Here is a 270,058-nt window from a genome sequence, read left to right as displayed (position 1 = left end):
CAGAAAGGGGATTCAGTCATTACTGGAATGGTCCATCCAGAGTTGTCTTTTAGGTAATAGTCATTCCACCAATTAGCAGAATGTTGTTTTGGAGTTTATCCCAAACCTGATTATTTCTTAAAGTGTAGGAGATCTATAGCTTAACTCAGTGTTTCCTAAACTTGGGATGCCACTTGTGTAGCGAAAGCCCCTGGTGGGCTGGGCCGGTTTGTTTACCTGCTGTGTCTGCAGATCCGGCCGATCGCGGCTCCCTCCTGGCTGCCGTTCGCCGCTCCAGGCCAATGGGAGCTGCTGGAAGGAGCAGCCAGTACGTCTCTTGGCCCGCACCACTTCCAGCAGTTCCCATTGGCCTGGAGCGGCAAACAACGGCCAGCGGGAGCCGTGATCAGCCACACAAGCAACATCCCAAGTTTGGGAAACACTGGCTTAACTGACCTATTAAGAGGTGAAGGAGTATGCACTAAAAAAAGGGGTAAGGAGGAAGGAACGTGAAGTAGTCTTTTCTGCAAAATGACTAGAAGAGTTGTGGGGAAATCTAAAAATAAAATTTACCCAGAGGAAGAACTGATTAACTTTCCTGCAATTACCTGTATTGTATTGCACATCAATAATAAGAAAAGAGTTTAAGTGAACGTTGCAAATCTGTGGAAACTTTCATTTAAGAATGTCTGTACTTTACAGCTTCCCATTGCTGAGAAAGGTAAGGGATCTATAGGGTTATGATGAGTGTATGTTCCTCCACAGGTCTACACTAGAATTATTACAGCCAGCACTGCTAGTGCACACACACTGCCAATGGAAGAGAGCTCTCCTGTCTGCAGAATTACTCCACCACCGTGAGCGATGGTAGCTATATTAGCGGGAGAGCATCTCCTGCTGACATAGTGTTGGCCACACCAATGCTTAACATCAGTGTAACTTGCATTGCTCAGGAGCGTGGCTTTTTCCACACCCCTGAGCAACTTAAGTTGTATTGAAGTAAGCACTAATGTAGACCTTCCTGTCTCAAGCTTTGTGGCTCGAGTGCTTTTAGTCCTGTCTCCTTTTCTAAGCTTAAATCTTATTATGCTGATGATCAGACTTACTCAGTATTGTATATGGCACTGTTATCCATGCCAATTTCTCAGTATTCTAATGCCACTCATCTCTTGCATCTTGTAGTTGTCCTAGTGTCTGTTGGAATTTGGAACCTAAATACCAAGTGACCAGAGTTCAGTGGTTGGGCAGGATAGAGAACTTTCTGATGTACATCTAGCTGTAGTGACTGCTTTATTTCTGCAACACACTTAAGGTATTTGATCACGAAGGCCTTAGAAGTTGGCTCACCATGAAACAGCCCATTTCTGATGAGACAGTTTGAAGAGGGCATGTCTCAGTGACCTACTTTTGAATCCATGTTAAAGTGCTAGTCCTGCTCTTTACAACAGTTAGAAAGTGAGGTCAAACAGCTTGGTTATCTTGTCCTTTGTGACCTTCTAAAGCAGCCGCACTTGTCAAAGATTGTGAAGGTAGATTCTCTTTTAGGATAGAACTTACAAATATAAATGATTGCTATTGTACTTTTAGATAAGTGATGCCACTACATACAGCATTGCCTGTTCATGGAGGAATACCTAAAATATTGCAAATGTTGAAGGGGAGGGGGGAGTTTAGTGAGCCCACTCTCAGAAAGACAGCTTTAGAGTGTAATCTCATGAACAAGAAAGGGTGTTTGCAATAACTATGAAACTTTGTAGAGGTGGTTGGTTATGCACGTACTGTAAAACTCCCTACATATGTGGACCATTGCGAATCCTTGGCAGAGGATCAGAAAAACTTGAAATGTTTCACTCCATAGTCCATTTCTCGCTACCTATTCAGAAAGGTCAGAGTGTAGCTGAAGTGAAGCTGCAGGACTCATGCCAATAAGGAGCTGGGAAAAAGTCCACTCATTTCAAAGGGAAATTACACTGCCTTTTAGTTCATGACAAACTAAATTCCTTCCTGTATGACTCAAACCACAGTGCTGAGGAGAACTACCTGGAGTCAGTCACTGAGAGTCCCCGTCCCCCACCATGGCTTTGGAGCCATGTATCTGGTTCAATATTATAGTTTTGAATGGCAAAACTTTATTGTGAAGAGGATAGTTGCTTTTTATAAGCACCTAATTTCTGTAACCCAAAGAACCATGGAGTAAACAGTTTACAATTCATTATTTTACAGTTAGTGGGCCGTCTACAGTAGATTAAGGCCTACAGGCTCACAGAATCACAGACTTTAAGGTCAGAAGGGACCATTATGATGATCAAGTCTGACCTGCACAACGCAGGCCACACAGTCTCACCCACCCACTCCTGTATCAAACCTATGTCTGAGCCACTGAAGTCCTCAAATCATGGTTTAAAGACTTCAAGGTGCAGAGACTCTTCCAGCAAGTGACCTGTGCCCCACGCTGCAGATTGGCAGAGGCCCTGGGGATTTTTTGCCTATCTGCCCTGGAAGAAAATTCCTTCCTGACCCCAAATATGGCAATCAGCTAAACCAGGGGTCTCAAACTCAAATGACCCCGAGGGCCGCATGAGGACTAGTGCATTGGCCCGAGGGCCGCATCACTGACACGCCCCCTTGCTGCCCCTGGCCCCACCCCCAATCCACCCCTTCCATGAGGCCCCGCCCCTGCCCTGTCTCTTCTCCACCTCCTCCCCTAAGCGTGCGCAGTTTTAATAAATATATACACTCAGTAATGCACCTCACTCAAAGGACAAAACACGCACTTAGATTTACTGCCTAAGGCTCTGGGAGGGAGTTTGGGTGGGGGAGGGGGTCTGGATGCAGGCTCTGTGCTCGATGCAGGCTCCAGGCTGCGGCAGGGGGTGGGGGTGCAGGCTTTGGGACGGAGTTTGGGGATAGGAGGGAGTGCAGGGGTGAGGGCTGTGGGGCTGAGGGCGAGGGGTACATGATGCAGGAGGGGGCTCAGGGCTAGGGAAGAGGGTTGGGCTGTGGGGTGAGGGCTGTGGATGAGGGGTTCATGATGCGAGGGGGCTCAGGGCTAGGGAAGAGGGTTGGGCTGTGGGGTGAGGGCTGTGGATGAGGGGTTCATGATGCGAGGGGGCTCAGGGCTAGGGAAGAGGGTTGGGCTGTGGGGTGAGGGCTATGGATGAGGGGTTCATGATGCGAGGGGGCTCAGGGCTAGGGAAGAGGTTTGGAGTGTGGGGTGAGGGCTGTGGATGAGGGGTTCATGATGTGGGGGCGCTCAGGGCTGGGGCAGAGGATTAGGGTGCGGGGGGATGAGGGGTTCATGATGTGGGGGCACTCAGGGCTGGGGCAGAGGATTAGGGTGCGGGGGGATGAGGGGTTCATGATGTGGGGGCGCTCAGGGCTGGGGCAGAGGATTAGGGTGCGGGGGGATGAGGGCTCTGGCTGGGGCTGAGGATTAGGGTGCAGGGGGATGAGGGGTTCATGATGTGGGGGTGCTCAGGGCTGGGGCTGAGGATTAGGGTGCGGGGGGAATGAGGGCTCTGGCTGGGGCTGAGGGTTTGGGGTTGGAGAGGCTCAGGGTAAGGGAAGCCTGCCTTGCCAGTACTGGCGGAGGGCAGGCACTAGGACCCTGCACCCTAATCCTCAGCCCCAGCCAGAGCCCTCATCCCCCCACACCCTAATCCTCTGCCCCAGCCCTGAGCGCTTCCCTACCCCCTCCCCCCCCAGCCCGGCCCCGGCGGGTCCCGCTTCCCTCCCCCCCCCCCCGGCCCAGGCCCGGGCCCGGGCCCGGCCCCGGCCCCGGCCCCGGCGGGTCCCGCTTCCCCCCCCCCTTACCCGAGCGCGTCTCCGGCGGTCCCGCTCAGAGCCGCGTGGTGAGGGGGCGGGGCTGTGAGCTCCACGCCGAGCGCAGCGCTCAGCCCAGAGCTCCCAGCCCCGCCCCCTCCCCACGCGGCTCGGATCGGGGCGGGGCTCAGGCGCTCGGACGGAGACTCGGCGCTCTATGCGCCGAGGCTCCAGGAGAGGGGCGGAGGCGGGAGCCTCCGCTTTTCTCTTGGGGGCCCCTGCGGAGCTCCCCTGGGGAGCTCCGCGGGCCGCAGGGAAGAGCTCCGCGGGCCGCATGCGGCCCGCGGGCCGCATGTTTGAGACCCCTGAGCTAAACCCTGAGCATGTGTGCAAGACTCACCAGCCAGACACCCAGGAAAGAATTATCTGTACTATCCCTTCATAGAAGGGGAAAAAATAAAAGTTACTGTTTTTGAAGTAAATCTCTTCCCATGTGGGAGAAGGGTTTACTGGCACTATCACATCCCCTCTCCCCCAACTGCACCGTGAGGCCCATAGATTTAAGAACACGGGAAGCAGAGGTTCTGCCCTGCTGTTGTAATCTACATTTCCTCTTTTTGACTTGCTATGGGGCCACAGTGTAACTTGCCATCCAGCTGAGCCTCCAACACTACACACAGAACAAGAGAGTTAGCAGTGAAATGGGCCATTAACTCCCATTGGAATTTCTGATTGAAATCCTGCAAGTATCAAGGAGAGTGCCTTTCAGAGTAGCTGTTCCGAGTCTTTCCAGTCTGGCCATGCAGTGTTCAGCTGGATTCGTTTCCCACCCCACTACTTGCCAACCAGATTTGGTTTGTATTTATGTAAATATTATTCCCACCAGAGCGGGGACATGGACGTAGGCGGAAAAGGGGCCTTATCCCAGATTTTTAAACTGGCTTAAAATGTTAAGATTGAATCCTATTTTAATCATAAATACATTTACTGCCCTGATTGAACAAAACTAATGGGGGATGGCTTTTGCAGCACAACCATCTATAAAAATGCGGTCAACATGTTTTCTTTGAAACCAAATTAAGTACAAATTAGCTTTTCAAAAAGAACAAGAGGCTGAACAGCACAGTGGTGGTTGGCTTGCTGTGTTGCTATTACATCAGCTGAAGCCTTGGTTTTCGGTCTGTAGTGACATAAGCTAGCTGTACAAAGTTTATGAAACTAGTTTGTGTAGTTCCATGTGTTTGGCCACCACAGTTCAGGAGAAGCTAAGTACTGTTCTGAATAGCTGTTATTTCACCTAGCTAGTAGTTTTTCCAAATTAGGGCAGTGGACAAGTTGTTTGAAATCTGCCATAACTATTACAGGATGGCTGATCTATTAGGAAAATAAATCACTTCAATTTTAAGTGCTTTCAGTGCCCAAGTTCAAGTTGTTAAGTAGGTAAGGCCTGCTAGGTGGGGATAGGAGAGGAGCAAAGGAGAAAGGTGCCAAGAAATCGGAGGCTCGCTTGCTTAATTCACAATAAAGTCACTTAAATCAAAATGTTTATGCGTGATGAAAAATTTCCCCATCTCCCTTCAGCAAGTTTAGTCTGAACTTGATATAGTTTAAAACATCAACCACTGGGACTGCTTTAGAGGGATTGCTGTATCCCAAAGAGGTTTGATGTGGACACCCTAGGGATGAATACAAAGCAGGCAAAGATGGGATGGCTCTTCACCAGGGCTCTTGAGCATGAATAAGTGGGATCTGGTGCCTTCATGGAGAGAAAAGTAAAGATTGATGGGAACTCTCACTGTCAAGACCCTTCCCTCAGGGAAAGGAAAGGGAAATTACGACAATTTTTTATTACAACAATAAGATCTGGTGTCCTGTTTAAGAAATGGTCTTGTTATAACTAGAGTTGGATGAAATCTGAACCTCAAATCCAAACCCTAATCAATCTGCATGGGAAGGGTGGCTTTTGAAGTCAGATGCTTGACTCCAAATCCATACCTGTGATTTTACTCCGATGAGACTGTTTTCTAGTTTGAATTGAAATGCAGCTGACAGCTTGAAACAAATATTTTTACAAGATGTGAAACTCCTGAAGGAACAGATTATTGCTATGAGAGTTCCACCATTCAATATCTCCATTTGGGGGCCAAAAATCTGACAAGGACTGCTTAAAATTCATTGATACCATTGAATCCAAGCCCTTCAGCTTATTCCACACCATACTGAATCCTATAGCCTAGCTGTGAATCTGAACACAGCCCAAGCATAGATATAACAAATGCATTGCCCTGGGGTATGCTCAGAATTATTTTTGTATGCAGAATCGTTGTAACCGTGTTGGTTCTAGCATATTAGAGAAGCAAGGTGGGGAGAAAAATCTCTCTTATTGGACCAACTTCTGTTAGTGAGAGAGAGAAGCTTTAGAGCTTACACAGAGCTCTTCAGATCTCAGAATTATTTTTGGCCTGTCAAATGTTTTCAATAAATTAGCCACTAGGTGGCACTTAAAGTTTGCTTTTCCATCCTGCATCTTTTTTGCGAGATATTTTTCAAATTGTTCATCTATAATTAAGAGTGGATGACTCCCAATGGGGCTGTGTTGGCAGAAATCAAGATGCAGCAATAGTTGAGTGAAAGCAGGCAAAAGTATTACCATTTAAAAAGGGAACAATGACTATAATTTAAATAAGATTTGGGTGGTTGTGGTGTTTGCATAATCCGTCCTGGCATACAAGAACAGTAGAGAAGCCTGTGGCTTTGCTCTCCTGCTGTGTTTCAACAACAACAACAAAAACAAAAAATGGAAAAATTGTAACAGCAACATTTTTTCTATCTTTCATATTCTCTCTTCTCCCTTCCCCAACCCCCTACTTTCAGTGGAAATGCAATTTACTTAATGATTGCATTATAATGAATGCTAGTTTTGAGTCTGTTGAACTCTTTATTGGGCTGTCTAATTTGGCTGCCTTTTGCTGTGAGTTCTGAACATACATTTAAAAAAATACTTAACACTTCACTTAGTAAAGTGCAGATGACATACAGTGACATGGCAGAATTATGGGAATTTTTAGGAAGGTTCTCCAGGTTTTGTATTGGCTGGAACTCCTGTAATAGTTTACAGGTACTCCGTGTCTGTCTCTTTTTTTTGGATTGTTTGTTTTAAACTGCCATTGTATTTTGGCTTCAAGATGGTTAAATAAGTTTCAGTATTAAGTAAACTTCTCTGACCCTGCCTACTTCCTGTCCTGTCAAACCTTTCCTTGTAAGAATAACAGTGTCCTTTTATTTGGGAGAGTGCAGCATGATGTTTTTGGCAGGCCCAACATTTTTGACTTACATAAGTTTGTGACCTTAAGTGCAAGAAAAGTGAATGCTTGCTTCAGTGCCACATGGTCTCTGCCTAAAAAAGAAAAGTGCCCACTTTTCTGGTCATTGTAGTTTTTGAATAATTATCCACATAATTATTCCACCTTATTGTACATGATTGCCCTTCCATATGAAAGGATCAGAGCTAAAAATGGGATAATTTTGTAACTAGTTATACAAGATGCCCAATCTCTGAATATATAGGACAGACTATACTAACTTATTGATTTCTAGAATTGGCACAAAAGGCCCTTGCCTCACTAGCAAGTATTTCCAAACCTCTTCCTCCATAAAGATCCAATGCTGCACAATACAAGGCTGGGACTACCGCTGGGTAAAGGGCTCATTGCATGACTAAAGGCCATAGGATCAGACCCTAATTTTGAACTGAATTAATATAGTTGTTCATTTTATTTACTTTGAAACTGCTCTTTCATTAATTGTGTGCTTACTTAGTTTTTTACAACTGAATTTATGACACCCCTTCCCCCCCATTCTCTATTATAACATGTATCAGTTAGAAAACAACCACCCACAGCTGGTTAAGCAGTCTGATCTGAATATTTGACAAATTAAGTCTGCAATTTAAAATCCCCAACCAAATAGAAATTGCTTAATTTTAATACTTAAAGAACTTAAGAAAGAATAAAGGTGCATTAGCTGTACATGTACCTGCTATTTTTCTCAGTAGGTTTTGATGACTTTTCAATTATGTTACAAGACTAATATCTAATTATGGATTCTGTACTTAACTGTTAACACCTGTTTAGGTTTTCTTGTGTACCATAATAAATATTGTTTATAGCCCTGTTAGCAATTAAAGCTGATATGTTTGAACTGAAGCAAATATTTATCTTGCTTAATGTTTATTACAATAAAGTTTGAAAAAGGGAAGCAAGAAAACCAAACAGTCATAAAAGAAGAAACTCAGGCCAGATTCTTTTAACATGAGCATTTTGTGGTTTACAGATTCCTAGCCAGTCAGAAAGGTTGTCTCCAACTATCCAAGACAAAATAACCATGTGCCCTACTTGGATGAAAACCTTTCCCTTTCCTTTGCAACTAAGTTGATTGTGTATGCAGTTTCTAGCGAGCGAGGCAGTAAGCATAATATGCCATGCAGCTCTGCTACTGCACCTAAAGACTGACCAACACATTCCTGCTATGCCAATGCAGGATTGTGCTTGATTGCATGGTGTTTTTCAGCAGATGGATTATAGCCTCTTTCGCTCCAGGATAGAAACACTCCTTGTTAGGGGAACCCATTGTTTATGCCTTCCCATTAAAAGGAAAAAAAGCTTCCTGTATCTCCCTGTGGGAGTACTGCTGCAATCAGCCAAGCTTCAAGTGGTGCTACTGTTCAGGCCATTAAAAGATGCTGGGAGAAATAAGAGGTTTTCCCCTCCTCCCTTTGGTGAAAGGGCTGTCAGGGATAAGCAGGCTAGCACTAGTCAAAGAAAGGTTGGAACAGCTTTCGTGAAGGAGAGGTTAGGTATAAAGTTTCAGCTGGAGCCCTTGTTCCAATCTGTTCAACCTGTGTTGGACAGAGCCAACATATCAAAACTTATTAAAGAGGAAGGAGATGCAACAAAGATAGGAAGTCACTACCATCCCTTGACAGGAGGAGGACAACTACGTCAGGGTGGATGGAGTGGGACTTCCTTTTCTGGGTCCACATCACCATCTTGGTTTTAATCCCAAGTGAACTATTCAAGCCCTTTTTGCTTGTATAAGGGGATCATCTTCCCTAGGTCTATTTTTGCTGGGCTTCCAGGAGAGTAAGGATATCAAGAGAGCATGCCAAGCCACACCAATAACGATACAAATAAACTAACAGCTCCTCTACCACTCTACACGACTGATACAACTGACCATCTCCCCCAAGTAGCAGCAGCATCTCGTTTGCATTTCTGTTTATTTGATGTTTACCACCCATTGCTTTATTTAAAGGTGATGGGTTGGGTAGGTTGAAACCATACCTTCCAAATTTATGTTTAGACTACAATGGACTCTAGAAAATTTGTTTCATTCAAAATTTTCCAGGTTTTAAACAAAAACAAAAAATGAAAACCAAACATCTTTCAGTTTTCATTTTTTTTCCATCCAAAACTGACTTTCTGTGGGGAAGAAAAAAAAATCTAAAGTTTCTTAGGAAAAACTGAGTGGATTCCCTGTCTACAGCCAATAGTCAAGTGAAGCCAGATCATTAGCTGGGAAGGAGGAAAGTGCCGGTCTTTCTATTAAGATACTGTCCCAGAACTAAACTCAAGGCGCTCCATCTTTCATATCAGCTTCTAGTCAGTAGAAGTCTGATGATTTTGAAGGGGGCTTCAAATTTCCCTAGCTGCTGGAAAGGTGAAGGCAGAGTCTCTCCCTCCCTTCTGCCCTGTACACCAGAGCTTCCTGGCTATGGTGTGAGTGCGTTGTATACTTGTCTACTTTTACCCAGCCTCTGGTTTTGAGTGCTCCTCCCTAATGCCTTCCCCTGCTATTGCTCATAGCTTTCCTAAGTACCAACAGAATGAATCTGACTAACATCAGTCAAGAGACAAGGTGGGTGAGGTAATATCTTTTATTGGACCAACTTCTGTTGGTGAGAGAGATGAGCTTTCCAGCCACACACAGGCTTTCCTCAGGACTAGGAAAGGTACTAAGAGCGTCACAGCTAAATTCAAGATTGAACAGATAGTTTAGCATAAGTAGTTAGCATATACTCTCAGGGACATTCAAGGAGAAGTGGCCCTTTAACACCCCTGTAGTAGTAGGACTAAAAGGGGAGTGTGTTACAGATTGTTGTAATAAGCCATAAATCCAATGTCTTTAATTAAGATCATGATTTTAGTGTCTAGCAAAGTTTGAATTTAAGCTCCCAAATTTTCACTGCGCTATCTTGGAAAAGTTCTGAGCAGCAACTGAAGCACTGGAGCTGTGTCTCTGCTGAATGGGGAAGACTTCACTGCATCAGTTTGCATTTGGTTCACATTTAGAAGGTTTTCTTTGCAGCCATGAAGACTAGCAGCTTTTTTCTTAATGAAATTTAAGATTCTGCAGAATTAATCTGACTTTCCTAGGGAAAAAGTTTCCTATTCACCACAGACGAGTGGATTTTTCAAGCGTGTTCCTATTTACATATGATTGCCAACTGCTTTTTTAAATCTGAGTTTTTCTGCTGCTAAAGGTTTACTTGAAAGATATTGATGGGCTAGACTAATAGTGAATTTAATAATAAATAGGATTCCTTATATACATGACACCCTACTGCTTAAATTTGCCATTCAAATGTTAAGAGTTCATGTTCAAAGGTATATATTTTAGAGCATGCAAGTGATTAGTGAGATTGAGATTTTTTCATTTCTTGATGGTTGGTTTGTATCACAATTACCTAATTTTTTTTAAGAATTGCATATACAGTACCTGGTACCAAAATATCCTGAAATATTAATTCTAAGGGCAGACATTTGAGAAGAAAATACAAATGTGTATGAAGTTATGATGAACACAGAACAGTGGGAGCTACTCATGTAACTGTTTGCATAGAGGTAGTTATTTTTTGGTTCTTGCTAGAAGTATTAAGAAGAGGCTCAGTCTAAGTGGGGGAAAGTTTAATGTTTTAGATTAATATTGCTGTGTCTAAGCAAACAAATGGGTTGTGGGCTTTTGCTAATTTTTTTCACTAAATAATAAATGTTAAATCTGAGATCCTTTTTGCATGTGTTAAAATAGCATTTGATTTTCTCAGTTGTCTTGATAAGTCAGTTGTCTCTTTTATAGTTCTCAGTTGTTTCTGTTATAGTTCAATTATGGTGTAGTACAAAATAAACTCAGCTAAAAATTTTTTGCTAGTAAAGCTACATTCCAATAAAAATTGCTTACATGTAAAGAAAGTCCACATCTACGGAACTGGTATGCCTGCTATTATTAGAACAGAGAATTTGGAAAGCATCACATGTACCATAGCTGTAGGGTAGAAATAGATACAACCATGTACTGTAAAACTGGAGCTATCTGACTGGCGTAGTGCCGTCTATAATGACAGTAACTTGGTCTGGTATGGGCATTTAACTATGAGGTTGGGAACATGGTTTGCATTTATTATAAACTGCTCCACCACCAAAATCCAAACAAAACACTATAGTGACTATACAAACAGAAAGTTATAAACCAGTATATGTAATTAAAAAGTACCATATCTAGATAGTGTCCTATAATAGCATCACCCTCCCACATGCCTACCAACCTTGTTTTTCAATCAATGTGTCTTGGTTCACCAAACCCTTTTATTTATCATCATGCCAGATGACCCATGAGCGAGAAGGCAGTCATAGGTGCTTCAGATGCTATTCTTGAATAGTTAGTTGGTAGATTCCCATAAAACATACCCCTTTCTAATAAACAGAAGAGGAATCTTCAGGCTTTACTAGGGCTTGTGGAAAGGAAAAGGTGCCTACGAACTAGGTGTACATATTATAGTGGGAATTAGAAAAAGGTGATCAGAAACATACATTTCACCTTAATTGTGTTCTCCAAAGGGCAGTCCAATAGAAGGGCACAAGGATAACATTTCTTTTGGGCCTCCTTAAGTTTAATAGCTTGGTTATCTCTTCAAGTCCAACCCTTTAAGAAATTCCATCATAGGGGTCTCAATGGCCTGAGACTGTTGGTGACCCATTCTTGTCGTCATATTGCCTGGCCTGGACCTAGGGTACATGGAGCCCTGTGTGGACTCTGATAAAGAGACTCAACTGCTAAAGGCAGAGGCGATGTGTGCGGGGAGGGGGGCAGACGGGAGGGGAGGGCAGGGCTGAGGATGCAGGGTCACGTGGCCCCCCAGATTTGCTGCTTGGATTGTACTGAGCACGGTCAGTAGCACTGCTGAAGCCAGCTGCCCTTGCTCTACCTCCCACCCCCAATGGCAGGCACAGGTCGTTTCTGGCTAAAAGCTCAGGGAATTGCATCCCTGCTACCATTGAAGGCACCCTGGGAACTGGGGTCCTCCTGCAGCCACAGAAGCTGTAAGTGCCTAGACTAGAGGCAGCCTGACATTGCCCTCTGCCAACCATCTAGCTATTCATGCTACAATCAATAGCCTAGCCTGCAAATACATGAGTAATCTAGTCACAAGTAGTCCTGTTAGAAGTCAATAGGACCACTTGTGTGAGTAAGTAGCCCCAGATGCCCAATGGGCAAGAGGATTCCTGCCTCGTTCCTTTTGCACCATACAACCGCCCCCCTTCCAAAAAAAACCTCCCAAACCCTTTAAAATTGCTCATATTTAAAGAGCAAAGTGGAAGAGGTAAGGTCCCACAATGCACGTTACAAGATATTCATGGTTCCAACTATACCCTTTCTCCAGGATACTGCCTCATTCAGTGTGCACCTCCCGTTCACAGCTATGTTAGTTACCCAAGGATACTCATGGTGGCCTTCTATAGCTGTGGAACTTAAAAGTATGGCATTGTATTGTTAAAATTACTGCACATGCCCAAAACAATTTTCAATGGGTAACATCAGCCAAATCAATATCAGTTCTCACTGGACCACTCAACGACAACTCTTATTTATTTACCTTGGATACTTTGACTCTAGAGATGTTAAAAAAACACCTCAAAAGTGTGGTTTGTTTTATTTCAGTAATGGGGAAAGTGTATTTCTTTGTCTCAAGAATGGCTCAAAAATAATTGACCCATATTCATTCAAATTTCTCTCCTTGTTCCCCTCCCCCGCCCAATACACACTCCCCTTGATACAAGGACTAGGTCTGGAAAATTTCATTGGAAAAGATTAAAGTTTCAGAAAATTATGGTGATGGAATGAAGAGAGGGTCTGAAGGGGAGGTTAGAATGGAAACTCTTGGGAGCCTTAACTATATAGCTGCCTCATTCACTTTGCTCTTAAATATGAGCAATTTTAAGGGTTTTTAACGGTGTAGCTGTAGAGCTCCTGACAAATAAAATTAGTTGTCTTAATAGCTGGACAAAGCAGAAGGGATATTTCATTGTAAACATCTCGTCAGTAAACATCTGTTAAGTGTTTTTTATTCACCTCAGAAACATGCCGGAGTGATTATTTTTCAGTAGGTTTCGAGGACATCCCATTACTAATAGCCAAAGAACTTTGGCACAGTTAAAGGGAGTTAGAGTCAGAAAGAATAGTACATGTGACAGGGCAAATTCTGAGCATTAGCCAAATGAAATGCAATTGTCTGGGGGGGTTTTATGTGCTGCTTGCTGCTGCTGGATGACTTATAACTATGTCCAAGGAATAATTATTGAAGGAGACAGCTGTGGGGTGGGACATTGTTAGCCTCATATGATCTGAATGCAAAAATAAAAGGTTAAATTTGAGATACAGTACAGTCATAAGACTACAATCCTTCACCTATTTTCTGTCCACCTGAATTAAACAGTTTACTTTTATTATTTCATATAATCAAGTTTGTTATCCCTAATGGTGACATCAAGTAGCCTCTGTAATAGCTTCCTGAGGGAAGTAATGGAAACCCCTTGGCTTGGCGCATTTAAAGCCAGACAAGACAAAGCAGAAGAACAGGGAACAATCTGACCTAACAGGTCTTTTAAATTATTTTCATGCCTGAAGGCCCTGTTCCCATTCACAATACTGCTGCTTTACTGGAAACATCAGTCAAGGTTTGCTTTTGAATATAGAACAGTTAATAACCCTGTATGAGTAACTTTGGTATGAGTCGACAGGAACGGAGAGTGCCAGTGCTCTCCTAGTGCATAACAGATCACAGCTGAATGTGCTCAGAAAACCCCTTAGCCCCAGGAATCTGCATTTCCTGAAGCTCTCTCTTCCCCCTGTAGTAACTGTACACACTGCAATTGTTATCAGCGTATTACACTGGAGAAGAAAGATTTGCCCTGGATGGGAGATACAGTGCCCAAGTGTCGAACATGTTAATTTCCCAATATGCTATTTGGATGCTGGGTGGGCACTCCACTCAATGGTAGTTAGTTCCCTACTCCCACCCCTTGTCTCACAGGGAGACCTCCCCTGCTCCCTTTGCACTAGAGGCAGGAATTCACCCAGAAACCACTCCAGCACCATTATCAGTAAGAAATGCTCAGCTTATCAGCAACAAGTTGACCCTGTGCCCAACCCCTCCAGCATCAGCCTCTTAGTCATGGAGCAGGAGTTTCTTCCCTTTGGGCTCTGACTGATACTAACATGAAGCACAACACAAGTGCTATATGTCTCCATAGGCCATGTCTTTGTGTTCCTGATGAGAGTGGCTACATCTGGTCTCTTTTATGCAAATGTGATCCCTGGCCATCAAGATTTTCTTAATTCCCCAGTATAGACTTCAACTGGGCAACTCTGGGTGTCCCTGGTTTAATCAGATGATTAACTAACAAGTGGATCCCATTGCTACTTCATATGCTATAAAAACAAAGCTTGAAAGAGCCTTCCAATTGAAAGAGGGTTGGCTCTGAAAGATACTTGTTTGAGACAACAATTTTGGATACAGTTGTACATCTCTTATGTGAAATACATTTGAAATATGTCTCATTTACTTATGAGAATGAGTATTAAATCAAAACCATGTACTGCTACAATGTAAAAGGCAAAAGGTAGCATAAGCTAAGATGGGAAAGCCAGGTGGTTTTATATGTACATATTCTTTAATGGCAAACTAAAGTTTAGAAACTGAGGCTTTTCAGAGTATCAGAGTGTCTAACTTTTGGACGACTTGTATGGAAAAATATAGCTGTCTTTTGGTATTCAGGAAAACAAAACAAAACACTGCATGGCTTAGATTCCAAACCTTTCCATCTGCTACAAAATGGCTGCTGAATGGAGACGCCTTCTTGCAATGAAGGTTTAACAGAATATTCTGCCCAAGCCTATACTCAGCCACTGTTCTGAAGCTAATAGGTGGCAAAGGTACTTAAGGCAGGATAGAATTTGCCATATTTGTGTCATTTTAATATCATATTATTCTTATGAGTTCAGTGAGCTTTGTATTGCTCTATTGCAACCTGATTTTTGTTCCTGTAAATTACTGAGGCAGTTGGAAGAGTGAAGTTGAAACCAGGTCACTGTAAAAAGACAGAATGATAGATCTGTAGACTGTTAAATTAGTACGGAGGGCATTCATGATTTTCCAAAGAATTGCAGGTAAAATTCTGGCTCCACTGGAGTCAATAGGATTTTGCCATTGGGTTCAAGTGGGGAAGGATTTCACCCCTATGGAGCGGCCCTGATTTAGCTGTAATTGAAATCACTTAGAGTTTGCCATTGACTTCAGTGGAAACAGGACTGTGTCCTGACATGGGGATCCTTGGTTGATTTAATGTGATGCTTGGTGATAAATCCTGCAGTGCTTTATTCAGGAAAAACTCCCATTGGAATAAATGGAAGTTTTGCTTGAGTAAAGACTGCATGACTGAGCCTTTAGTAACAGGTATAAAACCTCAGAGCAGGTCTTTTAACCTCCTCCTTCAGTCAATGGCGCTGGAACAATTTTATAGTGGGGGTGCTGAGAGCCATTGAACCAAACTGTAAACCACGTACAGTATATAATGGAAAACACTTCAAGCCATGGGTGCCCACACTACTAGTTTCAGCACCTATGCCTTCAGTCTTGAAAGACACATTGAGGTTGAGATTTTGATGTTGTTAGCTCAACACTTTCTACATCCTGGACTAAGTTGTGCCTGGGTGTCTGTGGGCACCATTCCTTCACAGTGCCTTGTGCCAGGACTAACCTCTTTCACATTCTATCCCATGATACCTCAGTCATCCTTCTTCTGAACATTGAAATAATTTTGTCTCCTCAGCTAAACATTTTCCCTCTATCCTATGCAAAGAGCTTTGGTTTCTTTGTACGATGGTATAGAAAATGTGTTTGAATCATACAAATACATTCTCTCTAGTTAAATCAACAATAGGTAATAGCCATCTGCAAAACTGGTAGTAAAACGCACTGTGACCTGGAACCATGTTGAGTCAGTTTGTTTCCAACTGTGTGCCTGGCATAGATGTAGCTCTGTATGTGTCACCATTTCTCTATTCCTTATGGCATTTTTGTGTGTGTTGTGCTTAAAGAGAAGTCATTTTCAAGCTTACCTCAGTGCAATATTGCAGCTGTGAAGGCTCCCAGGATGGATGCTAGATACTGCAGCCTCACAGCCTGTTCTCTACCCTGAGTTCGTTACATGAATGACCCACCTTAGTATTGCTGGGACTGAGCTTGGGAACCTCAGTCTGTTCCAAAAACCAGAGTTCCCATAACTACATAATGCATGGCTATCAGATTACTGAGCTAGCCTCAAATTGACTAAGGATGGTGAAGTTGTAGTATGAGTAATTTCCTGGGAAGGGTGATTTGTTCTTTACTGCTGAAGTACTTTAGATATCAACACATGCAAATATTAAGTCCCAGTGAGACAAATGATCTGACAGTCATGTACAAAACAAAAGGTAATTCACGGTGAAGGTTTCCAGTGTCTTTAACTTGGCCTTGTATCTAAACAAGTCAAGATAAGACTAGCATGTAAGACCACACATTGCAGGGCCTTACTTTGGGGGTGCGGGTGGCAGAGCATTGGACTGAAGTCAGGTATTGTTCCTTCTCCCTTTTGTTTTCTGCATGTGGAGTGAGAGGCTGACTCAATTCACATTTAACGAGCACAGCTCCTTCTTCCCCATCTGCTGACTTAGTTCATGCTAGAGGCAATCAATGAACCTCACTTCTTAAACTCTGGATTTCTTATAGCTACTGCTGAATCCAGGTTTCAAACCATTACAGCTGCTGTTCACTCATCCCTAGTAGTCTATGAGCATCCTAGCTCAGCTGCAGATCTGAGACTCTAGCTACATCAGCTGCTCTGGTTTGGAGACAGCAGGGCTTACTTACCTTTTCTTCATCATCTTGAAATCTTAGGCACATCCTTCATTACATCAGATTTTGCTATGTACACCTTCCAGCCAGCTCAGTATAACAAACTCCCACATCTCAACCTTTTGTAATATCAAACTCCCACTAATCCACACAAGCTGTACCACATAAAATCTTCTACATCATGTATAGACCAAGCGATGAAACATACTAGCCAATGTGCTGCAGCCCATGCTCCCCTAAAGCAGGTTGCTTGCTTACAGTTAGGGTTACTGATCTATTTTGTACAGTTCTTCTTCTGAAGAAGTCTCCCAAATCCTCACCCATAAAAAACTTATCTAAGAAAGCTTGCATAACTGACAAATGCTGCCTATGGTCTGGTGGGTTACATGCATTGCAGTCACAGCAGGCTTTTCTCAGCTTAATTTGCATATTCATCCATGAAGGATTTAGTTCCAGCAGTGTAGTTTTACATTCACTACATTAGGTAATCTTTGTTCATCTGAAAAGGGTCACTAGGTTTGCTTTCCACCATGTATTCAGTCAATGGAGACAGGGTTTTCTGGGGAGGGTCTCCCACAAAATAACTGACTCATATTGAACAAAGGCAAGAGTGATCTTTTCAACATCACCTCACTCCCATTCTGCAGGAACAGGTGGGAGCATTGCTTGTGATGGGGTCAATGAAAGCTTGGTAATAGTCAGAAGTCAGTTACAATCAGGCAAGGTTCTTAGGGCCACAAGGGCTGATGAAAGGCTGCATGCTTTTAGGTGGATTTTAGGGTATATTTCCTGTATGCATACCCCATGGTTACCTATAGATTCCAGAGTTATCAGCAAGATTCATTTAATTCTGGTGCCCAAAATATACTATATACATTTTGGAATATCATTTGTGCCTCTCATTCTCTAGTTGCATTAAACAGAGCCCACCCTTTCCTGCCCACTTATGTGGCTGTTGTGATGGACATCCTTCCCCATAGGCTGGCTGCTTTTTGCCAGAGGAAGAGCCTGGAAAACAGGTGGCTCTTTGCAGGGTCTCTAACATGGGCTCTGAGGAACCAAGCCAGAAAGCATGTTCTAGACCAGGGGTAGGCAACCTATGGCACATGTGCTGAAGGCGGCACATGAACTGATTTTCAGTGGCATTCACACTGCCTGGGTCCTGGCCACCAGTCTGGGCAGGGGGGCTCTGCATTTTAATTTAATTTTAAATGAAGATTCTTAAACATTTTAAAAACCTTATTTACTTTACATACAACAATAGTTTAATTACATATTATAGACTTATAGAAAGACACCTTCTAAAAAACATTAAAATTATTACTGGCACGCAAAACCTTAAATTAGAGCGAATAAATGAAGACTCGGCACACCACTTCTGAAAGGTTGCCGACCCCTGTTCTAGACCTAAGGCACCCTGACAGAGCAGGTCAGCCTTACAGGCTCCCTACTCCCCTGTAGAGATGCATGCCCTATGTGACAGCCTGGGTGTTTCAAACCTGCCTCCCAGAGCTCCCACTGGGGCAAGATGGCTCTGTGTTACACCCTACTGACAGCTCAAGCTAAAAGCCACATTACACCCTGCAGGGTTAGATCCACAAAGGAACTTAGGTGCCTAACTGCCATATTAGGCACCACCAAGATCCTCAAAACCCAGCTGCTGCCTAACCCTGTGTGAGCCTAAATGCCATAGATGTCTTAGTGCCTCCCAGTAAAATTCCCTCGCTGCCTCAGTGCCTGCTAGTGGGAATGTACAAAACTGCTTAAGTCTTGATGGGCCTGAGCTGCTCAGCCTAAGCCCCAGCAGGGTTCACACACTAGACTTTTTCCTGCCTGTCTCTCCAGGGGGGCCCAATTTTTTCCAAGCCTGCCTACTGGGGTCTGAGCCCTGCACAAAAGATGGACAGGGACAACCAGATCAGGAATTTTAGGTGGGTGTCCCAGAATACCCAGCAGCCCAATGCTCTGGGCACCCACAAGGGATACCCAGGTTTCAGGCCCCACTCTACCTCATTCAGAGCAGAGACTTGAATCCAGGTCTCCCACATGAGTGCCTCAGCCCCCACACTAAAGGGCATTCTAGGGTGTTTTTTCTCCCACTGGAGCTGTTTTGCTTTGTATAAAGAATTAAATAGTCATTGAGAAAGAGAGAGGTTGACTCTAGGCACTCACCTGGGAGGTGAGTGACCCAAGTTCAAGTCATTGCTGCAGAGCACGAATTTGAAAACAGGTTTCTTGCATCCCAGGTAAGTGCCTCAACTACTTGGCTATTGGCTGTTGTGGGGTGGGGGAGGGGATCTCCTGCTTCTGGTGAGAAAGGGCTGACCTGGTGTAGTCACCTACCTCTAGGAGAGAAGGTGTGGCTGGGAGTCCTGAGCAAAGATAGGCACCTGACACCTTTTGAGGGGCAGGGCCTAGTGTTTCCTACTGGCTAGCTTAGGCAACTCTCTCTACTCCCCTCTGCCTCAGCTCGCTGGCTTCTGCGATTCCCTTATGTGTGTAATGGGGCTGTGAAGTCCATTGGGTGGCAGGGCACCTACAAGCTAGGCATTGCAATGCTGAGCACTGTGATGTCTAAGTGCCTTTTGGAGTTAGCCCTTAGTTTATATTTTTGAATCTATGGGCTCAATCCTTGGGCCCTGTTATGGCTGCTTTGTGCTGCTATAGGAGCTGGAAAGTGGCCTTGAAGAGGCAGCCAGGGATTCCCCCTAACAGAGAGGAATCTTTGGCATAACAAGCTCTGTGCCACCTGCTTCCTGGTACACAGAGCCAGGTCAGTTTGGAAAGTGGTAGCAGGCTTACCAGGTGTGGGGGAGGGGCAGGGTTCTATGTTAGGCTGTTCTAAGTTACAAGGGAGGCCATTTCATCCCCTAGCTAGCCCCATATTGGCTGAGCTTACAGCCACCTTTCCACCCCACTCGCTCCTCGGATAGGCCAAATGTAAACCTGAGGCTGCTGAAATCTGAGCCCTCTCAGCAACACAAAGGGACACCTAATTTTTTAAAGCTGAGATTAGCTCTGGCATTTAAAAGGGCCCAAAGATCAGGAGTCTGGCAACCAGGTCTGCATACACTACAAAAGCCATATATTTTTTTCTTTTATGATCCATTCTATGCATCTGCTGAAGTGGGCTGTAGCCCACGAAAGCTTATGCTCAAATAAATTTGTTAGTCTCTAAGGTGCCACAAGTACTCCTGTTCTTTTTACGGATACAGACTAACATGGCTGCTAGTCTGAAACAAACACAGCTACCTGACCCGTGAGCTGCCTTCACAGCTCCTCTCTGATCAGTAGGAGAGTGGCTAAGTGGGAATGTAAAAACCACTTGAATCCCAAAAGGAGGCTTTTGGTGAACCTGGCCAAGGAGATGACTTGGGAGAGCTGTCAAAAAATCAGTAATAGGAGATATTGGATACCAAACAGGAGCAAATGTGTCAACTCCCAGTACAACTTCTTTAAATATATTTGCAAGACACAAATAGTGAAAGAGAAAATTAGTCCACTTAAACCAGTAAGAGTGGTGAAAGAAGTCCCATTGTGGAGCTAGCAGCTTTGTCAGCCCATTATCTGACTCGTCTGGTTACAGAGGGAGGTAAAAGAGGGTTTTTTCCAACCGCAATCAAATTCCCTGGGATGAGGGGTGAGCACTGTACCTGCAGGAGACTACAAAATGGTTGTGAAATGATCCAGAAGCTCTGGATGAGACAGGTTCAGGTACTAGGCCACCAGGCTTTTGAAGGTGGCTAGAACAGCGTAAGCTATGGTTCGAGTTCTCAAGGGACAGGTCAGAATCCACAGAACTGTAAAGTGGCAAATAGAACATCAATATTGAAACAAGTGTTGGCAGGAACTACTGGTTCTGCCCTCATTTCTAATAACATTTTAATGTTATAAACTGTTCTGGAGCTGTACAGTCAATTAAACGCACACAGAAAAGTCACCACCGAGCGTGAGTTATTGGTTTCAAGCTGAGACACTTCTGGGTGGGTGTCTATCTGTTCCTTTGGCTGCATCTCCCTAGTTACGTTTCTGTTTGGCTCTCTGAGAACTTCATCCTGAGCACAATGAAGTCAATAATAAAGCTCCAACTGACCACAATAGTGCAGGAGCAGGCATTAATTGCTCGTTGTGTTGTGTCTCTGTGCATCCTTTGACACTCACTTCTCTAGACCTCTGGTTCCCGCCGGCCACGTCTCTCTGATCACTAGGCTCGTCTGTCTTTCTCTGTGCATGAGCCCATTTCACATTGCTCCTCTAGGTTGCCCCCCCTCCCTTTGTTCCCTCTAGGAGAGTCAGTGGAGAATTCTGATTTGCTGGTGTTTTACACTCACTCTCAAGAGCATGGGCTCAGTTCCTCAGCCCTGGAACATCAAATCAGCACGGTAGGACTGCGCTCTCACCTTGTGCTGGTGTAAATGATTACACAACATGCAGGGCAATGGTGACCTGGGCCCTACCTATTTGTACTCAAGGTACAAGGAACGCGGGATTCAAATCCAGAACTAGTGGGCAGAGTCTCCATTCTGGCCCCTTTGCACTTCCTGTCACTCGGAGGCCTTACCTCCACATTTTGGATCCCATTCCTGCCAGGGTTTTGAGGTGCGGCCTTCACCTCTCTGCCTCACTTTCCCCAATGGAGATAATAATCCCCCTCCCCCTCGGAGGGATGTTGTAAGGATGGCTTAGTTAGCATTTGTACTCTGAAGACTGGGGCTCAAATCCTGGCCTCATTGAAGCCAATGGGAATTTTGCCATTGACATCTATGTGGCTAGGAGTTCATCTATAAAGCACTTGCAAGTGCTGAGTATTGATATGTATTTCTCAGCCTTACTGGCAACCTCAGCAGGGAGACCACCCTCTTACTCCTAGCGGTGGTCTCCCTCCCTCACGGCTGAGGTATACTGGCCCCAGTTTCTTATGTCCAGGATGGCAAAAGGGGTCTGTAGGCAGATGTTAGCCCCCAATACCCAGGGACTAGCCCTAGTGCAGAGGACCTCTACATCAAGCACAGAGCAGGCTGGAACAGTTTTGTGCCACCATCACAGGAGGCGATGCCCCTCCTGGCATAGGGGATGTTCAGGCGGGGACGTGGTGAGGATGGGATGGTTCTGCATCCCAGCAATTCTGCTCCCTTGGGCCCCAGCAACAAGGGTGGACTTCCCTAGCCTGCTCTGGGGACAAACTGCATAAGTGAGGCACAGACCACCTAGTGGCACTGGCCCAGGGCCAGCATCTGCACTAGCACAGGGATGAATTGGCCCATTGCCAGGGCACCATGGGAAGCTCTTGTGCTAGGGTGGCCAGTACTGACTCCCTTCTGTAGCTAGACGGGACTCTGGTGTCAGCCAAGTGCACTTCACTATCAGGACATTCACTATACTTAAAAAAAAGCCAATAAAATAACAAACAAACAAAATGTCCTACTGCACGTGGAAAAGGGCTGAACTAATTCAAACCAAATTCAGAAAAGAAACTCCTCCCAGGTGGAGACATTTTCTGTCAAGCTTCAGCCCTGGGAGAATTTTTGCAGCTGAGCTGTATACATTCTTGCAAACAGAGATTAAGGTTCTCATCAGCACAAGGCTTCTGACATAAGGCACAGCCTACAACAATGTTCAAGATTTAATCCATAGGGCTGGGCTGGGCTGAAAAGGATGGAAAGGGTTAATCACAATGTTTGCCCAATGAACATTTCCTAATATTGCCACTTTTTACTTACAAGTTACAATTTCTCTGTTACTATAGAGGCAAGTTGTTGATACTGGATTCATTTTCTGGTTTATATTTCTTTTTGTCATTTTTCCCATGAACTAATAAGCCACAGTGGATTTGAAAATATGAGCAAATGTGAACATTATACAAAGCACTTTATGTTCTATTGACATTTGCTTTCCACCCTAATAATTTAGAGCTGCTAACAAAAAAAAATTAAAAAAATCATACTTCCCATCACTTTTATTTCCCAAGTTTACCAAGGAAGAATCATGAGTAATTTCCCATAGTTATTGTTTATAGCACAACACATGGTCTTAATTATGGGGATAAGAAACACAAAGGGTTTGGTAAGGATAAATTATTTATCTATGGCTTTAATTCAAAATGCATCTTTCTATACCATAGTTTACATTATATTGATCAGCCATCATTTTCTTTTAGCATTTTATTAACATGATTCAGACATTCTTACCAAGACTCCAGGTCATGAGAGATTTGTCCTGCTTACGCATATATGGAATCATGAAATATATGCAGAACAACCATCCACCCAGTCCCCCAAGTACATCTGACTTTAAAGCACCCTGTAACTCATGTACAAATTGGAGGCAATACAAATGTTAATACTCAGTTCTGTCCTCACTTACTGCTTCCAGTGAAGGCAACAGGGATTATAATGAGATCAGAATTTGCCCCAGATCCACATAGTGCCAGGAGTAATCCAGGCCTTCAATTTAGAATCATAGAAATATAGAGCTAGAAAGGACCATGCAAGGTCATCTAGTCTATCCCGCTGCACTGAGGCAGAATCAAATATACTTAGGCCATCCCTGACAGGTGTTATTCTAACTTGCTCTTAGAAACCTTCAATAATAGGGATTCCACAACTTTCCTTGGCAACATATTCCAGTACTTAACTATCCTTATAGTTACAAAATGTTTCCTAATATCTAACCTGCAGCTCTTTTACTGCAGATTAAGCTGCTTTTTTTGTCCTACCTTCAGTGGACATGGAGAACAACTGAACACAATCCTCTTTATAACAGCCCTTAACAGATTGGAAGGCTATTAGGTTCCCCATCTGTTGTCTTTTCTCAAGACTAAACATAACTGGTTTTTTTTTTAAACCTTTCCTCATATGTTAGGTATCTAAATCTTTTATCATTTTGTTGCTCTCCTCTGGACTCTCTCAAGTTTGTCCACATCTTTCATAAGGTGTGGCAACCAAAACTGGACACAGTACTCCAGCTGAGGCCATACCAGTGCTGAGTAGACTCCCCCAAATTATTTCCCATTTCTTACATACAGAGTTCCTGTTAATACATTCCAGAATGATATTATCCTTTTTTGAAACAGTGTCACATTTTGTTGGCTCATATTCAATTTGTGATCCACCCAAACTCCCATATTCATTTTTGCAGTACTACCACCTAGTCAGTTATTCCTATATTGTGTTTGTGCATTTGATTTTTTTCCTTCCTATGTATATTACTTTGCACTTGTCTTTATAACATTTCACCTTGTTGATTTTGGACTAATTCTCCAGTTTGTCAAGGTCATTTTGAATTCTAATTCTGTCTTCAAGGGGGGTTGCAATGGGATGGGTATTACTTATCAACATATTATTCTCTAGAGGCTCATAAATTGATTGATTGACAATTTATTCCAGTATCTTTCCAGATGTTGAAGTTAGGATGGCTGGTCTATAATTCCTCAGGGATACTATTCCCCCTTTTAAAGATAGGGACCGTGTTTGCTCTGGACCTCAACCGTCCTCCCAGAGTTCTCAAAGATAGTGGCTAACAGTTCCAAGCTTGCTTCAGCTAGTTCCTTAAGTATCCTATGGAAAATTTTGTCAGACCCTGGCAACCTGAAAACATCAAATTTGCCTAAATATTCTTTAACCTGTTATTTTCCTATTCTGGCTTGTGCGCCTTCCCCCTTGTTATTACTGTTAATTGTGTTAAACATCTGGTCACAAATGTTTAACACAACATTTAACAGACTAACACTTTTCAGTGAAGTCTGAAGCAAAATAGACATTAAACTCCTCAGCCTTCTTGGGGTTGTCCATTATTAGCTCTCCTTCACTAAGTAGCAGACTTACGCTTTCCTTGGTCTTTCTCTTGCTCCATCTGTATTTACAGAACTTCTTCTTATTGCTTTTTATGTCCCTTTCTAAGTGTAACTCATTTTATGCCTTAGCAAAAAACGTGTTTTCGTTAATGAAAAGCAGGTTATCTAGGGGTATGTCTACACAGCAAAGAAAAACCCATGGCTGGCCCATACCAGCTGACTCAAGCTCATGGGACTCAGGCTGTGGGGCTGTTTCATGCTGTGTAGACTTCCAGGGTCACAGAAAATCTCTAGGGCTGATTCTCCACTGTCTCCCACCTTATGTTGCCTTTACCCCTGTGCAAAGCAACGATGAAACACAGCCATTTTGGTTTTGTAGCACCAGCTGGCTGCCAGGGTGAGTCAGCAAAATAGCGCTACATGATTTTGTAAGGTCCCAGAGCCTGACACCCAATAACATGGTATGGTCTGTTTTTCCACCAAATGTTGTCATAGCATCTAGGTGCTTAAAAAAACAACTCATGCAGCCTTCTTCTAATGCAGCGGCGGGCAAACTTTTTGGCCTGAGGGCTGCATTGGGTTTTGTAAATTGTACGGAGGGCTGGTTAGGGGAGGGGATCGTGGCCCGGTCTCCATCTCCTATCTGCCCCCCCAGGACTCCTGTCCCATCCAACCCACCCTGTTCCCTGATGGCCCCTCTGGACCCCTGCCCCATCCACACAACCCCACTCTCTGTCCCTGACTGCCCCCAGACCCCTGCTGCCCCATCCAATCCCTCCTCTCATTCCTGACGGTCCCCCTGGAATCCCTGCCCCATCCAACCACCCCTTCTCCCTGTCCCCTGACTGCCCCCTGCCACCCTATCCAACCCCCCCTCCTTCCTGACTGCCCCCTGGAATCCCTGCCCCCATTCAACCCTGTTTGCCCCCGATCACCATCCACACTCCTGCCCCCTGACCACCACCCCTAACTCCCCTGCCCTCTTACCGCTCTGCCTGGAGCACCGGTGGCTGGCGGCGCTATAGCCACGCCGCCAGGCCGGAGCCAGGCCACGCTGCCACCACTGCTGCCGCCACCATGCAGCACAGAGCCCCGGGTCAGGCCGGGCACTGCAGCTGTGCTGCCCCAGGAGCTCAGAGCCCCGCCACTCAGAGCATTGCGCCGGCGGCAGAGCGAGCGAGCTGAGGCTGCGGGGAAGGGGGGAAAACAGGGGAGGGACTGGGGGTGAGCCTCCTGGGCCAAGAGCTCAGGGGCTGGGCAGGACAGTCCTGTGGGCTGGATTTGGTCCGCGGGCTGTTGTTTCCCACCCCTGTTCTAAGGTAACACATTTTATACCCTGTATGCAAGAAGCAGAAGCTAAAAGCCTTCAGTGATGGGAAGAGGTATCTTTGGCAAGGCTATTTCAAACATGTGGACTGGGCAACCTGTTCATTTCTTTTTTTGCTGAGTCATTTTCACTTTGGATTCAGCAAAGAAGGACTCACCTTTGTGTAGTTCGTACTCCACACTTGACATTTACTAGTTTTGTTTTATCGTCACCTGGATTTGACAAGGTTCAGGGAGTATTTTTAAATGTTTCATGAGTTAGCTTTGTTCATTCCCCCTCCCTGGAGTGATCAAAACCTCCATAGGAAAGCCAACCTCAGAGCCTGAAAATCACACATACAGCCTCCTTTGACTTAAGGCCCAAAATGGCTTTTCTGGAAATAATGTTGGCACAAATGCAGTATGTTGACATGAAGTGTTCTGGATAGTTACCCAATTCTGCCCTCAGTTACACAGGTTTAAAACTAGCCTCTAGAGCCAAACTCTGATCTGAAGGGGATGGTCTAAAGCATGATTCAGAGGAGAATTTGCCTCTTACTTGTTAAGATCCTTGCATATTTTCCCCCCCTAACCAATTGTGCCTAAGATATGGTCCACACTTGGTGGGGGAAGAAACCACAGTTGATTTTCCAGAAGAATGATGCTCCCAGCTGCTTAAGGCATCTCATCTTTCTCCATAGCTTCTCTAATCTCTTCACTAGCGAAGGATTGGACCAGATAAGAAACAAGGAGAGGTTGGGTTTTTTATGGCTTCTCCTAGCTCTGAAAGGCAGTATTGACAGTAATAGGGTGGGAAAAGTTTGAACATTCTCGACCTGCAAAGAATGATGGGCAGAAGAGGAAGGGAGTAGGGAACAAAGGAAAGAATAAGAGAAACAATAGGATTGAGAGCAAATGAAAGCCCAGTACAGAACGAGGGAGGAAAATTACATGAAGCCCCAGGAAGGTAAGAACCATTATTTCTTGGTCACCAAAACTCTGGACTTAGAACCACAACAACATTAGTCTTACAGTGCATTTCACTCAAGGATGGCAAAGAGTTTTACAAAAGAGGGGAACTATCATCACCCCCATTTTACATGTGGGGAAATGGAGACACAGTAGTTCAATGACTTACCAAAGTCACAGAGGAACAGAACTCACCTCTTAGTTATGTGTATCATCCACCAGAGCATGCTACCTCCCCGAGATGTGCACCATTGTCCTGACCAGCTCCATGTCAGAGCCATACATGGTGCTGCAAATCCTGCATTTTAGGACTGCAATCAACAGTGCTGGAGCATGTGGGGGAAGCTTTGCACTGAACCACCTAGCTCCAAAGCTGGTAATTTTCATGTATTGATGACAGCTGATTTGCATGAAACAGTTAGTTAAAGATCACTCTATAGCTGTGATGAACTAGCAATGCCTAACAGCTAGTTCCTCTATTCATTAATCCTAGTTTCCTCCCAGTATGGATGTGGATTGACAGTGTGGTTGTCTTTATATTCCTAGTCTACTTTTCATTGGCATCTTGCTTCTCATTTCCTGTTGGCCACTCTTAGAATATGTGTTTCTCAAAGCAACAGTAACTTGTGCTATCACCCTGCTCTGTGGCCTTACCATTTACATTCCATAGTCAGCTGCTCATATTCTGCCTGATACTTGGAACCAGGTTCTGCTCAATATTTTCCAGCTACAGTTGGTGGTTGGAGCAGAAGGAATCTCATGACCAGGGTTTTTAGTGACTATTATTGTTATTTTTTATTGAAGACAAGTTTATGTCTCCAGATCACTTTAAAGAGAATGAACAAGAAAGTCTTTTCAATTGTTGGCTGTCCAAAAGGGAGCCATCCTATGGCTAAACTGGCAGCCCTAGCTTCTGGGCTGTCTCTTGTAACATTACTGGTAGTTCTGAACTGCGGGCAGCAGCTGGGCTGAGAAATGACGCCAAGTAGTTCTGAGTATTTCTTTAAAATAACAGGTGGATATTACATCCTCCCACCAAGTGTGTGTGCACCATATTCCAGCACAAAACCATGGGGCCCATATTCACCCCTGGTGTAACTATTGCTTTCAGATGTGGATTTGTCCCCAGGACCTAAAATGTGTGCTATGGGACTAATCTGCTCCCACTGAAATCAGTGGTTTAAACCACAATGAGGCTGGCTCAGGCACCAAACCTGTATATATAACCTCAAACCATGAGCACAGGGAAGCCCCCATTGTGGGATTGGTCTTATTAGAGCAGCGCAAACCCAGGCAATCTCAGGTCCAGGAACCCATGAGTGGAACTTCAGGCATGTGTGTACTCCCCCTGATTTTCAGGACTACTCACATGCTTAAAAGTTAAGCACATGCTTACATGCAAAGCTGGGTTGCGACCTCACTTTGCAAACCATTTTCTCTCCGATTTAGTTTGTGTGGCCTCACTCCTCTTCCCCCTGCTATTTTAAATCAAAGTGAAATGCAGCCAAAAATGCCAAGATTTCTTGGTTTCAGCTTGAAACTAAGGACAGCCTCCAAGTTTTGTATGGTTTCCACCTAAAACCATAAATCATCCCTGCTTCACCTGAAATTTGTTCCAAATTTGCTCAAGAGTTGGCCCAGGGTTGCTTGAAACAGAGCCCAGTTTCAGTGAGAGGTTCATGAACCTTGATAAACCTGGCCCAAGTTTTGGGCTTGTAATGAAACCAGAAACATGCAAGTTTCACCTGGTTTGGGTTTTGTTACAAATGCTTCTCACAGAGCTAATATTTATTATGATTACAGTTATAACACATTTAGACAGGCCTGTGAGCGTATACACCACATTACAAACAGAAAAGGCCCAGACATATTTCCTGCCCCGCAGAGCTTATAATGTAAATAATATACTGATTTCTGTTTTATTTACATATATGCATAACCAAACATTTATCCCATGTGACTTACTTAGCAGAAAAAAAATCACCTTGAAGAAGGTGCAATTGGGACCCATTGGAATGACAAGAGTTAAGAAAACAAAGTTGAAGCCTTGTGTTGATGGATACATTCATAAAAGCCTGCTTTTGCAGATGACAAAACTGAGATGTTGGCTGAAATGATGCTGTGTTCATCAGGTACATTCTCAATTGTTACTGCAACCTTGGCTCTTCCAAATACCCAGGGAAGATTGACTAATAATTAAAGCATGGGCTTGGGATGCAGATGAACCAGGTTCTGTTCCTGACTGCTACAAATTGTGCTGTGGCCCTATGAGGGTACATAGTGGAGAAACCTCTGTGCAGCTGCAACAACCCACCCTGATTACAACTATCAGCTCTGAGCATGGAGGGAGAGCAGGAGACCGTGGGCCTTATGCTACCACCTTAAACAAGTGGATAGCTGGCTGGGTATGTGAAAGGGGTCTAGTAAGTTACCCTCCTTATTCCCCCCAACTTTGTCTGGTCCCAGAAAGGAGCCCTGGGAGGAACTGTGCCTCTGAGGGACAACTTCCTCAGGCAGCAGTACTATGTGCCTTCCTATACTCAAGGCTGACCCTAAAGGCCTTATTCTGGGAGTTTGACCAAGCCTATTCACTCCTCTGTCCTCCATTCAGAAAATACTTATGCATGTGCTTAAGTCTGTCCCTATTCAGGAAGGCACTTAAGTTAAGCACAGACTTTCTTGAAGCAGAACCTCTGTTTTTCAGTTCCCTCTCTGTAAAATGGAGATAACACAAGCCCTACCTCACAGAGGCGTTGCAAGGATACACACTAATGTTTGCGAGGTGGTCAGCGACTACAGAGCTGGGAGCCATAGAGAAGTTATAAACAAACAAACTAAACGAATGTTACATTGTGGTGCTCAGACATGTGAGAGTTCTGGATGCTGTTCAGTATGATGAAAGCCTCTAGCAGGCCTGTGTGAAAAAGTAATATAGTTTTTGGGTACTTAGCAAAGGTTTAACGTAGTGCATGTCTGCTTTGGCAGATGCAATGGGAAATATTCAGCCTTTCTGTATTTAAATATATATGAGAAGTCAGTTATGCCAACAATACAATGATTGAAACAATTGGCAAGCTCACATGGTTATTTTTTCAGAAATGAAACAGTTTCTGCGCATTAAAGGAAAGGCCCTAATCCAGCCCGCCCTGCACCCGCCCATCTCCCGGGTAAATTTCATCTTTAGAAAAGTATTTGAGAAGTGGAAGAGGGTCTCTGACATACAGAACACAACATTTCTATGACCCCAGTGCCTTCAGCAGGAGTTGCTTCAGGCCCTCTAGCCCCAAGAGTACTTCTGCTAATGGGAGAGTCTAAAGGGGTTTTCTAGCTTTTAAAAACTTAAAGTGACAAGTGAAAAATGAGTGTTTTGTTCATGCTGAAGTGAGACATTGTCATTCACACGTGACGATGGGAATAACGTATAGACAACCAAAGTGAAGTATCCCCTAGGAGAAATGGAGCCTTAGATGGTGAAAATTTGAGTGCCCTTTAGTCCCACTGAAACCAACGGGAGTTGAGGATGCTCAGCTCCTTGCAGGACTGCGCCAATGATGCCTTAGGATTTATATGTGAGCTGCTTTAGGTAGCACAGTCAAGACTTGCACTCCTGCATCTTCTTTGCCTAAGCTCTTGGCGTGATGAAAAGCACAGGAGACAGAGGGGATAAACTACCCATCATTTTAATTTCATTACAGACACACAGCACTGGCTTTCCTTAGTACTCTTCAGGCTCACCCGCCGCCCCCCCCCCCATGACACCAGTGTCATTGCTAATTAATTATTGGGCCACATGCACAATGGCATGGTAATGACGGACGTGCAGAATCATCCCTCTTTGGCCTCTTCTAGTCAGGCTTTGCTGGAAGTCAGCTGACGTCTTGCATTTCAAACTCCCCTCTTGTAGAGGTAATGTAGGCTCAAGTAACCAACATCTTATCTAACCCCTGAGCGCAAGATCCTTCTCAGAGGAACAGTTTGTGTGCTAAAGTCTCAGAGTGCACAAAGCTTGAGGAGCTCAGGTTTGCTGTGGAGACTCAGCTATTGTATGATCTATATGCTCATCTTGCTGGCTGACTTAACTCAGTGCACTGAAGACGGCCACTGTGAAGAATACCCTTATAGTCATGTGTCAGCTGCTTCAGGAAGTAGAGGGTTGTGAAAAGTGGCTGCAGAATGAAAGTGTAGGGAAACAAAGCACTGCATCTGAACTGGCATTCAGGGCAGGGCTAAATGTGTTTGGGCAAGGACTGCATACTTAATGGCATCTACAGGTATTAAACAACTTCTATACAATGGACCTAATTCTGATCTCAGTTACACCAAATAACTCTAATGCACTCATGGAAATTACTCTGGATGTACACTGGGATCACAGTCTGGCCCAATATACCACTGCATGCCGTGGGGAAAAAAAGGTAAAGCTTCTTTCAATGAGAATGCACCCAGTAGAGCGGATCACATAATTTGTGACCTTTTGCCTCTGAAATGAATCTGAGCATCAGCAAGACTTTAGCTTGCAATAATCGCTACAATAGTCTGAAGGGTCTGAATCTTTAATATTACCGCTGGCCAATAACTATATTTCAGTGTGACAACCAGCATGCAACTGTCATCAGCTATAATCCCCATAGGCAATGAACTGGGGGAGAGTGTTCTAAACTTTGCAGGCAAAGTATTTTGTTGTGACTAAATTGTAAAGTGAAAGTATGAGTGGTCTTTTGCCAGGGCACTTTCACATAAGAACAGGATAGCCACACTGGGTCAGACCAAAGGTCCATCTAGCCCAGTATCCTGTCTTCCAACAGTGGCCAATGCCAGGTGCCCCAGAGGGAATGAAAAGAACAGGTAATCATCAGGTGATCCATCCCCTGTTGTCCATTCCCAGCTTCTGGCAAATAGAGGCTAGGAACACCATCCCTGCCCAACCTGGCTAATAGCCATTGATGGACCTATCCTCTATGAATTCATCTAGTTCTTTTTTGATCCCTGTTATAGTCTTGGCCTTCACAACATCCTCTGGCAAGGAGTTCCACAGGTTGACTCTGCGTTGTGTGAAAAAATACTTCCTTTTGTTTGTTTTAAACCTGATGCCTATTAATTTCATTTGGTGACCCCTAGTTCTTGTGTTATGAGAAGTAAATAACACTTCCCTTTACTTTCTCCACACCAGTCATGATTTTATAGACCCCTATCATATTCCCCCTTAGTTGTCTCTTTTCCAAGCTGAAAAGTCCCAGTCTTATTAATCTTTCCTCATACGGCAGCCGTTCTATACCCCTCATCATTTTTGTTGCCCTTTTCTGAACCTTTTCCAATTCCAATATATCTTTTTCAGATGGGGCAACCACATCTGCATGCAGTATTCAAGATGTAGGCATACCATTCATTTATATAGAGGCAATATATTTTCTGTCTCATCATCTATCCCTTTCTTAATGATTCCCACTATTCTGTTCACTTTTTTGACTGCTGTTGCACATTAGATGAGCTTTAGCTGTGGAACACTAGCTTGACAGACACATCCTTTGAAATCTGTGTTTGGTGGGTAATACCTTCTGAGAACCCCAAGAATAATTTCTTGTCTCACTGATTTTATCCTTTCCCCTTTGGATAGTATTGCTTGCTCTTGTTTTTCACAGCATGCAAGCCAACACGACTCCACCTTTTGTTATCCTGTTTTGTGCACCAGCTCTGGTAATATCAGCAGGAACGTGCAGAGCAGAGATTGTCCTTGTACAGGTGAAATTTGGGGGCACAAATATTTACCCAATGCACAGAGTAGGTGTTTAGCCAGGCATCTATACGTTCCTCCCACACTTATGGAGCAGAAGCTAATGGATTTTCTAAAGGTAAAGTTTTCTCTGAGGTGTTATTTTGATATGACCATATTAACGCAATGACTAGTGGTTTGTTCTGGAGAGTGCTCAGAAGGGGACACTCAACTTAGATTTTTCGAGATGACTACAGTTAACGCCAAAATGTTACAAAGGGCTAAATTCAGGCCACTCTGAATAAGAAAGTGTGAAGGTCACTAAAGTGAGGCGCACTATTTGCACCCAATCCTAGCTCCCCTCGCTTCCAGAGACCATGCAATACCATAGAGAGGGTGGTATAGGATGAGGGCTGAAGGTCATGGGCCACCTGTTTTTGTACATACTCCATTATCCCAATGCCAGCTGGGACTGTGCTCTTGGCATGAGTAATCTGCATTTGTAGCTGTGCAAAAGTTGTGTGGGTACCTTCATGCTGACTGGAACATGGATATCAAATAGAACTTTCTTGGTCTTTTTATTTTTGTCCCCATTTTGAGTGAAAAAGGAAGAGGGATTTGAACCCATCTGGTATCTATCTAGGTCCCAAGGAGTGTGCATATGGCATCTGAACTTTGGTTGCAATGTACTGATTCTGGCTGAAGTAACTCTGATCTCTAAAACTGGTGGGAGGCTTTAGTGCTGTGGCTTTAAAATGGGAACCTAAAAATTGCTTTTTAAAAATTGACATTTGCTAGAAAGAGAGGTGAAAGGCTCAGAAGGTAAAATCCTGCTCTGTCACTTGGCTTGATCCGAGGTGAGCTCGAATGTCAGCAGTTTGATGTGGACTGGTTGGCATCACACTTACCTGTAGAGACAGGTGACAGCTGAACGTGAGTAACCAAACAGTCCCAGAAAGGTGTGCTGAGAGTCGGTTACAGCAGCAGGCAAAGATCAAATGTATCAGACTTCTAGAGGGCAGGCCCTACCTGTGCTGAGGAACCTAGACTTGTCTGTTCCAGAGCCCAAATCAGAACAAACTACAAACTAGAAACCTTTGCATTAACATATGACTTTGATATGAAATCCCAGCAAGAGCAGCTACCTGGAAATTGGTCTCAGACCAGCTATAAGAAAGACAAACAGTTTGGGTTCTTTGCAAGACCGTTTAAAAGGGAGACTGTGGAAACAGTCATGTCCTGCCAAAATACACATCATCTGTCAAGCTTACAAGATACTGTTACAATACACAGCAAGTCAAGAGACTGGGTTGATATATACAGTAATGAGACATTTTTGTTAAGCTGTATGTTAACCAGAAATTATAATATTTTGGCACATGCATATAAGTTATGCACAAATTCACTTGCTAAAAGCCACAATTATTTCAAAGAGCTAAAATATGTATCACCATTTCCCTAACTCTAATATGAAAACTAACTTTTACGTACAAAACCATACTAAAGCCCCTCCTCCCCTTCAACTCCACCGCAAGCTTAGAGTCTCTGTGAATCCACTACCAAGTCAAATACAAGAAAATAGTTGTATTTAATTGCTCTTGTACGTTCCACAAACACTATTGGCTAAACACTCTTTGTTGTTCATCCCAAATCCAGGAGTAATTAAGAAATTAAACTCATGTCAATAATTATTGACGCTAAAAGTTCTAAATTACATCGACAGGCATACAGAGGCAAATCTCAATTCAGGGCCCAATCCTGCAAAGAGAGACACATGGGTCGCTACACACAGATCTGTTTGCAGGATTGGGCTTTGCATTCTGAACCCGTTAAAGGGACATTGTCAAGATTTTGTAGCATAACATTGGAATTGTTCAATTGTGTTTAGCTGACAGAGAGAACTTTCTGATTCTAAACATCTCCTCTTGTTTGAATATATCACTCCATGACACAGAAATACTATTAAATAGTCTCTCTTTTGTGAGACCTACGAAATCACAATATTTCAAACTGCCTTTTTTCCCCTTTGCAGTTTCAATAAACAAAGATGATTTTCAGAGCTGTGCAGACAACATTGAGGCTGCTGGAGCACAATCAAACACCTTTTGGCATGATAAGGTGTTATATAAAGATTTAAATGTTAAACCAAGAAATCCACTTGACATTGTAGATTTCTCTAAAATAATTCCTTTTAGTTCCCCTCAGTTTTTATGTACAGGAAAGAAAAAAGCCAAATACACTCCAATGTACATGCCTTCACTGGCATAAAAAAACCCACCACACTACCAATTGAAATGGGAATGGTATTTACAATTGTAAAACTCTGAATATGTTTTGCTATAGCTAATCAACATGTGGAAAATATGCTGTTCAAAACTGTGGCACTATGGTAAATAAAACCAGGCATGGACTATTGAAAACATCATGGTGACCCTCTGTGTGCCAACTTCTTTTTATATTATTAAGCTGGTTATGGAGAAAAAAAAATCCGAGATGAAATCTGATTACAGAAAATAATACCCCTCTGAGTGAATTATTACAGAACATTTCCCTTTCACAAACGATTGTGGCTCAGTGTATTTCCATCTATCAACTACAATGCTGTCCAAACAAGTTTTTGCACTGTATTTTCAGTGCCACAAATTGTTTTCTTTTTTGGGGGGTATTACATTGTCACATATCAATAGAATGTTCTTTTCCTGCTAAAGTGGTAGCTTGTACCACTTCATAGACAAACACTGGCACCTTCACATTATGCATGTCATATAATTTGCAGTTGATTTCAATACTGGATTATTCCTTTGTAATCAGCCTTGGATTATTTGACAATAGATGTCATGGGGAGGGGAGGAGGAAGAATGGAATACTTTATGCATGCCAAAGGGGCTTTAGGAGACAAGACTTTTGAAATTAAATGAGCATGTTTTCCAAATAATGATTTAACATCCAATTTTGCGTGTTTTGGCTATTAGTTACTGATTGACAGGATTATTTAGGTCAGCTCATTGGAAATGTTCTAACTTGCCCTTTGGGAGCTACATTTTAAAGAATTCCATTGCTGAATTAGTATTGTGACTAATTCTGTATTTCTCTTCTGTCTTCCTCCGTAGGAAGATTGAATAAACTACAGATGCACGTAATCAGTAACTAATCACCTATACATGCAATATATCCCACACTATACAGGAATACATGAAGCATAAACATTCAGTCTAGTGTACTGAAGAGCTAGTACTAGCAAGAACACAAAGTCACAGAATAAACTAAAAAAACCCACTGTTTTATTGTGACATTGAACCCTTGTTGATATGAATGATTATGGGTACTCTTGACATGTATTACATAATGTCATGGTGTAGGATGGCACTGATTATCATCTGACTTCTGAGAATGTTTAATGGTCCCTACTGACCTCAGTGCATTTTGGTAAGTCACAGAAATTTCATCATCAGGTTTGTGTATACAGTTAACGAGTAGTTGGTCTTTATAAGCACCATTACAAACCCTCACATTAAGGGTATTATTAATCTAGTTTACAAATGCTTCATTGATAAAAATAGTATGATTACAGTATACACACACTTAATTTACATGTACTGTATTATAGGCATAACTGAGATAAACTACTGAGCTAACTTTGGTTGATTGAAGTATGTAGACTGAATAATTGCAATTTTGGCTTCTAAGTTGTGTAAATATTACAGTGCATTTATAAATCTAGATTGAAAATGTACTAGCACCAAATGGATATCATAAATGGCTGACCTAGTAAGTTGTAGTTGGAGAAGCAAAGTTTAAGAATTACAAAAATAGAGAAGTCCATCAGTTGAAAGCACGTTCTTGTACCTCTGCTGAAATGATGTGTCTCAGCATCAGTGGCCAACCTCCAATGATAAAAGTCCCAGTTTTCAAGATTCAACATATCAAGGTAGCTCAGCTACACTTTAAGAAGCCTGAGAAAGTGGTTGTTTTGATCTAGGGTATTCATTCTGTACCTTGCTTATGTAATAATATAATAGTGCTCATTCATACAAATGTACTCATGAAAGATTGTACCTATGATATGGAGAATCTGATTGGGAGGAACATTCAGTCCTACCTATCTATCTTTGGTTTTAATTATTTGGTCTTTGGTTGATGAATTAATGAAGCAAAATCTGAATTTTCATTTTCAGGTTATCTCCCAGCTCACCACTGAGGTAGTCTTTGTCATGTTTGTCTTCAAGCTGATTAAGTTCCTTCTTTTTATAGAGTGGAATACTACTGATTTGTAATGAGTAGGTTCCAGGTATTGGCTTCTTCTTTGTGAAATGAAGGTAGCTTATCCCTTCCTTCTGATTGATTCTAAAGAAACCATCTTCATTTCCAGAGTCAATTAAATATCGGTTGTGATTTGTCAGTGTTGAGAGAGCGGGAAGAAGTTCCAGGATGCGATCTTTGTTATTAAGCCCAGAGATGTTGAAGGAAAAGACGGCTGTTTTTTCACTATCCCAACTGGCAAGACTGACTTCTGGTTCCACCTCAGGTTGATCCTGCACAAGAACACTAACATTAGTCTCTGCTTTGTCACAGAACAGTTTCATCCATTTATAAACAACTTAAGAGGCCATCTAATAAAAAAGTTGAAAACAAAACTATATTGTTGCCCGTCTTAAACGCCAGGCAACCCCATTTGCTCCAACTGACTAGCTGAGGGTCTTGGTCAGAGCAAGATTTGAACCTTGAACTGAGCAGTTAGTCCTGTGTATGAAGGCAAAAGAAAAGAAAGTCTTAGTTACTTGCAACTAGCGTTCTCTGTATGGGTCATCTCACCTCAGGCTGCATGCTGCACATGGCTCTCAGAGCTTTGAGATGATGCATTTCAGAGTTCAGACCCTTTTCTCATCCTCCACACACGCTAGGTGCACATACCTGTGTCACACTTCCCAGTCTGTCAAAAGCAGTAGTGAAATGAAGCTAATAATGAGCTGTGTGAGGTAATGTGGTTTGTGGATCAGGCAAGTTATTTAATGGGTGTGACTTAGTTTTCTTCTTTGCAAGCTTTCCTCTACTTAGGCACTCTGTTGGAACAGGCTTCAAACAGCTTCTGTGCTACAGCCTAAGGGAGCTAGAGATGAAGTGGGTATCAGCTCTTGCCTCTAAGGACACATCTACATTGAAGCCAGAGATGTATTTTCCTGCTTGAATAGATTGCACTGGCTTTGATCGAGCTAGTGCACTACAATTAGCAGCATAGCTGCTGTCGTTAGTGGCAAGAAGCGTTAGGTGCCCTGAATACAACCTAGGGTCCTGGATGGGATTATATTCAGGGTGGATAATGTCTCCCACCACCTGCACTGTGGTGTCTACACTATTTTTAGCACACTCACTCTATCAAAGTTAGCATGTGTATATCTATCCAAGTGGGACATTACACCTGCAGAGCTGGTGCAGATATAGCCAAAGTCAAGGTGATTGAACTCATATAAGACATGAGATCTCCACTGAGATGAGTTATTAGTAACATTTCTAAAAGGCAGAGTTTCAAGGACCATAAAAGAATGTCAGCTGGAACGATATTAATTTGGAAACTTCCTGCAGCAGGCAAGGGTATGCCAGTGTAATTCTTCAGCCACAGCGACAAATTACCCTTCATCAGCTAGCAAACATGCTAAGCTTTGAAACCCTGATGATTTTTAGGGAACAGTTATCAAACCTGTGGCATTCCAGCTTGCTTCACACTCAACACAGCTTCTTCTTCAAGTATATTTATTGTGCTTTACTAAATCATTGATCTTGCATGATTATAAACTGTGCACCAATTGCAAGGGGTCTAGAGAAGTGCATCCAAAACACTTTTGCGTGGGCAAAAACCCCCTACTTTTGCACATGTGGATCATGTACCTGTGTACGCAACTTGGCTTGCACACACAAACTTGAGTTATTTTACTTGTGTGAAGGGTATTCCTGATTCCCCGTGTTAGCACGTGAAAAGGTGAGATATCTGCACATGCAAATATATATACGCTGAAAGCATGCAGGACACTTAGCTCGGTAAGTGTGCATGTGGTACAGGGACATTTTAGGAGGCCCTTTAAAGTTTTCTGGGTTATACTCATCAGGATGCACAACACAAAACTAAAAAAAACCCCGTACTTTCAGCTGACTTATATAAAATCTGTACAACCTGAAGACCACAGCAATGGCCCATTCCCTGGCAGCTTCTGTGCATTTTAATGCAAAGCCTGCCACTATCAGTTTATAGTTGTCTTAGAGCAGCTGGAGAAGACAGAAGGGAATCAATTAAATGAGCTTGGATCTGGTGTCATTTCTAATGTAAATTAATTAAAATTTCTCAAAAAGAAGAATATGAATTTTATAGTATAAATTAATTGAAGGAAGTTCTCTGGCCTGTGCTATACAAGAGTTCAGACCAGATGACCACAATAGCCCCTTCCGGCCTTACAAACTATGAAAGGAGCCAAATCCTGCAGCCCTCAGTTAGACAAATCTCCCGTCAAAGTGAGAGAGAATTCGGCCTGAGTCAGAGTGCGGAATTTGGTCAATGGACATGCAAAGTTGAACCTGCCACTATGGCTTCTTGTGCACAGGCATTGTAAGGTGCTGGAAACAGAAGAGTCTAACATTTTTCTGCCAGGCAAGTTAAGAACAGAGCAGGGTTGACTGTTTTAACACCAAAGTTACTCGCTTTTGTCAATTCAAAACCAACCGTAAGGATGAGGTTGATGCAGTGTTTATTTTCTTTTGAATTTATTTTAAGGAATGTTTGCTAAAAATGAAAAGAAAACTGTCTCCCATTGGACTGAGTGAAAGGCGACTTGTAGATAGGTGCACCTAGTCACACGACACACTGTTTTTAATGTAAATACAGGTCATTACATCATCTATTATTAACATTATTTGGTGCAAGAGGCCCATGACAACAGCGGGGAGGAGGGGGAGTTGGCTGAGCATCACAGCAGACTGTAGTAATTTAAATTTCACAGTTACCCCAACCTAAAGATCCCAACATTAAACCTACTGATCACTCAAGTGACCTTCCAACAATTATGTTCTGAATTCAGCTTCCAGCTCTATCTGGGCCACACAGGGAGAACACTGTTTGCCTAACTGTCTCTGACAGCCTTTGGTCCACAGCCAGATTGTGGGTGACCAGAAGCATGTCCACATACCTTGTGAAAGGCTGCAGTGACTGGATGCACAGGAATCCCAGCAGTTTCCGTATTTAGCCTTTGGAACACAGTGTTTTCTTTGGAGAGGATCCCACTCCCACCCACTCCATGCTCAACACAGTCCCTTTCAGTGGGGGACTCACCCACTCCCAGAACAAAATGTCCCTGTTTTGAGACCACAAGGTCACAAAAGTGTTCTACACTCATGCTGTCCTTTGATATCGAGGATCATCCTTGCTCTTGAGCTCACCCCTTGCTGGAGAGTTGGATGGGCATTTAGCTTTAGTGTTTGACAAGAAACAGGAAATGAGCAAGCATGTTAGGATCTTCTAAAGACGACCTCTCCCTGATGACTGTGAGTATGTTCATAAAGCCCCCCCAGACATGTAAAGTCCCAGAGCAACTCCTTGGGCCATGTTGAACTGACATGCCTGGCTGTGGTCTGAATTTTTCCCTCTGGATTCTTTCTTTGCATGCTAAGTCCCTGATTCTGGCTCTCAGAAAACAGCCCAAATCCCTCCCCAAGAAGGACAATTACCTCTGCTTCATTTGCAATAGTTTCATTAGTGCTTCTGCGCTTCCTTCCTCTCTTGGGATAACCGTTGATTTTACATTCATAACAAGCCTCGGGGGAGAGAGAGTTGTCATCTACTTCACCGCTGACGGGCAATTCTTGACCATGACCTTTACCCAGTCCCACTCCAGAAACACAGTGTCTGATGAATTAAGAAGTGAAAATTAGTTCCACCCCTCAAGAAAAAACCCATACAACATTAAGAACTTGTATTGCTCTAAACCAGTGTTTCCCAAACTTGGGACGCCGTTTGTGTAGGGAAAGCTCCTGGCAGGCCAGGACGGTTTGTTTACCTGCCGCGTCCGCAGGTCCGGCCGATCGCGGCTCCTACTGGCCCCAGTTCACTGCTCCAGGCCAATGGGAGCTGCTGGAAGCAGCAGGCAGTATGTCCCTCAGCCGCCGCCGTTTCCAGCAGCTCCCATTGGCCTGGAGCAGCAAACCGCGGCCAGTGGGAGCTGCGATCGGCCGAACCTGCCGACGCGGCAGGTAAACAAACTAGCCCAGCCCAGACCACAAGGGGCTTTCCCTACACAAGCGGCATCCCAAGTTAGGGAAACACTGCTCTAAACACACACACAAATAACATAGCCAATTTAACTGGCAAAATTCCTACTGAGGTCAACAGGCCGAATTCTCTTCTCAGTCACACTTTGGCTTCAGAGAAACTGGCCCAATGGGGCTTTGCCTAAAAAAGACCTCCAATGTTTGGCCATATGTAAATACTGATTTACTAATATTATACTATGTAAATAATGATTTATAAACACAGGCCCTGATTTTCAGAAGTATCTAGTTATTTCGGGTGCCCGATCCAAGACACCTTGATGGAGGATATTCAGGAAGCACCAAGCCTCTCATCTTAAATTCCTCAAGTTGGGCACCCATAAATCACTGGTCACTTTTGAAAATGTAGGCCAGGATCTTTGTCCCATCCACCAAAGTGCCTGAACCTAGATTCTTCACACACCTAAAAGTCTCAATGAAGCTAATGGAAGGAAAGGTGCCAAAAGACTTCAGACCCAGGCCTGTATTTTGTAGGTTGCACATGAAGTTCTAATGAGCATTATTCTCTAATTTTCATGCCAGCATAGACATATACAGAAAATAATTCCCTTGGAACTTGGATGCCATTCAACTAGAAACACAGAATCACTCCAATATAAGGATATTTCATTCTAACGTCATCAGTAAAAGACTGGGATAACAGCGATTGTCTTTAGAGCCATACAACTCCCCTTTTCTTAGAGAGGAGCTCTATGCTGCACAAGAATCAAGTGCATACTGAGGGGAAAAATCTCCCTAGTGCACAGCTCAGGTACGTGGGGTAGGTGCTGGGGTTCTTTGTAGGAGAACAAAGGAAGAGAGGAATCGTCCCTCCCAACAGGAGTGGCTCAGCAGACACTACTCCAGCTTGTAGTATCCTTTGTGGCCCTGAGCCAAACTTCTTTGGCAAGGCCTAGAGAATCCATCTTGCTATAGATCCATCATCCCCACCTTCACCTCCCCTCCGGCCCTGTCTCATCTCCCTTGCAGAGCTCGGCTCCAAGCACAGGAGGGAGTGTGAAACTCTCGGACGCCTTCCCCAAATCCTACCCCTTTTCCAGCAGCTCCACAGCAGAGGCAAGGGAGCAGATTTTGCCACTTAATGGCTATTAGTTTAAATATGAGAAGCCCTTACCCTTGTCCTATCCTGAAGTAACCAGGTGGGCATCCACAGACATAGCCACCATCAGTATTTGAACAACCATAACTGCATGGGGCTTGTGCAGAACTGCATTCATTGACATCTTGGCAACCGCCACTAAATTGTTCATACTGAAATCCGGTAGGGCACATACATTTATAGCTTCCCAAAGTATTGTGACAAGATGCTCCTCCACAAACATGTGCACTGAGGCATTCGTTTTCATCTGGAAGGGAAGCACAGCAGATTAGAGACTGGCTTTTATTCTTAGGACTAATTCAGCCTATCGCTCCCCTCTGTAACTTTAGAGAGGGGCCTAACCTTGATAACTGAGCAGATTCAAACATGCTGCCACATCACATGTCCAAATCCAAGAACACGGCTCTGCCTCATCCCTGGCTGCTGCAGCAGTCCCTAGGAGACCACTGCAACCAGAGTAACACAGAGCAACCCTTGGGCTACTCTACACCATACCAGAAGCTTTTTCAGCCCAGCCCAGCTCAAGGGAGTAGAGCAGTGGCTTATGTGCCACCTTCCCCACCCAACTCCCTTCTCAGCTATGCCAAGTGTAAACTGGATGAAGCTGAGGAGCTGGCCCGGTAACACCATGTTTATTATATTGTAAAACATTAAGGGGAAAGAGTGAAGAAATAATGGATGACACCTTCTGTAACCACTGAATCTTTTTTTGATTCAAAAAGGAGATATAGATGAGGTACAGTTCCTTACAGAAGAAATAAGCAGGAAAAGCATAGTATTAAAGCCCCTTTGCAAGCATATGTAAATATTAAAGATGGACAAAGTTTGGATCTGAACTTTCCCCCAGTTGAGTGGTATGGCGAGTTGGAGGTCAGGTTGGACTCGTCTGCAGTGAATATATGGCTTATTGTTCAGGATGTTTTCAAGAGTGCCTTGAGATTTATTAATGCTTCTGTTCTGTGACAAAGTTTAGCTATTTTCCCATATTTTAAAGCAATCCCTTACATTTCTTGCAATATTGAGTTATAGCTTGGCAGACAACAGAACTGCCTGGGCTAGAGAAGCAGTCATACACTGTACAAGACATGGGAGGAACCAAAGCATTCTTCGGTGATTAACTAAATGTGTGTTGCAGCAACATCAAAAAGTCCCTGTACACTTCACGTAATAAGGTCCAAAAGACAGAAATGGTTTGCAGATTCAAGATTGCCAAATTACATGAAGAAAAGGTCCTGCAAAAGCCTGTGACAAAAATTCTTCCCCTGTGGTATGCCCAGGGGCCCCAGATTAATATCTAACCATACTTAAGACATTCATACTCTTACATTCAGGAAACAGTAGAACCTAGAGGCTGACCTTGACTCCCTGAAGTCCACAGGAGTTTAGTCATTAACTAAAACAAGGACAGGTTTGGGTTCTATGTCACTAACTATGGCTCAAACCTACATACTTATTTGCTGCTGAACTCATGGTTATCCTGCCTACATTATGAATGTAAGTTTGGGTTATAAGAAGGTTATAACAACCACAGCAACTAAGAACGGTGAACTCATTTTACCTAATGTTAAATCAACTAGAACAGGGGTTCTCAACCTTTTTCTTTCTGAGCCTCCCCCCAACTCCATGGCCTGCCTGTTCCACAACTTTTTCTGCATATCCAGTAGATTAAAAGCCAGGGCTGGCATTAGGGGGTAGCAAGCAGGGCAACTGCCTGGGGCCCCACGCCACAGGGGGCCCAGAAAGCTACGTTGTTTGAGCTTCGGCTGCACGCAGGGTGGTGGGGCTCGGGCCTCAGCTTCAGCCCCAGTGAGTCTAACACTGGCCCTACTCTCTGGTTTATTTTGGCAGACCCTGAAAACTGCTCGCGGCCCCCCCAGTGGGCCCTGGACCTCTGGCTGAGAACCACTACGCTAGAATTTAAGTATTGATTTCTATTTATAGGGGGACTGTGATGAGGAAAAGAGGAGAAAAATCCAATGGAAAATGATATAATAAATATACCCTATAGAGAGGATCCATTGGGATCAGCCCAGCTTATCAGGGGCTCACTCATTTTTAATAAACATTGGTAGCATATGCTTCACTTTAGCTAGAAAAAATGGGTTTCAACTGTGGAATCATCCTGCAAGACATGGGTTTCAATTACAAGCAATAAAGATCCAAAATATAGTTTGAGGCGCTCAGAGAGAGTTCCTCCATCCTTAATATTTAAGAGAGCTGGAAATTACAGCTTATTCTTTTCAGGTTGTTTTTAAAAGGGTGAATTAAATCCCAATTTAAATCAAATCTCTCCCCTCCCCCACATTTAATTAAATCTTTCCATAACCAAACACTTTTTGAATGAACCTCAAATTCCCCTGCATGTAAAACGCACTGAGCACTGGAGCAGAAATGTCTAGACTCCCCATTCAGGGCTGTGTAATATGTCAGAAAGTTTGGTAAACATAATTAAAAGCAGAGACCTCCCTAGAGCAGCAGAACGATAATGAACAAAGGCATTTTTATATGCTCTTAAAAACAAACAGAGCCAAACAAAGAGTCTGAGGCTCTTAATTCTCAAAGATGGGGTCATCAAACATATCTCTTTAGCCATCCATGCAAAACTGCAGCTTGTGTGGAACCCAATTAAATCAAACTGGAAATACACGCAATCCTAGCCAGCAGAAAAATAATGTGTCTATCATTTGAATATGGAAGGTTCATGTTGCCCTGCTGCAGTATAATACAGAGTTGTTTCCTATGGCTTCTGGGACACATAGGGCCCAAATCTGTCTGCTGAAGTCACATTGAAGAGTAACATTCTCCAGGAGTAACCCCACTGATGTGGGTCACAGCAACTTGGGATGTAACCAAATTTTAGATGGGGACCAAATGTTTCATTTTAATCTGCAGGTGAATTTATTTCCTAACACACTGAAGAGCCAATAGCAGAAGCAGTGTTGGGTAGGTGCTCCTTGTAAACTTTACCCCTAAGCTCTGGGGAAGTATCTTTGTGCAGATACAGTCAAATCTGGTTGAATTTTGACAAATCATGTTTTAGATTTGTAATGTGGGCAAACCTCCACAAAGCCTTAGGAGAACATATTCACCCATGTGATCTCAGCAGATTTAAAGCTAGTTCTCATACACAACAGCCCACTTGTGGGACTGTAGCTAGAAGATGGAGGTGCAGATGCAGCAGGATTGTCCTGGAATATTAGATGCTTGCAAAGTGTTGTGCTAGATGTTTGATCTTACAGGTCTATTAGAATCAAACCCTGTATTTGGATTGTGCCAGTTGCTGTGTGTTGTCAACTCTCAATTAGAGTCCTGTCTGAGTAAAGACAGAGACAGCTGAGTAAGGTTTTCTGCATTTGGGCCATGTCCGAGTCAAAGTACTTAAGCATATGAGTAGTAGTTCCCTTGAAGTCTATTTGGGACTTCAATAACTCAGACATAGGCTAGGGGTTTGTTATAGAAGTGGGTGGGTGAGATTCTGTGGCCTGCGTTGTGCAGGAGGTCAGACTAGATGATCATAATGGTCCCTTCTGACCTTAAAGTCTATGAGTCTATGAAGTCAATGGGACTACTCACTAGCACACACTTAGCTCTGATTACAGTGCTTTGCTGAAGCAGGGCTTTGCCCATTGGACTTCAATGGGAGTTGAGAATGCTCAGAATGTCACAAGAGGGGCTCAGTATCGTATCAGGTTTGCCTTCTGCTGGACAGAGTTTTCTGAAACACATGGCTAAACAAAATACCGAAACACCCCTCCCCTCTTGCCCCCAATCTTGTTGCTAACACAATTATGGTGTATTTTATTTTGTTCACAAAGAAAAGTGACTTGCCAACACATTGGTTCCACTGGTAATGCTGGAGATATCCGTGTGGGCAGCTACACCTGTATCCTCCAATTATATTCTGGCAACCATGCTGGCACCGGTGGTTTCCATCACATTCATCAACATCTATAAGGGTGAGACACAGTCCAAGTTTCAGGAATTCTCTCTTCTCAACAGAGATATTAAGTAACACCGTATTTTCCGTGGTTTCTAAACAAAGTTTTTTTCTTTTCTTTTTAATCCTCCTAGCCTCCAAAAATCAATGTCATGTGATCAGTGAGGAGAATTTGTGAAAGGTGGGCAAATATGAGTGGCAATATAAAACTGTGAGAGAGAGGAATACCAGAGTAGGAGTAAGCTAACTTCAGTGGCCTCTCGTGTTAGTTCTCTCGTCATTTGGGAATTATTTTATGACACAAAATGTGATCATCTTTTTTTAAAAATACTTTTAAAACTGAAAGCAGTGTATCCTAGAAACAGTGGTCTGTAAAATATTTTGCTCAGAATTTGAGCAGTACACATTAAGTGTTGTTGCATTCCTTAAGAATGGAGCGTTTATGACTGAATGGAAGCACTGGCAGACAAAAAGATCTAAATGAAGGCCATTTAAAAAAGAATATAATGTGCATTTTAAACGTGCATTGTAAGATGAAATAAAATTTGTCATAAAAAAGGATTGGTTTTTATTAAACATTTCAGGTTCTATCTTTCTGATTCTTTTTTCTTCACAAATTCTATTAACCTTCATTACTCAGGCATCAATCACTCTTCTACTTCACACATGCAAGAAGTGCATTACACGCTGAAATTGACTGTGCACAGTGCTCCTTTGTGCTTCATACTGTAATCCTTCTTCTAAACTAGCCAGGTTTAGAAGCCAAATTCAGAGCTGGTTTAAGTTAATGGCGTTGCATGCACTTGCTTACTCCAGCTTTGAATTGGCTCCTGGATGCAAATGACTTCAAATACAGTACTTCAAGTACAGCTCCTACTTACTTCAATGGAAGTGAAACTGCATAGCTGAGAGCAATGTGTGTGAGTATTTCCTTGCGTACTCACATCGGATGCATGATTACTGTTCCCTTCTTCTATGGGGCATGTATACAAGGCCAAATTCATTTCTGGCACATCCACTGACTTCAGTGGAGTTGTGTTTGCTTTTACTAGGGCTGAATAGGATCCACACAGTAGAATTCCCTTCCACACTCAGACAGAGCCATCAGAAAATCAAGGCATCCAGGATTCTAACCTCATTGTCTGTGTTTTGCCCCTTGGAGATCTTATTGTTTTAATGTATATCAAAGCTGATCTACAAATAGCAACAACTCACATAGGAAGGGAAGGGTTTCACAAATTCTGGGGCAAAATTCAACAGGAAGTCACCACACAATGTTCAGTTTGGAACAGAGGCGCTTGACTCATGTAGACGGGTCGGACTCACTCCTGCGGCGCCTCCTGCTGGTGACTCCGGGAATTAGCTCGTTCCAGGCAATGGAGCGCCCTCTGCAGGCCGGTGATCCGCCTGTCTTCAGGCCTCCCGTGTCCCTCCCTGGACCTGGTGCCCTTTTACATGGGGTGCTGCCCCCTAGCAGTACCCCTTTTCTCTCTGGGTCTCCCCTCCTTGGGGAACCCCCACCCTCTATCCCCACCTTGCCTCAGTATTGGCTACTGCCAGTCATTGTCTAGCCCCACACTCTGGGGCAGACTGCAGTATCAGCCTACTCATCACAGGCAAAGGTGTTTGGACCTGCTGCCTTGGCCTACCCCTGGGCTGCCCTCTGCCACTCCCAGTACCTGTTAGCCCTCTGCTAGGCCGCAGCCTGGGGCTTTCCAGGTTGGAGCTCCCCAGCTCCTCAGCCTTTCCCCAGCCCTGCTTCACCCTAGGTACCCTGTCTCAGTTCCCTGCAGCCAGGCCCTTCTCTCTCTGAATGCAGAGAGAGACTGCCCTTGCTTCTGGCTTCTCTGGCCTTCTTATAAGGCCCTGTTGCTCAGTTTGGGGCGTGGCTCCAGATGCAGCCACTCCCTCAATCAGCCCAGCTTTTAGAGCAGCAGCTCTCAAGCCCTGCCAGGCCACTTTTAAACCCCTCAGGGCAGGAGCAGGGGCCACCCTGCTACAGCTCAGCACAGAGGGAAGATCACCATCTCCTCATGCCTGTGGGGAGAAGTGAAGGGAAATCCAAGAGGAACCGTCTTATTCCCCAAATTCCCAGTGAGGCAGCACAAGTCTATGTGCTGTTGTCTTTGAGTTTATAATGCCGGATGCCCCAGGCTCATGTTGGGACAATAGAAGACCAGCGGGCTCAAGTGGTCTGTACTATTTACTGTGCCTACCTTCACAGCTGACTCCAGTCTGATCAAGGGAAAAGCCACGCTGGCATTCACATGTGAAGCTTCCTGGTGTGTTCTGGCAAATACCTCTCGCTCCACACAGATTGATTTCAGAGGCACATTCATTATTATCTAAAGGTAAAACAGATGAAAATATTAGTGCTGTTCTGCAAGGTAATTACTCATCTCAAAGACAATCATTCAAGGATGTTAATAGTATAAGAGTGCATGAAAATCAGAAAAGAAACATAAGTGACACAAGACATTGACATGACTGACACCGCGCTCCTTTCCATCCTGTACCTTGCATCAAAGAAAGGGGAGAGAGAAATCCCTACTTTTCCACTTGACAACACTATCAGGAGACACAGTTTGAAGGGAACTGCTCTCAGACCTTCATGCTGGATCTTGACTGAGGGGAGGAGGTGGGGGATAGCTCAGTGGGTTATGAGTTCAATCCTTGAGGGGGCCATTTAGGGATCTGGGGCAAACAATCTGTCTGGGGAATGGCCCTGCATTGAGCAGGGGGTTGGACTAGATGACCTCCTGAGGTCCCTTCCAATCCTGATATTCTATGATTCTGCTCTCCTTGCATACACAGCACAGACACTGATGCCACAGGAGCACAGAATACTAGAATCAAGATCCAGATTACAGAACTGAAAAGGAGAGATTCTATTTTATATTTTAACTGATCTAATATGGATGTATTCATAGGCCAAGTTGTTCAAATGCAAACATTTAGGGCCAACTTATTAAAGATATGTTAACATTGGACCCAACTACAGGCACAACACTGAAACTGCTGCTAACTAGTGAAGAAAGGGTCAGAAACATGCACAGTGCGATCAGTGTACAGTCCTTGCACTTAGGGAACTCAAAGACTTGCATGCAGGAAACAAGGGACACGGGGAGGGAGGAAGGGCCTTTTTTCCACCTCTGCCCCTACTGTTTCATCCAGTGCAGTCCTTCTCTGTTCCTAGGACTCTAACTACCTGATTTGCTGGTGCATTTGTTGGTGTCACTAGGCATAAATCTAGGTAACTTGGGGGGAGTGGAAGACCACAAGTGTCAGTGAGGCCCCTGCTCTGGGTCTAAGTGAGCCACAGTAACTCCATTTTGTAAACTTTAACCAACCTACATGCTAACAGCCTAAAAGCAGAATATGTGAGAGTCAGCTTTTCTAGCAAACAGCTGCAGTCCTGCTTAAACTAGCAAAAGTAGTGATAAGGGGGGGAGGAAAGGGGGAGAAGTCTTCGTGTGCTTGAGCTGACAAGGCCAACAGATAAATATGCAAATGAGAACAGTTCTAACAAGCTATATTATAGTGTTAAGTGTAACTGTTGCAAGGGGGAGGGAGAAAGGGGGAAAAACAGGGGGGGGTATAAATGCTGGGACCCCGCCTGCGTGTGTGTGTGCAGGATTTGAGAATGCTTTTTCTCCCTGGCACCTTTTTTGAGCTCAAATAAACTTGGTTTGCTTCTCCACCCTGGTGTGTTAATTAGTGTGACGCACACCGGGCAACGAACCCTGCTGTTGCTCCTCCTCGGGCCCTTTGAGCCGGCAACACATTCATATAGACACTGACACTCTCTCATTTACACAAGCAACTAACTGCGGGTGCAAAATATAGAGGCTGTTTAAAAAAAACGTGGCTCTTTGTACAAACATATTGGTTTCTTCTACAGTAAATAACTGGTACTAGCTGACACAGCAAAGGAAATCTGTTTGCACAACAAACTTATTAGGCCAAATTCCATCCTTTGTGGTTGCCCTGCGTAAGTGGGAGCAGAATCTGGTCCAGTATTCAGCATAAATTGCCTCCATTTCTGCACCTCCTTTCTTCTGGAAGATGAATTCCTCATCCTGTTACAACACCGTCAGGAATGAGATGCAATAAGAATCCTCAAGCGGGAGTTTCCACTTAATGAAGAGCAACGTCCAATGTCACTTACCAATACACGCTGTATGATGCTGAGTGAAACCAGGAGGACATTTACAAGTGAAGCCCCCTATGGTGTTGACACACAGGAACTGGCAGTTATGCTGTTTCGTTGCACATTCATCGAGATCTGAAAGAGTAAACCAACATTCCTTCCATTTTCAGTCCCTACCAAGGTGCTGACATTCAATGTAGACACCGAGAGAAGTGGCTGCAAGTTAGCGGTTCAACATATAAATATGTTGTAGAAGAGTAAAACGTAAAAGTATATTGCACAGGCCTGGCCCAGTGCTCTAGCAGAGCAGAACGTGATACCAGTCAGAGGACCTTGCCTGTTGTCAGCTAGTGGGACAGGAGAGCTTCAGGCAAGTAACATTACATTTTGATTTATTTAAGTAATGCCCTTAATATCAAAGCGGTGAGTAAAGCCCCTGTAGGTTACAACAGCAATTCCAAACTTGGCATAGGAAATGCCATTTTACTTTGTCATTATTGTTTAAATAGTTCCTTTGGGATTACAGCCCATTTCAGCAGAATACAGTTTATATCCTGCTGAAGCTCCTTTGGAAGACAACTGACTTCAGTGGTAGCATACACTTGTTTTGTAGTAGCATCATTCAGACAGATGATGATGCCCATGATGCTGCAGTGGGTTCCCTTAGTGCAGACTGTGATGTGCATGCAGAGCCCTTTTGAATATAGTAGGACTACATGTGAAGGGAGCTACAAGCCATTGCAGGATTGGAGATTTGACCTAAAAATGCTTTCACAGAATGAAATAACACGGGCCAGAAGATAGCGTATTGTATAAATTCCAGAAATTATGGACCAAATTTTCAATACACATGCAAAGGTGCTTCCACAGTATTGTGCACCTTTACCACAAATACTCATAAATTGGATATTGCAAATGCGAACAGGAATTTAAGTACACAGCTACCTACTTGCCTATGCAGTTGCAGTAAATTATGTGCATTTGCAGATGTGTAATTGCACAAGCTCCTCTTTGCATGTGGAGCTTCACCTCTCAGCACTGAAAAGTTGGTTCTCTAGGATGAATACATGTTAGCATGCAGCCATAAAGCCAGCAACAAAGGGAGAGCAAAATGGAAATTACTGGCGATAGAGAAAATGTCATCATTTTAAGGTGAAATTTGAAAAGAGATGGAAATTGGACAAGATATAGAGCTACAGAGAGACTCTTCCAGATGACAAAGCCTGCAGAAGAGAGGTCTCTCCAACCAATGGTTTTGCAGAAAGAGACAAAGAGGAGACAGGTTACTAGATGAGCAGAAGCAGTGGAGAGGAGGAGAGACAGAGAATATCCCTGAACTGGATCTGCATGGGGGCACCAGTGAGGCTGTTTGAGAAATGAGGTTTATTGGTAGTTCCTCTTGGGACTTGTGAGAAAGTGGGCAGCAACAGTGGAGCGCTTGATTGTAGGGCACCGGGACCTGAGAAAGCCACGGAGCTGGGAGTTGCTTTAGACAAGGGGAGGAGAAATGAAGGCACAGATGAGAGTTTTAGAATTGGTGGAGTCAAAGCAGTTATATCTTTAGGCAATATGGTCTCAGAAGGGACCACCATGATCATCTAGTCTGACCTCCTGCACATTACTGGCTACAGAACTTCACCCACCCACTCCTGTAGTAGGCCTTTAACCTCTAAATTATTGTCTCTTCCTGTTAAAAGGCAGCTTTGTAGACAGGAGAGGTGTGGAAGAAAGAAGAAAGGTGAGGGTTGAGCATGATGCCAAGGTTACTGGGAGATGGGAGCCAAGGAAAGAAACGGAGGAGACAGAATATTCTCCTCTCCTTCATTTCCCTCTCTCGTCCAGTGCTGCAGGAATGGTCCATAGTTAAAACACTGCTGATGCTTGACAGTGTATTGCAGAACTAGTTGATCTTTTTGTTGCAAACATTCAGTCTGAGCTACTATAACTTGCATTAATTAAAGTGAAATTATTATTGCAAGGCATGGCTTAAATCAACATGCTTAAAATCAGAAGAAAAATTATTTATACCAGGGAGCAAATATTGCAAAAGAAAAGTCTTAAAAAAATATTCACTGCTATAGTTACTGGAATATTCCAACTGTCTCCAATATTTTTGGGCTCGCCTCTGCTCTCACATTTACTCCAGTTTTAGACAGCAGGGTTCAGTGGAGATACTCCTGATTTACACCAGAGTCAGACCCTTGGCACGTATCTGGATAGCTATTTGTCTGTGAAATGTATCTTTGGGCAGATACAGTCAAATCTGTGAAATGTAGAGTTCCTCCAGTCAAGTTTTCCTTTTCAGTTTTTACCTTTACAGCTTCTCCCGTCCTCTTGTAAGATGTACCCTTTTGGACACGAACACTGGTAACTCCCTTCCGTGTTCTTGCAGATGAAATTGCAAGGCTTAGGAGACTGGTTACATTCATTCAGATCTAAAATGAGAAAAAACAGACTCTTTTTGGCGATATCAACCAAGATTTGTAATGAAGAGTTAAAAATATCCAGGAGATTATTTCGCACAAAAATATTCCCCCAAAGTCTGGTAACACATGATGTTTTGTTTTCCTATGATGAAAGAAAACCCTTATTTCTTATTCCTGGAAATTTCCATTCAAGTTAATCTCTTTAGTAATGTACTGGCAGGTGTAAAATAATGGAAAACCTACCTACGCAAAGGGTGCCTGTTATATCTGGAGTATAGCCAGGTTTACATATGCAGCGATATGATCCTTGCTCATTGATGCACTCTCCATTCCGGCAGACATCATGAATAACCTTGCACTCATCAATATCTGCAATGCAATAAATATAAATTCAGAGAGAAGACAAATAATAGGAAATTACCGTACCTGATTCCAGTGAGACTCCTGTGCTTTGACAAGAAAAACGCAACATCCAAATAATGAAATGCTCCATGCATTTAGGAGGCTTGTATCTTTAGAAAGAAAAATATGCATGGATTTAGGCAATGCAGTAAATTGAACATTTAAATGTAATGAGCAAGCTTTAAATGCAAATGAACAGAGTAGGAGGTCCTATCAAGAACCTCAAATAAAAGACTTGTTAAAGCTCCCATTTAAGCCAGTGATGAAGCTCACATTTTCTTTTACGAATCTGGCCCAAAGAAAATTAACAGGGATATTTCAGCATATTTGCAAGTGAATTTGTGTAACATTTTCAAAATCACATAAGTGACTTATGAGCTGAAGTCCCATTTTCAAAGATCACATGGGGCAGATTTTTAAAGGTATTTTCATGCCTAAAGATGCAGATAGGTGCTTATGAAAATTCCACTAGGCACCCGTTTGCTTCTTTATGTGCCTTTACAAATCCGGCTGTTATGTATTTAATAACCTACCTCAAAAGTCAAAGTGACTTAAGCACTTTTGAAAATGTTACCCTTTAGGTATTATGTTTCTTGCAGGTTTGCGGAGCGGAGTGTAACACTGTAGCATAAACTTTGCTGCTGACAGCTCAAACCACCACTGAACATCACTGGGGACTACCTAGAGCAAGCTAAAGACCCACTTTTCCAATACTGCATGTTTTAAAGAAAGTTTTCCACCTTCTCCTTCCCCAAGGTGTTTTAGATAGCACAGCACACTAGAAAAAAAACTTCACCAAACGATGCAGTATTGGGGTAAATGGGACTTATCTCTCCATGGCTCCAGCACTGTTCACGGGGTGCGTGCACGCAACTCACCAACCAAGAGCATGCTGGGGCATCACACTGAGCAGGAGCCCATGATCTTGGGATGAGGAGGGAACAACACTTCTAAAGCTGGTGAAAAACACCAATGCTTAGCATCAGGGACTACTGTGCTGAAACGTCCCCTGGGTCATTTGGAGTACTCAGTGGTGTATTTAACTGTAGATCCTATTAAGTCCATTGTATGTTTTTGTCCAGTTATCTTTAATCAAACCAAACAGGTAATTACACCAAACACAAATGCCAGGTTTTAAGTGTCCTCCATTAGGCACAGGCAAAAAGCTCAAATTTGAGTGTGCAAACATCCACGGCCACATAGGTGCTGGAACTAGGGGTGCTGCTGCACCCCCTGGCTTGAAGTGGTTTCCATCATGTACAGGGTTTACAGTTTGGTTCAATGGCTCTCAGCACCCCCACTGTACAAATTGTTTCAGCACCATTGCCCGTCCATGTGCCTGATTACCTGATGTCTGCATACAAACGTACATCCTGCCAGCGAATGATTTGGGGAGCCTGCTGAAATTTGGGATTTAGTGGGTGCCTAACCACCTGAGCTGGCTGCTCAAATACCTTTTTGCCTATGCATGTAGGTCCTCAGCAAATTCTGCATTCTCACCATTGGAAAGCTTGCAGAAAATTTGGACACAATTTTTGTTACAATAGAGGATTTCCATGTGCTCAAAGGTGCAGCAAATGGAGTTTATACTTTATCTCTTGTTTTCATGTGGTCTTTTGATTGCAGATTTCCCGTTAAACTTTTACAGACAGAAGTACCTGCTCCATTGGTCATGTATCCTCGGCCATGGGGGCAAAGCTTTTTAAAGGCCACGGTGCCTGGGAAGGGGCAGATCTCACAGTTTGGCCCCCATCCACGCCCGCCGTCGCAGCAGCATTCAGACTTAGTGACAGAGTTCCTATTGCTTGATCCAATCTGACACAGACTTTGTAACACTTCAGTGAAGCAGTAGCCCTCTCTGATGTCTGAAAGACAAATTATGTTGCAAGTAGAGTTCTAGCGGCAATGGCTGTAGGGGCGGGTCATGACATAGGAATTTAGACAGGAATATCAAAGAAAGGGAAGCATACTTAACCCTGAGACTGTGGAAGTGAGAATGAAAGTCTGGCAGCAGCAAGAAAGAGAACATGATGTCTGAGGGAAACAAAGGAGACAAGAAATTTAGTAAGAGGGTAGGAGTGAAGTCAGCGTGTGCCTAGAAAAGATGCACTTCCATTTGAACCCAGAGAAGAGAAGAAGGGCTCACCGAAAATAGAACTATCAGACAAAAGGACAGAGTAACTCCTGCTGATTGATACTAATCAATAGGAGGCTTTCATAATAAGCCAGTGCACTCTAACCAACTGATACAAGTGTACAATTAGCAAAGGAAGAATATAGTGCCAGGATGGTGCCTAGTGACAGAGGGCTCCACCATACAGACACTTAGTTCAAATTTATGCAAAAATAGTAATATATTCTTAACCAGTGAAATAATCCCAACCTACTGCAAACTTCCGGTACCAAAGGAGATGCTAGTTGGCTTTGCTAAAGCATTAACTTGGTACTTACCAAGGCATTCATTCTGGGTGTCACTGGCAGTGAATCCTTCATTGCATTCACATCTGTAGCTTCCTATTGTATTGATACAACGTCCATTTTCACAGATCCCAGGTTTCGTTTGACATTCATTTTCATCTGTATTTTTTTAAAACGATGTGACAAAAAATAAAATCCATAAACATGTTAGTCCAGGAGTGAAAAAACAGCATGAAGTTTTGAGTTCATGGAGGATAGGTTCATCAATGGCTATCAAGATGGGCAGAGATGCAACCCCATGCTCTGAGTGTCCCTAGCCTCTGTTTGCCAGAAGCTAGGAGTGGGCAACAAGGTTGCCTGTTCTATTCATTCCCTCTGAAGCATCTGGCATTGGCCACTGTTGGAAGACAGGCTACTGGGCTAGACAGACCTTTGGTCTGACCCAGTATGGTGCGTTTTCACTGGTTAAACTTGAGGAAGGTATCAAATGGAACAAACAGACATAAACAATGATATTTCTTAAACACTCTGACATTGAGGCTCAGACGCGATAGTTCGAACTCCGAGAAGTCGAACTCACCGCGTCGACCCGGACGGTAAGTGTAGACTAGCCCTTAGTGTTTCAAGGGCTAGATTAATCTAAATAGATGACAGGTAAACCCATGCCACACACATTATTTCTAAGATTTCCCTGCATCATATTCCATGCTATTGATTCATTCAAAAATTATTTGGCAGCCATTGCTGCATCCCCTGGATTCCATGCATAGTTTAAAAACAATACAGACATAACATTGCTTACAGTCAAAATGCAAGGTAGTATGGTATTTTAGGAAAGAATTTTTATTAAACAGTATGGTTAACCTTGTGATTCATTATACCTCAGAGCTCTGTATTATTTACTATTTTTATATAATGGTGCTTTATAATGGGGAAAATAAAAGTATTTATCTAATTTATGTATATTTCATGTCTCTTGGGTAAGGGACCTCATTGGAAGGGACCTACATTTCTTCCTGTTTTTTGACATAATTAAAGAAGGCAGGGCCAGACCATTGGCTGCTGTAAATCAGCATAGCTTCGTTAAGTTCAGTGGTGATACACAGCATCTGAAAATCTGGCCCAGAATGTCTGATTACAGAAGAGATGAAGTCCTACAGAAAGATTTCTGAAAAAAACAGTTTAATATAGTGTCTTCCTACATTTTTATCAAGTGGTAAATGTGATCACGTTTAATAAATGAGTATGCATGCAGCAACTGGTGCTACCGGTCTGTATGTTAAATCATGGCTGACAACCGTGGCACATATCTTAAATCAGTGTTTCCCAAACTTGGGATGCCGCTTGTGTAGGTAAAGCCCTTGGCGGGCCCGGCTAGTTTATTTACCTGCTGTGTCTGCAGGTCTGGCCGATCACAGCTCCCACTGGCCGCGGTTCACTGCTCCAGGCCAATGGGAGCTGCTGGAAGTGGCGCGGGCTGAGAGACATACTGGCCGCCGCTTCCAGCAGCTCCCATTGGCCTGGAACAGCGAACCACGGCCAGTGGGAGCCGCGATCGGCCGGACCTGCAGATGCGGCAGGTAAACAAACTGGCCTGGCCCGCCAGGGGCTTTCCCTACACAAGCTGTGTCCCCAGTTTGGGAAACACTGTCTTAAATAAAACGACCACTCATTTTGGGGACTGTAACTCGCAGGCAGAGCGCAGAAGACAGGACATTGTTTTGGATAAAATATTTTGAAATACTAAAGTTTGTCATTTTCTCTGCTCTTCTCTAGTTTTCACCCGCTTGAATTTTGGGTATATCTGAGTTTTGACTATATCCAGCCTGTAGACCTGATTCTCTACAGCAGGGGTCGGCAACCTTTCAGAAGTGGGGTGCCGAGTCTTCATTTGTTCACTCTAATTTAAGGTTTCGCGCGCCAGTAATATATTTAAATGTTTTTAGAAGGTCTCTTTTTATAAGTCTATAATATATAACTAAACTATTGTATGTAAAGTAAATAAGGTTTTTAAAATGTTGAAGAAACTTCTTTTAAAATTAAATTAAAATGCAGAGCCCCCAGGACCGGTGGCCAGGATCCGGGCAGTGTGAGTGCCACTGAAAATCAGCTCACGTGCCGCCTTCGGCACCCGTGCCATAGGTTGCCTATTCCTGCTCTACTGCCTGTGTAGGCATTAACTTCTGTGCAAAGAGAGTGTGCAATGCTTCCGGATTCAAATTCTCCATTCACTAACAATAGTGGTAGCATTTTACACTTATCTTCCATATGTGATCAAAGATGTAAGGCAGTGGAGAAGTAGGCTCTGCGTGATCCTTTACCTGCAATCATGGGCACAATTATACAGATACAGCTAGATGAGTGATTCACCCCCGCTATTAGTCAAATCCAAAATTGCCAATTTTTCTCCAGAATCTGGCTCTTACCTGAAATTCAGCTCAGCTCTACAGGGAAAACTCAGAGGTTTAACACCTCAGTTTCACTTACCTATACAGCCCTCACCATCCTGTCTGCGCTGATATCCTGGTCCACATATGCACATGTAAGTGCCAATCAGATTTTTACACTCCATTTGTTTTGAGTCACAATCATGAATTCCTTCTTCACATTCATCCTGATCTGAAAGAGTTCATATTGCAGAATTATACATACTTACAGAGAGAGATTCTCATGGAAACTCACAATAATGAACTCTCTGTTTTGAAAGTGAAATCACAAACAACTTCTTTCTGCTGTGCTAAATTAATAATCCAAAAATACTGGTCTGGGGGAAACTGATTTCACTTAAGGTGGGAAACCCTTTACATTGATACTATTTATTACCCTTTTCATAGATTCATATATTTTAAGACCAATGTGATGAACTAGTCTGAACTTCTGCATAGTATGAGCAGGCCATAGAATTTCACTCAAAATTGTAAACTGTCCTGAGGTGACCAGAGAGCAAGTGTGAAAAATCAGGACGGGGGTTGGGAGTAATAGGCACCTATAAAAGATAAACCCCCAAATATCAGGACTGTCCCTATAAAATCAGGACATCTGGGCACCCTAATCTTCCCCTCCAGGGCTCTCCGGGGATTTGTATCTGGGACTGTTAGCACTGAGAGAACTATATCCCAACCTGTCTGAAATGACAGTATCTTCTAACTATGAAAACTTACCTTTGCACATTCTCCGGTCTTCTCTAAGAACGTAGCCAGCTGGACACTTGCATTCATATGATCCGTAGGTGTTCACACATCGGAAGGCACACAGTAGAGAATTCTGAGCACACTCATTTACATCTGTATTCAGACAAACAACCATATGCAAAGTGAAATTTGCTTTTGCAAAAGACACCAGCTGAGAATGTATGTTGTTTAGTTTAGTTATAAATCAGAGATGCCAAATTGCTCAAGGTTAATTTTTACTGTCAGATCTGTGATTCTACTGACTGACTGAACACTTCTGCATAGGAGCAGGGCCACAGACATCCCTGCTTGCCTAGGTTTCCTTATGTGAGCAGGCAGCAGAAATCACTGCCTGCAGCATCCATCTGGCAATGGGAGTAGTTTCCAGCTTTGTACTGCTAAAATACTATCAGTGTTAAATCAACACCTGCCCTCAGATCTTGTTCACTCTTACACGTGTTGTTGATTCTAGGCATTTTATTTTAGCTACCAACAAGACAACCGACTCTTCCGTAGCCTGCATTTTACAAAATATTATCCTTATTGGGGAAACATTGCCTGAAACATATTTATTCATGTGCCATGTAAACTGAAGAAAACTACATTCTGGTGTTTATGCACGTGATCTACCTCCCGCTGAAGTCAATGGGAATCTTTCCACTGACTTCTGTGGGAGCTGGATGAGGCCCTAAGCGCTTATAACAGTGGCGCAAGCCAGTCCAGTGGTAGAATTACCCTGTGGTGCATTGCTGGAGAGAATTAGGTTATGGCAGAAGGTCTGAACTCTCACATCAAAGTTGCATGCATAGTGAATACAATCAGTAACATTTCTGGAGAGGGTCCTGAACGGAACTTGCTTATGTTACCCCCATCTGGGCAATCCATCAGCATGCACAGGCTCAGAAAGTGAAAAAGCTGCTCACTTACCTTTCCAGTTAGAAACAGGGTAACATGGTAAAAGGATTCACATTTGGATTGGGAAGCGGGAGCGATATATATGCCTGTATTTGGAGTGGGAATGAGGCTAAGGTCTGCCATAGATAGTTGGAGACATTGCACAAGAGTATCTCTAGTTTGCCTGCTTTGGCACCTCAAAATTTATCAGTTGTTTCTGAAGTTACTGATGGTTTACCATAAAACTGAAACTGAAAAACCCGGGCATTTGAGAGTCTTACCTTCACATGTCATCATTGGTCCTGGCTCAAATCCCTCATCACAGGTACATTCAAAACCACCTACAACATTCCTACAAGTTCCATTTCCACATGGATTTCCAACAGAGCATTCATCAGTATCTGCAAGCAGTTAAAACAAGACGTGAATGCATGTTACAGGAGGCTGAAGTTGCAAGCGTCTGACTCTGATCACGTGCAAGGATTCCTCATTATTCACGAGCATCAGAGTTTAAAAACAAGGTATCAGGAAGGGTCCTAAACTGGAGTCTCATCTATCACTACTACTCTTTACTGTTATACTTGGGGAATTAGGAGCCATTAAAATGGAATACAACACTTATACTTACCTACACATTGAGCTCCCTGAAGGATATAACCAAAAGGACATTCGCAGCGGAAGGACCCATCCGTGTTGATACACTGCCCAAATCTGCAATTTTCTGGGTCAAGGCACTCATCCACATCTTAGCCCAGAAACAAAAATGAAAGGGCTATAGTTAGTGAAATTAATTAAATGCCATTTCTGAGACTAATCTAGCATGATAAACATGAATTTAGGACTGAATATTCCACAACTCGCAATGAAAATATTTGAAAGGAGATTAGCTCACGAGGGACAACAGGAACTTACACGCCAAATTTTCCAAGGGTGGCACATAAGTTGCAATGATCTTAAAGGTTGGATAAAGAACCTTCTTAGGAGGGGTCCCAGTGAGAGGAAGCATCATGATATAGTAGCCATCTCACTCTCCTGATATCAAAAGTTACCCACAAGCTTTGAGCTAGAGTGCTGTTTGTCTATGGAGGGAGTTAGACCCAAGAATGTATACAGGGGAATTGGGACTCTGTGGTTTTCAATACTAAGAGATTAAAACAATTTCTCACAGCTGAGCTGGGTATAAATGCCTGTAAGAAGGGGATATATGCAGCTTGGATTCCTTCTCTAGGTTCTTCAGATTCCTCCTGGTATGTCTGGTCATTATAATTTAAGACAGAGAACGGTCTCCTCAAGGTTAATTAATGGAGTGGGAGAGAAGTTCACGTTTGAATTTTACATTTGTATAAATAATTCCGTGCAAAGTGTCTGTGCAAAACAAATCCAGGGCTTTGGAAGGGAGGGTGGCTGATGGACAGGAAGTAGCCTACTAGAGTTGTGAGCCTGCAGTAACATTCAGAGCACCAATCACTTACCAACCCGTATATCCCCTGGTCCAATAAGGATGCCAATTCCAAATGGACAAATTTGACGAAATGCCTCTGTAAGTGAAATACGTATGTTAAACCATGTCAGAACAATTAATTACAGATAAATATATTATTAGTTTAACGTATGGTGGGATGAATTCTTACCATTCTAGACTGGCAGCTTTCATTTATATATTATATTCAAGAGGGCGTGCATGTGTGTGCGTCCATATACACACACACACACACACACACACACTCTGTCTCTCAAATGTGGTACATAAAGTATATATACCTACACTCCTCTACATATAATGTAACTGTATGTTCACTTCATTTTTATGAGGTACATATATAATCTTACAAACAATTAGAATTTTTTATTTTATTCTTATGGAAGACATGAAGTAAAAGATTTCTATGAAAAGCAGTAAAATATCAATAACTGTGTTCTTTTTCCTTGTAACTAAAATTTCTGAAGAAAATACAACCTGATCTGATTGTAAACCTATTTGTTGAATCCTGTAGAGCAGTGTTTCCCAAACTTGGGATGCCACTTGTGTAGGGAAAGCCCCTGGCAGGCTGGTCCGGTCTGTGTACCTGCCGCGTCCAGCCGATCACGGCTCCCACTGGCCGCGGTTCGCTGCTCCAGGTCAATGGGAGCTGCTGGCAGTGGCGCAGGCCAAGGGACATACTGGCTGCTGCTTCCAGCAGCTCCCATTGGCCTGTGAACTGCGGCCAGTGGGAGCCATGATTGGCTGGACCTGTGGACACGGTAGGTACACAAACTGGCCCGACCCGCCAGGGGCTTTCCCTACACAAGCGGTGTCCCAAGTTTGGGAAACACTGCTGTAGAGCCAGAGGTTAATAGCTGCCTTTTATACATCAAATACTGATTTTATTACAGATAGGCTGAGGTGCTGTTGTCTCAGTTCAGCTTAGATTTATAATAGAATTAGTTTGATGTCAACAAACCACTTGAGCTCTTTTTGCAAGATATCTAATGGCAGAAGACTTGCAAGATCAGGTAGCTGTCCACTCTTTGGTGTGGAAAGCAGGTTTCCCCTCGTTTATATGAGTCACTTAGCACACTCTGGACACTTGTAAAATAAATAAAATCATCATAAATTTCCACTACACTGAACCAAAAGGTAATGAGAATGGATATGCTCCCAAGATTTCCATCAAGTCAGATTCAGAAAATAGAACCCTTCCGATTTTCAGGGCCAGCTCTACAGTTTTCGCCGCCCCAAGCAGCGTGCGGAATTGCCGCCGTGAGCGGCGGGGGCAGTCCGTGCACCCAAAGGGCGGCAGGCGCATTTCCGCGGTGGCAGCAATTCGGCGGCAGCTTCTATGTTTAGCTGTCTGCGGCGGCTTCAGCTAAACATAGAAGCTGCCGCTGAATTGCCGCCACCGCAGAAACGCGCCTGCCGCCCTAAGGGTGCACGGACTGCCCCCGCCACTCACGGCGGCAATTCCATGCGCTGCTTGGGGGCAAAACAACAGGGACAGCCGCCCTTTGCAGATTGCCGCCCCAAGCACCAGCTTGGAATGCTGGTGCCTGGAGTTGGCCCTGGTGATTTTGAGTCAGATCCAGGACAAAAAACCCCACAAGCTTTGAGGTTGAATCCAAAACCACCCCTCCCCCCACGCACCCATAAAATTTATGCAGGAAAGTGGAGTCTTGGATTTGAGATTAGTTCAGGCCTCCCCTTGAGATATTATTTATCTATTCTACACTCAGAATATAACAGATCCTTTCGCAGAGTAACATCCTACTCTGAAGTACTTCAGAACAGTAGGAGTAGGCTTACAATACAGCAGACTCGTAGTTTTAGAGACAGTTGCAGATGTTTTGTCTTATGGCTTATTTTTAAAATATTGGCTACATTTTGCTGAGATTGTATAAAATGAAATGAAACAAAACAGAACGGTGTACAATAGCATTAAAAATCAACCAAGTGCCAGACCAGCTGTTCCTCACAGAGAGTGAAATTCAGCCCCATGCAGAGGGTCAGCAAAAGGGCTATGCATCACACCCGCCTTTAAAGTAGGTCTTTAATATGGGACATAAGTGATGCATAACCCTTAGGGTGACTGCCTGCTCAAGGGCACATTTCACACGGAGGAGACGGAATGCATTAGGGAATTCAATACAATGTTTAAAAACTTCTGCATCCTCCATGCTAAGGAAGTTTTCTAAGCTCAGAAATTTGTAAGCAATTTCTTGAGCCTTGATCTTGTCATCTGAGAACGATTCAGACTGGGACAAACGTATGTGCGGGCACTTCAGGAAAACGATCTGAAGCTCACCATGCTTTTATAATTCACTCTACCCTTTTGGCTTGTACACAGATAGGCCAATTTGATCACCCACACTTAGGGAAGAAGCCTTCAAGAAATAGCACAACAGGGAAACCTGATGTTTTGTTTCTTGGCTTCTGAGAGTATGGTCTGCTCAACATCTCCATGATTTGTTCATGAGCTGAACTGCATTAACACATCATTGAAAATAGTAATACTGTTAATCACGATCTGTCATTCTGAATTAATATACCTGTAACATAACTGTACTGTAATAGCACTGACACTGTGAATTCCCGAAGTGTCTATTGAGTAAAAACTGTACACCAACACTTTAACTGAGTGCAGCATGTGCTTCAGGGCTATCCTAAATCAGGGCTGCAGTGAATAATCAGTTTCACCATTCCCCCTGTTATTTGAGTCTTTCATAGCTACAGGATGGAGAAAAACTTTTTAGCATTAAGAAAATGTGGTTGTAAAACCACAAAGACAGGCAAGGAGATTCAGAGAGGCAAGTGTAATAGCTGTACCTACTTTTAGCACTACAGTTTTTTAAAAAACTGACTAGATTTCAAGCTTATGGTGGCCCTTTCTAGATTTCATTTTGTTTAGATGAAATTCACTTGTGCCCCATAGATTTTTAAATTTACAGCCTAGCAAGGACTTAATACTATTTTACCAAAATTGAAAAATAAAAGATGTATAGCATTAGAAAACTCCAGAGCAGAGTACTTGAGACTTATCTTTACTTTCCATAAAATAACACTGAAATGCTACAAATATTTTTTTTGAGAAACAGGTATGTTGTGTGCCTTTCTATAGCACAAAGGCCTTTACTTTATTAAAAGAAATATTAAGTGATATGGTCAAACAAAATAATCTACCATTCCTTGAGGAAGATCATTGTTTTCTAATTCCCACTTCTATGACTCTCACAATTATTGTCTGTCTTCTTTCAGTTCTGAGTGCCCATAATACCATGATTGCATTATATCTGATAACGTACCATCTCCTTCCTGTGGGCAGAGCTCACATGGGTCACCCCATCCTTCTCCTTGCAAGGCGCAGCAACATTCTTGCTTGGAATGGTTTCTGGATTTGGGAACTGTGCATTTGCCTTCTTCAAATTTGGTAAAGCAATAACTCACTCTCAGATCTGCACAAGCAAAAGCACATCATAATACAGTTCTGCATTAAAGGCAGTAGGACTTGGTGCAATTGGTATGTGAAAATCAACACTTAAGCTAATTACCAAAGTGCTTCCATATGGCTGATCTTAAAAAGCATTGTTGTGGCCAGTGATTACAGTGGATTGAAACAGAAGAGAGAGCTCTCTCTATACCAGCCAAGGAAGAGAAGATCCATGGGAGAGAGTTGTTTACTCTAGCCAGGGAGAAGAGGGGGAGCTCCCCACTGCTTTAGAAGAGGAGGGTGAGCTGTGTTCCTCCCAAACTCACTCACCTTTCCTGCACCCTCTGAATATTAGCTTAATTTATTTACATTCTATTATTAGAGCAATGATCTTTCGCTAATAAACCACATGGAAACTAAAAAGCATGAGTTAACCCTTGATGATAATGCTGTATGTAAAAAATAATGGAGTGGTAATTTTCAATAGCACCTTTTTGGCCCTCAGTGCTTTACCAAATTACAGATAAAGGCCCATTGGTTCTGTGGTACCACATTGTGCTTTTACATGGTGGATAACCTAAACACTGGAACAAAAGTGAGATGACAGACCACATGCCTCCAGCACACAGACAGCTGGCAACTCCTCAGGTTGGCACTCAGACAGGATAAGGGTCAGTTGCAGAAGCAGCTGCTCATCCAGTTTTCTGGCCTCAAGATCAATGCTGGGCACTGTCCAGACTTCAGAAAAGCTTTAGGTAATGTGAAGTTTTAAACAGAAGCTTGTTTGGCTCAGTACACTCAAAAAACCAACCTTCTTCAGAAAAAACACATTGCTTTAACATCAGTGTACAGATATAAATTAATTTTCCTGTGACAATCCACATGAAACACTTGTCCTCTTTCAGAGGAAGATAAGATGAGGTTGTATTATTTCTACAGTTATTTTCTTGGCTTTGTGGGTGATTTTTCAGAAGAAGAGATTGATAGCACATGGGCTTTAAACAACTATGTAAGTGCAACTCAGACAGCGCTGCTACTTTCACCACTATTTTCACAGTGCCAAACCAAATGTTTACTGCAGGTTGGATTCATCACACCAAAACCACAATCTCATTTAGCTACCATGAGATGAAGAGCTCAGTAGGGTTTCAACAAGCATCCCTGTGTTTGGGCCAAACATAACTACAGAGATCCTGGAAGGTCTTGTCACTGGTGATTTTGCTGGGCCTACTGTACATTGCATTTGTGAAACTGGATATTTGTTTGTGAGTTGGGAAGTTTAGATCTACTTGAGCATTTTCAAAGTCTTTGAGATGTCCTTCTCCTTAGTTTGCTGCACTTCTGTGTAGGCAGTAACAAGCATACATCTTTCCATTCCAAGCTGTTCAGCTTTTGATCTCTTTTCTTAGTCAGTTCCATGTTTATGCTCAAAACACTGCGTGTGATTCTGGTAGATGGGGCTGGATTAACTTTCCTGTGGGTCTGGGGCTATTAGATTTTGTGGGGCCCCTGTAGACAAGTCTTTTTCCTAATTTAAAACAGAATGATCACAATGATGGCATCGAAGCTATTAATGCTATACTACACTTGCCTTTTAATTAACATCAAGCCGTTCCGTGGTTACATTTCATTCTTAAAACATGTAGAATATAGTTAAGTTAATTCAAAATAGCCTACTTCTTACCTTAGAACAGCTGTTATATTAGTTTCTTTCGGGGAGGGAATTTGGGTGCAGGAGGGGGCTCCGGGCTGGGGCAGATACTGGGGTGCAGGAAAGGGTGAGAGGTGTGGGCTCTGGAAGGGAGTTTGGTGCAGGAGGGGATTCTGACCTGGGGCAGGAGGTTGGGAGGCAGGAGGGGTGCAAAGTGCAGGCTCCAGCCAGGAGGCACTTCCCACGGACGGCTCCCAGCTGGTGGGTGCAGCAGGGCTCAGGCAGGCTGCCTGCCTGCATGCCGTAGCCCCACGCTGCTCCTGGAAGTGGCCGGGAACCCATCAATGGGAGCTGCGGGGACGGTGCTGGGGGTAGGGGCAGCAGGCGGAGCCACCTCCTCCCACAGGGGCAACAGAGACGTGCCAGCAGCCGGCTGCTTCCAGGATCGGCGCGGGGCCACGGCATGCAGGCAGCCTGTCTAAGCTCTGTTGCGCTGCTGGACTTTTAGTGGCCCGGAGATCGCGATCGACTGGCAGAGGCTCCAGGATCGACCAGTCAATCATGATCGACGGGTTGGTGACCACTGAATTGTATCTAATTATGGATTTATTTTTGTGGGGCCCCCCTTAGCCTGAGGCCCTGGGTTGCAGCCCTTAAAGCCCCTCCATTAATCTGGCCCTGCTGGTACAACAAAGGCATCAAAACCCTTTTAAAGCAGAGGGTGTTTACTCTTCTTACAACACTGCTTTCAAAGGCTCTTCTAGGCTTTTTTCTTTACCACAACTTCCTGGTGAAGAATAGCATGCATTTGATGCTACTTAACCTCTGCTAATTCTTTTTTACATCCACTCTGTCCTCTTCATCTTCTACAGTAGTATTACTCTAACGTAAGCTCTTCTGTATATTCATCCCCAGCTCCCATTCCATACACTTTGTTCAAAGTCCAGAGTAGCTGCCTCAGTCTTTATTTTCACCTTTTCCCTCCTCTTTTAAGATTTCTAAACTTTTTCTCCAGGTAGGTGAGGAAAGGTTTCAAGGGGATAGGGTTTTGTTGCTTAACTCTGTGCCTTAACTGTAGCTTTTCATGCTAATTGCTCCTCTCTCTTGTGCTGAGGAGACAGTGTGAGAGAGAATCTGGGACACAGTACATAAGCATCAAGCTTTCTTTGTGAAAAACCACTATTAGATTCCACAGCCTCTTTGTTACATTAGAAACAGGCATCTAGTAAAGTTTTTAGTAAACCCAAAGCAAATAAATATATATAGACTAAAATGTATAAAATAACTTGCCTTGGCATCTTCTTCCTGTGGAAGACAGTACAAACCCTTCAGGACATAAGCATGTGAAGCTGCCTGGAGTATTGCTGCATGTACCCAAGGCACAGATTTCTGGGTCTTCTACACACTCGTCAATATCTGCAAGAAAAGTACGACAATACTTCAGCAATCAAAACTGCTGTATTGGCAGCTGTAAAACACAAAATGGAATTCACAATACCCAGCATAGTAACTGAGACCTAGCAGGTATTACACTGCATAGTTTCAGCTGACAGCAAATCCCTGTGCCCTAATGAAAATAAACTTTAGCGCTCTATTAATAATCAATCCAGGTGTGCAATCTGGGACTAATTTCCAAAGACATTTTCAGTGGGCATGCCCATAATAATGAGACATCTCCAGGCCTTACAGGACTTTAAAAATGTCTTTCTGGGGGTCACGTCCTGCAGTCTTTACTCAGGCAAAACTGAAAGGGATTTTTGCTCGAGTAAGTATTGAGTACAGCACAGGTTATCGAGCATTGCACATTACCAAGAGAAAAGTAATACTGGGTATTTAGATACCATAGCGACAGGTACCTAGACAGACTTTTAATGGGTAAAAGTCTCTGTGGCTGGATAGCCTGGAAGAATTAATTTAATTATCTTTTTTTAAAAAATCAATACCATTTATACTTTACATACATATTATACTGTACACATGTACATAAAGTTTACAGGATACTTAATTTTGTTGGAATGATTCTATTTTATGATTAGGTTCAGACACTTGACAGGGGTCAAAAATGACACGTCAAGGCATAAAGAGAGGCATGACTATACATATTATTAGGACTGAGAGCTGCTTTTGAGCAGGCTGCATTATGAAATACGAATGACCTTTACGTACCTTCACACCTGTCATTTTGCAGAACGTATCCAGGAGGACAGATGCATCTATACGTCCCATCCAGGTTCTGGCACGTGCCAGGTGAGCATCTACCAGGCACCACTGCACACTCATTGATATCTGCAAGCAAAGAAATGAAAGCGCAATATTCAGAACAGTTATTGAGGCAGCTTTAATCCTGCTCATATCAAGTCGAGTGCAAAACTCCCGGCGAAAAGGATGGGAGCATCTATCACTCGCAGGGCTCTCTGAGGGCAGGGAGGCAGTCCCTTTTTACAAGGAGATTAATGTGCTTATAAATTATTTTATAAATCAAGAAAGATTGAAGATTCCTCAGCCCAGGAATCAATATCAATTCATCCCCATGACAGACATGGTCAGGGATGTAAGTGGATTAAACGTAGCTGGCAGGGAGCAGGCACCCAAGAAGTGTGAAGTGCCCCAAATGCTGAACACTTTTATTAAGCACCCAAAGCCTTCTGTTACGCTGCTCCCCGTGCCTTAAGCAGTCTCCCCCACCCTGTCCTCCAAGCATTCACCCTCACCTTCTTTAAAACTGGCTTCCTCCAGGAGTCCTGTCTACCTTCTTCCCTTCACTGCTAATTCCCCACCACCTGCCTTTTCTTATCTGTTCTGTGTCCTGTTGTCTTGCTTTGACTATCTGCCTTACGACTGGATCCTAAAAACACAACTGCATGTATATTTAGTTCTATGCACAGTGCCACTGAAATTATACAAAGGAGCAACCACAGGGGTGGGAGAAAGGCTCTGCTGGACCAGGCCCTATGCAAGGGTGCGTGCTGCCAGGAAAGGTGTCATACTATACATTTGTAAAGTGCTATTGTAATCTGCAGAGCTATGTACATTCTTATTAAGAAGATTAACTATTATAGAAGAATGAAGTAAAATCTGACTCCCATGAAAGAGGAAGATTTGGGAAAGTCACTGGACCTGTTTGTTTCCCTCAAATATATGCAAGATGTTTTTTTTTTAAAAAGATTTTAGTTTTACACGCATTGGCCTCCAAGGTATTTGACAAAAACAAACAAACACACCCACCCACCCGCCCCGGAGAGGAAATAAAGGTAGTTTTAGCCAGTCCTAGAGCAAAATTCCTTCCTGGCTGTGTGCACAATAACTTAGTGAGTATTTCAAGGAATACAATATTCCAATGCAGCATGCTCCCACAGTATTTGTGCTTTTCTACAAGGGCATAGTGATAGCAGGGGAAGTTCTTCTCTAATCTGCCTCTTTCTCACCATTTTACCTGGGACCACGTGCTGAGGGTTTACGGTCCTCTTGCCATAGTAAACCAATGCTAGATTAAAAACTCACCCACACAGGTCCTGCCCTCGGGGGACACCTCATAGCCATCATTGCACAGACATTGGAAAGACCCAACTGTGTTTATGCAGCGGCCATTCCTGCAGAGCATCCCATTTCCACTTGCACATTCGTCCACATCTAAAACAAAAAACTAACATGAGAAACGCATGGCGAATAGCCACAAAGATTAAATACATGTAAGAAGGAATTCTGTTTATTAAACTGACTTTCATCCTCACAGCACAATATTGATACATTTAGGGTGGCATAATTATTTATCTGTCTCTATATGTAAAGCACTATCCCCAAATGTGGGCCCTGGTCCTTCTAAGGGATATGCACACATGGGTTCTTCCTCCCACCTGGAGCCCCATTTGCCTTCAGTAGGGGCACAGACTGAGACAGACTTTCACACACTAGAATCCCGCTAATTGCAGAGATTTTAAGTGCACAGTATTTCTGTCCCTTTCTGAAGACAGTCAAAACAGTTTCTTCTGTATCATAAATAGTCTTGCTTTTCTCAAAAACTATTGGGAAAAATTGCAGCCAATTGATTGTTGATAGATACTTAGAACAGACTATATATTCGGAAAGCATATGTTCAAGTGGCTGCCAGAAGAGGTGAGTAAATTACATAGCAAGAGATTAGAGACACAAGGTGGGTGAGGCAATATCTTTTATTGGATCAACTTCTCTCTTATTTTTATTGATCCAATAAAAGATATTACCTCACCCACTTTGTTTCTCTAATATCCTGGGACTGACACAGCTACAACTACACTGCATAGAGTATGACACTGATAAACTGACTTCCAGAGCAAAGAAATTGCTCTTTACCTCTAACTGTATTGATTATACAGCTGGGATTCGAATTCACTGGAAAAAGATGGTGTTTATGACTATGTAATTAGAATAACAGACAATCTTAGAAAACCTGGACTGATCTCAGCAACGGTTTTAGAACATCCTTACCTATGCAGTCATTATTGTGTGAGAGAATGAATCCATTGTCACAGCGGCAGTTGAAAGAGCCAATGGTATTTCTACATGTTCCATTGCCACATGGATCTTTTTCACACTCATTAATATCTATGAAAGAGAAGCAGCAGGAAGAACTCCTGTTACTAATTGATAGTGAAGAGGGAGGCCAGATAGCCAATCAATGTGCAAAGAAATGAACTAATCCTGGATTACTAAAAGAGCAAATGGGAGAAGAGAGATTAAGCTTCCCCCCCCCCCAAAAAAAAAGAAAAAAAAAAGAAAAAATGGAAGATACAAGACAGGGTTATACATTTGACTGATGATGTCAACAGATGGTTTCTTGAGCAAGGGCTGATCCGCAACTTGTTTACATGCAGCTGCCATCTTGCCCTTTCCAAAGGAGGCATACACTAACCTTGTCTATAAGGGATCTGCAATCTTCCCAGGGGCTTTTAGGTGGCTAGTCAGTTCTAACCCAGACGCCCAAAATCTCAGTAAGAAAACTGGGTGAAACCCAGGACAGAGGGTGTATTTCTTCTCTCCCACTCTAACAATGTCCCCATGGAAAAGGGACAAATTGGCCCGAATCGGACTAGTCTTATCTGAGATGAGCACTACGCAAGCAAATGCTTAGAAAGTTTAGATGCAGTAGACTATATTCTGAATTCACTGATTGCATAAGTGGGCACAAGTCCTCTGAAGTCAGCAAGGAATTTGGCCCTAAACCTGAAGCTTTCAAAGGGCTTAACATGAAAGCTCTTGTTTTACTTAAACAGCTTTGTTTCTGCCCAGCAGCAAATCAGTCCTTTACACGCTTCAGCATTAGATAGTTTTACAATTATTGCATTCCAATGTTGCATTATTAATCTGTGGAACTCATTTCCCTGAGGTCTGAGTGAAACCACGGGGTTAGTGAAATTCTAAAAAGGATTGAATATTTTTATGAGGAACAAAAACATCCCTCTTCAGCTATGTTAGATAGGATACTTTTTTTTTTAAGTCATAGGCGCTATTTACTTCAGAGTATAAGATAACCACTAACTGATGCAGAATAAACTTAGCCAATGGTCAGTTCGATACATAATTGTGAACTAAGGTGTTTCTTGCTCCTTTTTCTGAAGCATCTTTTACTTGTCACTGTCAGAAGCAAGTCACTGGACGAAAAGTGCCACTGATCTACTCGGATCTGGCAATTACTATGACAGAGAAAAGGCCTCAAACCCCTTATTCATTAAACTAACAGCATAACTTGATACTTGCCTATGCACATCGTTTGGTCAGCATTGGTTTTGAATCCTGAGTGACATATGCAGTAGAATCCTCCAATGGTGTCAATACACTGGCCATGGCTACAGATATTGGGAATTTCTAGACATTCGTTGCGATCTGTAAATAAAAGGCATCTGAAAATTGTTCCATAAACCACAAAACCAGAAATAAACTATAAGTGGCAACTATGAAAACTAGTATCCAATTCATGGTTCTAATTTAAAATGACAATTGTTCTCTCTGTTGGCAATAAAATATTAGTTTGTTAACACAATGGAATATTCATGGTAAATTAATCTTTGCAACATTTGCAGATTTGGAAAATAATTGGGAAAAGTTACTTACAAGTGACTATTTCTAGCTACAGCAACAGGGCACCGCTGTTAGGCCATGGGAATAAAAATAATGCAATGTAATTGTGTGGGGAAATCTCTCTCTCTCATGCTGAATTAAACAGCATGTAAACAAAGAAGAAGAAACAATTGTGCAGTGGTTTGGGAGTTTAAGAGCTTTATCTGTTATGATTGTACATATTTCCAGAGGAAAATACTACTTGCTTGCAGACATGTTTGATTATAGCACGGAATGTAATATGATCACCTTGATTAACTATCAGAGAACTTATACAAATGAGGAATGGAGCTAACACCAGCCCTTCCCTGCAGTAGGCTCTCAGAAAGCCAAAATCCAATGGGCAAGCAGAGTGGTGCACAAATAATATGGCTACAATGGTGCACCCAAGTATGGTTGCATCTAAATCTCATCTAACGTGACACTACGCAAACCATGATCAATGGGAGCGTGATTAGCTTAAAACAGGGACATGCCTGGCACATAATTTGGGCAGCACATTTCCTGACAATAGCCATAAATGCTTAATTTAGCACCATCCTGCACAGAAGAGCAACAAAAAGTACCATACCATGCAGTGCTGGTCCAGTGCATGACATGCTGCCTTCTGATAGCAGGATGTCTTTTGCGCCAGTTGGATATGTGACTACTCACTGCTACCCTTGCTGTGAATGCTTTCCTCTGTAAGTTCAGGATTTAACCAGCAGTCAGCAAAACACATATAAAGAAGCAGAATGTTTACTATTCGGCACATTTCTCTTCATAATAAGAGGAAGTAGAGATGGAAAAAATGTAGTAGGGTCATCTTGTCTACCTCCATTCCAATGAGGGCTGGTTCCATTCAGTATATGCCTAAGTGTTTTGTCTATTCTAGTTTTAAATGACTCAAGAGATGGGGTACTCCATTTTCTCTTCAAAGCTATTTCACAATCTAACTATTCTGGCTATTAGGTAATTTTTTCCTTATATTCAGTCTAAAGAAAGAAGCAGCTTCTTCCTGGTGATGGAGAGATCCATTATCAGGAAGACCCTTGTTCTGTCTTCGCAACTTGCAATGGTTGCACTCCAAACGTTATGGCCAGACCCTGGGAGCTTCTTTTGTGATGAACACAGAACATTAGGAACTGGGAAGCGGCACTCTCTTAGGCATTATGAAAGGAAGTTGGATGCAAAGGATTATCTTGCCATAACAGATAACACCTGAAGAATTCTATTTAGATACTTAGAGGAGTAACTAGCTCAATCTATCAGGTCATATCTGGATATAATAGCACACAAACAGTTCTAGTATTACCATTTTCCATGCAGCGTCTGCTCTGTGGGCCCAATTCTACAAGGTGCACAACACCCTAAACTCCCATTGATTTCAGTAAGGTTGCTGGGCACTATGCTCAAGGCTTTGCAGGCTCAAACCCTTCATGAAACACTTTTATTTTGACTGTGATCGTTCCAACTTATTTTCACTAAATATAAAATAAGAGCAAAATACAGGAAGTAATGCTTGCGCCTTAGGGTATTGTGGCTCATATCAGAACCTTCCCTGGTTTTCCTGTTCTGCTAAAATGAAGGAGTTACAACAATCATGTTAACAATATGCTAAACATTTGCACGTGTTGCCATGTATCTTAACAAAACAAGCTTTAGTTCTCAAAATGATTTTCTTTTCTGTCCCTACACCCTTTTCCCATGAAGGTCTCGTAAAACAATGCAAAACTGCACTGCAATGAAAAGTGCACTTCCTAAAACTCAAAAGCTTAGAAGCAGAAAATCCAAGGAAAATGTTATCGAGTTCCTTTGTAATTATTATTTTGTCCAGAAATGTATACAATGTTTACAGCCACTTGGCACACAATCCTCTATAAAACCTTTGCGATTCTTTAAATAATCAAGATAACAAGAATACCCTTCTTGCTATGATGTCATCCTTGGAAAACAGAGTGAATGGAACAGAGAAATGTAGTCCCAGTCAAATAAGTATATTAAAATAATCTTTAGGATCTTGTTTAAGTCCATAAAAGTGTGAAAAGCTCCTTCTTAAACTTTCCAAGCTAGCTATTGAACATCACCTAGCAGATAAGACCACCTTGTCATCAGAGACTCCTAAAAGACAGTGATTATTTGTGAAAATCTGAGAGGTAAATAGTGTGCTAAAACTGAGGTTAAGATTTTGTCACGGTTATTTTTAGTGAAAGTCACGGACAGGTCGTGGGCAATAAACAAATATTCACACCAGCCCATGACCTGTCTTTTACTAAACATAATCAGGGGTGAGTGGTGAGCTGGAGTGTGGGGGGTGTTAACTGGAGCCCCATGGCAGGGACAACTGACAGCCTGAGCCCTGCCAGGAGGGTGGGGGAACTGCATCGCTACAGTGGGGGAGCACACGGCCCTGGCTGAAGCCATGGGGCGGGGGCAGGGGCAGAGGCAGGGCACCCAGCCCCAGCTCCAGCTCCAGCCATGGGCCTACAGTCCAGTCTCCGGCCCATCTGTAGGTGTTCACAGCTGAAGCCGCAGAAGTCACAGGGTCCATGGCTTCTGCGACTAAAATTATATCCTTAGCTATAACACATTTAGCAAGTGATAATGCAAACCATAGTAATTATGTAGAACAGGGATTGGCAACCTTTGGCCTGTGGCCCGCCAGGGTAAGCCCCCTAACATCCCTTGGCCCACGCCGCTGCCCACAGCCCCCATTGGCCTGGAACAGCGAACTGCGGCCAGTGGGAGCCACAATCGGCCGAACCTGCGGACAGGGGCTGAGAGCGGGGCAGGTAAACAAACTGGCCCAGTCCGCCAGGGGGCTTACCCTGGCAGGCCGCGTGCCAAAGGTTGCCGATCCCTGATGTAGAGGAAGGGGAAAAATACTGCACAGTCCCTGGGAAGTTTTTGAATTTTCAGAGCCAGAAAACAGTAATTTTCCTTGGCTTCACCTCCAAATATATATCATAGATAAAGGGTTAAGCACAACAGAGTTAGTTCAAGGAAGGAGCTTTAGGGATAGATGGGCACAAATGGCCTATTTAGATACCTAACTGCTTTGAAAATCTACCCGTTAGTCTTTATGAATTTTCTGACTGTAACACTGACCATATAAGTTCTTCTAGTTCAGTTTATTCTTAGTTTCATTTTCATTTTTAAGGTTAATTAAATAAAAGGTAGAAAAATATTATATGGCCTTGCATGAGATTCAAATAATCTTTATGCGCTGTATTATACTACTCCATAGCCAGACACTGTGGTCTGTTATGGAGGTATAAGCACAGAGTCCAACCAGCTAACACTAGTCACGCAGTAAGCATTGTACTGAGTGCAAGTCAAGGCCTATATTTTAGTTAGATTTTACTTGTAACCATTAATGAAAATACTTCATTCAGTGTTTGATTCAAAGGATACACTCTTGACAGATGACATTTCAAAGCCCCTCTTTGAGGTTCTCTGATTAGACTTATTTTGCAATCACACACCTGAATTTTTGCAGGCATGAAGCGTATGTAAACCATGACAGAGACAAAAAAGCAGAACATTCATCAAAACCATTATATATTGTTAGGAGGCAGGTCCTTACAGCTCATAAATATAGTCTGCACACATTCCAACAGAGCAGTGGTCTCCAAACTGTGGGGCACTCCCACTATGGGGGTGTGGAGGAATGTCCAGGAGGGCACAGCAGAGCCTGGGCCAGCTCCCATGAGTGGCCAGGGAGGAAGCACCACCCAGACCCTCTCTGCCCTCCGCTCCGCTCTGGCCACGGCCCCAGCTACAACCCCGCTCTCAGCCCCTGGCCACAGCCCCACTTCTGGCTGCAGCCCCCGGCCCAGGGCAGGGAGAGAATAAGGCGGACACATTCCATTACTGGTAAGGGGAGCACGAGAGGAATAGTTTGAGCACCACGGCAATAGAGGGTTGTTGGGGGGGAAAAACCTATCTTCTCCCTACATTCTTATCATATTAGTTTAGAGTGACACAAACACTACAGCCTGTTAAAGAAAGAATATGATTTTAAAGGTTTTATTTTTGAAGGCACTATCTACTGCATACTGAGATACAAACAAGCCTGGAAATACTCACCAGTGCATTGGCCTGTTGACGTGAACCTATAGCCAGGTTTACACTCACAGCGATAGCTGCCAGCCGTGTTGACACATTCTGCATTTCGTTGACACACTGGTCCATTCTGGCATTCATCCATATCTATCAATGCAAGAAAGAATATGATTTTTAGGATAAACTGACAATGGACAAGAAAACAAAATGTATTTTTAAACTCAAAGAGATGCTCTCTAGCCTACAGTTAAGAATTTTTTTTTTGTTTGGTACCAAATTTAATGTATTTTTTTAAATGTAGAGAAAAATATTTCAATGAGAGTAGGTTTTTGGTTGGATTTAAATATTTCCCTACCATGATTCTGAACCTGCATGCAATCCATCACTGAAATTCATCCCTTTGCAGGGAGCCAATAGAAGGCTCTTCTGAAGTCTACAGGCCTTTGGCTGGCACTCTGACCATGGGTGAATTTCAACCCGTGACCCCAGTCCTGCACTATGAATCATGCAGGTGGACTGCTGTGTCCACACAAAGATCCACTGAAGTCTCTGAGGCTCCACACTGATAATGGTGCAGGACTGGAGCCCAAGTGTGGAACTCTCAATGACTTTAACAGGGATTCAACATCAATAGTGACACGCAAATAAGACTTCTAATACCATTCTTTCAGTTTTCATAACCTAAGACTCTAGTAAAAACACAGGTGAGAAGAATTAGGGGAAAAAATCATTTTCACCCAACAGCTTTTCTTTGAAATATTTTTTTTTCTTTTGAAAATTCTTAAGCTGAATTTAATTATTAATTCTTTACCTGCAACTTAATTGGTAAGATTTTTGTTTTAACTAATTTTCCTCCCTGCTGCCTACCAACAGAGCAGATGAGCAAATGACACATTTTCCATCTGTAATATTGACCAGTGTCAGTCCCAATTTATTTACTGCGGGTGGCTGGGGGTTGCATGGGACACACCCATTTACAATAGCTGTACTATTGTACATAAGTCCTATAAGCGAGCAGGATCTGAAATACCTGATTTCATGAATAATGCAATCACTAGTTACCCACAAAGAGGAAGACAGCATTAGAAAGAAGACAGAGTGTGAGCCACTATGGTAGCTAGAGGCAGTAGTGTGTAATAATGAACATGAGATCTGGGTTTGAATTTGTGTTCTCACTTCCCAAAGTGGCATGGACTGGAAGCATCTTCCCAGGGGTGGAGTGTTACCTTGGTTATTCAATAGTAACACCTAGGCGGCAACAGCAAGTGAGATCTGAAAGCGTATTATTTTAGCTCCCCTGGCTGGAACACACTGTGGTGGGAGAAGGGGTGCATACAGGAAGGTGCGGAGTTATACGAAGAAACAGATAAGGACTTCAAGAAACTAAAGTTTTTTTTCTGGGTGGCCTATTGCCAAGTGCCTAGATTTCATGGACTTGTCAGCTTCCCTAGAAGTGGTTCGGTCCTTTTGGGGAGGGTATATTGTTCCCTGGGAAAGTTATTGCCTACTGGCAGCTGTGTGAAACTGAGAAGATATAGTACCCAAAGCAACTCAGCATTATTCTTCAAGAAGAAAATACAAAGCATTTTGTTTGTGTTGTAGCTGTGGTTTTTAAATCATACAGTAGATTTAAAAGATATATTTTTCATTCCAGATACTATTTTGAATCTTGATAAATGCATCAGCCACATCCCATTAAAGAGCATCAGCTAACCTATGGGACATAGCAGATGCTTATGTGGACAGGCAGTGTGATCTAGTAGAAAGAGAACGGGACTAGGACTCAGCAGATATAGGTTCTATTCCTGGATCTGTCACTGACTTGCTCAAATATGAAACCAAAGAACTACTAACTGCAGTATGTAACCTATCATTTAAATCAGCTTCTATACCAGATGACTGGGAGGATAGCTAATTTTTCAAAAAGACTCCAGAGGCAATCCTGGCAATTACAGGATGGTAAGCTAACTTCAGTACCAGGCAAATTGGTTGAAACTATAATATAGAACAGAATGATCAGACACGCAGATGAACATGATTTGTTGGGGAAGAGTCTACATGGCTTTTGTAAAGGGAAATCATGCCTCAACGATCTATTAGAATTCTTTGAGGGAGTCAGCTAACAGGTGGACAAGGGTCATCCAGTGGGTATAGTGTACTTGGACTTTCAGAAAGCCTTTGACAAGGTCCCTCACCAAAGGCTCTTAAGGAAAGTAATCAGTCATGGGATAAGAGGGAAGGTCCTCTCATGGATCAGTAACTGGTTAAAAGACAGAAAACAAAGGGTAGGAATAAATGGTCAGTTTTCAGAACTAAGAGAGGTAAATAGTGGTGTCCTTCAGGGATATGTACTGGAACATATTAATAAATGATCTGGAAAAAGGTGTAAACAGCGAGGTGGCAAAGTTTGCAGATGATAGAAAATTACTCAAGATATTTAAGTCCAAAGCAGACTGCAAAGAGTTACAAAGGGAGCTCACAAAACTGGGTGACTGGGCAACAAAATGGCAGATGAAATTCAATGTTGATAAATGCAAAGTAATGTACATTGGAAATCATAATCCCAAATATATATACAAAATGATGGGACCTAAATTAGCTACTACCACTCAAGAAAGATATCTTGGAGTCACTGAGAATAGTTCTCCTAAACAGCCACTCAGTGTGCGGCAGCAGTCAAAAAAGCTAGCAGAATGTTAGGAACCATTAGGAAAGGGATAGATAAGACAGAAAATATTATAATGCCTCTATATAAATCCATGTCATGCCCACACCTAGAATACTGCATGCAGTTCTGGTCACCCCATTTCAAAAAAGATACATTAGAATTGGAAAAGGTACAGGGAAGGGTAACAAAAATGATTAGGGGAATGGAACAGCTTCCATATGAGGAGAGATTAAAAAGACTTGGACTTTTCATCTTAGAAAAGAGATGACTAAGGGGATATGACAGAAGCCTATAAAATCGTGACTGGTGTGGTACATGTTATTTACTCCTTCATGCAACACACGAACCAGGGGTCACCCAACAAAATTAATAGGCAGCAGGTTTAAAACAAACAATAGGATGTACTTCTTCACACAGCGCACAGTCCAGGGTATGTTGTGAAAGCCAAAACTATAATGGGATTAAAAAAAAGAACTAGATAAGTTCATGGAGGATAGGTCCATCAATAGCTATTAGCCAGGATAGGCAGGGATGCAGCTCCATGCTCTGGGTGTCCCTAGTCTCTGATTGCCAGATGCTGGGAGAGGACGACAGGCAGGGCCGGTGCAACCCATTAGGCAACCCAGGCGGTTGCCTAGGGCACTAGCATTTGGGGGGTGGCATTTCGGGTCCTTCGGCAGTGACCGCGGCGGCTGGATCTTCGGCTGCCCTGGTCGTCGTTGGCATTTAGGTGGATGGAGCTGAGGCAGGCGGGCGCGGGGAGGGCCGCCTGCAGCAAGTAAGGGGGGTGAGGCACGCAGGGGAACCGCTCCCTGCCCCAGCTCACCTCTGCTCTGCTTCCTCCCCTGAGCACGCCACCCCACTCTGCTTCTCTCACCTCCCAGGCTTGCGGCACCAATCAGCTGATTGGCGCCGCAAGCCTGGGAGGTGAGAGAAGTGGAGAGGTGACGGCGTGCTCGGGGTGACTGCGTGCAGAGCAGGCAGGAGGCAGAGCAGAGGTGAGCTGGGGTGGGGAGCTGCCACACGGCTCCCCAGGCCGGGGGAAGCTGCCACGGTGGGGGGGCGTGCCTCAGGGCGGAGGGGGGTGTGGAGAGCTGCCACATGGCTCTGGGCGGGGGGTGCAAGGTGGAAGTTTCGCCTAGGGCGTGAAACATCCTTGTACCCGCCCTGACGACAGGGGATGGATCACTCAATGATTGCTTGTTCTGTTCATTGCCTCTGACGCACCTGGCATTGGCTGCTGTCGGAAGACAGGATACTGGGCTAGATGGACCATTGGTCTGACTCAGTACGGCCGTTCTTATGTTCACAACCACCACAGAGAATGAAGGAAATTCATACCATAATCTTTAATTGTTTAATGACAGTAACTAAAGGCTTTTGTACATGGCATTGCAAAGCACTCCAGAGAGATGCGATATGTTACATGCACTAACGTGCTGTGCTCTAACTGTACAGACCTGCATAGACCACGCCGACGTGCTCTAAAAGGTGCCTAGTTGTCTAGTCCAGGCAGCTAGAGCACAACATGTGAGCTCTCTCTACAAATCACATCATTCTAGGGCGTTCTGCCAGCACCAAGTAGCCAACCCCTAACACACTGCTAGGGAACATTTATCCAGATTTACTTGATATGAAAATCCACTACAATTTTTTTCATCATGCCTTTCGAATATTTACACAAATCTTGTTTTCATTAGGAAAAAAATATCAGCTTGGAAGTGAATGCTGGTCTTGATCTGACATGGGAAGACCACCCACTGCTCATATTTACATCCAGACCACGAAAAGTAAGAAGAGTCACTTGCCACAACTGGTTGACTCAAACTCATTCAAGACCTTTATACTAGTTGGAAAATCTAGTACTTCGTTTCCAATAGAAAACATACATGGCACCAGAATTTCCAGCGAAAAGCCAAAATGTCTTCATTAAGACACTCTTGGCCCACATTTCTCTGATCCTAGTACCCTTGTTACGGATGAATTTGCAAGTACATCAGATTTGCCAGCATTTGAGTTACCAGCTGACTAATGATCCAATTTCTATTTGTGATGGAAGTATAAGCCTCTTACCTTCGCAGATCAGCAACTTGTCATTGTAAAAGAATCCCACTGGACACTCGCATCTGAAGCTGCCAACCATGTTTATACAGACTCCATTCTCACAGACTCCAGGGATCTCTCGGCATTCATCAATATCTGTAACAATTGATTTTTAAATAGTCTGAAAGTGCCAATTCATACAATCCCTTTCTATAGAAATGATTCCTTATTCTCATGGGATATTATCACAATGTTTATATTAGTAGTATGATCCTGTTACTGTGCAAAAAGGTATTAGACATTCAGTAATTCCTACACATGCTGGAAAGCTAAATAGTCTACTCAATGGCTCTCTTTTTTCACTATATCCAAGATATGCCTAGCCCAGGGCAACTTAGGCTTGCACAGGACTCTCAAATTCCATCCTCTATCTGATCTGTCCACTTTCTGCCCCTGACATGCCTCCTGCTATTTGTTATGCTGGAGGTGAGGCTGCAGGTGTGAGAAGCAGCAGAGCCATCTTCACCAGCCTGCATACCTGCAGAAAGTTCCCCTGCATGGGGGCAATTCTCCACTTGCCATTTCTAGCCACTTTGAGGCCACTTTGTGCTACTCGCATGGAACAAAGTGTCCTTAGGGGACCAGAGAATCTAGCCTAACCTATTTTGTTGTCAGGTGAGAGTAATATAAACTGAGCTTCTTCTGTATTAATAAAAAAAAAAGCTCTCTCTCTAAGAGGCTGATCAAAGGACTCACTGAAGTCAATGGAAAGTCACTGTCTTTAGACCATGCTGTCCTTCAGCATTTGTTATAACTCAACTTTACATCCACTTCCACCATCTGTTAAAGCTTGGTTAGTTTAATGCCCTTTTACAAAAGTTCTGAAGGTACCAATGACTAACGATATTTTAAATGCTTGCAACATACTATGCTTTTGCATTGATTATGTCCAGCAATTGTCCTTCCTGTTTTAGTAGATTTGTGAGGCAATTCATTGTTTTTGGCCCTAAAAATGCAGCCAAAATATAAATACAGTAGTACAAATCTCACTTATTGGGCTCTTTAGCTATATGTCTCTTTAGGGGTCTAACTTCAGAATACAGGTCAGAAAATCCATGGACGCCTTTTCCTTTAGTAAAGAATGCTGTCTGCAGGGATCCAAAGAAGCCAATGAACATTATGGGAAGGGATACACTACACAGCTCTCTTTACACCTAAGGTAGTTTGCTTCTGATTTTGAAGGGGCCAGTTTTGCTCCTGGACCAAGCTTTTAATTTCCTACACAAGATTTGATGATGCTGTTGATTTTTAGCCTGCTGATTATAAAAGAAGTGAGTCGAGGCAGAACCTAACTCTGTTTCTGTCTCCCACCATCAGAATCAATCATCCCATATAAGGATGCAGAACTCTAATGGAAAAAGTGGAACATAAACATAATGGGAAGAAAGTAACTCAGCATTTCTGGCACTGCACAATATGGACTGCTCCTGCAGTGGCACAAGCCAGTATGCCTACTGCAGTAGTTCTCAGTCTTAACATTGTGGGCCACATATGCAGTTCTCCACGGGTTATGTGGGCCACATCCACACAATATCTATACTACCTGTAGGGCGCTGAGGATGTCACATGGGCTGCAGCTGTGTGCTGATTGGGCCGCAAGCGGGCCATGGGTTGAGAACCACTGGCCTAGTGTGTGTAAGAAGTGGGAGTGGCTACTACTGCCCTCCTGAAGAAGTAAAAGAAGCAGTTCAGGTATCACAACCCAGCAAGTCCTATGAAGGTCCCAAGAGTCACTGAAAAAGTATATGTTTGCTGCACAACGTAGCCCTAGGTGAGCAACTTGTCTCACCAGTGTGGTTGGTGGCTAGGGATACACTAGTACATGAGGACACCAAAAGTCAGTTGCATTGGCTGCTGCACTCCAGTTTGAACAGAGCTAGCAGAATAAAATACTACAGCTGCCAGGGGTGCAGGCTGCAACACATGCTATTAACTGCTACTGCAGGATCTGCGTATGGTGCACATTTACAATACCCCACCCCTACCTAGGGTGATTCCATCCTCATTTGCACAGTGCCACCACATTACATTGCACAGACAATGCTCAGACCATGAAGGGCTGGACACAGTCTCACATGACTGCCTCTGACTGAGCAGGTGGTGGGGCAGGTACTTTACTACTTGCCACCTAAAACTCATGTGTAACTTAATTTGCTGGTCATAGGGTGCATGATGGATTTTGGTCAATGAGATCTGATGCTTTGCTCCTCAAAAGACCAGGAACAAAATGTATACTGTGTTTCTAGTAATTCTTTTCCTTATTATACATTATATCTTATTAGAATTGATTGATTAGATCCTATTGTAGGGTTCTGTAGTGCCCATCATCATAATATATAGATGATAATTCACTTTGTTGCTGTCTATATACTATAGTTCTGCTTGTCTGTTGTACAACACTTGCTCCACCTCTTATTTGTCTTTTCATGGGAATAAAAACAAAAGGAAGCCCCCACTAGGGATGAATTTGGCCTCTTTGACAAAACAAAACAAAAAGAGAAAATGAGGAATTCATTTGTCACACACAATACCAATGTTACACATGATACTACATGTGAGAAATAGTCTCATGGAACAGAAAAAGGGATTGTTGGGTTAAATCAATACACAGAGGGATTGGTGTGAAATGTCAGATTAAATCTGTGCTTTAGTCAAAGGAAACACTCCTAATTCCTCTGAAACCCAATGTTCATTGGCCTTATTCTCAGAACCTCTCCACTCTCTGGTGTCTACAAGCCATTCATCTAGCTCAGTTACCATTTCTTCAGCGCTTTAGATTGCCGTGATCACAAGCAGCAATAATCAGAGCTGCCAGCTAGGAGGAGTTAGGCAGAAAGTTTGCAGGATCTGATTTAAGACAAGGGTTAAGGGTTGCACAGAAGGCTGAATTTCGTGGCATTGTTTAGTCTTTATTCCTCTCCAGGAAAGAGCTTACTGTGAAAACAATGCCTCCCTTTCCCTAGTACATATGTAGTGTGGAATTTAACTCCAAACAGAGTAATCCAACTCACCAACTGGTAAACCTGTATAAATGTCAATGAAGAAACCAGGCCTTTGACTTCCACAGAGTGTTGCAAATTCATCTGTAGCAGAAAAAAAAGACAACAGTTATCTTGAATGTATCAAATTAAGCAAGTAATTTCACTCGAAGCCTGAGAGAAATGCAGTCTCCGTTTTTTTCTGTGCCTTTTGAGGGACGGATTTTCAAAGAAGGTGTGTGGTACCTTGCATGAGTGCACACACTACTGCCGGATTTGTAATGGGGTTCTGATCCCAAGCCCAGTAAAGCCAAATGGAAAGACTCTCCTTGGCTTCAGCGGGCTTTGGATTGGATACTCATTTAGGTATTATTATTAGGTACACACTTGTCAGGTTATGTGGGTGCATTGTACTTTGTATGCACAGGTCCAGGTCTGTACTTCACAAACCTGTGTCATAATTAGGAAATCGACACATTATTTTCAAAAATGGCAAACAACCAGGATGGAGCCAGTTCTCAGGTCTGATAAGTCTGTTTTGCGCCTGCTCGTCAGCATGAAGCAGAGGAACACCTGGTGGATCCAGCTTGATGAAGATTCCCCCAGCGTGGAGGAATCGTGCAATGGCACAGGACTGTCAGAGCGACTCCTACGCTACACGCTTCCTGTATCCCGCATAGGGACCATCCTTGGAAGGGGCTGAGGTGCCCCTGCAATCCCTGGCTGCTAGAAAGGCTCCTTGGGGCTCTTGGCAGCCACGGGTAAAATACAATTGTGTTTTATGATGAGGACTGCGCTGGGCCTGGCTGCCCCAGGATCAGGGGAACATACCGATGGCTTAGCACCACCTATGACCCCACTCCTGGTCACATGCCAAACACAGCTTGGCTGGCCCATAGCATCTGGCCCATACATGTTTGTCAAAGGGGACAGATGGACAGTCGTGCAGAACAAAGTCCTCCAGTAATTCACAGAACAGGCAGAGCATAGCAGCAGGAGTGCAGAGTGCTCTACAATGACCTACTCATGTTCCTCAACCCTTACTTGAAAGGATCATCTCCAGGGTACAAGTATAATGAGAAATTTATTATTTAATATTTGTATATTGTACAAATACAAATGCATAGCACTTTCCTCTCTTGAACAATTAATTTTATAGCAGCTTGCAGTAATCGTATTGTCAACAGGGCCTTCAGCTAGCTTTCAAATTAAACATACCGGTGCTAGGGATAGGGCATTGTTCACAAGGCTTATTCCATGCACGTCCAATATTGTAGGAACAGCAGCACATTTTCTTGGTCATATTGAAGAGCAGTTCTCCATCACAGGTTTGATTGTCAGCATAATAATTTCTGTAGCACAGACTCCTCCTCATATCTGCAAAGAAAACGAAAGTATAATGATGGTACTGTGTGTTAGCACTTCGCTGAAATAGATGAAGTGTCAATGAGAGACCACTCTTATCAGACAGCCGCCTTTCTCCCAAGTTCCTGGGCACAGTTCTGTGCTACCTTTACTAGGTCACCTCTTTTAAACATCTGATCTGTAGGTCCCTCAAGCAGTCACTGAAGGTAGCTTGTTCTGTAGTGTTTTATATTAGTCACCCCCAGCCATTGCAGAGTCACCCCAAAAATTTACAACAAAAATCAACCCCCGCCCCAACTGGCCATAACTCAGAGCAGACTCATAGATCATAGATTATTAGGGTTGGAAGGGACCTTAAGAGATCATCTAGTCCAACCCCCTGCTCAAAGCAGGACCAATCCCCAAATGGCCCCCTCAAGGATTGAACTCACAACCCTGGGTTTAGCAGGCCAATGCTCAAACCACTGAGCTATCACAAGGAGTCTGGGATTCTATCAGCACCACTGGTGTTAGACTCCCCAAAGTAGGAGATATAGGACAAGTGTGCAGCCATGGCTAACAATACCTTTGTGAGCTCTGCTGGGGCGGTGTACATCACCCCTAATATGGCCAGTGGTTTTACAGCCACTGTCTGGCCTTAATGCTCCACAAAGATATGGTTATTGGTCTTTTGGGGCCTGATCTTGGTCCCACTAAAGTCAATGGAAGTTTTGTCACTGACTTCAATAGGAGCAAGAACAAGCCCTTCATGTTAGGAATTTCCACCATAAAAACATTATAGCCAGCCAACAGTTTTTACAATGAACTCTCCAGTTGGGAGGTCTGTGCAGAGATCAATAGCAGATATGGCTCATGAAAACTCACCCTTGCCAAGAGATTAAAATGTGAAATTCATGCCATACAAAGAGTAAATATGACACTTTCTGCTGTGGGTGTAAGGAAATGGGAACATGTTGTTACGCTGATTTAAACAGACTCTACATTGATCTGTGAATTGTGGCTTTTAGTAAAGCTCTGACAAAAACCTGTCTTCACTGACGTAATACAAATAAAGAAATAGGCCAGAACCTCGGTTGGTGTCAATGGTCATTAACTCCATTCAAGTCAATGATAATTCTTTTGTATAAGTGAACTCCATAGAGCTAGGCTGATTTACATCATCGGAAGCCCTGACATGCAATGTAGAAGGAACACTTTAAAAAAAACATACCCATACAGTTGTTGCCACCATTGACTTGCATGTAGTCGGGAGGACAGATACAGGTGTAGTTCCCAACAGTGTTATAACAAGTGCCAGGCCCACAAATGCCAGGTGTTTCACATTCATTAATATCTATAAGAAAACAACAAGACATGAAATAATTGCAGCAGATTTTGGTCTACATTTCTTTTGTGAATCAGTGAATTTGGGTTAAGCTGTTTTAGCAGCACTAAATCTGAGCTACTGGGTCATGATGGGGCAGGCCTGCATCACAGAAAGGGTATTCCATGATTAAACAGGTCTATAGGTGAGCCTAAGGGCCTCACAACTAGCCAGGGGAGTGGACCTCTGGCATACTCAATGGGTCCAGAACAGTGAGAATCCATTTCCTCTCTGCACCTGTTATCCAGAAAAAATTTGGAGACGCTTTGAAATAAGGTGGTATCAGGACAGATCACACATTCAACACTCCTGGTCTCTCTATCTCTTTGTGACAAAAGGGCTCAGCGATTAGTCTGTCCAGGTGTGTCTGCATCCATAAGTCTGACAGGGGTCTACAGCTGGTGGATAGAGGCAGAGAGCCCATCTGAACATAGGATGCTGCAGTGGACTGCTCAGGCCTTTAGGGAATTTGAGCTATTGAGCAGGGAAGGTGAAAGAGCTGCACCCATTAAATAATGCCATACGCACATCAAGGGGTTCCAAGCCAAGGGAACAGGATAAAACTCAAAGCTTAAAATATATTTAAAAAATCACTAAGTAGCCTTCTGCATTTTAAACAATCTGTAGGGATAGGTAGATTTATATCTCCTCTCTACTGCACACGAAACCAGATGCTGAGCTCTACATGGTGCAGAACTTCACAGAAAGTATTTGCGTCTGATTTTTAATTTAAATTTTTAATTTAATTCTCCGGGGCATGAATCTTCCTGTAGGTTTGCACAGGGCTCTACATATTGTGGGCACTATGAGAAACAAACAATTATAGCAATGAGCTGGGAGGCTGAAGGCAACCTGGAAAATGAAAAACTAGTGATCAGATTTGGGGAGTTGGGCTAAAACTTTGTACAAAATACAACCTGATGGCTGCAGGACTGGGTTTAAGTGTATGGCTGTGATGTTCTGAATGCATGCTACCTACTGCAAGGGAGAAGGGGAGAGGGAAGGTTGTAATAAGACAAATATTTTCAGTCAGAGTCTCAGATCATCACGCTTTAGCCTGCAGGAAGATGGACAATGAGCTATGGTTAAAATGGATGATGCCATTTCAGCCAACCCACCAAACACAAGCAGAAAGCTGCTTGTTGGTTTCAGTGCATGGTCATGTAAAGAATTATATTGTCCATCAGCAAACTGCTATTTTTTAGAGATGATCAAGAAATGACGTTTTTATGCAACTGGAAACTGAAAACTGTTAGATTTTTGTTTTTGATGAAAACCAGAAAATTTTAAGCAAAAATTTGCAAACATTTCCATTTAATCAAAAAGGAATTTTCTGTTGAAAAACTTTTTGAAGGAAAAATTTTGACCAGCTCTACTATTTCTGCAATTACACTGTTGGTGTTCTTTTAAGGAACAGATAATTTTGATGGATGCTCAGTTGCCAGTAGTTGATAAGAAATAAATGCCCATGCCGAGTAAACCCTAAGACTACATACCATCACATACTCGAGAATCTTCATTCAAATAGTAGCCATTTGGACACTGACAGTGGAAACTACCAAATGTATTAATACATTTTCCTCCTTGGCAAAGTCCAGGTAGTTCTTGACACTCATCAATATCTAACAAAGTAAAAACACCAGCGTTATTTCATGCCATGAAAAATCAAGTTAGTTATAGAATGTTGCAATTTAAGACATGTAAAAGCATGAAAAAATAAGCATTACCCTCCAATATAACTGTAATAGGGTTTGGTCGGAATCCTTCCCCTCCAGGGCACAGAACCTTATATTCAGCTGAAAACAAAAGAGATTTTATTAACCTAAAATAGTTTAAACATCTTAATCACAATGATCTTTGAACTTGTAAAGCTTATTATAGCACATTATAAAACAGCCTAATACTAAAACAGGCCCCACTGTGCAAAATCATTGGCTAGCACAGAGTCTGGTGTCCAAGCAATAGCACAACTATGCAAGAGCCATTACAATGCACCTGCTGATTGATAATATTTCAAAGCCAGCAGATTTTGTACCACGACTGGTGTAATTTTCAGGCAGTTTAGTACTTGTATGTACCCAGTACATTATTTTACTAGCATTCCCACTATCTAGAGAAAGTAAAGAGAGACAGAAAGAAGCATGCATATATGGTTAGGTATAATCCAGTAAAGCTGACTTACTTGAGTTCACAGGTGGGCAATGTTCACAGGGAACCCCCCAAGCTCTCCCCAGGGAGCAACAGCAAGAGGCCTTGGAAACACCAACCCCAATCTCATTGCTGCAGACTATATCTCCGTTGTCTCCTCGTGGTTTAATATCCAAGTAGCAGTTGCCAGAACGTGTGTCTATTCAAAATGCACACAAAACAAACATTACATCTGATGGAGGGGAAGAAAGTTTTGTTTCCTTGTGCTTCCCCTCTCTGTCTGTCTGTGCCCATCTATTGTCTCATGCTTCAGTTGTAAGCTCTTTGGAGCAGGAACCATCTTTTTGTTCTGTGCTTGTACAGTGCCTAGCACAACGCGGTCCTGGTCCATGATTAGGGCTTCTAGGTGCTATGGTAATACAAATAAATGAATTAATAATACTCGGGCAGTCTCAATGTTGAGAGAGAGAGAGCTCCAAATTACCTTCATTTCACACGAGAAAGCTGTGGTTGGAAGTAATTTAGTGTCACGATTACTTTGGGCAGCACCTCACTCTGCGAACAGTCTCACTGCAATCAATGGGACTGCTCATAGACTAAGGAACTTCTGAGCAAGAGTGGCAGACCCAGGTCCTTCATCATTTAGATGCCTATTCTTATTCTCACATGCTTGTATTAGCACCATCCTCCAATCCTAGGAACTGCTCCTCTTTTCTGTCCTTGAAATTAATGAGATTTACAAATGAAACCATCTATTCAACACATATACTTAGAAATTAATATGTTTCAACCAAAGGAAACAATTCAGGACCAGAGAGCTACAGGGAGGTTCTGAGAAAGTCGGGGCCTAATCCTCCAGAATCTACTCACAAGAGTATCTCCTCTGACGATGATAATTAAGTCTGGCCAAGTTGCACTCAAAGCAGGATCCAAGGGTGTATGTTGGCTTTATGCCACACATTTGTGTTTCTTCAGTCTTAAGGCCAGACAGAGGCTGGTTTGGCCCTGGTGCAATTTAAAGCAGCCTCTAAATTGTGCACAGCTGCAACAAGCCCCAAGGGGCTATTCTGGCAGCAGGGAATGGCTGAAGTGCAGTACTGCTCAGGCCACATTCCCTACCCTTCACCACACCCTATTAGCCAGGAGCAGTAGGGCGGGAACTGCAGAGTCTGCTCCAAGAGCTTTCCATCATACCCTGGGAATCCTCAGCTGGCTGTTTAAGCTAGAGTTACTGCCCCTTTGTGCCACTTCGTTTCTAAAGAATACAGGAAATGACAGCTTACCAACACAGCCAACACGGGTGGGGTTCAGCTCAAAATCAGGAGGACACTCACAGGTGTAACTGCCAGGAGTATTGATACACTTGCCGCTGATACAGGTGGTGGGGTCTGCACATTCGTTAACATCTGAAACAACAAGGGGGCAGTTAGCAAATTCCCCAATATTCCACCAAAACCCACAACATTCCAGGTATCAGAATGTCAGTCTCAGGAAATAATCAGTTCCAATGCTTGTTGTGGGGTGTATGTTCCCTCTACAGAAATCTACACACAAAAAACCACCACTGAAACTGTGGAAGCAGAGCACTAGTCCAACATGAATTCAATATTTCACTGAGAAATACTTCATTTTTGCCAGAAAAAAATAATTCTACATAATGAAATGCACCATAAGAAAGGCCAAAACATTAATCACATTGGTCAAAAATATCAAGCAGAGAAATCATTTTGATGGCCATATTGTCCCATGTGTCTCTGGGAGCAGAAAGTACAGGGCCCAGCAGATCCTAACCTGTGGGAAATGTGGAAGGGAAAGCGCGACACCTCTTCTCCATCAATCCCCTCTTCCCTTGACCAGTGGAACCCCAGAGATTCACACCTCAGCAGGGAACAGATTTGGGGATGACCACACAGCCCTCAAAATCAGGCAAAATATTTGTGTGTAACTTCCTACTGTCCCTATTTTGCCCACTGTGCTGTTTTGCAGTGAAGGATCTAGTGTAGTTCCATACTTCCTTATTTATAATCTAATTGTTATGATATAGCTAAAGCTTTGCTTAAGGAGTTGGTCAAGATATGAACAGCTGTGGTCAAAGGCCGCTCAAGAGTCTGCCACTCTAGACAAAACTTTGGTGTGCTGCTGCCTCCTCTTAGTCGTAGAGCAGAGGATTTGGTGCTTGAGTGAGTGGCACTGTGACCTGACACACTGGGTCATAACACTCAAATTTGGCCTAGCTGCCCCTCTGACATGATGGATGCCCTAGGTAGCAGCTGAGTCCATTGACAGCTAGCTGTGTTAAAAATCATCTTGTTTAAAACCAGTCTTCACCTGTGCAGTTACCACCGGTTCTGTCCAGTTCATAGCCTGTCTCGCACTCGCATCGGAATAGACCAGGGAGGTTATGACAAGTCCCATAGACACAGATGTTAGGAAGGGAGCACTCATCAATATCTGTAAGAACAAAAAGGAGGGAAAAATTAGGTGCCGTGATCTTTTCGCTATAAACTTTGGACTAAAATCTTGTCTGAATAAGCGTTCAGAAAACTAAGCATGGAACTGGATTCTGATTGCTCCTGCATGTTTTGTAAAATATATTTTAGATCTGCAATATTAATATATAGGATTTGCATTTGCACCCAACAGGGTCCAATCTAGAACCTCTTACTTAATTGCTTTGGAAGTGAAATTCAGCTCTATGCAGATGGCCAGCACAAGGGGCTGAAGGGTTAAGTGGGACTTAAGTGATGCACAGGCTTTTGCAAAGAAATTAAATTAACGTTTTATTCATTTTTACTGCGTATGACAGATTATTAGACGTACTGTGCTTATTTCTTGGGTGTAACTTCTATGATGTTTTGCCTGAGTGAGGACTGTAGTATCAGACTCACTGTTTATAGTATACTTATATGAACTGCATAATGAATGACTAACTTGATCCAGTAACAAAGAGAACATGTTTACAAAGGACTTTAAAATACTTCTGCAGTTAGTATACACACCAGAGACGTCAAGAGAAGATTGTTGTAGCAACAGGAGAGAGACACCATGCAGGCTGTTAAAGTTAGTTTGAAGATTATATAGTTTCAAAGTAAATGATTTCATACATGAAATACTAAGAAATCTAATTTTGTTTTTAGTTTACATAGAATTTCAACTTTCACAATTCATGCCTCTTCCTTTATTAGTAAGAAACAATACACGAAACAAATTTTGCCTATTTATAGTGTACTTATGAACTTCATCAAATACCAGTATCTATAATGCATTTCGGAGGGTTGAGTTGAAAGATCTCAGCCTTGGGGAAAATATGCATTTATTTATGGATCAGAGCAAACAATTCACAAGGAGTTATTCATTTGTTACGTTTCTCTTCTTGTTCTATTAGCAAACAGATTGCAAAATTCTAACATATTTTCAACACTCAAAATTATTTGTGATTTTCTAACTTCTCTATTATTTGAGTACTTTGTAAACAATTAACTGAGAAAATTCAAGATTTAAATTTTTACATTTATGCTGTCTAGGTTATTTGTCATATAGTGCCTTATGTTCCTCGAATGGATGACTTAAATTACTAAATCACTACAACATGAATTGTGGCTTTCAAATGATACAATCAAATATACAATTTGAAACATGATTGCAGCAAACATTTGCTTTTCACAAGTATTTGCACTAGCAAAGCTCAAGCGCTTGAAAGCGCATATAAAAGAGCCACAAAGAGTTGACTGGCAACACACTTTCGAATCTGATCACACATTCATAGGATTTAGTTCCTTATTGTTTGCCCAGAGCTGTCTCTTTATTAGCTTAATAAACTGTGCCCTTCCGCAGGGTTGACATATATATGCTTTTGCACTTCACAGAAGCTGCTCAGAATGGGCTGGCTATCAAATACCAAACCACAGCAGACCTGGGACTGATCTAAAGTCTTTCCATTGACTTCAGTGGGCATTGGCTCAGTCCCTTGCTTCCCACACACTGCTCTCCCTCTAGGTTAAAGACAATATTCTGACAACCTCTGCTGAAGAGATATGAGCAGAAAGGGAGACAGGAAAAAAAGGTGACCAAGGGGAAGCAGTGGCTGAAAAGCCTTCGGATTGCCAGATCAGTGAATAACTAGCTTTGTGGCAGTAAAAGATTCCGCAAAGAGCTGTTTTCATTCTCCATAGCTCTGTGTTTAGACCTCTGAAACCAAAATCAGTGTCCAGATGCATGAACTGAAAAAAAGTAACAAAACTTTATCCTAAAATATTTTGGAAGTGAATCCAGTTTTCAATAGTAAACACAACTGCAACCAATTGTAACATTTTTCAAATATAAAATACTATTCAGGCAGATTTTGTTGAGTATTGTTTAAAGGTTACAGTGAATTACCTTCACATGCTTTCCCATCTGGACTTGGTAAAAATCCCATATCACATTCACAGCGATACCCTCCAGGGGCATTGAGACATTGCCCATTCTCACAGAGATTCAGGTTTTCTGAGCATTCATCAAGATCTGTTAAAGGAAGAGGAATTGCATTATACTGTAAATATTTTCTCTCACTGGTGTTCAGTTCAGCTAAGACACATATATATCCAAAAGTCTGAACGGTTACATTAATTGAGAACATTTTCAGAAGAAACTGTAGGCAGGTTATGTGCAGCTCTTGTCATACTAAAAGGCTTGGGGCATTTCTGTCACTCTGAAAATACAATTTCTAATGAAAAGGAAAAAAAGAAGCAATTAGTCTAGATTTTTAAAAGTGGTTAAAATTAGCAAGAAGTGGAGGGAGATTGGTGACTGCTGTGTAACAATAGAGCCTAGAAGCCCCAACTGGGATCAGGCCTCTACTGTATGAGGTGCTGTACAATGTACTAATAAATGGTAAGAGATAGTCTCTGCTCCAAAGAATTTTCACTCTAACAAGACAAAGACAGACAAAGAGAGGGAGTGGAGACAGAGCCAGACAGCGGTGACGGTCATCCAATGGGTCAGTGGCCGAGCTGGGAACAGTGCCCTAGCCACTGGACTACACTGCCTCTCAGAGAGTTTGGCTCTTAGTCTTTAGCTGACATTGTACACATCACAAAAACAGCACATTTGCTGCAATGCAGCTTGGCTGGCAGTCTCAGCTTATAGAAATCCAGGACTGGAAAACCAAAGATACTGCATATCAGGATTGATGTGCACACATTGCCAAAGCTGTGCGGAAACACTACACAGTACTAGTCTACTCTAGTGAATTCTATCCAGCTCTCAAATTCATGAGCAATAAGCATTACAAGGATTTCAAGATGAATTCTATCAAAATCCAGAAACTTAATTAATACTCATTAAAAAAACCCCCAAAGATACAGTTCATATCCGCCTCAGAATTAAGGAAGGACATATAGAAAATAAAAAAATGGAGGTTACAAAGGCCATTTGAGAAGCTGAATCAGATTCAAGAATGAACTGTATAACAAGCATTAACAGAATAATTCAAATGTAATTAACTTCAAGCGTGTGGTGCCAGATTCTCAACTGGTGTAAACTGGCACAGGTAACAGAGCACTGCTGATTTACCACAGCTGAGGATCTGGCCCACTCTCTGTATTTCTATATATTGTAGGGGTTTATACTACAGCCTATCAATGTAGTATCATATAGTATCAACTTCTACATCAAATTAGTAGCAATAGCAAAGTTCCTAGTGACTGATGAGAGGTGCTAATTTGTTCTTCAAAGCAGAAGACTTAAGTCTGGGTGGGGAATGTCTGGTGACAATTTACACAAGACATTACTCAAAAGTAGCTACTTTGGCCCATCTATGTATGAGCACCACATCCTGAGGGTACTACGCTGATCATGCAATAAAAGGGCAGTGACCACATGCTCACTTCTGAAAAGGAAAAAACCCAAAACATTTTAGGCAACTATACAAAGGAATTTTAACAGATGTGCCCTATTACTCAAATGTTACGTGGGTGGCCAATAATCTGGTTTGTTAACTGGTCCAATTATACCACCATGCGCTGTTTGAATAAGTTTACCACCCACATCTCTTTACAAGCAACAGTCATGAAAACCTTCCATTCTCACAAGGGAAAAAAAAATCCTGTCAAGTTATACTGGTCAACTTTTTCATGCCAGATGATGTCATGCTACGTGAAATGGGAGACATCTCAACAGGACATATCAAAATACACCTTAACATGAGGCTGGAAAGTGTCAAAGAAAACACTTTGCTGCCCAGTCCTGATCCTGTAATTGATACACACTTCAAAGTCCAATTCAGTGGGAATTCTGCACATAGAAAGACTGCAGGATCAGGTTTTAGATTTAGATTGTAAATATTGACCCAACATTGCACATTTAAATTAGTCTACCTGTAAGCAGTGGGTACATTTTCCCTAGGACTAGCCACTAAGATGCATGGTTATTATATGCTAAGAGTTGCATCACTCCAAAAGAAAGCTCACCTGTACAAGTGAAGCCATCCCCAGTGTAGCCATCCTTGCAAAGGCAACGGTAAGAACCCATTGTGTTCTTGCAATTGGCATGTGGGCTGCACATGTGTGTTCCATTGGAGCATTCGTCCAGATCTTTAATATAACAAAAATTGCATTAGTAAAACCAAATCCATCGTCAACGCAACCTTTAAACTCCTCAGTTCATAGCACAGGGAAACTACTTTAAATAATCTTGCACAAAAACAAGACACACATTTATGATTTTTTACTTGACATGTTTTAACAGACTTTAATAAAACACCCAACATTTATCACTGGATATTCTGTGTTGGTGCATTCACTAGTTTAGAGCAGTCCAGCTGTTCTCTCATTTCGAAGGGAGATTTCTTGTTTATTCTCTTCATGACAGGCACTTCCCCCTTCCCCACTCAGATATTATTCTCTGACAGAGAATTTCCAGCATATTTGCAACTCAGCTAAGAAAGTTTGCTTGGATGTCTGTGTTACTTGGGAACCACTAAGACCCCCTCCCTTAAAGATAAAGGGTAAAATCCTGGCTCCACTGAAGTCAATGGCAAAACTCCCACTGACTTCAATGGAGTCAGGCTATCCCCCCAACTGCACAAACTATCTCAATACATTGCTTCATTTTCACCAGTCTTGCAAGCCAAGGAAGAGAAACTGTTCATGCTGACATGTCTCCCACATGACAGTGAATTCTTCCTTTGTAGTGTAAGATAAACTGACATCTTTAACATGTGTGACAATTAATTTTAAAGTTTGTAGATACAATGTTGCTTTCCACAGCTGTCTAAACACTTTTGTTGATGGCTTACAATGCTAAATCAGACATAATGTATGAAACTCACCTGAACATTTGATGCCATCTCCAATCCAACCTGAGCTGCACTCACATTTGAAACTCCCTGCCGTATTTGTACATGTGGCATGCCTGTCACAGTTATGGGCTCCGATTTCACACTCATTGATATCTGTAATAACACAGGGGGAGGGGAGTGTTTGTGAAAGAGCTCACACATCAAACTTTTCTGACATCCAGCAAGATGACGTTTCTTTCTTAAATTGATTCTAACTGCTAGTAGCATTTAAGAATTAGGCATAAAAGAAACAAACTCATGGCAAAGAAAAGCTACCGAATAGCTGGCTTATTTCAAACATGTATTGGCCTACTATTTTGTGTTTTGTTTTCGGGACGTTTGGGGCAGTTTTTAAAGCAGCACTTTTGAAGCACGTAGCACCTAGGAGCCCTGTGGTGTAATATACTCTAGAGCCCCAGTAACATCTGCAGTGCACGGAGTGCCGTATTTGTTCTTTTCATTGGGGTGATGCTGGAAGAGTGCTGGTATGGGGATTCACAGGCCTCCAGGAAGAAGGGGAACATCAGCCATGGCAATCGCTAGAGCAGTGAAGCTGCAGCAGATGCTCCATAGCCTGGGGTTCTATTCCCCCCAAACAGCCTCGAAAAGCCCTTTGGCAAAACCCGTTTAACTCAGACCCAGTGCCAGGACCAGAATTTGCACCCTACATTACAGAGACACCAACATTTTACCAGCCTGTATCTTGAGCTGTACTTGGTCGCTGAGGAAAAGGAGGCAAAGTCTGCATTACACTGTTACCACCAAACCCTGGGGCTTGCTGGGGGCTCAGGGCTGCTCTAAATTGCATTGAGTGGTCACAGGCCCCAAGAGGCCATTCTTCCTGCAAGGGATCACCGGGGCGCAGCACTGGGCACACTCCAGACAGTATGAATGGGGTTGGTGCTATATCCCAGCTCTGCTCCACTAGCAGATTCCTCCGTGCCAAGGATAGTCCCCACTCCCCAGCGAAGCCGATGTTTGCACGGCCAGAGTGACGCAAAGCAGATGGCAGCGGGTGTGTGTGTGTGTGTGTGAGTGTGAGGATTTGGCCTATGTTTGGTCCTAGTGTGAAGGCAGATGGGAGAAAAGCACAGGACTGCGCTCTTTGGGAGTATTATTTATTAGGAACTCAGCAAACCTAAACAAAGGGAAGAAAAGGACACCATCCTTGAGGACAACATATGGCCAGCTATACTAATCCTCAACCTTCACAGGCTTGCCAGCACATTCCATTTCAGCACTTGTTGTTTTCACCTTATTTTGATTCTTGGGCAGCGTACAATTGTATATAGAGAAAAACAAACCTAATGCAGCTCTTTCCTTATCACAACACAAAATTAGTGCTTAATATAAGCACTTGGAGAATGTATAAACTCAAAGACAATGTTTTCAGAAATTATTTCTGGTAACTAAAACAAACGCTGCAGGAATTCTCTCACACACATGAGCCATGGCTTTTACAACATTTACTGTATCCTAGGACTCTAGGTGTGTTTTCTTCTACTTCCATACAGATGTAAACTGTCTAGAATTCACATCAAGCCTCTTAGAGTTTCTACCAGCTGTTCCCAGACCTTTTAACTGCCTTTAGTGATAACTTATGTCAAATCATCCCATTCTGCAGAACAACTGATGGAAAGGAAAAATGCAGGCAAAAAAACCTCTGCATGATTTAACATACAGAGAACCCAACCCATTCTCCTCTTGGGGTAGATTAAAAAGGGTCGGGGGTCTGGACTAGGAATCATGGGAATTCCCTGCTCCAAACCCAAAGATCTCAATGCATCTACTATCATGCCTACCAGAAACTATCCAACTAATACCAGTTAGGGAGAGGAGCAACTGGGGAGAGTTTTATATTTCAATTTTTTTTTTAAAGTATTAGCTAACTATTGCATCATCAGGATATGTCTAAACACCATCTTGTATCTTGTATTCTTTTCTTCTACTCTTTCTTTGCCTGCCTGTTTGCCTTTTAGACTGTAATATCTGTACAGAATGTTTGTTCCCTCACATGTTATCTATACCTTAGTCTGCCTTTGCCCCCAGTCCCAGAAGTATGTCTGGTGTGGTGGCTCTATTGCGCCTCTGCTCTGGTTTTCAGTTTCAGTGCACAGTACCTCTCCTTCAGAGGAACTGGCAGCCAGCGTATGTAACTTAATGCTGCAAGGAGCAGCCTCAAATTAAGCAAGGATTAACCTTCTAGATGTTATAGGTTCTTAGGGGAAGAAATCTAGCTAGAGAACCCACTCCCTAGATCCTCCCCCTTCCAGAGGTGCTGTGACTCTGGAAAGAGGGAACTGATGACCTGTAGGCCAACTCCCTTCATTTTGCAATTTAAATCCCAGTTTGGGCGACAGTATTGAGCCTGCTGTGTTTTATTTTTTCTCCTCTACGCAGAGCAATGGAAGAGGTGGGGTCCAGTCTTTTCTGTGGTCTTTCAGAGGAGTCTGGAGCAAAACCCTGAGATGAACATCCCCAATATTTGGGTGGGTCCAAAAGTTGGTTGCTGGGATCCAGAACCAGATCTGAATCTGGCAGCCTGAGTCCACTGCTCATTAATCTAGACCAACAGTAGCAAACCTAGAAATCATGCAAATGAGACCTTTTCAAAAAAGTTTAAAAACAAGGCCAGGAACAGATAACCATATAACGTATTTTCCTTAATCATGTGCAGAAACTTGTAAGATGATAATATTACCCTAGGCAGGAAACCTGTGTCTGTTAAAGACCTTAAGGGTGATCAAGAAAGCTAATTTTGGCTTAGAGTGAAGAGAAAGGCTAGAAATAAGTTCCAGAGGTCAACTACAGTATGTAGTGACAAGAAAAAACAGGCAAGCAGTCTACATCTTTAATCTCAACATGAGTGTTTTTAAAATGTTGTTAAACCACTGGTAATACTAAGGGTGCTCTGTATTTGATTACTTGATGCTCTGAAATATTCAAGCGATCACATGCTTCTTCATAACCTTTTGAGCACAACAAAACATAAAAAAACAACATAATGCCAGATTTTTCTGCCAAGAATTTTTTAAACCACCAGTAAACACGAAATGGAAACTTGCATGCAATAGTTATGCTACAGTTATGTTATATACAGATTCAATTTTGTAAGGCAACTTCATAAATAGTAAATAGACCTATATCATCTGATCACAGACACAGTCCAGCTCTCATTGATCCCACTGGGAGCAGGGTCCATCCTTCTGCTTTTATAAAGTTAGATGCTGGAAGCTTGATTTTTCTCATCATGTCTTGCAATGCCAAGGAATGAATGGACATTCACTCCACTTGGGTCTAGTGATAGCCTACTGTTTAGTATTCTAATTGTCCAATCTATCAATGGCAAAAAAAACCTACAGGCTAACGGCAGCCCTATGTAAAGGGGGAAATGAAATCAATGGGAGTTGTGCCCACTTACACTAGGGCTTAATTTGGCCTGAGGATGCCATAAGTATTGAATTCAGACTTCTCAGGATGACACACGCAAAGGAGAAAGTGAGCTCTGAAGGGGAAAGCTTTTACTTAAACACATCTCTCCCAGAACAGCACAGGGCCAGATTCTGCCACCTTTCCTCAAAGTATGAAGTGCCCTACTCTTCAAATAGTTCCATATATTTGCATAGGACTACTCAAGGAGTAAGGCACCACTCAACTGGAATAAGAGTACCAGAATCAGGGCAAAGAGAACACAGGAAAATGCTAGCCAAGTGAGAATTTGACACCACACTTTACTCCAACAAAATTCCCATTGACTTCAGTGAGATTCTTACTAAAATAAAGAATGCAAGGTTGAGTCACTGATCTGTATAAACACTCTCTTTTTGACTAAATTTCCTCCAGTGTGAAAGTTTCCCTTTAAATATAACACTGTGGGAAGCCAACAAAAACAAAGGAATTACAATCTAAGGCTCACACTGCATCCTCAGCTGGTCCCATTGTGTACCCACACTGCAGCACACGTGTTCTCATCTTTGTAATCACAGTACTCCTATTAACACCAAGGGAGCTGACTGACTATATAGCAGATGACTATGCTCATGGTAAATAACAGGCAGCTCTGACATCATAGCAATTCCAGGCTCAGTGGGGACAAACCGTCACTCTTCATTTACTGTTGGCTATTTTACTTCTTTTTGATGTCTCTTAATACTTATTTTTCTCACGCCTTAAGTAATAAATAAGGTGTCTCCCATTAATCACAGAGGCACAAATATTTCTAATTGTGCATGAGCAACAATATGTATACACAACTGGCATGTGCAATTACTGTACTTATGCTCACAGAAGTGGCAACGGCATGAACAAATAACCAGCTAAGATGCGTGCACAATGACTACACACACCAACTACGTATGTGTATTTCTGCATGTTTTGAAAATCCAGGGCAGAAAGCAGAAATGGCAGAGACCTATTTAGTGGTACGTCATCAGCACCTTGCTCATGCTTTGGGAACCCAGTGCATTTCCTTGAACCGGAATGGAGTGGGAGAAGCCATGCCACCAGTGCTGGCAAGAGCAAGGGCGGTGGCAGAAGGAGGCCAGACTTTATGAATAAATGATGGTTTTTTACATTTGTACTGCAGTATCACCCTGAAGCTAATGCACTGAAAGACCATGAAAACTTACACACTCACCCCCAGACACAGAACCCATGCAAGGTTCTATGAACCATTTACACTTCACATTAAGGGCTTCAGTGGGGCTTAAGTAGACTAGAGGGCCTGGAGCATGCTGTCTATAGAGGTGAATTTAATCCAGTGTCAACCTGTGAACCAGCTTTGTTTAGCTGGAATTATTTTCATGTCTGCAAACTTCTGTAAAAGTATTTTCTGATTTTTATTTATTGGCTCTTTCTGCAAATCTGTCAACTTTATCCGACTGATGTTCCATTTGTATTTTGAGTTTGTGCCCAGATCCCATGGAGAAGATCACATAGAAGTCACATGGCATATGTCCTCCTGGGTCCCTGCCTGATGGAGAAAATCCCATATCAGCAGGTGGGTCAGCAGAAGCAATTTGCAGAAAATAGATTTGCGTAGAAAAGTAGATCTCAGCTGAAATTCATCTTCTGATGCAACTAGAGAAACCTAGGGGGAAAAACTTTAATTTCTCCTAGTCTTATCCCCATGACTTCCTGACCCTGGCAATAAGTGAGTGGCCTAGGAAACCATTACCTTCCATTGGGAACTGTCTTGCTTTTTATTCAACAAAACTGTGAGCATCTCCCAGTTTTCCATGGGTCAATTCATGTGTTTGACAGACACCATCAGCTTTCTGTACTTCCCCGACTTGATGTATTATCATCTTTTAGTACTGGACGTGATATTGCCAGCTCCTCAATTCATAATGGGAAATGTATGTGTTTCACTGACATCACAGTGCTCCTGTGCCACCAGACTGAGGCATAACGTGTTTTTAATGGATGGAGGCTAGAGGAGAGGCAAGGAAGAGAGGGAAGCAGGCTTAAGAATGCAGCACATTTTACAAGCTGCAATGTTAGGGCTACTTCAAGTCAATGGGATGGCTCTTGAGTGACAGTTGCAGGGCTGGGTCCTTGCTTTTACCATACTCTTTTGCAATGTGTTTGTTTTCAGGTATGCAGTAATGAACAGTCGTGTACCGACCGCTCCTTTATATATATTATCTTCTTCACAAGGATGGGTGGGAGTGGGCTTTTTGCTCTAATTCATTTCTCTGTTCAAGGCTGGCATTAGGGGGTGGCAAGCACAGCAATTGCCCTGCAAAGCTAAGTTGCTCAGGCTTTGGCTTCAACCCTGTGTGGCAGGGCTTGGGCAGGGCTCACTGGGGCTCAGGGCAGAAAGTCTAAGTGGGCCGAGCCCCCCACCCGCCACACAGGGCTGAAGCTGAAGCCTGAGACTGCCCCGACTGCGCAAGGCTGAAGCCGATGCCCGAGCCCCCCCACTGCGCGGAGTTGAAGCCTTTGGACTTGGGCTTCAGCCCCTCATGGCAGGGCTTGGGCTTTCTGCCCTGGGCCCCAGTGAGCCTGACGCTGGCCATGTCTCTATTACACCCATGGTGCTCAATGCTGCACACTCCTTACTCAGCTGATACTCTCGCTGTCCTCACTGGGAGTCCTGGCTGAGTCATAACTACAGGATTGTGCCCACGTTCTGAACTTTTCTCAATTCTCTGAACCTGCTGTGGGGAAGGCCGGTTTATCTTCTGCTGCATTTGTTACCTGACTTTTATAAACATTCATCTTCAGTGCTGTGACAGTCTGAGCCCAATTCTGCCCTAATGTGTACCTCAAGCAAACCTGTTGCAAGAACAGGAAATTATCTAGTCCCCACACAACTCTCACTGACATCAACAGAAGTTGCAAGCATGCAGTGGCAACAGGATAGGATACATGGGGCATAAATCAGAGCTGAATTTGTCCCTCTGTGTACAGCATATGGAGGTCAAATCCAGTAAATCTATGGCTTTAAAACAACCAGACTGGGATACTATGAACTCACAGGCAACAGTTAGGCATGGGCAATGAACCACAATGAAAAAAAGGTGAGTTTGTGCCAATACAGGATTTTACCTGTGCATGAACACAAAGAATTTATGTTCCCCACCACATAATGCGCACGCACACAGTGATGGGAAATTCTGGAGACAGCTGGACAATCTGGAATGAGGGGAGGGGGCTCTGCGCACCTCTATACCTGACCCACAGTGCTCTTCTCTAGCAACTACATCCCATTCCCTCTTTATGAAAAATTAAAATCAGCTCGCCTAATTTGGTTATGGGAAAGCCTGTTTTATAGGTACATAAAAATGAAACATTTGTATCATTCTCCCTAGACTGGCTTCATAGGCTATGTACATCTTTGCATAAAACAAACTGTTTTCCTAAACTCCGTCTGCATTCTTACTGAGAACTGAAGGGGGAAAAAAACCTAACATCTGTGTGGGATGGGAATGTAAGTCAGTGGGTGGATTCTGAATACTGCTAAATGATTGGGGAAACAACATGTTTATTTGTTAAAATGGAAACAATCAGTAATGACAAGGGAGGTGAAATATTTAGACAAAACTGTAATGTAACCCAGAGGACATTATTTAGTTGTTCTCAGGAAACAGAGAACCTCCCCTTCGAAGCTCCATACACATTTTTGTAATTTTTTTCACAGGAGTGCTTGTTCTTTTAAAGAAGTGAATGATTTTGACTTATCTATACAAGGCAAAGAATTCTGTGCTATGACCATGGTGCTATTCAGCACAAGTGCAGAATTCCTTCTATGATACCAGCACTAAATGCTGCTTCCACAGTGCTAATCTGCTTGGGCACAGGAAGTCTGGCTGTGACACTAGATTTGTGCAAAGAATGATGGGAGAGTTCAACAGTCTATAGACAAACTGGGTTTTTTATTTTAATGCACAGGAATGTGCACATTTTGACTGCAATGGGGACTGTACAGTTTTCATTTCTGTCTCATCTTTCACACCCCCTTCATCTTCACACACTGCCAGCCCTTGTGTTCACGTCCCTTTTGTCTTCATTTGCTGCCCACTAGCTGTGTTTTCTGTAGTAGTGTGATGCAGATACAGCAGTGATCCCAGTGAGCCAGCTGTGATAGGACAAGGAATGCTACTGGGAGAGTACAGCGAGAATGGAGCCAACCTTCAAGTGATGCTGTTCTAACACAATGAGCTTTTCTTGTTTTTAAAATGTGTTCCATTACCCTGATTCAGTAATGCTCTCTTGCCTGAGCTGGGCCACCAGCTGACCAAGCATTTGTACACAAAGCCAGTTACACGTAAGGCGAGCCTGTCCCCTCCTGTACACAAACTGCAGGTCTGTGCAGACTCCAGCCTTCTCTGCCTGGCGAGCTGATGAGCTAACTAGACAGTTGCACAGCAGCACCCCTTGTGGTGGACTGCAAGAAGCGTTTCCCTCTGATTTACTGTACTTCCCCTCCCCAGTAACCGGCAGAGCCAAAGCAGCTGCTCTTCAGGCTTTCTGACCCCTCTCTTACTGCCACCCTCCTCCCCCCCAGAAAGAAGCTGCTCTTGAGATACCAAGACCTTTCAGCCTCCCTCTCCATTTAGCTGGATTCTCTTCACAATATCAAGCCTCCCGCTCTCCTCCTTGCACTGGCTGTGACTGGCTAAGTGACTCCATGGCTGAGAGAGTAGTTAAGCCCAATATTTCGAGCTGAAGATGTAAATTCCAGCTTGAGGAGGCATACCCACACTAGCTCTGATTAAGCTGGCACACTAAAAATAGTGTGTCTTGGACAAGTATATACTTGGGGTGATTAGCCTCTCCTTCCACTCATGCTGCCATGGCTTTAGCATTCCAGCTGGATCAGAACTAGCATGGGGGGGAAGGGGGCTGTCTGTGTTTGCTCATGCTGGAATTTATATCTCCATCTCGAAACGCAGAAGTGTGACGAGGTAGGATGGGTGAGTAAGGGAGCGGGAGGGAATGGCTACTTTGGGAAGGATAAAGAGAGGGAAAACTGATGAATTACTTTAGAAAACAGAAGTACACCTCTACCTCAATATAGCGCTGTCCTCGGGAGCCAAAAAAATCTTACTGCGTTATAGCTGAAACCGTGTTATATTGAACTTGCTTTGATTCACCAGAGTGCGCAGACCCGCCCCCCTCAGAGCACTGCTTTACCGCGTTGTATCCAAATTCGTGTTATATCGGGTCGCGTTACATCAAGGTAGAGGTGTACCAGAAATAGCTGGTTCTTTCTATCTGGATATCAGTGCTTAAATCAGAGGATGGGATTGGAAGGAAGAGATTTCTCAGCCTTACTCTGTCTATTAGTAAACCAACACTGTCATGGATGAGTTTTCAAGTGAGATTATTTTCCCAGTTACCCTACACCAGATGTCACCAATATGGCAAGAATTTCCAGAAACTCTTTCTCTGAATAATACCCCAGATCTTTTCCCTGTAGGACCTTTATTTGCCCTTTCATCTCCTACCAATTACTTAATATTTCCTGGCTGCTTTAACCGACCAGTATAACCCTGTAGATGTCACAAACCAATATTTGTGTCATCACCTTTCATTTCCCTGAGAGTGATAGCTGCAGTGGGTGTGACTGAACATCACAAGGATTTTTCAAGTCTGCAGAACTAAAGCTCTGTATCTTTTTGTGTAATTTAGAGTAGAAACAAAGAATGTTGAAATGTTGGTCTACAGGGTAAAATCAAAGACTTCTTGGATTTAGATCAGTTCACATGTCTGTAAAAGGCAGCTGTTAATAATGAACAACTTCAGGCGAGGTCCAATATACCAAGCAGAACACCAGCTCCCCCATTGTTCTATGTACGCTGTAAAAAATCAGCATAATCTCTTTTTCACACCTACTGTACAACATTAATTAATATACTTCTATAAGGACAGACCTATCAGCATATATACTTGTCTCAAAGGTTACCAGAACCGTGTTTACTCTAAATCCATATTCAAAATTAAATTAAACATGTTTGTGCTCATATTTTGGGCAAAGCTAATGACTCAACACCTTGGCTCAGATACTAACATCTTGTGTTTTTAATGCTATCACCCTCTGAGCGTGTAAATTTGAACCTCAGCACTGCTGGCTGGCTGGCTGCTGCTATGAAATAATTTACATTTTGGTTTTGCCAAAATATGTTTATAATTCAGCTAGTCAGGTATCTGTACTGCTGCCACTTTGCAAAAACTGTAAATATATTTTAGGATAGATTTAAAGCCACCAGTGTTTGCCAAAATAATATTTGGAATAGATGCCTGTTATTTGCATATACAATTATCTAATCCAAATCCAATGTGGTGGTCTTCATGTGGTCTTGTCAAGTTACGCTGAATTATATGTTATTTTCGATCATACCAGCAACCATATAATAATAGACCCAACTTTGCTCCCAATGGGATATTTGTCATTCACTTCAACAGGTGAAGGATCAGGCCCAATATTATGCTATACAAACACAATACCAACTCAGTGACTCTGTACAGTGTAACATTTCACAGAGAACAGAAATCAAACAGATTCAAGAGAGGTTTTAAACGCTAGAAAAGGAAAATGAAGAATCAGAAGATGATAATTATTAACTTTAAAATTTACCTGTACAACCAGTGGTTCCTTTTTTGCCTGAATATCCCATATCACAATGACAGATAAATGAGCCTTTTGTATTCTCACAGCTTCCACTTAGACAGATGTTTGGATTTAGGTCACACTCGTTGACATCTAGAAAACATAATTTTAAGATTTTACAAAGTTCTTAGATCGTAACTAACCCAATGTCTTGGAGACATTAATACTGGTACAAAAATATGTCTACAAGTGCCGAGAAAAAAAATAAATTAGGCTAAATATTCTTAACCAATGTAAAATACTGTACGTTTCCAAATCAGATTTAATATTGCTATGTTATTGCCCTGGTATTTATTTCTCAGCCTCTCATCTTTAATTCCAACTTTCATTAATAATCACAAATGGCCAGATTTAATGGGGTTATGCTAAGGATAAACTTGGCCTATTATCTGTCCTCAATATATTTTGTTTTTTTCTTGCACTGATGTTTCCACAAGGGCAGTAAGTGTGTTTCAATTTTAAAAGGCAAATGTAAAATTCTACTCATCTAGCCATGCAGCAAATCTTGACTTCAATATTTTGCTCTACCAACACGTGCTGAATTCCCACATGGTTTTGTCTTGGTGTCAGTTTTGGCCAGAATTCTGATTGTGGCTCACCCCTAAATCTGCCATCCTACAGCACCCTTTACGATCTGAGCTGCATAGAGACACTCTGGAATGGGACCCGAAGAGAGATGGCATGGTCACCTTATCTCACCATGTATGCTCCTTAACTCAGCCAAGAGCTCTGAACACATGCAGATGATTCCTACTGTTGACAAAAAAAAGTCTGCATAGAGGGGTTGTCCATGTGGCCACAGCTAGTCAAAATACAGCAGCACTGCCTGCTTTTTAAGTTTTAGCATTTGCCAGTTTTGAGTCAGCAGTCAATCTGGCACAGTGCTGGAACCAAAACCCTTTCTTTCACCAAATGCAGGTATCCAAGTATATTTGTAGTCTTGATATGTAATATCAAACGATACCCGATTGCCTGGACACTCGTTATTCTTGCTAGGACACTCACTGTTGTTTTTATTTGCTTACATATTTTAAATAAATCTAGTTTTATCATCATCTTTGATCACTTAATTAAGGAAGATAGCTTGTTAGAAAGATTAGGAATCAGAGGTGTTTTCACTTACCTATACAAGTCTTCATATCCTCAGATGCCATGAATCCATCGTAACAAAGACACCTGTATTCTCCTGGTATGTTAGTGCACTGGCCTCCATCACAGATATTAGGATTGTCTTCACACTCATCAATATCTATAGGGAAAGTTTACATTAACACATGTTTTAGATAGGTGTTCCTTGTTATGAAATGCACTGCAACGAATCATCGCAAACAAAATTCTTGATGCTTTATGATATATGTGCATGTGATCAATCTTTGCAGTTAAACCAAATGTAGCTTTATATACAACTCCAACTGATTCCAATGGGAGCAGGGGCAAGTCTTGTATGCACAAAATCACTTGTAGGAAAATAACTAAAGGACTTTTTTCACGCCACATAGCTCCACACAATCGGAAATTTCAGGTCCAGCCTTGCTGTCATAGAAGTCAATGGGAAGGTACTGGACCTTAAATTATTTTAAAAAGCCATTCCACATACAAAATTCCCACACAAGCAGGATTAAGCCCAATATTAGAATAATTAACATGGATGTATTATTTCACTAAAATATTATAAGTTACTTGGATTTTTTTGTACCTGCTGACCAGTCAGGCTATATCTTTACACTCTCCAGCATTTAAAATATGTTCTGATCAGCACATCAGACATCACTGGGGGTTGATCTGAGGAACTGAGATTGCACTGTTTATTGCAACCATGATAGGATCTGGACTTTTTAAAACTCAAGGGGTTAGAATTTCTTTTAAAAACTCTCCAGATTTTTCTTTGTCACAAACAACATATACCAGCACAGTTGAGATCCAAGACTCTGCTCAGTGACTGCATGGAAAAACCAGCAAAACAAGGACATGAATTGAGAACCCCCTGAGAGGGAAAGGGTGTAACTCACTATCAGACTGGTCTGTTGTGGATTTTGGTAATTATGCAGCTGCAGAACACCAACTCACTTTAACTGTTTGTCCTAGAATCTTATGTTTGTTATTCTTTTTTTATATTTCTAACAGCAGAAAACAGAAATGGTTGCACCTAAAGTTTTTGTATGGACAATTAACTCTTACATGTTAAAAAGCTGATTGTTTACTGTTCACCCTACGAATCAAACAATGCTGGCATACACATTACCCTGGAAATGTAGATTTGGAAGTGGAATGTGGATTTATATGCAAAATAAGTGCTGGAAATGAGTATAGGAACCACAAACATAAAGAACTTATTTTATAAACATGAAGAACTTTATATGCTAAACTGCCAAGGTTTTACATTCATAGTTAGGGTGGAAAATTGGCTGACAAAGAATGTATTGTTTCTCCTAATTGAATTGATTATTAATGCATAACCTCACCAACCTGACCCACTATTACAATGAATGGAACTCTCAGCAGTTCAGTTATGGAGAAATATATTCTGCAAAGGCTTCTAGCCATGTGTGATGTCACAGATAAAATACATTTGTGAACAATGTATAGAGAAAACTGAAAATCATTGTTCCTTAAACTCAGTCCACAATGCCACTAAATGTATATGAAGTTGTTTATACGGTCACATAGTGTCATAGGGTAAAGCCACACATTTATCACAATGGCCACTGACTGTCAACAAGTGCACCTTTTCTCATTTTTCTTGGGGCCAAATTTTCAGTAGATGTGCATGTACATTTTTGGCAATTACATATTTTGCATGTGCAGAAGAAACTATTTGTATATTTTGCAAGCACTGTGAAAGAGGCCCATTAAAATTTGGGGTAGCACCCGACTCCTCTGATTGTGGCTGCTGTTTTCTCCCCACAACGCATTACAGACACAAATACATACTGCTAGCTAGCTGTCTGGTTACCTGATTTGTAGGAGAAAACACTTGGTGAGGCATCTAATTACTAATATTTGGGCTCACAGTTGCCACAGTTATGGATGCCAATTTACACCTGTAATAAGAGGCTGGTGCTGAAAAACTGGCACTTCATGTCAATCCTTTTAAAAGGTGACAAATATTGACAGTAGTGCTCCTTCTGGGGATCCCATTCATGTTGTTGATGGAAACGACTTCTAAAATCAAGTTCAACAGTGGTTCAAAGAGAGAGTGCCAAGTTCTTCAGAGGAGCTGCATCTACTACAGCCACATACTTGAAATGCTATTTCGCGGCTTTAAGAGCACAGATAAAAAGGGGACTTTTGACTATCGGTTATGTAATTTCTGTATGAATAAATCCCACTAGATGCAGTGACCTAGGTTTTGTTTTTGTTAGGTATTTTAAACTAGTTTAGGGTCTAAGGCCCTCACCCAGCAAGACACTTAAAATATGCTTAATGTTAAACTTGTAAGTGCTCTGATGGAAATCAATGGGACTACCTGTGTACTTAAAGCTAAGCATGCGCTTAAGTGCTTTGCTAGATCGGGGCCTAAAAAAGGTACTGCAGATCCACAACACCCATCGACTTCAGTGGGAGTGGAGGATGCTCAGCCCTTCACAGAATTATGGCTTGTTATAATTTCTATTGCACTTTACTAATAAGAAACCACAAGCAATACATTTCCAAAGAATTACTGCACTTCACTTGTGGTTGAAGTCAGTCTTCTGCCTGGTGCTTCCCAACGCGGTAATAATCCAGAAATGTACTGCCTTTTCATGCCTTAGTATACTACAGAGTGGCAGGGAGACCGAAAGAGAAAGAACGAAAAGAAACCCTGGAGTGATTGTGTGCATGATTCCACAAATCTTTACTCATTCCCTCAGCTCAACTATTCATGTAAGTAAGGCCTTGCAGTATCAGGCACTAACTTTCTAACTCCATATTCATGTATCTATTATTTCTTTTACTTCACTAACCAAATATTGAGAAACTGCAAGACTAGAGCCTTTGAAATTTCAAGTTTCAAAGGTGGAAATGTTGTCTTTTGCATCCAAGACTTTGGAACAAGATAGTACGATGTTGGGTAGTTGTGAATAGCTGGCTTCTGAACAAAGTCCTAGCTTGCACAGCACTTAGGGTTGGCAGGCATCCGGATTTTAACCAGAACGCACAATCAAAAAGAGACCCTGGTGGCTCCGGTCAGCACCACAGCTCCCTGCCTGCCCTGGCTCCGCTTGGCTCCCGGAAGCAGTGGCATGTCTCTCCTGCTCCTAGGCACAGGGGTGGCCAGGGAAGCCCTGTGTGCTGCCCCCACCCTGAGCACTGGCTCCACAGCTCCCATTGGCTGGGAATCAAGGCCAATAGGAGCTGCGGGGGCAGCACTTGCAAGCGAGGGCAGCACATGGAGCCCTCTCACTGCCCCTGTGCCTAGAGGCCGCAGGGACAGCCTGGCTGCTTCCGGGAGCCACCTAAGGTAAGCACTGTCTGCAGAACGCACCGCCTCCCATACCCCAACCCTGCCCCAGCCCTGAGGGCCCTTCCAGAGCCCGCACCTCAACCCTGCACCCCAAACTCCTGCCCCAGCCCTGAGCCCCCTCCTGCACCCCAAACCTTTCATCCCTGGCCCCACACCAGAGCCCACACCCCCAGACGGAGCCTTCCCCCCACACCCCAATCTCCTGCCCCAGCCCAGAGCCCCCTCCCACACTCTGAACCTCTCAGCCTCATCCCACAGCCCAGAACCCCCTCCTGCACCCCAAACTCCTCGTCCCTGGCCCCACCCCAGAGCCCAACCCCCCAGCCAGAGCCCTCACCCGCATCCCAAGCCACTCATCCCTGGCCCCACCCCAGAACCAGCATCCCCAGCCAGAGCCCTTACCCCCCACACCCCAACTTCCTGCCCCAACCTGGAGCCCTCTCCCACACGCTGAACCTCTCATTTCTGGCCCCACCCTGGAGCCCACGCCCCCAGCCCGAGCCCTCCCCCCCTCACCTCAACCCCTGTCTCATCCCAGTGAAAATGAGCAAGTGAGTGAGGGTGGGCCTTGGGGAATGGGGGCGCATGGGTGTTCGGTTTTGTGCAATTAGAAAGTTGGCAACTCTAATAGCACTGGCAGGGTATAAATATGCAAAGACTTGCAATCAAATTTTTTAGGCCCTTTGTCAGATTTGACTAGATCCGCCCGTGGACATGTCTATAGTACAGTTAACTTTTGATTGAAGATGCTAAGAGCCCATCCCTGTCCCTCCAATAAAGGTCGATCAATCATTTCCTTTTGACATTGGAATGTGATGAGTTGTTAGATTTATAGTGTTATGGGTTTTCAAATCCAAGTCTGGGGTTTTCTTTTTGCTTCTGTTTGCATGGACAATGGGTTCAGTTTAACAAGCATTATCAGGGCCTTCTTACTAGGGCACAATGTCTCATCTTTCTACTACCGTGTAGGGGACGTTCCTGGGTGGGCCGGGGAGGGAGAGGGGCAGAACCAGAGGCAAAGGCTCTCTGGTGATTCCCAGCCAGTGCAGCTTCATAGTCCTTCAAGGCTGCTCTAAGTTATGCTGGAGGCCAGTTTGGTCCCCAGCTGAGCCAAGATCAGGGAAGCCAAAAGGTGGCTTAGACCCACCTTCCCCACCCATCTCTTGCTCTTTCACACACACAAAGTCCTGCTGGCACTAGGATTCTGATTTCACTTTCTGCACACTTTCAATTACATGGTTCTACTTTTGCATTGAAAATGTGCTCAAAAATGTGATTTTTGGCAAGTTTTGGATGCAAAGTTACCTTCACTAGAAATGTGACCCATTTCTGCTCACACAGGAAAACTACTTCTCATCTAAATATTTTAGGGTACTAGATCTCAGGGTCCATCATGTTTTCATTTTTCTAGTTGAGTTCTGCCTTTCAACCCACTTTAAAACTCTTTTACACTGCTGTAAGGATGGTATTCAGTGGTCTTAATGTAAATGACAATCTGGTTTTCTCCGGCCACTGGCTGCACGGCTGCCTCTGCTCCTCCTGAGTCCTCTGGCCTGGGCTTGCAGGGCTGCATTCCGAAAGAGGCTTTAGAGCTACAGGCCAGAGCTACAGGGCCCCCATAGCCCAGGGCCCTGCAGCCCCTGTGTTCCAGGTGGCCCTACCTGCTGGGGGGCGGGCGACTTCCGCACTCCCTCCCTCCCCGAAAGTCCTAAGCACCACCAAACAGTTGTTTGGTGGCGGGGCAAGCACTGGGAGGGAGGAAGGGAGGGAGAGGAGGCGGAGAAGAGGAACTTGTGCAATGCTCCCTCGTAAAGGCAGCCAAACGATGTTATAAGGGAGCACTGCACAACTTTAAATGAGTACGTTCCCTAATGGAGCAGCAACGTAACTTCGAAACAACGTTAAGCGGGAGGACGGTAAGTGAGGAGTTATTGTACATTAGATTTTTGATGTTGCTTTTTACTGTGAAGGAAATTTTGGGTGGAACAGAGCCAGGAAGGGAGGGTGGCTGATGGTCTGCAACTACTCAGTTCCAGCTGGCAACATGCGACCCTGCTCTTGTGGATCAGAAGTGGGTGGGACAGTGTTTGGGCAGCACAAAGCTGGAGGAGGGGCTGGTAGAATACTCTTCTCCCTAACCCATGGGGAACCCTCTGGGCACAATTCACATTCTCAGCTTGTGCACAGGACCGGGACTTGGCTCCCAATGATGACACTGAGCAGTTAAGTTGCTCACAAAATTTTCTAAAGATCACTATTGAGAATGCAAGAAAGTTGCCTAGCAAGATTGATACCAATGAGGTTTTAGACTGTCTGAAAGAGATTCAGTTTTGAAGTAACATGGAATAGTCACATTTGGCTAAGAGGGGACATATTCACTACTGAGTCACAGAACAGGAGTAAGAGACTCTAGTCTCTCACCAAACTAATCATTACTGTACATACATATCTCGAGTGACTATAACTGGCTCATAATTGTTCACCTCGTGTTGAAAACCTTATTGCTTAGGGTTTGATCCCAAGCCTGTTGAAATGAGTGGGAGACTTTTCATTGACTTGATGGGCTTTGGATCAGACTCTAAAAGTCCAATACATAAGGTAATACTTTGCACTGGAGGAGAAAATTCACCTACTACACAACATCAGGGCCGCCCCGATGGAGGCAAAGTGCCAGCGTCTGAAAGGATCCCCAAACTGAGTGGCATTGTAACCTGGTGCACAGGGTCACACCACCACACAGGTTTGACCTGGCCATCCCTCCTTTACGACAGAGGAATGAATGGGCCAAACCCAAGGTTGTAACACCCAGGGCAAAAGAAGCCGGGCTCAGGTCCATGGGACAGGAGCTGCCACTGTGGGGTGACTGCGGGGCAGGCTTGCTCTCTAACACCCCTCTCCCCAGGGGTCTCATCTCAGTGTTTTTGCACCTTGGGTCAGGGACCCCTCAGTTTCAGCTTTTGCCCCGGGCCCCCAAAAGCCTACGTGTGGCCCTGCAGAAGATAAACTAGTTTTTGCTCCCAGACTCACAATGGACGCTGATCTTTCCTGTAATAGCAACAGGCTCTGAAATAATACAGCTACAGCCAGCTGTAGAATGGACAGCTAGAAATATGTATCTTTTTTTGTTGAAAAAAAAGGTATTTCCCTGAGAGTTAGTGAGCTGGAAGTTGTGAGGTTGTGACTTTGGTATTGTTCTTTTTCCTCCAAGGAGAGAATCAAATTCTGCCATGCATAACATCTAGCTACATTATTTATTTTTACTTTATGTAATATTTGTCCAAATAAAATACATTAATCATAACATGTTCAATTCAGAGTTTTAGGTAGTGTGCATGGAGAACTGTAAGAATTAATGAAGATAACTCAGTATAAATGATTTCAACCTGTACTCTTAAAACTACATCTCATTTTTCAATACAAAATAAAGAGCTTTCAGTACAAATGCTCACAAAGCTACTTTACCAGTGCAAGATCTTTGGTCTGGCATTAGTGCAAAGCCTGGTTTACAGCTACATTCATAGCTGCCCTCTGAGTTTGTACAGAAGGTGTCACAACCGCCATTCATTATGTTGCATTCATCAATATCTAGAAGGAAAGAAATGAAAGTTAAAAACACACACAAATAACTTTTTTGTTAATCATATTTCAGGGATACATTCTGGGCCAATTTAAAAAGGGGGTTCAATCCAGCATCTACATTTGCACACACAATTTCTGCTCACTTTTTACACGCCCGTATTTGCAGGTGCAGGTACTTGGATGCACACGATACATAGCCCATCAGGGAATGAGATGTCCAATTAACTGAATGCATGTGCAAATGATCCTGCACTTCTGTCGCTCTCTGGGTGCCTAGATAGTCCCCATTACTGTAGTTCCTGAATCCCCCGAAGTCAACAGAAATGCTTGTGTAAGGGTTTACAGGATTGGGCCAAAGTCCCTGACTGCACACACCTTATTCAGGCAGGACTAGAGCCACTGTTTTGGTATGTACATCAGAATTTTTCAAAATACGAAAAGTGCATTCATATTTTTTGTACACAGTGTCTGGTACGAGCTTAGAAGCCCTTTCTGAATGTATGGCTTTTAAGGAAACTGACAGCGGAAATTTATACAATAGAGATATTTACAGATTAGTTTAAGGATAAATGCCACTGAGCCACACACGCTATTCTACTCTACCAATGCATTGCAACCTCATAAACGCCAACCCGAAATAAAATACAGATCTGAGGGATATCACAATGCATTTAAGTGTCCTTGGTTACATTTTACGCCACTTTCAAAAAAAATGTTTTTTTATATCTACTGGTTAATTTACGGAAGAAAACGATCCAATAAATAAATATGCTGTGTAAATACTGAACGTGTTGGATGGGCAAATAGCAAAGAAAATGCGGGCACAAGGGTCAGATTTGAAACAGTAATGTAGCTTCCTCGATCTCAAAGAAAGGGATGTGCATGTTCAGGTTACTTCACACTGCCTTGACACTGTGCCTGAGATTAGTGAATCAGATGTAGTTATATTTTATTAGATAGAAACAATTCTTTACATCAACTCTTGTTAGTGAATTGGCAAGTATTAATTGGTAGTCTATGTTCATTAATAATTACAGCCTCTCTTACCAATACAAAATAATTTGTCGGGAGTGGACTGATATCCAGGGTTGCAGGCACACTGATACCTTCCAATCAGGTTGACACAATGTCCATTTCTGCACAGGTTGTGGCTTAGGTCACACTCATTGATGTCTATTTCAAAAGAAAAAGGGAACACATTTTAAGTCTCTGCACTGCAACAATGTTTGAGTAAATGCCATAAATGCATGCAGAGTTAGAGTCATGAAATGCAAATATAGAAATGACCTATATATGGTGCACATTTTGCCTGCACCATCATACCTATACATGCGGAGATATTTGGAGCCAGTTGATGACCTGGAGGACAGTCACACTGAAAGCTTCCTTCTGTGTTTATGCAAACACCACCTCGGCATAAAAGAGGATTTCGCTGACACTCATCAATGTCTGTAAAAAGAAAGGAACACACATCACTGCAGGTGCTAAAAGGCCTTGCATGCAACAGAGAATAAAGTGCTGGTGCTAGACAACAACATTGGGAAACAAGTGTTTGTTTGATCCCTGGAATTCTGAGAGTGCATATATGCAGATCCTCCCTGTGTATTGCTCCCTCTCCTGCAAATAGTATTCTGACCTCTTCCAGCAGCTGATCCATCCTTCACAAATGGAGACACACACCCAGGTACTTACCCCCCACACGCTCAAAGAATCAATAAAACTGTTCCTCCCTGCCATGTGGACAATTTCCTCACTTTTCTATTTGCCTATCTGCTCTGAACTCCCGCCTCACCCAGACATGTGCTCCAGGTCCACCAGCTTCCTTTTGCTGGCTGAGAACCCAGCAGTCAGCTTCAGACTGAGATAGCAGGAAAGGGCTTCAGAAGGAGCTCCTGCTGCAGAGCTGGAAGGGTTTCAACCAGTGAGGAAGCAGGGCAAGGCAATCCTTTGAGTGGAGACAGGCCAAGCCCAGGATCTTCTATCCTAACTCTCTCCCAAACCCAGCCCCTGAATGTTAGTGGTTCAGATAAAATGAATCAAGACCCAACTGATGGATTTGACTAATAAGATTCTGCAAATCCAAAACCAGCCTGATTTACCCACTGTGCAAATGGGACAAAACCAGAACCTTCTATTTGCCTTCTCAGTAATATGGAAGCTAGATCTAGAAACCAGATTAGGAAACCAGTCCTGTTTCAGTTCCCAAAACGAAACCTGACTAACAAGGCTTTGCAAAACCAATCCCAACATATACACTCTGTACCCCATCTTTGGTATATGACATAAAACATACCCATGCAGTTTTTCATCATCATAAATCCACTTTCATAGCCTTCAAAACATTCACATTCGAAGTCCCCTGGTGTATTGACACAGATGCCTTGGCCACAGAGATCAGGAGATATGCGGCATTCATCAATATCTGAAATACAAATAATTTTAAATGCATGTTAAAATATAATTCAACATCTGTGTTTTCAAGACAATGTTCTGAAAGCTACCAGGTAAGACTTTTACCTGTACAATTTCTTTCTTCAGAATCAAGTGCAAATCCGCTGTCACATTTACACTTAAAACTGCCAATGGTGTTTCTGCATTTTCCATGGGTACAAAGACTTGGGATCATTTTGCATTCATTGATATCTAAAAATGAGACAAAGAAAGGTTTGGTTATTTTTAGTAACCATCCAATTTAGTAAAACTTCACTGAAAGAGATTCAGGTTAGTAAAATGCTAAATCCAGCAATAATGACCAGCTTCTCAAAAGCTGCAACTACAGTTTTGTGCATGCAAACCACTACACTCAAATAATAATGACAACATGTAAGCAATTATAATAGCCCTTTTCATCCATAGATCTCAAAAGCATTTTACAAAACTAGGAATGTATTATTATTCCTATTTCACAGATGGGGAAAATGAGGTACAGCCTGTTCAAATTTCATTTGGACATATGGGAACAAAAACAATTTATGAGAAAAAGAATATATTTGCAACACACAGTAACAAATGTAGAGAATGATTTGAGTGAGGATCTTTTGAAAATTTGATCCTGTGTATTTATTTAAAGTAGTTCATTCCCTTTTTACGATTTTACAGATGAACACAAAAACCTTCACAGATGATGCTGTCAGTAGGAGGTAGAGTGAAGGGACTTCACACATTGAGTTACTAGGGAGAGTGGAACTCTGTAAACCAGTTCTGAAGTAACAGTAACATTAGCAGCATTTGCTATGTAACTAGCTTCTAACAGAGGCCTTCATCAATGCAAAGCTATTCAAGCTCCATATACCTCTCAGCTCCTTTCCTTCTATGATCCTGCACCATAAAATACAGGGCTGCTGGGAGGCAGGATCTGGCACTAAGACAACCGGTGATCTAAAGTCTTGACTTCACATCATCTTAACAGACCACATTACTAAGTTCCTATAAACCACTTTCCATGCATATGACAGCAAGAACTAGGCCTGCATACCCCTTAAAACATGCAATAAGGGGCCATCATGTGAGCAGTACAAAGGACTCACTACCTTCAGAGTTCAGTGTATCACATCTATCATACTCGCACCTCTTTCACAGCCTGGAGACCGCAACAAGAATTCATACTGAGAATCACCTACATAGTAATGCAAAGCACTAACACACATGAAGCTGACCCCCAGTTTCTTTTGTCACTAATGGCTAATTTTCCTCCTTTATCTAACAGAGTCTGATCCAGGGCTCACTGAAGTCAACGGAAAGACTTTTATTAGCTTCAGAGGGCACTGGATCATGCCCATAGTGGCCAAAGAGAACCGCCAAAAGAACCACTCCATCCCCTGATTTCTGAAAAAAATAAGACTTCCATGAGTCAGAGAAAATATAGGAATACTTCTGGCACCTTAGAGACTAACAAATTTATTTGAGCATAAGCTTTCATGGGCTACAGCCCACTTCAGTGGATGTTGCATCTGATGAAGTGGGCTGTAGCCCATGAAAACTAATGCTCAGATAAATGTGTTAGTCTCTAAGGTGCCACAAGTACTCCTTTTTGCAGATACAGATTAACACGGCTGCTACTCTGAAACCTGAGAAAATATAATTAGCCTAAACAAAAGCACGTTACACTTCTTTATGGATAATTAATAGCCTGGTAACTGTTTATAAAACTGATCCCGAAACAACCACCAACTGTCATTCTCATTTGTGTTTTCCCTTCCTTTCAAATATTAAAGCATATGGGTTTTCGGTTAACTAGTTTCTTTAAATGCCTTTTCCCAACACATCCACATGCACTTTCACTTTTGCTACCATGTTGCTTAATCTAACTGGTAACCAAGAGAAGAAGCTTTCAGAATGAAGTGCCAAGATGGTACTACCCCACTCCCATTAATGCTGGAAATTTACCCCACAGAGTCATAACATGACCTAAATGAATAAAGTCTTCATGTGCTGTTTCTACCATTAGAATATAACAATTTGGCCAACAAACTCCATGACTCAGACTCTAGCGTAGGTTCACTTTTGCATGGCTGAAGCTATCTTTACAGAACATGGTATGTTTCTCCCTCCTCCTTCAACAGCTGTGCAAGGATTTTCAAAGTGGTGAGAGTCTCTTTCTCCCTTGATTTCCAAGGCAATTTAAGCATATGTATCAGGTGCAGTAAGCACTGGTTCTATAACAATTCTGAAGTTGGCTACTCATTTTGTTTCAATTTATAAGCGGCCGGGGCCAGATTTTCAAAGGTATTTAGGTGTCTGAAGATGCAGACAGGCACCTGGTGGAACTTTCAAATGTGCCTACAGTAGGTTAAGGGCCCAGCTCCCAATGAAATCTATGGGAGTTAGCTGCTTAGGCACTTTAAAAAAATCCCACTAGGTGCCTAAATACCTTTGAAAATCTGGCCGAATGTCCTTACTCAGTAATCGTTCCATCCTTAAACAAGCCCTAACTCTTGCAGACTTCAAGTCCATAGGAATTTAACCTGAGTAAGAAAAAAGTAAAAACTAAGGAATGCTATCAAGATGTAGCCCCCAATGGCTTTACAAATGAATTGAAACCCCCTTACATACCTTTAAAGAATGGCTTTCCATTTATAATCTCTCCTCTACTAGCAAATCCAGGTCCTCTTGGACAAAGAGTTTCAAATTCAGGAGTTGCCTTCACAGGACATTCCTCGCATTCAGGGCCCCATGCTGCACCAACAGAACAGCAGCAACTATCCATTCGGTGCCGGCCTGCTATCGGCAATGTACATTCTTCATCTTCATGCTTCAAGTAGCAAGTCTCCAAGCGAATGTCTGTTGGGTAATTAAATAGTGAGATGATGAAAAATTATGTGTGCACATCCACATCTGTGTGTTTAATGAGCACGAGTGTTTGAATTTATGTGCATTTGACAAAAAGTCTGCCTCACTGGGGGACTGGAGGGAAAGCATAAAACACAAGTATCTTCTCCCAGAATCCCTTCTCAAGAGGACTTGCTCCATTTCCTCAGATCAGGAGGATGCCAGAAATACAGCTCTTTTCACTGGAATTACTGGCACTAAGCTCTGGAATTAACATTTCCAGATTTAATAGGCCTAAAACTTTCCAGGAAATGGGCCTCAGCATTTGAGGTCAGTTTTGGATCAGGGAAGAGAGGGCCTCAAGCATTCCAGTTCTGCCATAACCTGTCTTTGTCCAACAAAACTTGAAGATTTGCTGTTAAAAAGAGGTGAATACACAGCGGATGAAGTCTATAGTTAGCACCTGAAACGGAAATATTTTTCTGGACTTTCCCCACAAAGAGATGTAGAATGGGGAGAAGCAGTACAGGCTCTCTCAAACTCATGTGTACCTCAGCCCTGGCTTGGAGGGACCACCTCCGGGGATGAGTGGGACTAGTCTCCACATCCATTCTATCCTTGACTTCTTGCTGAGGCCAACCAATAAAGGTTGCCAAACATGGCCAAATTTGCTGGGGGTGTTACAACATTGACACCTGCCCTGTGGGAAATGGACCACATAAGTTTCTGACCCCCCATCAGATGAGTTTTGGTCACTAACTATGCTACCTAGTCCAAGTTCCAACTGGCAACCTGGAGTTGAATGCCTCTGTACACCATGACTGATCCCATTTTTAAATGATTACGAATAAAATCTATTTCCCTATTTACAAGAAAGTATAGAATGCAAATATTTGTTTGACATACTGAGATGTGGGTTCCCTCCTCCCCAAACACGAAAAAAACCCTGTAAAATAGCTTGATACCTACCAAGACATGTCCGTCCAGAGGCATCTAAAATCATTCCACTGGCACACTGGCAAACAAAGGAACCCAAGGTATTGACGCACTGACCATTCGGACAAACCCCGGGAAACACTTCGCATTCATTTACATCTATTTCCAGACAAAATTATAAAAATGAAAATCAATGCAACAAACATACCCAATTAGAAAAATATAACATTTTAACACTCCCATTTTAGGACTGACTATGTATCAATCTGCTAAGTATGGCAAAATTCCAAACTCTTGGGCTTTCCTACGCAAATCAGACTGAACTAATTAATTACAGCCCCCTGCCACTGATTAAAACAAAAAGTGTTGTCAATTGCACCTTTGATATGTCTATTGAAATCAGGTTCATAAATAAAACAAAATGAGGTCACTGAAAAAAGCTGTTCTACTGCATGTTCATTATGAGACAGATTTTTAGAAGTATTCAGGTGCCTAAAGATGCAGTCAATCATCTAGTGGAATTTTCAGAAGTGTTTAGGTGTCTAACTCCCATCAAAACAAAATTATGCAAATATTTAGGAACTTTTGGAAATCCCGCTAGACACCTATCTGCATCTTTAGGCACCTACATACTTTTAAAAATCTGGCACGATAGCTTTTTCAACCACTTGAAACATTAATTTAAGTTCCTGAACCTATCCCTGGTGAGCATGGAATTTAACTTGATTGTGTACAAGCATCTGAACTGTATTTTTTAAGAGGTAAACGCTGTACTATTTTGTATGATGAGGTGGAAAGCATAATTCAGCCTGCTGAACTAGGATGGCCTGAAGATAAATAAATGGCGTGTAACGTCCTTCCACCCCTCCTTCTGTGTAACATACCATATTTCACACAAAAACGGCTTGACCGTTTTTGTTGAAAATTGTCTTGGAAATTAAATTAGAGGCCGAGATGAAGCATCAGAAATTTAAACAAATTAGGAGGGAGCAAACTCAGGAGGTTAGAATGGAAAGGCTCTTACAAGCTGTAGTTGCATTGTGCAGTCAGAGAGCGAAGCCAGGAAATTGGGCACTCAGATCTGTAGCGTTGCCGACTCTCGCAATATCTTCATGAGTGAGGTGAGTCTGGCCTATGCTGGAGCCAGGCTGGCTTTGACAGGGCTCCAGAACACTTATGAATATCAATTTCTGAGGTAAAACTCCACTGACTGGCTGCCTTCTCCATTACCTCCTCCTGGGAAAGAACCCCTCATGGAGCTGCTTCAGACAGAGCTTTCCACCTATCCCCTCAGGCAGCCAACACCATTCTCACTGGAGGGAGGGAAGGAGGAAGCAGAAAGAGTCCAGCAGCGCAGGGGGTTCTATTATCTCTTCCCCTCCTGTGAGCAAGGGGTCAGGTAGACATGGAGGTGAGAGCTCCTGAACCAGGGGGCCAAAATCACCTTAATATATTTGGGAACAGTGGCAACACTAACCTGTCACACATGTTTGGGGAGCACAGAGTGAATTCAACAATCAAAAAACAGACCCATAACACATCATCTTTTTAAAAAAATCTCCTGATTTTGGGTGAATCACATGATTTTTGGGGTGTTAATTTTTGGGGTTGGCAATACTGGATTTATTTGGCTTATAGGGTGAAATTCATAGTAGGGAAACAGCCTTCACAAGACTCTTGAGCTGGTGGGGGAGAGCAGTGTGGCAAGAGATGCCACTAGGGGACCTTTGCATTTCTTGCACACTCCAGAGGGGTGAGTGACAGCTCCATCGTGGCTGGGAAGTAACACCATTGGATCCATGATTATGTGAAACAAATAGAACAGACTTCATTGCCCAAAGTGGCAGATGACCTGTGGACACTTTCAGCTTCAGGGTTTGTCTGTGGGTTGGAGGCATGTTGTTAATTCCATCCCACATACCTCAATTTATTTCCCTGCACAAAACCCATTTTACACAAACTGTGCGTGGGGAGGAGCGAATATCACCTTGGGAAGCCACATTTACCATTTGGCCCCTCCCCCCAAATACATTTCCTCAGCAAATATTTTCCCTGCATCCTCTGATTTGAACAGTCCTTATGTTGGTGGAAGCCAAACGCTACTTTAATACGTTAGGAACCAGGGTAACTAGTGTGAGAAAGTTTGGGCTATTTTGGCCCACTGGAATGATAAGGATTAAAGCATGTAACAGTTGTAAACTAAAGTGCTGGTAAAAGAAATGCTGAAAGCACGGTGTTCACATCTTGGATTAATAAATTTTCCATCCCAGCAGTGTTGAAAATGTTCTAAGTGTTTCCTCGTGAATAGAGATAGGTGGGGCCACTTCCCACTCCCCCCGCCTTCTTTCATTTACACACTCCAGAAAGTATTGCTGAGGTCAGAGAAGTTCTATACAGAGGGTCTGGGGTATTCAGTCACCACTTGGAAAGCGCAGGATACATGTGGGGGTGTTCTACTTACTTGATTTTTTGCTTGTGTTTAGTTTGTTCATTTGTCAAAAAAGTGCTTCTTTCTAGAAGCCACATATGGGAATAATTTGTTTTTAAAATATTTTAACTGCAGTGTCATGTCAGATTGTGTCAGTCATGATGACCTGCTACAATTTGAGACTCTCTGAGCTTGTGCATAGCAGGGAAATATACAGTACAGCTCTTTGGCTGGGGTTCAAATTAATCCACAATAAGGAGGGAAAAGGGCGTTGGGGCTTTACATTTTCACTGCACAATATGTGATGATCTCACACACTGCAAAAAAAAAAAAGTTTTAAAAACCAACCTTTTCTTGAATTAATGTTTTACCGTGGCCCGAGACAGATTTCTTATATAACAAGAGCATGACTGAAATCTAAAGCTAGAAATTATTAAAAAAGAAAAATAAATTATTTAAATTTGATTTTAAATTCCTTTTTAGAGTTCTATTTTATTTGTATATGTTTATGGAATGTTTTAATGACAAAATCCTATTGTTATATCATAATGCTACACTTCTGTAATTGTTATTATGGACACAGGATGCATTTTATTTTGACCCAGTATTTTACTCCACAATCAGTAACAATATTAGAAAAGACAGAACCTAACTCCATAGACCACTCTAGCTTGTATTTGCAAAGATGTGCATACTGAGTGAGTAGCATCAGTCTACGTCATTGTCATATATCACCCAGTGAGACCATATTAACCCCAGGTGTAAATCTAATGAGGCCAGTAGAGTAACATTAGGGATGAATTTAGCTCTGTTCTTCCATAGCAAATAACATTAAACCTCAACACCAGCATTTCAGCATTCAGAACATGATTTATGTTTGAAAGTAACAGTAAATACCTTCACATATTGTTCCCCTTATTCTTGAATATCCTTTTGAACAGATCGGGTCTGTAAATAAATAAAAAAACCATGAACTTTCAGAGTACAGAGCTTGCTGCTATGATTTACTTTATTAACAAAAAAGAAAACCCAAAACAGTAACATTTCTTCCTATGAAAAATATGGGCGTCCGGAAAGGAACTTCTGAGATAATAAGGACACAGAACAGGATAGCTACGTTAACAATGGAATGGACCCTTTCCCCACTAACCAAACTAAACTAAAGGTGGAGTTAACACCAGCTTCATTCACAGCAATTAAATACATTAAAATGTTACCCTACAGAAGTCACAATACATTATAGTCATTGAGCTCCTAGGGCCACATTTGCCACTGGGGTAAGAGTTTCCAGTGACGTTTGATGGATGAATTTAATGCAGAGACTTCAACAGTATGCACGATTCAGCCTTAGCGAACAGGATCCTCTTTACATGTCTGGGTTATCCACCTTTCCCTGCATCAGAGTATTTCCACTGAACACTTAGATCTGATTATCAAGCAAATAGACAAGGATCTCAACCCATCTCTCCTCAGATGTAGGATTCACTGTGTTACTAAGTAAACCAGGGTTTGTTACAACAGGGGCTAAAACCTCCATTACTACACTAAGGTCCATATGTCTACAAACCTTTTAGTGGGAGCTCTGGAGCCATCCATCTAATCCTGCCTTGGCAGGGTCCCTATATCACTAATTAAGACAAACTATAGTACAGCAATATGAAGTATCACAGAATGTAGGTGTGGTCCAGTCCTTCAAATCTTACTGCACAATATATTAACCTAAAGCTCCAAGTTCAGGACATTATATGACCAACTGGTGACCCTCAAGCATCACACTGGCTTTTTTCCATGTTTTAATGCGGCCCTCGAACTCCCACCGGGGAGTGGAGTCCCGGGCTTGCCCTGCTTCAATGCTCCAGCCAGGGAACAATGTCGGGGGCTTGTCCTGCTCCATGTGGCTCCTGGAAGCAGTGGCATGTCCCCCCTCCAGCTCCTATGGGGAGGGGCAGCCAGCTGCCCCCACCCAAGCACCGTCCCCACAGCTCCCATTGGCCAGGAAACGCAGCCAATGGGAGCTGCAGGGGTGGTGCCTGCAGACGGGGCAGCACGCAGAGCTGCCTGGCCACGCCTCCATGTAGGAGCTGGAGAGGGAACATGCCTCTGCTTCTGGCAGCTGCTTGAGGTAAGCACTGCCCGGCGCCTGCACCCCTGAGCCCCTCCCATGCCCTAATCCCCTGCCCCAGCCCTGATCCCCCTCCCACCCTCCAAACCCTTCCGTCCCAGCCTGGAGCACCCTCCTGCACCCCCAACCCCTCATCCCCAGCCCCACCCCAGAGCCCACACCCCCAGCCAGAGCCCTCACCTCCTCCCACACTCCAACCTGCAATTTTGTGAGCATTCATGGCCCGCCATACAATTTCCATACCCAGATGTGGCCCTCGGGCCAAAAAGTTTGCCCACCCCTGGAATAAACCACTGATCTTACCTCGTTCACAGGGTGTACATGGGCTACCCCACGCAGCACCTAGCGAGGAACAGCACTGGGACTTGAGAGTTGCCCCATTAATATTTATTTCACATCTTCCATTCACAATAGTCTGCCAACAGGTGCCTTTAATAGTTTCTGTTGGAAAAAACACAAGATGCTGCCATACAGAGTACTTAGCATTATATATATTCACATAAATACACAACACACACATTATATATATATATATATATATATATTTTAAAAAAACGGTTAACGTATTTGCCAATATACTTGCATTTCAGCATGCAAAACTTATAACTGACAATATTAGAATGGAATATATTAAAAGTGTTCTTATTGTACACTTCCCTCTACTGAGCCACATCCTGAAACCTGGCTCAGTACTGAACACCTACCATGTCCACTGACTTTATAACCTATTGATCCCAGTGGCACCATTCAGGATCTGGAGCACTATATTTACTGTGACTCAGATTATATAGCTATGAAGAACGGTAAGAGGGAGAACAAACTCCACTTATGCTCCTAGTTGACTCTTGGGACTGGGTGCATGAGAGTAAGCTGAGCTAGTGTCCTGCCTTCTCCAAGCAGGTGGGCAGGGATTGGCAAAGAATAAGCGAGGACTTAATGGAGGGTGGGTCTCCACCTCCCTGCTCACTGGCCAGAGAAGGTGAGCCAGCACAGGAGTTGGGCTTAGTAATTTACTGCTGATATGTGTCAACAGTAAATTATTGACTCCCAGAAGCAAAGAGGAAGCAGGGGAGGAAATGTGACTCAGGGGAGTATCTCCAAGTCACAATGGCTTGTTACTCCTGGGGTGTGACAGCCTGCACAGCATCTCTTGCTCAGGCTCCACCTCAAATCACAAACTAGCCCATCCTCAAATTATAATCTGTGCCCATTTGGTACCCTCCCTTGTAGAAGCACCCAATGGGCATGTATAGTTTTGAGGAGCTGTGCATCTGTATACTATGCACAGAATCTAGCATCTCTCTCTCAAATCTGATATAAAAGCACATTATGTTCCCAACAGCTAGTCATGTACCCACGGTAATGGTGAAAACAAATACTTTCTTAACATTTTTCTGTAATATTTTCCCCTAAACTTATTTATCTAAGTTATTTTTAAATGCTTTCTGGATTTGGTGTACAATATTTGTATGTCACCGGACATTTTCAACAAATGACCACGTAATCTTTGATGAATAAATACCTATGCAGATGGTTCTTGTTGTATCCAAAGTACTTTCAGGGCTACATTCACAAGCAAAAGAGCCAAGTGTATTTTTGCATATTCCATTAACACAGGGATTAGACTCACACTCATTAATATCTAGAAGAGAAACACACTCACATTAGTGCCTATTGCTGCCAGTAAGACTTCAGAAGGCCTCCTTTAATCTAGCTAGAACAGAAAATCTTCCTACTTGATAGGAAATTCTCCTGTTATTTTGGTTTCCAGCTATGGTGCTCTTCCTGGAAGAGTGATGGAATACATGACCCAAAAATGTGCTAACTCATTACATTGACAGGAAAGCTTTACTCAGCTGCTGCATCTGCTTTTTTCAGCGAGGTCGAACTGCCCAGTTTTACAACTGTACTGACTGAGTTGGGTCAGGTGATTTGGCCATACGTTAAGTCTGTGGCTCAAACTGGATTTGAAACTAGGACCCACCTGGCTCAGTGGGATTTATACAGCCTATTCTAAAACACTTGGGCCTCATTAACACTAGCACTTTCCTCACTATTGTCACAAGCATTTGTGCAGTTCCGCTGGTGGTAGTGATGGGGGCAGTGCTGACTTAGACCAGACACAGGTGTTTTTGCCATCATGTTGTCCAACCCTCATATGTTGCATTCTTGTCCCCCACCCATCATTTCCCTTTGTCTTTCTAGACTGCACACTCTTCAGGCCAGACACTGCCTCTCCCTTGGTGTTTCAAATATACCGGGCACATTTTCAACATTACTACATGGTAAATAATAAAAACTCTTCCCTGTCGGCATCACTACCTGCATCGCCTATACTAAATAAATAAATAGGGCAAAAAGCTTTGTTATGTAAATCTGACATGTGTCTTTACAACAGAAATTAAAACCTTACCCCTGAAACTCTCTCAGGAATACAAATACACCTCTACCCCGATATAACGCTGTCCTCGGGAGCCAAAAAATCTTACCGTGTTATAGGTGAAACCGCAGTATATCAAACTTGCTTTGATCCGCCAGAGTGCGCAGCCCTGCTCCCCCAGAGCACTGCTTTACCGCGTTATATCCGAATTCGTGTTATATCGGGTCATGTTATATCGGGGTAGAGGTGTAGCTTATTCTTTTTCCTTTTTTTAATATTCAGAGTCAAAGGAATAATATTGGCAATCTCCATGCTGTTCTCAGTAGGCTATTAATACATCTCTACTTTGCATTGGAGATTTTATTAGATTTTAAGCTTTCATGGATTGAATTGACACTGACTAGTTTCTATCCATTAGTAGAATATATAACTATTCTATTCTGCCTTAACTGGAAATCATATCAATTTCTGGCTAAGAACTCCAGTAATATGGTAAAATGTTTTAAACTGCAATTAATATAGCTAGAATGTAATGGGCTGTTATCAATTACCTTCACATGTTTTTAGATCAGGCTTGTATACAAATCCTTTGGGACAGGTGCAGGTGAAGCTTCCAGGGGTATTTCTGCATTGTCCATTGTCACACAGCAGCCTGTTCAATGCACATTCATCAATGTCTGCAATGAAAATTAGAAACATTATGAGAAAAAAAAAACCATGCCTTGACAAGAGGCCATGAAATAATTCCCTTTCCAAACAGCCACATTTCATTAGGACTGATCTTCCTGTATGTGTGTGAGGTGGGAGGGGGTGGGGGAAGAGAGAGATGTCTTGCAGTTTTGCAAAGCCACTGAAAGAGCAGCACTTTGGAGATCTTTAATAGTTTACACTTACAGGAATGGCCCTTGAAATTATTTAAAGTAAAAATAATGCCCTGTACAAACATAACTACAGTCATACCAGAAAGTAAAAAATTAAGATGATATATCCTTTTATTTTACAATTACTGTACTTTATTTCTTATCTACTGAGGATCTGCCATGAAAACAAGAGTAACAATAACAGATGTATTAATTTTAACTATCTGGGTATCAACTAGAGAAAATTTCATTTTTTCCTGTTTATTTTATTTTATTCTTTTTAAAATTGGGAAAATTTGAAAAACTTGTTTATATGTTTCTAGATCCCTTTCCTTCCTCCTTCCCCTTCCCAGTGCTCTATTATTTTAATTAATATTCAACCTAGAGAAGTTTTGCCATTTCCTCTTTTTATAAAAGATTTATCTATTTGGCACAGTCAATGGTGAAAATCACCCTTTGGTCTTGTCTACACTAGAAATTTTCTTCAAAATTTCTCACCCTTCACACTACTGCTGGAGTTGCTCCACTGACTATAGAAATGGTGAGAGCACTAGTTTGGTGCCACTGGCATTTAAACCCCCATGTTTTCTAGAGTTATTCTGGGCTGGGTCAGATATTGTGGTGAAAGAGACTAGTCTACACTAGCTGCAGGGGTGGGAAATTTGAATAAAAATGCTAGTGCAGACATGATCTTTGGGAAGCCAAAGCTCAAGACTCCTTAAGGGATCTTTGCATGAGTTTGATCATTTGAGAGAAGCTGCAAGAAGGTGGCATGGGCCCATAAAGGATAGGTGAACAGCAGTAAGGCCCAGAGAGCAGTTAGGCAGAATTGGACATGTCAGAGAGACCTCAAAAAGTGTTGAGAGAAGCTGGGAAGGTTGTAGAAAAACAGAGAGCCAAAGCAACAGCTGGGAACGGCAGAAGTGTTACAAGGGGCAGGAAGATTTGGGAAGTCAAGTAGAAAGTCTCAGAAGCTTAAAAGCAGGCCAGGAAAGTAGATGGAGAGGGCCAAAGGAAAGACTACAGAGGAATGGGAAAAGAGTTGTGATGAAACATGGAAACATACTGGTGAAGTAAGTGGGTGGGCTTGGAGGAGTGGCTGGGAAGGTCACAGAGTTGAGTAGGACAGAAGAGGTGCAATAATTAGTGGTGGACACTGAAGTTGGACAAAGCATGCTGGAGGATAGGAAGACCATTGGAGAGCACAGAAAGGAAGATAGAAGGATCAGAGGAAAATCAGATAATATCAATGGAGCAGATGGGAAGGATCAATGGAACACTTGGGCGGAGGGAGTCAAGCATGAAGGTTTGATAGGAAAAAAGGGAAAATTCATACCAATGCAGTTTTTCCCGCTTGCATCCACTTCATACCCAGAATTACATATGCATTTATATGTTCCCCGCAGATTCTCACAGATTCCATTTGGGCAGATATCAGGATTCAGTGCACATTCGTTAATATCTGAACAAACACAACAAAGTTCATGATTTCCTTTGGACTATCACATTCACTAAACTAGAAAAAGTCATATTTTTCAATATCAAGAACATTGAGTTCCCACGTTTTCATGAAGATGCCTTTCTAATTAAGAACTCTCATACAGAAAGTGACCCTCCCAAGAATGAAGACCCCCACCTTCATGGCGACTAACCTCCACCGCTAACCCACAGGTTTTTGAAGTCCTGCAGAGGTAAACAGGATCTGGAGACTACTTGAAATCACTTAAACCAGGGTTCTCCCAGGTGAAAATACAGAGTGTTAAGGAATCACTGCATCGTCCACTTCATTACACTTGCAGAGTAGTGCTCTGTGGCCCTTACTCCTGAACACAGCCTGCTTTCTATGCAGCACAGTCCACTGACTCCAGTCATGAGCACTGTTTGCAGAGTAAGGCTTTGAAGGAACTGGCTCTAAGATGACAAGGCTTTAAAGGGAACCACAAGAACCTGCTAATCTCTGACCAATCCTGCAGGACCATAATACTGTTAAAATGAAGTCATTGCATTATGCACAGCTGAGCACACATTGCTCCTGATCCCACTGCAGAATGGGCCATGGGCCAGTTTCTCAAAATAGGGTAAACTGGGAGGCTGAGGGATCACTGGATAAAGAGAGAATCAACAGCACAAAGTATTTTCCTCTTTGATGGTTCCCTTTTTTCTTCTCTTCGCAGTTGGTCTCTTCCCTGCTCCAGCTATGGTGCTGAAAATGACGAGCAATCCATCACAAGGCAGTTATTTGTGAGGCAATTTACAAACATCTGCCCTGCGTTTAAGGTCAAATGGGTGATTTATCAGGTCTCCCAGCACCATCCCAGGAGATGGGCTATGTTGAAGTATCCAGTAAGCTAAATGCACACTGTGTCTTGCTGTTCTGTGTGGCTGGGGTTCTCTAGATAATGAAACGTAGAATACTGCAGTAAAAATACATGGTTTACAAATCTGCTGCTCCCAAAGAGCGTTCCCACATAAGCCTGATGAGCGTATGTGCTTGAGCAGCCATTAGAGTGAAATGATGCGTTCCAGGGGTTTAAACCTAGGCTTATTTCTCTGCTTTGCAGCATGTTCATTCAGAGACCCTTCCTCTCACTACTTCCCTACAGGGTACAGTAACTCATCACATTGACTCTTTTACCCTGGTCTAAATTTCAAGTGATACTGTTATGTGCTCTTACCTCTTCCTTCTAAATCCAGGCCTGGTCCACTGCTGCATAGAGCCTGGTACTCAGCTGAAAAATATTAAAAACAGATGTTTATTTTGGTTTTTTTTTTAGCTAACTGTTTGCAAGGCCATGTACAAGCAGATTCATTATCCCATTGCAACAAACACCTTGCCATCACTCTAACAATGTCATTACCATCACCTGGCTCTAAAGCTCATCAACTTTAGGCTATTTTAGCAAAAATACACAAAGTGCACATGCAAATTAGCCATGTGTGTATTTTGTGACAAATCCAGGCCATAATGATATGTGCCTAACTGTAAGGTGGACAAGCAGGGAAGTTTTCAGGCACTCACAAGAACTCATTTTTACAAGGAGTCTCAAGTTTCTGTGCATGCCTAAATTCTTCTGATGAGCTCACAACGCTCAGATAGCACTGCACAGCCATAACCAGACTAAATACCACCACAAGATAGGGGTCAGCACCTTCCACTGCATATGTATTTTGCTAACTGCCCAGATAATTACACTGCTGTTAATTTAGGTAATAGCCATCCCTATATACCTAGTGGTCTCTCTCTGTCTCTCTCTCTTTTCAGTACTGCCACATGCAAAATGTCTTCCACTGTCATCATAACAAGCAATTTAATTTGTATACCAAAGACCTACATGTAACAGATGCTCTAACTCATGAAAACTGCCAATAACTTGGATCAAGTGTTTGCTCCCTGATCCCAAAGAAATTGAAACAAAGGTATGCTGGGTTAAAGATCTTACAAAGGGACTCTGCTGAACTTGTTCTGGCAAAACTCCCATGTCAAGAATAGGCCTGAAGTAATCTTACACACAGAAATGTGAAATAGATTGCTTTCACTGCCTTGAGTCACATAACCACTTTCACATACAATGAAAAGAATCTAACACACATTGGAGTCAGCACATGGCTACATTTAGAACAGGGGCAGGATACATTTAGAACAGGGCTGTAAGGTTAGTGTGGGAGGAGTTTCTGAGCAGCAAGAGAAACTCCTTCCTTCAGTTTCTGAAACAATAACTTATTTCTGAAAAATTCTCTCCTCCCTTCTGCCTCGAAAGCTGAACATGTCCTATATTTTACCTTTCATGAGTTGGCATCTTTAACAATAGAAGAGGAGGGCAAAAGAGCCCAGAAGAAATAACTTCCACATGTGTAAATGTTCTGTTAAATTAATTCAAATATAAAACAGAAGTCAATGGCATTGGGCCCCACATTTTCAAAACATTTTAACTGTACTGTGCAATAAGAAGGGAGCCCTGGTATCAACAGGCGCTGATGGAAAGGCTCTTTCCTGCTTTGACAACATTCTGGTGTTTTGTTGCTATTCTAACCAACGTGGCTTATTGTCAAATGGTGAACAGCAAGGTCTCTTTGAAGAGCACACGTCAACTAAACTAGGCTAATTTGTTCCAACTGGTTACATCTCCCTGTCCCTTTTCATAAGGTTGCCAATTAAAACTAAGATCAAAAAAATCTTGAACTATCTTCACCTACAAAGTAGATATCAGATTATCATGAGATCCTTCTGTGCTACCCATATTATGGCACATTTCGCTTGAATACAATAACTTTGTAGACAGCGAAGAGAACCAATAGATTAACTATGGCCCTGATTCTGCAATTGGTTCAGCACAAGGACCTCCGTGGAGCCCCGTTGTCTTATTTATTGGCTTCAGTCCCGGGACCGTGTCAGCACACTGTTCCTGTAAAAAGTGCTTTTCTAGCAGCAGCACCTGCAAAGTGAAAATGACTAGGATTGCAAGCTTGCCAGAGTGTAGTTATGGTCCAAATAAGTGAATGGTATTGTTTTCGGGAGTTTCAGGTGAGAGGCTCAAGTATCCTTAACTGGCTCCCCTTTTTGCATCCACAATTGGAAGACATGATTTTGACTGATCCCACAGTTATTTGTGGACACAATTTAGATCATTTAGATATCCAGACACTTGAACGGAAGGTTCAATTAACTATTCAGACACCCTCAATTATCTAAAATGTGTCTACAAATAATTTTGAGGTCAAAACTGTGTCCAGTTATTCACGTTGACAACGATGGAGGCCATTTCTTGAAAATCCGGCATAAAGCTTGCAGTGATCATGGGCCAGAATCTTGGTGCTTATTTATGGCTCTTAAAAAAAATTCACCCCTGTACTCTTCATACATGCACGGTAGCAGATGTTCCAAGACACAGCGATGTGTGTGTCATGCACCTAAGGTTACACTTCTCCAGATTTGGGATTTATGAATGACAAGATCAATGCATGTGACTTTCTATTTTAATACTGTCAGAACTTAGACCTTTGTAAAAATTATCAATGAAAAGTTTAGGTCAAATTTCATACTTCTTAAACATACCGTACCTGAATTTTGAGCGGGACATGGCTGACAAGGTTCTCCAAAGGCATAGTCAGTGCTGGCACAACAACATTCCGATTTAGTAACAGCGCCAAATAATGGTTTAACACATTGACCTCTCTTGTATTCACCATAGCATGTGCTTCGCATATGTGTATCTAAATGAGAAACAATCCATCAGGGATCTAGCATAGCCACAAGAATAATGCCATAAATCAAAATATATTCAGTCACACCTTTAGAACCAGATTTCAAACACTGTGAAATAGCTGTCAAATATCATTTTTATTCATCATTTTCTCAGTAGATCTCACTCAAATATAACATCTCTCATCACTTAGCGCTCAACTCAATGCAAAGAATTCTGCTTCCTCACACTGTAAGCCTGACAGGGGCTGAAAATCCTGAGGAAAATCAATTCTCCATAGCTACTGCATGCTAAATTAAGCTTACTGAGTTGAGCCCTTATAGAGATAGCCTGTCAAAAAAAATCAGCTTTTGAAAACTGAACAATTTGGCCAGGCTATTAAACAAGAGATAATTTTACATTACTCTGGGACCTTTCATCTCAAAATATTTATTAATGAAATCTTGCAACTTCCATGTGAAGAATGTATATGCGTAGGTATACCTGTATTATTATTATTATAATTATTTAATGGCATGGTCATTGCAATTTTAAACTGGCAACCACTGTAGTAATATAAATATAAATATTGAATATAGGGTGGCTTCAAGACCTAAGGGTAATCTTGAGAGTCAGTCATGTGACAGGGGCATTAACTTTTCATAACATTGGCCCACGTCAGGATTCCAGAAATGAGGATTAGCGCATACCAACACTCTGAGGTGTCACACCATTTTTGAAGGGGGAAAAAATACATAAACAATGTTATTTTGGAATAGTCCACTTTATTCTCAGATTTTGAGGGTGGATTTCACTTTACATCAAATTGTTTTCCTCCTGTTTCTATCCAAATGTATTATTTGTTCCTGATTCATACAGGCCCAAGCATACATGCTGGAACTAGGGTGCTCCTGCACAGGGGTGAAAGTAGAAATAGGGACGTACCGGTACGGGGCTGGGTTGGGGCCAGCTCTGGCCCCTGGAAGGGGCAGGGCCTCGGGCGGAAGGGGCGAGGATGGAGGGGTCAGAGTCAGCCCGGCCCGCCCTGTACCAGTAAGTGCCCTCCCCCTCTCCTGCCAGGGTATCAGCAGCAGCCAAGGGCTCTGGCAGCAGTTTAAAGGGCCAGGGCTCCCCTGCCTCTACCACCCTGAGCCCTTTAAATAGCCACTGGAGCCCTGGGGTAGCGGCAGCGGCGGCGGGGCCCCAGGGGCTATTTAAAGAGCCCAGGGCAGTAGAGGCAGCGGGAGTCCCGGCCCTTTAAATAACCCCCAGAGCCCCACTTCCACTACCCCAGGGATCCAGCAGTGGGGCTCTGGCGGCAATTTAAAGGGCCTGGGGCTCCAGCCACTGCTGGGAGTCCCAGGCCCTTTAAATTGCGCCTGGGGAAGCCGGGCCACCCCGGTACTGGCTTACTTTCACCTCTGCCCCTACACCCCCTGACTTGAAGTGGTTTCCTTTATATACAAGGTTTACAGTTTGGTTCAATGGCTCTCAGCATCCCCACTATACACGTTGTTCCAGCACCCATGGGCCCAAATTCATCACTTGTGAAACACCAGGGATTAAGCCCAGCAAGTTTGTATTTTGTGCAATATAAGGGTCAGGACAGAAATGCTGAGCTAAGCAACTCCATTCTGCAGCCTAACTTCCAAATGGCCCACAAGCTATCTCCAAAACAAAGTGAGAATCTGCAGCCACACTGCAACCACTTCATTGTTTTTCCTTAGAGACACAGAATATACACAAAAGCAAAAACACGGACACTTTTGTTTTAAATTGATAACTCGTAGGTCAAAAAAAGGGCTAGACATTTGGAAGTTCGCATAATTTGTAACAGTAAACAAAAAAAAGGGGGGGGGGGGTTAAGCAGATGGGACATAGGAACTCTGGCCCTGATCCTTGAAACACTAAAACAAGAAACCAGGCTATTCCTGTGCATAAAGTTAAGCATTTCTGTGTTTGCAGGAGCAGGGCCTATAGATGGTACATGATTTTTTTTTTCAATCTACAAGACTACAAATTATTTTAAAATGGGTAGCAATTTTTCTTGGGTACGCAAAGAGAAAGATCTCTAGACACTGGAAAAGTTCTCATGCCCCACCTTAAAAAAAAACCTGATATGTTGACATAGAAGAAATGTACTTCATGGGAAAATGTTACCTATAATGTTAATGACAAAACTAAAGAATATCCCAGAGAATATTGGGAGAATTTCTGTCTTGTCTAAAGGAAAGCAGTGAGGAGCTAATGGGAGGTACTTGTTCTTAAGTACCGTTTTATTATGCATCTGTTTTAAAATACAGTGGCCAGATTTTCAGCTGATGTAAATCAATATTGCTCCATTGACTTTAATATTGCTGTGCTGATTTACATCAGCTAAGATACTTGCCTGAGAAATTTTTCGAAAAGGAAAGAAAGGAAAGAAAATAGAGAAAAGTGAACAATTATAGTGAGCCTCACAAATAAAGACATTCATTAGTTTGGGAGCACCTACCAATCCAGTGTCATGTGGTATGTGCCATGAGCTAACCCATGGTGTGTCCAGCATTGCAATTTTAATGCTTTAACTTAGTTAGTTAATTGTGATTTGTCTCACAATGAGTCTGTCTTACCAACGCACACACGTCCATCTAGTCCCACTACAAGACCTGGAAAGCAGTCACATCTGAAAGAGCCATCAGTGTTCACACAGCGCCCGTTCATGCATATTCCAGCTGTCTCACACTCATCGATGTCTGTTAAAGAACAGAATAAGCTTTATTAGAAATTAAATTAAACAATTTTCAATGCCTGGCTGAAACTTGCATTTGCAAGGTTTATTTTCAATGTATTCAATAAAAAAACCAAACATCACTTCACCAAATGAAATATTAGTGCAATTTTTTTTTATTAAAAATAAAAAACCCTCCAACATTAGCTCACTCTATGAAGCAGAGAGAGCAAAATTCAGGGTGAAAAGTATCCTGCTCTCCGTGGACTTTCCTCCAGTGAAAAGAGCTACATTTTCCTAATATGTTCCCAAGAGATGCATAATCCAAAATAGGGGTCACTCATGCAAAAACATAATTGGAGGAAGAAGGAAACAATGACTGTTAAGACAAAGGACTTGTGTAGTGTTTAAAAGGGCATTCCCTTTCTGTGTTACCATTTAGTTTGTGCTGTAAGAAATCAGGCCAGATAGCAAACTGAAGCTTTGACCCCTATGACTAGTCTTCACAGGGCCCCCAAAGAATTTTCTTCTTCCTGCTGTGGGTTCAGTTTTTGGGAGCACTTTTGAAAGCTAAGCATCCAAGCCCAGCCCACACATCATGTCCCCGTGGTGATCTGCATGACAATTGGGTTTTTATATCAGATGCTTGTTACAGCCCTTCACATAAACTTTTTAATGGGAAAATTACACACCAGCCTCGTAAGGAATTTTTTAATGAACTGAACCCTGAACAACTATTAAATACAAGCTATCATCTTTGTCTAACAATAGCCACACGGAACAATAAGTTCTGTAGCACTGAAACACAAGGTTAAAACTATTTAACATTTGAGTTGGGATGTCAAATCAGTCAAACATTTTAATAGACTGCATATCCTGCTAACAGAGATAGCATTTTCTTGACACAGGGAACATGCTATTTTTCTACAATTAGGGATTACAGAGGGAATGTTTTAAAATATTGTTTGGAAGCATGTATAACACTTACAAAATAATCACTTTAGAACAACTCTCCTTTATATATACACAACGGATGATGATTTCCTTTTTTTTCCTGACCTTAAAAGTGCAAATTGAGAGTGAAACACCTCTATGTTTTACTTGGGTTGTGTTGTTTGGCACAAAACATATCTTGTATGAGCCAAGATTCCTTGCTCAAAATATATTTTTAAACAGAAGTTATATTTGAGTGCATGGGTTAAATTCATTTCATTTAGCTTGCAAGCGTTTGTTCTGTTTCAAATGGACAGAACAATCATGAATTCCTTCCCTACTTTACACTCGGTTCTTACTCAGACAACACTCTCACAGAGTTTTGTTGGAGTAAAAGCTGAGACAGAACTTCAGGATTTGGTCCACGGTGTGTATCAGTGGAGACTGTTCTTGATTAGACAACAAGCAAATCCTTTTAGCAGGTATACACGTTCTATGAAACATCAGCTTAAACTTCTGTGAATGTTTATTTTTAGGGGTTATTTAAAAAAAAGAATTGAACAAGCACAAATGTGTATATTTTTCCTTTGTCATTTTAGTGAGTTTTTAAAAATGTTTTGTAACTTTTGTAAAATTAAAGATTGGAATATAAAAACACATTTTCTTTCCATACAACTCAACGCACTTTACAAAGACAGGTAAGCATTATCACCACCTTTTTAAAGATCAGGAAACTGAGGCACAGAGAAGTAAAGTGATCAGCCAAAAACAAACAAAAAATAAAATCACACACATCAGGTGAAATGCTAGCTTCACTGAATTCAGTGGCAAAAGTCCTATTGACTTCAACATGGCCAGGATTTCACCCATTAAGTATATTGCAGAACCAGAAATAAAACCCAAATTCCGGCTCTGACTGGACTATGAAGCCTCCTTCCATGAAAGGATGTCATTCTGGCAACCCCAACAACTGTAAGCTTTCCCCCACCGACTTCGTTAGCATGTCTCAACCTTGTTCTCAAGAAACTACCTACAGGATTCACTCTCCATGTCTAATCCGTCTTTGTCCTTTCCACTCAGATTGCCAATTGGTGCCAACTGTGAAGGACTTTTTGGATGTGCAAGCTGTACGGGGAGACTTTGGCAAACCTGTAAAGTGCCTAAAACCACTATTGCTTATTGTTAAAGGCGGCCTAGTCAGCAAGCTGTAAATTGGCCATTCAGCAATCTCAGCTTGACCAAGGCAGGAGGGGAGGGGATTTGGGGTGCCACAGCAAGGGCAGCTTGACCCTGCGTCCTTCCTGATAAGAATTGTGTTGAAGTTGCTGATACATGCATTTTAAAAGAGCAGGAGGTACCCTCAGGAATGGCTATTGGAGGTCTCAAGACTGCAAACCCTGGAAAGACCCACTCCTGGTTAATCAATAATCAGAACGAACCTCTTGCTGGATCATTGAAATTGCTTACTTAACAAGGTTTCTTTAAGGGACATGTCATTCTGTTACTAATGTATAAATAAGGGGGAAAAGCTTGAGATAGTTGGACTCATTTGGGGACTCTTTTGGACTCTCCCTCTGGATATATCTTGCGGTCCCCACCGGCAAATGGAAGATTTGGTCACCGGAAGCCTGCCGCTGTGTCACTCAAAAGCCACACAAAGCTTTGGTAATTATCAAGGGCTGGGAGTGTTTTACTAATCTTGTTGCGGACATGTGTAAGTGCTTGAGACTAGTAAAGTTTAGCTTTAAGTGAAAGCAATCTTGTGTTGTCCTGTTTGTGCCAGCCATCTATCGGTCCCCTGATTTATTTCCTGACACCTCCTCGCACAGAGTAAAAGTTACCAAGAGCTTTGGGTTGAAAGAACCCCGGGTAACACAAGCTAGTTCCCTAAATTCTGAACTGAAAACAACTCATTTCACAGGCCACTAAACAACCACTTTCAATCCTGCTGACTAGGGCAGGATTTGTGATCTGAAGGTGAAACAATTTATTAAATGTTTAAAACAGGAACAATGCACCCAAAATGCAAAATATCAGATAAGGGAACTGTCATGGTAAATAAGTTTAGTGTCCCTTGTATTACAGGGAATACTCACAACTATGGTGTAACATTCATTTTGGGTACATTATTTCATTGAAGCCTGTGTGCAATTTTTCAGACAGCCAAGTACATGCCCCCTATTCATACTTAAATGCCAGTTTTATGGAACTAAGGGTCAATTTCAATATCCTAACAAGGGGTTAGGAAAGTGTTTTTACGGCACCCATGTTTCAAAACTCAGCTTACAGTGCATCAAATGAGATCCTTATAAGAGTGGGATGGTGTATATTGCAGATCTTATATTCCTTTGTATTTGGTCCCCTAAGAAGTTTGGCAAAACACTTGTCAATTTCACACCAATACTGTAGCCAGTTTGCTGCATCACTGTCAGTTTCTGTGCACACATACCCAACTTCCATGTGTAATGATAGTAATTGCATGTGCAAATTAGAGGCCAGATTCTCGGTTAGTGTAAACTGAGGTATCACCGTTGACTTCAACAGAGATTTATCAGAAGAAAATCTGACCCTAGGATTGCAATTATATGTGTTTGTGTAGGTGCATGCAGTGCAAAAATCTGGCACTCAAAGTTTACTTACTGAAAATACTACTTTTTAGGTCAGAAAGAAACCATTTACTCTGTAATGGTGTATACAAAGAGGAGTTAATGAGGATGCAATAAAATCCACAGGGAAAGTCATGAAACATAGTTGTTGTTGTTTTTTTAAACATACGTAACTGTTAATGTGATGACAGAAGTTGAATAGGGAATTATGTTAATTTTAGCCACAATGTATTTCTGGGAGCTAATAAGTGTTATTTCAGGAAGGTCTGTGGTTTGAGGTGGGGAGGATGGATAGTTGAGGTGAATATAAAGTTGAAAGCAAAGTGAAAATGGATTTTGACCAAATAACAATCTCACCTTTCCTGGCTATTTATGTGCTCATTCTTAGAGCTCAAGGCTTACTATGAGTGTTGAAAGATAATGGGGGAAACCCTCTATTTTATTGCAAAATCTGTTCCAGCTTTCAGCAGGAATCATTTGAGTTGCCTGCAATTTTGGATAATTTTCAAACCTTTTCCCTTTGATGCACAGAAGTAACATTTCTCTGGGCCAGGAATACCTTTTTGTCTGGATCCTCACTCCTGTTTGGCCCTCAAGCACACAAATGAGGTTGGGGAAGTGGAGAATCACAGGTTAATTTTTTAAGACCACGAGTCAATTTCTCTACTGAACTTTTGATCTATGTCATTTCCTTGCCAAAATAAATTTTAAAAACATTAAGATGATTATGCCAAAAGTGAAAGTCAATGACGGCCTTTGGAATAAGTCCCTGTGAGGGGCTCAGGTTGCTGGTGGCACCACATGTCAAACTTTGTGCCAGTGACACTGGTGTTCTGCAGCAGTTGCTACCAGGGGCCTTATGCCACGGCAACCTTCCACCCACCAAGTGTGTGATCCCACATTCCATTGCCATTCTGCACCCTCACCAGCTGAAACACTGGCAGTGCTTCCCTTCACTCTGGGATGATGGCAGACGCAGATAGAGTGTTACTGGCCACATCTGCTTTAAGAGATGAAGGAATAGTATTGATGGTGGCTGCCAACATTACTAGTGATGGCAGCTATGTGTCCACAACAAATAAAGAGCAGCCACTAGACAGCGGTGCTGAGGCAACGACAACTGTCACTGGGCTTTACATCTCAGTTAGTGTCTTGCCCATGTTTGTATTTCCTCTTGCTGCCCATTCAGACACCGACATACAGAAAAAGACAAGTTCTTAGTCCTCTACTTCTCAGTTGTGTCCTTATCACCCATCCCTCTCCCGCCCTAACACACAAAGAGGCTGAGTGAGCATTCTCAAAAAACAAAACAAAACTGAAGCAAAAAAAAAATGCATTGTTGTACGTCTGTGCAAGTTACAGCTGGCCCAGCCAGTGACTAAGCTCCAAGGCTGAGGAGACAGTTGGGCAGAGGCAGAGGTGTGTGTGTGTTTATGTCTGAGGGGGGAGTTAAGTGTTTGCTTGAGAAATTAGTGGAGAGTTGTTTCTTCTATGACCATCTTGAACAAACAGCCCTATGGGCTCTACGAGAATAAGCTGCTCTCTGGCACGAAACATGCAACTCTCATCCAGTTTCCTGAATTTTGGATAGATCTGCCTTGCAGCTTCAGTAGGAGAGGTGTCAAATTATTATTGTATTAGCTTTTCAGAGCTCTACGAGATCTGTTGAACCTGATCTGGGTCCAAGTTCTCAGACAAGGTGTGGTTCCAATCCAGACCTTAAGACATGGATTCACATTCATTCGTCTTTTGTACTAACAATTGCTTAAAAAACAGAGTATTAACTTGAAATCAAAACCATGATTTTTATTACTGCTCTTCAGGAAAAAACAAAAAAAAAGGAAAGGAAAAAAAAAGCTCAAGTGTACTCCAGTGAGCTGACTTTTTTTAAAACTTACCCTAGGGTATTGTTGACTTGATCCCCAGAGCTAAAAGATTTATAATTTTAAAAAAGAAAAACTAAGTAACTTGGCTGAGTGTTTGTTTATTCCTTGCTTCAACTTCTGCTTTGTGCCTATAAAAACTGTTGAAATATGAGATTTATACACAGAAAACTTCCAGTTTCTTAAGGGACAGGATGGAAACAAGGATGACATAGCCAGCAAACAGAATGCTACATTGTCGTTCAGTGAGGGTGAGGCTGAATCATCATAGCAAAGGGGAAAGACTAAGCTGCTGTGGTGCTCTCATCTAGGTCCCCACCAACCAGGGTGCTGAGCCCTGCTGGGAGGTGCTGTACAGGGTCAGAAGCACAGAGACAGGAGGGTGAGAAAGATCCAAGGAGGGCAGAGAGTCAGGATGTCTGGGTGGCCAAGGAGAGAGGAACAGGAAGAGACAAGAAAAGGGAAAGTATGTGGGAGCCAAGCTGCAGAAGATGTTATAGGTAAAGATCAGAGGTGTCCTTGGGTCAAATCCTTCAGTCTTTGCTCAAGCAACATTTCCCACTGATTATTTGGGAGAGTTGCTAACACTGTGGAGAGGAGAAATTGCCTTGGTCCATGACAGATCTTTCCAGCTGATTAAAGAACTTATTTGATGGAAACTTGCTGAATCCTTCTTGGCCTCAAGGGTCAGTGTGGGGTGGAAGAGTAGGAAGAAATTCAGTGATTCTTTAAGCTGTCCCAGAGATATGAATCACATGTCCTTTGAAAGCACTAATTTATTGTAATCAAACACTCACCATTGCAATAACGTCCATCAGATGATAACTGGAAACCAGGTTTACAGATGCACTTAAAACTTCCGTCTTCATTGATACACATCCCATTAAGGCACATGTTCCTTATGCTACATTCATCCATATCTGAAATTGCACACAATGGATACAAATGTTCACACTGATGAAATAGTAAGAGCTTCTGTTAACTACCTCCTCAAGATAATGAGCCAAACCAAACTCTCATGTGGCTGTGTGAATCTATGGTGAATATCAACAGGCAATGGAACCAAAATCCGTTGTGGAGGATTACTCATATTTATAGCAATGAATCATTTGTAGATGAAGAAATAAGTTTGAAATCACTGAAAAGCACAAAAAAGTGAAATCCTTGAAACGGTCACCTGGTAAAACACTTGTCGTTTTTTAAATTGAGACCTTAAACCTCCCTTGGTGAAGAGGAAGTATGGTTTTCAGATATGTGAGAGCCTGACTATAGGCAACATCCAGGCTGAAAGGTAATCACAATTTTTCTTTTGTTGTTAAGATAAGACCGCCTATAAGTGGGTGGAGGAGAAGATTGTGTTAGGAGTGAAAACTTCTCTAACCCCCATTAGTCCCAGATTTGTGTTACGTAGACTCCCTATGATGTTGTTGAAACCTGCACAGGAAAATGCAATGGGGCTCTCTTCAGATGCTAACATTCTGATCACCAGCTTCCATTTAAAATAAAAGTATCATTTCACTTTCTTTAGGTGACAAGTTGCCTATTAGAATACTTGCTGACTAACCATTGAACTGTACAAGCCTGGGGTATCCTCTGTGACCTAGTTGTATGGCATAAAAGATACTTTGCTATTGTCTGAGAAATATCTAGGTTGTAATATGAAGAAAAACCATTTTAATTTACATTTATTTTCAATATTACAAAACAAGCAATCTATTGTTTAATACTGACACACAAGTTATAAATATAATAGACAAATTCTCCACAACTCTTACATATATAGTAAAGTATTAATTTGGATATTAAAAGATAGATAAATGGGGTCAATTCGTTGCTGTCCTGCACCTTCTGCAATCATTCACATCAATGCAAAGTGAGTGCAAAATGCTCTCTTTCATCTTGGTAACATTTTATACTCGCTTTGCATTTATTCTGCACTGGTATAAATGAGTGTGCAAGGTGCAAGACAGCAATGAACTGGGCCCATTAAATCTACCAAGGATCAGGACTAGTAATCAATCTAATCTAAAAGGCTACACTTATAGTCTTATATATGCAGAACAATTCCCATTGTCTTTAATGAGAACTGGATGTGTACACCCCCGAGAGCAAACTTTGACCCATTACAGTGCAGCAGATGCAATGATTTTAGAAGTTGATGCAATACACAATGCTCAGATACATTCTGGCAACATGCTTAATGGAATGACAAATGTTTTATCAGATTGTCATATTTAGTGCTCTGGTTCTTATTAGCACATGGAATTTAGTGGGAAGGGAAGAAGTCAGGCCTCAGGTAACAATGGATTTTCATTTATATTTAAGTGACGTAGTTACATATTTGATGTTTAAAAAGAAGTCTATAGTGTTAAATTAAATCTAAAGGGAGCAGGACAAATAGATCCCTAAAATGTCTGTCTCTACCAAGGATTAACAAAATCACTACTAATATAAAATCACTGGATCATAATAACATTACAATATATTCAGAATCATGCTATTTTCCTTAATTTTGCAGCTGTCTTGGATAGAAATTATACTCCTAGACATAGCGTGGTTTCTTTTTACTTACAGGCGAAGTCTGACCAAAATTATTTATGATTTTTTAAAAAATTGTGTATCTATCCCAACCAGGAATTTTGGCATTAAGTCTTAGAGCTGAATCACTGAGATAATATTCTGCCAAAAACATTTCTAAGAACAGTGCTTGAAATTCTTTTAACGTATGAATAGATCATTGGGAACTCTCCCAAGGACCTTGGGAAGCATGATAAAGAACATTCTTCATTTTTTTTCACTATAGGTCTATGAGGTAGGAACACATCAGTTAAGTTCACATTTTCAAATTTTGAAACACCTAGTTTTTTTCCATGTTGGACCAAACTAAATCCACATAAAGCACACTGCTAGTCGCCCAATAAAGTCCCATTAAAGCATGCTGTTAATCTCACAATAAGATCATGCAGCATGTGACTTATTCTCCCCTCTAAAACATACCACTCCCATCAAAGGAACTCTTCATTTTGCGATAGTGGTATGTACTATTTCTTTTGCTGAACAGACATCCTGTTGCCGATTGCCAAGCCACGGCTCCAGAACTGGCTGCAAAGGATGGTTTACTTGCCCTCCCAGACACAGGAAAAGATATTTAGAAATTTGATTCCCAGCTCCTTCTCTCCCTCCACCCCAAAGACTTTTTATTATTTTTTAAAGTGAATAATCTCTTGGAATTGTAATTACCAATGGGAAATAACTTCAGAAAAAACTCTTACCTTCACAGTTTTTTCCATCGAGTGCCACATGAAAGCCAGCATTGCAAACACAGTGAAAACTGCCATCTGTGTTTATGCACCGTCCATTATTACAGATCCGGCCATTCTGTAAACATTCATCAATATCTGAAAGCCAAGCAAAAAACCAAAACTACAAGTGTGATTTATTTTCCAGTTTTTCGACTCCATGTAAAAATTACCTTTGCCTGGAAAAGTTTGATTTGCATAACTGAACATTAAGAAGGTGGAAAGAGTATCAAATGATCAGTTTGAAAGAAATTTCAATCAGAAAACACTGAAGTGTAACTTGCTAAAATAGGGTTCCGGCTCCTTCTAATTGTTTCTATGTGGATTTCTGCATTTCACAGTTCCTTACAAAAAGGGTTTTCACTAAAATCTAAACTTATTAAAATTGAAAGGTTAAATAAAACCAACGGCTTTTTGTCCCTCGCTGCTGCTGTATGAAGTAGGAATATAGTGGGAACTTTTGAGACTTACCCACCCCCAAAATATGTTTTCTGATCATTTTTATATTTAAAACATCAGATCCTCATTTCCCTCTCTCTGCTGGAGGCCCTTGGCAAGATCTTGGAGGACCTGCCTAGTGATACCACACAAGGCTGGCAACTCTCCCTCTCTCCCAAACGAGGGGGGAGGAGATGCTGAGACAGACTGTCTAGACATTTTTTAGATTGCTCAGTGTTCTTCATCAAGGGCTGGATCATGTCCCAGAGATTCTTGCACTCAGGGGACTCTGTGCACAAAGATCTCAACCAGCTCGTGCAGATGCCTACTCCACTACCCAGTCAGTCTCCATTTCCCCAGACATGCTGCAGATGCCCCATAACAGGTGTTCAGGACCAAAAGGGCTCTGCTAGGGGTTGGGGATGAGCAGAGAACAGATTGCACTCCAGACTCATGTCCCTTCCTAACTAGGTTGGTATCTGAGGCAGAATTAATGGCACTTGAAATCCACAATTCCCTTTCATGGCAACCTATCTTCACCGAGCACCTGTAGAGGGAACCCAGTCAACGGTTGGGCTGCCAGGGAATGGCGGTACCAGCAGAGGCAAGAATCATCACATGGACAGTTTCTGCCTCAGCAGATCCCATTCCCCATAATTCCTTGGGAAGCCTCCTCTTAGAGTGTCAGGAAATGAGGCAAGTGGGATTTTCCTGCCCCTTGGGCCGCTTCCTTCAACCTCCTGGTACAAAGTTGAGTGTTGGGCTTGGTCTCAGATAATTATAATGGCAGTTCTTAAGGATCTTGACTTTTATTTACCTGCTGCTATCTGACTCGTGGTGAAGAAAATAATCTTTGCAGTTTTGTTGTTCCCTATAAGCAAATGGCAGGCAGTAGACCCAACGCTATGTTTTGTTCCACTTGTAGTTTTTAATTATAACATTGCTGTTGATTTTTCTTTTCAGAACTATTAGCAACCACAAAGCTGCCTTTCACCTGAAGGAGCCGTGCATGTTCTTTAACATCTACCCTTTCCATGCATGACCCATCTCCTCTTGCTCTTTGAAAGGTTATAGCATAACAACATCATGAAGCTAGAAAAACAGTTTGTGGCTCTCTGACTCCCAGATACACATGCCTCTTATGGTTAAACCTGGTAACATTTCTTATAGTTTTTCAATGCTATTTTACTTGCCTCCTTATGTCACTGAATTAAGTTCTCTAGGTTTTAATCACTAATCACAGAGCTGTCAACTTTATTCAGGAAAATCTCTTTACTGGGCCCTAGTTTGAGATCCTCATTGATTTTTACTCAGCGTTTACTCAGTCAAACTCCCACTGAAGTTCTTGGGAATGTGACTGAGTAATAGTTGAGTAAGTACTGTGGGATCTGGCATGCTATGTTTAATGATTACATCAGTGGGACTCTGTCATAATTTAGGGCAATTGCACCTGTGTCCCAAATCTTTGGTCTCACAAGGGCACCCACTCTAGGCTTCAGGTTCCCCTGGCTGTCCCCTCTTCTGAGTGGAGACATCCACCTCACTCCCTTCTTACCAGGGTAGTTCCAGGCCACACAGCCCCTGACAATACTGTCATATCCAAGCCAGCAACTCTACCTAAGCAAGCTTGCTTACTTTCTCTTTGGAGACGAAGAATAGACTAATTGTCCACCATTATAAGCACATCACTTCCTATGCACGCCTATTGTATTCTTATGGTAAAAGAACTACAGAGAAAACAGAATAATCTATATGCATGCTAATAAGCCTACCAGAGATCACCCCAGCCCTAAAATGGGCTCTAGCAGAAGTCGTCCTTCAAATCCCACCAAGGGGTTTCCTGTGGTTTCAAGTTCATCACAGCCTCAGCTCAGAACAAGCACGCAGTCTTACGGGGCCCTCCATAGGCCCAGTCCTCCTAAGGATTGGGACCCTCTGTGGACCAGGGTCCTGTCCATTTGCTGGATCAGGAAAAAGGCCTGGAGCCTGTTTAAAACCAGGCTATTTAATCAAAAAATCCTTTCTTTGTGTGTTGGTCCCTGGAGAATCCAGTTTGAATTAGATGCAAACCTCTCCAAAGGGCTGATACCCTGAGGAATTACATTAGCACATCTTAAGTTACATAAAATCACACAACAAACAAACAATTGCTTGTTTAATACAATGTACCCGAAGTCACTGAATCTAATTCAATCATATTTATCTTTATTCCATAAGGTTTGGGCAGGATATTATCGTATCTGTCACAAATTCATTCCATGGTACCTCAGAACCAGGAATCTATAAATGTCCTATAATTACTTAGGACTTTTCAGAAAGGGGTGCACCTGCAAAAGCGTACATGCAACTGTACAAACTCACATTTGTAGGTGCAACAGAAATGCTCGTACAGGCAGAACAGGCAGTTGCACGTGCAGTTGTCCGCTGCAAGTGTAAATGCTGTTTTTTCAGACACAAAAGGAGCATGCACATTTTGGCAAACACACTTTTGAATAACTGTTCCTTAAAGTCCTTCGTATAGAAGTGGTCCTGCCTGTTTTAGCATATTTTAAAACTGCAGCTAGACAAGCAGAGCTGTGATGAATTGCAAAGGGCCTATTAAGTAACCACACACTAACTGCAATGGCCACCAGGCTTTAGACATTTATGTGTTTAATGATTCACAGCCAATCAAATTACAGCAGTGTAACAAACATGACTCATGACTAAACTCATCCCCTGAAGTCCAACTTCACCATTGCTTCACTAACAGATTGACCGAGCGACATAATGTGATTCTCTCACACTATTGGCATGGCTTTTTGGCAGACACTTAGGTCAGATATTCCTATAAGTGCACATCACTGGCACTTTTTCTGCATGCCTGACTGTTCTACAGACAGCTGTTTGTACTGCTGCTGTCCTTCTGAGTCAGAAAGGAAAATCCCACACCAGTGTCGGTGGCTTTCTTTTCAAGCTTTTTGGCAATGAGGCATGTGGTCATGAGCCTCTCGTCCCCTCACTGCTAGGACTGCTTGCAGATGTTTTCTCTGGGCTTTGTTTTTTAATTCTTTTCTTCCGTCTCTGATCCCCTAATCCCACTGAGATTTCTGAACTTTGCTTTCTTTTGAGTGTCCGATAATATATCTTTAATCAAGCATAAGAGCGCTGACTTAGTTCTTCTTGAGGCTCCTATGTGTAATCGTGTTAAGAGTATCCAATTCTGACCTCATTAGGTGCTAAGGTTCACCCATGCCGTATATAATAAATTGCTGGTTTAGGCACCACTGCTTTTGGTGATTATCTTCACTTCTTCATTTGGTCTTTCCTATTGCAGAATGTAGAGTACCCTAAGAACTGGTCTACACTGAAAAGTGATATTGGCACAGATACATCTTTTCAGAGGCATGAAAAATCCACACCCCTGAGAGACATAGTTAAGCTGAGCTAGCCCCCCAGTATAGACAGTCCTCGGGTACAGGAGCTGTAGGAAGAATTATTTCATTGACCTAGCTACTGCCTCTTGGGGAGGTGGACAACCTACAGTGGTGGGAGAACCCATCCCGTCGCTCTGTTAAGTGTCTACATTGAAGCGCTACAGTGGCACATTTGCATCTGTGCCATTGTAGCGTTTTTAGTTTAGACATAGTCTACCTCCCAGATTTTCATCAGCAACTGGTCTTTGCTTAGCCATGTACGGGGTTAAGAGACAGGAGAATGGACATCCAAATCCTGGCCTCCCAGAAAGGTACACAATAGTTCACCCTAAAAACAGTCACTGCAGCCTTACATTCTGTAATGACTGCTCACAATCCCCTTCTGGGCTTAATTATTGAGTCCCTTCGTACTCTTGGAAGTCTGATCCTAATGTAGTACCAAAGGGGCTGGAAGGTGGCAAGGATCCCATCCAGTCACTTTTTGGAGTAGAACTGCACTTTACGTGAATTCACTTGTGTCTCCTTGTAATGTCATTCAACATGGTCACTAAATGTACTCTATTGGTTTTTTGAAGAAACAGTTCACAGGATTCTTGTGAAAACGAAGTTGATGAGGCAGATTCTTATCCCAGGTAATAATTTTAAATTAATATAAAGAAAAAAAGTCTTCCACTTCACGAGGACTTTTCAGTAGGCATTAAAAGCTACTCATTGAAGGCTGGGGAGAATTTGAGACCTTCCCATTTATTTTATTTTTGTTTGTTTGTTTCAGTCATCTCCATTACCGCACTCAAGTTCAGAGTGGGTGCATGGCTAGAGAATCCTCTTCTCTGTACAGAGAGGGAAATATGATGAAGGCAAACCTGGGTCTTTGAGCATTCAAACTCACCCTATTTTATTTGCAAGGCTCTCTTCCTCTAATATATCCCAGTCATGCCCTCACAGAGTAGTCAAATGCTCTCTCAGTAGAAGTGTCTCATTATCAGTTAACTAGCAAGGGAACAGGTCCACCTTTAAAGCCAAATTCACATCCCAGCACTGACCAGGAATGTCTGAGAGTGGTGAAAAATGAATCTTGCATCTCAGGGGTAGTGCTGCCAGATAGATTCCTCCCAAGCCCAAATGTCTTTTCATAGTCCTAGCCTCCTCTAAGAGTTAGTACTTTGCGCTACCAACTCAACCATCAGGTAAGTTTGGGTCAGCCTTTTTGAAAGAATATTTTTTACTCAAGTATTTAATTTATTTTTAAAAGTTCTTATTAAATGCATATGTTTAACTTTGCTTAAGAACAACAAATATTTTCCCTCCTTATGTGTATACAGGAGTACATCTAGGTATATAATACTGTACTTCACCTCGACACTCTGTCCTAGTTAGTGTGCTCTGAAATCCAGCACGACACTGGCATATGTAGGATCCTTGGTTATTTATACAGTCTCCACTAATACAAGGATTCTTCTCACATTCATCAACATCTGTAAAATACAGACAGTATATTTTTAGTAAGACATTGCTTGGCAGGTATTCAGGCCTGAGGGCTATTTTATTAGTTTATTTTACATGAGCAAAACATAATTTTTTTATAAACTCTATTATGCAATACTCAAACATTAGGAATATTTTTTCTCATCAATGTAATTCTGTTATGTAGCATTTCATATTCAAAAGTTCTAGGCAGGTACTGGATACTAAGTCAAACAATATTTCCCAGATACATGTTATAGCTTCAAATAAACTGAGCAAGTCTCAATGTAAATTTCTGGATTTACATTTTAAAATTATTTGGACTAACCTCTAGCAACCTGATTTAGAACGTGCAATTCTATTCATAGACAAATGCAAAAGGACTCACGTAAACACACTGTTATATATGTGGTTATTAGCAGCAGATCTATGCAATCTATACTTTCTGACCCTATTTTTATAAATGTTACTTTAATCTGTGATTGTAACTTGCATATTTAAGCTGCAGGCAACTCTTTAAACTGATTACGTTTTAACCACAATCAACCACATTATATTTCTAAAAAAAGAAAAAAAGTGCTTAATTTTGCACACTTAGAATAATTAGAACTTAATTTATCACAAAGTTTATTTGTTTTTACATGCAATACACTAGAGGTAAAACTATTATAAATATGCGTTTACATCTGAAATCAAATTAAGTGTTACAGCCATTATAAACACAGAGCCTGCTTTTGTTTTTTGTTTGTTTGTTTGTTTTGTTTTAATAAGAAATGAATGAAGGCCTTTATATCATATGGGACAGGAAAACAGTTTAATACAATTATCACTGTCTCATTTACAGAGCATAAGGAAAATCCCATACCAATGCATTCCCCTCTGACATCCAGCTGGAATCCTTTGTTGCACTCGCAGCGGTAGCTCCCAGGAGTTGGAATACAACGCCCATTAAGACAGAGATGTCTGAATAGCTGGCAATAGTCAGTGAAATTAACTGGCAAGACCACTGAAACGAAAGAGTTACAAAAGTAGATTAATAGGTTATAATAATGATTTTCTGTAATACATAACTCATACTGTGTTCCCCATTAAAAGTTAACATTTACCTTCCCATCACCACACAGATTAGAGAAGAACTTGAATAACACTAAGTGCGGGAAAGCAGCGCTATGGCCCAGGCAGCACTCTTTGAGAATGGCTGGTAAATGTTGACTTTCTGATGGTGACATCTATGACACAACATTTAGGGCTAAACCCATCCATCCATACACAGATGCATAAGGAGTAAAGTAGGTATGTGGTATTATATAGGGATTATAAAAAGTCAGCATTAGCCAACAGCTGCAACACAATAGCACAGTACCTCAAATATCTCCATTTTTATAGCTAGGAATTGGACAGAAACTCAGAAGATTACTGTGGTAACTATGTGGTATCAGTTGGCAAGCGCTTACTGTGGGCTGCATTGGCATTTTGAAAATGAGCCTGAGTAAGGGACAGGATAGGGAATAAACTGACGCTCTGAAAGTCCGAGTTCTTTTTCCTGCTTCCTCCTTGCACCAGACACACCTAAACCTTCCCCTAGCCTGTTCCTTGACACTGTTTACCTCTCTCTTCACACTGGCTCATTTGCACAGGCCAGTGCACTGGATGAGTATGTGAGGCATGGTGAATTGGAGCTTTGGTTCCACCTTCTCCCCACACCTGTCTGCCCAATCCCCACTCACCTAAGGAACAGCGGAAGTAGCTGCCTGGCAGCAGCAGCTTCTCTCCCCCATGCAAATGGGAGAGAGAGCAATTTCCTGCCCTATCCTTGGGAGACCTTACTGCATTCAATTTAAGTATCTTTGGGGTTCATTGTATCAATGTACTACCATGGGCTGGGGTTTTGCAAAACCTCTCGGGGGGGGGGGGGAGGATGTGACAGATGTGAGACCTAGAGATTCAATGAACTATATTGAACAATGTGCCTGACAACAATGGACATTTGGAACAAAACGCGTTAAGTGGTTTTCCTGGTGAATATCTAGAGGAAGGTGAATGCTAATTCCCTACCTCCAGTTAAGCAAAATCCCAGCCTGGGGAGTGGTCCATTGTCTGCTGATCACCTGCTGGATGAGGCCAAGATCAAAGTCCCAAGCTGTATAAAGGAAGGACTGAACTATTCGTGGCTGTTCTGGTTCTGAACGTGAGATGGTTATGAACTTGTAACCACAGGGAAATCCCAGTTGTGGGTTTTGAGGGACCGACACCTACCAGAGCACGGAGGTTGGAATCAGGGTGACCTGTAGTAAGCTTTATAGCATGTGTGCGGGTTCTTCTACTGTTTTTAATATGTTTTCTCTCTAATGCTTTCAGTCTTAAGAATAAATATACTTGCTTATAAAGAGCTGGGTGCTAACTTATAGCTGGGCAATTACACTGTTCATAACTTCTGGAGAGAAAGTAAAAAGCAAATGCTGGCGTGCTAGGCAGTCTGGCTTGCTGGGGATATCACAGTGTAGACAGGGAACTGTGTAGCCTGGAAAAAACCCTGGTCAGGAGGGAGAGAGATGCAGGTCTCTGCCCAAGAGAGGTGATGGCTGATGAGCCAGGATCCTAAAGTGGGTGCCAGGCCATAGAGGGGGAATACACGTGCTGCTGCCTTGCACTGTGACAGCAAGGACTTGCAAAATGAGTAGCCTGCACAGCGGAGTGAGGGAGCTCATTATACTCCTTACTCCCCTGCGCAGACATGCAGTTGGGCTCAAGACTGAGTCTTAAAAATGACAACCAGCACAGCACATAGGCCACAGTAAATATAACGTAGAAGTAAAGATGGTACCTAATTAAGAGGGGATAATGTTACAGAGAATGCAAGTTACCACAAGGGGCCTGGTTACAGGGAAAACAGGATTTGGTTACTCTGAAACCCAGTCAATGCACGTGCAACCATCCAAAGCAAGCACAAGACAGCAGCAATATGAGTGTGCACACTGCTCCTGAGAAATTCACATTTTTAATGTCATAAAGACCCAGTATCCTGCAGGGAAAGGGCTAATATTTAATTCTTACCAGGACCGCGGGATGGAATTGGTGGAAAAACAATGTCAGGAAGCGGAGGACGATATCTATCAGGAGGATCAGGAATAAGGATTGGAGGATGGACTGGAGGATGGACTGGAGGAAGAGGTCTCCCAGGCGTTAGGTCAGCAACTACGCATAATTTGCGATATTCCTCTGAAACATGAATACACAGCACTTCAATCTGGTGACAGTACACATGAAATACCCTCCTGGAAAATGGAGACCAAGTGAACTTATTTCGTAACAGAGGACCTCATTCTGTGAATCATCCTTCCAGTGCAAAGTAGAATTCAGTACACAGTTCATCAGAACACTGCCACGAGGGGGGCATCAGGGAACCAATCTTATTCTATTTACTTAGTCCCTTTCAGGCAAAACCTCTGCCGAACTCAATGGGCATAAGAACTTTTGGACCGGGTCCCAAATTAACTACCATCCTGAAGTCCTTAAAATTTTGGCCTGTCCTGCAGACTGACTTCCACAGAAAAACACTGAGTTTCTGTGAAAAGAAAAAGAAAAACCTTTCTTGTATGTCAAGTGACATTTTAAGGCTCCGGGGTTGTATTTTTGTCTCTCATTAGCATCTCAAATTGTAAATCCCTTTATTAGCCCAGAATAAGACGAGTGAACTTGAAGGCTACATAATTTACATTAACAAAACCTATAATATGTAAAGTGATTTTACATATATTTTCAAGATATAATATACTGATACAACTGATGATCACAAGGCCACATCTTCAACTGGCCTTTCAATCAAGTCCACAAAACATGTATATACAAATAGTCATTAGAGAGTGTGCAAATCTGAAGGCTTTTGGGGCAATAATGAAAGGGTTCAGTGAAAATGATTCTAAGATAAATTAATTCCTAAAAAAATAAAGTCATACGTATGTACAAAACACTTAACATAGCAAATTAAAACCTGTTCCTAAGGACACTGCCAGGAAAGTTAGACTGAATGCTTTAGTTTTCAATCCGACTGTCCAACAGCTTATATGCTGTTCAATACGTTAGAGTAGATTTGTTAAATATGATATTAACCTAAGATTCTCTTTTCCCCGTCATGATCCACTGCATTTGTTTTGCTACTCTTGGACAAGCAGGCGAGACTAGAGAGATTGTTAGTATTGGATCACAGTATTTTTTAAATTTATCACAGTTAGCAGGAATCTAGTTATGTGAGAATATCGATGATAGAAAAGCTCTATGCAAGTAATTACACCAGTTTCTGAGAGAGGAAATACTGTATGTTAAAGTCTGGTGGTTTATCAGCAAAGTAGCTCAGTGTAACACATTACTGGAGCAGCCCCTCTCCACTAGAACAAATCACACCACCCCTGTTAGCACTCTACCCAATGGAGCCAAGAGACAATACCAGGAAGTGCTTAGGTGAGATGTGGACCTACTAGGCTGAACACTTTAGATACCAATTTAAAAGTATTTATAGTTTTAATGGTGAATTATTGCTGTGGTATGCAACAGAATACAGTGCAAGCCTTTTTTATTGGAACTCTAATCTCCACGTATAATTGCCAGCAATAAACAGCCTATTTTATAGTAACAGCTGCAAGAGGGTCTGCTGCCCACATTGAAAAAGCAACTGCCTGGTTATGCAACCAATGCTCTACTTTGTATTACATTAAATTTCCATATCCAAGTTGGAGAGACTTGGCCTCACCAATGTCATTCACTGACAGCCCTAAAATTCCTAGATTTGGGCTCACTCTTAGGACATATTTAGAAACCAGTGAGCCTGTAATACTATTGATGATAGTGCTGTGTGTGCCCATGTGTGTATCTAGCCTCTCTCACCAGAGGAGTTGAAAGCACTTTAGAAAGGAAATTATAACTTACTAATTCCATTTTAGGTTAGGTCTACATTACGGCTGCGTGTACAGTACAGACACTTCACGAGCCCCTGATATGTGTATAAATAGCCATGTAGAAGGTGAGACACTGCTTAGGCGAGTAGAGTAGAGACATGCTAGAATCTTAGGGTACGTACCCTGCATGGCTCTCTACACACGACATGCTACATGCTTCCCACATCCACATTGCTGGTTTTAGTGTCCTGAAGCCTCCCTCATGCCAGAGCCTTTCCTCACCACAGTGAAAGACTGACAGTGGGGAAAGGCTCTGGCATGGCAGAGGTAACGAGAAAAGGCTCCTGGAGAATTTCTCCTCTGCTTCCCCCCCTGCCAGAGCCTTTCACTTCCATGTGCAGCTACACACCGCAGTGTGGATGCTACCTATTTTTCACTGTGGCATTTAGCTACGCTGTACCCCACACGCTGTTACTCTGTCTTTAAGGCCTTTTCTGGTAAGAGAAGCACAGAGAAGTTAAAAAACTTGCCCAAGGCAGCATGAGCTGTCGGACTTGGCACAGGTTTGGGAGTCGGGAAGTCGTAGGTTCTCAATTCTGCTCTGCCATTGACTTTCTATGTGGTCTTAGGCAAATCACTTTTCTGCCTCAGTTTCTTCAGCAGTTAAAAGGGAATAATCAGGAGTTGTGTAAGGGAAAGTGGGCAGGGTGTTAAAAGCAGAGGGGAGCTCCCACTCTTCCCCCGTCTTGGGAAAAAGCACTTTCCTGCAGCTCCCCATCCTATTTTAACCTACTTTAGCCAGGGGACAATACTTGCTTAGTAATAGTCTAGAATTCTAGTCATTGTCTGTACACTGCTTCGAACATGTAAAGTACTATATGAATTTGAAATAGTATCATTCAAGTCACTCAATAAGACAGTGACAGAGCCAGGAAGAGAACCCAGGTTCTGACCTTAGAACCCTGCTCTCGTCACTAGATCATGCCGCCTCACTCAACCGGTTAAAAATAGGGATTGTAAACATTCCCCCATCCTGTGAGCCAAACCTGCATTTTTTCATATTTACATTGCTTTGCAGAAAGAGACCAATCCACCTCCTCTCTAGCCTCCTCCCTCTCCCTAGCTGTAATCTTCCTCAAGTCTCTTGCATGCTTCTTTCCTGTGACTTTCCAGTAGGCCTTCAGTCCACCTTCTCTCCTAAACACCCTTCAACAGACCCATCCTCTGATCCTTTCCACTTGGTTTCACAGTCCACTTGTGTTACTACTCTGCTGGGCCCTAGCCAGCTCTGAGTCCATATGTCATGTTCTCTGGGACACTCAATGCAATGTAGGGCAAATAACCGCAGAGCGCATGAATTCAGTGACCGTCAGGACCAGCGGTGAGGAATCACATGGTTTAAATGAAAGGACCATCAGTGGTTGCAGGCCTTCAGAGAAAAGGGGCCAATCAGAAGATTGAGAGACAGGACAAAGGGAGATAAAGACTACCGGAAGGTCATGGTGAGAGGAGAGGTGGGAAGGAACTAGAGCCTACTACAGGATTGCGGTGGGAGTAGCCTGTGCCTATTGGCAGGGTTTTTGAGAAGGATGCCTAAAATTTAGGTTAAGGCTGAACATCCAGGCCTTTAGAGATTGCTCATCACTAGCCATAATCCTTTTCATAAGATTCATAAGTCTACACTGCAAACATTACTCACAAAACAGGATAACAGAATAGGAAAGTGCTAAACCATTACTGTAAGAATGCAAAATGATCCATACCAGTAGCTCGGATTGGGCACATTTCAGGGGCACTCGCTGCCCCAGGAGACCAGCATCGTCCGGTGTCACAGCAGCATTGCATTTTAGTTAAAACCTGGGGGAGCTGATTGCCGCAACGGCCATTGGTCAGAGAAGAGAAACAGTATCCAGGACGTACATCTAACAGGAGGAAAAAAATGCACATGGAAAGATCAGCCCGATAAAAAGTGCATCTTTCATTTACAAATCCAATGTCTATTGCTCCTAATGCTGCCTTGACAGCAAATGTATTGGTTTGCTTGGTTGAGTAGGATTGATTCAGTATCAGTAATATTAATTTTAAAAAGTTGAGAACAAAACAAGAAATTGGGTGAGATTTGGTAGGTTGGGGGCTTTAAAAACTCAAAAACCAGCACAATTTTCTCAAGTGTTGCCAACTCTCAGGATTTGTATTGTAAGTCTCAATAAGTTTAGAGTTTTCTTTAAAGGTCCTGAAGTGAGGTGATGTGAAAATCTCAGCTTTCATTTTAAAAAAACTCTAATTATCTAGCCCTAATGGTTGCAGAGTAAAGCTTGAAAATGTGAACAAGGAGGACTCAAAATCCAGCAAGCAAATAAAAAGAACCCCCAAAGGGATTCTTCTCAAAATCTCATGATTTTAAGCCAACCTCGTGATATTTGGGGCCTGGCTTAAGTTTTTTCTGAATGAGGATGGCAATACAGAGAGGTTCCCAAACCTTTTGTGTCAGCTTGGACCCACTTGTGAGTCATCACACCACTGGCAGATTTATGGTTTCACTTCAAAACCAGGTGGAGTGCCATGATTTTTTATGAGACTTTGCTGTGAGTTCTTAGACTCATTGAAACCTGAAAGCTAAAGTGCAAGTCAGAGGTGCAAACCCTACAGGAAGTAAAACCAAAGAAAACGTGATGTGAAAAAAAATTCTTCAGCTAGGAGTCCCACGTTGTAATAAAATAATAAATGTATAACAGTGTGGGAGAGGAGAAAAAGGAGAAAGAAGAAAAAGTTTATTCAATATTTAATGTTTCAGCACCTTCACAGAAAAGCCCTATAGTGCTATAATTGTCAACATTATTACAACCAGCATCAAATCATTATTGTTTCAGCTTTAATTTAAAGGCTGTGGATGTACATTAACAAACAAACTATAGCGCCCACGGCCACACATTAATTTATTTTTCATTAATCCTGGCTTTCGAAGCTGAAGTGAATGATGACTGAAATTACATATAGATGGCAGAGCAAGAAATTACAATACAATTACAATAGGTGCCATCAAATTGTTCATGGAGACGTGTTCGCTTTATATCTAAAATGGGCTTGCATGTGTTCTACAAAGAACAGCTTATACCCAGATTTCACCTTCTCAGCTCTTGCGACATTTTACAAACAGCTCCTATCTTAGGGGGGGGAAAGAAAAACATCCAAACACCTTTTCAAAGTCTATGATACAATCTGCAGTTTTGAGTAATTCTTTCAGCGTGTCACATCATGTCAACGTAATTCAACTTAAAACAAGCTGTGGCATGATTTGATGTTGCACGATAAACCAGTAAGTTTTTAAAAGCAGAAGAATGTTCACTGTCAAAATGTAGGAGAAAAACATGGACGTAATCTTATATCAGCATGCAACAGTCCTTAAATAAAGTGTTTCGGTTATCGAGGATGTGGCAGATTCTGCTGTCCAGCATCTCAGTTATCCAGAGTTTAGCAGATGAGATACTACAGTTTGTATAAAAATCCAAGGAAATTCCTTATTATTTTGAGGGAACTGATGATATTCAATGATCTGATGAGAGAGTCTGTAATGGTTTTGCCTTTCATTAGCTGGAGTCCTAAACAAAGATATTAGTGGTACTACAGACGATGGAGACAGTCAGCCATTGCTTCAAGTTTTAGAATGAATTCAATTCAAATCATAGAATCAGGAAAATTTGAGATAGAAAAGACTTATTAGATCATCTAGCCCGTGGGTTCTCAATTTTTTTTTCCATCCACAACCCAAAAGTTGTCCCATGATCTACCATGTTAAAATGAATCTCGGACTGAGCCAATACAAATGAAACATCTATGTAATGTTCTCCATGCTACATTAATTTCTTTGTTAGGTTTCATTCTGACTGCAGAATTATGAGGCTGGGGGAAGTGTTGAAAGGATGACAGGGTGAGCATAGAAGTGGTTCTAATCCCTGCTCCTTAATCCAGGGCCCTTTATTTGTAGACCCAGAAGCCCCCTCCCCAGACCCGTTAGCTAACATTTATCTAACACTTTTTACTTGAGGACAGACATATTATAACTAAATAAAGACTAGATGTTCTGCCTGGCTCTAATGCAGATTTTGGCAATATCCTTGTTAATACTGCAAATGCACAGCTTGCAAATTAAGACATAAATCTAAACTATGTGCAGAAAATTAATAGTGCTTCACATTTAGCACATTTTTCCTTGAACGTGACGCCGAATGTTAATGATGGCTCATGGCCTGGGGTATCATTTACATTGCTTCTTGTCATCACTTCAATATCCAATTGTTAAACTAAACTACTTCAGCCTGGAAACAGAGGGAGGGAGGGTGGGAGCAGACAGTATGGTTGAAAATCTGAAGGAATCTAATGTGAGTGATGGCATCAGACAATCTTGACTGCACAGTATCTATAGAACAGCAGAATCTGCACTACCCTAGGGAGTTAAATTCAAAATTTTATTAACTAGTATTATACTGAAGGGAAAATGCACATCTTATATCATCTCTATAGCAGTCTGCATTGCTTTGTGTAAACAAACATCTAATATATACAATATCTAGTGAGCAGCACAGTCCTTAAGGAGCTACTTGTCCAAAGCAAGAAAAGCAATGACCAGGTGCATTCTATCCCCTCGAAATACCACCTAACTACACAAACAAATACTGTGTCTGATAGTGGAAGAGATACTGTTAAAGGAAATGCATTTCTGAACATATACAAAAGTATAATGGCAACCTTCACAATGAATCATGTCCTAATGTCTTTCCAGATTTCTAGGGAAAAGCACTTTTTTGCTGGGAAAATTATTCTCCCTCTATACTTTCCTTTCAAGAGTTGTTTTTCTGCTCCGTCCTTTACCAACTGATCTCTTCCAAAAGGTGCTAATATGGGGAGACTGCCTTATTCCACCTGGTTTTCAGAGCCTTTTAGCATTTTAAATAAACCAGCCAAAACCATGGAAATTTAATTTTCATTTAATTTGAAAATGACTATGAAGCTCTGGGTTTCAGGACTGAATAGAGAACAACATACTTGCAATAAGTTTAAAGGAAAGAGAAGAAATAATGGTGCATCCTAAAATACCTGACCCAGTTGGAAACATATGGATCTTATTCTAGACTGGGGATATCAGTAGTCACCAGGGAGCAGGCAGACTAGCTCCTTCCCAGAAATAGTGTTACTTCAGTGCACTGTACTTTGGAGACCATGACACCAAAGTGTCAGTCAGTGAGTTATGGCAACCCCCGATACCTTGACTGGAAGCACAGTAGCAACTTCAGAGATACTGCTTTGGAGCATTATGTGATGCAACATGACACAAAGACTGCTTTGGAGGGTCGTATCCATTCCATCACATTCAAAGTAAGACACAACAGCACCACCACACTATGAATGTCACAAAAATCACACTACTGCATGCACTTCAAAGATAGCAGCCACCAGCCAGTCTGATTCAAGTCATTACACATTATTTTCTTTAATGAAAAAGATTTTGAATAAAACCTATAAAGCCTGTGACTGACAATGTTTCAAATTTCTATGTCTATGATTTTATTTCTTGGGGTTGTTTTTTTAAAATAACCAGGCAGCGAAACACATGCTGCAACAAAGATTAATGTGGGAGAAGGGGAAAATAAAGGGAACCCTGTAAAACAAGTTCAGCTCATTTTAATGCAACACACTTTTTTTAAACAGCTTTATAGAGAAACCCTGAAGAAGAAGAAGAAGAGGGGAAAGATCAGAAAAAAAGGAGAGAGGAAAAGGGATGACTACGGTAAATATTGTATAGCATTACCCATCTTTTTAGTTTAAAATATCAAATGATTTCAGAAAGGGAGTAGCCACATGGACTTTGTGTTAAATTGCAAGAGTATCATTAGCTACAACAGCAAAAAGAAAGAAAACAGAAAACTAATCTTTGATGACGGCTGTGGGCACTTGCTCTCAAGAGGGATTTCAAGAGAGCTCCTATGGTTATTAAATATATTCTTGTACGATATTATCTACTTTTATGGATATATGCATGTCAATTGCACCTACTACTCCAAAACTTATGGTTTTATACTCACCTATACATCTTGTGCCATCAGGAGCTGTATAAAAACCAGGTGGACATTTGCAAAAGTAACTGCTAACAGTGTTAGAACACTCTCCTCCGTCACAGATTCCAGGAATGGTGCTGCATTCATCAATATCTACAATAAAAAGAGAGATCTGATCAGCTTAATTATCAAGATTCCAGCATTAAAATATTTATCATTATTGTTATTTAAGATCAAATTCCTTTACTACAATGGAGTTATGCCAGCAAGGTTTATAATATGGCACCAATAGGTTGCCCTAAAATGGGAGCGGAGCCTTATTTTGTTAGGCATCAGATAAATAAATATGAAAAACAGTCTTAGCCATGAAATAATCTGAATCTAAGGAAATACCATATTTTCTAAATTCCAGAAGCACCAGAGAGTACACTTCACTGTTTAATAATGATGGGTGCAACCCTGAAACTTGGTTTAAAACTGTCGAGGGAACTTATTGAATGTAGGCAAAATGCAACATCCCACATTTAAATTTAGCTGGTGCACTGGAGTTAGCAGTCTAATTTTAAGAAAACTGCCATTGGATCTTTAATGACCACAAGTGGTCCAGAGCCCCATTTTATGTCTCATGGTAATTCCAGAACTACGGTATGCTACTAACACCATGCTTGGGCACTAGTTCAACTTCGACGCAAAGGGAAGCGTACCACTTACTGAATTACCAACACCACTTCCTACCATACCTAGGTTTTTCTTGGAAGCCTCTCACTCAAGTATTGACCAGACAGATGCAATTTAACTAATAAGCTCCGTTAGCATTACAGCACAAGGCAGTCAATGAACAGCAACCTTTCTGCTTCTTCCATCTTTAAATAACATTGCCCTAATGCTACCTGTACTACTCTTTACCAGCATACAATATTTGTCTGAAATAAAGGTTTTCATGTGCTATAGATTTCTAGACATAAACTGAAGTATATAGCACAAAACAGATGGCAGAAGGCAGATCACATCCATGATTGTCTTATATGTTGATCACCACTTTTAAAGAAAAGGATCATGCAATGGATGCAACCTGTAAGAGATATATTGCCCATATACAAACTCTTCAAGTGACAAACCATTTACAGGAAAATCTTCACTGTCAGCATAAAAAAAATGACAGCTCATGCCTCCGTATACCTGAGCATGCCTGCTGACACTGATGATAGAGTCTGTAATCCTGAAGGTTCTATTCCTTCCACAGCACAGTGCTTATGTGACCTGCAGTGGCATGTCAATATCAACCTATGCCAACATCAATTGTTCATCAATTGCTGGTGGTAATCAGCCTATAGTACTTTGTCATCCCTTTCTTTTTCAGCGGCTCTTCCCAATCTGCAGCTAGTACCACTTAGCTCTCTAGGGAGCTCAAGCACACAGGAATGGAAAGACAGACAACTTTTTCCATCATCTGCCATGTAAGTGCCTAAAATATGAACACGTAACTATCAGCAAACAGGAAGAAAGCGTTCTGGCAGCCATAAAGGCAGGCTGCATTCTGGAAGATGCTCTGGAAACCAACAACCACCTGTCTAAATGTCTGTAACATCAACATGCAGCCCTCAATGTGATGAGAATCCAATGGCACCAAAGGCCCAGATGAATCAACAAGGTATAGAAAATAAGTGAATATAACAGGGGTCAAATTCAAATTAAGTAGCTGAAGAAGCTTAATCCCAATTTATTAACAGTCCCTCTTATGTGCAGCAAAAGAAAACAAGGGATAATGTCCTTGGCCTCTGTATGTCTGATTGTGTGGAACATGGCAAGGACTATATTGCACCTTTCATCCCAAGACATACAAACCGACAGACCAATTTTATACACGTGTATGTAGGAATCACTTCTTCCATCAATGAAATATTTGAAATGAAATATAGCAAATGGTTAACAGCTACATCACACAACAAGTTAGGGCACGCTATGAAGATATCTATTTTATGTATTAAAAATTATTTGAGGGAAGTTTGGCCACAATAGCTGGGCTAACACCTTTACTAATTCCCACAGGGTCTTTAATGAGCACACATAGAGAGGACCTCAATTGCACATCTCCTTGGAGGTGTCAAGGCAAGAAAAAAAAATGTTATTCATTTGGCTTCCTGCCATTATCAGCCTGAGAATCAGGTGCTTAGTTTAAACCATCCTATAGTGAGATTTGCGTATTCTGCTAGGAGAGTACAGACCATCTAAGATTATATAGAGATTGATTCATTCTAAAACCCTCCTCATGTCTAGCAAAAATGCATTCTTCCAAACATCTCAGTGAGCTGTTATGATGTCATTTGTGTGGGCCACATTCCACACATTGGTGTATGGGACAGGTGTGACTTCTTGTTTAGTGCTACTTAAAATGCATTGTCAAAGCCTTGAGTCTGAGCTCCCTGGGAGCAGTGTTGAGACACTTTGGCTTCTGCACCAGGATTATACTCCACAGGAGTCCCAAAAGTCTCAGAAACAAAAAAAATGTGGAAATTGAATTTTGATCTGAATAAAGCACTTAATTAACAGAGAAAAATGCAGTTGTAAATGGATCTGATTCAAGTATCTTCTGACTCAAGTTCACCACTGTTTAAACTCAGTGTTGCCACTGTTTATATAGACTCTGACCTTTTTAAAAGCAAAATCACCACTCTTTATTTTAGGTTGAGCCTAACCCAAACAGCATTTCACTGTTTATATTACTGTTGACATTAATATAAATAACAGTGTCATTATTAAGCAGGTGAGTTTTATAAAGGTAGGTATGTCTGAGGTACTTGCAGTCATAAAGGTCACTGCAGAAAGAATTACCCCAAGAATAACCATCACTACCCCCAAAATAAAAGTTACTTGGCTTAGCATTAGTGAAACTGAAATGGAGATGATGGCATGAATCAGTGAAACAATCTAATATTTAATGTTCTAAATCTAATCTTTCATCACCTGTGCTGGTAAATAGCACAATAGCTAAAAGGTTTTTGGCTTTCCAACTACTTCTGTTGTCTCACAAGCTAAGAAAGGTCAGAGTTGATCAGAACTTGGATGGAAGACCTCCATGGAAGAGATACATACTGCAGGAAGTATAGTGTTGGTGAGTCAGTAGACAGCTGAGCCAGATCTACTGTACGAATGCCAGAGATGGCATTAGGGCTACCAGAGATGCTACTTAACAGACAAGATGTAGAACCAAGGACTTGACCACTCGTGGTAATTACTGATCCTTGGGGTGTCCTAAAAATGATTCCAATTTGAGTAAAGTACTTTGTGCTTAGTTACATGGTCCCTTCAGTATTTTGAAATGGGGTGTAATGATGCTGTAAACTGTTCAACAGCCATCCCCTTTCACACCAGAGGGAGCTGAAGTGTTATTTTTAATTATTTGCATTGGCTCCAATTGAGAGTAGGCCCCATTGTGCTGGGCACTGTTCAGTCATTTAGTAAGAATCAGTCATTAATCCAGTTTAAAAAGACAAAAAGTGTGGAAAAGGAATCATCATCCCCATTTTACGGATGGGGAACTGCTTCACAGAAATATTAAATCACTTGCTAAAGACTACACATTAGGTCCACGGCAGAGCCTGGAACTGAACTTAGGTATCCTGAGTCCCTATCTAGGACTTTACCCACAGACCACCGTTCCTTTCAACACAGTGATTCCTGCATAAATATTTGTACTGTTTGTAATGCACCTAGAGATCCTTTGGGATTAAAAAAACATATAGATATTTAAAAGCCACTCTCCTCTTTAGTGTACAAAATTTGTCAGAAAATTCTGTCATTATTGAATCAAACTTCAGCACAATGCTGAGGCAGCAGACAACTAGAAGCACAGTCTTTTAAATGAAACCTAAATCCAAGGGCTGCCTGGTAACTCATGGTCATTAATGATTGTGACACATTGCACCCCAAAGTAGCACCATGTAATCCCCGTATTCATCACTGGGGCTACTTGTGCCATGTAAGTTATCATAGGAAAGGTCATGATCTGCTGAAACCCACTGCTCTGTCAAACTATGTACATTGTTAGTGTGCATGAAGTTATGAGAGTCTGCTGTACGGTTGTTATTGAAATATGTTGTGAGTTTGGGAGTTGCCCACTGCTAGTTCTCTAGTGACAACAACCAAGGAGGTCACCAGTGCCCAAGAGGATGTTAAATGGCCATTAATCAGCCAGGGTGTTATAAACAAAGGATTCACAATTCTTTAAGAGAGTTGCATAAGACCACACCGGGGTGCGGGGATTGCTCAACTCTGACTCAGCAAGGCCCACCAGGACACAGGAGCGGCTCTAGGGATTTTGCTGCCCCAAGCACGGCAGGCAGGCTGCTTTCGGCGGTACGCCTGCGAGAGGTCCACTGAAGCCGCGGGACCAGCGGACCCTCCGCAGGCAAGCCGCCAAAGGCAGCCTGCCTGCCGCCCTCGCGGCGACCAGCAGAGCGCCCCCCGCGACTTGCCGCCCCAGGCACGCGCTTGGTGTGCTGGGGCCTGGAGCCGCCCCTGCCAGGACATGTCTGGGCTAGTATTTTCCAGGCACATGGACTGAGGATATAAAATAGGGGACAGTGGTATCATGTGATTACCTTTCTCCTTCTCCACCTACGCTGAAGACAACAAGAATGGAGGGAAGACAAAGATCTAAACTGAGGTGACTGGTCATAGGCTTAAAGGGAAAGTCTGTGTATTACCATTTGTAACTTACCTAGGGTGAGAAAAATTGCTTGATCCAAATATTGCTTAGCGTAATAAGGTTTAGGATTTAGACTGCATGCTTACTTTTTATTTTCTTTGGCAATTATCTCTGACCTTTTATGCCTACCACTTATAATCACTTAAAATCTATCTTTCTTTTGTCAATAAACTTATTTTAATGTTTTATCCTTACCAGTGACTTTGTCTAAAGTGTTTGGGAAATCTGCTCAGTTTACAAAGGTTGGTGCATGCCCACTTTCCTTTGATGAAGTGGTGAACTAGTTAATAAACTTGCACCACTCAAGAGAAGAGCTTAAGCAGTTCAAGGTGGTATATTCCTGGGGTGCAAGTCTGGGGGCTTCTGAGATTTGCTGGTGTTTCCCTGTGTATGGTTCAAGAAGGGCTTGGGGAGCCTTCATGCAACTTAGCTAGGCTTGCCTCTGCATGCTGGTGGCTGAGTGATAACAGCGCCTGGAGGGGTTCACTGCTTGTTACTGGCAAAGAATTTTGATAGACAGTCCAGGCTGGAGAGTTAAGGAGGCACAGCGGTCCCACAGTTTCAGGTTGTACCTCAGGGATCTCGTCACAATGATCCTGTGCCATCTCTTAAAAGTAGCATGTTAGCCCAGAAGTCCTAGCAAAATTTCAACATGTGTAACTGCATTCTACCTATGGTATCTGCATTCCCCATGGTTCTTCAACGAGGGAGGCTGATAACAATATAAATAACTAAGTAATATTGTGATTATGTTCCACTAACTTTTCAGATCACATATGCATGCTGATTGAAGGAAAATATAACTGACTCTTCACTGCTGTCAGAACCTGCACATGTCTCTGTAGCAGTCTTTAACAGAATTTCCATTCATTGCAACGTAACCACAGGATACACCAGGTATAGCATATGGAGATAGAAGTTTCCTATACAATTCATCACTGAAGGACCTGAAAATTGCAGTAGTGGTGTTTGCTGGGACGTCCAGGTCTACAGGGTTTCAGTTTTGCCATCATTAATATTTCACAAGACACAAGTTCAGTCTTTATTATTCTCCATCTCCTCAGTGCTCTATCCCTCAGAAGGAAAGCCAAACCACCAGCAGCCAATGTGAAAAACATACAATATGCAAATTCTTACAAAATGGCTTTCCATAACCCCCCAATTAAACTAAAATGTTTGTAAGATATTTATTACTCAAAATGGGGATTTTACCTTTTAAATGACTGTGCTCCAAATTTTCAAAAATGACTAGTGATTCTGGGCCCCTCAGTTTTGAGGGGTCCAATCTGAGACTCTTGAAAGAGGGATGATTTGCAGAGGATGGGTGTCTCTCAAAATCAGGCTCCTCTAAGATGTTACAAGTTGAGCACCCAAAATCATTAAACACTTCTGAAAAATGTAGAGCTGGTTTCCTACTTCTGTTAACATGAATCTATTTTAAACATAACGCCCTAAATCAGTGATATTCAGTCTGAGGTTCTCTTTAATGCATCCCCTGCTAACCCCGCAGGCCTGGGTGCAAGTCCTGATCAGGGGCGGCTCTAGCTTTTTTTGCCGCCCCAAGCACGGCAGTCAGGCAGCCTTTGGCGGCGTGCTTGCGGGCGGTCCCCGCAGGCAAGTCACCGATTCCACGGGACCGAGGACCTCCTGCAGGCACGCTGCCAAAGACTGCCTGACTGCCGTGCTTGGGGCAGCAAAAAAGCTAGCGCCATCCCTGATCAGGACTTGCACCCAGGCCTGCGGGGTTAGCAGATAACTGGCATCTCCATGCTGCCACCCAAGGGCAGCTGTAACTAGGCTGCTCCCTGTGATCCACAATCCACAGAAGTTGAACACCATTGGAAGTTCCACTTCAAGTGATCTGACTGACAGTTGTCTTAGCCATCCCTAATAGGCTGCTTGACCCTACGGAAGCTCATGAGGTGTACCAAGCAGTATCCAGGCAACAATGTGGATCCCTAGCTAGCTGCCATGACTGCCCTGCTTCTGAACTCCTGGTTTTGACCTAGGCTTTGATTTAGATTCTGACCCCTGATCGACCTCCAGAACCACAACATGGATTATGATACTAGGTATTGACACTCAGCTCAATTCCTGACTCTGTCTCCAGCTCTGACCCATGGCTTGACTCCAAACTCTGACTCCAGTTTTCAGGCTCTGCTTGACTCTTGACCCTAACACTGGCTCTGACCTGACTCCAAGATCCTTCCACTAGTCCTGCCTCCCTTGCCCAAGCTCCTGATTGTAATGCACATTTCTGCATTGCCATCTGCCACTCATCTACATAACGAGGACCAAAGCACTGATAAAGGAAGGCAAAACACTTCATCTAAAGTAGAAAAGAAAAAACACAAAATATACAACTTCCAAGGATAGTTAAGTCTTAATCTTGCAGTTGTTACTCAAGCCAAGCTCCTATTCATGTCAAATGGAGTGTTACCCTAAGTAAAGAGAGGGAAATTGGATCCTGCATGTCATATAAGCATTCTTGTAAATCAAATTGTGCAAAGACATGTGCCTCAGATATTTCTAAAGCAAAATATTAGTTCATAAATATTCTATGTTTTCATGTTTAATTTGATTCAGATGTATCTTGAGTTTTTAAGTCTGTAAAATGTTACATGAATAAAACTGGAAAAAGCTGCAGGGCCAATATTTTCTCTGGTTTAGAAGAAGAAAAGCAGATTGTTCATATGTGCTGTGTGCAATATCATTTGTATTCTCAAGGAAATAAGAGAGACTGGAACATTTGTGACAATCTTCTAAACAAAGCTGGCATCAAACCAAAGATTCCCCTCCCCCTTACTTTGAGACGAAAGTTCTGAAAGTTCTTACCTTCGCATTTTTGTGTCACTTCATTAAACTTGTGTCCAGCTGGGCATTTGCACTCAAAAGATCCAACAGTATTAATACAATTTCCCCCGTGACAGATCCCAGGGATGGCTTGGCATTCATCCACATCTATCATATAATAAAGGAAAAACACCCACATTGAATTCATTCTTCAGAAAGAGCCATAACAATTTGTCCATGCAGAAACTAAGTAAATATGCCTAAATCTGTTGCTCATCCCATCATAATATTATGATTCTTGCCCGTGAAGAGATTGATTTTGTAATTATATTATAGAAAGAATGATTAATTACAATTCTCTAAAAAAATTTGTAAGAAATTGCTTGCTTATTATTGTTTCACCCTTTCAGCTTACTGCTCTAATATTTACTTCTATTTTTCAAAACATTCGGGGCATTTTCAATACAGGGAACACTGTCCTCTGAAAATCAGGCCCCTTTAAGGTTTCTCAAATTGGGCACTCACAAATCAGTAACCCCTTCTGAAAATCTTGACAGGCATTTACAATAAGCATATGCAGAATGAGGCATATGCAGAAATTTTGGATGAGCGCAAGAGCTGCAAGCTACAACCCGTGGGAGAGACCCTTGTTCTTTGTGGTATTCAACCTACTATTGATGGGGAGTTTTTATTCTTCACTCCCACGGGACAACGGGACAACTACCCTTAAATAAGTGGTGGTTAGGACCTGGTTTAAGAATCCATGACTGACATTAATGAACAATGTACTTCGACATTATTGACGAAGCTTTTTACTTTCCCTTTTTTTCCTCCTCCTTATATTTAATCTTTAGTTTTAAGAAAATGAAACAACAAAATTGATGGCACCTTGTGGGTAGGAAATTAAATGTGAACATGTCAAGGGATCTCCATTTTTTGTCCCCACATCAATCTTAACAAAGCAAGGCTGCACATAAATATTAAGGTGCAAAAGTCTGGCTAGACTGTGGCTTTCAGCAATGGCTGCATTGGAAAGTGGAAGGGAGGAGGAGCAAAGCAGCAGTGCGAGGTCTTGGAGGTCTCAGAGAATTCTTCTGGGAGCTGCATGGTAGTGCAAGTCGGACCCTGAGCTCCACCATCTGTGGGAGCATTCAGAATGGTCCCCCCACTGGCCGCACCTCCACAATCCTTGTCTTCTAGCCTCTCTCTGGGGAGTCTATTGCTGCTGGTAAAACTAGATGATTGCAGTGCTTGTGTTCCTCACCGTTACTGGCTTAAACACAGGGACACAAGATGGAGAAAACTCTCCGTCTGCCCTTTGTGAACACCACAAAGCCAGCCACAATCTGGCCCATAACATCAAACACAAAATTACTTTGTCTACAAAAAGGGCTGAGATTCATGTGGGGGCTACAGATGGGATTTTCAAAAGCACCTGAGTGATCTAGGAGTATAAATCCCATTAAAAGCCAATGGAACTTGTGCTTGTAAATTACTTAAACACTTGAATATCTCATTCTACATCTCTGATTCCCCTGATTTTTAAATGTTTAAAATCTCAACCATGACACTTCATTGATTTAACCTTCTGCATTTTTTAAAATATGCCAGATAGACAGACAAAGAGCAGATTTGAACAGTGGGTAACAATTTTGTATTTTTCTCGACATATTTATTTATATTATATATCTTAATGTGTGTCCATTTGTCTTACTGACTCTCAAACATCATAGATGTGTTCTTTCTTCAGAGAACCTGCGTGAACAAGCCTGGATTTTATTGAACCTACTTTCATTTTACTATTTAGATCAAATATGGATGTGAAATAACATCCACTAAGATTGAAGACATTTAAGTTATCTGATTTAAAGAGGACTGGATGTCATACAATTGCATGAAGAATGAAGATAACATATAGTTCCATAGCCGGTCTGTTAAAAGTATGGACACAAGAGAAGAGATCAACTGGAAGTACAAGTCAAACCTACAGAGTCAGAACTGGATTGGCATTGCATGTAGTTGCGTGCTAAGAAACCTGCAGTGTGAAGAAACATCCTTGTTCTGGACCATACAAATCATCACAGGTCGCTCTGCAGCCTTCCCGTGACAGAAACAATGGAGAGGTGTAACAAGGTGCAGCCTGAGAGCTGAAGGCAGAGGTCAAACATTTATGCACATAGAGTCCCTGACCTGCCAATGACTGCAATACTCAACCGTCTACACAGTTTCTCCCTGCTCTTTCACAGTGAGAGAGGACTGTGCCTTAGGACGTCTGAGGTCAGAATATGGGCACATGTATCCTACAAAAGTAGCATTAACATGTGTCCACCTAGAGGTATATCAGGCCTGTTTGCAGGCACCAGACAGGACTTGGCCAGTGGTACAAGATGTCTAAATGTTTTAATGCAATGGAATGCCTTGAAGTTCTTCACAGGAATTTCATGATTAAATAAAATTAGTAATAGATTTATAATATTTATCTTCTCTATTCTCACAATACAAAATATGTTAGAGAGGTCTAAATGAACAAGTCCCAAAGATACAGTCCTGGGAATTTATAATCCACACCAGTTCAGTACATGGCTGCCCCTGTTAACTTTCTCGTTTCCTGCCAGACATCCAGACAATAAAAGAATTTGTACAGCTGGAAGTATTAGAATAAAAGCCAAAAAAGCAGCGTAAGGACTTTCTAGGGTGAGGCATGCTCAGAAAGAAGCAAGCAACATCTGGGTGGATTTTACAATTTGAACCAAATGCAAATGTATTTCCAAAAATTGTTTAAAATGTACAATAGGGCATTTTTAATTTGGGTGTTTTAAATGGCACGACATGCAGTTTTCTCCAGGTCAGATGAATGTAGCTCAAAAGACAAGACATACAGACCGAACCGAATGCCAACAAATTGAAGTAAAAAAAAATTAAGATAAGCAGAGAGAACAACTTCTTCACAGGTTTGGTTTTCTGTCTATCTTGAGTACAGTTTGAAACAGAACAAACCCCTTCTCAGAGTGGTAATGTGTGTATAGAGAAACACCACTATCCAGTCAAATGAAGGAGCTGCTGGCAGTGAAAAATTCATTAAGAACCTGGCTGCTCTCACATGACCTAAGTTACTAGTGCACTTACTTGATCATACACTTAGCGAACCATAAAGTAATGTATCTGACATCGTTTTTCCATTCTTCCCCCACAGAGCAGAGAATGGCTTAGGACAGGTTATACAAAGCAATGTAACTCAATCAAGATTAAGCCATTAATAATTTTAGCAGCTCTTGGTGAAGCTTTGCAGCTAGCTTACCTTGACAGGCTCCTGTGCGAATATTTGGAATGAAACCCCGGCGGCAGGGATGAGGCTGAGCTGGACACATTTCACAGGGGTGGCCCCAAGCTCTCCCAACTGTTGCACAGCAAAGGGTTTTTGTGCAGACTATTCCAGTGAGCTGTCCCTGGCACATCTGATTGGTTACCAGTGTGAAGCACGGGCCAGTCCTATAATCTGAACCAAAGAAAGGAAATCTAGTCAGCATCATATTAGAAAGACATTACATAACTCATAACAAAGCAGCGCTGGGTAAATAATTTGCAACTAATAATTGACCCCATAAAAATCCCCCCAAATCCCTCTTTCCAACATAGTGATTGTCCATGGGCACATAATTTCTCTCAGGTTTATTTTTAATAGTCAATATATTTGAATATGAAATAAACATCTCTGTGGATTGATCACGATTACTTTACCATGAATATTTGATATTCAAGATGCTCCAAGTCTCCTCATAATTTTCAGGACTAAATATAAGCCCTGTTTCTTTGTCATAGTTTCCTTACCATTGCTCTTCATAGAGCCCACATGTGTTTGGGTGAGAGGGAGAAGTGAGAAGAAGAAAAAGAATTCCACTACTTTTTAAGGTATTCCTGCACACAATGAGGAGTGAGAGTTTTGTTGTTTTCTTTTATTTAATGGGAGATGCTCAGATATTATCATGATGAGGCATACCTCCGTAAAATGGTAGTCACTCAAATTTATTTGTAACTGGTCAGATAAGTCAGATGGTATTGTTTAGTCCTTGAAGGGATGCATCTTTGCATGGGTACATTTAAAATCAGTCTCCATGGTTATTCACCAATGCAGCTATGCAGGTCCCATTCTGTGAATGGCTGTGGCAGTAAAATTCAACCCCTCAAATGTTCACAGAAAGCCAACACTATAATGCACATGAGCATGGCTGAAGGTACTGTAGTTTAGTTACAAATTTGATCAAATATTTGTACACCTTTTTTGCTTAATGCATGCTTGTATTTAAGATGGTCCCAAAAGGAAAACTCCTTAAGCTGAATAACTCCCACACTTTGGGGAAGTTAAGCTCTAGATTTGGATCCACCTTGCAGTTTAGGTTCATATCTAGTAATAACATCAGTGAGGTCTTTTCATCAAATTGAATGAAGTTTGTTTTAATATTTAGCACAGTACTTAAAATTACCCTTATAAAAGAGGTTCTGTTTGTTTCCACAACTGTTGTTTTTAAACAGGTCTCAAGGGTATGTAGTCTACATGAAGTTAATTAAGCATAATTTTCATGGTTATACAGACATGTTCCATACCAACCATATGGGTAAACTTTGCCTACATCTGAACTGAGGGCATGTGGAAAACATCTGCTTTGATTTGTTTATGGTAGTACAGGCCATTTATCCAACAGACAGAATTAAACTGGGATGTTAATAAAATATTAGTAGCCTTTATTTTGTTCCATTCTCCCACAGCAACAACAAAATAGAAACACCAATTCCTGCTGTCTCCGGCACATGCCAAATCCCACTCATCAAATAAAAATTCTGATCTTTTTACAGAAGATTTATCACTCCCTTTTTTTCCCTCTCCTTTGAATGGAAAAATCTGGAGGCCAATAAAAAGGATTAGTAAAAAGATTAATTTGGATGCTCACGTTAACCTGTGTTCAGAGAGAAAACCATGCTGTTTTTCAGTGCCAGTTTTTCATATAAGGGCCTGATCCAATGCCCACTGAGGTCAATAGGACTTTTACCACAAACATCAATCGGCTTTGGATTAGACACAAATAATATATGCTGATACAGTACAAGGTGAATGCTTAGAAAAAGAAAGTGAAATGAGTTCCAGTCAAAATATTAGAAGAAGAAACTCTAATTGTAGAACAAGTAAAGACATTATAAAATCATAGACATGTAGGGCTGGAAGAGACCTCGAAAGGTCATCTAGTCTAGGCGCTTCCTTATGCAGAGGCCGGACAAAGTATACCTAACACATACATACTTATATCACTCACTCTATTTACATTCCTTTAAAAAAACATGTTTGGCTTTGTAAATCATGCTGATTTCAAGAGGTTATAAATCTTGGGCCTTCTTCTACAAGGCCCTCAACTCTCCCTGACTTGGGTGTTGATCCCACAAACTCTTCCTCACAATCTATATATAATCCATCCAAGCTCAAGTCAAGTCAATGCAGCTACTTCAATAAGCAAAGCACAAAAATAAGGGTCTGCATGATCAAGCCGTTAGTTAGGATTTGAGAGTAAAGCTAGTTGAAAAATGTCAGGTAAAAAATAAGAAAAAAATTCAAAAGTTTTCATTGAATATTTTCACTTACATTTTTGAAAAATCTAACCCTTTTTATAAGCTGCTTGAAAAACAGAAAAAAAAAACTTTTAAAATACCGGTATAGTTGAATTTTGCAAACATTTGCTGCTGAAAACACAAACATTTTTACCTAACTCTAGTTGATGGGACTCAGCACTTTACTGCAGGTGACCACCAGATTGTTGGATAGGGCCATTATTTATTTAATGGGCATTCCACAATATTATACATTCTTTCATGTATCTACTAGTTATTTGCATAAGCCAGTTCCAATGACAGTTTGTCTCAGAGCATGCCTGCCCTGTAGCACTCCCTCCTGACCTAGTGTGGTGTCAGAGCCACTCATTGCCTTAGTTTCCCTTCTCTCGGGGCCCCTTAAGAATTCCATGCCATCCAAGTGGGTATAAGATATAATACCTCTGCTGGGTTCTATCTTATTAAATTCAAATAAACCTGATATAGTCTCTCCCCTTGGGTTCAGGGGGTTGTACAGTCTCCTTTTGGGGGGGGCCTAAATTTCTCTGGGAGCGGCTTTCCCTTAGGAGAGCTTCTCTTTGTGTGAGCACCTACCTGCAACTGAGCCTTGATGGCCTTTTATCAGGCTCCAGTGCTCGTTATTCCATTAATTGCCTACATAGGCAGTCATTCCCTTTAAATTAGCTTGTCATGGGTTCAGGCTCCCCTTAAAGGGGCCAGCAACTCCCTGGCACAGTTGCATACAGTTCATAAAAGGATGGCAACTGTAACAGCACTTGTGCTCTCACACATTGTCACAAAAAGAATATTAAAGTCAATGGAGTTAGGCCAATTTACGTGAGCTGAAGATCTAGCCCATTAAATCAAGGAGAAGGAATGAGGTTGTGCTGCAGTGGGTCACTCCTGCACTGACTACAGCAACTAGACAACTGTACGTATTTCTTTAAAAGATCCTTGTGTTCATTAAGCCACCACATTGGCTGCCAAAATACGTACCATTGGCAGACTTGGACCAAAATGCAGCACCGCGATACATAATGATAATTGGTCCAAGTACAGACTGGATGGCATTGCCCGATGTGACTCGGAGTATTAGGCCATCTGCAACAACTACAGCACCCAGATCTGCATCACCCTGGGATCTTTAAGTGCTCACATCACATTAACCTTGATGTCTGTAAGTACAGTTTGTCTTTCTTAAATGTAAATGTATTCTTTAAAAAGTAAATTTAAAATGACTGGAGCACTGATTTTAAAATTCAGATCGGTCTAAGGACCAGAGATGAAATCCTGCTTGTCTTACTCACAGGAGTTACCATCCTTAAGTTGACGGAAATTCTCATGCAGAGACTTTGCACCAGCCTTAAAGGACAATGGTTCAAACTAAGGGCCTCATCCCGCATTATACTCGATGACAGTCCATGTAGATGTGTGGATAGTTTCAGGCATGGTTGATGGCCAAAGTTGCCAGACCCACCTCCAATTTTATTTTTGGACCACTGATTTAAAAACCATCTGTAGAAACCAAGACCCCTTTTCCACTTTTGCAGATTGGCAGTCTGATTATAAAGTACTAGAGCCCTTCAAAATCAATACACAATTTCACAAGGAAATACAGCCACTGATGTTCATTGGAGTCACGTGTACCTAAATGCACATGAATAGCTTTGAAAATTACCTTTATATTTTAGCTGAAGATGAGACTAAAGACTTAAGTCATACTAAAGAAGTAGACTGGGAGAAGGAGTTTGCTTTAGTCCATTGTGAAGCAGGGTGGAAAAAGAGAAGAGGATTATACACATTAGACCACTAGGTAGAAAAACAGTCTCCAAAGGTCAGCGTAAATGAGATATTCCATGTACTACTACAGCTAGCCAATGATCAAGAACTGTCAAATCAACCTCATCACGCATGCAAGGAAACATGTCAAAAGAGAAGGAGTTATTTAACACTTGGAATCTGGTCAGTGGATAATGTGTTACAAAAGTATCAGAAGAAGGAAGAAAACACCTACTGATTTCCATGTTACAGTGTCACCAACCCAGGTTTCTGAAACAACGCAAGAAGGAGAAAGGAGAAAAACAAAATAATGGAAGAGGAAGGAACAATATGAGGAAATATCTTCAACGTACTATTACAGCATACGGGGAGAAATTTCTACTTTTGCCTTTCACATCAATGGTATTTGTGGCCTATACTCCTCCTGTCTTCTATAGGAACTTAGCGTTTTTCAACTGAATTCACCCTAAAAGGGCCAGGACTTTGATCAGGGCTCTAGTTATTAATAAGGAAAAGCATTTAATTTACTAGATAATTAAAATTCAGTGAACAGTAATATAATGGTAGATGCTATATGAGAGAGAGTTTCATTTTTTTGTCCCAGTCCCCTTCCCCCTGGAATGGCAGAGGCGGAGACTGCTCTAGGCACACATCCAGTTCTGTGGAAGAGGGAAGTATTTGCATTGCTCAAGAGAGTCCCCATCAGTTGAAAAGAAAAAGTTGATGGATTCCAAAAGGAATTTCATCCAGTCCTTGTCTAGAAGTATGTGGCGGCATCATTTATTTTGGGGGACAAAAAGGGAACACAAGCAAAAGGTTGGATAGGAGAGAAAGGGAACACACGCGAATCCCTAGACCTCTGGAAGGGATTCCAAACAATGCTGGACAGTTTTGATCTGATTGAGTAAAAAAAAATTCTATACTGTACCTCAACTGTCCAACAGACAAAGTTGGAATTTAGTACTTTGGGTCAAATTTTCAAGAGGCCTCAACTCAGTTTCATATCTTGTGCCTGCAATTTTGTAAGCACAAATTCAGGGCATGCAAATTAGCTGTGTCTCTAAAATTACAGCAACAAATTTAGAGACTACTTTTGAAAATTGAATCTTTATTGGGAGGTGGGAGTAACACAGAGTATTTTATTTTTCAAAGAATTAATACTAAAAATATCCTTATGTCTATTATATAACTATCTAGGTAAATACTACATTCACCTAGATTGGTACAAAGAAGATTCATGACATGATAGAATTTCCAAAACAGGACCTGATCCTGCAGTGCTTACACAGGCTAAAAAAACTCCCATTAACTTAGCTGATGTTACAAAGCTGTAATTACATAATTATGCTATCATGTACTGTTAAAGAGCTTGAAACCAATGATCACATAGCAGCAGTGTGAATGTTGTAGTAAATACTATCTGTTACAGTTGTGATTCTTTGGGGAAACATTCTTTCTTGACAGGGTTGGAAAGTTTAGATCCTAAAGCAAAAAGTGTTACCTGGGATTATTAAGAGTCTCTTCCCACAATTTTAAGCCACAAAAGACTTCCAGGCCCATGGTTACTTCTCAGACAAGTACAGATGATTTAACAAATATCTTATGTTTGTATGTTACTTTTAAATTGTTTTTAACATTTGTAACAATGTAACACGAGCCCTCTTTTAATCTTCTATTTGTGTATATCTGATGATTTGAAGATGGGATCATGATGATCTTGATTGTAGCAAAGATTCCAGATCAGATGCAAACTTTAAATAAGATCAGCATCAAATACATCAGTGCTGCAATCTAGAAATGGGATGGAATCAAAACTTTGGATCCATATGTTGAGGGTCTTCAAAATCCAATTGTAGATACAGATCTTGATTTTGAAAATGAATCCTGGTCTTGTTAGTGAACCAAAGCAAACCTTCGCATCTGTAAACCTCTGAGCTTTGGGACATTCAAAATGCACCTGTGGAACATGCAAAATTTGTGGCTTGAGCCCATCTCTACTGTAAACACTAGTGAGAATCTATCAATCACTGGACATCTCAGTAACACTGGTTTGTGACAGCAAGAGGAAAGATCACTGAAAAAAGTACCTAACTTAACTCTTTCTACTGAAAGATCTCAGCTAAATGCTCATGCCAAGATAAATCTAACCCTGGTAACCTTGCAAGCGCAAAATGCTTCCTGTAACGAATTAATTAGCATCAGAAATGCAGCAGCACAGAAGTGGCATTTCTGGCAAATTAATTTTAGAGAACTACACATATTCTGTAAGAATGAACACCAGTCTGTAAACAATCTCATGGGGGAAGGTGAGTGGCAATTTATTGACTAATTAAAACAGATGCTAATGACACCTCACAAAGAATGGAACCTACAAGAAGATTTCCCAGGGTGGTTGTAACTGCCTCTCTCTAATAGTAAAAGCATGGGGCCAAATTCTGCTACTCTTGTTCAGACAAAGCTCCCAAAGAACTCAAGGGGAATTTTGCTTGAGTAAAGATGGGAGGATTTGGCCCAAAGATTGTAGGAATGGGCAATATATGCATTCCACAAGCAATAACACTGTTCTGAAGAATCTGTATTTTATCTATTTTGTGGTTTGTGACTCTGCTGTCAAGAGGATGCAAATATTGGTTTATTGTAGTGTTCACTCTAACAGATGATGTTAAGGTTACATACAGAGGAGAGACCTGCTCTTAACTTCGAGGAAAATTACTCTGTGTGGGTGAAACCTTACAAATAAAATATAGGCGGTTTCTTATTTTTTTCCTTTTCTTGAAAAACCAAGAAAATTAAATGCAAATAATTATATGGATGTGGTTTTTCTCTCAAACTAGTATAAAGCATTAGTAACTCCACATAAATCTCCACATAGTAACTCCACATAGAAAAGAGTACCCAACTCCACCTGCTTAGAAAATATATTGGGTTTGCCCCATAAACTGCAGTATTAATGTTCCAAACTGTTGTTTGGTGTATTAATATTATAGTTTATATAGAACACGAGATATGTGTTATACAGAAACATAACCATTTGCTACAGCAGTGTGTGCGTCAATAGTTTATTGGTGCACAGCTCCTTTATGCATACCCCAATACCTTACTATTACTCATCTGTAGTGGCTAATTTCTTAACAAGTCAATACCACTGACTTACTTTTCTAGAAGTCTTGAACTGAGCAGCCACCTGCCATGGGTGTATTTGTGCTGAGCAGGCCTTCAAGACCAATACAACTTAATATACCGGTACATTTACCTCCCACCAACTACAATATTAACAGAGAAACACTGTTTCAGTCACCACATGTTCCACAGTATTTCAGTCACTACTGTCTCTTTCCTGAACTAAAAGAGCAACAGAACTGCATGGAAGGAACAAAATGATGTAAATTCATCCATCAGTCTCCAACTATTTCGAATCCAAACCTTTATAACAATTATAAACAAAAGGAGGAGCTATATACTTATACATGACAGAGAAGATCACAACATGCCTCTTTCCAGAAGGCGATGTGTGCTATGACTGAAACAAGATTAGATTGTATTCTACAAATTACTGTGAGGCCGAGAACTGATGGGAAAGTGAAAGACGACTGAGTGTAGTATGTTATTGCCTGATAACCAGACACGCTCAAGGTCCTATGGTAGAGGAGGGAGAGCTTGTATTTTTTTTTAAACAAATATTATGCTTCACACACACCTTGCAAAAAAACCCAAATAATGCAATCTAATGTATTTCACTGCCGTAAAGAGGTGGGGAAGGCAACTACACTGTGTCCCTGCTTCCCTTACACAATGTCCCTGTCAGTTGCTTATATATAGCACTTTCAACTTGGTTATGTGACTCACCTAACTGCACAGACTGAGTCAGCAGCAGACCTAAGACTCAAGAGTTCCTAACTTTCTTCATCTAGCTTGCTATTTTGTATAAAGTTGTCCTTTTAATAGTGTATCAAACTATGTGGCAAGAAGAATTTCAACCAATCATCCCCAGAGTACCCAATTACAAGGATTATCCCTTCACAGGTGACACTGAAATTCTGCTTGATAACTGTGTCCACTCCTTTTTCTACATGAGCCATTTCCTCAAAAAAAAAATCACTATTTAATACTCACATTCTCCCCCACACACGCATCCTAGCCAAGCCCTAAAACGTATCATTGCCATGGATTTTCCAGGAGAGGCAGCAGGGGGCTTTCAAGCCGTCATGAGAAAAGAAAACAACAACATTGTAAATGTTTATAATACTATTTCTTAGTATGCTTAGCTGCCTCTCATTATTTTCCTTAGTCATGTAATAGGAATAAGGATCATGATGTTGGCACGCACAGTACTTGCAATAAGCTGCTTTATTGCTCTAACTTCAGCATTTAATCAGCCACAAAAGTTGTTTACTGCTTCATATACTGCAGCACCACAAATGTCATCGCATAATTTATAACTTCAGTGACCCCATTTCTCTATGTCTCCACCACCTTTCCTTGTTGCTCGTACTGTAGTCATAGATTGCCTCGCTGGCACAGTTTAACCTAAATTTATTTTCCATTCTGTAAGCTTTTTCAAAAATCCATTTTTGCAAGATGATCTTTTTAACATGCCTATCTAGCAAATGCTATCTAGTATTCCTGGGTACTGGTTAAAGAACAGGGCTTTTAAATAATAGTTTATTATCCACATAAGCCTAACTATCTTTTATCAGCTGCATTTGATGTACAGAACAAATCAGGCTGACCATTTTAAAAAGTATTTTGGCAGTCCATGTTCAAGAGCAAATATACAACTCATGCCAGTTTTGTTCTTGCAACTGACCCACTTCTCAAAGTCTGTCATTGAAAAGTAAAACTAATAAAATAAAAAATAATATTCAAAAATTATTATAGAATTGGAGTGATTTGTTGCACACATTTTAATCCAACATGCAGACTAAGCATTTCACCAAAATCAAGGCTTTAGCTCTGTTGGTCCCAATTATGTGCGGCAGTAGTCCAAATACAGAAAATTGTTACCACATTTTATTCTTTTTCATGATGAAGAAAACAGTAAGCAATGCAACTAAACGGAGAACTTCTCATATCTGAATAATCAGTTACCTGACACATTCTTCCCCCTCCCCCCATTTCCTGTATATCCTGAAAAGGAATGCTCTGTTGTAGCTTTTCATTTTTTCAATTCTTCTCAAAAGATTATAACAATAATGAAATAAAATTCAAACTGATTTTTTTCTCTCCTCCCTTTTGCAAAGAATAACAAATTTTGGTGACATATTTACTGTCGAGCCCCGATGATTATTAAAGAGAATGGGTTCAATTTAAACAGTCTGGAAGTTCCACTTAAAAAGAACAAGTTGGCTGCAGTTATTACTTCTTTTTAAAAAGAGTTCTTAAGAAGTGCCACGTTATAGAAACTCTCCTAACACACCACAGATATTAACTATTAAACAGCAAGGTAAAGACAACACTAGTAGACTAACTCTTTGGGTCTGTTTTTCTATCTGGCTCCAAAAGACATTGACTAGAAAATAGTTTAGACTATCCAAAAGCAATGCAAACTGTGTAAGAAAAATAGATCCTAATGAGCTACAGTAGATTAAATAGAGCAACCTCTGGGGTACAGGGAGGGAGGGAAAGAGGAGAGGAAATGCTCTTACACAGACAATATGACACCCAGAACTGAAAGGGATACATCCACAATTTAAAAAAAAAAAAAAAGGTGCCGGGTAATTTTTGTTTAAAAAAAAAAAAACTAGAATGTTCTCTCCATTTCTTTTTTAAATATAAATATTCCTCTGCAGTGTGATGAAGCCAAATGCAACCGTAGCATGCTGGGGTGAGACCCAGTCCAGAAATTAAACGGATTACAAAGAAAAGGGGGAGGTGAGATGAAGGGAACTGGCCAGTTTCAACGTCCAAGCTAAATGAAATGCAAAGAGTGAACGCACAATGGAAATGGTGGAAAAGAAATTAGAATATGTATTTCAGATTGGATAATTTAAAGTGATAGCAATAAATGTGGTCAGGAAGTTTTTTGATAGGAGTATGTTTGCATCATACATAATCGCTTTTGTGATCCTCTCTCAGAGTGCAGGATTTCTAGACTTCTGGCAGTCCCTTAATGAGATTAGAGCAATCACCAGTCTCTTCTTACCCCATTCTAATGGCTGCCAAAAATCAGCTGGCTTGGGAAGAGAACGTCTCTCCCTCTTTACCATAACAAAATGGAATCAGCACTCATGGGAAATTATGGCTATGGAAAAAAGTTTCCCCTATGCAGAAATAATAAGCGTGCAGACTATACTGGAATGTGGACTCTGACACACAGCACATGCTCACTCATCCAACTCTGTTCTGCCAGGCACTTGTACAGATTTTCAGGTTAAAAATCTAAGCATTTCAGAAACATTTGATTAGTCACAGATTTTAACTGCTGTAAAAATTAAAGTCCTTCATTACTCAATTTGTTCAATTATCAGTGCCAATAAGCAATAAACTATCACTATTTTTTGCATAAGATGAGGGAAACTTATATAATTCCGTGCAGTAACTGCTTGGCTAAATGCACCAAAACCACTATTTGGAGACAATAATAAATAATATACAAATATTCTATTTCATCTTCATAGTGTGTCCTTGATCATGATTTTATATCCACATTGCACTTTGCATCCCAAAAGGTCTCAGAGCATCTTATAAATTAAAACAGATATAGAAACAAATAATTTCAGACACCAATATGGTATATTCAACTCAGCAGCTAATAGCACTCAGCAACACTGCACAACCATTTTTGTCATGGGACTAGATTCTGACCTCATTTACAGTGCTGCAAATATGGAGTAATTCTGACATCAATGGAGTTACTCTGTATTTACATTGGTGTAACTGAGATCAATCTGGTTCGACATGTTTAGCCATCAAGGTGGTGTTCATTTTACTGTGTATTTTAACAACGAATGCATGTAGTACTGATACTTCAATAACTCTGATTAAACCATCACTGAGATTTGATGGGAAAAGTGTACAACAGGTATGAGAATAAATCATGTCTCCATTACATCAGGTAATTAGGAAACACCTTTTTTTCCTCTTTGTAGGCAAAAGAGCTGATCCACCTGCATAAGATTGTAACCTATAAACATTTGGGGTTTAATTCAGGCTCAGACACAGTAGCTGAGATTCCACTGAACTGGAAGCAGCCTATGAAACACCGCCAATCCCAATTTACTAATATTTGGTTAGAAAAAACTAACCTCTGATACAAATGGGAAGTGGTATTGTTGCTTTGAAAGGATCCTAACAGCCATTCATTTCTCGGTCATGCATAGCAGCCACAGGGGATGTAGTTCAGGGAGTGTTCTGCTTGTGAAGTGCTATTGTGTGTGCGGGTGTTCCAAAGACAGCGAACAGTTACACTCTGCATGACTGATGCCTGCAGCAATGCTCTGTGGGATGTTCATCATCCCAGGGACGATAAAACTAACTGATTTCAACTCACAACGATGCCGTCACCTTTATATTAAAGCTACAAAATCCAGTTTTTCTAAGGAATAAGAGAGGCATCAAGCTAGGCAAAAATAGAAATCAAAACCTGGAATCCTTAGCCATAGGCTGTTACCAAGTTTTAAGGTCAAATTCTGCCTTTATATAGGCGGGAAGTCTTACTGAACTTCCCAGTAGGCAACTTAATGAAGATCACCATTATTCAATATTTGTTAAACTTGACGTATTGGTTAAAGTAGAATTGTAAGTCTTCCTAAAAGGCTTTGGGCATTTTCATGCATACCAACTATGGCAGACCTATTGTTGCTATTCAGTATGTAAAAATAATTCCACATTCTCAACATATTGTTTAACATTTCCTGAATTTTGTATAACATCTGTGATGATGTAATTTGCTTTTCCTTAGTCTTCCTGCTAACTATGTATACATTAATGTAACAGGTACTGCAAAACTATCTAAGCATTCAACAAAAACAAAACAAAACAAAAAAACAACCCCAATTCTTCTACTTCCTGGTGGGAGATCCTAAGATTCTATTTGTCCCATGCTTGATGCCAGTACAAGCCAATAAGTCTTGTAGGCTTCCCATGGGAACAACTGCTTTCCAACATACCTTGTTACCTGCCAAAATTTAATTTCCTCACCAAAATTAATTGCTGTAAACAAATGACTGATACAAATTTTCGAACGTGTCTACTAATTTGGGGCATGTCCATTTCCAAAGTCCTCAGCTTTAGAAGTCTATGGTGAAATTCTGGCCTCAATTAAGTCAATGAGAGTTTGTTGCCAAGACAATCATTTAAATAACACCGCTACATCCTCCTTTTCAGAGGTGCTTAACACCTTTCACCCCGTTTGAAGTCAATGGGGGCTGCCACTGCTCAACACTTATGACAACCCATCCCTATGGGTGAAACCCTGGCTCCAACTGGACTCAAAGGCATAAGTCTCAGTGATTTTAATGGGACAGGATTCCATGCTCAGGGACTACAGCTCTGGATCCAAAAACAGAACCCCTCCCCCACAAAGTTAGGAGCCTCTTTTGAAAATCAGGCCCATCTTGGCTCAATCATAAATGACATGGTCCAGTTGTATTTTACTAATGATCTGCTCCTGGGGAAGTGTCAAAAGCTTGGAAATCTTAATTTATACCGAGTGGTCCATTGCATGATTTGCTGTTTAGTTCTGGAAGATTCCTAGCTAGTTATTTTGAAGATCCCCTTGCAAAAAAATAAAGGCTTCTCTCACCTCCACGCTGTGTAAATCCCAAAGCTCCTTCAGAGTGGAACTTTTTATTTGTTGCCAGGACAATCATTTAAACATGTCAATGTAAATATGTAAAACATCTGGATCCAATGGAGTCAAGCAGTTGATCCAGAACAGTGGTGCTCCCAGAATCCATGTCAATGGGAACTAATAAACAGGAACATTTTCTCAGAGGGGAGTGGGGGGGGAGCAAAGGGCTCAAGCAGGCTGTCAGCAGAAACTCAATTACTACACTGACATGAACATGTAGTTCTGTTCATTCCTTGCATGCTTACACAGAATACTGTTGCTTCCACACAAAATAGCATGATCTCTTGAGTGGGAATGGAGAACATATCTGAAAGGGAGCCTGTGCTGTGTTTCCTTCCCCCTAAACTAATTGGGGGACAAGTGACTAAAGCAAAAGCTTTGATTTTATTATATACTTTGCTATATACACTATATATGTTATGCTATAGTATATAGTACTATTTATTTTATAGTATAGTATATACACTATACTATATATTTTACTATGATACTGTGGATATAAATAGAATTCAATCTCACTTGAGTGTTCATACCTGGCATTGGAGAGAACATCTCAACTGTAGGCCTACGTGTTGGAAACCTCCCTAAATCCCAACGTGGGAGTTCCTAACACACAAGTAGAGTGGGGTTAACCTGCCTCCCCTTTCTCTGTCTCTCTCTCTCTTTCTCCAGGGTAACATAACTGAGTGTAATGTACTACTTAACCAGGCATGATGCACCGTGGTTAATTCATCATGAGAAATGAGCCATGGCAGGAATTTATAATATGAATATTACTGAAAGCCATGAAGTGTGTGGGGTGGTGGTGGTGGTCATGAGAGTGTATTTAAAATACATTTATACCCTTAATATCTTTTCAAATTTGTCATAGTTAAATATATTATTTATGGCTTAATGCTAAACTTTTTATAAATAAAAGCAGTTTGGAAAATTTTATGAACTGCATAGCGTACTCCTGCTAACAGGTGAAAGCAGATGCAGGAACTGAGGTCCAGATGCCTGTCTAATGTATATGCATCACTGGATAGTTTTACCAAGCGCTGTATATAATAGGCTGGAAATTGCTTACTGACTGAATCATTAAAAAGGAAGGATACTCCTCAGTTTAAGACAGATGGCTGGGACTCAGGAGACTTGGGTTCAGTTCCTAGCTCTGCCACAGATTTCTTGTGTGTCACTGGACAAGTGACTTAATTTTCTGTGCTTCAGTTCCCCACCTGTAAAATGGAGTTGACAGTACTTCCTTCATACACACACAATCCGAGAGTTCTGCCTAACGAGACTGTAATCTCTTTGGGGCAAAGATCTAGTATATGTTTGTACAGCACTTGGCACAATAGGGCTCCAAGCTCATTTGAGACTTCTTGGCACCACTGTAATACAAATAATAAATAAGAACTTTCATGTAACATTTTTTCATGCTAAGATCCTCTAACTTTCTATGCACAGTTGGTCCCCAGCTTCTAGTCAAAGTCCATAGGAATTATTTCCTGAGATTTTCTGTGTTGTACAAGAGTACCGGCAATAGAACACATTCCTCGGAGGAATTCATGTGCACTCAATTAGATAGTCTAATTAATTTTCCAACTCAATAAGTTGCATGAACAATTTTTTACACAAAAATGTGACTCATCTGGGCATATGCGAAAAGCCAACCCACAAGCCCTCAGAATCTGTCTCTTGGCAGCTAGACAAGAGGTGTTCACTCGCAGCAACACATTCCCATGTGGCAGCAATGCCCTCACAGGTGGGATTCATATTTCTGACATGAGAGGTGGCTTAACACATCAGGGAGAAAGAAGAGGGTTTTTTTCCAATACAGACAATGTAGAGAGAGTTGCCCTAACAGGACCCCTTAGGGCTGATCCATCAATCAGTATTGATAATACTTACGTAGTTTTCAACCAGACGGAAAGTGATGTGCTACATAGCAGCTAATAAGGGGCTCAATCATGCAGTTCTTAATTAGGCAACATTTACACTGAAATCAATGGGAGCTTTTGCCTGAGTATGGAGTGCAAGATTGAGCTTGAAATACGTGAGAAAGGAATACTCTATGAAATGCAGCATCTCATCTTACTTGGGAACTCTTTTTAAATACCAGGTTCTTCAGCAAACTTCTATTTAGCTGCCATGACATTTGCCTGTACTTCCTTTCCCATCATTGTGATCGCTAAAAAAATTCTTATTCCACACTGACGTAATGAAGTGTTTGTGAGACCACAATTGCAATTGTAAAGTCTGAAACAGTGGGCTGAAGCATTTCTAAAGGAATCCTGCAGGAGACAATAGCCAATTATAGAGGAGAAAAGCTGTTATTTGATACACAGATTTCTTGGTACACAACAACAAGGGTAAGAAGATACAGAAGAAGTATGTGACACTTTAATAGGGTTTTTATTGGATGTATTACTGTAAGATTTGCTTGAGTGTAGACTGGGCTCATAAATCCATCAGGCTCAGGAAAGAGAGGCATATACCAATCTCCACAAGCCACCAAAATAAAACCCTCAAAAACATTTTTAGATGGTGTTTTAGTAACAATATAATTTCCTCTGTTTTAATGAAAGTGCCCAGGCAGTGCCTCCAGTGCACGGGGAGGATGGAACAAATTTGAGGAAAAGGGGGAAAACAGGAGAGGAAAGGGGTTAGAGAACAGGTGTGAGGGAAACAGAGATAAACAGCCAACAAAGAAAGACAGAGCATAGGGAAGAGGGATGTAGCAAGGGAGAAAGGATCAAAGTGAATATAACGGGTGGGGAGGCAAACAAGGGGAGCAAGAGGAGAGACAAACGATGGGAGTGAGGAGACCCATAGAGGGGTAGTGGGGGAGGGGAGAAAAAGGAGAGATGGGTCAGCCAGCCACGAGGGGCCAGCCAACCAGGAGAGGGAAGCTTGCCAGCAAAGGCCAGCCAACCAACTAGTTAAAAGGAAGGCATAGCCAGGAGCAGCCAGCTAGGAAGAGAACCTGAATACCAAACTGACCCCAACAAGTCTTGGTTCCACCCTGGGAGTAGGGCACTGTAACCGGGTCCTTGCCTGGCCTGCCCCCCTGGTGCTCTGGGCTCCTTTAATAAAGCTCCATCAGGCTTCTCCTTTGCAGCACCCGTGGTTTATTCACAGAATAGTTCCCACCACCAGCAATACTATATACAAACTTTACAGGCTTTTCTCCTCTTCACAGGGTTTCTCCCTTCTGTCTGGATACTAACCCTTCCCTGGCCATTCCCCCCACCCTGCACTGGCTGCCAGCCAGGCTTTATAGCTCCTTCCTGAGCAGGCCCACAGGTGCAGCCAGTTTCTGGGGCCAGGCACCAGCCTTCTCCCCAGCCCCAATCCATTTCCTCTGATTGAGGCTGGCTGAGCAGGGGCTGGTTAGGTGCTTCTGCAGCAGCACCCTGCTACAGGCACCTTGCCTTAATGGATGTTATTTTCAAAGAAAGAGAGGAACAAAAGCAAGGTTCTGTTCATATTCTGTCCAGCAGAAAGGTATCGGCTTGTGAAATGCGTGAGAATATAAAAGCACCGTGATAAGTAGATCATTAACATTAAACACTAGACTGTCTTCTCTGGCTATTTTCTCTGACACATTATGTACTAACTAGCACTAGGCGACCACATATGAATAAACAAAGTTACATAAATTGCAGCCATTAACCTCATATTTTCCAAAAGGACCATTTCCCATCTGTAGACAGTTGATTTTCACATTCTTTTTGGCCTGTTTTCCTCAAGCTGATGTGGTCCAAATGTTTTGCCCTATATTATTCTCATCCTTCATTGTCAGACAATAGGAAAAACAAATGCTTCACCAGATGAAGTAAGAGTTAAAAGGTTGCAAACGACATCAGGAATGGCTTAATCCAGCTGCAGAGATGACATATGCCATAAAATGACATAACCCCCACCCACCCACCTCACACACACAAAATGCAGTAAATTGGCAAATGAAAGTAAACCTGAAGTCAGTGAGAATCTATTACTTCAACAGGCTTTGAGTCAAGCCCATGCTGTTTAGTAGCTGGGAACCTGTTCCAGCCAAAGCCAACTCTCCCAACCTCTCAGCCAATACAGATTCACACTCCGAAGTAGTGGACATTATGCCTATTAGGGACCAACTTCTGTCTAGGATTTAAGGCAAGAGAACCATTAAGTTACATGAGAGTACAGGGGCTTCCCATAATTGTTGGGAGGAGAGTGGAGAAAATGGAAAACAGGATGGGGTTAACCAGTGATAAACCAGAACTCTTCAAATTGAGGTGTTAAGGAGAGTAAGCTTATAGAATGCAATACAGTATATACAGTTCCTCTGTGGGAGCTCTGGCATCAGCCTTAAATTCAAGGTTTAGTAGTTATGGTGCCAATTCAAACTTGTACTTAAAAATTAATTTTTTAACTATAAGTTTGCAATGTTAAAAGGAAGTTTTTGGTTTTAAGTTGTAATTGAAGGGAACATTTACCGATCTAGATGGCCACTGATACACACACATCAGCCCCAGAAACGTTAATGGCAGAACAGACTATTTTGACTGATACTGAAAGTTACAGCTGCATTCACACCAATACTGTGGGAAAAGTTTTAGGTGGCTTTAAAAAGCAAAGCAAAACAAAAACATCCCATAAAACAATAGAAAGCCCATAATTTGGGACACTTCAGAGACAGAGAAAACTTCCTCCTAATTATCACAGTTATTTTGCATTCTGTCCAAAAGGCAAGTTCCCAGAAAGTATGTTATTTATCCGTATCATTCCTGTTAGGAGGTGCTCGGGTTAGGAACAGCCGTGAACCCTTATTTTAATAATTAAGCGCCGCTTTTCATGCCATACTTCTGATAGATAAATTGGAATTAGAAAAATGTTTTTCAAGCATTAAATTATTTAGTGTTATAAAATAAAATCAGCTTGATGTGGTTAGGCTGCCCTTAAACACAGAACTTTTATTAGTGTGTAAATATACTGTAAGCCTAAATTATAAAGATAATGTAGTTTAGCCCACGTTTAAAATGAAATAATCACCAGACTGGAACTCTCACTTGGCAAGACGACTGCTTTGATGCTCCCCCTCCCCCGGTTCACTTAATTAGAAACTAAAAATTGAATCAGTACATTTTAAACAGCTAATTAAAACCCTATTCATACAATGATCTATGTGAAAAATCAAGAAATCCTCATGCTCCTGTTTGCAGGAAAGTAAAATACAGCATGCATGTTGCATGTCTGGGATCAAATACTGCTCATGGCTGGATGCATAGGGTCCCATTCACATCAACGGATGCCCTGTATTTGTAGAATGTCCCTATGTGCAGTTGCAAACCAAGTTCAGGTTTGATTACTAAAAGATGACGTGCCCTCACTGAAAAGAGAACTCATGACTTTTCCATGCACCAAAGTCAGGGCCTGATCCAAAGCTCACTGAACTTAATAGAAAGTTGTAATGGGATCAGGCCCCTGGTAAGAAATGCTTACATTCCCTTTGCAAAGTTAATGGGCTACCTGCTTTTCATTGGTAGCATTGTTTGGGGTACACATGCACATGCTGCGTTCTCACATTTCTATATGTGACCTCCAATGCATACATGAACATCCCAACATCCAAGAAACACCCATTTCTAAAGCATATGCATAACACAAAAAATACATGGTTTTCAAATGCAGGGTACGAAGCTCAAAATAAAGAGTAGACGGAATTATCAGCTGTAACAGTAGCAGACCTACTTAGTTCTGCACACTAAGTGCCTACTTAGTTGGCACTTAGTGTGCCATCATTTTAATACAGTATCTTTCCCTACCGATAATCACCAATTTATTATAAGACCTAAATTCCCCTGTCCAGGTAATGACAATCCCCATCTGGCACCCTGAGCCTACAGAAAAAAAGGAGAGTCTTCTTTGCTAACGTGATTTCATATTTGTAACTGAAATGTCTTACGTGTATCCAAAATTATGGACTGCAACAAATGCACAGGTGCCTGTGCACAGAACAAAGTGCCTCCAACTCCCTCACACCCCTCACTGGAGTTGGCGGACATAAGCTGACTACTCTGAAGTCAAATCCTTTCTTTGACTCATTGGGCTTCGGATCAGAGCCAGAATCAAAGAGGGGTTCCATCCAGGCTTTATTTCCCTTGACAGTGCAGAATTTTTATTTTTTTTTTAAAAAAGACTCGGCTATAGAAAAAGTGCCCATGTGTTCTCATATACGACCAATTCCTTTGGGAAACACATGTAGAATTTATCCTCTGGATATGACAAAATGAAAGTTGTGGAATAAATGCAAGCCAGGCCTGTGGGGTTTGGGCATCATTTTTCAAATGGCAAATCATTATTTCTTTTGGTGTTCACTGTTATGTTAATCATCTTGAATTCATTTGTAATTTCTTTGAATGCACATGCCTAGGAACTCAATTTTACTTAACATTATTTCATGCGGAGCCGGTATACGAATATTTTTACAAGATTACTCGTTTATTTATGAAAAGAGGATTAAAAGCTTCATATGTCTTAAAACTTGCCATTTGAGTGTGTTCCTGGGGACTACAAGTAGTACCATGAAAGGGGAACTAGATAGTCATGAAGATATAGTGGCACTAACAGGAACATCTCAACAAGACCATGTTCATGCGCCTGGCACTGAAGGAGTTAAAGTCGACTCCTGTCTTCTGAGCAAATCAAAACACCTGAGGTGAAACCCTGCTTCTCACCCCTCTCTAAAGTAAAAGACAAAACTCCCATTGACTTAATTGGGGCCAGACTATCACGCCTGGTATGTTTAGAAGACAGCTGAACCTTTATAACAGCAGAAATACATAACAAAGAGAAACGTATCCCAGTTTGGGACTGATGTGAACAGCAATAATATATGCTGAGGAAAATTGTTATTATTTCTATTCAAAATTCTAAACAGCTGTTTTCAAGGCAGATTAAAAGATTTTTCAGCATTTGGACTTGATTCAAGAGCTTTATCTAATACATACTTTGCATTTGAGTCTTTGTTGAATTAGAAATTTAATAGAGCAGCTGAGTATTTTAAAATCTTCTGGAAGACGTAAAAAAGGGATGTGAACTCTTGCACACCCTGTAAAACATAAATTTCTTACCAAAAGAATATGTTATTCATGTGCACTGTACATTAGGTCAATTATTACTCACTTTCTTTGGAGAACAACCAAGTGTCTCCACCCTTTATAACAGAGCACACTGTAATCAACTGTAATAAGAAGAGCAGAATCATTCTCACACACATTGGTGGCTTAGGTCTTACCCCCAAGAAGTTTAATCAAGAGTCTGCAATTGAATTTGACAGAATTTTTACCATTTAAAAAAAAACAAGGAAAAAGTAAATAAATTTATTTATTATAAATAGTAAAAATCCAGAGGATTTTTTTTCCACTGGCCTCAAAGTTAAACAATCCAGTTATTTAATGACAAATTATATAAACACCTCTTCTACTACACTAACCTAATTTACCCTCTCATCTTCCTTTCAGACAGCAGCTATAAGTAGTAGTACTGGTACTTTTTCTTTCCTATACGGATGTCAGCAAATAGCTGACACATCGGTGCTAGATATAAGGGGGGGGGGTTCTAAAAACATGACTCCCTGGACTGTATTTGGAACTAATTTTGCTCTGTTAATTTAGTACATCGGTTTTCTTTCATGTAGCCATGTCTTATTAGGTTCCTGTTCGAACAAGAAGGAAAAAACAATGCGACTCTATTTCCTCAGACCATGGTAGCATGAGGCAGAAAGTACATCTCTACGTCAATATAATGAACCCCGATATAACACGAATTCGGATATAATGTCGTAAAGCAGTGCTCCGGGAGGGGGGGGGCACACACTCTGGTGGATCAAAGCAAGTTCGATAAAACGCGGTTTCACCTATAACACGGTAAGATTTTTTGGCTGCCGAGGACAGCGTTATATCGAGGTAGAGGTGTATGTCCCCTCACTTTGCCCATTCTGTCTCAGACCAAGAGAAGTATTTCACATGGTTAACCACCCAGGTTAACTACCCAAGCTAGGTAACTTGCAGAAGCTTTCATCTTTTATTGCTTATGCTTGTGTCTCAATGTTTTTAACAGAACAGCCATTCACATGAATAGAATGCATCTCTATTCGTTTCCCTCCCCTCGTCTAACATTCAGTCTAAACTCCTTGTCCCTGCCTTCAATTAAATCTCAGGAAAAACTTCCGAACTGTAAGAACAGGAGGCCAATCGAACAGACTGCCTAGGGAGACTGTGGAACTTCATTCACTGGAGGTTGGATAACCATCTGTCTTCGATGGTTTAGACACAACAAATCCTGCATCTTGGCAGTGTGTTAGACTAGATGACCCTTGTGGTCCCTTCTAACCCCATGGGTCTATGATTCAAAGCTCTCCACAGCTCCACCCCTCTTTGTGGTACATCTTCACAGCCAGTGGCAGCGAGTCGCAGAGCCCTAGGGAGGGGGTGGGCTTCAGAGCCTGAGTTCTAGCCCAAGCCCGAATATCTGCACAGTTATTTTTAGAGCTGCGACATGAGCCTGCAAGCCCAAGTCAGTTAACCTAGGCTCTGAGACTCACTGCCATGGACTGACACTTGCTGTGCAGATGTACCATGAATGTCAAAAGCTTTTGGTATATCACTTCTCCCTCAGCCCCTCTGTTACTGATTTCACATCCTTTTGCCTCTCTTTCCCTCACCTGTTTCTGTGTCACCTTTATGATACCCACTACTGATGGAATGACCTTCCATTTCCAGTCTGTGATATTATCTGAATAAAATATGACCATGTAGATCATTGTTGCTACCACTGTTACATAACAGCAACAAATCGTATACAAAAGTGTGTCCAGTAAGGTGTCAATAGGAAAGTTATGATTTGCTGAATATGATTATGCTATTTGTATGAATGTATCATTTTTGTATCTCAGGTTATGAATATTAACTATGTACCTGTATTTCAAATGTTTGCTCATGTGGTAACAACAACAAGGATATATCTACACTACCTGCCGGATCGGCAGGCAGCAACTGATCCACAGGGGTCGATTTATCGCGTCTAGTCTAGATGCGATAAATCAACTCCCAAGCGCTCTCCAGTCGACTCCCGTACTCCACCACCGCGAGAGGCGCAGGCGAAGTCGATGGGAGAGTGGCAGCAATCGACTCACCATGGTGAAGACACCACAGTAAGTCGATCTAAGTATGTCGACTTCAGCTACATTATTCATGTAGCTGAAGTTGCGTAACTTAGATTGATTCCATCCACACACAGTGTAGACTAGGCCCAAGGTATTTAGCCTGCACATCTTGAAGGGACTATTCAAGTTAAATGGCTCGTCAAGGAGCATTTAACTCACAATGGACCATAGAAGACACCTATCTACATTTAATGGATTTTCCTGTGAACCTTCAATCTGGAATATAGGTAATGGCTTCTGCTGTGACTAAGCGAAATCATGCATGGACATATCACTTGCCCATGTGACTCCAAACACCATCTTGTTACCTGTAATTTTCCACAGTGAAAACAATAGGTTTCCCTTCAATTGGCAGAAGCTATAAAAGGCCCTGGAAACACCTCCATTTTGCCTCTTTCCTGCTCAAACCTCTGGACTATGAATTTACACTAATGAGAGCATTCTAACCAAGGGACTGAGCATCTTCCAATCATTTGGAAGCGACCAGAGACTTAACAAGCCATCAGTTTGTTCCAACACTGCTACAAACCTGATCCAAGAACCATTTAATTACTGTTGTATTTTATTCCTTTAACCAGTTTTAATTCTAATCTTTCTTTCTTTCTTCTTATAAATAGCCCTTTAGATTTTAGATACTAAAGGACTGGCAACAGCATGATTATTGGGTAAGATCTAAGTTATATATTGACCTGGGTGTGCAGCTGGTCCTTTGGGATCAGAAGAATCTTTTGCTTGATTAAATTGGTTTTAAATAACCACTCATCTTTCAGTCTAGTGTCTGGGTGTTGAATCCAGGACTGGAATGCCTAAGGAGACTGCTTTTCTGACTTCTTGTTAGCCAGTGTGGTGAAACAGAAGTTTACTTTTGTTGCTGGTTTGGTATATCTCATGGGAGAATAACCACCAGTTTTGGGGTGTGGCTGCCCTATTTCTCAGCAGTTTGTCCTGAATTTGGTATTCTCAGTTGTGATCCATGGTGGCCCAGTGACACGGACTCATAGGGTAGGTCTACACTGCGATCAAAACCCTGCAACCCTCAGTCTCAGAGTCCAGGTTAGCTGACTCAGGCTTGCGGGGCTCAGGCTGTGGGAAATTATCTTTTGTAGTATTTTAGAAATTCCAAGGATGTTTTAGTACTGACAGCATAAAACCTCCAGCATATGTCACTCAAGTTGAAATCCCCATGATCACACAGCTTTTTGTCCTAATCATTGTAGATAGATAGGTAAGGAGCTGGTCATCCTATTCCGTAGCGTGATTTGGTGGTCTGTAGCAGACACCAACTAATGCCCCATCTTGTACTAATCCCCCTTCCTCTCCTCAGTCAAATCCCCCCTAAAGATCCCCATAAGAACTAATTCATGTTATTCAAATCTCCTCTCCTCCCCCGTTATTATGGAATAGGGCCAGGGTCAAGGAATATGATAAAAAGGAAGTAACATTTTAAGTTATGTCCAACTTCTCATCGTTCAGCATGTTTTGTCCTTACTCTCCACTGTGCACTAAAGAAGATGGACAGCCTCAACATCATACTGACATCATACCGGTATCTTAAATCTAGACCAACAAGTCAGCTTTTCACCTGTATTGCTTGATGCCTTGCTCCATCTACCACAAGCTTGTTCCAGGGGCACAAGGCAAAGGTGAGATGAGGTTCTGTCCCCCTCAGATTGCAAGCAGGAAGTCCTCTCATAAGGATAAACAGGTAGCATAGGAATGTTCAGCCAACAATAGTGAGAAACTGAACTATACAGCAGAGATTCGGTCAACAAATAACACAAGGTAAACATTTGAGAGGCTGCTCTGGTTCTTCTGGCTCTTAAGAAAAATAAAGTTCCCTCCCTTCTTTGTTCTTTCAAACACCCTGACCCAGTTCAATCTTTCTTCTTTCCCGTGTACACACTGGCCCTTATGGCTGCTCTAGCTTATATCGGCGCCAACTGTGGACCCCGAACATCCCGGAGACAAAGAGATGTAAACGTAGCTTAGAGCCCCCTTTGCCTCTCCTCCCTCCGCTGTATCAAGGGGGAGCTTGGTCCAGACGAGGATCAAGCCCCAAACATACAAACACATAGACTGTAACTACACAATAGCAGAAAGACAGACTTCAAATAATGCCAATAAGTCTGGTGTTGAGAAGGAGTACAGGCTCCAAAACCAAGGTAAATATTAAGTAAAGAATGAAAAGTGAGTCTTTCCTGGCTTGTTGGCTTCCCTAACACACAGCTTCTTGGACGTCACTGGCCTGCATCTGACACTCTCTTCCCGACTGAAGAATGTTAGAAATGAAAATGAAAGGCTGACTACTTTCCCACTGGCTTTACAGTGATTACATGATATCAATTGCTCACGCCAGCCAAGAACCACAGTAAGGAGACACCAGCCCAGCAAATCCAGGTAAAGGGAGGACTCCAAACAATCTTTGTGTGTGTGTGCTGCAACCCTGTTACATTTGCACACACCTCTGCAGATACAGCTTACTCCCATAGAGCAGCAAACAAGTTAAAGTGGTATGGCAATGTTGTCACAACTGTCTTCTTCTAATCTAAAAACTGTCCATAGCATGAAAACAGGTCTTTAGCAGGCAACACAGTATTTGTTTACTTTACCACCTACTTGACCCTTATTTCCCTTGTAGTAAATGGTTGAGGTTGGCTTTCTATTCCCTCTTTGTGGATACAGTAACTGGAGGGCAGTTGTATTAGTCTGATTTCTTCAACACGTTGATGTTCCTTATAATAATGAACACTAGTCACAAGGTGAGGAAAATAAAGAGATCTAAGTTCTTCTCAGCTACAGGATGAGTATGAACAATAATGGGAATCATGCTCTTAAGAGAGGTGAAACCCTTCATTCACATAGGAAAATAACTTCACAATTACTCTAATTATGCCAGAATGATTCCTGGCCTGTCTACTTCTATAAAAAGCATCACCAAGAAGCTCACTCACACAGTCTCTCTCATCATGCAGGAGCTGCCCTCTGGGCATCTAGTCAGATAATTTAGGGAAGCTCTTTTCTTGTTTTACCTAGTATCAAAGAGAAGTGATTTCAGATAAGATTCCAACCTCCTTTTTAGGGCTTCTCTAGGTGAGAACACTCGGGAAAATTAATCTGAATTAATTACGGTAAATGCGTGGATTAATTAAACTGCATTAAACCTTGGTGTGGACACTCTCACTTAGAATGAAAGTGGCTTTAATGCGGTTTACTTTAATCCACTCTTTCACCTTTTGGTAAATACTCCTTTCACCACCCAATGAGTCAGAGCGAAACACTGACTTGGCACAGAGAAAGTTTTAACCAGGGTTCCTGAAATGATGCTGATTGTGGTTGGTCATGTCTGCACTTGTAGCTAATTATGTTCAGCCTAATTATGTGCTCAACCTGGGGTCCAACGTCAACTGACTTCCAATATCAGGCCACAAAATAAACATGTATGGAATGACCTTCCCAGGCCCCACAGCACCCAAAGAGACTACTCCTTCTATACCTCACAGCTGTTGCATCAAAGGAAAACATGACAAGGTGTTAACTATAGTCCTCAGTGTCCTGGTTAGCAAGATGAGTTCCACAGATATCCTGCCCCAATCCTCACCTATTTTATCCGATGGCCAGTCTATAACCACAACAATGTGGTTGGCTTTACAGTGCAAAGTAATGCACATTGGAAAATGTAATCCCCACTATACATACAAAACACTAGAGTCTAAATTAGTTGTTACCACTCAAGAAAGATCTTGGAGTCATTGTGGGTAGTTCTCTGACAACATCTGCTCAATGTGCAGTGACAGTCAAAAAAAAAAGCTAGGAGAACAGGAACCATTAGCAAAGCGATTGATAAGAAGACACAAAATATCATAATACCACTATATAAATCCATGGTACATCCACACCTTGAATACTGTGTGCAGTTCTGGTTGCACCATCTCAAAAAGATATATTAGAACTGGAAAAAGTATAGAGAAGGGCAACAAAATGATTAAGATATGGAACATTTTCCATATAAGGATAGATTAAAAAGACAGGGCCAGTCATCTTAGAAAAGAAATAACTAAGAGGGCATATGATACAGGTCTATAAATCATTAATGGTGGAGGAAGTGAATAAGGAAATGTTATTTATTCCTTCACATAATACAAGAACCTGGAGTCACCCAATGAAATTAACAGGCAACAGGTTTAAAACTAACATAAGGAAGTACTTCTTCACATAACGTACAGTCAACCTGTGGAACCTGTGGAACTCATACAGTCAACCTGTGGAACTCATTGCCGGGGATGCTGTGAAGGCCAAAAGCATAACTGGGTTCAAAAAATAATTAGATTAGTTCATGGAGAATCAGTCCATCAAGGGCTATTCACCAAGATGGTCAGGAAGGCAACCCCATGCTCAGGGTCTCCCTATGCCTCTGACTGCCAGAAGCTGGGACTGGACAACAAGGGAGAGATCACCTGTTCTGTTCATTCCCTCTGAAGCATCTGGCACCAGCCACTGTCGGAAGATAGGATACTGAGCTAAATTGAGCCAGCCTAGCCATTCTAATGTTCTTATGCTCTAATACAGCAGTTCTCAAACTTTAGCAACCCGAGGACCCCCATATTGATTAAAAAAATGTGTGGACCCCCAACCTCCCTGCTCAGCCCCAGGCCCCATCCCCACTCCACAACTTCCTCCACAGCCCAGCCCACCTCTACCTGCCTCCACTCCACTCCTGTCCCTCCTCTTCTCTGCCTCTTTCCACCCCCTCCCGTGAGCATACCCCATCCCCACTTCTCCCCTCCCTCCCAGCATCTCCTGCATGCTGCTGACCAGCTGTTTCCCACTGTGCAGGAGGCCCTGGGAGGAAGGGGGAGGAGTTGATCAGCAGGGCTGATGGACCCCCCTGGAGTACCCTTGCAGACCTCCAGGGGTCCGCAGACCCCAGTTTGAGAAACGCTGTTCTAAAACATTAGGTTATCAAAGACCCCAAAAATATATGGCTCAAAAGTGAAATCAATGGCCCCACAAATGGGAAGTTTACAGGTGTAAATCTCACTGATGCCAATAGGCGCTAAGACTACATCTCCTACACGTCAGTCGGAAAGCAGGTTTTCCCCCTCCCCCAAAACCTTTGTCAGCTTGAATTTTTTAAAACTGGCTGTTCTATTTTCAAGATTTTATTAGGCAAGTTCATTAGGTATTGTCAGCAGAACATGTGCTTTCCCTTCACAGCACTCAATTAATCATTGCTCCACTCACTGGATAGCACAGCACATGCACAACAGAGAACTCAAAACATTCTGGATTATGAACACTTTGACAACGTGGGCACTAGATCTTTCTTGGACTGCTAAAGTGCTCACTGATGCCATTAGTTGGGTCACAAATTATAGGCAAATGCACATTTGTTTCAGGTTCTCAAAAGTCAAAGTATTATTTTGAAATAATGCTTTCTCTCCGGTATTCTTCCCGCTGCCATACATTTTTCAAAATTGAAATAAAAATAAAAAAAAGTCGTCACATCCCTGGGATGAGCATCACCCCACAGACCTGCAGATACATATTTTAATTATGTGCTCGGTTTCCAGAAGAAATCACAGCAACTCCCCTGGCCTTGCACAAAGCTTACCAGCTAATAAATTAAATGAAACTAGCATGGGCAAGCGGAGATAAAGAAGGAGTTCTGGGAAGGATGGTGACACTGAGACTGACTGAAGTTCAGAGCCCTGCAAAAACAGGAAATATATTAAATAAATTAAAAGGTTGAAATGCCATTTCTTACCTTCCTGTTGAACTCACTGCTATTGCTGCAGTGCCAGAATGTCACCCTGGCTGCCAATCTGCTCTTGCCAGTAGGAAGTGGGCAGCAGCTCAGGCTGAGAGCAGCAGTGCCAGGTTACTGCTCCCCTTCCCATGCTGACAGGCAGGCAGGAATTGGGAGTGGGTGGAGCCTTGGTTATACTCCTCTCAGTGCACCAGCCAGCACAGCTGAACTGGTGCAGGGGGGGCTGGAGTATTTTATTCCCTCCCCTCCAAATAAGGGGGAAACAAGGACTGTATTGTTGTTCCTTCATTCACAGTTCAATCCCTGCTCTGCTCCTGGGCCAGCTCAGGATAAAAATCACTGCTGATAGCATTTGCAGATGACTCAAAGATTGGCAGAATGGTAAATAATGAGAGCAGGCCAGTCATACAGAGCAATCTGGATCTCTCGGTAAGGTGGGCCCATTCAATCAAGATGTGTTTTAAGACAGCCAAATGCAAAGGTATATGTAACCCATGTTTCTGTCGCTGTTCTTAGAATCATAGAATATCAGGGTTGGAAGGGACCTCAGGAGGTCATCTAGTCCAACCCCCTGCTCAAAGCAGAACCAATCCCCAACTAAATCATCCCAGCCAGCGCTTTTTCAAGCCTGACCATAAAAACCTCTAAGGAAGGAGATTCCACCACCTCCCTAGGTAACCCATTCAAGTGCTTCACCATCCTCCTAATGAAAAAGTTTTTCCTACTACCCAACCTAAACCTCTCCCCACTGCAACTTGAGACCATTACTCCTTGTTCTGTCATCTACTACCACTGAGAACAGTCTAGATTCATCCTCTTTAGAATCCCCTTTCAGGTAGTTGAAAGCAGCTATCAAATCCCCCCTCATTCTTCTCTTCTGCAGACTAAACAATCCCAGTTCCCTCAGCCTCTCCTCATAAGTCATGTGCTTCAGCCCCCTAATCATTTTTGTCCTCCACTGGACTCCCTCCAATTTTTCCACATCCTTCTTGTAGTGTGGGGCCCAAAACTGGACAAACTACTCCAGATGAGGCCTCATCAATGCCGAATAGAGGGGAATGATCACATCCCTCGATCTGCTGGCAATGCTCCTACTTATACAGCCCAAAATGCCATTAGCCTTCTTGGCAACAAGGGCACACTGCTGACTCATATCCAGTTTCTCCTCCACTGTAACCCCTAGGTCCTTTTCTGCAGAACTGCTGCCTAGCCATTCGGTCTGTAGTCTGTAGCAGTGCATGGGATTCTTCCGTCCTAAGTGCAGGACTCTGCACTTGTCCTTGTTGAACCTCATCAGATTTCTTTTGGCCCAATCCTCTAATTTGTCTAGGTCCCTCTGTATCCTACCCCTACCCTCCAGCATATCTACCACTCCGTCAAGTTTAGTGCCATCTGCAAACTTGCTGAGGGTGAAGTCCATGCCATCCTCCTGATCATTAATGAAGATATTGGCCAAAACTGGCCCCAGGACCGACCCTTGGGGCACTCCGCTTGATACCTGTTCCTTTTGAATAGGAAAAGTCAGTTTGTGGGGGGTGAGGATGGGGAAGGGAGCCTGCCAGAAGAGTGGACCAGCTGTCCCCTGACTCCAGCTACTATGGAACTAGCTGGTAAACAAAGGAAAAAGGTCACAAATCCTTGGAGGATGGTTAGTAAGACATCTCCGGGGGGGGGGTCAATTCCACTCCCAAGAATAAAGATTAAAAAAGGCATCAAACTCTTCAGTGCTGGACCCAGAGGGAGACAGTCATACCAGAGAGAAGGTGAAAATCTCTGTGCCCGAGGGGTCATGCTCTTACTAATTGCAGCAAGAAGATAATCACAAGTAGGAGGATACCAGCCTATTCAAAGAATTAGGCCCATGCTGCTTGTTCAGCTCAGGACAGTGTGGTGACATTAACGCCAAATCAGTAGAGTATATTTTAAATGCCTAGGATTTGTGGCCTATGTACCGTTTTGGTACTGATGATATTGGTATGCTTGATACTACTATTTTTGTTTGCGTAGTTAGAGCCCTGCAAATCTGCAGATATCCACGGACCATGTTTGCGAAACACGGATCAGATGCAGATACAAATTTTGTATCCACACAGGGCTCCACGCACAGCATTTGCTGTACTGCTGTAATGATAAGATTGCGTTTAGATTTCTGAGGCGTCTTAAATTAACCCTCAAAGTGTCCTCTTACAAATTTAAAGATTTGTTTTAATCTGAGCAGCTTTGCTACATTGTGGTGTCTTTATTCCAAACTGGGGCAACTCAGGGTATGGGCATCCACGACTCCAAATTTGCTTATTTATCTTATGTGTTATCATCCACAGGTGGGAGCTCTGCTGTGAAAACCAGACTGAACCCGCTCACTATTCCTGCGGGAAAATGGAATACTTGTGTAATCAAAGTTTAGTGGATTACATATACATCTAGCAACAAGGAATGCAGGCCATACCAACTCAATGGGGCGGGGGGATGAATACTGGAAAGCAGTGACTCTGAAAAGGATTTCAGGGTGATACTGAATAAGCAACTCAACATGAGCTCCCAGTGTGATGCTGTCACAAAGAGAGTTGATGTGATCCTCTGGCGTATACCAGGGATGGGCAACCTTTGCACGTGGCCCACCAGGGTAAGCCCCCTGGCAGGCTGGGCCCGTTTGTTTACTTGCCACGTCCGCAGGTTCTGCAGATCGCAGCTCCCACTGGCAGTGGTTTGCCATCCTAGACCAATGGGGGCTGCAGGAAGCGGCCTAGGCTGAGGGATGTGCTGACTGCCGCTTCCCACAGCCCCCATTGGCCTGGAGCAGCAAACTACGGCCGTTGGGAGCCGTGATCGGCCAAATCTGTGGATGCGGCAAGTAAACAAACCAGGCTGGCCCGCCAGGGGGCTTACCCAGGCAGGCCGTGTGCTAACGGTTGCCGATCCCTAGTGTATACACAGGAGATGAGCGAATAGGAGTGGGGAGGTGATTATACCTACACGGCTTTGGAGAGACCCATACTGAAATACTGTGTCCCATTCCAGTGCTCACATTTTAAAAGGCTCTTGAAAAACTGGAGAGGGCACAGAAAAGAGCCACAAAAATTATTCAAAGCCAGGAGGAAATTTCTTACAGTGAGAGACTTACAGAGCTCCATCTGTATAGCTTATCAAAAAGAAGATTACTTGATTACAGTGTATAAAGACATTCACAGGGAGAAAATACAACATACTTAAGGGCTATTTAATCTAGCAGAGAAAGGCAGAATAAGAACCAATGGCTGGAAGTGGAAGCCAGACAAATTCAAATTAGGAATAAGGCTCAATTTATGGTGATTAACCATTGGGACAAACTACTAAGGAAAGTCCAAAGTCTTCAGATGAAGACTGGATGGTTTTGTGGACGATATGCTATTGCCAAACATAAGTTATTGGGCTCCGTACACAGTAAGTGGGAAAAATATAATGGCCTGTGATATGCAGGAGGTCAGAGTAGAAGATCCAATGGTCCAGTCAGACTTTAGACTCATTAAATTTATGAACTATATGCTGCCCTTTACTCAGGGCAGATTGTAAGACTGACACAGAAATACAATATTTATTAGTAGCATATTTTAAACAGTAAAAAGGCAAAACCCATTTGGGTAGGGATTTGCCTCCTAGTTAATGTCTGGTTGGAGGCAAAGCCCTTTAGTCCAAATGGCCATCATCTGAGAAGAAATGCTTGTGCTAGGGATCATTATTGCTACTGTCATCATCATCATCATAAGCTGAGCTATAAAATAAGAACACGAACTAAAAATAAGGTAAGGATTATTGAATGTGTTAATGGTAAAAGTTATACTACCAATTAAAACCGGGGATCAAACTTTCAAAAGCACCTAAATGACTTAGGAGCCTAAACCTCATTTTCAAAAATGGCTTATGCAATTCAGAGTCTAAAACTCACTGAATTTCAATGGGCTATAGGAGCCTAGGTGCCTACGTCACTTTTGAAAATGTGACAGTCATTTAGGTGCTTTTGAAATTCTTACCCTAGATCCTCAGCTGCTGTAAATGTGTTACAGCTGAGGTACTGGCATTGTGACGTGAAGGAACCCTGGCCTGCACTGCTTGAGTCCTGTACTGTAGCTTTGCTGCAGAGAGAGGATTTTAGCCTCTATCCATCTGTTTCCTAACCACTATGTGCACTTAAAATAAATATATTAAAAGAAAATTTAGAAAGGGAATAAATGAGAAATGTGATTTTCAGAGTGAACTGGAGTGCTGCAACAGCACAGGAACGTTCTCTCTAGTGCAGCGGTTCTCAAATTATGGGACTCCAAAGTGGGTCATAACCCCATTTTAACGGGGTCGCCAGGGCTGGTGTTAGACTTGCTGGGGCTCGGGCCTGAAGCCAAAGTCTGAGCCCCATTGCCCAAGACTGAAGCCTTCAAGCTTTGGCACCCGCCAGGGCAGTGCCCTGGGTGGAGGGGCTCGGGCTTCAGTCACCCTTTCCGGGGTCACATAGTATTTGGTTGTCAGAAGGGGGTCACAGTGCAATGAACTTTGAGAACCGCTGCTCTAGTGCAAAACCACACAGGTGGCAAATGGATGCATGGGAGAACCCGATGATAAATCTTGACATTAGAAGTACAATATGTTGGACTGGGACGAGAATGACAATCAGTAAATGAGCTGGCTAGATGAGTAACTTTATTGTCCTATGCTGTCTGTGGATATTGATATGTATAGTTGAATTTTGCTGAACTCTGTTACCCAAAGTCCAGTTAAAGAATTATGGATATTTGTTTTAAAATAAATGTGTAATTTTAAGACATCTAGTGGTGTTCATTTTTAACAATAGTAGAGGTTTGCTGGTTACTTTCCCTAATCCTTAGGCATTAAAACCTTTTTACAAAGAGAAATCCTCAACCCTGCTTTCTTTTCTCAAGTAAAATGCCTATTAATCTCAACAGGAGTTTTGTCTGGTTAAGGAGTGTAAAACTAGCTTTTTATTTTACAGCAGAGCAGAGTTTGGAGACAGATCTTTCTCTTAGGGCTCTTTCCTTTTCAGACCTTATTTAGGCCTCTTTTCTTTTCCTACAGCATTGCTCCAGAGTGCCAAACAGTACATGCTGTCACTGAAAAATATAAAAACCACTCAGTCATTATTCCTGAACTTCCCAAGGCTAACTAGAAGTGTGAATGTGGCTGTTGTAAACGTTCTTAAGTAGTTATTTCCTATCTTCTTTTGCAATTTTTATGCTGAAATTAAATTAGGAAATTATTTATAAATGCAACATTTATTGTACAAAAGCATTGACTTTGATAGGGAAAAAATTCATCCACTTTATTACAAGTGGGTTGCAAGGGGATATGACAGGAAAGTTGCACTGACCATTCTGACCACCTCTGCTTAAGATCTCTTTTCATTACAGATAAACCCCATTTTGCAGCTGACCTACACACAAGAATTGTTTTATTTGGAAATACCCTTGTCAGTTTATCCTTGCATCAAGTATGATCTATGATGTTTCAAATGAGGGTCTCTTTCCTTTATTAGAACTGATCATTATTCAAGCTTCGGATCATTTATTTTTTAAAAAAGAAAAAAAAACCCACACATACTCAACTATTTGGAGAGCATATGCATTGGAATTTCACTACTGTCTCTTTCTGTTGCATTAGTAACAAAACTTGCAGCTTAAGAGCTCAATAAGGGGGAAAGAGGGAAGTATGAATGGAAAATATTCACATAAAATTTCTTGGTGATTCACAAAGAAAACATTTGTTTTCACAGCAACAAATCAAGAGATTCTAGGTACTTGTGCTTTCTTATATCAAAACACAGAGGCCCAGAGCAGAACGAACATTTTTCTCCATAAATGGCTGCATGCACAGTTAAATAGGTTCTCAGCCTCATTTATTATTTTAACCCCAAGAATTACCATTTAGGAAGCCAAACACCTCTCCAGCCAGAGCTCCTACAGGAATTCCTTTTTCTCGGCTATTGTATGTTCTAGGAAATATGTACTGAGCAGTAAGCTGAGAGGTACCTGAAATGTAGGTAACCGGGGAATATATTTGTAATGTTGGTGAAAAAGTCAAAATAGCTTGAATGTTCATGCTCATCATGGAGGCCAGAGATGTATCTGTATGGAGTGGGCTCAAAAGCAAAGAATAGTCATTCCTGCAGTTCCTTCAGTGCATGAAAGAATCTGTCTTTCATAACACAATACAATTCTACATAGATTCCTCCAAATTCCCTACAAGACTTCACAGAGTGCAAATCTAGCAATGCAAGCTCTTCAGGAAGTTACATTCTTCACCTATCTGCACTGTGTATGTAAGTCATATCAGTACTAATGTGAAATCTGACAGCCAAGCAGGCATGGACATCCTTTCTTGTATATAATCTCAGCAGAACCCATTGATGTAATTATGTCCTTGCACACAAGGCTTCTTAGATATTAAGGGCCAGATCACGTACAAGAGAAGTTAATGGGAGTTTTGTCATTGACATCAATGGAAGCAGAATCCAATCCTTGAGTAATAATTATGAGTCACGCACATGCGTACCCCAAAGGAACTTGTAAACTGCTCAATCTTCGCAGGATTAGGCTCATACTTTGGGCAACAAAACTCCAGGAATTATTTCAATCCATTATTATTTTTAAAATATCTATATTACAATTTATGAAGTCTGTCTGCATAAATTGATACAGTTAATTGCTCATGATGGGTTCCATCTTTTCTACACTGAACACAATGTGGAAACCTTGATTGGCATTTGAATTTTTGCACATCTCTACCAAAACAATTAAAAAAACCCAAAACCTAAAACCCAGTACATCATTGCATATCTAGAGGTCATTGGCCTTAACAGCCTGTAGATAAGGTAGAGGTTTTTGCACTTTATTGTGGCATTTGTGAAAAAACACAGGAATTCTTGTTGATTTGGTGGGGGGGTTGGTTGGTTGGTTTTTATTGTTGGGTCAAACTGAAGTGTGTGTGATGGTTTCCCTTCTCCAAACAGAGCCCTGACTTCAACGAGAATTTAAAAAAATGCCTGACACTATGCATGAAGAATTAAGCTCCTCCCAGAAGCCCTAAGTCCCTCTGCACTGAAGCATATGTATCATGATCAGCTTTATGTATCTCTCTAAATAAGCACTTTTTAAAGATGCTATTTAATATCTGGAGATGCACAAGGCATAGAATAGGCAACAATATATGGCTAGTTAGACAATTATATCAGACACATATATCCAAGGAACAGAACAATGGCCAAGTCCTTGCCCTACTCAGGAACTACTAGTGCCTAGTACAGGGGTGGCCAACTTGTGGTTCCGGAGCCACATGCGGCTCTTCAGAAGTTAATAAGCAGCTCCTTGTACAGGCACCAACTCTGGGGCTAGAGTTACAGGCGCCAACTTTCCAATGTGCCGGGGGTGCGGGGGGAGCTCACGGCTCTGCCACAGGCCCTGCCCCCACTCCACCCCTTCCCACCCCCTCACTCCTCCCCCCTCACCCCCAGAGCCTCCTGCATGCCACAAAACAGCGGATCAGGAAGTGTGGGGGAGGCACTGATCAGCGGGGCTGGTGGTGGGTGGGAGGCACTGGGAGCAGGGGAAGCTAATGGGAGGGCTGCTGACATATTATTGTGGCTCTTTGGCAATGTACATTGGTAAATTCTGGCTCCTTCTCAGGCTCATATTGGCCACCCCTGGCCTAGTACAACTACCCCTTCTGAAGTGTGTTACTGCTTATTCAAAATCCTTGCTACATTTGTTGCTTTAAATAACTGAGAGTTTTAACTGAATTTATCAAATTCAGGCCTAGAGATCCATTGATTATACTGTTGTGTATTTTAAAGCATCTTAAATTGGGTGTGTAAATTGTGTAATGTGGACTATTGTCCACAGGATTAAGCTACAACCTCCATTCCAGGAGTGAAAAACTCAAATGGATTATCCATTTAGTTCACTCTCTTTCATGCACAAAAATCCTCTAAAGCACTAGCTTATTTGGAAAGAAGAGCTGCAAATTGGGTTTTAGAATTGAAAACATTTTATAATACAGAGTTACAAAACTGTGCTCAAAATATTTTAAAGGAAAAAAAAAAGTCATTCCAATGCTGAGACTGAATCGACTAAATTCAGCCTGGTGCAAATTTTCATGATTAAGTTATAAACTCATGAAAATAAGGGTCTACAATAGCAACAGTTATTACAGGCCTTCAACTACAGCTGTGTTCGAGTGTGCTGCTATAATACTGTACATGCATTAACGTTACTGGGCTGCAGAAATTACATGTCTATGTCAACAGATGTGTTTCTTGGAAGCCAGCTACAAAAATCAAGTTTATTCAAATGTTTGCCAGCTACCATATGCTGCAATACTACTTTAAATGCGACATAAGGCTTTGAGAACATACTTTTACTGCTATCTACACTTTGTTATTTACTTTCCATTTAGACTAAATACCAGAGACGGGGCACGCTAAGGGGTGCAGCGTCCTTGCTGTAAAAACATATTCTACCAGTTGTAATATTTAGACAGAAGAAAATATGCATAGTACTAAGGCCTGGTTTGAGCACAGTTAGTGTTCACATTCGCATAGAGGATCTCTGGGAAAGACATTTTACATAGGACATTCAATTAGGGAACTTTTAATAATGGCCAAACAATTAAAAATCAAGCAAAAATCCCTGTATGAAGACAGCAGTATAGGAATGACTCGGTGTCCAGAAAAAAAAACCACGATACTTTTTAAATAATATTTGAACTACCTTGGGGTGCAATCCTGCTCTATTAAAGCCAATGCCAAAAAGCCACTAAGCAGCAGGACTGGGCCCTTTATGTTGCCACAAGGACTTGAACAAATAAATAGGGCTGTATCTTGTTCCAAGAACTTTCACTATGTTTCTCCAAATGGGTGTAGGTAGCAAAAGCATGCTTTTCAAGTCGTTTTTGTAGTGCAAGTACAGCAACCATGTACCGCATCAACTGTACATTATATACAGTTCACCCTATTAAAGTACAGAGGAGAGTGATATGTTCAGAAAATCAAGGGAGCTTTCAATGTAATTAGCAGGCAGTGGAGGGTCTGAACCTATTTTGGATTATAGGGGATTTCTGATCATTAAGTTTGTACTGTCTTTTCTGAACTGAACTTTTTTGTTCATAAAGTGTATGATTCATTGAGCTATTTTGAATGGCAGAAGGAAATCTGATTTTTGGTTTATTAATCTATTATTTGGAGTTTATTTTCACTAAGAACTTGATCCTGAGAGACTCACATGCTCAAAGTTAAGCATGTGCTTAAGGGCTCTGAGCACTTGGGCGCTTATCCAGCAAAGCACTTAAGCACATGCTTAACTGCAAGCACATGAGTCTCTTGGGTTTAAAGTTCAGCACGTGTTGAAGTACTTCACTGGATCAGGGCCAGACCACTCAGCACCTTCCAGGATGGAGACCTAAAAGCTGAAATCCTTTCAACCAAGCTAGGCTCCATAAAATATTCTCCCACCTAGTTAATGTATCTTAAATCTGTCTTAAATTCTTTTAGGAAGCTCTTCCAATTCCATTACCCTTTCATTGTTTAATTTATGCCATGTCCATCTTTCCAATAAACATCATCCCAAAGAAATACCAAGTCAGTTTTATTCATAATGATGTATCTGCATATACTTGGCACTATGCCCAGTAGGCTTCCCCTGCTCTGGAAAGGAGCCAAATACTCTACTCAACAGCTTAGAAGTTATCGATACAGGTATATGACTAATGCAATCATGCCATAGCCATCAAATAAATCAGGCTCTAAGAGAATATACGTCATTGGTGGCATAACATACTCTCCCGCAATGTGCTGAAGATCTCCAGCAAAGTAGTAAATAAACAACATTCCTTTTGACTTTGTTTATAGTATTTTATGTCAGGAAGGCTTCCACTGATCCATACAAAATACAATTTGTATGCTCTAATCATCCAGGGCCAGATGCTGCCCCTTCCAAGTCAAAAGTACTCACGCCACAGATTTCGGCAGATCTCACTGCGCTCTCATGTCAGCAGAATTTCTATTGTAATAGGCCCTTTGATTTGCTTGCTTTGGTGCTTGAAGGAGCAGGCCTCTGGGAAGGGCTTTTAGATCTTCATTTAGCAAGCACATGGCCAGCATTTTTAGATAACATAAATCCAGCTTGTTTCACGTTACATATATGGACCAAAATATACGTAACAGAAATTCTATTTAAAACAGCATAATATTAGAGGCAAGAACCACGTTGCATACCTCGGGATCTAAGAAATGGATACAATCTTTGCTACAACAATAGAGCTTTTTCATTGTTTTCCACTCAGATTATTAGGATGCTTCCAAACAATGTATTAGATTGTCCAACAATACACTGTATAAGAATGCTATAAGCTGCAACATTATGTAGTAAGGGTTGCAGGATTCTTTGGCATGTGACATACATGAACTAGAAGGCATGCCACAAACATGCTTTTTGACTGCAATGATTAATGTCTGTAGACAGAAGCACTGTATAATTTGTAGCCATAATACATGATTTAGACCATTGGCACAACCCAGAAGTCAAACCACAGCTACACATGTGTGATGTGCAAGGCACATACCACAAAATCCGGCCACTCCATCTCCCATTGCGTTTACCTAGAAATGGTACTGTCAAACAAGAAAACGGGGTCTATTTTGCTCACTCCAAAATTGAGATGTTTTAAAAGAATGCTGCCACATGTAGTTCTCATTTTATTCATGGTGCTTCCCCTTTGACATGTCAGGTTTGGTCAGAAGGAAATAGGTACTGTTTTACTTTACACAGTATGCAACTCCACTGTAATCCACTCATTGGCTCACATCCATCCATATACATATAATAAGTCCTCCAGGGAGATTCAAAAATCTACATCATGTTTCTGATGCTAGTGTGTGCATTTGGATCTCTGATTCAACTGACAGATGTGTAAAATCACATGCAGGCAGAGTGCCAGACAACTCCCTAGCGACAACACAGGTGCAGATGGTGAACAAGGCAAATTATTCCAGTCAAGGTCGGCATTAGCTTATACTCAAAATGTTCCCTTCAGAGTGGAGTTTTTCTGATGACATAGAATGACTCAGGGATCTGGAACCCCACCCTTTCTGGTGAACTGGAATATATTAGCTCAGCTAGGTACAGAGGCTTCAGGGATGAAGCACATGCAGCATGTATGAAAGAAATCCAACTTCAAAGATCCACAGGGAACACTATCATTTGACCTCATCTTTGCAATAATCCTCACCAAGAACAGTTAGGGTGTGTTAATCACAGTTCTCTCTTTTTTCTGATAATTATGAAAACAAACATGTATGCTAAGAAAGTGCCTTATGGCAAAGGCATACGGATTGAAGACACTAGGCCAGGCCCTGGCCCCTGCTACGGCTGCTTTGCTGCGGTCCACTAGCACAAAGTCGCATGGAATTGGCTCAGTTGCCTGCCCAGGATTCCACAATGGCATAAAGGTTGGCTTAGCCAGCTCTCTGGCCCCTCTTCCAGCCTGATATAGGGAGTATGGCTGGGAACGTGGAGCATAGCCAAAACACTGCTTGGCTCCAACAACCCCCAGCTGGTGTAATGGTTTGCAAGCTGTTGCTGCTAGACACACATTTGAGCAGCCTACCACTGCTCTAACATGTGCTGGGAATCAAACTGGCCCCGGCAGCCCCAGAAGCAGGGGGCATAAGGATGGCATACAGCCACCGTTCTCTCCCCCCTCATATCCTGGCACCGGGCAGAGCCTCACCAGATCCAAAGCTTGATCCCAAAGGCTGCAGTAACAAGCTCTGTCTGCAGGGCTGTATGAATAGTCCCTGTCCTGTAACCTTCAGTACTTCTGAGTACAATGCAAACACTAAGATAATTTTATTTCCTTCAGATTTAGAAGTCTTTAATCTCAGATCCTTTAGCACTTTTTGATTCCTCACACTCCTCCCCACTTCACAGACTTGAACGGCACCTTTAATCTGCATACCATCCCACATGACGTACAGGGCAAATTTATCAAAGTCATTGCAGGAACTGCCCATTGCACAAGCACAAATCAGGACCCGTGCAAACCCTACTTGTGCACATGAAATTTGAAAATCTAGACCACAGTGGTAATGGTCAAATTCAGAGGTGGTAAGTAAGATGCTGTGGGTTATATGTCAATAATTAGGTAAACATGGTTGTACAGCCATCTATGGAGTTTACAGTGGCACATAATTAATACGCAAAGGAACTGGAAGAAGGCATAAGAAAGAGGAAGAGGAAGAAGGCACTCCTTCTTTAGCCTACATATTCATATATCTTCCAGCTGTTAGTTGCTTTTCCTGCTACACTTGTGTCTTATAACCTTTTGTCCATGTGCACCAACTCAGTGCACCAACACTCAGTGGGTCAAATCAGATTTGATATGCAATGGGATTCAAGTTACACCTCTAAGCTTGTGTAGAATTTATGCTCATGTGGTGTACATGTAGAGGGCACCATGGAAAAATGCAAGATGCATACACTTCAGACTCCCCACAGAATCTGACACTATAGCTTCTTACATATCAGTATCATTCTCCCTAAAAAATCTCCAGAAATCACCAGTTTAAAATATTGATGGCAAAAAAACCAGAGGATTTGTATGGTGCACCCATACAGTTTGCAGAAATATTTCACCAGAAGCTTTGATTGTAAGAGCAAAACCATACTAAAGTGAACTGTACGCAAGACTTTTCTTAATGCCAATTGTAGGAGTTCTTTCTGCCCTAAGCAAAGTAGGAAATGCCTATTACTTCCCACCTCATAACCAAAGACAGAACAAACAGTCATATATTTTGCTGCCTCTAATATATGGCTGCTTTAGCCTTTAGGTAACCATCTATTCTGCCTGTATAGGAGACCCAGCCGCAATTAAGGGCCTGAAGGTACAAAAATCGAGAACACCCACTGAAGTCTAGGGGAGTTTTGGATGATCAATACCTCTCAGAGTCAGGCCCAAAATGAGCTCTGTAATATCTATAACGCATGTTTCTTTAATATTATTGAGCATATACTAAATAACTTATGGATGATCTAGATGAATTTTCAAAAGCAGCAAATTAATAGACCATTTTATCAAATTTAAACAAACGTTATTTTCAAGACTATAAAGAGTTCAACATGAGGATTACAGTAAAACAATGATGCCTGGCCTCTGTCCCCAGTGAGCCATTAAACTGATTTAATTTCCTTGAAACAACCCAGTATAGCAGATAAGGCAGTTGGTATGGCTGTTTTCTCCTCTGGAAACAGCTGTGCTTGTTGCTATGGATACCCTTAAGCAAAAAGTTTCAAATCGGTAACAACAAATTCATACAAGATGTAAAGAACTGAGTAAACCGTGCCAAAAAAAACCCAAAACACAAAAAGAGTCAGGATGCAGCTTATCATCATTAATTAAATGCATCAATCTGACTGATATGAAAACAACAGAGCTATTCTCATAATTTAAATGCAGAGCTAACGCTTATATAAAAATATGTCTTGATGCTTTTGTTTGACAGCTTTTGGATCTAGGTGTTTTCATGAGCATCACAAATGGAACAAAACATATGCCTTAATCAATTTCATATGTCTTTCATTCTGGGTCCTGTTTTTAAATCAAACTTACATATTTCTGTAACTAACATTGAATATTTATTTTCAGTCTAAAAGTTAAAATAAGACTCATTCAGTTGTGGGGGGAAATGTGACATCTCTACATCCCCTGAAACAGTAATTAAATGGGGAGTTTTGCAACAGAAAAATAAAATGAGACTTTCAAAAAAATCTATCATCAGGCTGCACAAGGACTATAGGACCATGCCATCAACCAGGTACATGGAATGGAAAGTTAAGAAAATAGGAGACTGAAATGTTAGTCCTATATAGACAATAGGTATTCTATCCATCAATAGATCATCCATCCTCAGAGATTACATCCACGAGAATTAAGCTAGTCTTACTCCATAACTTTGCATGAATGCATAAAAAACCTTCACAATTCTCTCAGACTGCAGTTTTGCTTTCAATGAAGAATGTGCATGATATTCTTCAAGAAGAATCTTATTTACATTAATCATTCACGGTCAATAAGGAAATTCTACAGTCTAAGTTGTGCCACATCATCAGTATTTTCAATTTACAATTATAATAAATAACCATTAAACCAGTTTCACTAGAATGCTAACATATACACCAGCGCTCGTGATCTAGAGCACTTACCTCTTTCACACTGAGGTCCAGTGAAACCATATGTACAAGCACATCGGTTTGGAGCCACACATCTCCCTCCATTAAGGCACCCATTTTCACAGACAGCTGCAAGAGAAGGGGAGCAACAAAAATAATCTTAATTGACATACTTTCATAATAGACGTAGTTTTACCAGCTTCAGGAAAAATGGTGAAGACTGGGAATGTAATGAGACTGGATATTTAAATTTAGTTTAGATACAGGATCTATTTTTCAATGACTTTTTAAGTCCATTTTTCAGTTTTTACACAACTTCACAGCCTTAATTGAGTGAAGAACATTCATTTTTCCAAGGGCATATACTGCAAACACCTTAAAAATCAGAATCTTGCTGGGCTTCTGTTGTTTCCCCTGTATGGTACAGTCTAATTGCACTAGCTTCAAACATCCCTTTACATTTCCCATCAATCTAAGTAACGTTTAATTACTAGAGAGTAAACAGATTAGGGCTGGGAAAACACATTATCTCCAAATCCTCCAAGTTCTGTCCATGCCTTTGTACAGTCCAGGAATAAATTAACAGACTGATTTGTTCACTCAGACCTATCAGAAATATGATTAAATGTCCCAGGCTTTCTTGTCAACAGCCAGTAAATCATGGTATCAGACAGGATAGTCAAAAAAGATATCAGCTATTCATGTTTCATTGTTTGGATCCAAAAAGAGGTACACCACGTCTTGCAGCCTCATATGACATGTCATGAGATACAGAACTCACTTCTCCTGACATGAAAGTCCAAAGGCATAGTTCCAGTTGTCAAAAGATAATCAGTAAATGTAATATTCACATGAAACATACCTACTGGATTTTACATACAATTTGTTTTCACAGTACCAATTGAAAAGGCAACCTATCGCTTTCCAAATGGAGCAGCCCCACAGTTTCTGCTCTCTGATGTGACTCTGTTTAAGCAATATCTGTCTTAGTAATCCTGCCTCTACTTAAGGAAACATCTATAACACATTTTGCAAGATCGTCCTTCCTTACCTACTTGCTATTTCACATCCAAACCACACACATTGATTCCACCTCCTCATTCATAACAAAGTTCTCCCTCTCCTTCAAATTCCTATAGTGAAATCCTGGCACCACTAAAGGCAGTGGGAATTTTGCCATTGCCATCAATGGGTCAGGGTTTCATCCCTAGTTCTTACCCAAGGAAGAAATGTTTTTTGTCTGTATTTAAATACATTTTCTTTGTAGGACTAATAGCTCACTGGATAGCAACATGACAGCACTGGGTTCAAGAGTGATCTCTGAGTTTATTAGAACTGTTGCAGCACTGATGGGAAAGACACAATTAGCATCGGCCTTTGGTACTCTTTAAACAGTGGAGTCTGAAATGCTCGTGGAGACTCTCCCATGACTGCAATGTTCCTGGTTGTTACAGAGGAGAAGAGGTGGGTTTATACAGGATCTAGCAAATATCCTATCTGAAAGAGGCAAAGGACTCTTGTCATACATTACAGAGATCTCACATGCCTAGATCAACTATATGCTTCTTTAACAGAGCTTTACTTAAGTTAAAGGCATTACCAGCTATTTGTACTGCCTAGTTAGTATAGCTCCAGTCTGAACACGACAGCTAAGAATAGATGTAATTCAATGCAAAATATGTTGGTCAAGGAGAGTAACTATGTCAAGCAACCTTAACTAATGCCAAAATAAACAATCTGGTTATCCGGTACACTATATAATTCTATATTTAAAAATCCTCACATTACATAAAGTTATTGCATTAAAAAAACCTTGAGAAACTCTACTGTATAGAAACTGAATCCCCTGATAATACTGAAATTTAGGGCCTATTGCTGCAATGTGTAAACCCATGGAGGCCAATGTGAATTTTGCTAGCCTAAGAATTACAGGATCAGGTTATATCCAATTATTATGAGTTTACTTGATGTTTATTTTAATAGTTCTGATCAGAAAGATTTCACTTGGCACTTAATTCAAAACGTCACGTGTGTTCCTGTAAAATTCCACTGTAGTCCACCAAGAGCGAGTCCGGTGTTAGCTTAGAGTTAGATTTGAATTGTGACTGATCTGTGTCTCTCAATACTGTGTATCTTTACAGTCTACATACATAAATATTGGTTACTTACGCTGTCCACAATGTGTTCCTGTGTATCCTTTCTGGCAGAGACAATGGTCATCACTGCAGCTACCTCCATTCATACACCTGATGTTGCAGTGTTGTACTTGAAAGAAAAATAATAATTTTTCACAAGTTAGCAAAATAGTCAGGAATAGCTAAATGCCTCAGTGATTATTTTAGGGCTTCATTCTGTGAAAAGCTGAGCATCAAGGGAGTCATTAGAAATAGAGGGTGCTTAGCATCCTTTAGGATTAGGTCTTTGGTATGTAGAAAGTGGAAGAGAAAACAAAATTAAGTTTCAGTATTAAGGGACTCAAAACACTGCCAGAAACAAAAGAGGGTAGAACCTCCAGCTCCTATTCATTGAACTAACTAGAATTTCACACACAAGTGAGGGCTCCAGGATACAGCTACGGTTTACAGTGGTGAAACTAAGCCAGCAGAAAAGGGAAAGCAAAGATGTTGGCAGACACTACCAGGCAGTAGTACCAGTGTTTAGCATCAGCACAATGGAGGAATAGGCTCATGTGGGGAGCCAGCAAGACCCCTGTTCCTGTTAACACAGGCAGATCAGGAAGGGGAGCTGCAACATTAGGACCTCTAGTGGGAGAAGGTGGAACTGCAGTGAAAATTCTCTGACCTGTCTATGTGGGGTCTTTACATCACCAGACAAAGGTGCTGATGGGCCAGGGAGTGTGGAGGAGGAGTTTACGGCAGCAGTGCTCCCCCAGGCCAGAGAAAGGGGAAGCGCTTCCACATCTTTTAGCAAAGGAAGGGTAGCTGTATTTCATGCTCCCCCATACTTAAGCATTTGCCATTTACGAATGGTTAACATGCAATCTACCTCTTACGCCAATAAAGCTGAAAAGCCTGCACTGCACTTTTCTGATAATAAGGACAAATATGTTATTCAACGAAGATGTCAGGAACCACTTAAATATCAGGCACTTCATTTGTATGGGAGCGGAGAGGCCTCATGATTTAATTCTCCTCACAGCTCCCAATGTCTGATAGATTCCAATTGAGGCAGACATTCTGAATATGTAGCCATGAAATGGTTTCCTTCTTAACAGGAACCACATGAAAGACTCCTCCCCAGATAGGATTACTCTCAGATTAAGGTTTTGGTAGACTGGCACAGAGCACAGGATACCTACTACACTGTCTGAAATGCTCAGAAGGACTGAGGAAAAGAGACTGCACAAGCAACCACTGCATGTTACTGACAGATGGCAAACCACCACTGAAAGTTTGCTGCAGCCAAAGCTCTTTAGATCCCTTGGCAATTTAAGTTCCACAAAGATGCAAGTGAGGTGGTTATTGGGTTTTTGTTGTTTTTAAGGAGAAATAATAATTGTAGCATTTGTTGCCACAGGTACATCTACCACTCTATAATATATCCACCAATATAAACACACATTGTTAATGTTTAAATTGTCTGAGGTTAAAACTAGAACTTATATTTCCCATGTTTCTAATAGTTGTGATACATCTTTGCTTTTCTATGGAAGTACTTTAGGCAACAAAAATTGTAATAACATTCCTCAACAAAAAGTGAAAATATCTGAAAATATTCAGAGTAAGTGTCTAAGTGAAGGTTTTTGGACAGCATCCTAAGTAGGTCAGAAAAAGGTGTATAGTTACTTTAAAATGTGTAGTTCAACTTAGCTTTATACAATCTTAGAAAAACAGAGGGGATTAGAAAAAGCATAGGAAATGATATCATCTGTCAAGCAGGGTAGGAACTTAAAAGCCACAAACTGATTTCAATTAGAGCAAGCCAAGCCAAAAGCTAATTTCCATTCCCACATGAGTACCAAAGCCATTTAAATACTTTGAACTACATCTGAGATAAAAAGGTTAACAGTAGCTTAACTACTAAGTTTTATATTATTTGTTCAAGCTGAAAGCAAAAGGATATTCCCCCATTTTGGGAAAAGGAATGGTTTTACACAGAATTCTGAAAAAAATAGTTTCCATCATTTGTCTCACTTCTCAAAGGCACTCTTCCAAAGTAAAATATTCCTCTCTACTTTTTAAAATACAACGATGGGAGTATGGTGGTACACACAGTCATCATTACTAAAATGGCCCATTCAAGTCGGCGAGCTGTCTCCTCTAGTACTATGCAGCAGAACCAGTGACATACAACAGGGAATCTAAACATTGACTTTGGATCCTCTTTTGATGATGTTTGGAAACACCAGTAAGAAACCATACTGAACATTCTAAAGTATCAGAATGTATAGAAACACATGCATAGACTGGCCAGGGTTTGGGTCTATGATTGAAATTCTGAAAACCAGCATACTAATAAAGAGCCAGACACTCCCCTTGGTTACACCAGCAATTTCCTCTTATTCAGCTGTGTTATTCTAGCTGGGAGAGAAGAATCTGGCCCAAAAATTGCAGATCAATTACGGCACTAGCAAAAATAATACAGGAATTACATGGGACTGGTCAGCTAATACACATGGCTTTGCCATGTCTTAGATTGCACAGGAGATGGTTAAAAAACCCAAAATAGTTGTTCTTTCAGGCCCAATCCTGAAGAAAAAAAATCAATCAATCAATCTTCACTCAGAGTTGCCATTGACTTCAAACAGGAGTAGCTGCAGGAAAAGGGCCTTATAAATCTACCGATTGCACTGACAATTAAACACTCAAAACTATGTGTAAGTAATATTAAAGCTGCTACGCATATGGAAAAAATGGGCAGCACATTCAAAAGTAACAAATCCTGAAGTTCTATCTAAATTTTCAGTGACTATGAGTAAGAACTTCAAGATTTGGCTTCACACTGAGTTTCCACAGCATATCATCACACCAGTATAGCTCACAACACATTCAAAAGATGATCAAGCAGTAACAAGGTAACACGCATTGTCCAGTCAATGACTCCAAGCAGGGAAACACAAGGGTCTTCAGTTCTGATGTTAAGGGCAAAAGCAGCAGTAATATCACTTTGTAGGATCAAGCACAGGAGTATCAGAGAAAATATTAGTGGCTATTTTTATTGTATTCTGAGACAAGAAAGAACATTTCCACTCTAGCCCAGGTATTATATAGAAGAGTTCCAGCCAGCAGCTGTAAATGTGAAATGAGATCTTCATGGCAACCCAAATGCAGAAGAAATGCACATCCCAACCATGCTTTTTTTGCGGTGTGGCTGACTCAGAAGACCAGAGTTAGGCAGTGGACACTAAGCCATGGAATTATAACCACTGAGCATGAGAGAAGGTGCACTCTGCCTCACTGCATATTATACAGACATGGCAGGAAAGTTGTGATGTCCCCAAAAGCCTTGGAAACATTCAAAACTTAAAATGATATAGCTTCTTCCTGATGGCAGCAAAAAGAAGAAAGGCATGAGCTTTGGGAGGTTCTGTTTGGTTTGGTTTCCATTTACAGAAAGGTGACCTAATCAAATCCAATTGGGTGATATCACTGACTTCGGAATCCCCCATTCCAACTCAACAAATAACTCCTGAGGAGATGTTCCAAGAGGGAGGAACCAGGCAGGTCAATATCTTAAAATATCAAAGAAAAGCCTTTGCTTGTTGGCTTGCTTGACTGCAATGACTGCTGCCATTAGCTACTGGCCACAGGACATGAATGCTACTATGACTGACCAAGAAGCCAGTGTTTCCTATGTCCTCCTAGCTAGCCACCAAGGGGCAGGAGTCCAGCAGCATGAAACACTGGAGATTTGACATTTACAAGGAAGTAATCTCTAATCAGCCAGCAAGGCTGTTGAGATTAAAACATCTAAACCAAGAAAACCACCATCTAATCTTTTCAACCACGTACCAGCTCCCTAAAGCTGAATGAAACCAAAAAAAGAATTGGGACAACCCAACCATCCTGCATAAATAGCAACCTTTTTGGTTTGGTTTTCTTTTCCAATCTTCTCAGCAGAGTAATTATTTGGGCAGGCTGCCTTAATTGGCACCAGAACTATAAGTCTCAACATTAACTTCAGCTTGGGAGCTCCCTGTATCAGCTATGTGACTGGGACATGAATGTATCCACTGGCACTGAGATTGAGAATGCCTTGCTATTCAAGGGGCTGATAAACAAGACTGCCGCCTTCCCAAATTATTATGTAGAACTTACAAGGAACTGTTGGTTTATTTGATATGATTCAATCAACACGATAATTAGATTAATTTGATATTAACCTACTTACTTTAAATTTGATTTGTTTGTACTTATTTTATGCTTTTGCGTAGTTTAGTTCAATTAATTAAATTTATACATGTGGAAATCTGGGTGGTTCACACATCTTCCACAGACATCAAATCTGACCTGAAGAGTCCTGAGGTAAATAAGAGTAGCAACTCTATGACCCACCAAAGGGTGATTCATAGGACTGCTCTACAGTCCTCCCATAAAAGGGCCCAAACACTGTTAGCTTTTGAAGGAAAGTTGACTTCTGTAAATACCTTTTCCTTCAATAAGCAACTTAGGTTCCAGAACCTTTGAGGGCCCAGGGTTGCAGGATGCCAACTGATCAACATCAAGACTGATCAATTCCCCATACTGTACACCCCCCTCCTGCGCCCCACAGGATGTATTATGTATGGAACAGCCATCTTAACTTTGAATTTTCACTCCTCCTTAGGTCTGTCACAAACTTAAATATTGTTGAATCAAACTCATGTTGTGAACAAATAAATGTCTTTACCCATGTTAATAACGGCACTTTAAGGGTCGCTAGCTTGTGCATTCATTACTTAGGTTGGTGAGTACTGACTCATACAAGATGTCTCACTGAAGTCAACAAGACCACTCATATGAGTGAGTACTCGCCAGTGGTAAGGTTTGCACTATCCAACCCTACACTGTGAGAAGTCAATGTTTAAAATACAACATGCTTGCCACTGCATGCTACCTTTTGCATGTCTCTCAGGTGGGACAGTGAAAAACAATGAAGTTTGTTTCCCTGTTCTTTATATGGTTTAGTTTCAGGTTCTTAAGCTGCAGTATTGGCCATGTAATTTTTGAAACCCAATGATTACTGGTTTAAAAACAATTGTTTTAAATCAGAATTTATATTTATTTTTGTTAGCATCATTTGCAGAACATTTCCGTTTGTCTTTGGTTTTATAAAAGCTTCTTTTGACAACATTTTAATTTGGAGCCAGATTTAAGTTGATAATAACCTTTTACTGTTAAACAGGTTTTTTAATGTCACATTTCCTTTGTTTCTTAATGGCAGCTCTAAGCTATTGTGGTCTATTGTGTACATATATATTCATGGAATCTGTCTATGATGCCAACTGTGCTAACCATTCACACAAAGTCTACCTTCTGAAGTCCTTGTGCGCTTGAAGTGCTTGGTGATAAAAATTACTACATAAAAGCTCACCTAGGTAGTAGACTGTGTTCTAATTAACATAACTCAGTCACTTTTTATTTTAAACACTGGTTTGCTTTACTGATTAAAAAAAGTGTGACCTTCAAAAGTGTGCCTAAAACTACTGTACCATTTATATAAGTCCCGAGTGATTTTTTTAACACGAGCTGCATGTTAAGTTAAAAAGTGTTAGTTGTTTCTAGTGTATATAGGAAATCCACAATGTTAAAATAGCCAAAATCTAAGTACAATACAAGGGAAAAATTGTCAGGACTGATTAAAAACGTCAATTAGTATAATACCCTAAGATATAACAGGAAATGGCCAAATTCTGTTTTCGGTTACACCTGGTTAATCCCTTTGAAATCAGTAGGATTACCCAGGTAAATAGGAACAGAATCTGGCCCTGCCACACCCCATATGACTTCACTGGGAATTTGGCTCACTGTCTGCAATGACATGTCTATCATGATGCACTTTGTGCTGTCAATGTGTGCAAGTCTAGTGTCTAGTAGAGAAGAGGAATTTTCCAGAAAGTAAAAAATGCTGGAAATGAGAGTACTGGCAAGCTAATTTGGTTTTAATTTGGCAAAAAGGAGCATCTCCCATAGCTAGCTTCTGAGTCATTCTTCAGTTTTCATCACAGGGGACTAGGCCTTCTTTGCTGTGGTAAGCAGGTCTAGTGACTCAGAGGTTAGTTGTCTGAAACATTATTGACTGCTGATAGCTTGACAGACTGCAAACAGGAACGGAAGGTACAGCAGAATACTTACTTGACTTTGAACCACAGGAAGGTGCTATCTGGCCATTTGGGCATGTGCACATGTTTGGTCTTGAACAAAATCCATCCCCACAGGAATGTCTGCAAATTGCTATAAATAAAATAAAAAAGGTTTTAAAATATGTTTTAAAAAACCCCATAAAACACAAAAGGCACCTGATTCACAACATAAATAGAGTATAATTACTAAAATATCTACAGAGACAAGGTGGGTGAGGTAATATCATTATCAGACCAACCTAGACACCCATAACCCGCAGAGAAGCATGCAGGTCACACCCTGCGTGTCTCGTGTGCTGTACATCCCTGGATCAGATTCTAACTCCAGCAGCCTGCCTATGGCACAAGAAGCCTACCCTGGCTTCTGCCCTCTTGGGGTCACCCTGAAAATAGTAACCAAACACACTCCCAGTCCCAATTTTCACCAAAACCATCTGTCCTGAAGTGTCCAGCCCTCTCCTTATGCAATAGATGATATTCTCTCACTCACCTTCTCTCTCTAATATCCTAGGACCAACACAGCTGCAATAACACTGCAAACAAAATCACTGCACACAGAAAGAAGATTCTGCGTGTGGAAATGGACAGCAAAGGGGGCCCGTCCCATTATTTGTAGCAGACGGGCCAGACTCGTGCTCCCTGAGAACAAGGCATGGTCAGGCATTAGGACCACCTGTAGTACTAGATGCCCAAAAGGGGACACGCCTTAGGAGGCATGTGACCATGGTGTTGCCTACTATACCACTAGTGAAGGATGGTGCTGATGGGAGTGCAGGCCTATACCTTTCATCTAGCACCAGAGAAGTACACTGCAATGTGTTGTCACCTCAGATATTATTCTCCCTGTCTGTGTCATCCACAATCAAAACACCTCTGACAGCTGTTGCTGGTATGGTACGCCTTTACACAAACACACACATACAGATATCTATAGTTGTAGATATATTTTATACCCCCTACGTATATTTCAGGACTAAAGTATAAAGAGGTCCAGCACTTGCATGTAGCATAAGTTCCTTCGCCATATGGTGTTGCCTCCTTCCTAGATTATGAAAAAGCATTCCTGTTTAAATGGGGAAACAAAGGAACAGATCCCACGGCTCCTAACTCCTGAAGAGCCCGAACATCGCTTGGCTCAGGGGATTTACCACAGACTCAAGAGGAACATATCTGTGGGACCCCCTTGTCCAAATATAGTCAACACATCAACTATATACATGCTATACTGTAGCTCAGAGGGGTTTTTATATACGTTAAAACAGTAAATAAATGTAGTATGGCAGGTACTGAACTGATACCAGCAATAAATTCAGCTCTGCACAGTCAAGACAAACACGCACACAATGCAATGAGAAAAGAGAAATCTTGGCCACAATGTTAAATGACAGTAACTTACGGACTATGCATTGATTTCCACCAGGTAGCGTTTTCCATCCAGGGCAACAGTAGGCATTGTAACGTGATCCACACACATTGGGTCTAGAAGAAAAATTGGTTCTGGTTTTTTTCCAAAATACATTTTAATAACCAAGATTTGAAAACGTCAAAAATAAAAGCAGTGCACTACACATTCTGGGAATCGGCTCTCAGCATCAATGTAGCTAGTGGTCTATTCATATTTAACAGGAAGTATTTATACTAGTTATTGGCTTTAGTCATGCCTACCCTCTTGTGGTGCCAAAAATTACATTGCAAAAATGTGAAATTAATTAATATAATTAAAGCTACTCAAAGCAAAAGGAAAAATGTAACAGAGATCTGATAATTCAGATGCTACTGGGTATTTATGTGGACACTGTTAATTTAACTTAGGAAACAGAACAACATATACAGGGTTCAACCCTGCATTCCTCATGCCAGCAAAACTCCCACTGAAATAAGAATAACTCAGAATAACTCCCGAGTCCTTGCAGCTTCATGTACTTTTCTATGTCCTTACTGAGCTCTAAAATGCTATACTACTCCTATTTTGAGCAGAATAATAGGAATGCAAACTATTACATTAGCCAAATTAAAAAGCCAATATATGTAAATATTTATTTAGCAAAAATGTGTTGTTAGCAAAAAAAATTAAAATATGTGTGGTTCTAGTGAGCTGAAATGCCTGTGAATTAAATACTAAGGCACCTGGTATACTCAGAACCTATTATTGCTACTCACTTCTTAGATATAGGATCCACTGGGGCCAATCCTTCAAACTCATACTTCCCAGCAGTAATACCTTTTAAGTGAGTGGTAGATAAGTTTTGCAGTAGAGGTTTGCAGGACTGGGCTCTGCAGTGTCGGGCTCCGCAGTCAGTGAAAATACACAAGTTGAAACCACCATTCTGTGCCTCTCTAGGTTCAAATCTTGCTTGTTTTACTCCCGTGAGTAGTCCTACTCAATGGAACTACTCTTGTAAGGAAGACTAACAGCATATAGCTCCAAATGCAAGAAAATAGATCTTCCTACTCTTTTACATATCATAACTGTACTAGGGGCCAGATCCTACAACCTTCCTCAGGCAACACAACTTGAGTAAAGTATGCCAAAATCTAGACCTTGGTAAATATGGATTCCTTAGCATACACTCTGATTTACAGAGACAGATTAAATGGTTGTTTCTCTTTTCAGGACATTGTTTGACCCTTTTTAGATTTTATTTATTTATTTATTTTAACTATTACAATGTCTAAGTAAACAGCTTCCCAGCATGGTGAGCCAACTCAAGCACGGATTTCCAAAATTCCTTGATATTTATAAGCATTTATTTGTGTGTATGTCCCAAATTACTGCCTTATATTTATCTACTAATATGCATTATTAATAGAATCTTAAGTACACCTCTACCCCGATATAACACGACCCAATATAACATGAATTCGGATATAACGCAGTAAAGCAGCACTCCAGGGGGGCGGGGCTGCGCACTCCGGCAGATCAAATCAAGTTCGATATAACGCGGTTTCACCTATAATGCAGTAAGATTTTTTGGCTCCTGAGGACAGTGTTATATCGAGGTAAAGGTGTATTGTTATTTCACCAACTTCAACGGCATCACTCTGGTGATTAAGGACCTGATCCAAAGCCCAATGGCGTCTATGGCAACACTCATCAACTTTACTAGGTTTGGGGTCAATGGCTCCGTGCTCAGCAAGGTAAGTATGGGCTGTATAATTGGGCCCCATTTCTCAGATCATCACACTACTCTGTTCTCTAACTGCTTTTACAGGTTTTAAAATGCCTCATTCATATATTTTCAACATATTCAATTGTAATTGTTTCAGCTGTAACCCCCAGGGCTACAACCATGTCACTTTCTAGGAGTTCCCCTCTCATCAGTACAAAACTGCTCCAGTATCTCATGCCAAATCAAGACTGGGAACCAGGCAAGTGAGATTTCTTTTCACCTTCTCCTGTCTGAAGAAATAATGGAACTTATTAATACAGACTGGCTGGCGTTGTTGGTACCTGTTACAGCTGGAAACAAACTGACAGTATCCAGTTTTGGTTGGTGATAACCTCTAAGCATAAGGCCACAAAACAACAGTTAGACACTGGGCCAAATTTTGATCTCAGTTACACCAATTAGAGCAGTGTAAATCCACAGTAAGTAGAAGGTCTTGTGGTTAAGACACAGGTTAAGAATCAGCAATAGAGCTAGACAGAAACTGGAGCTCCTGTTCCATGGGAAATTGTGAAATTTAAAATTTAATTAATTAAAAATAATTTCAAAATGGAACCTGGCGAGCTGACTGCCCTGGAGCCAATGACACGAGAAGCCTTAGGAACCCTAACAGAAGCAGCCGGGGCCTGGCTTTTTGAAGCCTGCTTGGCAAGCAGGGTCCTGTTGGAAACCACCTGGTTTCCACTGGAATTTCATCAAACTTGGCATGTTCCCGCAGCATGTTTCAATTTCAACAAGTTTGCATTTTTTGACAGAAAAACGTAGTTTCTGACCAGCTCTAGTGAGGAGATCAGTGTTCAATTCTCAGCTCTGCCACAGATGTCTTGAGTAACACTACCCTGTGTGGATCAGTCTATCTATTTATGTAATGGGGATAGGGATTCTTGAGTTGTGAGCATAAAACTAATTAACATTATGAGATGCTCAGATACTACAGTAATAAATGCCATAGAATAAATACATTAATTGAATGAGATTGGAATCTAGTCTACTTTATCTTCTGTAACGTTGTGATAGTAATATATAGGTTGGCCTAAATTAATCAAAGATTTAAGTGGACACAACTCCATTGATTGCAACCACTTATGTTCATGGTCAATTTTGGTCACTGCATCTAAATACATATATCAAGGCTTATAAAGTTATGCAAGTCTTGCTTTTCACCTGCTTATATCCATGTCAATAGTCTAGATATGCCAGTTATATTCTTCCCTTTCCTACCGTTCCCTCAGTACAACCAAATTTAAAGAGGGCAGCTGACTTACATAAACTTGGGATAATGAAACAAAATTATAACAAATGACTAACATTTATTTTGAAGGTAAATAAAAAATGTAAGAGGGACAAAAGCTCATATTTAAGTAATATTTTGTGATTAAAATATACATATATAAAAACAGATAAGGTATATAGTACAATAAACTGTTTGTTGGTCCACAGCAAGTTATGGAACGGAGCAAATTCACCAGGTTTCTTTTTTAAATATACTATATTTTAAGATCACTTTTATTATTGTCAACCAGTAAATTTTTTTATTATAACACTGTCAACAAGGTCACATAGTCGGAGGCTATATAGAAACACTAGCTTTGAACAAATACAAGTTCAAAGAACAATTTTTTCTGTTAAAATGATTCGTTAGACACTAATGATGCATTATGAGGCACAATGCTAAGGAATATAACAATTTCTCTGACTGGCGTTACATGGAGAATGCATTTTTATTATAAGGTAACTTATAAGAACAAAATGGGTAAAACATTTATATGCCTCATAAGCTCTATGCACTACATACAGAATTTCTTTACTTTTGATTGAGATAGGTGTCTTTTTAAGAACAAAGAAGTTACCATATTCTTCTTCCAGCACTGGCCAACACCCAGTGTTCCAGGGAAAAGAAATCCTTTTAATGCAGCTAGCCAACGTAATGCTGTCTATAAGGGAAAACACATGCCAGACCTCAATGAGCAACCATGCTTATACACTGAAGCAGGTCATTCAATTACCCTTATTACAGCCTTATTTTCTGTAGCTACAAGTGGTTCAAATAATAATAACCCAGCGTTCATCTTGGTGACCTCCTCCAGAAGTGACTTTCCCAACTCACAGATTCTACACTTCATAAAGAAATACATTCTAAACTCACCGCCATTAATTTTCACAAAGCGTCCCCTTGTTCTTGGATCATGGAACAGTATAAAAAGGAAGCACTGAGAAATTCTGCACTTACAAACCTAATGACTCTGACTACCTCTGTCAAGCCCCTCCCTCTCTCCTCTGCTTTGGAAACTAAACAATCCAAGTCTTTATTATACCTCATCATAACTGTCTATCCAGATATTTATAATGCACCCATCAGTCAATTTTCTAGCTTACCAGAGCTAGACACTGTTGTGTAGATGAGGGTGTACCACTGTAAATTTACAAAATTACTTCATCCCATTTTCTGGGGGGGCGGCATTAGGGGAGGGGGAAGAGGTCCCAAGTGAATTTAGTGCTGGAAAAGGTGCCAGGACAGTCCTGGACCCTGCAGTCCTCTCTCCAGAGAAGGGGTCTGCAGCAAGTGGGCTGTGATCTACCGGTAGCTTATGAAGCCCTCTCAAGTAGCTTGCCAGCAGCTCTTCCCTCTCTCTCCATCCAGCAGCACTAGTGGAATTAGCAGATATCTCTCTCTGCATCACCTCCTGCTGCCTCTATGGCAAAGGAAGGTACAATAGAAGGCAGAGGGAAGGGAGGGAGCAGCACACACATCCCATGGGTTGAAAGTGAAGATCTCCAGCAGCTGACCCCCTTCCCTCCCCAGGCCTGAGGCGGGGTGAAGTTCTCCTTGCCTCTGCCTCACTCCCCAGGCCTACGATCACATCCACCGCAGATGGGAGGGGAGGTGTATCAATGGCAGCCCCTGCAGCCTGCAGGAGATTGAAGGGAGAGCTACAGCAGCTCCTCTCGCCTCGCAGAGGGCACTGTGAAGTGGATAGAGTAGTGAAGGTCTCCTCTGCTGCTCATCCAGCTACCCTCCCTCACCATAGCCAACAGATGAAATGGAAGAGCCCCCAGGACACAGAGAAGGAAACGCCAGAGGGGTGAGCTGGAGAGGCACTTAGATGTGGGCACAGCTGTGGGCTTCGACTGATATTCTGACCTGCTTGCATATTGAGCAAGCATGCATTGCTTCTTTTACATGAATCCTCATTACCATCAAATCCTTCAATTCCTTGCTCTTCCCTATCAAACCTATCATTTGCCTCCTTGAGTTTCCCACCCAGTCCCCTAGCCCAGCTTCCTCTGCTCAAATTTCCCTCTTCTCCCTAGTCTGGGTCCTCCATATATCTCCCCTCATGCTCTGGTTCCCCGCATCCCTCCTCGCTACATCCCCCAGCTTTCCTCTGCCTAGAGCATGGTCACCAACACGCCCACAGCATAGAAGCATGGCTAGAGTGACCCCTTACATCACTTTGCACTGCATTACCCTTTATACCTATATGAGTGCAGCAGGTTGGTGCTATGCTGTAGATATGATCTCTATAGCCAGAGCCCTCATCTAGGGAGGACTGCGTAGAATGCCTCTCCCACAAGGCTGCAATGTCTCCAATTGGGAGAATAAAGCCGCTGCTCAGGAACACAGCATTGAGAACAGAAAATCAAGAGTCTCCCAGACCAACTGGGAGATTGAACAGGTCTGGATGATGCGGGGGAAAGTCAGCCAGACAACCCACTAAAGTGCAAACGACTCAGCTGTACTCTGAAAAAGAAGCAGAAAATGCACCATTTTCATGACTTTATACACACAAAAGGAAGCTACTCTACTGCTTGTATTGTACCTTACCCCCACCACCTGTCTAGCTCTCATCTTTCAGACTGTAAGCTTTTCAACGCAGAGACTGCATCTTCCTGTGTCTGTATTACACCTAGCACAGTCTGAGTACTACTCTTTTAAATATATATAATAAACTCTTATATTCCCACTCTGATTAATGTACAAAAGGAAAAAAAGCCAGCATGGGCAGCTCATACATCACCCCAAAGCTACTGTTGGCAAAGAGGGTGATTTGGACAGTCACCTTCGCCACACCTCATCAGAAACATGAAGACTATTCCAAAATCTTCAAATTCGGGGTCATATTCTGCTACCCTTACTTCCACCTTCCCCCTCAAGTAGTCCCATCAAAGTCAATGCACCCACCTACCCAGCATAAGTAAGGATGGCAGAATCTGACTCAAAGAGAGCACATGCATTTTGAAAACTTAGATGACCATATGTTCAAAGTCTTAAAAAAGGGGGGAGGGGCACAGAAAAGGCTGCATTTTTCAGAGTTACTTATATAGTTGCAAACATAAAAAAGCTTTCCCTGATCGCATGGTGATGAAAAAAGCCATGACTGAAGCCCACAGCTTTGTTCAAAGACTTCCAAAATAAACAAATTCTGTCTTCAATTAATAACATGCGGGTGAAAATGCAGTAGCTAGATGAGTTGAATTACTGTCAAAGGATGTTAGTCATCTCCTGGAAAACTGATAAATGTGTATGAATGTTGTTCTCTCTCTGTTTCCATTAACTGATACATGAGACTGACATGCTCAGCTGGTGATACTTGTGCGTCTGAAGCTTGAAGACAGTAGCTTGAAGAAGGCTGTTTCTTTAATGGTATTGTTATTGAATGCAAGTAGTATGTATGTGGTTAGCAAGAAATGGAATACGCCCATCTAACACTGGACTTGAGGCTTCATTACTCCGCATCCTCAGCAGGCACTCTGTGAAGCAACAGACTCAACATGTCATGGGAGTAGTGGTAAATGTTGTTAACTGCATATAAGTCAGATGCCTTCAGCATCACCAATGCAGTCAGTTTTGTGTACATATTAGGTACATTTCTATGAAAGATGCCTAGAGCACTGGATAGATACTTTTTTCCTTAAATAAAAATCTCACCCTAGAATTCTGGACAGTAACCGCCTACCGCACAACATTAACAACACCTGAGCTCATTACATTGGACTAATATAAAACTTAGAGATCTAAAGGGCAACAAAGTAGCTCAGTGAAAAGGCTGGAGAGGCCTGAACTAGAACATGGTAGGCAGCAGAGCAAGCCACAGTGCCCTGTCCACATATCTCAGCTGTGTTCAGACCTCTATGGGGGGCCTGATCCTTCAAGACCTCTGCTTCCCACTGACGTTATTTGGATATGAACATTTGTCAACTAAAACTGGATTGAGACCACCAAATCTTCACTGAGTTATCCAGAATGGCTCCCAGGTCTCATTTCTCAGAGGATCAATGAATTTCAAGCCCCATCAGTAAATACGATAAAATGGGTTATTTTTGCCAATATGCCCTTAAACTATGAAAACTTACCTCGCATTTTAGTTGTGTAGAATCAAAAAGGCCAGCAGGCCACAGGCACTTAAAGTCTGAAATGGCCTGATAGCAACTCATTCGTCTCTACCCTGGACACTGAACTCTTCATGGTTTAAACTGGTTTTAAAATATTTTTTTTCCCCCCTCACAGAAGAGGACAAAAACACTCTTGTTGTCTGGGGAAAATATATGGGTGGGTGGGAAGGTGTTTTGGAGGGAAAAGGAAATCATGGTCCACATTAAAATCCATCTGCCATCTCTTGCTGCTTAATCTTCCTGTTTCTGAAAGCCTTCTAGAATTTGTCATAATTGTTCCAAGCAGGCAAATGCTGACAATCATTCTTGCTTTTTGCAGCATATTTAGTACTGTGCACTCGCTGCAGCGATATGCACTCCTAACATGTGAAAGATGGAATCAAAGGATTTTTAATAAGAGATTTAGGTACGTATAAAAAGCAACCTCAGATCTCTGTGATGGTATCTGTGAGCACAATCCTGCTCCCACCTCTGAGAATTTGCCAGGATAGACACACGGCAGAACTAGTCTAGAAAGAGAGGGTACAGGCAGTGGTGAGCCTGAGCCGGTTTGCGCGAACCGGTTGTTAAATTTTGAAGTGGTTTTAGAACCAGTTGTTAACCCGCTTCCCTGCGAGGAGGGGGTGCTGTGGCTTTGATGGGCTCCATCCAGGAAGTGTGTAATTCCTCCTCCGGCCACCAGGGGCGCTGCGCTGCAGGAGCCATGTGGGCTGCCGCTTGGCCCTGGGCATGGGCCCTGTTGCTGCTGCTCCCCCAACCCCTGGCCCTGCGGCTCCCGCTGCTGCCTGGTGGGTCCCCGGCTGCTCTGGTGGGCCTGGGCTGCATCCTGCTGCTCAGGCTGCTCCGAGACACTCTCCCCCTGAGTACCCGCACCCCCTACCCGCAGCCAGCCCCTGCAGCCAGCCCCACCGCACCCCCTGCCCGGCTCGCACCAGCCCCACACTCCCTGCCCTGACTGCAGCCAGCCCCACCGCACCCCCTGCCCGGCTCGCACCAGCCCCGCACCCCCTGCCCTGCCTGCAGCCAGCCCCGCCGCACCCCCTGCCCTGCCTGCAGCCAGCCCCACCGCACCCCCTGCCCTGACTGCAGCCAGCCCCACCGCACCCCCTGCCCTGACTGCAGCCAGCCCCACCGCACCCCCTGCCCTGCCTGCAGCCAGCCCCTGCTGCACCCCCTGCCCTGACTGCAGCCAGCCCCACCGCACTCCCTACCCTGACTGCAGCCAGCCCCACCGCACCCACTCCCTGCCCTGCCTGCAGCACACCCCTGCCCTGCTTGCAGCCAGCCCCTGCCGCACACCACTGAGGCCCTGCCTGAAGCCAGCCAGCCCCACACACCCCCGTCTCCAGCCAGCCCCACACCCCCTGCCCTGCCCACAGCCAGCCCCTGCCGCATCCCCTGTCCTGTCTCCAGCCAACCCCTGCCACACCCCCATGCCCAAAGCCAGCCAGCTCCGCACCCCCCTGCCCTGCCTCCAGCCAACCCCGCGCCCTGCCGACAGCCAACCCCACACATAGAATCATAGAATATTAGGGTTGGAAGGGACCTCAGGAGGTCATCTAGTCCAACCCCCTGCTCAAAGCAGGACCAATCCCCAGATTTTTACCCCAGTTCCCCAAATGGCCCCCTCCAGGATTGAACTCACAACCCTGGGTTTAGCAGGCCAATGCTCAAACCACTGAGCTATCCCTCCCCCTCCACACACGTGCCTCCATCTAGCCCAGCCCCACACCTCCTTGCCTTCAGCCAACCCTGCACCCTCCTGTCTCCAGCCAACCCCGCACCCCCTGCCCTGCCCGCAGCCAGCCCCGCAATCCCTGCCTCTAGCTAGCCCTGCCTCACGCCCCTGTCTGCAGCCAGCCCCACGTCCACTAGTGCCCTGCAGTTCCCAGGGCAGTAACCCTGCACACCTGCTTCAATGAGGGGGGCAGGGAGCAGCTGGGACCCACACATGTGCACACCCTAGGGTGACCAGACAGCAAGTGTGAAAAATCAGGATGGGGGTGGGGGGTAATAGGAGCCTATAAGAAAAAGACCCAAAAATCGGGACTGTCCCCCTATAAAATCGGGACATCTGGTCACCCTAGAACACCCCCAGGGACTGGCGCGGACCCACACATGTGAAACAGAGCTCATTTCTAGTTCAGGTCCATTTTTTAAAAAAAAGAACTTTAGGTGGGGTTAACATACATCCATATTTTCCCAGACATATCAGGCTTTTTGGTTCTTAAATCGCTGTCCGGGAGGAATTTTTAAATTTTAAATTGTAAAAATTCCTCCCAGGAAAATACGGAAATATGGTAACCAGTGGACGTGGGGCTGGCTGTATTGGTACAAAAAATACATACTGTGGCATATCCCTTAAATCATAACTTTTTATAGGGAACTGGTTGTTAAGATTTTGGCAGCTCATCACTGGGTACAGGATTTGGGCCAATACATGGAGTCCTCCCACCCTGCGTAGGACCAAGTCTGGTTCTGTGGCGACTCCCTTCACCGCTGGATTGGGGGTGGATGGAGGTAAAGCAGTGGCAAGAGCTGATAGACTGCTATGCAGATTCACCAACTATTGACCTCTGTGGAGGGGTGCAGCAGCAGAAAGGGCTTCAACAGCAACAAAAGAGCATTTCTCCTGTGAAGTGAGGGTTCCTTCACCCACCATCCCCACAGAACTACCTTAAATCAAAGCCTCAGACTTGGTGCACATGCAAGGACCTGGGCACAGATATACAGTGCTGCTTCTTCACAATTTTAACACAGATCTAGAAGAGAAGCAACAAATCAATGGCTCTGTAGCCGGTGCCACTCCAAGCATGATTTTGCATGCACAACATATATGATGCACATACATAATCATGATACATTAGGCATTCATGAATCCTCCTTGTTCTTTTGTAGCATTATACCAATATTTTATTAATACTACCCTAGCATCAGCTTATTCTGATAGCCATGATTGTTCAGTGCCCCATCATCAATTAAGTCCTGTATAATACAGATCTGCTAGTTCTGCTCCATTCTGCAATGCCAGCTGTCTCTACCATACATCTTTGACCTGCCTCTTCTCTTCAGTGTACAGCACTGTCCCATTGTTTTGTCTTCCTTTCATCAACCAATTCCTCCTTTGCCACTTCAGCTTCACCCTGAAATATCACCTGGGGGCGGCTGCCTGCTTTTTTCACAATGGAACTTGCTTACAGAGAATCTATTTGAGAATTCATAAGAGACAGGAAGATTCCATGAACCAGTGTAGCAGAGTCACTCCAATATCAAGCACCATCACCCAAGCACTGTGACTGCCAACTAGTGTGACAGGAGCTGGGGAAAGGGAAGAGTTTCCCTTAATGAGGCAGCAGCAGGACTGGGGAGAATTCGATTCCAAGGAAAGGTTGGTGGCATGTGCTCTGCTGCCCTTCCCAGGGGTTTTGACAGGGGAAGGCAGCTCTGAAATGTAGCCAGACTAGTGTAGGAGCCCCATGGTGAAGTCTGCCTGGGGTGGTGCTGAATGTTCACATCCCCCAGCTGCCCTGGCCATGACCCTTCACAGAAAGCACAGCTCATTACCGGGGAAGACACTGCCCATCTGTGCATGAGAGTTGCTGGCATTGCTGGGAGATGTACCACAGACAGACAATCTGCCAGGAGCCCTGCCATACACTAGTCAAAGCTGGCGTAACCCAGGGATGAATAAGCGTGGGTTTGGAATAAATTAGACAGAGGCTAGACAGAGTAGGCAGAGCAAGGCTGAGAGAGTAACAGAGAAAATTTGCTTGTCAGATAAAGACTGAACTGAAATGGAAAAAAAGCAGTTAGTTAAACTGTACAAGGGGAAGGATGTTGTAATGATCAGATATAAGGTGAAATCTCTAACCTCTCTGCTCCCCATTCTCCCCTACCACAAAACATGCACCTGGACTCTTATTTTCAAGGAAAAGTTCATTGATGTTAAGAATGGTCTTTTCTTAACTCCTTAGCTCCAACAGTTGGCATCTGCTTCATGTAAAAAGGCAGCTTCCTGGTGCCAAAGGTAAAAATCAAACTAATACAAGAGGCCAGATTTTTAAAGGGGCCTCTGTCCAGTTTCCTCCTTTTTTGAGCAAAGTTGGTGCCTGCAAACACTGCACCCAAAAGTAATAGCAGAAACAAAACTGACCACTTAAACACGGTACTTAATTATGAATGGAAATGAGGTCTTTGGCTAAAGTGTCCACATTAACGCATGCAGTTAAAAGTGCCTGGCCTTTACAAATTTGGCTCAGTGTTAAAGTACATCCAGTATGCCAGTAAATGCCACTGAAGAATTCTAAAGGTATGCAGAGTTGGCCTTATTATCCTGTTTAAAGCCATCTATAATCATATCATTACCTTTTACTGTAAAATGGCTTTGCGGACACTTGTGTGCGCCTATCCACATGCAGAGCTCCCCAGCTTCCTGCGGTGGGGCCCATTCATCAGCTAATGTAAATTGGGGTAGCCCCACCAACTGTTGACTTGGCCCTGAAGTTTTAGTCCAGACTTAACCTACTCCCTCAACTCCAACAAAACTGTGAAGCAGTGAATTGGAACTTTAAAAAATCATGCATTTCCATGACAGCTGATTTTCACACATCCCACTGATTATTAAAACTAGTTTTGACAGTTATCATCCTCAAGCAAAATAAGGCATTTTTACCATTGTGCTTTGTCTGTCTAAGACCTTGGTCCACCTAAGATCCTGGGAGGAGGGGGAGAGAAGAGTGTGTTGAAAACGTATAGCAGCAGTGTAGAAGAGAAACCCATGAAAGCATTCAGGTCTCAGTACCAACAACCAGAGTGCTCAGGCATATTCCCTTATTATCCCATAAAGAAGATATTAAGCATCTGTCCCATGTCACCAAAATCTTGTGCCATGTTTCATGCACATGTATGTGTGTAATACACAGGATCTCTTATGACTGTCTGATTTTCTTTCCCTGTAGCGTGAGAGTGTGGTGTGTCTGTGCCGTGCAGTGAGCTTAACATGATAATTACTCCTCACTCGCACAGGACAGTACTACTGTCCCAGAATCTTGGCTCAGTTCAGCTGAGGAAAGAACAGACTTAGTAGCTCCACGGGTGTCCTTGGCTCTGCAGTCCTGAGGCCAATGCGCATGTCAGGAACTCAAAATGACCTGCAAGATCTTTCCTTCAGCAACACTGAACATCCTGCAAACCCCAGCTCCTATCATACCGTGCCCGCCAAATACAGCAGTTGGGTGATGGTATTTGACATCGGGGGACTCTGCTACACTGCTTCATGGAATCTTCCTGTCATCATTTTGCAGGGTCAGATTCATCTGACTTGACAGCCATGCATTGTTCTCACGCTTAGCCACAGAACGGCAAATTCTTAGGCATATTCTCTCATTGTTCTACATGCTAATGTCAATGGGTCCAGCCCTAGACCCAATTTATGTGGCAGTATGAGGCACATGAGCCCCAGCATGCCATGGAAACTAACGGCATGCTGGGCCAACCAAGCATGGTCCATAAAAGGAAATGAAGGGTTTCTCATGCAGTCCATGAGCAAGAACTATAGACATGCTCAAGGGATGGCATACCCCAATCCTCCCTCTCACCTCACCTTTTAGGGCCAAGACAGATGTCTGTAGTCACCCCAAGGTAGTTCCAGCCGGGGAGAGAGGGAGGGACTAGGTTAAGGTTTCTGCACCATTGCCAACATTCACAATCTCATTGCCAGTGACTGGGGTCAACTGTGGGAGTCTCTTACAGTCTCACAAGGAAACAAAAGCAGCTCAGGACTTTTGCGGGATTTGCATGGCGTTTCCCGCTTTGGCCGCTAGAGGCTGCTTGCACACATCTTGTGTACTTTGAGCGGAGTAGGCAAAGCACAACACAGCTGAGCAGCTTCTCTCTGAGGACAGCAGCAGCAGTCTCACCTCCCCACAGGGCATGAAGGTGTGTGTGAGTGTTGGGGAGTATTAGAGGAAAGAGCTCAAGGGAATCCACCCTAACCCTGCAGGCTAGAGACTGGTAGCACCTGTTGGAAGCTGGCAGAGGACTGGAGTTGCAGGATGTTGCCAGTGAGGCTGGGAGAGTGGGGCACTGGGGGAGGCAGCCAAGGAGGGGCAGGCATTGAAATGGAAGTAAGTTAGGGAGCAGGTGAACAGGGGACCTGAATTTCTGTGCACGCACTTTGTATGCTCTGAAGGTTGAATTTTCAAGCTCCATTGTCGAAAACATGTTGGGGGCAGTGGAGAGGCAGGGGGAGTTCAAAATCCGGACAGATGGCCAAACAGCATGATTTTGGGAGAGATTTTCAAAGGCACAACTGGCACTTGGGAACCTCCCTGCCGTTGAAAGTCAATAGGAGCTAGGCATCTAATTGCTGTTCATGCCTTTGAAAATCTGCCTGAACTTCTCCCTCACCCGCTCACCTCCTGTGATTTTCAGGCCAATATAAGGGTGAGAGGACTTGTGGTTTTTGAACTCCTGCAGTTAGCAATACTGTTCCTGTGTTTTTAAAGTAAATTAAATACATCTGGTGTGGAGGAGCGGGAAAGGGCTGCTGCTAGTGGACATTCTACTTCAGCCCATTCCACCTTCAACAGCCACAAGAAGGGAAATCAACCATCTTTAGCTTTGGAGTTGTCAGCCAAGCCATTGTCTTTGAGGCACGTGCTCCCATTCAGCCTCTCTCTCTAGTGGATTGCTGTCCAGCCACAAAGGAACCTGCTTTCCACACTCCTCCCTCCCCACTCCAAGAACAAAAGTCCATATGAAATATGACAGTCTGAGATGAGTTTGTGGCCCGGGGAAGGATGTGCGGCTACATAAACAGTATATGGACTCATTTTGGGAGTGCTTCCTTCCGCCTCAGAAGTGGTTTAGCCTCAGCCGCTCTCCAATCCAGGCGGATCTCTCATCTGTTTGACCCAGGAATGGGCCCAAAGTGACTTCCAGCCACCAAACAAGGAGAGAATATTACTTCTAAGGTTTTATGTCCTGTAAGACATCGTATGGTATTACGGAGTATAGTAGTTGGCCTGAGCTGGAGCTCTCAGGAAGAGCTATTGAAAGGTACTTTGTAGTTCACTTTAGACATGGGGAGCAGCAAAAAAATAAAAACAAAAACCAAATTAAAAAAATGTTCTATGCAGGAGGCTCTCATCTACATGTCTCAACCACCTGTGTGTGTCCAGGGTTCCTCATGGATCTTAAAATATCTGCCAGTTTAGGGGAAGAAGATCCCACTTCCAGCTTGGTGTGGGAGGGGTGGGAGGAATACAAATTATTCTCCCAACCCAGAATGATTCCTGGGGGCCTCTATGAGTAGAAATTCACTAGTACCTATGAGGGTTTTTCCAAATAGTGGTAGGACATGGCCCAGGTGTCTTTGCTCAATACATTTCTATGAAAAGGAGTTCCCTTTTGCTTCGTTATGCAAACAGTTCAACAGTGCTTTTGTTAGGTCCCCATGTTGTCAATGTGCTAGTAATCAGGTGCAGCTAAATGCACAGATATGTCCAAAATAACCCCAATGAAAATTTTCTTTAAAGTCCATACAGAGTTAAATATGGAACAAAAGTCATAACAAACAAGACACTCTTTGTACTAAGTGAGCAACACTTTTGCTGAATGGCAGCACATCAAATGAACCTGAGCGGAAAACAAAGGCTGCAACTTTATTCAACAATAGCCAATGTAAGAGGGCAGGTAGGCAGCCCAAGCCAAATGTCCCTCCTACCTCCTCCAAAGAGACTTATAAGGACCTACGCCTACATCAAATTGCCAGGGTCCTTGAGCCCAAATACAGGCCCAAACTACCCAATGTAGGTGTGTTAAGCCCCATGCAGAGTAGTTTGCCTGGGTAATGAGACAACCTGGGTAATGAGGTCACACTGAATCTAGCGAGCACGCGTGCAGACTGACCCCCAACCAAGAATCATCAGTATTTCATGTACCACATGGTGGGTAATAACATGAGAGGCCTCCATGTTTCTAAAACTAAACTGTCTTTATTAAAAACTATAAACATAGAGGTGCCGCAACTGCAGCTACCATTCCCACCATATGCACACAGACTGGCTTCCTGGTGCCTTGTCCAAACTCTTCCCTCCTGCAACCTGCGCTCCTCCCTCCAACTTCCATGCAGGTTACGACAATCAGACATTATTCTGCCACTGTTACTCCTCCTCCAGCCTCACTCCAACAAAGCGTTCAGTTTCTATGCACTGGTTACCACTCACCCGTCTTTGGGTGAGCACTGCCCATCTGACCTAACATAGTAAACTGCAGCAAATAAACTGTCTGCAGATGGACACATATCAAAAGGCTACAGTCCTATGGGCAAGGCAATACAAGAAATAAAAAAAAGACACCAATACAAAATCAGAAGCCACAGCACATACATGGATACCAAACCATGGAAAGCCAACACCCTACATGTACACCCTACACATCCCCACAGGAAAATGATGCAGTGGAACAGGCACATGGAAACAGGGGTCATAGCATGACCCCACTTCTGACCTGCCAATCACCTGGTCACATGTAGCCAGCCTTGCACATGACCTTTCCTAATCCATGCCAGATTACTGTGTTTGACTTTCCAGGCTACAGGGCTAGCCATCATGAAACTCCCAGCCTGTTGGGCAGAAAGTGGCCCAATCAAATACCCGGTCCAATGGCCAATTGTGACCCCCACCTTGCAGCCTGCTAGGCAGCCTGCCACAGTCTATCCTGCACAGTCAATTAAGCAGGCAAAAATATCTCACCCTCATCTGCACATCAAAGTGTCTTCCTGGCAAAGTGGCACTTGGTGATCAGGCTTCACCTGACTGCCCGGAGCCAGTTTTACAATATTTACGCTACAGCTATGTTTCATCCTGTATTGCAGAGCAGCTGTGCTGTATTCACTTTACTATAGTCTGTTTACTCTCTCTGTTCTAGTTACGATTTATTACTGAGACTCTATAGAATAACTTGGGTTTTTTTCAATTGAGGGTTTCTGGCTCAACTATCAAATAATACACAACCAGCATGTCAAAAGATATTTGTGCTGTGTCTCAGAATCCAGTTAAAGCATCTGTGTTTGATGGACATAAGACAGACATGCTGGGAAGCAGGGTGGCTCAGGAGATTGGTAATGGAACATAGAGCCTCCAGGTCACTTGCTGGTTGGAATACAGCCCTTAATGATGATTCTTGATTGCTTTTCAGTGATCTGCCTGAAATTATTTGGATGTGTCCCCGATCCTAAATTGTGATCCACACAGGCCCAGGAATCTGCCAATGCAGATCACAAAGCAGGATCTTTGGGGTGTCTTGGGTAATCCAGTTTATAGAGAGCTGATGGTCACACCACAATAATTACAAGTATCAATGGAGAGCACAGGGACCTCATGGACCTGGAGACTGAATTACTCTCTCACTCCTAGAAGCTGCAGAACAAGACTGACATATTGGCAAGGTGGTGTGGGGATACTTGCACTGCTACTGGCTGTGAATAGAGGATTCCAGGGCTATAAGACAACTTTCACTAAATTCACTGAAAAATAAATATTTTCATAAAAAAACCCAACAGACAAATTAAACACAGCACACAGAGGAAGACATCTGTATTATCAAGGATTAAATGTGATTTCTTGTTTTCTTAAATTTTCGTGCTCAAGTAAGTGCTGGCACTGGTTAGGACTAGCCACAGCAAAGGTAGACTTTGCACATGCTTTCGTGCAGGGCTTTGTATATGCTTCCCAATCCTGCATCACACCGTTATCAAATGGTCTCATACTTTGTTTTTTAAGTACGAGCGGACCCACATAAATGTATACCCCAACTTAAATGTATACCCCAAATTAAAAAACACAGTAAAAAAAAACTAAAAAGGAGCCACCGTGGCTTAACAACCATGTAAAAGAAGCAGTGAGAGATAAAAAGGCATATTTTTAAAAGTGAAAGTCAAATCCTAGTGAGGTAAATAGAAAGGAGCATAAACACTGCCAAATTAAGTGTAAAAATGTAATAAGAAAAGTCAAAAAGGAGTTTGAAGATCAGCTAGCCAAAAACTCAAAAGGTAATAACAAAATGTTTTTTAAGTACATCAGAAGCAGGAAGCCTGCTAAACAACCAGTGGGGCCCCTGGACGATCAAGATACAAAAGGAGCACTTAAAGACGATAAAGTCATTGCGGAGAAACTAAATGAATTCTTTGCTTCAGTCTTCATGGCTGAGGATGTTAGGGAGATTCCCAAACCTGAGCCGTTCTTTGTAGGTGACAAATCTGAGGAATTGTCACAGACTGAAGTGTCACTAGAGGAGATTTTGGAATGAATTGATAAACTTAAAAGTAACAAGTCACCAGAACCAGATGGCATTCACCCAAGAGTTCTGAAAGAACTCAAATGTGAAATTGCGGCACTATTAACTATGGTTTGCAACCTGTCCTTTAAATCAGCTTCTGTACCCAATGACTGGAAGATAGCTAATGTAACACCAATATTTAAAAAGGGCTCTAGAGGCGATCCCGGCAATTACAAACCAGTAAGTCTAACATCAGTACCGGGAAAATTAGTTGAAGCAATAGTAAAGAATAAATTTATCAGACACATAGAAGAACATAAATTGTTGGGCAAAAGTCAACATGATTTCTGTAAAGGGAAATCATGCCTTACTAATCTATTAGAGTTCTTTGAAGGGGTCAAACAAACATGTGGACAAGGGGGATCCAGTGGACATAGTGTACTTAGATTTCCAGAAAGCCTTTGACAAGGTCCCTCACCAAAGGCTCTTACATAAATTAAGTTGTCATGGGATAAGAGGGAAGATCCTTTCATGGATTGAGAACTGGTTAAAAGACAGGGAACAAAGGGTAGGAATAAATGGTATATTTTCAGATTGGAGAGGGTAACTAGTCGTGTTCCTCAAGGGTCAGTCCTAGGACCAATCCTATTCAACTTATTCATAAATGATCTGGAGAAAGGGGTAAACAGTGAGGTGGCAAACTTTGCAAATGATACTAAACTGCTCAAGATAGTTAAGTCCAAAGCAGACTGAAGAACTTCAAAAAGATCTCACAAAACTAAGTGATAGGGCAACCAAATGACAAATGAAATGTAATGTGGATAAATGTAAAGTAATGCACACTGGAAAAAATAACCCCAACTATACATACAATATGATGGGGGCTAATTTAGCTCCAACGAGTCAGGAAATATATCTTGGAATCATCGTGGATAGTTCTCTGAAGACGACCACTCAGTGTGCAGCAGCAGTCAAAAAAGCAAACAGGATGTTTGAAATCAATCATTAAAAAAGGGATAGAGAAGAAGACGGAGAATATCTTATTGCCCTTATATAAATCCATGGTACATCCACATCCTGAATACTGCGTACAGATGTGGTCTCCTCATCTCAAAAAAGATATACTGGCATTAGAAAAGGTTCAGAGAAGGGCAACTAAAATGATTAGGGGTTTGGAACGGGTCCCATATGAGGAGAGATTAAAGAGGCTAGGACTTTTCAGCTTGGAAAAGAGGAGACTAAGAGGGGAATATGATAGAGGTATATAAAATCATGAGTGGCATGGAGGAAGTGAATAAGGAAAAGTTATTTACTTTGTCCCATAATATAAGAACTAGGAGCCACCAAATGAAATTAATGGGCAGCAGGTTTAAAACAAATAAAAGGAAGTTCTTCTTCACACAGCGCACAGTCAACCTGTGGAACTCCTTGCCTGAGGAGGTTGTGAAGGCTAGGACTATAACATGGTTTAAAAGAGAACTAGATAAATTCATGAAGGTTAAGTCCATTAATGGCTATTAGCCAGGATGGATAAGGAATGGTGTCCCTCGCCTCTGTCAGAGGGTGGAGATGGATGGCAGGAGAGAGATCACTTGATCATTGCCTGTTAGGTTCACTCCCTCTGGGGCACCTTGCATTGGCCACTGTCGGTAGACAGATACTGGGCTAGATGGACCTTTGGTCTGACCCAGTATGACCATTCTTATGTTCACATGTGCATTAGGGACTAAGCCAAAATCTCCTCACTTGTTTCATTCTGAGCTGAATTAGACCTCAGTTCATGTACAGGAAAATGTAATTGTAACAACCACCATCAATGGCAAGTAGACTCAGGGACAAGTGTAGTACCCCACCCTACTTTTAACTGTCAAAGGCCTTAATTCTGCTTCAAGATCTGCTAGTAACTGGCTTTAAATTGTAAGATCTTTGGGACTTGAACTATGCCTTCCTCTGTGTTTGTAAGCCATCAAACTCAGACTGGTTGCTATCACGTTGTGTATATATATAAAAATAGCAGCAGTTTGTTAATTTTTTTAATTGGCCAGATTTCAAGTTGATGGTGTTCCCTCTTAATGCTGCAATTTATGTGAGATATGTCCTGGCAAACATCTCTAAAGCCAAAAGACCCAATTTGCCCTGCATTTACATTCTTTTCACTTTGTTCCCAATTTGAAGTTTTCAGCTTTCAGTTTCACTCAGGTCCAGAGTCTGACACTGACTGGGTGTGGCATAAGTGGACAGCCAGAGGTGTGTAGGCCAGAAGTGGTAAGAAAAATGTTTGAGGTTTTCAGTATAAACCAATATTTACCAGTACGGTAAGTCTGCTTTTCTTCAGCAGGTTTTTAGTGGCAAGTATTGGTTTTAAATGAAAACCAGAAGCCTTAATTATATATTAGAAAACTGGAATTATGTTATAGATTTAAAAGACTTATTTTATTTCAGTGAGCAGTGATGCAAATGAAAGACCAAATCCTGCCTGGTTTATTCAAGTTTATTTAGCCCCTATAAAACCAGTGCATCTTGCTTTCGGGACTAGGGAAAGCAACATTTAATCCCAAAAGGATAATAATCTGCTGTAGGAGAGCTTAATTTGTTTCACTCAGAGTTTCATGAATCAGATCAGTGCCAACTATTCTGTTCTGTAATATTCGCTATCATTTCCAGTTCTAGTATCAATTTATTTAATTATAGTCTTATTTAGAATAATCTTTTATCTCACGGTTCAGCTACCTCAAAGAAACCTTATTCATTTTAAAATTTCAGTTTCAACTGATTGTTAAGGTAGGTATTACCCTTTTCCACCATTACACTTTGAGAGGAAGCAAATAACCACTTGTCTTATTTAGTAATTGTTTCACTTTTTTTAAAGTTACAAGGTCTTTCCCAATTTTGGGAAGAAATTCTAATCAATGTAGATAACCATAATAAAACAAAATACCTCTCTGCCATTTAGTCCAAAAGGGACCAGATCATAAGAAACAACTGACTTTTACTTTATATTCAAGGGTTAAGTTTACACATCATGTTCTTCAAGTGTCTATTATTTAGGAAGTTTCCCATTGGAGGCCCAGTCCTGCAGTCCTTACTTGGGCAAAACTCCAAGTGACAACAGTGAGAGTTTTAGGAGTTCAAGGGTTACAGGATAAGACCCTTACAATATAATATACTAACAGTCTTTAAAGCTCTTGGGACTCTTCTGGATGAAAGATCTATCTATATACACATAAGGTGTTTATTATTTTAAACATGCTATAGGGTAAACCATAATGGATTCCAGAGATATGTCTATTTACCATGTTGCAATATGTATTTGGATGTGGAAACTGACACTGAAAAACCAAATTATACTTTCTGAAAAAACAGTTACTACCTTGATAACACTTTTCTGATCAACTAATAAAAATATGAAACTAACATGTAAACATGCATGTTAGATTAGAGGAATTGATTTTAAAATACAAGGGATTCAGCTTTTGCTAAAATGCCATTTGCTCAATGGCATAATGGTTGAGTCAGAATTCTAAGTTACAGGACAAGCAGTAGGCTTGAAGTCTTAAGGCTCAGGCTAACATAGAGGAGTATCTGCTCCAGTTAAAGTCCTCTTCTAGTTTTCAGCCATCTCATCGGCATAACTGATAAAGCAATGATAGTGAGGCAAAAAATAACCAACTTTAAACTTGCAATAAAATACAGAATTAGTATGAAATCAGATACAAATTAACAGTAAACCCCAACTGTATTCTTTTACATATAAAATCAACATATGCCCATAGAATCTTAATATTTTTAAAAGCTACATGCTTTTCAGTGTTCCTTTAACCAAACAAACACTAACGAAAGTCTACTACAATTTCTTCTCTGAAAATCTTTGAAGAGGCACCCATATCCATGCACTGACCATCAATAGCAGAAAATACTGTAAAACCAGATTCGGACTTACGTGCCCCCCCAAAAAAACTATCTGAACTACCATAACATGAAAACAAAGTCTACCATTATGATTTATATTATAATTCTCAGAGCTCCAAAGATATTTGTACTGATGGACAAATGAGAAAAATAATGTGAATGTGTCTTCTCCTAGTCAAGTGAATTTTCTAATAATGTTTTAAGTCTATTTAACAACCACTGATTCTCTGTCTAATGTATCTGCAATTCCTATATACTCGGTGTCTATTTTCCATACGGATTTCACAGAATTAACCCCAACCCAGCCTGTTAAAATGACAGCTCTTTTGGTACATTAGACTGCCACACCAAAGAAAGTTCTTGTGAGTTCCAAATTGGAAATGTCCAACAGGACTTCCCATAACAATGATAAGGATGTTTATATGGCTAACAGAAGAAAAGATTTCCGAAGCTTAAACAATTTGGTCACTTTTTACTGTTGTATGAGGTGCAAAAAAGAGACTAATGACTGACTGAACTAATGATTTGTTTTGTGTTTTACTGGATCAGACCCTTTGGCAAAATGCTATAAGCTTGTTAAGTATCTGCTTTCCAGGGCACTAAATCAGAATTGTAATATTCCAAATAATTAAACAAGCCATGGTCAAATGGAATGTCTAAAACTAACATTGTTGTTAACTCTAAACTCTCGTGTTGTCTAAAATACATTAACTCACTCACAAATATTTCTTATGCAATTGCGACAACATATTTTATAAATAAAAGATGTCTATCTCATGAAGCAAATCACAGGACTAGACAGTTGTGCTATTTCTTCAGTTTCCAGCAGTAATCAACACTTGCAATATGATCTTTGAAAAAGCTGTTGATTTCAACAGTTTGTTCTTGCTTTTTTTATTACTTTCTAAACAACCCACAAAAAGACAGTGATGGTTATTTTCAACAAAGCAATTGTGTCTTCCAGCACACACATGCAACTCCCACTGAAGACAACACATGTACTGGAAGGCAGAATTTGGTCCCATGATTAAGTAATAGTGTTTTTTAAACTTGATTCTTTAACTCAGAACCCAAATTATGCAAAGGAGGAAAAATGGTTGAAAGTTACAGTATGCATCGTAAATATCTGTCTGAAAAGTAATTCTCTAACCCTTTGAGAGCTTTTATTATTTACAATTATCTTTGCAATCTTTGCTTGCAGTCCTTGCCATCAACAGCAGTTTTGCCCAAGTAAGAAGTGCCAGAATGTGCACTGCCCGGCTATCTCTCTGGTGACAAGACACCTGGAAGTAAAGGGCCTGACCATGCAAACCCAGGCTGTTGAGACTATTTGGATGAGTAAACACTGATCACTTGAGTATGTTTTTTTGCAAGATGACGCCCAGAAAGGATAAAGTAACCTGAGCCACCTCCTCGCTCAAGGAACTATAAAATTACCACATTGCACACTTACATATAGATATACGTCATGATCATTATATGCATAATTTGGCAAAAGAATGAATTCCATGTATCTAACCTTCTAAGAATAAAACTGTAATGTTTCCTTATTAGGCAAATAATGAAATAAGGAAAAATATAAGGACCAATCTTGCACTTCTCTCTCATGCAAAACTCCCATTGATTTCAAGAGAAATATTTTCCAGATTAAAGACCGCAGAATTCAGCTCATTTGTGGTGCCTGCTAATATCAATATAGCTAGGCTTGTATCAGAACATTCATATAAACTCTTCTTTCAACAGTTGAGTATTTTGCCCTGGTGATGGGGCAGGAATCCACATTACACACCCATACAGTGATGAGGTCTTATTTTGAGGTTTCCCATTTAACAAAACAATTAAGTTTTTAAATGTGTTGTTCCAGCATCTTTAAAGACATTTTGTTTTACAGGCTGAAATCTTTAATACTGAAAATAAACTACTAAGCCTACACCATGACATTTCACCATGATTTTATTACACTTAAGAGTACATGAGGCACATGCCAATGTTGCTACTAATACTGTACTAGATATTAATAGCTCCAGAAGAGTGGCATTGTGAGGATGGTACATATTTTATACATCAGACAATAATGGTACCAAATGAGCAATGATACATATTACAAAATGGTCTAAATAGGCATGACAAACCATAATTGATCTGAAAGGGTTGGAGTTATGGGCATTCTGTTTTAGGCAAACAATGGGAGTCCTGTGTGAACAAGGAATGAAAGACTGGCCCTGATTATTTTTAAAAAGGGGGCGAGGGGGTGGAGTAGGACTGGGTTTTTTTTCTTTTCTTTTCTGGAAGTTAATTTAACAAGCAACAAAACATTAAAAAATAATAATCCAGGGGTCGGCAACCTTTCAGAAGTGGTGTGCCGAGTCTTCATCTATTCACTCTAGTTTAAGGTTTCGTATGTCAGTAATACATTTTAACCTTTTTAGAAGGTCTCTTTCTATAAGTCTATAATATATAACTAAACTATTGTTGTATGTAAAGTAAATAAGGTTTTTTAAATGTTTAAGAAACTTCATTTAAAATTAAATTAAAATGCAGAGCCCTCTGGACCGGTGGCCAGGACCCAGGCAGTGTGAGCGCCACTGAAAATCAGCTTGTGTGCCGCCTTCATGCCATAGGTTGCCTACTCCTGTAATAATCTTTAATTTGAGTTAAAAGTAACAGTTATCAAAAAAGCAAAGCCTGGACTGTACAATCCTGGTTCATCCAAATCTCCCATTAAAGTTCCTGGAAGTTTTGGGTGCACAGGGAATGCAGGATCAGGCCAAAAACTTATCCTTACCAGGCCTGTTGTGCTCAGTGTGTAATGCACATGGTATATCTATGACCAGCTAAGGACAGAGCAGCAAGAATCTCAGCCTCAGCTTGGACTTTCCTTGCGTTTGTCAGTATGATCACACCCTTTTACTGTATTTAACAGGGGAGGGCAGGACGCTGCAGATCAATCGTTCCCACTACCCCACACTCGGAGCTTGATTTGGGGGAAGTATAACTCTCACTAAACATAAGAGAACAGAGACAGCCAGATCTTGCCTCCTTACAACTTCAGGGGCTCCGAGGAAAGTACCATCTCACCAGGCTGGGTAATAACAGTGGCTTTTCTTCTACTGTAACCATCCAATTTGTCCCAAGCTCTCTGACCTCCCTTTCGCTGAAGCCCATTGGGCGAACTAGACGGTGCGAAAATACTAACGTGTCCCAAGGATGGCGCCACTTCACAGCAATTGCCCTTGCAGCCTTAAGGTGCGCCAGGTTCTGTTATTCCCAAACGCCCCGTGGTTCCCCCCCCCCCCGCCTCCAATTACCCTTTGAGCGCATCGTGCCCTCCTCCGCCTCCGCCTTGTCCTCTCCTCTTGGCTCTGCTGGCTCTGGTTTCCTTCGCGTTATCAGCCTCCAAATTCCCTTCGGCACCTTCGCTCGTATAGGAAGATAAAATCACTGTAAATCCCAGGGCGAACTTCAGCAGCCTCCCCAGCCACATCGCGCCGCCTCCCTTCTCCGGCTCGCCTGGGCTCGGAGCGCTGCAAGCGGCGTCTCCTTCCTCCCCAGCCGCCTAAATCCGCAGGTCCCAGCCGACCGACTCCCGATCAGCTGCAAGAGGGGAGGGGAGGAGAAGGGTTTTCAGTGACACGGAGCGAGCCCTCAGCCATTCCCCGCACCACCCCCATCCCCAGCTGCCAGAGCGAGCCACCGCAGCGCGCAGCTCCTCCGCTCGCCCCTGCCCGGAGCCCGGCCACTGCGCAGCCTGTCTCTGCCCCAGGCGCCCAGGCTGCAGCCCCCCCCCCTCGCTCCCGGCTGGCTGCTCCGCCTGCGGCTGCCGGGGCTCCCCATCGCTCCCGTTCCCGTACCTTCCCTCCGACAGCATCAGCAAGGGCTGCCCAGCCCGCCCAGCGCACCGAGCGGCGGCTGCAGCTGCTGAGGCTGCTCTGGGGCTGGGACTGTCTCCAAAGCATGAACCTGGCCAGGCTTTGCAAAGCAGCACCACAACAAGCGGGAGGCTAAGGCGGCAGGAGAGAGGTGTCAGGCTAGGGGCAGCCCGGGCGAGCCATGCACGGGGCGGGCGCTGACACCCGTGCCCAGCCGCAACACAACCCGAGGGGGGGGGGAAACCCGCTGCCTTCACCCACTGGAGCCGCCGCTGCTGCGGAGGCTGCTGCCGCCGCTGTTCCCGCTGCTGTTCCAGCCGCGGCCGCTGCACCCACCGCTGCTCCGGCGGCCCCCTCCTTCCCTTCTCCCTCTCCCCTCCTCTTCAAGTACCGTCCGCGCAGCTGTGTCTCGCGAGAGGCAGGTCAGCCGGCCTCCCCTCCCCACTCCCCACCCCGGCTCCTGAGACCGGCCGCGGGGCTGCTCGGGCTCCTGGCGCGCGCGGGGGTGCCAGGCTCGGGAGCCTGGACGGCAGCTGAACCTCTCCCGGGCGGGCGGGCGGCACCTGCGCCAAGAACGCCCGCGGGCAGCCAGGGAGCCGCAGGGAAGGTGGGGATGCCCTGGGGGCTGAGGCCAGCCGCAGCTCCTGGCTCCACCCTCCCTCCCTCCGCGCTGGAAGGAGAGGACCAAAAGCCAGCAGGAGCCAGCTGCTTTTCCCCCGGCCTGCAGGGTTAGGTGCCTTAGGTGACCCCACGCCCTGCAGAAAGCATCAGGTTCTTGCAGTACCTAACCGGGCCTGAGTACAACTGCGTGAGGAGGAGAGGACTTGCCTGTTTAGCCAAGCCCCAGCCTGATGTTAATGTACCAACAGGTCACGGGGCCTGGTCCCAGGAGGGTACTTGGGCTCAGAAGCGTCCAAATCACTTTCTTGCTGGGTTGTATCAGCAAAGCAATTTATAAAACCTTCGGGGGGAGGGAGGGGAGACAGTGGTGCTGCTCCACCCCAGGGCTTGAAGTAGTAATAACAAACCCCAAATACATGCAGCAGCACCCCCACTATAAAAAGTTATTCCAGGACCCCTGACTAGGAGAAAACAAAACTGAAAGAGGTGGATTCCTCAGCGTCTGTCTGAAATCATGTGTCCTAGAGGTGCAGCAGTTTAAGTCTGATTTAGTGGCTTAAAAGCATAATGGTATTTATGTTTCCCTTATAAGGGAAACAGCAGAGATGTTGACTTTACCTTGGAGGTTGCCGAATAATGCATTCAGTATTGGCTAGAAGATAGAGAAGTCCAACTGCAGAAGTACAAGGCAAACCAGGAGATCAAAACTGCAGCAGATAGTAAGATTTAAAAAATTAATAAATAGAACAGTGAAGCCAACAACTAGAAGCTTTTCCTTTGTGGAAAGTCAATATCACATTCTTCCAGACTTGGTAGTGGCACAATCTTGGCCTTGATAGAAATATTCTTTTCGGCCCACACGCAACAAAGTAAGTCTCGTCTGATTTTTAAGCAATCTTTCTTTGTAAAACGGAGAAGTCTGGTGCCTGTGTGATTAATTTTTAGTGCTTTGCATTTCTGGTTGCCTGCTTTACACTATGTACTTCAGCCCTGGATGTGAGGTTTGGTGCAGAACTAGAATTGCTGCTCTTGGGAGTTTACACACTAAAAGATAGGTACAAAGAAGATAGAATGCTGTGGGAAATACAGAGACAAGGAGATCAGATCATTATAAAATGTAAATAATCTTATGCTATGATAATGCGTGGTACAGAGAACCATACAGCTAACCCATCAATCAAACTGCCTATGGAAAATCACTAAAATGAGAGAGAAGATCTGCACACGTTCTGCTGCATTCTAAGAGGAGTAAGAATCCTCTAGGAGCTCACTTCTCAAGTAGCTACTTATGTTTATAATATTATGCACAGCTCCCACTGATGTTCTAAAAATGGAATTATACCCTTTTGATAGGAAGTGTGGATGCTAACAACTTGCAGCCGATAGGCCTAATCTAGCGCCAGCAGTAGGGAACAGAGACTTTCATTGACTTCAGTGAACTTTAGATCAGGGCCTAAAAGAGTAACAGAAGTCAGTCTCCCCTTTAATTTTAATAGCTCTGGCTGCAAAGCACTTTTGTAGCCATGTCTGTGGTTGGTAAGGTCTATAGTTTTCATTCATGCTCCTGTAGTTACTTTAATTACTTCAATATTTTTAAATCACCTTGCAAAACAAAACCTAATCTCACTCCTGCTCTCTAACCCACTGGAGCCTCTATTTATGCTTTTTGGGGTTCATTTCATTGTCCATAATCAAACAGGTCAGTACTATAATTAAACTATCCTAAATATCAAAACTTCTGAACTTACAAAACACAACTGAAAGCACACAAGCATCTTAGGGCTTGTCTACACTTACCGGGGAATTGGCAAGCAGCAATCGATGCATCAGCAGTTGATTTAATGGATCTAGTGAAGATCTGCTAAATCAACCGCAGATTGCTCTCCCCTCGACTCCACCAAATCAAGAAGAGTAAGGGGAGTCGACGGGAGAGCGTCTTCTGTCAACATCATGTAGCGTGGACCCCACAGTAAGTAGATCTAAACTATGTCGATATGAGTTACGCTATTTATGTAACTCAAATTGCGTAGCTTAGATCGAATTTCCCCTGTAGTGTAGACAAGGCCCGAGTGTGAAGACAATAAATATGAACATATTCATCTCCTTGCTAATAAGTATTTTGACAGACATGTTAGTTTTTCAAACCTGAAAACATTCCAGGTTGTCAGTTTCAACCAGCTATTCCATTCTGAATGGTCCTACATTACAAAACTGGTCTTCCAAAGGCTTTGCTTTCAGTTGTGCTTTGTAATTACAGAAGTTTTGATATATAGGATAGCTTAATTACAGTACTGACCTGTTTGATTTTGGACAAGGTACAACCTTACAGCAAGTAGCTAACCACCCTCATGTATGCCACCCTGCCGAAAGTATGCATTAGGTAAATGCATGCTACATCTGGTGCCATGAGTGCATTATTAGAACAATGCAAAAAACTTTGTATGGTTACATACTGCATCTCTTACATACTGTGCTTACAACTCTAATCTAATGTAGTAAAAAACATGATGGACATCACTTGAAATGACTATAAGGAGCTGAAATCTCTTTTTACAGCAGTTCTTTATATTTTATTCAACACACTTTCTCCTTTTAAGTATGTGGGACCATTTTACTTTAAGCCATCCAAACAAATGCAGTATTTTTTTGTTTACTCAATAGAAACAGCATTCCATTCATTTAATTTTGGTAGAATTTTATTGAGGGGATCAATTAACTTTATATTTGTACCCCCACTCATTTCATTTTCACCGTTCCAGCATAACTAATCAGATAACACTAACTGGACCGACAAGGATGCAGAGGAGACCATTTCCAAAAGGTAAACATTTTTCATAGATTCATAGAACCATAGATTCCAAGGCCAGAAGGGACAATTGTGATAATCTAGTCTGGCCTCCTTACAACTCCCCAAAAATAATTCCTGGAGCATCTCTTTTGGACAAACGTCCAATCGATAACATTTGTTAGTGATGGAGAATCTACCACAATGCTTGTAATGGTTACTTTCACCATTAAGAATGTAGGCATTATTTCCAGACTGAATTTGTCTAGCTTCAACTTCTAGCCATTGGATTGTGTTACATTTTTCTCTGCTAGAAAGAAGAGTCCATTATTAAATATTTGTTCCCCTTGTAAATACTTGTAGACAGTAATCAAAACATGCCTTAACCTTCTCTTGGATAAGCTAACAGAGCTCAATTATTTTTGTGGCTCTTCCCTGAATCCCCTCCAATTTATCAACACCCTTTTCAATTGTCGGCACTGGAACTAGGAACAGTATTCCAGTGGCAGTCACACCAGTGCCAAAAATAGAGGTAAAATAACCTCTCTGCTCCAGGATCGCATTAGCTCTTTTGGCTAGCATCACATTGGGAGCTCATGTTCAGAAGATTATCCACCACAACCCTCAAATCTTTTTCAGAGCCACTGCCTGCTTCCCCGGATAGAGTCCCCCTGTAAGTATGGCCTACATTATTTGTTCCTAAATGTTTATATGTACATTTAGCCATATTAAAACATGCATTGTTTGCTTGCACCCAGTTTACCAAGTGATCCAATTGCTCCGAATCAGTCACTTGGTCCTTGTCATTATTTACCACCAACTCCCCCCCAAATTTGTGTCATCTGCAAACTTTATCAGTGGTGATTTTATGTTTTCTTCCAGGTCATTTTGATATTTAATAAATCCCTTGCACCTTGCAATTCAGATCTCTTAACCTGGACTCCCAAGAGGGTACCAACCAAAAAAAGAAGGATGTACTGTCAAGGTAGGCTGGATTTACAGGAAGGGTGTGAAGTCCCAATGGACAAGTAAAATACAGATATACATTGAAATATGATGACTGGCTGGCTGGGCAATGGGATACAGAGCACTGCACATTATTGTAGATCATCGGTCTGATTCTGGCCTAGGTTGGTAGTGACTCAAAACTTATCACTACCATTCAGTGGCCTGTGTGAAAAGAGTTGTTTATTTACAATAAGGATCAAGTCACTAATTTTTACCTTGTTGGCACTTTCAGAAGAGAGTCCTTCCAAGGAATGAATAGCATGGAGGCTGAAAAACATTTACACTTCTAGAAACGCTAGTTTGGTTTTCAGCACACTCATGAGGCAGTGAGGAGAAAGCTGGCATTGATGCCACTCATACTGAACCCATTCTGGGGATAAAAAGGAAAGTAATTTCTTCAAAGCTGTTCATTCAGATTCCCTCCCGCACCCAACAGTATCCTGTGAAACAGAAATATACATATGTAACTGCTCAAGTGAAAAGACGGCGTTGTGCAAGGGATTTTGCACTCCTTTTGTAATGACAAACTTATTTTTAAAAGGTAAGTTTAGATGAGGGTGGTGGTGCAGTAGCGGAGTTCTTGCTACTACAGAAGAATACAGATCAAATGTATGTAATGGGGCAGTCATCTTTGGTTCCCTTACTTTGGTCTTGCTCTATGTATAGCGAAATCTACACATTTACTAAAGTGACTCTGGAAGCAGAGTGCTTTTAAACTATATTATTGCAAAAACTGCTGCTAGAAAATGAGGTTTATAATGAAAAAAGACACAAGTAAACACAAAGGTAACAAGTCATGAAAAGTATTACCTTAATGAGGCACTTATAAACATTCATTTGGACTCAAATTTTCTCTGATGATTGCTTTCATGCTCCAGGTTCAGCTTCTGAAAAGATATCCAGTCTGCATAACAGGTTAATTAGAATCTGATGACTGCTATCTGATGAGGCATTTATGATGTCTTATTTGGTATCTTGCATGGTTACAGAAATGTAGATTACAGTAAATGAGGTAATGTTACACAATACACAGGCTGCCCATCAATTAATATAGGGAAACATGGAGATCATCAATTTTTGGTGTATAGCACTTTTAAAGACCATCAGCTTATACATACTAAGGGGGAATATTTATCTGATTTGTTTACAGATTTATAATGGTGTCTATCTGGGCATTTTAGACCCTTTTTAAAAAGCCAACCAATAACAAGTACCTTCTCCAAATCAAAAGACTTAACAGAACTTCTTTTCTGTGTTACTAAATTGATTGCTCCTTACTAGCAACCAGACACCTAGTAAATGGATAACTCTGGCACAGCCATATGAAGCTTGCCAAACCTGGACTCTAGAACACATCTAGAAGGAAGAGGTTCCTAGGCCTTCCAACTATGATGCCCTGCCATCCATTCAAGAGTATTTCACTCCAAGGACAGACAGCAGGAATCATCCAGCATCTCTCTGCTACCGGGACAGGCCACAGGAGAAGACCTGATCTCTTGGATAACAGATCCAGACCTTTGAGGACTTTTTAGACCATAACCAACACCTTGAACTGCACCCAGAAATAAACCAGTAATCACAGCAGCTTTGGTAACACCAGTATTGCATGCGCATTACAACTTACCTCCCTGAAGAAAATGTTCCAGATGATTTTCAGGAGTAACCCCAAGTAGAGTGCATTGCAGGTAACAGTGGTGTGGGTTATGGTAGCAGGGTCCACAGTAAGAAGGAACAGTGGCAGCTGATTGGGTCAATCATAGGTTTGGGGTGGGGGAGACGTGTGCTGCCTCTGGCATCTGGGAAAACAGTAAGAGTGATAGATCCGATATAAACCTAAGAGTGGAAATTATTTTTGCAAAGGTCAGGACTGCATCTTTAATAAAAGACATGTTCACAGCCACCACCCACTGTTTTGGAGGCATCTCTTTGCTCAGCAGCGTAACTTCCTTAGTGTCTGCTTGTTCTCCACTACTACTTAGATTGTAAACTCTCTGAAGCAGGGACCATCTCTTTGCTGTACGTACAGTGCCTAACACAATACTGCTGGGGCCTCTAGCCTCTACCATAGCACAAATCGACAGTGATACATAAATGGTTCCGTTCATTTTATAAAGTGGCTGAGTTATTAAAATAATAATAAAATCATTCCTCCCTACCAGTTGTACCAAGCTACCTCTCCAAGTAAACACAATTGTAATTCCATTTTAGTTCTGTTAGGAGTCTGTGTGTCTGGAACTGACTTGCTGATTTATTTTTTTCCCCCACTTACACTGGCTAAGTCTGACAGATTCTTTTGCTCAGGCTGCTATGTAGTAACTTAAAAAACCCTAGTCTATAATTGTGTTCTATTGTGTATGTTAACAGGAATTTGTGTTTAGGATTTTCATTGGTAATTATTCTGTTTTTCTGGATATTAAACTCTCTTGTACATCTAGGATGGTCTCATCATTTGCCTAAAAGACAATTAAATTGCTCAGCAATGCTCACTGTATATAGCTTACCTCCAGACAAATACCCCAGTTTACCCTGCTGCACACGTCTCATGAAGACACATAACAGACTTTTAGTTTGGAATATTGGTAGTTCAGAAGTGCTTAGTCTCTTTGCACTGTCTTTCCCTCCATTTGAACTTTTACTGCTCAGACAGTTGATTTTGTTCCAGCATAAAAAAAAACTCTCTCCCCCTTCTTGTAGAGCCAAATATTGATTTAAAAAATGTTCACACTTTATACTGAAATGTTTTGGGTTTTTTTGTGATAAAGAAAATCTAATGGGACAGAATTAAGTACTAGTCTCTAGCTAGCTAGCTGTATTTTTTTTTTAAATGCAACTACCTGAACTTCCGCAGTAAGTGAATATTTAGATCTGCAAATTTTGTTAATCTGTTTCAACTGACATGAACAGAAATAATATGTTCATGCTTTTGAAAAGGTCTGGATATCTTAGTTCAATTGGCTACATATTTCTTAGTTAGTAAAGGAAACCTTGATTATGCCAATGAAAACAAATAGTGTGGGAAAGATTTTTTTTTAAATGTAAGTATTCTAGAAGCACAAATAGTAATAATACAGGTTTTGCCTGAATGTAAAGTTAGATCAAGTGGCTGGTTTAAATCTACAGAAGCCAGAGCGAATTTTGAAACTCACCAATAAACCACCCTTTTTCCTGACAGTGTACGATCAGATCATCTGTAATAACTAGACACAAGAAGATATGTTATGGATGAGTTTCGGGGACAACTCCTCAGAGACGTGGCTCTGGGGCCACAGATTTCTATTTAATCTTTGCTTATGGTTTTCTTCTGTGTTTTCATTTTGGTTTGAAGTTTTCATCTCTCAGCTGAGTTGGTAAAGATGGAGGAGGATGAAATGACACAATGTCCGACCTGTTAAGGGGTGTGCTGTGCACCCTACTGGAATACAGCGAAAACTAAAGAAGATTATCCTCTAGTTCACACTTTCTGGTCCTTATCCAAAAGCGCACACAGGCCCCCAGTTCTATTCCAGCTTGTAACCACAAAGTCCTGGCTGACCATGGAGTTGTTACACTTTGTACAGGCTTAAAAAAAAATCTCTCTCCTCTGCTATTACTTCCTGTGGAAGGTGAAATGCCTGCAGGATTTGTAGTCTTGTATCCCTTCAAGCAAAACAGTCCCTTAGATTTACAGAATGGAGAGTTTGATGGCTCCACACTGAAAACTGGAGACAATTTGGGAAAGAATCTGATTGCCCTCAAAGTCTAAAGGAAACAGATGTGCTTGATCCTCTGATACACCTGGTTTCATAAGTCAGGATGACAAAGAAAAGCAACAGGAACAAAAAAAAAAAGATGCCCAAATTGAAACTCATTTCTCTACCTTTTTGTTATTTTTAGGGGTTGTCCATTAACACTTTAGTGTTTTTCCTTGTCCTAAGGTAGGTCAATTTTACAATTAATCTTCACCCTCCTGAGAAAAGGGGAATGAGATTATCATCTTTTAGTGGCTGGAGATGTAATCCAAGCCCCTATTAACACCAACATAGTTATTCATGAGGGCCCCTACACAAAAGATTATTAATGAGTCAGAAAACCACCAGCTACTGGGGCTTTTCTGATACTTCTGGCCCCCAGGGAAGGTGGAGTTTGACCTAGTTTTCTGCATGACTGATGTCAAATGCCATACAACCAAGTAAAACAAAAGTCTCTCCCAGCAGGGATGCAGGGAAAGGCTTTGAAAGGCAACGTCCAACCTTTGATGGTGGCTTAACATATTTCCAATACAGGGTAATGTACTTAAGGAAACATATCTACCACTATATAGGTATGTAGATAAGCCAGTGGTTGCAAGAGAAATTCTGTTTCTTTGATTTAGATGTAAAAAAATTAAATGCAGCTTTGAGAACTATGTAAAAAATAAAAATAAATGTTCATGGCATGTTCTTCCTGGTCCTCCAGTCACCACTCAAGCCTAACTCCTATGGACTGAAATGGCAATATTGGCTAGTAAAGTCTGCAGATCGGCCCACTGAATTTAAGCCAATGCTGAAGCCAAATAATAGATGACTGGGAGGGTCTTACCTTTGGACTCCTTTGCTGTCGCAACTGACATTTTGCATAATGACAACCATCACTAGGTTCAAAAGCAAAAGTAAATTGCCATACTTATCACTGGGTGAGCTTTCAGAGTGAAGTGCTGAGCAAAATGGATGCAGCTTCCCTTTCAGCTACAATGATTACATTCCAAATGGCTGCAAGCTGGCATCTACTAGTGTGTTCCTCCAGCTCTCCCTCATGCAAAACTCCTCCCTGACCTCAGTAATGACTGTAGGATCAGGCCCTACATTCCTTACAACATTGTGTCAGCAGTGGGATTGGGCGTCTCTGCTGAGATATTCTATCCCAGCATTCCTCTGGCAATGAAATGTTTCAGTTCAATGGGAGTTTCCCCACTGACATAGTTTAAATAACAACATGGCTATCAGAGACCTGGGATTAGACCCTGAACACATCGTGCTTTCTCTGCCCAATCTTTCCCATGAGACGCACCAGTGCCATGGCTTTGGCAATGGCACTCATGCATGGCCATGGTCAGTCTCCAGCCAGTTCAAAGCTCTGATGAATAGTTCACTACAGCTCTGGTCTGCCTGAGTCTGCACTTTCACTTATTCAGTAACAGTTTCCAAAGTATGACCTCATTTCCTCAGGTTTTCTAGATACTGGCTTAAACTAAGTGAGACAATCTGATTTGGAGTCTGTCACCTTCTACTGGGTGTAAACCCCTTTGGGGATTATTTTTCCATGTCTGCCTTAACTGCTGATTTTTGAGTTAAAATAGCCAAGTGGTGATTCTCATTAAGGGATTTTCATCAGATCCAAATTTGGCATTAGCCAGTCCTCAGAAATCATTAATTGCCTCAAACCGCATTGGAGATTATAAGAACCCTTGGCAGAGTGCTAGAAAACGTGTTCCATCTTTATTATATAATACATATATTTTAGTATTCTGCATCCTTACATTGTGGGGTGCAGGGCTCAAAATATTGTCACCTAAGCGCATCTAGGGCCTGATCTAAAGCCCACTGAAGTCAATAGAAAGACTCCATTGACTTAGGTGTGCGCTTTTTTGGTTATTTGTCCCATTCACGTATACACTGGATTAGAGAAACACTGCAGGGTACGTTTGCATTTGAACTGGGAGGTGTGGTTCCTAGCTCATGTAGACGTAACCCAAACTCGCTCTGCTCAAGCTAGCACCTAAAAATAGCAGTGTGTTCCCAGCATCTTAGGGTAGCCACCCAAGTATGTACCCGGGCCGTGGGCAGGATTAAATTCAGGGCAGCCTAGCTGAGTGGCCATCTGTGCTGCTGCGGACACTGCATTTTTTAAGGCACCAGTTCAAGCGGAGCTAGTGTGGGTATGCCTATGCAATCACACCGTGCAGCTCAAATGTAGATGTATCCATAAACTCATACTATAATTCATGACAAACTGACTGTTTCCTAAGAATACTGGCATGAAAAGTGTGGATCCTCTGATAATGAAAATACTGCAGCTGCACACCGGAAAGAAAAAGAAAACAACAATTGGAGTCAGGACTGAAACATTACATTACTCACACAGGTAGGCTTAGTGAAGTAAATGGGTAAGGCAAGAAGGATTGGGTTCCAAATACTGATCCTGAAACAGTTAGTAGAGAGAGGTAAAGCACATATTTTTGCTACATGCAGATTTGAGATGAATTAGAAATATACTAGACTATCTAGGCTTAAAGGGGTTATTTTTTAGGGTAACCTGGTTTGTACAATAATTTCTATTTAACATATTGCTGATATCAAGATTTTTCACTGCTGATAACACATTTGTGATGCAAATTACTGAGAGAGATTGTAGTTTGAATGGGGAAAACAATTCTAACATGTAAACACTTCCAGTTTGGGGGACACTGGATTTACAAACAAATTTTGAATTGAAAATTACCACCAGCACTAGGTCTGGGGTGGGAGGGCACTTCCTCCTGGCTGCTCTGGGGATTAGCTCTGTGAAGACAACACCCCTTCCTGCGATTGCTCCCTGTCTCTTTGTCACTCTCTCGATCTGCAGCTCCTCACTCACTCCAGGAGCTGCTGCTTGCTGTTCACGACTTGTCCCTCGGGCCAGGTCACTATACATTATTTCCCCCTTCCAGAATATCAGTCTCAGTCTTTCTTCAGCAATCTTGGGCAGTCTTCCCATTCACTGCTCCAAGTTCCACTCCCTCAGTAGGGGAACCTGGGCCCATCCTCTACTCCAGGCTCCAACTCAGGGACCCTCTAGTCAGCAGCCAAGTTCTATTCCCTTCTGAACCTTACTACCTTTCCCTGAGCCTCTTCTGTACCTTCTGGCTCTCCCCCCTCCTCTGGGTTTGCCAGCCCAAATGCCCTCCCTGGGAATAGCTGTAGGTTACCTGTCTCTGTAGCTTCCAAACATACCTCCTTTTCCCCTAGGAGTGACTGTAGCCTACTTCCTGCAGCCCCTTTCTGTTGCTTTATAAGCCCAGCCCAGCTCCTTTCCCAGGTGGACTTCATCAGCAAATTAAGCCTTAGCACTCCCTGACTTTCCTCCAGGTCCAGTCTATAGGGTAAATTGGTCTAGTTTACTCCTTCCAGCCTTGTGTAGGGTAGGCACCCCATCACAGGGGGAAAGTTACGTTTGTATTGATTTTTTTTTTAAATCTTGATAGACTGACACTTCATGAATTGTAAATAAGTGTTGAAACAGTTTTTAACTTTGTGAACTCTTGTCCATACCAAAAAAAATACCACATTACTTCAGACGACTAAGAACAGAGGTTGAGCAGGCACACAGTCAACAGAGGAAGTGTCACCCGACACCCACAAGGGAGAGCCAAGGAAAAATACTCATGGGCAGGAGATGCCTGAAAGGGAAAAACATTTTTGTATATATAGCACAGCAGACTTTTCCCACTCCTGTCCCTCAGGAGTAAAGCCATAAGGAAAAGGAAGCCTTATTTATTGATGGAAAGGTGGAGATTATAAATAAATTGAATTGGTGGGTGCCCCTTCAAGTTGAGAGGAACATTGAGAGGCTGCAATCTGCACTCAGATTACAATAAAATGTAGAGGCGATAGCAGAATTTCCCACTCTTGGGTGGCTGTGAAAGGATTCACTGGGCACTAAGGGCCTAATACAAAGATCACTGAGGTCAATGGAAGTCTTTCCATTGACTTCCATGGGCTCTGGATCATCCCCTACCTTCATTATGGAGTACCTTACCCTACACAACCCTTTTATCTTACAGCTGAGGTGCTCCTGAAAATGACATCAGGTTGAGGCTAGTGCATTCTGGAGAATGAGAGATATCCTAGCACAGAAGTGGGGTACTCTTTGGCCAATGAACAGATTGTTCCTCACTTTCGGGACATTATGGTCTAGGCTAGTGGTTCTCAAAACTAACTGTTCCATACTTTGACCCCCAACCCAAGCATCATTTCCCACCTAGCAGGGTTCCCTGTCCTATATAATTATATGGTTACAACACCCCTGACGGGGAACCCATGGTCTAAGTCTTAGACTCTAAAAGGATGAAAATATACTTAAAAACAAATACCTAAATAACTCTTCACACAGCTTCTTATATGCAAGATACTTCTTCCTCCTTTGAAGCTGCTGCAATTTAGCTGGTAAATAATGAGTTTTCAATTAGCATGTGGATCAAGCTGCTTGTTTACTTGAGATCTATGGTCAATGGACTAACTCAGATTTTGAAAATTTAATAAGTACTAAGATAAGTGCCTCACTATTAGAGTCCAAAAGGCCTACTCTAGAACGTTGGCTCCAACATTTTCACGTTTTAGTTCTTTAACACAGTTAAAGACACACAGCCACACACAAACCAACCAAAGGAATCCCCTATTGCTTTGCTGCAGTATCCATAGGAAAGAACAAAAATCTGACAGTGCACGGATTTTGTCAAGGGTAGCACAGCAAGATAATGTAAAGTAGCTCTAGTGGTATCTTCTGTTTGCTCTGCTTTGGTTGGTTTGCTGCACAAGTCTAAACATTTTTTTCCTTCCAATAACTATATGTCTATAGTGTGGTAAAAATCATTTGATTTATTTATTGGTTTATGGCTTCGACGGATACAGGAAGTTTAGCCACACACTTAATCAACTCTCATCCCCCCAGGACAGAATTAATCATCATGTTTGGAGCTAAATCCTGCCCTCTGCTGCATTGTTGTGCCAGGACTGGGCTAGAAAAAGGGCATTCTTCACCCATGCAAGCAACAGGGCAACAGCTAGCACCGTAGAGTGCTGCAAGCTATGCAAGCAAGCGCGCTAGACTGTGCATCACATCCACAAAGGTGTGTGGGTCTGCAGTTCAGGGGGCTGTTTAGCCCCATCTCCTGCATGGACCAGCATGTGTGTTGCTCTCAACAAAATACTAGCCAGCAGCAGGCAGAGATTATGCTACTGAATCTTAAGATGAGAGGCAAAATGCATTCTACAGTTGGCAGATTCCTACAGCAGAGAACACACTGAACAACCTAGGGCATTAGCTGATGGCATTAGTATGTGTATTAACATCTAATGCAGTGTTTCTCAAACTATTGTACTGGTGACCACATAGCAAGCCTCTCTGTGTGTGCGACCCCCCACCCCTTATAAATTCAAGACACTTGTTTATATATTTAACACCATTATAAATGCTGGAGGCAAAGAGGGATTTGGGGTCGAGGCTGACAGCTCGCAACCCCCCATGTAATAACCTCGCGACTCCCTGGGAGGTCCCAACCCCCAGTTTGAGAACCCCTGGTCTAGTGTCACCAAGCAAGACTGGGGCCCTACTGCACTATGCATATTGTAAGAGCCAGCCCCTGCCAGAGTGCTGGTTATTTGGCAATCCATACAAGGTCTAGGCACAAATGGATGAGTTAAGGAGAGACTTTGGGCCTTCTGTTCTTTTTCTAGCTTTTGCTGATTTCAGACAGCCCTTCAAAAACACAAAAAGTTTAAATATATATTTTTTAAATTTAAAATGTCAACAAAATTCTCAAACCCAGCATGTGCACTACTCAGCTACCATTAACGTTGATTGATCGGTCCTTCAGCCCTTGTAAGATTGCGCCAATCACAACACATCTTCCATTTTTCTCATATCCTGGCCTTCCTTCTCCATTGCGCCCATGTCTTTTCACAATAAAATCTTCCCATCCCTTTGGAGGTCGACCGAGTGATCGTTTCAGTTCCCGTGGGTACCAGTCGGCGACAGCTGCAGTCCATCGATGGTTAGTGAGCCTCGCTATATGCCTGGCCCATCGCGTTTTACTATGTCTGCTCTCAACAACGACGTCCTGCACTCCACTCTGCTGTCTGATCACTTTATTGGAGACTCAGTCGTGGATTGAAATTCTCAGAATTCTTCTTTCCATCGCCCTCTCCGTGACAGTTGCTGCTCTTGTCTTTGTCAGCGCCCATGTTTTGCTGCCGTACAACATTGCTGGCAGTACTGTTGAGCTGAAGAGGCTGGCGCATGTTGCCTTGTTGACTTTTCCTTGGAGGACATCCTTGATAGAATTGAATGCGCACCAACCTGCTTTCTTTCTTCACGAGAGCTCACCTTCCTGATCATGGTGCATGTTAATTTCTTGGTCCAAATAGACATATTGCTCAACTTCTTCTATTTGTTCTCCCTTTATTGTTATTTGGGCTTTTGGCAAGGTGTCCGACCGCATACATTTTGTTGTGGAGCAGTCAATTTTCAGTCCGACTTGCCTACTTTTTGTGTTGAGTCCTTGCAACATTTTCTGTAGTTTGATAGTATTTTCAGCGATCAACACAATATCGTCCGCGAATCTGAGATGGTTTAACTTCTCTCCGTTGAGGTTGATTCCACCCTTCCAATTCATCTGCCTCATTACCATTTTGAGGATCCTCTGAAACCGCAAGAAGGAATGAGAGTTTCAGTGCCCTTGGCAAACACTGGGAAATTTTAGCAAAAATGTCCTATTGGTGCTACCACCAGTTTAGCTCTATCTGGCAGTAGCAACAGCGAGCACGCTAATGTAAACCAAGTGCTGGCATCTGGCTGTGTTCTAAGCACCATGTTGTGTGGAGCTACTCTTAGCAGTTAGCTGACACTGTGCTTAAAAAGTTAACAGGTGCCTGAAGCCCCTGCTACACTGATTCCATCCCCATCTCCTCTTGCTGCCAGCAGTGGAGCTGAACTGGTTGTAACAACAGTGATTATTTATTATTACTTTAAGATCCTGATGTAGACACATCCTGATACATATGGTGTTGCTACGCACAGCCATCAGGGAGAAATGGTTTTCTTTTCCATTGAAATAGGATCTCAAACAATCCTTGGTCATCTGGATTGTGCTTTATTTTGCTTCTTTAGGACTTGGTTAGAAGGGTTGGATGGATTTTTAAGGCTTATTTTCCTCCCCTCTCCTGTTCATTCCTACTTTAGGAATATCAGGGACATAGGGGGGAAGGATAGCTCAGTGGTTTGAGCATTGGCCTGCTAAACCCAGGGTTGTGAGTTCAATCCTTGAGGGGGCCATTTAGGGATCTGGGGCAAAAATCTATCTGGGGATTGGCCCTGCTTTGAGCAGGGGGTTGGACTAGTGACCTCCTGAGGTCCCTTCCAACCTTGATATTCTATGGTAAAGTCCATTCTTTCTTGGGTTTTGGTGGAAAACGTGATAGGAGTTTCATCAAAATATGCAGTGAGCTTTCACACCTCAATTACAGGTGCAGGAGTGTTGAACTGTTAGCAATGATGTCCTTTTGGTGAAGTGGTTATTAGGCATTGGAGTAAAACTGGCATTACCAAAACCCATTACATTTTCATCTCTCTGATTAGACATTCCTTCCCTTCTCAGCTGTTTAGTTCTCTAATATCTTGTGATGTCAATCTCACATGTAACCCAGTCACCAGGGCATACAACACCAGCATTTCTAAACAAACAAAATGAGTTTGTTTGTATAAAGGCACAAACCCATTCTCCCCCACCCCCCCTTTTACAGGTCATCTTTAAAAGAAAAACAGAATTCATATCCTGCATGCTTGCAAACCAAGAACAGGGGATCAGATATGGTAATAAAACCAGGACAAGAGGAGTACATATACAACCTATGGACACAATAAGCCAATCATGCAGCTTTTAAGATTCTGGAAACAATTTCTTCTGAGGAGAATATAATGGTTATTTTAATTCACCTGTTTCATTTAAAGAAAATTATTTTCTTACTCTGCAAGGCATGTTTGAGAGGTTTCATATATGCATAGTTATGTTAAAGATACTTCATAGCAGGAATAATCATTCTACATGGGTATTTTGAAACTGCTGCACGAGGTACAGGAAAACAGAGTTACGAATACCTCAGGAATGGAGGTTGTTCATAACTCTGAAATATTCATAACTCTGAACAAAATGTTATCGTTCTTTCAAAAGTTTACAACTGAACATTAACATAATACAGCTTTGAAACTTCACTATGCTGTAGAAAAATGCTGCTTTTAACCATGTTTGTTTAATTTAAACAATCACAGAAACAACTTCTTTACCTTGTCAATTTTTTTTTAAACTTTTCCTTTTTTTAAAGCAGTTTACGTTTAACACAGTACTATACTGTATTTGCTTTTTCTGTTTTGTTTTGTTTCTGCTGCTGCCTGATTGAGTACTTCTGGTTCCAGATGAGGCATGTGATTGACCGGTCAGTTCATAATTCTGGTGTTCATAACTCTGAGGTTCTGCTATAGTTGTTAGTTGCCTTGACACTGACATGTTAAACTGTTTCATTATCTGCTAAGTTGGTGTAAGTCCTGTTCACACACATGCAGTGGATGTAGGGGGGGTCAAAACGACGTTGGCTCATGTGTATTGGAAGTGTCTGTTAAAGACCTACAGGGAATTATTTGAAGAATTTTGGAGATGTTAATATTGGGTAATCTACTGTGTGCAGGTATATAGATGCAGAACATTTATCTATGGCTGTGCAGAGAATAAAAATTCCGTTTTGTGAAGGAATTCAAGATATCTAAATTTGTTTTCATTCCAAGGCAGAAAACCCCAAAATTTAGTTTCAGATTGCAAAATTGAAAATGTTTGGACCTATTTTAAATTTTCATAATACGTTTTTTTAAAGATTTCAAAAGAATGTCATTTCAAAAGAAACATTGAAATATGGTCCCAAAAGTGTCAAAACAGGACATTTTGACCATCAGAACTTTATTCTCCCTTTTTTCCTCTCCAAAATGAAATTTTAGAAAAAAAAATCAACTGTTTCATGAAGCATTTCAATCTCAAAGAAACTAAATTTTCCAATGGGAAATGGTGCCAAAGATTTCAGTTCGATCATTACACCTCTACCCTTCTTCTCACCTCAACACCAACAAAAAGAGCCCATTCTGACCCCACGGATTACAGGTTTAGGCATGCAAGGAAACCTGGGCCAAAGATTTATTCATAATACTGCAGTCGTTTATTAGGCCTTTGTTGCACACTGCTTTACTGCATATTACAGTGACTTAGGAAGGAACCACTCTTGGTGAGGTATAAAAATAACTGCAGACCTAGACATCTTCAATATTCTCACAGAAGCTCTTGTCTCTCTTTGCCTGCTGGAGGGGACCATATTTAGTGTAAGACTAGGTACCACTATTAAAATAAAGTTTCTACAGCTTTTGGCTGCTATTTGAGCTATAGGGCTGTTAACATTAATGATGGCACCATGTGTAGTAGGTAGCACAAAAACTTATCTCTCTGAAATTTATCTGCAGATTTTGGCCTTTTAAACCCATGCATGCACTCTCACCTTTGATTATTAGCTATGGTTAAAATAGCACATATGGTAATAGCAGTGTTTAGGTAGATGGCTGTTCTACAGGAAAGAAAACACCCAAGAAACTATGTGAATGGGTTTCATCCCACCGAAAGAAACAAAATACGGAAGGAAACAAAAATTATTTGCAGACATTTGTTCTTTACAATGCCTTAACTCACCATCTTAAATCCATTGCGATGAATTGTTTCATGCAATGGATCCTATGGAAAACCACTAGAGGGGAGTAAAGTAACAAAAATGCAACTACTTCATCTCAAACTCAGCTTTGCTGTACAAATTGCAATTGCACAAGTTTATTAATAGCTATAGTAAAACCAGTGTTAAAGAATTGCATTTGCTTTACAATCAAAAATGGAATTGATTAGACAATTACAATATCGCTGTTCCCTCTTACTATGTTGCAAGGCTGACAGGGAACATTCGTCATCTGGACAAAGCCATAACACTGAAGATGGCATTTAGCCAAAACATTGACAAAAGAGGTGTGTTTCTTTATTTTCTTCAAGGGTTGTCAAGGTTTAGAGGGAAGCATGTTAAGTGGGGCTACCATGAGCAGACGAAAGGCTCTCAGCTCTCACGCTGATCACTGTTCCTGTGGCTCTCTGCCTCACGGTCTGAAATCTACACAACAGGATAACATCTACCCAAGTAGTGAGGGTGGGGAGGATTCATTAACAATGAAGCTAAAAAGGGCTCTGCATGCAAGGAGCATTATCGGGCGGAAAGCACTGAGTTAAGTCTCACTACAGTCACAAGTATTGCTGGTGTTCCATGTCACTTTCAGGTTACCGCAATTTCTACTGTAACTCACCTACACCAGCAGAGATGAGGCAGATGGCACAGTGATGAATCAGGCCTCACTTCAGAGCAGAAGATAGTGTATGAAATAGCAAAAGAACTACTTGAAATACATTTCATTGGGAAGTCTGAATAACCTCCACTGAACAAAGGGAAATAGGAGGATGCAAATTTTAGTGGAATGAGCTTCAACAACAAAAGAAAGCTCACAAACAATGTCAGAGTGGCTCTCACAGCAGACTTTAAGGACAAGTGACAAAGAAGGGGGGAACTAAATGATATAGAACCCCCATTGTTCCTGGAAAACATGCCTAGAAAGCTTCTAACCAAATTATGTAAATGTGGGTGTGAGATCCCAACAAGTTTACATACTTCACCTTTTCTTTGCAAGGTCTTGTATTAAAGACATTTATGGACTATCCTAAGAACGTTGCACTTAACAATTGTACATGCGGCCCACTTACCTGTATAGACAATTAGCTACTTAAGGCTGGTCAGTTTGTTACATGGATGGGGAGATTTCCTAGAACACAGGTCCTGCAGACACAGTATAAAAACAATAAAGCAACTAGAAAGTAAAAGGATTTTGTAGCATAGCATGAATGCCCCACTGCAGTCTGCTACTAGGTTGAGGGGCTTCAGCCATGAATCTTTTTGAACGCAGATGAAGTTAAATAGTATTGAACTGAAACAGTAATAGAACAGCAGAGAATTATTGGCTGTTGTGGCAGAAACAAAGCATTAAACTAAGCAGCAGTCTGAATAAGGAGCTGCTGGCAAAGTCTCTACAGAGCACACCAGAAGGAACACATTCACATAATCAAGAACTCATCATTTACTGTTAAGGCAAATATGTTCTTTCAGCAGCATATAACCTAGTGGGAAAGGACACATGATAAACTTATTTTGACATTCTCTTTTAGTGGCTGCATTACATGCAACTGAACAAATCCAACCACAAATTGCAACACTAACCTTCCCCGTCTCCTGGTGTCACTCACAGTTTAGTTCCAGGAGCTGCTACTGTTTTAGTCAGTTATTGCTTCATTCTTGATATTAGAGGAGCAAGGGCCTAGGAATTGCTATTCACAAGGGGGTTTAGATTTGTTGTTGTCCCGGCCCTCACAGGGGCTCAAATCCTTACTCATCAGGAAACTCTTGTTGCAGCTTGTTTGGGGCCATCTTCCCTTCAATCTTCTGCAGTGAAGTCTCATTAGGGAGGCTTTCAAATCCCCTTCCAGCGTGGTGTTGGTGATGTCTGGAGTTGTCGGTGCAACAAAATACACCATTAACATTGAGTGGGGATTTAGCTGGTTCTCCAGCTACACACACAGTATGACTGTGCATGCAGATTTTTATAGTTGCTATGGATTAGTAGCTTGGGTCTACTGCTGTGATACTTTATATGACATTAAATTATTAAAAAGGAGCAGGTTGGTCAATTTGATCTCTTAGATTTAATTATCCTTATTTTTATCAAACTGTGAGAGAGGAGACTTGTATCCTACCTCATCTCTTCAGAAAAAAGTCTGCCTCTAGGTAGCGGAGAAAGGCAGCGCATAAGAGGAAATCATTCCCAAACCCAAGACAAAAGGTGCTTCTGTTTGTTAAACAGAGTTGACCTGGTTTCCTCAACACTATCAATCTGCCTTAGCCCGCCATAGCTTGCTTGAAAGCAATTGTTGTGGCAGGAAGGTTGTTTCTGCTCAGTGCAGCTCTCCTTTTAAGCCAGCATTTGACTGAATTTTATCTGCTGTTCAGACTTGAGCTTGATTTGGATCATGTTTATTACTTCAGTTTGAACTGGATTCACTGGGCCTTCAAAACAACTGCTTAAGGCAATTTTTAAAACTACAAAAAAACTAAAATGCAAGTTGTATATTATATGTCTAAGACTGGTAGCTATATTAATAAAAGCTAATGCAATATGCCGTAGGAAGTTAGTAGTTTTGAAAGGGCATTTAAAAAGGTTTTTTGCATCAGAATAGGACTACTAGAAGATTTAAATTTAGAAAAAGTCTGGATGTGTGTGTTAAGCTTATTACTTCTGGAAAAAATCATGAGAAAGCCATTTGAACCACCACAGACCAATCTTTTAAACAGTGCTTGCTTTGGAACTGTTTGATCAATAATGGGGAAGACGAATTTAGCTGTTTTGCACCACAAATCAGACAGATGCCCAGTTTGTGTGCTCAATTGCTTGTTTTGCAGAACAGCTGCATATTAACTTTTATAGACACAGGATTGTTTACATGAAAAAGGTATTTGGTATAATTTTAGGTGTGAATTTAAACAGACACAATTATTCATATAAATATCCCTAGAAAAAAAAGAAAATGCAACCCCAAGACAGAATGAGCTAAAGAGAGTGTGTTTCAAAGAAACACAAGCAGGTCTTTAATGGAAGTTAGTAATATTTCTCATGATGCTTTGATAAATCTTTAGTTTAAATTAAGAGAATAGTCAGTGCTATCTAGGAATAGCTGTGAAATAAAGTTACCCTGCTTTACTGAAAACAAAGCTAAGATCTTTTTCCCAGTGAGACGTGAACCAGCTTTCACTGTACATATGTTCA

At 42.0% G+C, this 270,058-nt stretch overlaps 1 protein-coding gene across 1 annotated transcript; it reads right to left on the bottom strand.

Annotated features, from left to right (window-relative positions):
• Positions 1-36,004: 36,004 nt before the first annotated feature.
• On the bottom strand, positions 36,005-249,294 carry FBN1 (fibrillin 1). Its single transcript, XM_044979703.1, has 66 exons — positions 249,199-249,294; positions 248,377-248,662; positions 223,714-223,796; positions 222,310-222,408; positions 216,185-216,280; positions 214,049-214,144; positions 171,991-172,188; positions 168,735-168,860; positions 161,219-161,344; positions 156,902-157,060; positions 153,301-153,465; positions 151,112-151,252; positions 150,138-150,257; positions 144,902-145,027; positions 142,427-142,549; positions 136,110-136,232; positions 133,376-133,528; positions 130,993-131,046; positions 129,654-129,779; positions 128,009-128,134; positions 126,600-126,719; positions 125,381-125,518; positions 123,853-123,903; positions 120,561-120,686; positions 119,376-119,603; positions 116,841-116,966; positions 116,617-116,745; positions 115,647-115,772; positions 115,371-115,496; positions 114,207-114,329; positions 107,424-107,549; positions 106,268-106,393; positions 96,175-96,297; positions 95,315-95,437; positions 93,243-93,368; positions 91,194-91,316; positions 90,149-90,271; positions 88,900-89,064; positions 88,445-88,513; positions 88,214-88,339; positions 86,565-86,687; positions 85,208-85,366; positions 84,023-84,094; positions 80,982-81,107; positions 76,265-76,387; positions 71,837-71,962; positions 70,568-70,684; positions 69,605-69,733; positions 68,270-68,389; positions 67,394-67,519; positions 64,328-64,477; positions 61,024-61,089; positions 60,180-60,296; positions 59,833-59,952; positions 58,649-58,771; positions 57,975-58,106; positions 55,521-55,646; positions 54,728-54,934; positions 52,911-53,036; positions 52,554-52,676; positions 50,260-50,376; positions 48,308-48,436; positions 45,983-46,102; positions 42,170-42,401; positions 40,456-40,633; positions 36,005-37,277 (listed from the first exon to the last, which is right to left on the bottom strand). Exons 2-66 carry the CDS (start codon positions 248,550-248,552, stop codon positions 36,888-36,890), a joined length of 8,616 nt encoding a protein of 2,871 aa, XP_044835638.1. The 5' UTR covers positions 248,553-248,662; positions 249,199-249,294; the 3' UTR covers positions 36,005-36,887.
• Positions 249,295-270,058: the final 20,764 nt, after the last annotated feature.

Source organism: Mauremys mutica, chromosome 11, assembly GCF_020497125.1.
Source record: "Mauremys mutica isolate MM-2020 ecotype Southern chromosome 11, ASM2049712v1, whole genome shotgun sequence".
NCBI classification, from domain to species: domain Eukaryota; kingdom Metazoa; phylum Chordata; order Testudines; family Geoemydidae; genus Mauremys; species Mauremys mutica.
This window is presented reverse-complemented; position numbering and strand designations above follow the sequence as displayed.

Bases quoted from the DNA above. Each gene is read 5' to 3' on its own strand.
- FBN1 (XM_044979703.1), bottom strand. From the start codon at position 248,552: ATGTGGCTGGGGAGGCTGCTGAAGTTCGCCCTGGGATTTACAGTGATT. The intron at 91,317-93,242 runs GTAATTCACTGT...TTGTTCTTACAG, and splicing joins AGATGGGAAAGCATGTGAAG to ATATTGATGAGTGCTCCCTT. The intron at 64,478-67,393 runs GCAAGTTATTTT...TTGCTTGTGCAG, and splicing joins CACAGGAAGAAGATGCCAAG to ATCTGAGAGTGAGTTATTGC.